Below are 288,358 nucleotides of genomic sequence, written 5' to 3' on the forward strand. Positions count from 1 at the left end.
CAGCTAAGATTATTAACTCACCCGCTATAATAGTCGCAGGGGGCAAGTAACATCCTTTAAGGGGCCAAACTCTCCAAATGGTCCACGAAGATCTTCTGGTCTGCAAATAAACAAAATTATTATTAAAACAATGTTCAATTAACAATTAATAAGTTTAGAAGCAGAATTCAGAACAAACCTGCAACCACGGCCAAGGTTGCGAACCAAAGGCTAGTAGGAAGATCTCTAGCACGACCACCATAACGACCCCTAGGGCTAGGACTTCGGTAGCTTCTGCCTCGGTATCTTGGTGGTGAAGGACTGTAGCTGTAGCTTCTTCCTCTCATTTTCAACCTATATTCAATAAAGATCATATTAGTCAAATACGAACATAGCCAGCTAGTACAACTAGGGCTGTAAACGAACATAGCCGAATAAGGCCTTGCTCATGTTCATCCCTTAACGAACAAGCGAACGGTTCACAAACACCTAAACCGAACAAAATATCTTGTTCGTGTTCGTTCATTAAGAAAATGAGCTTTTTCGTGTTCGTTCATTAAGAAAACGAGCTTGTTCGTGAACAGTTCAAGAACACAAACGAACACAAACAATGTTTTATTTGATTTGTCCAACAAGAATGGTTAGTGTCAACGGTTTGATCCGGCTACCAAGTTTATGTTCGTGTTTTGTTTTTTTTATACATTTATATTCATATGTTAATTTACATATAAATTAATCAATCCCATAATACTCATTTATACTTTCGTTTTATAGTTAATTACTCTTTTGCTTAAATCTAAAAAGTCATTAAAAAGGTATTAAAAACCTTTAATGAACAAACATAAAATGAAATTCCTTCTTCATGTTCGTTCATTTATTAAACGAACAGACTTAGCGCCTAACAGTTCACGTTCATTTGCCGTCCTAAGTACAACGAACGGCAAATCACGTCATTCAAGTTAGTTTAAAAAAATATATTGATGAATATAACGCAATCCATAGCACTAGCATCAGGTTCGCTGTGTAATTATAACTATAACACACACATTAAGTAAAAAACGAGATCTAACAAACATAAAACAAATTAAACTAGGAGTATGCAACAAACAAAAAAACCCGACCCGAACCGAAAAATCCGAACCGAAACAAAAACAGACGATTGGTTTTATATCTTTCTAAAATCCGGACTAAAGGTTCGTTTTGGTTTTGCATGTATTAAAAAGCGAAAAAAACCGAACCGAATTCCTAAATTTTTATTTTTTATATTTTATTTTAAGTAGCTTATAAGAATTTAATAAATATGTAACTCAAATATTTTTGGTCAAATGTATAAATTATAATAGTCTATTAGTTATTTAGTTAACAACAAACAAAATTATTTACACCTAAATGGAATATTGGATTTTAATAATCCATGTTGAATGGTATTGGCCGATAATAATCCTATTCATTTTATCGCCACTACTGGCGGTCCCAGATTCAAAAAAGTTGGCCCCTAATGGTCCTCCGTTAAAAAGGACTTAACGGCGTTATACTTTTTTCCGAATTTCATACTAACTTTTTAGGGCTATTAATCGGAAGGAAGATACGAGTCGAATGATATAAAACTTAGCTCCAAACAATGATCTAAACGACTTGATTTTGGTTAATTGTAAGTTCAATCACCCGAATTGAAGCATTGCTTCATCATTTTGAAGCACTATTTCGAACTAAGTTTTACACTAATTGACTCGTATCCTCCTAACGATCAAAAGCCCTAAAACATTGGTTTGAAATTCAGAAAAAACTATAACGCCATTAAGTCATATTTAACGGGGGACCATTGAGGGCCAACTTTTTTGAATTTGGGACCGTCAGTGGCGATAAAATGAATAGGGATTATTATCGGCCAATACCATTCAATAGGGGTTATTAAAATCCAATATTCCCACCTAAATTCTATTATTTTTTGCCAAACTTTTTTTTTACTAAAATTATAAAGCTCAAATGTCAAAAACCGAACCAAACAGCCAAAACCAAACTGTTTCAACAAATCCAAAAACCGAAGTTTTGGTTTTCGCCTTTTCGGTTTGGTTATAACTGCACCACGCACACACCCTAAATTACACAATAATAGCTTAAAAACAATCGTAAACCGTAACGCGGTCGATCATCCATAACAATTAACTCAAATCCTAATTAAATCAATACGACAACTAACAAACAGATTAAAAATCAATCATTCGATTCAATAAACATGCATGCAACGAGATCTAACCGATTACGCTACAACAATAATCACCGAAACAAACAGAGCTTAATTAATTAGCAATTAGAGAACGATGATCGAAGTAATACCTTAATCGATTGATATTCGTGCCCTAATTAGCCGTGAATTGATTAATTGATTGAATGATTTGATGAAATTAAATGAAATTGATTTGGGGATTTATTTTATTTTTATTTGCGAGAACGTATGCTCGAGAAGCTTCTACAGTCTACGTGGCGTAAAACAGTTAAAAGTGTTTATTTTACAGTCCTTTCAGATATTAACTTTGGCTGTTTTAGTCCATAACTTTAATGTTTTGTTAGTTTTAAAACATAACTTTAGTCCATAACCGATTAACCAAAAATGAACTGACCGAGAATCGGTTATCAATTCTTTTTGTACCCTCGGTAAACCAAAATTAACTGAACCAAACCACTCATATTTTTATATATTTCTAGATTTCATGTGTGTCATGTTTTATACCTCCGTTTTACGTATTTATATCTCGATTGCATGTATTTATGCATTCATTTAATATATCCAAAGCAAAGATTTTAGCTCAAGTTTGTTTTGGGTTATTAACTGAACAGAACTGACAAACTAACTGAATATGACGAACCGCTTAACAAAAACCCGGTTGGTTAATAAACTAGATTAATCGTTGACTTAGGTGATTGTTGCGGTTAAAGTTATTGTTCCAAGTCTTACGCCCCCTTAACCAACCGAGCTACACGGCGGGGACGCGGTTAAAGTTATATACTATATATATATATATATATATATATATATGTTTTATGTGAGAGAAGGGCACCACAAACTCGCCTCGCCTACATGTTTGTCCTTAATCCCAAACTCGACCCCAACAACAACCGGTATGTGACATATGGTCTCTCGTATCACCAATATTGTCCGTTTTGCCCACGAAAAACTCACATATTTGTTTTTGTTGTTCGGGTGGAGAATTTTCAGGAGGTCACATATCCTGATATTGCTTCCACATTAGCACGGTTAACCATAAAGCTCTCCTCTTGTCCATTAGCATTAAGCCCAAAACGCGTTAGTAATTTAACAAGCATGACATTAACTTATGAACCAAGAATCTCTCATGCCCACAACCGATGTGGGATTCACCTAAGGTGTTACACAGTCTACCTTCTTTCTCATCCTCCCAGCTTCACTTAGATCAAAACGAGGAGTTTTCACCTCGTTGTCGATGATATGAGATTGAGAGTGTGAAAGTCAAAAGAGATGGAGTTATGAACTATGTTTAAAGCACATAGAGCGTCTAGTTGTGTTTTGTGTTAGATGCTTCGATTCAATAACAAAATAAGTTGAAATATCTAATATTGTAATTTTTAACTTATTAAACGCGTAAAAAGTATGTGAATTCAACACTCATTCCATGTAGAAAGTAAGTAAATTCAACACACATCTTACATAGGTGTCACTTTTATTTGTTTAAGTTGAATATCCTATTGTACTATCTTAATTTATGTAAGCGTCTTTAAACTGTGATTTTACACGTTTTAATTTTTACTCCGTAAGGTTACAAGCCTATAAACATGTTACATAACTATATAACTTTTTTATTATACGTATTTTTATGATTTTTCTCTTCAGACATTATCTAATAAGTAAATTTGTTACGCTTCAGCCGTTGAGTTACATTTTCAAAGAAAGACTATCATCCTCGTACAATAATCATCCACCATGGTTATCTATCTATTATCATGAAAGATTATCATTCTCCAATACTTCATTATGTCATATAGCTATTTATATTTGCTTTAAATATATAGTCAAATAGCAAGTATACTTTGTCCATTGAGTAATGATATTATCTTAAATAGTTAAATCACATGGCATTGATATGTGATTTAATGAATTCATGAAACATGGTTATAAATTTATTTGTATTTTTATATCTTTATGATATGCACCATTATAGAAAATCAACTGAAATAACATAGCTTATATAGCCTTATAGAGTTATATGCTTACAAGTCAAATGAAATAAACATAAATAAAGTAATTGAATATGGAGACACCACTTGTGACTTGCCCACTGATCTGACTAACTAACAAATATATAGCATAAACAAGATCATACAAGAGATAAAATCAATTGAAATAGCATAGCCTTTTATAGGCTTACAAGATCAAGTGAATTATTTTGTCACCACTAATCCACTAATATAATTATTATTATGTAATTAACTAGCAATGAGCCTAAACAAGAAGATATATAGGAAACAAAGTCAATTGAATTAGCATAGCCTTTTGTAGGGTTTGAAATCAAGTGAAATAAACCGAAATAAACTAACAAAATATGGAGTCACCACTAACCCACTAACCTTATCAACTAACAACTAGCCTAGTAGTTGTACCGGATCGGTCGTATCAAGATATTGTCCGCTTTACTCTGATGGATTGTTCATTCAGGAAATAAGGTTTTGTTTTCATTTGACAAGTTGATTGCCCATGCAAAACTCGTCTTGGTAGAAAAGGTATCCATCACGTTATAAGGAATGTTTCGTTCTCCTTCCTGACCGATATGGAATATTACACGCATTGGCTGCTGACGGACCCAACTTTTAACGTATTTGTTTCTAACGGTCCGCGACTACAGAATTCTAACGTCGTTAGTTTCAGGTCACCGGAAAAACGTTTTTTGGCCGGAAAACACACATTTTTTTTTCCGAAAAGTCAACAATTTTGTCCCAAACATCAATGTAACTTTGTATCGTACCTTTAGGAACCTTTTTCTAGTAAAAGCCCCAATTATTGAGGTCGCCGGAACCCTAGAACCATCGTCGAAATCAGTTGATGGTGCTTAAGTGATGATGATTGGTTGGCGGTGAGTCAATTGGTGGTGGTGGCGGTGTTCGGAGTGGTGTTTTCCAGCAAAAAAATTGACTTTCTAGGCCAAAAACATTTTTCCGGCGACCTAAAACTAACGGCGTTAGGATTCTGTTAGCCGCGGACCGTTAGAAACAAATACATTAAAAGTTGGAACAATCAGTGACGAATTCGTTAGTTGGGACCGACAATGACCAAAATGCAATAGTTCGGATAAATAAAAACCAATTTTCCTTTTTTTTAACAACCGACAAAATATAAATAGTTAAACTTATTTGAAATTTCATCAATCATATGGTTTGTTAGTTATAGAATGATGTTATATAAATTATACTTGGTAATTTTGTCATATAAAATTATATTTTTAACAAAACAAACAAACATATTAAATAAAATTTGAGTGATAGCAAACAATCATTAAAGGTTTGAAGAGCACAATGGAACAAACCTTTCATTCATCGCTAAAGATGTATCTTGAAATAGGCCAACAAACTTTATGCATTCACCATGCGTCATACCAAACTACAACTATATTAACATAGTGAAATAATAACTTTTGCACTTTCTCACTATGGGGAAAAAAAATAATATTATTAATATAAATTATGTTTTTAACTTATAACGCGTTTGGTCCATAAAACTAACTGACACTAAAAAGTGTTTGTTAGGTTGTTGTTAAATGACTATATTACATTTTTCATAAAAAAAAATATAAAAGAAATATATCTATCCTCACAGATTTTTATAAGTGGCCAAATGAAAAAAGGGTATTTTCTTGTGATTGCTTCACCGAGTGCGGAGAGGGGCGCCTACGAAAGAAGACTTCTTGGTCGTATGACATGTGCACTGACTAAGTCCGTTGAGAAGTACGAGGTAACACAAAAACTACCTTTGACCTGGGCGACTCTCATTATCGTCAAAGCACACGTTTAAAAACGAACATGTCACCTTTGATAAGGGTAACAACTAACAACCCTCTTGTTGAAAATTGTAACAAACTATCATCTTGTGTTTGTTTGATTGACAATTCATTTAATGTTAGAGAAACACTTTACACCATTTTATTCTAGTGATGCATTATTACCATTACAAGTCAACCACTAGTTAGAGTCAAAACAAGTAAAAGAGAAATCACTTCTATCACATGGGACTTCTTGTTGTATTCAATTCAATTCATGGAGAAATTGCCCTAGAAAGGAACAACCACTCAGGTTTTTTCGAACCATTTGTCCGGTTTATTGTGCACGTGTTTTAAGACCAAGAAGTATTCTTTGATAGATACAGCAATCCCGTTAAATATAAACAATCGTGTGATGCATGTATTGGATGAATACCCACTTATAAATTAAAAAAAAAAAAAAACTTTCGCATAAGTAATAATCACTCATGTCTAGATGATTGTCAATTCATTCAATGTTACGGTGTTAAATGTTACTATGTTACAATCATCACATTAGATCATTTTCTTGTTGTGATACTACTCTACTACAGTTATAAAGTCGACTAGTGTTGAATATACAGTTACATTTCTCTTTTACAATCACGTGCTACTCAACCCCAGTATGCCTTTGTATTGGCTAAAATCCTAATACCCAAAGGATTACAAAGCCATTGCATTCGCTGCCATGAAGTCCGTATAAATGTCAAAACTTTATCATTTATCGTCCATGACGGGCTGACAATAGATATAAAAAGAGTAAAAGACTAATACCTTTCAAGCTAGTATGTTAAATCTTTTATGCTTAGAAAACATCACTCTCATTAAACTTCTATAAACACAAAATCTATTCATTATCATCACTAATAACTAACATATAGAGAGAGACTAAAAGATATTTAGGATTATTTTCTTTTATGCAAAGTTACTATGACGTATTAGTTCATATATATCTTACTTTCTATACACCTTTCCTTGTAAATCCATCCTTAGACCACCCTTAGTGGCAACTTTTTGGAGGCGTTTTGCCCTAAAACGCCGGGGCACCCCCCCCCCCCCCCCCGGGGCGGGGGGGAAGCGTTCTGGGGTAATTTTTTTAGGCGTTTTGTTTTTGTACATAACGCGAGAAATGGGCTAAAAAATCAAAAATATATCCTTTAAAATGCCATTGGATAACGCGAGAAATGAGCTTTATCACTACACCCTGTTTTTGTAAAATATCATAACTCTGACTGGGTGTCCATGACGCATAACGCCTGGTGGTGGGGCTTTATGACTACACATGGTCTTATCAAGAAATAAAAGTAAATTAGTCAAATTACAAATTAAATAACATTATAAAACCACATGTAACACAAGATAAAATTCATTTACACCTTTCCTAACAAAAAGTCACCTAGGAAAAATGAATTTCAAAACACATAATAAAAAATAAACACATATGTAACACGAGATGAATTCATGAATCCATATGTTCATATAATTTACTGCACCCCAGGTCAACATCATCAGTGCCACGTGGTTGGAACCATTCCATTTCTTCATATAAACCTCCTTCATCGTCCCCATTGTGGGTACCCTAATTTAATCTTGATCATTAAAGGACCCTTGCAGGTATTAATAATAATAACTATTATTATGCATTTTATCATTTACTTCTCATTGTTCTTCATTATGATCTTTTGTTGGAATCTTGAAATGGGTCTTGTAAATCTTGCATTTTGCATTATGGGTTTTGAATATCTTAGCATTTTGCCATATGGGTTTTGTTTGTTTGTTCCAAATTATAAATGGGTATTGAAAATCTTGCATTTTGGCACATGAGTTTTGAAAATCTTGCATTTTTTCCGTTTTTCCGTATGGGTTTCTTGTATTTTTTTTCATATGAGTCTTGAAAATCTTGCATTTTGACGTATGGGTCTTGAAAATATCGCATTTTTTCATATGGGGGTTTTAAAAACCTTGCAGTTTTTCATATGAGTTTTGAAAATCTTGCATTTTGCCATATGGGTCTTGAAAATCTTGCATTTTTTTCATATGGGTCTTGAAAATCTTGTATTTGCCATATGGGTCTTGAAAACCTTGCATTTTGCCATATGGGTTTTGAATATCTTGCATTTTTTTATATAAGGGTTTTGGAAATCTTGCATTTTGCCATATGGGTCTTGAAAACCTTGCATTTTGGCATATGGGTCTTGAAAACCTTGCATTTTGGCATACGAGTTTCGAAAATCTTGCATTTTTTCATATGGGTCTTAAAAATCTTGCATTTTGCCATATGGGTTTTGAAAATCTTGCATTTTGCCACATGGGTTTTTGTTTGTTTCAAACAATAAATGTGTTTTCTTGATTCTTGATCCAAAAAATTGAAATGGGTTATTTAAATCTTGCAGTTTGGTTCATGGATTGTATTTGCCACAACTTTGATAATTTCATACTTAATAACCTTATTTACATATAAATGCGCAATATACTCTTTTTATTGATGATGATGTATATGAAGTTATAATTTATAAACCTTCACTAATGGAGCTTTGTTACCACCACCATTGCAGCATGCATTGAGCTAGTTGTAACATCTAAGTACAGCTCAATTAGGGTTCTTGTTATTTAGTGGGCTCATGTGGAATTTAATTCAGTGTGGGAACAGATAGGGATGTTTAACCTAACATGTTTAATGTTGAGATATATTATGAAAGTTGACAATTGACATTCATAATCAGTAAATATTTTAATATGTTTTTCTTACATATCTCAGGTTAAACAAAAAGGTTGCTGATCTCAAAACACACCTAACACTTGAATAGTTTACGCGTATAATAATATATAAATAGTTCATCGCGATTTGTATGTCAATGTCACAAATATGATGAAAGATGGTTCTTCAAGGATCTTTAAGCTTTAGTGGCAAGAAAATGGATAGTGCTCTTTTCATTGACTCGTCTTCTGCAAATCACGAGTTTATCGGGCCAGAATCTCCGTTGCCCGAGGCGGTTATGAACCAACATCTTGCAGCATTGAAGCTGCAGAAAACATATAAAAGTTTCAGAACCAGAAGACAGTTGGCTGATTGTGCAATACTTGTGGAGCATAGATGGTTAGTACTAATGTTTGTGCATAGAGTACAAGTCCTTTAAAGTGTGTTTTTTGAAGTATTGAAAGTTTGAATAATTTTTAAATTTTTTTTTTATGTAGGTGGAAACTGTTAGATTTTGCGGTGCTTAAGTGCAGTTCGGTTTCATTCTTTGAAATTGAGAAACCAGAAACCGCGGTTTCTCGTTGGTCAAGAGCCCGAACCAGAGCTGCAAAGGTACAGATTTAAAGCGGGCCGGGCCTTTCTATTTTATGATTTATTATAAGATTATAGAAACAGTGTTCATATATAGTAATCTAATTTGTGTGAATAAAATGGCCTGTTTGACATGGTCAACCCATTCGACCCGTTTGAGGTAACCTTGGCGATAAATGACCCTGACCCGTTTGACCCGTTTAAGATAACCTTGGGTGATAAATGACCCGTTTGACCTGTTTAAGATAACCTTGGCGAAAAATGGCCCATTTGACCCGTTAAAGATAAACTTGGGTGATAAATGACCCGTTTGACCCGTTTAAGATAACCTTGGCGATAAATGGCCCGTTTGACCCGTTTAAGATAACCTTGGGTGATAGATGACCCGTTTGACCCCTTTAAGATAACCTTGGCGATAAATGACCCGTTTGACCCGTTTAAGATAACCTTAGCAATAAATGGCCCGTTTAACCCGTTTAAGATAACCTTGGCTATAAATGGCCCGTTTGACCCGTTTAAGATAACCTTAGTGATAAATGGCCCGTTTGACCCGTTTAAGATAACCTTGGCTATAAATGGCCCGTTTGACCCGTTTAAGATAACCTTGGGTGATAAATGACCCGTTTGAGATAACCTTGGGCAATAACTAACCCGTTTGACATGGTCAACTCAGTTGACCCGTTTTCTTAATAGTTACATTTTGTAATTTTGCAGGTTGGGAAAGGGTTGTCACAACATGCAAAGGCATGTAAACTTGCTTTACAGCATTGGCTTGAAGCAGTAAGTCTTTTTATTTTTGTTTTACTTAGAATATGTTTTTAAATTTAATTTTATGATATAGTTTTTTTTTTTATGAAAACAGATTGATCCCCGACATCGCTACGGTCATAACCTTCATTTTTATTATGTCAAATGGCTTCACTGCCAAAGCAGGCAGCCCTTTTTCTACTGGTAAGATCAAAAGTTAAAAACCAACCGAAATATAAATTATAATATATAAATGGGTCGATTCGGGTTGTGTGTTATCCCAAACGGGTCAAGTCAAAAAGTTTAGCTAAACATGGAACAACTCAAATGGGCTCACACATATATAAAAAAAAAGTAAACTTTGTAAAAAAGAAGTAACCGCAGGTCAACCAGCCTAGCCCATTTGACCCGTTCTAAGAAAAACCCGTTTGAACCGGAGTATGTTTTGACCCGTTATCTAGTCACCTCTAAGAAACATATCAAGTTGACTAAAATGCATATTTTGTGACAATATTTTAGGCTTGACATAGGAGAAGGCAAAGAAGTGAGTATTGACAAATGCACGCGCACAAAGCTTCAACAACAATGCATCAAGTATTTAAGTCCCGTAAGTTATATATAATCCGTGCTTCTGCATATAGGTTCTTTAAGCAAAATACACTCAACCAAAAACAGGAAAAAAAATTATTTTTTTTTATAAAATTTCAGATAGCACGAGAGGCTTACGAGGTTACCGTGGAAGACGGGAAGTTAATGTATAAACTGAGCGGGAAATTTGTTGACACGCGAATGGGCCCTGCTAATTCCAAGTGGATATTTGTGCTTAGTACATCAAATGTTTTATATGTTGGGAGAAAACACAAAGGCAAATTTCAACACTCGAGTTTTTTGGCGGGTGGAGCTACATTGTCGGCTGGACAGTTGGCAGTTACAGACGGAATCTTGAAGGTGCGTTTATAATTTTATATAATATCAGTGGCGGAATTGGGCGGGTCGGGTAACGGGTCAAAGGTCAAACGGGCCGACCTGAAACACTTTTTATTCAAGTTTATTTTGGTTGGCCTTTTTGACTTTTTATGGTAGTGTTTTGGCTTAGCCCGTAAGAGATAAAACATAACCCGAACGGCCGAACTGACCCGTATAACCGGGTCGTGAATCGGGAGCATAATATTAAAATGTGGTTAATATTAATCTTGTGTTGATAGGCTGTGTGGCCTCACAGTGGACATTACCTTCCAACCGAAGAAAACTTTGACGCATTCATGTCGTTTCTTGAACAACATCAAATTAATGTGCAAACTATTAAGGTAAGACAACATCAAGTGACTTGTACCGGATGCATTAAAAGTTGTACACTGCTAAAATATATGTTGATCAATGATCATGCAGAAAAGCCCAGATTATGATGAAGAAGTCCCCAATGAAACAGTGACCGGATACGAGATGCGAAACTGTGTATCCGAGCCCAGTATCTGTTCGTCTACAGAAGAAACCGGGCCCACGTGCAATGATCACGTAAGATTGTCAACAGGTTCTACGCCAACGATCACTAAACTTGAAATCCCGACAAATAAAGACATCATTTTGGCCTTCCAAAACAAAGAGCCCGATCCCAGGCCCAATCCTGAGCCCGAGCCCGAACCCGGGCCCGATAGCTGCTCGGAGAACGATGACGAGGCAGCCGAGGAACTGTTGTCGAGTATTCAACTAATGGCATCAAAACGAAACCTTTTTGATTTCGGTGAAGAAGCGTGTGCGGGCCCGATACCGAAAGAGAAGATTATGCAAAGGATAAATTCGCATAAAGAAACAAAGTCTTTTCAACTTGGTAACCATCTTAGTTGTCGATGGTCAACGGGGCGGGCCCACGAATCGGGTGCGTACGTGACTACCCGTCCGAGTTACAGTTTCGGGCTTTGCAAGAAGTGAGTTTGCCACCTAAGCAAACTCCTAGTTATAGTAATGGTAACCAAGAAAGAAGTAATATGATGAAGAAAGCTTATTCTCTTGATAATGTAATCTTTCCAAGTATAGAATAATAGCTATGAGAAACTGTTATTTTAATATGGGCTTTTTTAAAATTTTGAAACTTTAGATTAGGAGTTGTGTTTTAGGTATTCTTTTTTGTAATAATATGTGTGCTTATTTCTGTCTATTTTTATATTAGTAATTATCGTCTTTTGGTCACTGCCGGTCCCCAACTTTTAACGTACTAGTTAATAACGGTTCGCGACTAACAGGATTCTAACGTCGTTAGTTTCAGGTCGCCTGAAAAACGTTTTTGGCCGGAAAACACACATTTTTTCCCGAAAACTTAACAATTTTGTCCCAAACGTCATGGTAACTTTGTATCGTACCTTTAGGAACCTTTTTCCTAGTAAAAACCCCCAATTATTGAGGTCGCCGGAACCCTAGAACCATCGTCGAATCAGTGTGGTGGTGGTGGTGGTGTTCAGGTGGTGGTGTTTTCCGGCAAAAAAACTAACTTTCCCGGCCAAAAACATTTTTCCGGCGACCTGAAACTAACGGTGTTAAGATTCTGTTAGCAGTAGACCGTTAGGAACAAAAACATTAAAAGTTGGGATTATCAGTGACCAATTCGTTAGTTGGGACCGGCAATGACCAAAAGGCAATAGTTGGGACCAATAAAAGCCAATTTTCCAATATATTAATATAAAGCTGTAAAACTATCAATATATATAAAAAAAAGCTATCATATATACATAACATACTTATATAGTTATATGATTAATAAACAAGCCGAGATCGGCCGATCGGGTTGTTTACAGCCCCACTCGTTCTTTCGATCAAATACGTCACACATTGTCATAACTACAGTTGTATATAAAAAAAACCTTTAAACGTTGAAGCCGCGAAACAAGAAGTCAACTTTTTATCTTTATTTGAAAAATAAAAGTCAACTCTGGTTTAACTCTCACATGCTTACATTTTTAGCCTTTATTTGGCTGTATATTTATAATGAACAACATATATTACAAAAAATTTGAAAGAAAAAGGAAGAATAATCAGATGAAAGGGAATATGATGTACTCTGCGTAAAACAAATTCCATATAAAACGGTAGTATCCCGCTATCGCCTCCTGCAAACGAACAAAAAGTCAACATAACATAAACAATAAGCTGAATCTATTTGCATTACCTGAGTATAATTGGCACGCTCAAGTACCCACGCCTGCACAAAGTCAAACAAAGTAAAAAAAAAAGTCAACATGGTCAACGAAACGAATGTTGACCGGTTAGATTAATATTAATCTAAACAGAGATTAAACAAACCTGGTAAATCAGACACGAGGCCAAGATTGCGTGAAACGGTATCATCAAGCTGCTCCTGAAAGCCTGCACTTAAAAGATAAAAAGGTCAAACGGTATCAAAAAGCCTTGTGGGTCGACCCGAACCATTAACCTGCACATTCACCTGAGGGATGTATAATGCTGCAACGATGGAACCAATGTAATTGATCAACAGAAGCCCGGACCCGAGTAATGCAATGTTTCTTACTCCAAGTTTTGTTGCAAAAGTAGAAATCTGAAACCTAATTTAAATAATAAAAAAAATTAATAATTATTGCAAAAAGTTTAAACTAAGAAAAAAAATGAAAAAAAAAAAAAAAAACTTACTTTCGGTCACCCTCTACATCGGGAAGATCTTTAGTAATAGCGATTACTAAAGCAAACATCGTAACAAATGTTGTGATAAAAGCCACCGGTGAGCTGTGTAATTTTAAAACTAATGTATTAAAATAAAATATAACGCTTTTACACATTATTAAAATAACAAAACATATAGTGCGAATTAACCTCCATTGAAATGTTAATCCAAGAGCAGCTCTAACCGCATAATACACGCCAAAATTTAGAAGAAAGCCTCTCACCTAAACAAATAATTCATAAGTCACAAATATGCAAAATTATGATAATTTTAAATCATAATTACTTCAAAAGTTCAAATAGAATTTAAGTACCGTGGCAATAATAAGAAATGCGACGACAGGAAATCTCTTCATTCGAAGTGGCGGAACCGAATAAATGGTGCCCAAGAAAAGACCAAAACAATAAAGGGAAGTGATGAACGGGCCGAAATTCAGCCCGACAATAACAACGCCTACGATCGCAAACGATAGCACCAAAAACCATGCTGACTGGACGGAGAGATCACCCGCAGCAATAGGTAAATAGGGTTTGTTCACTCTGAAAAATATTAAAACAAAGTCAAATTAAAATAAAACACAAGTTGGATGGTGTTATGGTATAAAATAAATATTTTATGCTTACTTATCAATTCCAATATCATAAATCTGATTGATGCCGACTATATAACCGTTCCCGCATATAAGAGCAATGAGACCCGAAAAGGCTTTGAATAAAAGCGACCACCGAATCAGGTTAGGGTTTTCGAGCAGTGCTCTTGATACTAAAGACCTATCAACGAAACACATTAAAATTGTTATTAGTTTTAGATGTCATAAAGTTTGTATTTAGTAAAGAAAATTAGTAGTAAATGCTTACACTGATCCTAATGCTGTTCCGCGTATAGTGTGGGGTCTTAAGAATCTCCAAAATGCGTCTTTAAAGTCTGCAACTTTGTTCAATGGTGCGTTGGATTCAGCAGCACCAGCTTGACTGCAAGCCTGTTGGTCAAAATAAGATTTTCAGGATTTTATTGCAATAATAACAAAGGTTAAGATTAAAACCGTTGTAACACAAATTAGGGGTGAGCAATAATTGAACCAAAAACCGAAAATAGTTTTGTTTTGTACCCTCGGTTTACCAAACTGAACCAGTCATATTTTCTTATATTTCTATCTTTAATACCTCCAATTCATGCATTTCAAAGAAATAATTTTTAAACCAATTTTGGTTTCTGTCATTAACTGAAATTAACCGAAGCAGACTGCAAACCGACAAACTAACCGAATAAACCGAATCTCATCATCATCGTACTCAGTATATCCCACCAATAGCAAAGCTATGGTAAGTGTCTGAGGAGGGTAAGATGTAGACAGCCTTACCTCTACCCTTTAGGAATAGAGAGGCTGCTTCCGGTGAGACCCCCGGCTCGATAGTAGTTTTGCATCAAGCCTTGGACATAAGGCACATAACACTCAACCATCGGGAAACCGCCGATTGGTGCATGTACCCTTGTCTTTTGGCTATCAACGCCACCACATGATGCCAGATCAACCTTCCGCCACTTTTAACGTTATTTTCACGAGATTAGTATAGTAACGTCAAAATTAGTGCAATTTCACTTTTGCCCACCTGAGAGTTCACACATATATACATTATATGCACGCACCGCAATAAACTAGATTAACCGATGACTTCGGTTTGTGTTGGGGCTAATAACGGAACCATGAACATCTTAAAGCTGTCAAATAGATCAAGTTTAGGGGTGTAAACGAGCCGAGCCAATAGCGATCTTGACTAGAATCAAGCTCGGCTTGATTTGACTAACAACAGCTCGAGCTCGGCTCGGCTCGTGAGTCATTTATTCAGGCTTGGGCTCAGCTTGTTTATTATTATTATTATTTTTAGTTTTTAGATGTGACATTGGAATCTCATTTCAAATAAATGGATCCAATTACAATAAAGAATAAAGAGGCAGGTAAGCGCCTAAGCGGGCAACAAGCTGCATCGCCACCCCCTATTTATTAATAATTATATTTTATACATTTTTATATATGCTAAAAAAAACCTTAACGAGCCTAAGCTCGGCTTTACAATAGGCTCGTTAAGGCTCGACGAGCCTCAGTGAGCTTTCCATACAAGGCTTGAGCTTAGGCTTGATAACTAAATGAGCTTAATCTGAGGCAGGGGCGTAGCTAGCCTTAAGGGAATGGGTTCGGCCGAACCCGTACAAAATTTTGTTTTAGTGTTATATATTAGTGTATTTTGACATCGAACCCGTAGAAAACCCAAATCTAAGTGGTAACCAATCGGTCTTTTGTCCCTTAAAAATTTTCGAACCCGTAGGAAAAAATTTCTGGCTACGCCACTGATCTGAGGCTCGGTCTCGAAAAAGCTCGGCTTGTTTCAAGCTTTTTTACCAATCCAATCTCGAGTACTTTGCACTTTGCACCCTTAATCGAGTTTCAAAGCACATGAAACACTAAATTGAAATTAATCAATCAAAATTTCATCTAAATTCTAAACTTTATATTATTGTTAACCAAATCAAGCTCAACACCAACGATCGCATCAAATTAACAAAATTTAATAAAAACCCAGATCATAATTCACACGAAATTATCACAATTGGAGTTAATTAAACATACCGTAATGCAAATTGGGTTCGTGGGTCTGTTCGAAACAAGATTCTGGGTTCTTCTGGTGATTAAGAATCTGGGTCTTGCAATTGAGGTCTTGAAATGGGTGCCACAGAGGTTGCATTTGGGGTTAATTGGTGGTTTGGTGTGACGTGAAGAAGATGATGAAGATGAAGTAGTACCGTACAGTTGCAGGGTAGAAGGTGAGAGTGATGATAACTCCATTGTGATGTGAGGGGGAGAATCAAGTAGACTAGTAGTTGGCCATTTGTTTGTCTTTTTATCAGTGGTTAATATTATTAAGTTGAGGTGCATTGCGAGGTGCGGGTATAAATCGGTTTCAGGTATAGTCGAGCATTTGACCGGATTTTTTTTAAGTTTTGTGTATGGTTTGGTCGGGTAGAAATCGGTTTCGGGTATAGTCGGGTATTTGATCGGGCTGTTTTTGAGTGTTGGGTATGGTTGGGTCGGGTTTCGACTCGGTAAAGATGGAACTGGTCTGACGGGTCCGGGTCGGTTCTGGTTCTAGAAACAGGTCTGGGAAGAAACCCAATACCAGGTTGTACAACGGGGAGAGTCCGAAACTGGGTATTTTGTGACCTTTTGAAAATTTGTTTATTGTTTTTTTTTTTTCAAAAAGCAAGCAAATAAGTCATTTATAAAAGCTTCAAAATGGAGCGTTTTCAAATGACTTATTTGTCTTTTGAAGGCATATAAGTAATTTTCAATTTTTTTACTTTCAACGTAGTTGTTTATTCATCTATGATTTCTTGTTCTTCATAATTTATTGAAGCACTTTTGGAGATTCGACTTGTGAAGAAACCAATTTTGGAGATTTGGGTCTTGTAATTTATAAGGATTTCAACTATGATTTTTCGTGAAATCTATAGACTTCATTGTTGGTGAAAGAATTAGATTATGTGATTACTTTTAGGTAGGTTAAAGAATGTTCATCATTTATAATAATGTTATAGAAATAGTAGTAAATGATACTTAATAGTAGATTGAACCAATTTGTTATTGTGGATAAGTTAAGTTGTTAATGACCTTGTCAATGCTTTAATATTGACTTGGGTTAAGTGGGACGTTAATTGATGAAAAGAGCGGGTTTCTAGGATATTGCAGAAAATCTAGCAAACTGAAAGGTTAATAATGCACACAAGATGTTTGATAAAATGCCACAAAGAAGACATTGTGAAATTTAAATGGAAAATGTGATTTAACTTGTGTAGAGATATGTAAAAACATAAATGTATGATAAAGATCATATGAGATGTGTTGTTTTATATAAGGATCAAACTTTAAATGATCTTTTATAATACATTCTAATGTGTTGTGTTGACTTGGAAGTTAGTTACTCGATATGAAGCTTGGAAGTTAACCAAACGGGAGGAGAATCTAAGTATGTAATATCCTACGGGCGAAGGTTAGTAACACATCCCTTACTTGTGCTATTTACTACTTATAATAAATAGGTATCATAAAACAAGTGTAGTTATGACTAATTTGGCAAATATAACAATTAGTTTGGTAAATGCTAAGTTGTTGCTCGTGGTACACAGTTGCGGGTCGCGGGTTATCTTGGACATTGAAAAGTGTCGGTTCTACTTGAAATGTAGTTTCTACAGTCCCGACACATTTGTCTACATCATATAAAAGGTTTCAAGTCAAACTGGTTTAGAAAAGAAGTCAAAACAAGTTTGTACAACTGAAAAACGGTTGCTGTCCAAACCAGACCAGCCCACGTGCAGGTCTCGTTTCGGGACCTTAATCGTTTTATTTTTGTACGAATCTTTGCCAAAGGTTAGTTAGTTGATATCATAATGGAATTTATGTAATTTTTATAGATTTTTCTAAAATCGTTTGATTTGTTTTTGTGAATTATTTATCTACGAAATGAGGATTTTCAGTAACCAGGTCAGCCCGTTTGCGGGTGCTGTTTCGGGGTCTTAACCATTTTACTTTGACATGATTTTTGGTAGGAAGTTATTTACCATCTTAAATTATTTTATGGAATTTTTGTAGAATTTTCTGAAGTGGTGTGGTATGCTTTTATGCGTGCTTTGTTAATAAAATCGTGACTGTTAGCAATGTCTTTAGTAATGTTGTAACCGGTCAAAGTGTATACATTACTAACCAAATGATAACGGTCAAATGGGTGGATATATGTAGTTTTAGAAATTGTGTTATGTTTAATAAAGAAGGGATATACACGCTTATGAGATGAAGAGAATAAAAGTTGACGATAAAGCAATCAATGATCTTGACCCGTTTGTTTGGGTTTGGTTTATTGTAGTATAATAGTAATGGTTTCCAACTGAATCATGTTGGGATATTATTTTATATTGTTAATGAACTTCATTTAGTTTTGGATATGATGATTAGAAACAGGTACGAGAAGCTCGGGATCAATCGGGCAAGTTAAGATACATAATGAATTGAACCGTTGGAGTTGCATAACGGTAGCCGGCGTAGACTACGCCGGACCTGGTTTGGTCTTGAAATTTTGACTAATGTTACTTCGGGTTTAATGCCTTGTTTATATATATATATATATATATATATTGGTAATAACGAATAACTAATATGTAGTGTTGGATTGCTTTAGGTGAAGCCCCCAAATGGAATTGGAAAGTCGATGATCAAGTGCTCGGACTTGGACACCAATACACATCTAAAGTTCAAAGTTCTAATTTTGATAGAGTCATGAACAAGTTTTAAAATATGTATTGTCTTTTATTAAAAAGACAAGTTTCTATGATATTATTCGTGATGTTCGGTTGATAGAATGGATTTTATGTTATTGGAAACAAAAGAAACTTCTGGGACCGTACTTTCCGCAATTAAATATGTTGAATAGTCGTTTTCAAATTTAGGGCGTTACAACATGATACGTGACTGTATTTAACGAAAATATCTAATGTTCGTTAGTGGAAATGATGATAATTACAACAAGTGTTGAAGTTTAGGGACGTTCACCACACCTATTGAAGTTAAAGTACATAACACGAAATTTTGCATAAAAATAAAGGATATAGTTTGCAATGTACTCTAATCACAACATACAATATTAACTTTAAACATACTTTATCATAATGACATTAATACCTATAAGGCTATAAATATAAGTTTAGTTCAATCCAATAAATAGTGAAATAAACAAGAAACACAATGTGTAACATTCCCATAGCTACATATCAAGCAGATTTAATATGTGCCAACATCAACAAGAAACACAGCTACATGACATACTAAGAGGATCGATGTAACTTGTAAGCGCGCACATTTGATATTTGACAGCATCAACGTTTACGCAGCCGGTTGATCACTTTTTTCTGAAACAACCCAATAAGTGTTTTGGGTAACATGTCCTGAGGAGAGTGAATGATCGGATAAGATGGCATACCCACTGTTGCAAACACAAATCAAGTTATACTTTGTTACACATAAAATACTACAATTCTTCTTAACATTAGAGAGGTCAATTTAGTATTAAAAAAATATATAACTATTAACTTTTTTTAGAACGACGACTTTTTGTTTAGCCACTGTACTCTTCAAATTGGAGAGTTTTGTTGTCCCACATTGGCCAGACAATATTGTCTTAACCGAGCCCATGTTAGCTTCAAAGCTTGGATTGAGCGTTTTTTCGGGAAACCATACCACCGGCTGCTACTTGACAGTCGTTGTGTCGTCACAAGAGCAGAACTCTCTGATTTAATACAAGTTGGGATGAAAACTCGGGTAGGCTCGGGATCCAAATTGACAACCTCGCAAGACCTAGCTTAAATCCTTTATTGCAATATCCACCCAAAGTGACACAAGGAAGGATCATAATTGGATCTTCACTAGAAGGTCTCAATTAGTATTGTGGGGGATGTATTCTAAAAATATATAACTAGTATTGTGGTTATCAAATGAGTATTAATATGAGAAAATGGCTTAAACTAATAATAAACTCTACTAAATTATATAATACTAGTTTTTATCTTCGTATTACGGGGTTATTTTGTATTACTTGTTTCTAATATTTATTTATTTTTTGAATTTTTAGTTTTTTATTGTATGAAAGTTAATAATATACTTATGGTTTGATGATAAATTGTTTCACAAATAAATGAGATGTTACAACTCGGTTTAAAATTTTTTTTACTATAAAATTGGCTTTTTAATTATATATAATATATATCTTTTTTTATATAAATCATATATTAATTTTTAGTATATCCCCTACTTTATAGGATTTTTATATCAAATATTTGGTGAGATTAATTTTTAATTTAATGAGATGTTATAACCCGTTTAAAAAATATATGGGTTTGATGAGACCCATACCCGTGAATTTCGGGTCAAATGCATGAGAAGCCTCCATTTAAAATTCAAACAAATCTGGTGACTCCAAGAAAAGGTGGAGCGACCATATCACGACACGTAAGGTTTTTGGGTCTTCGTTTATATATATACTAGTTTTTATCCCCCGTATTACGGGGGTTTTTTATATTGTTTGTTTTAATATTTATTTATTTTTTAAATTTATATTTTTTTTATTGTATGAAAGTTAATAATATATTTATGGTTTAATGATAAATTATTACACAAATAAATGAGATGTTATAACCCGGTTTAAAAGCTATATGGTTTTGATGAGACCCAAGACCCGTTTATTTTTTTACTACAAAACTGGTTTTTTATAATTATAAATAATATTTATGAAAGTTAATAATATACTTATGGTTTGACGAGACCCAAAACCCGTTTATTTTTTTACTATAAAATTGGTTTTTTAATTTAAATAATTTATATATCTTTTTTAAAATAAATAAGATATTAATTTTCAGTATATCCTATTTTATAGGATTTTTACATCAATAATTTGGTGAGAATAATTTTTTATTTAATGAGATGTTATAACCCGTTTAAGGAATAATTGGGTTTGGTAAGAACCATACCCATGAATTCGGGACAAATGCATGAGAAGCCTCCATTTAAAAATCAAGCAAATCTAGTAACTCCAAAAAAAGGGGGAGCGACCACATCGCGACACGTAGATTTTTATGTCTTCGTTTATATATATTATAGATAGATAGATTATAGATAGATAGATTATAGATAGTAATCGTGTATATTTGTCATTTGGTGTGATAATAAAGATGGTTTATTATTAAAAGGAAAATTAAATTTCCAAAATAGTCAATTTTGACCAACCTTTTTTAATTATAGTGAAGACCGAAATAAATTCCCAAACTAGTCATATTTTCAGGTCGGATGCGACCAAAACACAAACTGATCCGTCGGTATTTTTAACCAGTCACGACGCGCCACGTAGCCTCCTGTTTTGTCGGATCTGACGCTTTAACCTTCCGAGTGACCAATTAGCGTGAAGAACCGTCGGAGTCGAAGGCAATCGCCTCCGACGAAAACAAACTCTAAACATCTAAACAGTCGGATCTGATTGTTTTAATTTGTCCGGCGAATCCTAGATTTTTCAATTCGGTGGTTTTTTATTTTGTGTTCTAGAGTTAAATTGAACATTACGGTTGTGTTCTCCTCGAAAAACTAAGCGATTTACACTATTTATTTGCTAGATTTTGTGAAGAAATAAGAAAGATGGAGATGGAGGTTGGTTATGGAGGTTTAGGGTTTGATAGGTAGAAGATGAAAACTTCAGTCGGACCAGCTAAAATTCAATCGGATCCGACGGAATTTTAAGAAATTCGGCCAGGTCCATTAAAACAACACGTGGCGCGATTTTAAAGGTCCAAAAATTCAGTCGGTTCAGTTTGTGCTTTGGTCGGATCCGACCGGAAAATATGGCTAGTTTGGGAATTTGTTTTGGTACCGGCTATAATTAGAAAAAGTTAGTCAAAATTGGCTATTTTGAAAATTTTTCCTTATTAAAATGGTGGTCAAGGGTTTGATCCTTTGTAAATAAAATGTTTGGCTAAGACCATCCGTAATGGCACGTTTTCTTCAGCGTTTTGAGGTATAATGCCGGGGGCACACCGCCCCCCCCCCACTTTTTGGGGTGTTGATTTTTTCCGGCGTTTTGTATATAACGTAAGATATGGCACCCTTTTCAAAGTTCCAATTGTTGGAAGGGTTTATGGAGAAGGAGGTGGAGGTGGTGGTGGTGTAGCCATTGACGGTGGCCGGAGATGGTTTGACAGTGGGCTCTGTTGGTGGTGGTGACCGATAAGGGTTTTGTTGGGTGTTGGTGATGTGGTGGTTGGATGTTGACGGCGAGTTGATTTTTTCCGGCGACTTTTCCGGCGATGGATGGAAGGGGAGGAATGTTGGTTGGTAGGGATGGATTGATTTTTAAAGTAATATTTATTTAATAAATATTATTATTATTTGATTATTTTAATAAAAAAAATTAATAGTGACTGGGCGCACGTGGCGCATAACGCATGGGGGTGGAGAGTTATGACTACACCCTGTTTTTATAAAAAAAACTATAACTCTGACTGGGCGCCACGTGGCGCATAACGTCTAGAAGAGTTATGACTACTAGATAATTAGTTAATTACTGAGATTAAATAGTCATGTGCTAAGGTAGTATTATGATTAAAGCATATACTCACATGTGTTAGTCCTTGTTGGAGTTTGCAAATGGCTTGTTCGTTGGAATTCACTGAAAAAATCACGAGTAACCGAGGTATCAGAATTGGTCTGATCAGTGCTGAATATATTATAGTCTTCATCCGGATATTGGGAGTCGGTGCTCCTTAATTTGTTAAAGTATCTATGAAGATGACTGTCGGTTGTGGAAGACGATGGCGTTGTGCCAGTTTGCATTGCCAATGCACAATCAAGCTGAGCCACAACATCCGACATAGTTGATCGTCTCCTAGGATCCTTTACCAAACATTTACTCAAGATATCTATGAAACGTTGTCTACAATTTGGAGCAATTTCACCCACAATGCGTGGATCAATGATACGCTTAACATTTCCGGTACTTATCTCTTGTTGGATCCATATGGCCAAATCGGTGACATCTGGATCAGGGATGATACCCCCACCCGTGACGTGTTTCCCAGTCAGCAGCTCCAATAATACAACACCAAAAGCGTATGTATCTGTTTTGTTTGAGCATTTGTGGGATACACGGTAATAAGGATCTATGTAACCCTTGGTACCATGAACAAAAGTTGTTTGTGCCTCGCCGTTTGCAGGGATTGTTTTAGATAATCCTAAATCTGACAGTTTAGCATTCAGCTTATCATCTAATAAAATGTTGGAACACTTTACATCAAGATGAATGATTGTATCTGAGTGTCCGGTGTGAAGATATTGTAACGCTCGTGCGGCCTGAACACTTATGTTAAGGCGTTGCACCCATCTCAAACTGTAGTTAGGAAACTCGAATAGTTGAGTAGCAAGGTTACCACGAGACATATACTCATACACCAAGATCATCTCTTCATTCTCGTCACAATAACCCATTAGGGTCACAAGGTGAGAGTGACAACACATCGAAAGCATCTCGACTTCGGCACGAAACTGTTGCTTTGATCCTGGTTTCAAACGTTTAACCGCCACATCAGTCATGTCCCATCCGATGCAAAGCGTACCCTTGTAAACCTTTCCGGAACCTCCTTTTCCGATGACTTTTGACTCATCGAAATCGTCGGTAGCACTTTGTATCATATCCAAGGGGTATTTTTTGCATTCTGAAATCAGGGACATGTTGAATGCTAACTTAAGTTGGCACTAGCTATTGATATATAGTGGTGCAAATGAAACAATATGTTTAATTACATGTGAAAGTGGATTGCTGGTATTGTAATCTCCATGTGAATTATTTATATATGGTGATTAGTAAACAAGAGAGTGGATCCAGTCAACTTTCAGCATCCACTTCTACTAGGTGCATGTTTATATCAATCACTCTTGTTAAGTTGGACTTGTATACTTCAAAACTTTAAATTTATATTTATGTATGTTTAAAGTTGTGGTGTTAAATCAGCCACATTTTTAAGGCTGACGAGTTCAAAAAAGTTGTTAAGTTGGAAAAGAAAAATAACCAATGTTTTAAAAACCGGTATTTTACTTGTATCGAATTGGACTAAAAAAAGGTACAACGGGTTGAACCAGGTTATGCCGGAAGGTTCAACCGGTTGAATAATTTACCTTATAATTTCCTATAAATATAACTTCAATCCAAAAGTAAATGATTCCATAACAAAAAATAATCCAAAAGTTAATCTATGTTTAAAAATAATGCAAAAACACTCCATTTTAAAAAAAAAAATAGTCCTAAAGTTTACATTTTTTAATGTTAATTCTTGGGTTAAAAGTAATTTTGGAAAAATACAGACCGCAAATATCAACAATGTCTCGAACATAAAACCGGTTTGCCGGTAAAAACCGGTATTTTAGACAAAACCGCCGGTACGATGTTCTAGCAAATCGGCCAAAATTACCGGACTCAAAATACCGGTCTATTGTACAAAATCCGGTTTGAACCGGTTTTTAAAACACTGAAAATTACATGCACCAAGTAGAATCTATCAACCTTGATTATCCGGTCTTAGCATCACAATATCCACGTTTCTTATATTGAGTTATCATGATTAAAATTTAGAGACCAAGTCAATCTTCACTTTGCTTTTAACAATCAATGAAAAAAAGCCATGCTACAGTGCTACACTGGGTAAACCAATTTAACAGGTGGCAACGAACGCTCATGATCACAAACAACAAGGCCTGTTGCGGAAAACTCACTTGAGACAAAAAAGAAACACGGATCTTCTCCCCTTAACGGGTCCTAGATTCAATGAGTCTACAGGGTAGGATACGATAACAACCAACACGATATGAGCATAACCCCCAAAGTCCAATGACCAGAACCTGCAAAACAGACACCGTGAGCTTGTTACGAGAATAACACGAGAGGGGGTTCCCGTAACCACCCTCCGACGTGAGAATAAGTACCGTTCTAAAAGAGAGAAAGTACTTAAGTGTTTAGAGTAGATAGTTGGGAGTGAATAGATACCTCATGGAGATTGAGAAGGTATTTATAGCCGAAGAGTGTGGGAATATAATTGGGCCAGTTGTCCTCTTCTAGAAGATGCTCTCGTAACCATTTGGACACGTGTCCTCATTTGATAGGTTGTGCTATACGTTGCATGTGCATGAGCATAACAACCTGAACACATGTCCTTATATGATAGGACGCTATGTAACCTTGGCCATGTGCACAGTTATAACCACTTGACCAGGTGTCCTTTGTTTATTGGCTGAGAGATCACGTATTCCCCAAGAAAGCATCTTGGTAAATCTTCCAGAAAGTAATTGGTTATTTACAGCTGTCCTATTGGCATTGCCTCTGGCGGGTGAATGTGCTATCACGCGGATGACATCTGAGGGTGCTTGGATGCTTCCGCGCGTAATGTAAGAATGTTCTTCTTTTACAAAGTTACGCTGGTGATCCATATGTCCCGCGGGTGTCTTGTGCGGAGCTTCCCTCTGACTTGCGGGTGATACTTAAGGGTATTTTGGTCTTTTTGGTACCCTACCTCTATAAGATCGGATTTAAACTTGAGACTTTGCGGCTTTTAGCTCAAAACTTGGTGTTATAAAAATCGCTAGTCGGACAGTAGGGTGGGACTATCGATTAATCGGGTTTAATAGGAATTTATCAGGACTAATCGAGATTAACAAGGATTAATCGACAATTAATCAATGATTAATCAACGCCTAGTCGAGATTTTTATAACACTGCCAAAACTTCGGTTCCCCTTGGATGCTAGTTGAGCTTGCTAAAGCTCATCGGGTATTTGTGGTTATCTGATTGGGAACTTTGGTCATCAACAACATATGGAAGTTTGTAGGGAAATTTCTAAAGTGCATAATGAAAAATTACAAAATCCCTTTTTTACTTAATTGTAATACTTAACTAATTATCCAAATTCTAAATGTTGGTTGACAAAATGCTTTTAAGGGTATCTTTTTCTTTTTTTTGGTTTCCGACACGCTTATTTTATCGACGTTCCGACATTAAGATTTTTAATGGTCTCATTATATACGAAGAATTGAATATTATCAACCGCCCCATCCAGCACACAAGTTTGTGACGGTTTTGCTTTTTATATAAAGTTTCGAATGTGATCAACAATGTCAAAGTTTAATTTTTCTTATATACAGTTACGCATTTTGTCAACATGTTCACGACAACATTTCGACATTTGTTTTTTGTGGTCTTACAACCACACTGCAATGCCTGGTTTTTGTCGCACCCCATATTGGGCATGAGCGTGTGACCATCAGTTGGTACCGTTTTTGTAAATAAATTAGAGTTACGGGTTAATGCGGAAATTTTTGCGTGGAATAAAATAGTAATATTTACATAACAAAACATGGGATTATAAAATACCCGTTTAATGTTTACAAAAAATTACTTGTTTATACAAAACCACCATTTAAGTTTTATATTTAACAAAATGATCTGAGCCATCAGATCGCCTATTGAAGACTTCTATTCTTCAAGCGTCTATCCTTCATTACCTATAAAACAGTTTGAAAATACGTCAGCAACACATGCTGGTAAATAAGCTGACGCAAAAATATTTTATTTACTTAATTACCCCACGAGACATAACTTAGGTCTCGACCCATTGTGTCTTAGGAATACAAGTTAAAAACTTAAAACACAATTATAAACTTAAGCTCTACTCGAAACCGCTCAGCAAATACCGCAGCGTTCGAGGTTACTTAGCTACCATCAGTATACACATGATTACTCTCTCTCGGACATATCTTAGGTCCGACCCATCGTGGCGGAGACATATGACCAGGTGTGGCACGGTGTGCCCACCGTTTACCACATATGTAAGGATCCAAACAAATGTACACGACAGCTTGAGGGCCAGCGATTACTTTTGTTCATAATGTTTTAAAGATATGTAATCTCATGTAATCAATTTACTTTGACTCGATTAAATAAGTTATAAAAGTTTGGGCGTATTCACCATTAGAAAGGATCAGTTTCACTTCACTGATCGGTTTGTCTTTGCTATCTCAGACATATAGTACGAGTATAACCTTTTATTATTACTAGATCAATAATCTAGCTTTAGACTTTTAGTCTATTTTTGTATAATCTTTACCTCGATTATATTTTATTTATTCGAACATTTAGTTCAAAACCACTTTTCTTTTATTTAAAGATATTCAAACCTATTAAATTATTATTTATATTCCTATACCATTCGAGAGTTTCTTCTTCTCGAAGAACACATATACTTTATTTCTTTACTTTATTTTAAAATCTTTTAAATAATATTCTATTATCATCAAAGATTTATATTTATATCTTTATTCATATTTTCTTTGTTTTATATTTTCTTTGTTTGTTTTCTCGAGGTATCGAGTATACCCTCGACTAGGGTCTAAGTCTTTTAACATTATATTAATATTTTATTCGGGCACTATCCCTACCTTGGTTGGATTATATTTCCTATACTCTCGGGCAACACCTCAACGCTTTCACGTTTATCGAGAATCTTGATCTACACTTCTTGCATGCTAAACGAGGTTCGTTAGTCATCGGACTTCGTCAGCACACACTTCGAGGCGGGGTGTCGGCTTGTCTTGTGATGCTACGACTTCGAGGCAATGTCGTCGATTTATGGCACGTACTTCGAGGAAAATTAAGTTTTTGGCATGACTTTCGAGGTAGGGTCGGGCACGTTTATCGAGGTAGATAGAGTGTTTTAGTGAGAGAGTGAATTGTGAGCAAGAATGAAGGGCCGATAACCCTATTTATAGGCGCTGATCAGATGGCCCATCGCGGTATGCGATGGGTCTTTGCCTTGGATCCATCGCGTATATCGATGAGTCATCAGCATGTTTAATATTATTTTATTCCATAGCGATACGCAATGGGACCTTGGGAGGCCATCGCGTATCGCAACTAGCCTTGTCGTGTGTCCAGTTGGCCTGCCACGAGGCTGGACATGCGGCTCCACGTGGAGACACATGGCGGGGCACGTGCCATCGCCTGTCAGACCACGTCATCGCGATACGCGATGACGTTGTGGCTTTGGGGTATCGCGTATAGCAATGGGTCAAGAAAACAGATTTTCAATATTGGTCCTTGTACTTTGAATACTTGACATTTTTTATCCGATATTTTCGTAATGTTACAGTTTCACGGAAACTTCTTGATGTTATTTTTTTCACGTTTTATTTCATTCAATGTCCAAGTTTACATTGAGTTTTTTCATGGTTTAACAAATGGCCGGCTCCGAGAAGTGAATTTTTTTTGGGCCGAAACGAATTTTTTTTGAGCATTAAGTAAAACAAGTATTTTCTTGGTTTTAAACAATTTAATTTTAAAATGGACTTACTGATAATTATTTGGACTTGTATGGTGATTAGTAAACAAGAGAGTGGATCCAGTCAACTTTCAGCATCCACTTCTACTTGGTGCATGTTTATATCAGTCACTCTTGTTAAGTTGGACTTGTATACTTCAAAACTTTAAATTTATATTTATGTATGTTTAAAGTTGTGGTGTTAAATCAGCCACATTTTTAAGGCTGACGAGTTCAAAAAAGTTGTTAAGTTGGAAAAGAAAAATAACCAATGTTTTAAAAACCGGTATTTTACTTGTATCGGATTTGACTAAAAAAAGGTACAACGGGTTGAACCAGGTTATGCCGGAAGGTTCAACCGGTTGAATAATTTACCTTATAATTTCCTATAAATATAACTTCAATCCAAAAGTAAATGATTCCATAACAAAAAATAATCCAAAAGTTAATCTATGTTTAAAAATAATGCAAAAACACTCCATTTAAAAAAAAAAAATAGTCCTAAAGTTTACATTTTTTAATGTTAATTCTTGGGTTAAAAGTAATTTTGGAAAAATACAGACCGCAAATATCAACAATGTCTCGAACATAAAACCGGTTTGCCGGTAAAAACCGGTATTTTAGACAAAACCGCCGGTACGATGTTCTAGCAAATCGGCCAAAATTACCGGACTCAAAATACCGGTCTATTGTACAAAATCCGGTTTGAACCGGTTTTTAAAACACTGAAAATAACATGCACCAAGTAGAATCTATCAACCTTGATTATCCGGTCTTAGCATCACAATATCCACGTTTCTTATATTGAGTTATCTTGATTAAAATTTAGAGACCAAGTCAATCTTCACTTTGCTTTTAACAATCAATGAAAAAAAGCCATGCTACAGTGCTACACTGGGTAAACCAATTTAACAGGTGGCAACGAACGCTCATGATCACAAACAACAAGGCCTGTTGCGGAAAACTCACTTGAGACAAAAAAGAAACACGGATCTTCTCCCCTTAACGGGTCCTAGATTCAATGAGTCTACAGGGTAGGATACGATAACAACCAACACGATATGAGCATAACCCCCAAAGTCCAATGACCAGAACCTGCAAAACAGACACCGTGAGCTTGTTACGAGAATAACACGAGAGGGGGTTCCCGTAACCACCCTCCGACGTGAGAATAAGTACCGTTCTAAAAGAGAGAAATTACTTAAGTGTTTAGAGTAGATAGTTGGGAGTGAATAGATACCTCATGGAGATTGAGAAGGTATTTATAGCCGAAGAGTGTGGGAATATAATTGGGCCAGTTGTCCTCTTCTAGAAGATGCTCTCGTAACCATTTGGACACGTGTCCTCATTTGATAGGTTGTGCTATACGTTGCATGTGCATGAGCATAACAACCTGAACACATGTCCTTATATGATAGGACGCTATGTAACATTGGCCATGTGCACAGTTATAACCACTTGACCAGGTGTCCTTTGTTTATTGGCTGAGAGATCACGTATTCCCCAAGAAAGCATCTTGGTAAATCTTCCAGAAAGTAATTGGTTATTTACAGCTGTCCTATTGGCATTGCCTCTGGCGGGTGAATGTGCTATCACGCGGATGACATCTGAGGGTGCTTGGATGCTTCCGCGCGTAATGTAAGAATGTTCTTCTTTTACAAAGTTACGCGGGTGATCCATATGTCCCGCGGGTGTCTTGTGCGGAGCTTCCCTCTGACTTGCGGGTGATACTTAAGGGTATTTTGGTCTTTTTGGTACCCTACCTCTATAAGATCGGATTTAAACTTGAGACTTTGCGGCTTTTAGCTCAAAACTTGGTGTTATAAAAATCGCTAGTCGGACAGTAGGGTGGGACTATCGATTAATCGGGTTTAATAGGAATTTATCAGGACTAATCGAGATTAACAAGGATTAATCGACAATTAATCAATGATTAATCAACGCCTAGTCGAGATTTTTATAACACTGCCAAAACTTCGGTTCCCCTTGGATGCTAGTTGAGCTTGCTATTTGTGGTTATCTGATTGGGAACTTTGGTCATCAACAACATATGGAAGTTTTTCAGGGAAATTTCTAAAGTGCATAATGAAAAATTACAAAATCCCTTTTTTACTTAATTGTAATACTTAACTAATTATCCAAATTCTAAATGTTGGTTGACAAAATGCTTTTAAGGGTATCTTTTTCTTTTTTTTTGGTTTCCGACACGCTTATTTTATCGACGTTCCGACATTAAGATTTTTAATGGTCTCATTATATACGAAGAATTGAATATTATCAACCGCCCCATCCAGCACACAAGTTTGTGACGGTTTCGCTTTTTATATAAAGTTTCGAATGTGATCAACAATGTCAAAGTTTAATTTTTCTTATATACAGTTACGCATTTTGTCAACATGTTCACGACAACATTTCGACATTTGTTTTTGGTGGTCTTACAACCACACTGCAATGCCTGGTTTTTGTCGCACCCCATATTGGGCATGAGCGTGTGACCATCAGTTGGTACCGTTTTTGTAAATAAATTAGAGTTACGGGTTAATGCGGAAATTTTTGCGTGGAATAAAATAGTAATATTTACATAACAAAACATGGGATTATAAAATACCCGTTTAATGTTTACAAAAAATTACTTGTTTATACAAAACCACCATTTAAGTTTTATATTTAACAAAATGATCTGAGCCATCAGATCGCCTATTGAAGACTTCTATTCTTCAAGCGTCTATCCTTCATTACCTATAAAACAGTTTGAAAATACGTCAGCAACACATGCTGGTAAATAAGCTGACGCAAAAATATTTTATTTACTTAATTACCCCACGAGACATAACTTAGGTCTCGACCCATTGTGTCTTAGGAATACAAGTTAAAAACTTAAAACACAATTATAAACTTAAGCTCTACTCGAAACCGCTCAGCAAACACCGCAGCGTTCGAGGTTACTTAGCTACCATCAGTATACACATGATTACTCTCTCTCGGACATATCTTAGGTCCGACCCATCGTGGCGGAGACATATGACCAGGTGTGGCACGGTGTGCCCACCGTTTACCACATATGTAAGGATCCAAACAAATGTACACGACAGCTTGAGGGCCAGCGATTACTTTTGTTCATAATGTTTTAAAGATATGTAATCTCATGTAATCAATTTACTTTGACTCGATTAAATAAGTTATAAAAGTTTGGGCGTATTCACCATTAGAAAGGATCAGCTTCACTTCACTGATCGGTTTGTCTTTGCTATCTCAGACATATAGTACGAGTATAACCTTTTATTATTACTAGATCAATAATCTAGCTTTAGACTTTTAGTCTATTTTTGTATAATCTTTACCTCGATTATATTTTATTTATTCGAACATTTAGTTCAAAACCACTTTCTTTTATTTAAAGATATTCAAACCTTTTAAATTATTATTTATATTCCTATACCATTCGAGGGTTTCTTCTTCTCGAAGAACACATATACTTTATTTTTTACTTTATTTTAAAATCTTTTAAATAATATTCTATTATCATCAAAGATTTATATTTATATCTTTATTCATATTTTCTTTGTTTTATATTTTCTTTGTTTGTTTTCTCGAGGTATCGAGTATACCCTCGACTAGGGTCTAAGTCTTTTAACATTATATTAATATTTTATTCGGGCACTATCCCTACATTGGTTGGATTATATTTCCTATACTCTCGGGCAACACCTCAACGCTTTCACGTTTATCGAGAATCTTGATCTACACTTCTTGCATGCTAAACGAGGTTCGTTAGTCGTCGGACTTCGTCAGCACACACTTCGAGGCGGGGTGTCGGCTTGTCTTGTGATGCTACGACTTCGAGGCAATGTCGTCGATTTATGGCACGTACTTCGAGGAAAATTAAGTTTGTGGCATGAATTTCGAGGTAGGGTCGGGCACGTTTATCGAGGTAGATAGAGTGTTTTAGTGAGAGAGTGAATTGTGAGCAAGAATGAAGGGCCGATAACCCTATTTATAGGCGCTGATCAGATGACCCATCGCGGTATGCGATGGGTCTTTGCCTTGGATCCATCGCGTATATCGATGAGTCATCAGCATGTTTAATATTATTTTATTCCATAGCGATACGCAATGGGACCTTGGGAGGCCATCGCGTATCGCAACTAGCCTTGTCGTGTGTCCAGTTGGCCTGCCACGAGGCTGGACATGCGGCTCCACGTGGAGACACATGGCGGGGCACGTGCCATCGCCTGTCAGACCACGTCATCGCGATACGCGATGACGTTGTGGCTTTGGGGTATCGCGTATAGCAATGGGTCAAGAAAACAGATTTTCAATATTGGTCCTTGTACTTTGAATACTTGACATTTTTTATCTGATATTTTCGTAATGTTACAGTTTCACGGAAACTTCTTGATGTTATTTTTTTCACGTTTTATTTCATTCAATGTCCAAGTTTACATTGAGTTTTTTCATGGTTTAACAAATGGCCGGCTCCGAGAAGTGAATTTTTTTTGGGCCGAAACGAATTTTTTTTGAGCATTAAGTAAAACAAGTATTTTCTTGGGTTTAAACAATTTAATTTTTAAATGGACTTACTGATAATTATTTGGGTTGTGTAAAACAATTTATATATAAATAGGCCTAAACATGTCTCAAATGAAACTTTAACATGTAAGAATAAATATATATTATATATTTATTAATATGGCCATCATTATCATTTATATTATATTAGATCAAAATGTTAATTATACTTTATTATATATTAGTTTGGTAATTATTGATGGGCCATATCACTTACAATTAACTAATAAAGGGTTTCCCCTTAGGTGTATATAATGAGAGATAAATATTAACATCATAACCTAATCACACACATAACAATTTTGTGTGCCTCCTCTCTCATAAAACCGGGTTCCTCTCAAGAACCCTAACACCATCCTTAACTATACATCCTAAAGGGGAACTCGATCAAGATGACAAGCATGTCGGATACATCATACCCTGTTGCGGTTACTACTCTTCATGCTGTAACAGGTTCATAGGTTTAATATTTATCATGTTTTCTATTACTTACATGAAGAACTGATCAACATGTGGTATCAGAGCGATGTTGATTAATCAGTTCTTCATGTTTTCCCTAATCTGGAATTGAATCAGAAGACATGGACTAAAACTTGATAAACCCTAATTTTTTTCGGTTTCTTTTTCATGTCTATTACGAAAACAATATATGAAACTGTTTAAAATCGCTAAAATTCATATATAGTAAATCCTAATATTTTCGAAATCTGTTAAATTCATGTTTAAAGATTTCGATTCCAGGTTTTTGTATGTTTAATTATTAAAATTTTCAATGATGTTCTTTGTGTCCATCATTATTATCGAAAATTATACATATGTTGGTTCAAAATCTAGATTAAAATTTGTTAATGATTATTTAGGGATGTATTTTTTCAAATCTTGGATAATTTAGAAGTTTTAATATTTTCTTAAAAGATTTGAATCCCCCTAAAATAGGAAACAAATATTATTGTTAATCATTAAAAAGATTTGAACCAAATCTTATCATTATTAATTTAGTTTAAAAAATATCATGGGTTAAGGGCTTAAACCAGTTTATGGGTTCACGGGTTATTTAAAAAATCATGTATTATGGGCTTAAAATAGCTTATGTGTTCTAAGAGTTTATGAGTTCCTAAAAAGGTTTGGGTTCATAACCCATAAACCCGAAAACTCACTAATACCGGAATCAACATTTTTTCTAAAAACTCCATAAAATCATGTAAACACCCAAATACTGAAAAACCCGCTAAAAGCCGGAAACTGGCAATTCTCGGGAAACCAAAATTTCCGAGAACTAATTCCGAAAAATATGGTTTTACCGGAAACTTAAAATTCCTTACTCTAAATATTTTTCTACTATTAACTAATTAAATGTTTTGTAAACCTTAAATATTATAAAATTTTACAAAACATAAAGGCTTAACTTGAATGAAATTTTGATGTAACACTTCTGCCCAAAGGTGATAAGTTACATTTACCATATCATTCAAGTCTAACTGAAAGCTTTTGTTAGTTTTTTGCCTAACATGATATAAATGTCTCACTTCTGCCTAAAGGTGATGTGTTATATTTTATCAAGCAAAACTAGCATGTGCATAATTAAAATAATTGTATCACTTCTGCCCAATTGTGATGGGATACAAATGTTTTGCACACATACTTAAATAAATTTTAATTCTGCCCAAAGGTGATTTATTTTTTGTTTAAGTAGAACTTTTAATTATAGTCTATTAGTTTGATGTTAATAATAGACATATCACATCTTTAATAAAATATAATGATTCTCACATTAATGATCCTTCATTAATCTAATGATCATAAATTTTAATATGTATTATCTTAATATCCCATATCATTACTCACTATAATTTTCTTCTATAAATAGCTATCCCATCCAAATCATCCACTCTAATCTTAAAACACAATTGAATTTTGTCTCATAAAGAGTTTTAATAACATTTAGCTCTTCTCAATTTTAAATATCTATTAAGATATGATATGACTATCCTACTACTCTTTCTAATAACAATTATTCCATTGAAAACTAGAGCCTAAGAAATGAAATGAGTCAATCATAATGTCTATTACGATAATGATAATCAAGAACTTATATAAATAAATATCACTAGATTTATTCTTGATTTAATTTTTCCTAAGACTAATCAAAATAACTCCCAAGATTCATGCACTCCTTAAAAATTTTAACTATAAGATTAATGGTATTATTGAATACATCATAATGTACAATCATGATTTATGACCCATAAATTAAGGGCTTACACATGATATTAAGTACAATATTCTAGTACATTGCATACTCAAATTTTCAATAGTACAATTTGGTGCCTTAGGAATCAACTATAACACTCAGAAGTACCAAAGGAAAATGAGTGTGTTGATTAGCAACATATGTACAAGAAAAGAAACGTCTAATACTGGAAATAAGATGTTATTAAACTCACTACCACTAAAACCAAAAAGATGATAATTCTAAGGTTCATAGACAAAATACAAGTATTACTACCAGCTCTAAGTTCTCTAAGGAGAAGTCTCATTGCAAAAATATGTCATTAGATTAGGCATAAGCAACAAGGCTATCCATAATTAAAAAGAATAACTGGCTAAAATTGATAGTTGTATATTAATGATATATTAAGTCTGCTAATCCTAATATTCCCATTAACACATGATTTGTTGAGTCTAGTTGTATATGTTTACCCGAAATCAACAAATAACTAACATGAGTGTTAGTGACAAATTTAAATGTTAAGGTTATTAGTACCATGATTAACTGTCTTCTAATTACGCTTTATGATACCTTAAATATTCTGGAGATTAATCCGAATTTAGTATCAATACTTAAGCTACATTATGATAGTTATGAGGTTTGCATAGCCAACATAAAGTCACTCTTACCTTAAACTCTCGTATTATTTGTTATCAATATCCGGATTGAAACATTTATAAAAGAGAACATGATGATACTATGTACTTCATAACTTTTGTTATCATGCAAATAAAAATTTTAAAAAAGACAAATGAGACCAATAAAATTCATCCATTAAAACCAAATTTCATGAGAAATCATGACATGGTTAATGAGGGTGATTTTTCATAATCTCATTCTTAGTGATTTTAAATCATGTGTTAGATGTCTTAAACATTACTTGGCTTAAGAAATATATATGGGTCCACCATAAGTTATATTTCACGTACATACGTGGAACTTAATTTAAACGGAATATTCAGATATAATTCTTTTATCATTTAAAAAGCTATTTACTTGTATCTAATCTGACTTCTATGGTCCATGGTTTTAAAGAGATCCATTCATATATACATAATACGATTTCTTCTAAATATGTCCCTAATTTTATTATGACATCTAGACGTTAATGAAATCAAATCAAGTCTAACATATATATGAGAAATTCCCACATCACGTACATCATTGAAACTCCTTATGTAGTTTTTCTAGAGATATTAAAGATTAGTGGGAACCTTAAGTGTCTCAATCATAACTTACAAGATTTGCAAGAGGTGAGGGAGTGAAAACTTGATATTATCTCAATTGCACCTCTTGTACATGGCACTGCTCCATCACAACACTATTTTATCAAAACTTATCTCTTTAGAATTTACTACTACTACTACTACTACTACTCTTACAAAAGTTTCATTGTTGCTAAATGTGGGCATATTCAGATTTCTTAATAAACTAATCCTCACCAAGAGAAACTACAACTTATATTATTAACTTATTTCTCTATTAGAATCTATTGGTCCTTAAATATTGACCATAAGCATGTAAATTCCTAAAGGTTTATAAGGCAGTGGGAGCAGTAAAAGTATTTATAATGACTTTTTAGAAGTACAAGAGGCGGGGGGAGAGAGTTATTAAATTTTACTCCACATTTAACTCCAATTACACCTTTTGTACACCATACTGCACCAACTCTTACACACTTAGAATCCTGAAAATGATAGCAACCTAACCAATAGCTAATCCTTAAAACCGAGACTTTTAAAATTACCCAATAATCAACTCAGGAGGCCATCTAAGTTTTAAAGCCTACAAAAATTGATGATTATGTAACCTCCCTAACTAAAGTTGAAATGGATGTTGGAAAGTATAATGACCATACCCCTTCTAATTAAATCATTAGCATCAATCAATCTTCTGAACGGAATAAGCTATTATTAGCAAATTAAACTACACTTCATAAGTCAGAATAACGTTTTGAGATTTGGTTGAATCACCTAAAGGTGTTCATAACTAAACTAAATCCTAACACGAACGTTAAGACATAAAGAATAATGATTGATTGTTAAAGGTTATAATCAAGAGGGAATAAGTTATCAAAGAATCTTCTTACCTATATTACAAAAGATTTCTTTAATTATCATTATTGTTCTAGAGCTTATAATAGTTAAGAGCTACATTAGATGAACATTAAAACAACTTTGCCTAACAATTGGATTACACTTATTTGTTCATAAAACAACCTAAAAGTTATAAACTGAAGGTCAAAGAACTTTTAGTCTATAAGTCAATAAAATCCATATGGGTTAATGCAAACATCAAAATTTGATGAAATCTTTATACAATTATTTTCATCAAAAACCAAGTGGATTAATGTACCTACCTCAAGATGAGTGGGAGCAACTAAAAACAAACTTGTCCTTATATAGATGACATTCTTCTGACAAGTATATGTTACATATGTCAAAGCATTGTTTACACATACTTTGATATTATAGATCTCAGAGATATTCCTTACACGTGTAACATACAATGCTGCTCTACTTAGAGGATAATAGGATCACATAGATTATTTTATTATGATTCATTAAGTAGAAGCCTTATATAAGTTCAAGTCTATACTCGTTTAGATATTACTCAAAATTGCAACACACTAGATATGTCTAGTTAATGTGAAGCATCTAAAAGAGTATGAAGATATCTTTAAAGGAAACGAAAGACTATAATTTAAAAGAAGAAGTGAGAATTCATACCGTTAGATTACTCTAAACTTTGTCATATTCAAATATAAGAAAATGTAATTTTCGGGATATATTCTTATGTCAGTAGATAAAATTTTCTCATGGAGGAGCCATAATGAACTGATAACAACAATCTAAGTTATAATGACATAATGTGTTGATTAATACCAACGCAATTAGCAATAAATGTTGTTGAACATTTAGCAGTGGACTCATAAGTTTATTAACTCCATATAAATTATATATTGAAGATTTACTGTGATAAAGTCAGCTACCATGTTTTCTCAAACAGTAACAGTTCGAGAAGTGTTGCATTAAAATTTCGATATGAATTAATTATTTGTTTATGAACGAATTGAGGAATCAAAATTTTCGTATCGAATACATTCATGGTATGCTTAAGGATCCGATAACTAAAAGTCTCACCCATAAATATTATGAAAGCGCTTATAATAATGATGGGTTATTGATGACTATGCGCAACTGCATATCAAACTATGAATGGTTAACTATTAAATTTCCTCATCAGTTTTGATTTGTTTGTCTCTTAATATGTTCTGCATGCATAATGACATATAGACAATTATTATACAAATCAAATGTTTGAAGGGCTTACTTGAAAATTTTGATCATAACTACTTAGGTTTTAAATAAGGATTGCGGTATGATTAATGGGGGTCTTGATGTCACACCCCGACCAAAGGCGGAACATGCCGGGGTGCAACGTGATTGGACAAATACACAAGACACTATTTAAAGTGACAATATTTAATCAACTCTTTTTATTTCAACAAATCAATAAACAACACATCTCGTTCACACAAACAAGTTGAATACAAGTAACATTTATATTGTTCGTTTTACTAATACCCTAATAGTCCTGGTGTAACACCCCGACCAAAGGCGGATTATACATCGGGGCGCCACATATTGTTTCATTACTCGTGACACTATTGGTGTCAATATTTATTAATACACATTTTATCGCGCACGCGCAGCGGGGAAAATAAAGAACATAAATCAAACATAAATCAATATATTATAAATTATAACATTCAAACAACATTAACTTGTCTTGATACATTTTAATTCTAGGTCCAAAAGTAAAAACGTCCTACGTGTCCACAAGCTCCAAAACAGCTACTGCAAACCTGAACATGTGTTAAAATAAACGTCAAACACTTGCGTGTTGGTGAGAGATCAAGTTTAATACAATACATAGATAACAATAAAATCTGCGCGCAACATGTGTATGTCTGGTTTTCAACAAGGGTGTAATCTGATCGGGACCAACTCTAAGAGACAAGACTGCCAGTGCTCACAATTGAGCTCACAAACAAGACTAACTGTGCATGTGTAAACAAAAGAGAAAATCATAAACGAATGTTCTCCCGTGTTCATCTAATGGTACCATGAAAACTGCGGAATAGACCGTCCATACGGTTAATGATCCACACATACAAATAAACAGCCAAGTCTACGTCCTCAACACATGGGATACTGCGCGACTAAAGTTCATAAACAAGTTTAAGACTCTAAGTTGTATGAACACATGAACATCCCAAAACATTAAAAGCAAAAAGGGATTAGATACGAGATAACTCACTTGATAAACGATGCGGTGTAAGATAAAGCAAGAACCAACTTTAAACAAGCACAAGTTAACCTATAAATAAGATTATTGTTTTAATGATTTGTTTTAAGTCTTGATTATAAGTTAGCATAATTAATAAGTAAATTATAATATATATTACCGGAAAAGCAGGGAAGGACAGGGAGGAAGACGGAGGCAAGAGAGGAGACGGCAGGAGGACAACGGCAGAGAGCAAAAAGGGAGGAAGAGATAATAAGAGAGATTAAGTGTTTGTGTGTGATGTGTTATGAAAATATTATTATTATTTATAGGAAAACCCTAGGAGACATAAACCCTAGAAAAAGGGGGAAAAGATCTCAAAAAGTAAAAGAAAAGATATCAACGGTAAAAAGTTCTGAAAAGTAAAGATATCAAAAGATATGGCAGCTGCAGGGGGCAAGATAAAGCTGACAGGGAACAGTAAAAAGCATGGGCGGATCAGATAAAGGTACTGGATTAAGCATGGCAAAAGCAGATCTCAAAAGATTATGTCAGTCACTTTTTCTACCAACCAATGGGGTTGGTACGCATGCTGCGCCGAAAGTAACTATTCAGACATTAGATAGGTTAGGTCAACAGCACAGAAGATAAGACAACACAAAAGCATACAGGCTGGAATAAACAGAAGATACAAGGGTTAAGCGCGAGAAGGCTGAGTGCGCGAGCGCGAAGGCTGGCACAACAATCCTTAGCGCACTGCGGGAAGAATCACAAATCCTTAGCGTGCTGCGTGAAGAGCAAGAATTCTAAGCGCATCGCGGGAAGAACATACATTCTTAGCGCATTGCGGGAAGAACATGCATTCTTAGCGCGCTGCGAGAAGAGTTCTCTTCACGCATCGCAGGAACAAGATGTCTTCACGCAGGCTTCCATGTAAGGAGTCTGGCGCGTGGAGCTGCAGACAACCTTAGGCGGGAAGAACCAAAGGACAAGCAAAGAGGAGGGAAACAAGGCTTAAGGGCGGGACGGCGACAAGAGGGAAAAGAAGGCGGAAAGAGAGAAGGAGAGGGACGGGACGGCGGAAAGGAAAAGAGAGAAAGAGGCGGGAAGGAAAATATATATTATTATTAAAAGTAAAATATAAGTATAAATATTAAATAATAAAAGAGAGATCGGGTCAGAGAAACGGGTACCTGGGTCGGGTCGGATCAGGGCAGATGTCACAGTCTCCCCTACTTTAAGAAATTTCGTCCCGAAATTTATCTCGAAGTAGGTTGCGCAGAGAACAGGTGCGGGTACTTGATCTTCATTTGATCTTCCCTTTCCCATGTAAACTCGGCTCCGCGCTTGGACTCCCAACGAACTTTCACGATAGGGATACGACTGCGCTTGGTTTGCTTAACCTCGCGATCCATAATCTCAACAGGCTTCTCAACGAAATGCATAGATTCATCAACTTGAACTTCATCGAGTGAAATGTGAAGGTTCTCGTCAGCTAAACACTTCTTGAGATTGGATACATGGAACGTTGGATGCACATTACTGAGCGCGGGCGGCAGGTCAAGTCTGTAGGCAACTTTTCCCACACGCGCGAGAATCTTGAATGGACCAACATAACGAGGAGCAAGCTTACCCTTCTTCCCAAAGCGGACAACACCTTTCCAAGGCGACACTTTGAGGAGAACAAGATCACCAACTTGAAATTCGAGAGGCTTTCGCCTACGATCTGCGTAACTCTTCTGTCGGCTTCTGGCAGTCAGCAAATGATCACGGATCTTGGCGATTTTATCGGTTGTCTCTTGAACAAGTTCGGGTCCTGTGATTTGAGCTTCACCCACTTCGCTCCAACAAATCGGGGAGCGGCATTTACGACCGTAAAGTGCTTCAAATGGGGCCATACCGATACTGGAATGATAGCTGTTGTTATAAGAAAACTCGATCAAAGGCAGGTGTGAATCCCAATTACCTCCAAAATCAAGAACACAAGATCGGAGCATATCCTCAAGAGTTTGAATAGTTCGCTCAGACTGACCGTCAGTCTGAGGATGATATGCCGTACTCATGTCCAAGCGAGTTCCTAGCGCAGATTGGAGAGATTTCCAAAAGCGAGATATAAAACGGCCATCGCGATCGGATATGATGCTCAAAGGAGTACCATGGCGGCAGACAATTTCCTTGACATAAAGCTGCGCGAGATGCTCAACACGGTAGTTTTCACGAATGGGCAGAAAGTGAGCAGATTTAGTCAATCGATCCACTATTACCCAGATGCTATCATGTTTGCTTGCTGCCAAAGGTAACTTGGTAATAAAGTCCATTGCTACACATTCCCATTTCCACGTAGGAATTTCTGGTTGTTCGAGCAAACCAGATGGGCGTTGGTGTTCAGCTTTAACTTTAGAACAAGTCAGGCACTTAGCTACGAACACAGCAATATCCTTCTTCATACCGGGCCACCAATAAGTTATGCGCAAATCCTTGTACATCTTATCAGCGCCGGGATGAATAGAATACCGAGATTTGTGCGCTTCACTCAGGATATCAGCGCGAAGATTCTCATCACAAGGGATCCAGATGCGATTGAGATAGCAGAGAATTCCACTCAGATTAGGGACAAAGAGTGCTTCCGCGCCACACGCTAACTCGGCGCGAAGGTTACCATTACTGATGGATGCGCGCTGCGCGTCACGAATACGCGATTCAAGGTTGCTTTGAATCGGCGCGAAGTGAAGCTGGGTGCGCGGCAAGATACAGTTAAGTTGGCAGGGTTTTCGGCTGAGCGCATCGGCTACCACATTAGCCTTACCAGGATGATACCGGATCTCACAATCGTAATCGCTGATGAGTTCGTTCCATCGGCGTTGCCTCATGTTAAGTTCCTTTTGATCAAAGATATGCTGAAGGCTTTTATGGTCAGTGTAGAGGATACACTTAGTACCATAAAGGTAGTGTCTCCAGATCTTCAAGGCAAAAACAACTGCACCAAGCTCGAGGTCGTGAGTTGTATAATTCTTTTCATGAACCTTAAGTTGCCTTGATGCGTAAGCGATAACCTAGCCTCGTTGCATAAGAACACAACCGAGACCTTGGTTGGATGCATCGCAATACACGACAAAATCATCATTACCCTCAGGTAGCGCAAGAACAGGAGCTTCACACAACAAACGCTTGAGTGTTAGAAAGGCTTCTTCTTGCTTCGAGCCCCAAATATATGGTTTACCTTTGTGCGTAAGAGCTGTTAAAGGCAAAGCGATCTTCGAGAAGTTCGAAATAAAGCGCCGGTAATAACCAGCTAAGCCTAGAAAGGAACGGATCTCAGAAGGAGAGGATGGCGTAATCCAGTTCTTGATTGCTTCAATCTTGGATGGGTCGACATGAATACCCATCTTGTTTACAACATGACCAAGAAACTGTACTTCATCAGACCAGAATTCACACTTGGAAAGCTTAGCAAAGAGCTGCTCAGCTCTAAGCTTTTGCAATACCAATCGGAGATGTTGCTCATGCTCGGCCTTGGTCTTAGAATACACCAGAACATCATCGATAAACACGATCACGAATTTATCCAAGAAAGGCCTACACACCCGATTCATTAGATCCATGAAAACGGCGGGTGCGTTGGTTAGACCGAAGGACATGACCAAGAATTCAAAATGGCCATAACGAGTTCGAAAAGCAGTCTTCGGAACATCTTCATCGCGGATGCGCAACTGGTGATAGCCAGAGCGGAGATCAATCTTCGAGAAACAAGAGGCACCTTGGAGTTGATCAAAGAGGTCGTCAATACGCGGTAAGGGATACCGGTTTTTAATGGTGAGTTTGTTCAACTCGCGGTAATCAATACACATGCGAAACGATCCATCTTTCTTTTTAACGAACAACACCGGAGCACCCCAGGGCGAAGAGCTAGGGCGAATGAATCCTTTAGCAGTCAACTCTTGAAGTTGGCTGGCCAATTCTTGCATCTCAGCGGGTGCAAGACGATAAGGAGATTTAGCTACGGGGGAAGCACCAGGGACAAGATCAATACGGAACTCGACTTCACGAGCGGGAGGAATACCAGGAAGATCATCAGGAAAAACTTCAGGGAAATCACGCACAACAGGGATATCGCGAAGCTTCTCTTCAGCAGGTTTGACCACATGGGCTAGGAATGCAATATACTTCTTCCGCATGAGCCTTTGGGCTTCGGCGCAGGACATAAGTTTAAGACCGCGGGAGGGTTTTTCGCCGTAGATGTAAAGATCACCATTTTCTCGAGGTATGCGTATCAACTTCTTGGCGCAAATAACTTCGGCGCGATTCTTCGAGAGCCAGTCCATACCAATAATAACATCAAAGCTTCCAAGAGGCATAGGGATGAGGTCGATCAGAAAATCGTTTTCGTTAAGATTAAGCGTACAATCTTTAATCACTGAGTTAATTAAAATAATTTCACCATTAGCCAATTCAACTGAAAAATCTTCTTTTAAATCGTTGCGCGGTCGCGCAAGCTTCTGCTCGAAGGCGCGAGAGATAAAGCTTCGATCGGCGCCAGTATCAAAAAGTACAGAAGCATAAAATCCGTTAAGTAAAAATGTACCATTAACTACGTCATTATTCGCTTGCGCTTGGTGCGCGGTTATGTTAAAAGCTCGTCCACGCGTCACTTGGTTCGAAATCTGGTTCACCGGATTCGCTTGTGTGATTTGCACTTGCAGTCTCGGGCACGCGTTCCGGAAATGACTGGGATCACCGCAGTTAAAGCACGATCTGGGTCGTGGGTTTTGGTAGGTTGGTTGTGGATTCTGCGGGTAGACTGGTGGTGTTGGCGCAATTGGATTGGCGAGAAGGACTCTACAGTTCTCAGCAGTGTGACCAGTACGGCCACATCGGTTACAAAGTCGACACGGGGTTTGGGTTGGGTGGTGAAATCTACAGGTTGGGCAAAAGGGATGGTTTCCTGTGTAAGGTTTCTTAGGAGGCGGGGCAGGGAGTGCTGGATTGGTTAGGGCATAGTTGTGAACTACAGGGGGAGTTGGGTAGGCTGACAGAGGGTTAGGCGCGTAAACTGGGGGTTGGTATGCGGGTTGCTGGACAATGGGCGGGTTGGTAAGCGCATAGGCCTTGCGCCTGCGCTTGAGGTTGTTACGGTTTGAGGGTTCTGGTTTGGTTTCTGCGGGTTCAGGGACAGTTTTGGTGGTTTTGGTCTTCTCAGTTCCCCGCAGGAACAGGGTTCCTGCTCTGACATGGTTGTCGCTAAGCACAGCGGCCAACTCGATGGCGTCAGAGAGGGTAACTGGGTTTCTGGCCCATACAGAATCTTGAATTTCCATGGGGAGACCCCCAAGGAATTTCTCGATGGCTCGGCGGGAAGGGGTAACAAGGTGAGGGACAAGCAGGCTTAGTTCATGGAAGCGCGTCGCGTACTCGCGCGCTTCTCCACTGTATTGCTTCAGGTTCCAAAATTCTTCCTCCAGGCGCTTTACTTCGTTGGGAGGGCAGAATTCTCGCGTAAGAATTTCCTTGAATTCCTCCCATGTCATGCTAGAAGCAGCCTCTGCGCCACGCGCATGGGCTACTCCATTCCACCATGTAAGCGCTCTGGATTCCAGGACACTGGAAGCATATAGGGTTCGTCTTTCCGAGGGGCATTGGGTATGGAGGAAAGTGTTTTCAATCTTCTCAAGCCATTGGAGCATCACGGTGGCTCCTTCAAGACCTGTGAACTTCGGAGGGTTACCCGCATTAAAGGACTTAATGTTATAACTCGAGGTGTTGGTATTGTTTTGGCTCAAAGCTTGGGCTATTGCGGCGGCCATTTCCTGGGAACGTTGCTGTCTACGCATGCGCGAGGCTTCTCTTCTCTGAAATCGGCGAGATAGCGGAGGCATTCTATAAAAGTTTTAATTTTAGTTAATATCTTGGTTTTATCGCAAAGTATAACTTTATAAAGCTTGGTTTCACGGAGTTAGATGCTATCAAAAGTTAAAGTAAAATAAATGACCCAAAATGCAGACTTAATAAAGGTAACAAATTCGAATCAGAAATCGACAATTCATGCATCACCATGACTTTCCGAATTCCCAATTTAAAATATACGAGTAAACGAGTATTGGAGATTGACGATTCATGTATCACCATGACTTTCCAATCTTCAATATAAAATATACAAGAAAATGAGTATTGGAGGTTGACAATTCATGTATCACCATGACTTTTCAAGTCTCCAACCTCAGAACATAATCGTAAATGGAAATTGAAAATCAACTATTCATGTATCACCATGACTTTTCGGATTTTCAAATCCCACAAACGAATATGTAAGTAAAATCAATAAAAATCGAAATTCAACCAAAATCGAAATATCGCGAAATAAAACATAAAATCATATACTGCGCAAGTGCGAGCATATTCATAAATAACGAGTAATTAACAATAAGCGCGCAAACATGAGATTTCTCTCATGCGCGAGAAGGGACTCTTAGGTATTCTAGGCCGTTACGTCTAACCACCTATCCTAAAGTCAACGAGCTCTGATACCAATCTGTAACACCCCGACCAAAGGCGGATTATACATCGGGGCGCCACATATTGTTTCATTACTCGTGACACTATTGGTGTCAATATTTATTAATACACATTTTATCGCGCACGCGCAGCGGGGAAAATAAAGAACATAAATCAAACATAAATCAATATATTATAAATTATAACATTCAAACAACATTAACTTGTCTTGATACATTTTAATTCTAGGTCCAAAAGTAAAAACGTCCTACGTGTCCACAAGCTCCAAAACAGCTACTGCAAACCTGAACATGTGTTAAAATAAACGTCAAACACTTGCGTGTTGGTGAGAGATCAAGTTTAATACAATACATAGATAACAATAAAATCTGCGCGCAACATGTGTATGTCTGGTTTTCAACAAGGGTGTAATCTGATCGGGACCAACTCTAAGAGACAAGACTGCCAGTGCTCACAATTGAGCTCACAAACAAGACTAACTGTGCATGTGTAAACAAAAGAGAAAATCATAAACGAATGTTCTCCCGTGTTCATCTAATGGTACCATGAAAACTGCGGAATAGACCGTCCATACGGTTAATGATCCACACATACAAATAAACAGCCAAGTCTACGTCCTCAACACATGGGATACTGCGCGACTAAAGTTCATAAACAAGTTTAAGACTCTAAGTTGTATGAACACATGAACATCCCAAAACATTAAAAGCAAAAAGGGATTAGATACGAGATAACTCACTTGATAAACGATGCGGTGTAAGATAAAGCAAGAACCAACTTTAAACAAGCACAAGTTAACCTATAAATAAGATTATTGTTTTAATGATTTGTTTTAAGTCTTGATTATAAGTTAGCATAATTAATAAGTAAATTATAATATATATTACCGGAAAAGCAGGGAAGGACAGGGAGGAAGACGGAGGCAAGAGAGGAGACGGCAGGAGGACAACGGCAGAGAGCAAAAAGGGAGGAAGAGATAATAAGAGAGATTAAGTGTTTGTGTGTGATGTGTTATGAAAATATTATTATTATTTATAGGAAAACCCTAGGAGACATAAACCCTAGAAAAAGGGGGAAAAGATCTCAAAAAGTAAAAGAAAAGATATCAACGGTAAAAAGTTCTGAAAAGTAAAGATATCAAAAGATATGGCAGCTGCAGGGGGCAAGATAAAGCTGACAGGGAACAGTAAAAAGCATGGGCGGATCAGATAAAGGTACTGGATTAAGCATGGCAAAAGCAGATCTCAAAAGATTATGTCAGTCACTTTTTCTACCAACCAATGGGGTTGGTACGCATGCTGCGCCGAAAGTAACTATTCAGACATTAGATAGGTTAGGTCAACAGCACAGAAGATAAGACAACACAAAAGCATACAGGCTGGAATAAACAGAAGATACAAGGGTTAAGCGCGAGAAGGCTGAGTGCGCGAGCGCGAAGGCTGGCACAACAATCCTTAGCGCACTGCGGGAAGAATCACAAATCCTTAGCGTGCTGCGTGAAGAGCAAGAATTCTAAGCGCATCGCGGGAAGAACATACATTCTTAGCGCATTGCGGGAAGAACATGCATTCTTAGCGCGCTGCGAGAAGAGTTCTCTTCACGCATCGCAGGAACAAGATGTCTTCACGCAGGCTTCCATGTAAGGAGTCTGGCGCGTGGAGCTGCAGACAACCTTAGGCGGGAAGAACCAAAGGACAAGCAAAGAGGAGGGAAACAAGGCTTAAGGGCGGGACGGCGACAAGAGGGAAAAGAAGGCGGAAAGAGAGAAGGAGAGGGACGGGACGGCGGAAAGGAAAAGAGAGAAAGAGGCGGGAAGGAAAATATATATTATTATTAAAAGTAAAATATAAGTATAAATATTAAATAATAAAAGAGAGATCGGGTCAGAGAAACGGGTACCTGGGTCGGGTCGGATCAGGGCAGATGTCACACCTGGTAACGTTTTCGTGAAGCCCTCGAGTCAACAAAAGTCAAACCTATAACATTTCATAAAATAAAGTTTGTCAACACAAAGGTTGGTGAGCAATTCACAAGATTGAGCATATAAATATATAGTAATAAAAAGCCACAAAACTTGTATACAAAACGATAAATAAATAACAATAATTTGGATAATATGAAGTCGCAAATAAGAATACATTAGCGGCACCGTCTATAAATAGATTCGGATTTCATGAAGTCGTTAATAAGAATACATTAACGACACCCTCCATAAGAGAATACCAAATGGACTCGGGATTTCCTGAAGTCGTTAATAAGAATACATTAACGGCACCGTGCTATAAGAGAATACCAGATAGTTCACGGATTTATGAATCAACCTTCCAAAAGCGGTAAACACATAAGCATATAAGCATGTAAGCAGAGAACACCAAATCGAGCATTTATTTAAGTAAAGTATACAATCACGTTTGTGGGTTTTAAAGATTCAAGTAAATAAAGCATTTAGTTTGATAAGTATGAAATGTCACCCCAAAACGGAAGATAGAAAAATGGGTATGAAAGTACTCACCTGGACTGATGAACAGAGAAATAAATAGATAAATAAATAAAGCTCGAACGGTAAACGAACAGATCCGACTTGAAACGATAAACACCTTAGCTAAAATAAATAATATAATATTTATTAATGAACTTGAAACCATAATGAAACTATATTGGAAACATTGGACGAGAAGGTTCGATTGTTAATCGGTTTACCGGTTAATTTGTTAATGATTAGAGACTCATACTAAAATGACAGTTAAAATAAAATAATATTATTTTATTAGGCTTTTAAGTAACTAAACCAACATTAAACAGAAACAAGACGGGTTTAATTTAAGAGTTCGGTTTTATAAAGAAAATGAATAGATAATAAAGTTTATAATAATATTATTAATGTTAAAGATAGAAATGATAATAATGATTTTTAAAGTATGTTTTATATATACATATATATAAGATAATGTTGATATATAAAGATATACTACCACTCAAGGATTGTTGTTAAACTAATAATAGTAATAGTAATAACAAATATAATAATAATCACTTTTGTCGTTGATTATACATTATTAATAGATTTGAATTTTTACTAATTATTATTATTATAATTATATATGCCGTATTAATAATTATTAATACTTATAATTTTTTTTAATTACAGTAGTATTAGTAACTCGAGTGATGATGACGTTAAATGGTAATTAGGCCCGACATGGGTTTCGGTTTAATAAAACAAGTGGGTAATATTAACGATATTAGGTTTTAATAATATTCCTTATTAATCAAAATAATAATGATAATAATAATCATAGTAATAATAATCTATTATTATGAAAATAGTGATAATAGTAATTGTTTTGTTAAAAGATAATAATAACAATAATAATAATCTTGTTAATTATAATAATAATAATAATCTTGTTGGTAATAATAATGATAATAATAATACTTATATTGTTAATGATAATAATAATAATAATCATTATAAAAAATGAGTTTTATATATTAAATGGTTTTATACTAATTATACAACTTTTAACAACAATAACACAAAATTGGTTTTAACGGGGGACTCGAACTCGGGTCTTGACGAGACGACTCAAAAATCTAAAACGCGAAACACAATATGTTAACAAACCAATTCCACAATTTAAATAACAATTTAAAACCAAACTCGTTCCCACAATGTAAACACCCGATAATCGATATATGAAGTTTAGTAACACCAACACCCAAATTATATACCTTTTTCGTGTTCACGGGTTGTGGCTCGATACCGGGAATGAACCGAGCCGAAATCCACCAGATATGAGAGAGAGAGACGGAGATAGTGAGCCGGATAGAGAGAGACTGAGAGAGAGAGAGAGAGAGAGAGGCCGAGAGAGAAACCGAGTGAGAAAGAGAGGCAGAGAGAGAGCTGCAAGACTGAGTAGGTGGCGGCCGGTTTTCCGGTCGCCGGAAAACGAAACCAAAGGGGAAGGGGGAGGAGGGGGCTGCCGGAAACGCGATGGAGGGTAGGAGGGGGCTGCCGGAAACGCGATGGAGGGTAGGAGGGGGCTGCCGGAAACGCGATGGAGGGTAGGAGGGGGCTGCCGGAAACGCGATGGAGGTGGTGGCCGGCAGGGGGACGGCGGCCGGGATGGTGGGGTCGCCGGAGGTGCGAAGTCGCCGGAAATCGGCTGGGGGTGGGAGTGGCGGCTGTGTGTTATTGTTTGTGATGTTATGTTAGGTTTAGGGTTTTATGTGTTTATATGTGTATGCATATTTTAACAAAAGGCCCCTCAAGTTTCTGTCATGGTCTAAAACGAGTTTAAAGATTTACGAAGCTTATAATAACTTTACAAAACTCAGTTTGAACCCTATAAGTATTCTTAACAACACTATATTATGACAAAACATCGATTTATTGGTGATCGAAATATATAATATAATATTGTATAATAAATAAATAAAGTTATAAAAATGTTGAGTCGGGTTCACGTAATAAAAGTTTACAAAACGAAAACAACTCGAGACTCGAATTTGATGGATGTCACACTTGAGCTGATGTTCAATTCAATGATTGTATTTTTCTGCTTTAGTTTAAGTTTAAAGCTAAAATGAGTGTTAACTCCTGATCAGGCTTATCTAATACTCATAATAAATGATTACTCGGCCAAGTGAGAGAATGTAAGAATAAATATATATTATATATTTACTAATATGTCCATCATTATCATTTATATTATATTAGATCAAAATATTAATTATACCTTATTATATATTAGTTTGGTAATTGTTGATGGACCATATTACCTATAATTAACTAATAAAGGGTTTCCCCTTGGGTGTATATAATGAGAGATAAATATTAACATCATAACCTAATCACACACACATAACAATTTTGTGTGCATCCTCTCTCATAAAACCGGGTTCCTCTCAAGAACGCTAACACCATCCTTAACTATACATCCTAAAGGGGAACTCGATCAAGATGACAAGCATGTCGGCTACATCATACCCTGCTGCGGTTACTACTCTTCATGCTGTAACAGGTTCATAGGTTTAATATTTATCATGTTTTCTATTACTTACATGAAGAACTGATCAACATAACCCACACCCTTTTGGTTGAGAGTAATACTCTTTGCCACTAAACATTAAATATACATATATTTTTTCATAATAATACATATCACTTTTTTTTAAAAAGATGGGGCCTAGCGGGGTGTCGTGTCAGGGGTCGTCGACCACCCAGCCCCACCCTAGAGTCGGCCCTGGTTTAACACCCCAACATGACGCGAGGTCGTTAATACTAGCATTTTTATATATGAATGTGATAAGTTCGTAATTAATTACTAATAAATTGTAATTTTGGTTATTAATGATGCATCTTAAGTACGGGACTGGGAGTAACTTTTTTGGGAGTAAGAAAAGTTGAAGGATGGAAATTGCCAAAAGTGAAAAGTTAGCTTTGAGAATGAAAGAAGATGTTTGAAATTAATTATATTATATCCTAGTATGTTAAAGGATGGCAAAATTATACACCATGGGAATTAAAAGGTTCAAATGGGTTAAAGGACGTTTGAAATACGAGATCTGTACCCAAAAAAATACCATAGAAATACGACTAAAAAGTGTAGCCCCATAGAAAACTCAATCTATACCAAAAAAAATCTGAATATATCGTTTTTTCAATACCCTCAAATAGGGTATTAAAATACCCGATTTTATAATACCTAGTTCTATACCTTACCCGAACCCGGTGCATAGGGTATTGTTTCAAAATCTGGGTATTTCCAATACCTAATTTTCTAATTTCCAGTCGTACTCGAACCTGGTTCTATACCCAGAACTAGAGGTGTACAAGAAACCCAAGCCCGGAACCGGACCTGGAAAAAGTACTAGAAACCGGTTTTTATTATACATGGGTTTTTAATACTCGAACCCGTGTACTCGACCCTACTCATAGGGTATGGATGGGGTATGTATCTCAGTACCATAACCCGTACCCAATTTATACCCGATAATACCCAAAAACCATAATCGTGTTTTTCAAATACCCGATGATACCCGAAAAATACCTATAAAAAGTGTAACACCTTAAAAACTCCAATCTATATCCGAAAAATATACAGAAAAAAGCTCAAAAAAACCCGATTTAGGGTTTTTTTAATACCCGGAAATAGATTTTTCAAATACACAGTTTAGAATACTCGGTTTTGTACCCGACCCGGAAATAGGGTGTTCAAATGCATATGGTATTGTTTTTAGTGATAAGACATGGACCCGAAACCGACCCTGTTTTTGTCAATACCCAATTTTCTAATACCTGATCATATCCAAACCCGGTTCCATACCTGAAACCAGGTATTTAAAAAATCCGATCTATACACCTCTGCTCGAAACCATGTATTTGAAAAACCCGATTTACACCTCTAGTTTTAAGTTAAACCTCAACCCAACAATAACAATAACCCTTTACACTTGAAAAGCCCAATAAAAAAGCCCATGAAGCCGCTATAAACTTTATTAGGGTTTGCTTCTTCTCATCCTTTAATATCTCTGAAGAACTACACAACCAGTAGCCGTCATCTTCTTCAAACCCTAACTCAAGGTTAGCTTTAATCTATCAATTCCATTACAATTCATCATCTTATTATTATTAGTAGTAGTAGTCATTTTATGTAATTGAATCAATTTTGAATTCATTTACTGTTATTAGAGAATGGAGGTTTTACCGCCACTTGATGCTGCTGGTGAAGACGGAAAGTCACACAGCGATGTGTTGCTGTTCAACCGGTGGACTTACGATGACGTTCAGGTTATATAATTACTTAATTCATCATCATTAGATCTGTGTATTGTTTGTGTATAATTTTGTATTAATTTGTATTAGTTTGTAGTTAAATTAGGTTGAAATGGTTTAGAACTTATTCTGTTAGGTATGAAGTTCATGTATTTGTTAGTATTTTGTATATATATTTTGACATTAGTTTTTTAAGTTAGTTAGCTTATTTAATGTTTATATTTTCCGGAATTTGTATTTTTATTATTAACTGATTTATGATGATTGTATGAGAAATGTAATTGAGACAGTAGGCTGCTTATCACTTTAGATTTATATATTAATGTTTTTAAGTTTTTATTTTTTTATTATTATTTTTTAGTGTTGAATGTTAGTGTTTTTAAGTTGTAATTGGTTTTTACTTGCTACGATTGTTTGTGTTTTGCAAGTTTCAAGGGTTAATTAGTTAATGGTAGGAAAATATACATAATTATTAAAAATGCTACAAAAATATACAACACAATGATGTGAATTAGTCAACTTGCAATTAACAGTAATCAAATGCTCAACACTTACATAATTTCTAACAAATACATAAATGAAGCAAAACAGTTAATGCAGAAAAATACCTCCTATAGATCAAGGACCATGTTTGAGATATCGGTTATCGCAGTGCGATATGGGTGGGATATCAGTGGATTTGATGTCACGTAAAACTTATAAATTTCTAAAGATATGAGTTTTACGTGATATCATATCTATAGATATCACACCTTGTCTCTCTGCGATAACGACATTTTGAATATGGTTTTTGATCGATATCTGATGTTTTGCTGCTTTAACTGCATATCTTTTGATATGTATTTGTTAGAATATGTGTAAGTGTTAAGTATGTGACTATTGGTACTTGCAAGTTGACTAATTCACGTAATTGTATTGTATGTTATTTGTCATTTTTAATGATTATATTTAATAAGAATGTGAGCATAACAACGCTAATTTATTGAGCACATGTATTTTATGTATTTGATCACTTTTATTTGCAAGTTGATGAACATGTAATTTGTAAATAAAATTAATATTTATTCATTTGTGTGAGGATATTCTTTGTTTTTTCTTAAATATTCTAGCAGTTTCTTTTTTTTTTGCAATAACTTGTATAGAGTCTAGTTACCATCTGTATTACGAACAATAAACCGCGTTGGTTTTGCTTTGACTTTTTATTTGCAATTATTCGATAAGTTGAAACAGAGGTTATGAAAAAATAAGTATTGAAACAATAATGAACTTTTGTATGTTTTAAGATTCAAAGTCATGAATAGACACTGAACATTTTATATTTTCAGGTGTCTGATCTTTCTGTTGAGGATTACATCACTGCCACCGCCTCCAAACACCCAATCTACATGCCTCACACTGCTGGAAGGTACCAAGCTAAGCGATTCAGGAAGGCTCAATGCCCCATTGTTGAGCGTTTGACCAACTCGCTTATGATGCACGGGAGAAACAACGGTAAGAAGTTGATGGCTGTTCGCATTGTCAAGCATGCCATGGAAATCATCCACCTTTTGACCGATGCTAATCCCATCCAAATCATTGTCGATGCTGTCATCAACAGGTAGTACACTTACGTTTTATTAAAACTCGTTTGACTTATTTAGACATGATGCTTTTTCTAATAATTTATTAATAATTATAGTGGACCAAGAGAAGATGCTACCAGAATTGGTTCAGCTGGTGTTGTGAGGCGTCAAGCTGTTGATATTTCACCGTTAAGGCGTGTTAACCAGGCAATCTATCTTTTGACCACTGGCGCACGTGAGAGTGCGTTCAGGAACGTCAAGACTATTGCTGAGTGCCTTGCGGATGAACTTATCAACGCTGCTAAGGGTTCTTCAAATAGGTACGTTTTGTATAAACGTTTGTTTTGGTTTAAGGTTGTTTTAGTTATGTTTTGATAATGGTTTGTTTGTTTTGTATAAATGTAGCTATGCTATTAAGAAGAAGGATGAGATTGAAAGAGTCGCCAAGGCTAACCGTTAAAGAAGATTTAATGTTAGGGCACTCGGTTTTGGATGTGTTTTTCTGTTTTATGAAAAGATTTAATTTTTAAGACTGTTGCCAACTTTTGTTATGGATTTTGTTGTACCTTTATTTGGTGATTTTCTTATGTTAATCATATGTTTGTCAAGTGAACTTTTGCATTTCTATGTTTATTAGTATGTTAAAATACAGACTTACAGTAGTAGTCCAAAATTAAATGTGGTAAAGAATCTCAACTAAAAAAATAATAAGTTTACAACTGTAAAATTTAATCTGAGTCATTTTATAATCTCAATCATAATTTCGAGTGAAACAGTATGTATGTTTTAAGGTATGGTTTGACTGTTTTAAATATGGTTTTAAGACCAAATCACCAACTATGGTTTTAAAAACAACTAACAGAATCGATATGGTTGGTGTATTGCTCGATCTACCGATTATACTCGATATATTTGATGGTATGATTGGCTCGTTGCCTGATATGCCGATCATACTCAATACATATTTGATGGTATGATTGGCTTGTTGCCCGGTCATACTCGATGCATATTTGATCATCATCATCATCGTACTCAGTATATCCCACCAATAGCAATGCTATGGTAGGGTCTGAGAAGGGTAAGATGTAGACAGCCTTACCTCTATCCCATAGGGATAGAGAGGCTGCTTCCGGTGAGACCCCCGGCTCGATAGTAGTTTTGCATCAAGCCTTGGACATAAGGCACATAGCACTCAATCATCGGGACACCGGCTGATCGGTGCATGTGCCCTTGTCTTTCGGCTATCAACGCCACCACATGATGCTTGATTAACCTTCCGCCACTTTTAACGTTATTTTCACGAGATTAGTAAAATAACGTCAAAATTAGTGCAATTTTACTTTTGCCCACCCGAGGGTTCACACATATATACATCGATGCATATTTGATGATGGTATGATTGCGTGTTGCTGGGTCATACTCAAAAACACATATTTGATGGTTTAACGGTTCTTTATTATGATCTGTACAGATTTTCTTTTAAATAGTTTGTAATTGTATTAAATAAATTTACTTTTAGGTATAGTAATAATACATAATTACATGTTTAGTTTAGACCAGTTTCAAGTTCAAACCATGAAACCGTTAAAGCTAAACCATGAACCGAACAATTTGGATCTCTAACCAACCAACATGAACCGAACACTTTGGATCTCTAACCAACCAAACGAGATGACTTGTACAGGCAATGGTGCAGCTTAGTTCGGGCCAGGGGTGGCCCCAGCCCCCTTCCTTTTTTTTTTCTTGATGGTGTAAATTTTTCGGTCAAAATTTTATATACAGTGTAAATTTATCTGTTTCTGACCGAAACTTTTAGCCCGCCCCCTCTGTGTTTTCGCCCGCCTGGTAAATTTATCCTTTTTCGGCTGAAAATTTTTATAAATAGTGTAAAATTATCCGTTTCCGACCGAAATTTTGAGCCAGGCCCCTCGGTTTTTATGCTCGGTAGTGTATATTTATCCTTTTTCGCCTGAAAATTTTTATACATAATGTAAATTTACCCGTTTCCGACCGAAATTTTGAGCCCGTCCCCTCTAGTTTATGAATTTTTTTTATACATATTGAGTCCGGCCCTCTCGATGTGTATGTCCAAGCTTCACCACAGTGTACAGGCTTGCACAACTCGATTGTTTTAACGCTTTATGAATACCCCTGGTTCCAAGTTCCAAACCGAATGGACCGTTTAGCTGACAAATCGCTAAACCGGAGGTTTCATTCATATTTGTTTTCCTAATTTAACATTTAAATGGTTTGTCAGACTAAAATTAGTTTCAAGTATTTAAGCTCCATTTTCTCATGATATGTATAACAATAAGATTAAAAACTATTAGTAACGGTTTTTTAATATTTCATATATCTTTCGGACAAATATGATACATTTACATGATATATTGGCGCCATTAATATTAATATTCCTCATCCTCCTCCTGACCATCTTGAACAATCTCTTCATAATCTTTCTCCAGAGCTGCAAGATCTTCACGCGCCTCGTTGAACTCGCCTTCTTCCATCCCTTCCCCCGAATACCAGTGCACAAACGCTCGTTTCGAAAACATCATGTCGAATTTATGATCAATCCGACTGAATACCTCTGAAACCGCAGTGTTGTTGCTGATCATACAAACCGCTCGTTTCACCTTTGCCAAGTCTCCGCCTGGCACCACCGTAGGAGCCTGGTAGTTTATCCCGCACTTGAATCCCGTCGGACACCTATAAGTTCATACCTCAGTTAACAACTTGTTCACTTGTTCATGCTAGTCTGTTAAGCTTTTATCGGACAAATGAACGGTTCACGAACAACTAACTGAACGTAATTTTTTGTTCGTGTTCGTTGTTGAGGAAATGATATTATTTGTGAACGGTTCATGGAAACAAACGAACGAACACAAACAGTGTGTTATTTATTTGGCTAACCGAAAATGTTTAGTGTCAGTGGTTCGGTTGGCTACAGAGGTTGTGTTGATGATTTTTATAACATTCATATTCATATGTTAATTTTACATATAAATTATCACATAATACTGATATATACTTTTGTTTTATAGTTAATTATTTTACCTAAATTGTGTTTGTGAAAGTTCGTTTACGTCTGTTTATGTTCGTTGATGTTTGTTTAATACTTTTTAATGAACAAACATTAACGAACGCAATTGAACGGACATGGCATATGTTCGTGTTTGTTCATTTAGTTAATCGAACGAAATTCCTTGTTCATGTTCGTTCATTTATTAAAAAACTAATAAACGTAAACGAACTTCCCACCGAATAGTTCACGAACAATTAGCTGAACGTTTGGTTTGTTTTACTCACCAGTCGACGAATTGAATCGATTTTTTGGTTTTAATCGATCCGACAGCTGGATTAACATCTTTCGGAGCAACGTCTCCACGGTACATGACGCAACACGCCATGTATTTTCCGTTTCTCGGATTGCACTTAGCCATCATGTTCGAAGGATCAAATACGGCGTTTGTGATTTCGGAAACTGAGCATAGCTCGTGGTAAGCTCGCGAAGATGAGATGACTGGTGCGTATGATGACAGCATGAAGTGGATCCGTGGGTACGGGACAAGATTCGTTTGAAATTCCGAAATATCAACGTTCATCGATCCGTTAAACCTCAAAGAAGACGTTAACGATGAGATCGTTTGCGATATTAATCTATTCAGGTTCCTGTAAGACGGTTTCTCGAGACGTAAACCTGTCCTGCATATATCATATATCGCTTCATTGTCTAATTGCACCACAACGTCTGTGTATTCGATCAGCGAATGAGTCGATAACACTGCGTTGTAAGGCTCCACAACTGCAGTCGAAACCTATATTCCACAACAATGCACAAAATGAGATGTTTGAACGAAATTTAGGGCAAATTATAGCAAATTACGTAGGGGTGTGCATGAAACCGAACAGAAACAAAAACCGACGGTTTGGTTTTATTTTTATGTACGAACTGAACATACGGTTCGGTTTTGGTTTTGTTTGTTATAAAAACTGAAAAAACCGAACAGAACTGAACCGAACCGAATTTATAGATTTTCGTTTTTTTGCCTTTTGTTTTAATTTATACAAACTTAAAAAATAAATATGTAACTTGAATATTTTAGCCCAAATATTTAACTATATTTATTAGTGTAAAAAATAATTTAGGCCCAAATTCATAATTTTGGCCAACATTTTTTTGTCCCAAAATTTTTAAGCTCAAATGGCAAAACCGAAAACGAACCGAAATTAAACGATTTTCAAAACTCAAAAACTGAAGTTTAGGTTTTTAGTTGGTTTTATATCAAAACTGACCCAAACCAAACCGTGCACATGCCAAAAATTACGTATGATTTACCTTTGGAGACGGAAATATTGTAAAGCCTAGCTTCAACGTCTTCCCATACTCGCTGGACAAGCGTTCTAGCAACAACGATCCTAATCCAGAACCGGTGCCACTGCCCACGGCGTTGAAAACCATAAACCCTTGCAGATTACTGCAATTGTCTGCTACTTTTCTCACACGATCAACACATTGAATGATGATTTCTCTTCCCACCGTGTAATGTCCTCTGGCGAGGTTATTGGCTGCATCTTCCTTACCGGATATGAGTAGATTCGGATTGAAGAGTTTCCGATAACTCCTGGTTCTAACTTCATCAATCACTGTGGGTTCAAGATCGAGAAGGACGGCCCGTGGGACGTACTTTCCTCGTCTGCCTTCGCTGAAGAAGGTCCCGAAGGAGTCGTTGGAGGTGTTACTGCGGGTTCCAATGGCGGGAAATTCTAAGATGATAACAATATTTTGAAAACTGAACTAATAATAAAACCAACCATTTTACCAGTATATTACAAAATATCCACTCATAGCAAAAGCTAGTAGTTGGTAGGGGGGTAAACGAGCCAATCCAGCCCGGGAGCTACTTGAGATCGGTTCGTTAAAAGTTTAAATCAAGGCCGAGTTTAAACGAGCTCGACCTTTAAAAATAAGCTTGTTTGGCAAACGAGCCCGAGCCTAAAAATAAGCTTGTTTGACAAACGAACCCAAGTTTCACTTATCGAGCTCAAGCTGGCTCGCGAGCCTATTATTTTATGTAATAATATTTGTTATATATAAAACTATGATAAAGATATGTAAATAATATATATTATGTCATATATAAAAAATATAATTAGAAAATATATCAAAATAAAAAAAATGTATATAAATTAGTTAATAAATAATAAAAGAGCCGAGTTCGAGCTCTTGTAAGTGAAAACGAGTTGAGCTTAGGCTCGGCTCTTTTACACCAGCAGTAGTGACTAGTAAGGTCTGGGAAGAGTGAAACGAGGACAAACTTATAATCTAAAATAAAAGTTTTTTTTTTCAAACAACAGCTGGTTAGACTGGTGCATGTTCAACCCATGCCAACCAAAGCGGCTAGTGGTCAGGTTCTCCGTTCTCACCTCTTGTTCCAACTAACTGACTCGGTCTGATTTAAAAGAACTGGATAAAATATAACAAAAAATAAATGATGAATGAACGTATATGTACTTTGGCATAAGTCCATCAGGTTGAATGCCATGTTCAAGGCAATAGAGTTCCCAACAGGAATTACCGACTTGAATTCCGGCTTGTCCGAGATGTATGCTTACGATTTCTCTCATTTTCCTCTTTTTCTTTCTTATCTCTCTGTGAAACGATAACGATATGCTATGATACCGTTTCACAAGGGAGATGGAAAAGAAAAGGAGGAAAATGTTTACTTAAACCGCTTTATTGATGAATAAACAACAAAGATTGTTGGTTATTATATAGGTTCAATCAAAAATTTGTTTGGTAAAGCAGTTGTTATGGGTTACCTCTAGCTATATATAGATATACATACAAACCGTACGTTTAATATTCCACAAAACATGTCTTGAATATCACATCCTATATTTTGAATGGAACAGTGTGATCAAAAAACCGAACAATCATCAAAATACACGAAAATAAAAAAATCGCTTAAGAAATCAATGGTTCAGTTACGTGTATAGATAGCCGAATTAATCGAACCGACACTAAAACCTGTTATATTTTCTGTTTTCAGATAATATATTATATGCTGGAAAAGTTATATATATATATATATATATTTGAGCAAAGATATTATTGAATTTAGCTTTGAATCCACTCATCCGACATGTCCAAAGCCAATGGTTAACTGAACTAATGAATTCATTTTTTTCCAATAACCGATAAATCGAACTGTTTATAACCAAAGCATATCGGTAACATCGGTTATGGTTTCAGTTTTAACCCATAACCGAACTGCACCGGCTCACATTTTACCAGAATTAAGTATACATGTGAAAGAGAGAAAAATTACCATTTGAGCCCTTTGATTGTTACCAATAATCCCCACAAGAACAACTCCCATCTCTAAACCGATGAAACCGAATCGGGTCCCGCAGAACTATTTCCCGGTTTTCAACCTTGGAGATCAGTTTCATTACAGTATGACAGTCTTGGCATACTCTCAAATTCTTCATCACTCTCACAGGAGCAGATAATGGCAAACTTATCAAACCTAGAACAACTGCTAACTTCTCACTATGATGATTCACCATTAAACCGTCGTTTTTCCCGCCATCATAACCAATTTTCTTGATTTTCTCGAGAACACCGTCTAACTTTTCATATATTTTTTCACTTTGAGGGTGGAATTTATCACCAACCAAAAAAGAATGAACTCGGTTTCCTACCTCGATCCAACTTAACCCGGGCTCTTTCTTGATCCTACGGTTACTCATCAAGTCTCTTACTTTTGTAGCATGTGTTTCCATTCCAGCATCGTTGTAGATATTATAAAGAAGCACGTAAGATGAAGACGCTTGTGGGTCGAGTTTAATTAATCTCTCGGCTACACGTTTCCCAATCTCTGTGTTCTTATGAATCCCACACGAACTTAGTAGGGCCCGCCACATTACAGGTGCATGACTGAAACCTGAGTCGATGATAAATGATTCAGCTTCGGATAATCTTCCGGCACGCCCGAATAAATCTACTATGCATGCACAGTGCTTTTCAGTTGGTGTGATTCCGTAGTCTCTCTTCATTGTTTCATAATGTCTGGCCCGTTGGTAAATATAGTTAGCAGTTTGCATCATTATAAAAGCATAAAACACATGATAGGAGATGGAGACAATTTTGACCAGTTTGCTTATGAGTAAGTCAATTCGTTGGGTTTTATTTCAAACAAATCAAACGGTCAAACTAAGCCAAACAGGTCGATCTGACCTTGATTTATAGGGGTGTGCATGAGTCGGTTTGAGCCGTTTTTGGGCTCAAACTGACCCAAAAACTTGGTTTTTGTGCTTTGGAAAACCATTCAGTTGCAGGCTTTTAGTTTTCACAATGGGTTCGGTTTGGTTTATAACTTTTCGGTTTTATCATTCGGGCTTGAAATTCTTAGATCGAAAAAAAAGGCCATGAATAACTAATTTTAGTCTACAAACTATGTGCCTAAAATTTTCTGTTTGTTAATGATTAGTTAATTATTAAACATTTGAAACTAATACTTTTGGGTACACCAGTTATTAATTTTCTATAAATTACTTAACATTCAAAAATATATACATATAATCCGTATTGGTTTCTACGGGCTTGTTTCAGCTTTTTCAGTTTCCGGTATATGCAAAACCCAAACCAAACCATAAATTCGGTTTTTGAAGAAAAAATATAAAAAACAACCGTTGGTTTTGAGTTGGGTTCGGTTAATTTCGATTATGGGTTGGTTATTTTGGTTCCATGCACACCCCTACCGATTCAGATGAGTACCTTAGATCAGAAGTTTTAGCGGGTCAACCCAACCAGCCTGACTTGTATTGACCCGTAAGTCCGTAACCCATTCACCTACCCTTCTTACCACCTAATGAAGTCACAAACAGAGTGAAACCGTTACCTGAACCCTTCCTCAACAAGCCCTCCATGACTACACGCAGTAAGAACTCCAAGAAACGCCACATCATTCGGTGCAACCCCACTACTTATCATCACGTCAAAGATGGTCAACGCTTCCTTTGCACATCCATGATATGCAGCACTACATATCATCACACTCCATGAAACCACATCAAACTTATCAGCCACCTCGAACATCCGGTTTGCAGAGTCTATATCACCCGACTTCGCATACATGTACACCAAAGAATTCACAACCACACTCGACTTCACAATCCCAGTTTTAACCGCATAACTTTGAACCTGCTCACCGAATCTCACACCACCCAAATTAGCACACGCACTCAAAACAGTCGAAACCGTAAACTCATCCGGTTTTAACCCAAAACTAAGAAGCTCACCGAACAAACCTAATGCCCGTTCATATTCACCGTTTTGAGCATAGCCCACTATCATAGACGTCCATATCACTATATCTCGTTTATTAGTCGAATCAAAACATATTAACGCGTCATTCGTTAACTTCCACAAAGAGTAAAACTCCACAAGAACACTTCCAATGTACTCATCACACTGAAGATTATTCTTAATAACATGCACATGAATTTGTTTCCCGAACTCCAAATCTTGAAACGCGATACAAGCCTTAACCATTGTCGAAAACGTAAACTCCGAAGGCCTTAACCCGTGCCTTTGCATATTAATAAAAAGATTCAACGATTTCTTAACTAACTCATCGTTAACATCCTCCCCACGAAGCAGCCCGGCTATCATTGCGTTATACATAACCACATTCTTGTCACGAAGAATATTAAAAACCAAAACCGCATCGTTTAAATCCCCGGTTTTCGCATACATGTCAAGTAACGCAGTCCCGACAATAACATCAACATCCCACCCTACTTTCACCGAGCACGCGTGTAACAACTTACCCCACGTCAAACAAAAGTTAAAACCCGTACAACACGCGTTAAGAACACTCCCCAACACATAACTACCGAACCTCACCCCACTCCGATGCATTTCCACCAAAACTTGCAACATCTCGTAATGCAAACCGGCTTTAACATAACCAGCAATCATCGAGTTCCACGAAACCTCATCCAACTCATCACACGTATCAAACACAGCCCGCGCTTGATCCACTCGTCCACATTTCGAATACATCCCAACCAACGGATTACTCAAAAACGCGTCTAAACCAACACCACTAACAACAATCAACCCGTGAACAACCTTCCCAAGCTCCAAATCACCGGTCCGACCACAAACGCTAAGCATACTCGCGTACGTATACTTACTAACACAATTCTCAACCCGAGCTACCCGGAACACTTGTTTCGCATTAACAAACCGACCCGTTTGCGTATACGCAGAAATCAACGAGTTCCATGACACAATGTTTCGTTCGGGCATTTCGTCGAACACTTGGAGTGCATTGTCCGGTTCTTTGCATTTTAAGTACATATTCATCAGGGTGTTGTTTAAGAACAATGGTGGTGTGTAACCGGTTTTAAATATGTGTGATTGTACTAGCTTGCCATGGGTTGATGACTGTGAATTGGTTGATGATTGAACCAGTTTAGTGTATGTAGTATTGTCTAAAGTGATCATGGTTGATAAAGATTGAATCTTCGTGGGTTTTACTTGGGGCAACATTATTATGTTAACCATACAAAATGTTTTGTAAGTATTATTCGAGAATTTAAATAAGCCGAAAAAAAAAGTTTAGTAAGGCTTAACGAGTAACGAAATATACCAAATAATTTTTTTAAATGACAATTAACGTTAATTCGGTTTTTTTGAAATTTGGTTTGGCCAAATAGATTAAATAAAAATTGAGACAGTATTTTCATTGCGATACTAGGTTTTTTTAATAAATAAAAACAGAGCGTTTAATGTTTTTTTAGAGAGAGAGAATGGGGAGGGGGATACAAGATAGAGAGGTGATTTGGCTTAGGCTCGTTTTGAAACATTGGGTCGGGTTGTGTCTTCGGCTTCTTTTCAGCTTGTTTCACCGGCAAGTTCGGATGAGTCGGTGGGTTAAAAACACCGTTTTGTGCGTTGGTGGGCATCACTAGATATTGCATGTATAACAACATGTTAAGGTTGAAATTAAAACCGACCGAAAAGTTGGGGGTTGGTTGATTGGCTTGGGTGGTATCCGGGCGTTGGTTGGTTGTAAATTGTCCAAAACCGAACATGGAAGGGTTGAATGGATTCATGATGGATAGAGAATGAAAGATTATTTGCTGTTATTTTGATATAGAATGAAAGAATGAGTCGTGGTGTTTTAAAACTTTTGATTTGTTTGATTATAGAGAGGATGGAGTTAATAAATAAAATGTTTTCCTTTTTTAAAAAAAATTATAACTGTTGTAACGGTTATATTGACCAAGACACACCTCACCGACATTTTGTGGGAAACACCCCCTGACCCCCTCTAAAGCACCCAAAACACCGCGAGAGCAATGCCCCTCGATGTTTTGAAAATGGGAAGCGCTCTACTACTCATGGACAAACAAACTACAAACAATCCATTCTATCTAGAGGTGCACAAAAAACCCGAATCCGGAACTAGACCTGAAAAATAACCCGAAACAAAGTTTTATTATACAATGGTTTTAAATACAGCAACTCGTACCCGACCATAACCGTATGATACAAGCAAGATACACATTTCAATACCGAAAACCAGATCCGATTTATACACAATAATATTTAAAAACTGATATTAAAAAAAAAACCAGATTTATACACGAGTAATAGTATTGATGAATCTACCAACCAACATATATTTTATTTACTTCAAACCCTAACTATTTAATCTCCTTTTTCTTTCTTATCATTTTCATTCTCACAAAACCCTAGCCTTCTCTCTAGAGAGAGAAAGAGATCGATGAGTGAGAGAGAAACTCCGGCCACCGTCGTATTCTACCGGCGGCGGAACACACCAGATCTACTCGTTTATCAACAGATCTTGTAAGTTTTGTGTATAATATTAATAATATATATCAGTCTAAGTTTTGTGTATAAATATATCATATATATCAGTCTCTAGTTAAATTAGGTCAAACGTGGTTTCGAGTTTGTTCTGTTTTGTTGACTTAAGCATGACAGAAAAAATTTTTAATAAAATAAACAAAAAAAATTGATTAACATGTGTTATACAAGACGAGCTATTCGAGACGTGGTCGTGAAAAAGCTTAATCGAGCTCGAGTCAAAAAAGTAAGCTCGTTTATAAACGAGTCCGAACTCGAGCTTCACTTATCGAGCTATAGCTCGTTCGCGAGCTTAAAGGAGCCTATCATTTATATAATGTTTTAATACATATATTAGTAATTGTTAATTGATTTATATAATGTTAATAAAAAAATAACTAAATAACATATAATATTTCATACATGAAAGTATAATTGAGAAACAATATATAAAAATAATTATAAATAATAAATAGTAAACGAGTTGAGCTCGAGCTTTGAAAATAAAAATTGCATTGAGTCGAGCTTGAGCTCTGTGTAAGTTAAACGAGCATAGTCGAGCTTAGGCTTGGTTCGTTTGCACTCTAGTTTGGTTAATAATAAATGGATAGGCAACGAGTCATACAATATACCCTATACACCACTGAATAACTCGTTGGGCAATTCTAGTGTAGAAAGCAAGATGGCGGAGACAAAGAACACAAAGGACGACCACGCAACATAGAAAGCAAGCCTCAAATTTCCTTGATCCCCAGCTATAACCTTCACGCAAAAGCTAATAAGTCTTACAACAATGTCACAACAAAAGTAGATGAAGGAGCACAAAACCACCTAGTCAAGCATTTCTTTCATGAAGCCAGATAATGGAGACGAAAGCATATGAAGGCAACCCTCAAACTTCCTTGATTCCCATGTTATTATAACCTTCACGCAAAAGCTGCCGACGACAAAAGCATATGAAGAAGCAAAGAAACACCCATTCCAATGTCTCTTTCACAAACAGACCATCCGGCACCAAAAATCATTGTATAAAGCAACAACGCTTTCATCGAAATCATATTGATGCGTCTACAAGATACAAAGATAATGAATAGTTATCAAGCCAGCTATATCCTTCATGCAAAATTTATCAAGTCCGACAAAAAAAAGCATATGAAAGAGCAAGGAAAAACCCTGCACAATGTCTACTTCATAGGCCGTCAGCGGACATAAAGATCGTGCAAAGCAACAACGCTTTTATCGACATCGTACTGATGCGTCTACAAGATACGAAGACAATGAATAGTTATCAAGCTAGATAACTATACGTTGTCATCGTATTTTGCAAACATGTGAGTCTGATGTCCATGAAGACATTGTTACCTTATTCGATTTTTGTTTTCGTTGATGGTCTGTTCGCGTTCGCGTTGGGCTGGGTGTTTCTGTGCTTCTTCATATGCTTTTGTTGTTGTGACGGACTTGTTAGCTTTTGCATGAAGGTTATACCTTGGGATTGAGGGTTGCTTTCTACGCTGCATGGTTGTCCTTTGGTTCTTCATCTAGGTGATTCTCGCGGATGATGTAGCTTTTCAAAATGCATCTAACAACTTGTTTGGATCAATTCGTATAACTAGTGAGCAGAAATCACAAGAAATACTTGGATCTCATGTCTTATTGTTGCAAATCAATAGAAATGAAGATTAAGTTTTGGAGAGAGAGAGAGTTGTCAAATATGTCCTAACGTCTTGTTCTTGAGTTTTTTTAAAGGAGGGAAAGAAAAGGAAAACTAAGGATAATTAAAAAATGGGTGTTCTTTAGTTTTTTTTAGGATGGAAAGGAAATGAGTAGGAGGGGTTAGGAAGGATTACATTGATGTTTTTTTCAATAAATTATACTCTCAAAAGTGGGCTGATTACTAAGAATAACATACAACTCAAGAACACACATAATTAAAAAAATTTCCTTCTCTTTCTTTTTCTTTCTTATCCTTCCCTCTCCTTTCCTTTTCTTTCCTTGGTTAAAAAATTCAAGAACAAAGCGTAAGAGTATGGCGATGAATAGAGACGAATTTGTGTATAGATATGAATAGATTTGTATGTGTTTTTACAAATATAGTCAAATATACTACCTTCTTTATATGTTAAAGGAGTGTAGAGTTTTAAGTCTTTTCAATTATATACTATGATAATATTACTAAATTGTTGTCGAGAATGCGGTATATGTTAGAGAAATATATATTATAGATTCATACCTGCACGCATATATGATCTTTAACATATGATATATTTCATTTATGATGCCTGATTTTCCTACTAAATACACCAAAATCGTATTTGTGAATTAAGTATCTAATTGATTGACCACCGTAAAGATTAGTTAGTGAGGTTTTGGCGAATACGATAAGAGCTGCTTACTTATGTCATGATGTGAGAGAAACGTTAGTAATCCCCATGTGATAGAGTTGATACACTATGGTATTGTAGTATTGAGCAGCGGTGTAGGATCACATCGTAAGTCTTTTTTTTCCTCAAAAGTCTTTTTAAAACGTACTATATAATCTCAATTTTTATATGATATGAAACTAAGTTAGTCTCATTTCAGAAAATTCTAATTATAGTTATTAGGGGTGCAAACGATCCGAGTTGCTCACGAGCTACTCAAAATCGACTCGTCAAAAAGCTCGATCGAGCTGAGCTTAAACGAGCCCAAGCGTGAGCCTAAAATTAAGCTAGTTTAATAAACGAGCCCAAACCCAAGCTTCACTTATCGAGCTCGATCCGGCTCGCGAGCCTAATTGAGATCGTGTGTGTATATATATATATGTATAGGATCAGGATCATGTGAGAACCATTTGAAATTTGAGAACCATTTTCGACCACAAATCCCAAAAAAAACATAAAGTAAAAAAAAATTCAAAAATAAAAAAAACCAAAATTCTTATTTATCATCCCAGTTTCATAGAAAAATGTCTCAGTTTACCTAATTAAAACATATATGTATAATGTGTGCATACATGTTTTTTATACACATATGTATAATTTAAGGTAAATGATAATGTGCATATGTGTACATTACGCAACCAGAGATTAAATGAAATTATACACATGTGTATAATACTAAGTTTTTTTATGAAACATGTATAAAATAAAAGAATTTTGTATTTTTTTACTTTTTAAAATTTTATTTTATAATTTGTTAAATATATTTTTAATGATCCAAAATGGTTTTCAAAGTTCTCAATTCTCAAATGGTTCTCTTAGAATCCTTAATATATATATATATATATATATATATATCTAACTATCTATATAATTACCTACCATAAAATCCTACATGTCGCTCTCACATCGCTCCTCACCCCTTCTAAATCCACCAGGTTGCTTAATTTCTAAATAAAAGACCCTCATTGATTTAGCCCGGTTTGACCCGAGTTATCTTACACGGGTCATAACATCATCATCATCATCATCATCATCATCGTACTCAGTATATCCCACCAATAGTAAAGCTATAGTAGGGTCTGAGGAGGGTAAGATGTAGACAGCCTTACCTCTACCCCATAAGGATAGAGAGGCTGCTTCCAGTGAGACCCCCGGCTCGATAGTAGTTTTGCATCAAGCCTTGGACATAAGGCACATAGCACTCAATCATCGGGACACCGGCTGATCGGTGCATGTACCCTTGTCTTTCGGCTATCAACGCCACTACATGATGCCTGATTAACCGTCCGTCACTTTTAACGTTATTTTCACGAGATTAGTAAAATAACGTCAAAATTAGTGCAATTTCACTTTTGCCCACCCGAGGGTTCACACATATATACATCATATGTGCGCACCGCAAGCAGGGCTAACGGGTCATAACATCTCAAATTTTATTATTCTTGAAGCCCACACCCTCAATCCATGCATCCTTCTTTCCAAACACGCTTTTACAACTTTCATTCTAACCACTGAAATCAATGGCGAAGTATCGATCAATAGATGACCAACAAGCATGTGTCATATTCAAATCATAACAACCTGTAATTTCTGATTCACTCTCTCGTCATCGTCTTCCCCAAAATCAGAACCCCGTATTAGCTTTGATGCTTAAAATTTCGATTTGGAATATTTGATTTCGAATATCACAACTAAGACCGAGCAGACAATTTGGTACCAAAGCAGTCATTAATATTTCAAGGTGAAGAATTAAGACAATAACTTCAATGGATGTGAATTTAAATTAAATTACGGGTTACGGTTTACTGGTCACAGATTAGAGTCAGGACAAGTTACTGGTTACGAGATACGAGTTTCTAGCTAAACTACGGGTTAGAGGTTCAAATCTTATTATTTGTTACAGGTTAACGGATACTATTTTATATAATTAAATATCCTGTGAGAGAATTTGATGCTTTCAATTGGAACCAAATTTTATTAATTTGAGAATTCCCTACTAAATAGCGGTGAATGTTGATGGCAGTTTTGCTAGTAGTCGAGGGGGTGAATGTTTTGCGATGCTCTATTTAAACAGGATTGTGATTTTGCCTCATACCATTAACTTACATCCGTTAATTGCTTTTTTGATAACCCCGTATTAGCTTTGATGCTTAAAATTTCGAGTAAAGTCAGACTTTACTCGATTATATTTTGATAACTCAGACTTTACTTGCTTTTTTGTTCACTCCTGCTATGGTTAATCTGTTGATACCTGATGCTTAATAGTTTGATTATCAAGTTTAAATGTATAGTTTCTTGATGCATATACGTCAAAAATATGTGTGTAAATACACATATATACGGTAGAATAGGTTCAACTTATTGCATTTAGGTTCCTTTATTGAGTGAGATAGCTTTAATTTTGGAGAAAACTTTGCTTCACGTATTTCACTCTCTCTTTAATTGTAGCATTCTTTATTATGGTGAATTGTTGTTTGATATACTACTTTCAATCAAATTGGGGATTGTAAATGATGTTTTGATCCGTGTATGTGATGTGAATCAATGTTCTTGATTATATTCAGTGATTAGAAGACTTTTATGCTTACAAGGTATTTGATATAATGCCATTAAGATGTCTATAAAATGTTTAATGGTAATCTTTTTTTCTTAAGATTTATATACCACAAACTGCTGTTTAGTATAAAAATTCAAAATTGTTAAACAATTCATGGGCATTGAGGTTAAACTGGTGTTCGGCCCAACCCGAGTTTTCCATACATGCTATTTGTTTTGTAAGTATTGTTTAACTTTGAATATAGTATACTAACGAGAGTTCTTAATGTTGGCGATTTTGAAACAGTTCATGTGGCATCACAAGTAAACCATAACGAACACTACTGATGATTCATCAAAAGCACCTTCCAGTTATTGGAGGCGTTAGCAGTCTCCGATGCTATTGCAGCGTGTTAGCCACTGAACCTGCTGTTTCAGAAAGTTCCTCCACCTCTATAAAGTAATTGGTAAGTTATAACTTTATATTTCTTCTAAGTTATAGCTTTATATTTCTTCTGTGGTTATATAAAGTTCTGGTCATGAATAATTTCCGTGTTTAACCTAAAATGTGTCAACAGAATGAGAATTGTGTCTGGTGTCCAACCAACAGGATCTATAAACCTTGGGATTATCTTGGGGCAATTAAAAATTGGGTGTCACCGCAGGCAAACATTTTATCTATTATTTATGTTTTTATTTGGTTTGAAGGATCAAGACCTTTTGAAATCAAGTTATGCGATATTTTTCTGTTTTTTTTCCTCTTCCATGCGTTATGCGTGCTAAAAATCGACAGATTTTTAGTTGATTATAGTTTATTTACTATTAATATTTGCTTTATCAATCAAAGTTTTGTCAATTTGGCAGATAACTCTATCCTATTATGTCCAACAACTGTCTAAAGCAACTAGAGATACTGCAGCTCTTTATTTGGCGTGTGGCATAGGCACCTCAAAGGTCATTTTGTGCATCGTTTGTTGATATGTTATTGTTAAGTATTGTTTTATCTTATTAATTTTATTGTGTATCCTATATATATATATATATATATATATATATATGCAAACAGAATTCCAATTTATTAGACAAGCTTCTGTATTTGTGCAATCGATCTCATGTTCGTGCTCATTTTGTTGAGCTTTGATACACCAATCGGTTGGCTAAATAGAATGATCCAGTTTAACGAGAAAGTACGAAAGGCGGTGCGTCTTTATCGTATACAGCTATATAAACTTTTAGAGTGTTAACATTTGCTACAGAAATTATATTAATTCAATAGTAACTATATTTTTGAGTTAAATGTTTTAAGAGGTTTTTATGCACTAATTTGGTATATTGAATAAAGGTAATGATGCTTATATTTTGATTATGCTTATTTCGGTCTTTGCTTGCAAGCGTAACAAAGCTCATACCCGTTTAACAAATGAGCATATTTTCTAGGCTCAAGATTGTATAAGCTTGATCTGATTCGATTTTGATAACAAGTTTATACTACTTAGGTTAATTATTTCTTGATTTTAATGAAAAAAATGCCAACCATTTATTGAATTCTGTAGAGCAATAGAAAAACTTGCTGCTTTGTTGTGAATGTTGCGTTTTAGTAATACAACATGTTAACTATCATTCCTTGTTGTACTGCTACTATATGATAACGCCATTTGATTGTTCATGTAACAAATGAACAAAAAATTGAAAAACAAACATTATTTTATGAAAGAAATCATAGTCAAACGGCTTACTAAGACTACCAAATGTTCTTTATAATTATGACCAAAGGCCAATACAGTGTATAATTTGAACATTTCTCTTTTTATGTTTTATTGATGTCTAGCTCGCTCATCCGGTCCGCCCATTTTGTCCTTTCTTGAATTGTAATAAGTAAACTGATGTATCCAACGTATGGAAGGGATAAGATGAAAATAAAACAAACAAAAACATTGAACCAACTTGACTACAGAGAACCTAAGCAATTAATGTGAAAAAATATCGGTTATCGATCGAGCACTGATATTATATATAGCACGTTAACACTATCAATTCTGTATACTCTGCTACTATTAACACATTATACTTTTTGCAACTTGCAAAACACTAACAATTGAAGTAAGAACTAATTAAGACTCAAAACATCAATATTAAACACTAAAAGTTGAAAATTAAGATTTAAAACATTGATATCGGGAATATCGGTGAAATATCGGTCAATATCACTGATGTTATTACTGATGTTATTTGTATAAAAATATGACCGATATTTTGCATGAGAACCAATTAACAAGATACCACCGAGATTGGCTGCATAGTAGAGAACAAAACCGTTAACATGATACAACCAACAAAAACAATAAACATAAGCCAATTACATATTGTTGATATTAAACTCCACCCCACCGCCCATCGTGATGGAATAAAAAAAATTCAACCAAAATGACATTTAAAGCGACAAACATAGTTCATCTAGATTAGTTAAATTAATATAACAAATTATATATTCAAAATTATTTTTGAAAAAACCCTAAATAAACCCGCGTAACACGCGGGCTAAAGACTAGTATATATATATATATGTGTGTGTGTGTATTTATATATATATATATAAATAATTATTAATTAATATATATAGTTATGAAAAAAGTTAACTAAATAATATATACCATGTTATATATAAAACTATAATTGAAAAATAAAAATATGAAAATTAGTTAATAAGATCCGAGCCGAGCTCGAGCTTGAAAATTTACTCACGAGCCGAGATTCAAATTAGCCGAGCTCTATGTAAGTTAAACGAGCCGAGCTCAAGCCTGATTGAGCTCGGGCTCGGCTCGTTTGCATCCCTAACTGGCTTATTTTTGTAACCGAGACGTATCATCTTCGTTGCCTTTTATTGATCCCTTTTTTCAAAGCCACAAATCGTGAAAGGCAATTTATAAAATGTCTCATACGATATATACATTATAAGTATAAAGCATTACATATTATTAATACAAACAATTTAAACTCGTCTAATACATTTACCAAATGGGTTAAAATTACCGGAAACCAATTAGATACACTTATCCATTCGTTCATTTATGTCTAGAAAAAACCGAATCGGATCATTAAAAATAGGCTATACATTTTTTAGTTTTTTATTTTTTATTGGGTCTAATATATTTGATTTGGGCCTAATATGTAAATAACCAAAATTGAACTTTTCAGGATTTTTATGTGTCATTACTTATTAGTTATTAGGTAAACTATCTTATTATTTTTTTTTAAAAAAAATATTGTACTGCTTGTCACATATGATACTTTTTTTAATGAAAAGCCATTGCATTTTTATTGTACAGAGGCAATATGAGCAAATAAAGGCTAGATAATTAATCGCTATATATATAATCTATTACAAAAGTTCAAACCGTGAAATCAAACCGGAGCTAAACCGTTATTAATTATTTGGTTCACGGATCGACTTAAAAACCATCAAAATTATTTCTTGTAACAGTGTAGTTCTAGTAATTTTTTAGGCCCAACATATCCAGTTAAAATTTAATTATAGTAAAAAAAACCTGTGGGTTTAATCGTTCGCGTTCAATTGTTTGTTCGGTTAAAATTGATAACAAACATGAATATGCTTTGTTCGCGCTCGTTTGGTTACTTTACAAGTCAAAGTCCGAAGAATATTTTTAATGCATAAAACCATTTTTTTCAAAAAAAGTTATTATTATTATCGAGCTCGAGCTCGAGCCTTATGTGTTTTAAGTTTTACCACTTTCATAATTCTATGTATTAGTTTTACATTACCCCGAAAATAATGTTTTTTTTTCCAATACCCGAAAGTAGGGTATTCAAATACCCATTCTATGCCAGACTTGGGACTTTTCAATACCCGGTCATACCCAAACCATGTTTCATAACCGAAACCAGACATTAGAAAATCTTCGACTATACCCGAACACGCCTCCAGACATTAAAAAAACCCGATTTATGCACCTCTATTTAAAGTTTTGAACTAACACACATCAATTTTCAAGTTAAACCTACCTTTAAACAAATGGATTGAGTGGTCCACTGCCAAAGCCCAAAACTCCTTTAAAAGCCCAATAACGAAACCTATTATCCAGATTCCAGCCGCTATAAATTATAAACTGATTTAAGGTTTGCATCATCACCATTGTGTGTAGCTCAATCAGTAATGAGCCGTTCATTTCTTCTATAATAATAATAATAATAATAATATAAACTGTTTGAAATTTAACTGGCTGTTTTTCGATCTCAGATATTTGTAACCGGACCCGTTATACGGTTGCGTGTTCGTGAGTTTCGATATTGATCGATAGGAATGTGTTTATCGGTCTCTATCTTTTGTTGCGCCGCAATCGCTGGTTTTGTGTGTGCCCTCTTCGGAGTTCTTACATACTGTGAGAATTGTGAAGCGGGTGTACACGAACCCACCGAATGTGGCGCAGCCAAATGTAAGACCAATTAACAATTTTATGTTGATCAATCAAACCCACGCATTTCAGCCACTCCTCAAACCTTTTAGGCAAGGTGTGTGCAAACGAGCCGATTGTTTAACTTACACATTGCTTGAGCTCTCAGCACGTTTAGAGTTATATTTTCAAACCTCAAGCTTAACTCGTGAGTAGATTTTTAAGTTTGAGCTTGGATCGGGCTTGGCTTATTTACTATTTATCAAATATTTTTAATAATTTTTATATAGTTTAAATTTTTTTATATATTATTTTTTATTATAGTTTTATTTATAAAATAATATATATATATACATTACATAATCATATTTATTTATTTTTTCATGACATTATATATATTTATTATTAATTATTAAATGTATCATTTAAGAAACTATATAAATGACAGACTCGTTTAAGCTTGCTCGATAAGTGAAGTTCCGGTTGGTTTTCTAAACGGGATTACTTTTAGGCCCGAGCTCGATTAAGCTCGAGTTGATTGAGCTTTATAACAAATCGATCTTGAGCAGCTCGGCTCGTTTGCATTAGTATGCGAGAACACCACCCCTATGTGACAAAGGGGCGATTTGTTGGGGGGGGGGGTATGTATTTGTCGCATGCTTGTGTTTAGGCTATGTGTGACGTGGCGATCAACTATAGGTGGGGTGGGCGTGTTTTGGGCTTCAACACTGACACCCATGCTACATATTAGGGGTGAGCAATAACCGAATCGTTAACCAAAACCGAACCGAAAACCGACAAAACTGAACTGATATAATCGAAAACCGAATTAACCGAACCGAACCGAACTCTTCATTTTTTAATATTTTTAAGCATTTTTCCCTCTATTTCATGTATTATATGTATTAATAGTTTAATATTGTCATTTTCACGTATTTATATCTCCACTTCATGTACTAATATCTCAATTTCATATATTTATTTATTCATTTCATGTAGTTATGCATTCCTTTCATGTATTTAAACATTTATTTCATGTATTATTAAGCAAAATTTCAGCCCAAGTTTGATACCGGTTATTAACCCAAATTAACCGAACCGAACCGTGCACACCCCTACTACATATCGCCCATCTTGGCCACATGTTCAAACTATCCTCATTTTGTAGCCTCTTTCACTACATATAGCCGTACAGCCTGTGGATGAAAAGTTCAACAAACAAGATAACTAAATTGGTTATTTTATTTTTAAACTTAAACGAAACTGCTGACGTGACAATTTTGAGTGTTAAGGTAAATCAAAGCTTTCAACCGCTGTGGTGGGAACACGCTTAAGCCTCTTCGGTTAGACTCGTCACAATATCAAGTCTACTATTCTTTATCCGAAGGCGGTTGACCAGTTCCAAGACACAAAACAACAATAACTACAACTGTTAGTCACCGACTTCAATACTTTGTCCATCAATCTTCATATCAACTATGAGACTTGTTTGTTAAATGAATCACTAGAAACAAAGTATACAATGTATATATTTTTAAAAATGCTTGGATAAATTCTATTTTTGAATTTGTTTCACGGGTGAAAGATTATCTTTTATACAAACGAAGTTCACATTAAATAATTCTTGTTAAACATTAAATAATTCTTGTTTAAACATTAAAGATTATCTTCATATCAACGAAGTTCACATTCTATTTTTAGAATGTGTCGTTCCAAATCAATGGAATTCTTGTTAAACATATCTCATACAAATGAAGTTTAAACTATTGTTTTAGAACTTGCTTTCAACTTAAAATTAATGGAGCCTTTTTGTATCGTCTCGTATTATACAGAGTGAAATCAATTATAAAACGGGATTATAAAACGGCGAGGCAATGAAAAACATATACACCACTAAAATCGATTATATAAGTTGTTCATAAACAGTAGATAGCAACAGAACTGTCTAAACTGAAACAAGTTAGGCGCTTTGGTTCACTGTTCATTTTGTACAATATGCAATTTGACGTAATTGCGTTATATTCATGAACCATTTTATGAGAAGAAACTACAATTTTGAAAAGAGAAATCGATTCGAACAATCAAATACTTAAGTTTTAAACCGCTAAAACCAACTAATGAGTCACCCACCCCAGATAATTTTGTTTATTGCTTTCTAAACTCGTAGTTAATATGTTGGTCCATAACTTTTGTTAAAACTAGCCAAACCTGACCGTACGTCTACTTACCCATGGTTGAAGATGTCATGGATGAAAGAAGACTCAACACACACGAAAATGGAAGATAGAGCGCAATTGCACTTGTCACTAGGCTAATTTTTTAAAACTATTTAATTAAAACTACGTGGTTTTAATGAGTTTTGCATGTAAGCTTATATTCACTTTTCCCTTTCTAAAACTAGAATTTAAACTTTGTTTGTATAAGATAATCTTTCACATGTAACACAAAATCTAAAACCAAAACTTATATAAATAGTGAAATATCATTTTTCTTTGCCTCGTAACACCAAGTCTATTTTTATATCCAGACATGTTCATATTACACGTAAAAAATATACATTAAATTATTTTATTTCTAATGATCCAATTAACACACAAGAAAAATGTTCAAATAAGAATAAGAAGTTTCCTAGGAATGGTAAGAACCAACAAATTTTTAACACCTGACATTACAAATGATAGTGAAAGAACAATTCTAAGCTACTATGTCGGTTATAATGATTAAAGAGTAATTTTAGAAAACTATGTAGGTTTTTAGTAAATTTAAATCTCAACAATTAATTAACATGATCCAATGGTTATAATTTATTCCTAGTATTCCTATAAAATTATTTCTTTTTAGTATAACCCTCCCCTAACACACCAATCTCATAAAATATAGATCTATAATACAAAGCTATATTTTATAGTTTCTATAATACCGTTTTCTGTTCACTAAATTTTAAACTTTAATAACATATATATTTTTCTTAAAAGTGCACATAGTATACTTTTTTTGTTTACTTTTTAACAAACTTTGGTATTTTCAAATTTGTTTTTAATTTCTCCACATATTACACTATATAATTATGTTTAAGCATTCAAATAAGCTGTTCATAAAGCTCGCGACTCATAACTAGCTAGTAGCCATAAAATATATATAAAAACTTTATGAACAGCTTATTCGAATGCTTAAACATACGGTTTGGTTCGCGATTTGACATACAAACCATAAAAATTATTTCTAGTAGCATTGTATAGTTTTAGCAACTTTTTAGGCCCAACACAATGGGTAAAACTTAATTTTTGTCAAGAAAATTGTGTTGGTTGTTCGCGTTCAATTGTTTGTCATGTTAAAGTTAAGAGAACAAACATGAATATGCTAAGCTCGTGTTCGTTTAGTTAGTTTTAATGTCAACATCCAAAGAGTATTTTTAACGCATAAAGCCTTTTTATTGAAAAAAAATGATTATTGTTATTGAGGCCGAGCTCGAACCATGTGTGTTTTTAAGTTTTACAACTTTTAGAATCCTATGTAATAGTTTTACATTACCTAATTGTTTAAAGTGTATATAAAAATAATTAAAAAAAGTACATTAAGTCATAAATTACTTAATAAATAAGAAATGAGTTGAGCCTAAGCTTGAAAAAAACTGACTAACCAAGCTCGAGCTTTACAAAAAGAGCTCGAAATGAGCCGAGCTCAATCCCTCAAGAGTCAAAAACAAGCTGAGCTCGAGCCTAGTCGAGCTCTTAATAATTCATCGAGTTATACATGTCACACATAATCAAGAATGGTAGTTACTTTAACTGGTATTTGCCTTCCATTAAACTTGAACAATATGGCCAATATAACACTTCAACCATGCCGTCATGCCACATGAAAGCTTCTCACCGACACCGAACAAACGCATGATAGGCACACATCTTTATTAAAAGAGATGCAAGTTATTTGGCCTTAGAATTAATCCACAAGAACTAATTGATTTTAGTAGTTAACTAAATATATAGATAGGTTGCGGCCGAGCATAATACAGATGCAGTTTGCAGTTGAATACAAGTGCAAAACCTGCATTTTCATGTATATATGTTCTGACCTGCAAAACCTGCAGTTTGCAGTTTATTTCTTTAACTAAAATCGGGTTTCGGTTTTCATAAAGGTTTTTGGGGTATTTACCCGCCGAACCCAAACCAATACAGATTATATCCATTTATCAGGACCGGACCAACAAGATGGTAACACACCAAATACATAAAAACATATAAAGGATACTGTGTTAATTTATATATCAATTCATTCATATTAAAATTGTTTCTAACCAACCAACACTACATATTAGATTCTTAATTTACTACAATTAACTAACGATGAATACAAATGCAAGCTATCCCACAAGTATCACACCACATAACAAAAATAAGAAACTAATAAAAGATCAGATCTGCGTTTTCCTTGGTGAGGAAAGAGTCCGCTGAAACGAACATAGTGTACATCACGATAGTTTTCATACCCAACATGTAAACGCGCCTAAACCACAATGATCAAGTAAATATTAGTTAATTAGTTTACGGATTTAAACTAATTATTTCACCTAAGTTGTATTGCGCATGGTTGAGCATATTGATCATCGACTAGTCGCTGCTAAGCCAAACTTTCGTTTTTTGCTTGAAATGATGCAAAAAGAGTGTGAGTGAGATACAAACGTACATAAATTGTGTCACCCACACTCGTTTTGCTTCATTTCAAAAGAAAAACTAAGAACGAAATATGCTATAAGCGACAAGTCTACTATCAACTTGCACAACAACTCGCCGAACAAATTCGGTAACGTAATTAGCCGATTAATATCGTAAACTAAAAGTTAACTAACATGTACTTACTTGATCAGTTTGTATTTAGAAGGGTATTCATGACGGGCATGAAGACTATTGTGATGTACACCATTTTCGTGTCTGCGAACTCCATGGTAACAAGGAAAATTTGGACCGGATTCTCATTAGCTCACCCGTTGTACTCTGTGTTGGGATAATTGCAAGACTGCTTGCATGACTAGCCTACGGCCATTGGACTTGAGACCGCACGAGAATCTTGTCGGGAAAACAATGGTGGTGGCGTGGTGGCTGCAAAACGGCAGCCCTTATTGTAGGCTAGGGTTTGTGATATGAGGTGCATGAACCGGGTATTTTTAGGAATCGGTTCCGAGTATGGTCAACAACAGTCAAAAGTGGGCCGGTGACAAGTCAATGATCAACCTCAACCATACGCCGCACAACTTAGGTAAACTAATTAATTGATTAATATCGTAAACAAACTATTAATTAACATTTACTTGATCATTGTCAATCTAGGAGAGACTTCATGATAGGTATGAAGATAATCATGCTATACGTTGTGTCCTCAGTGGTAGATTCCATGTTCATCAACGAAAAATTGGACTGGGTCCTAGTGGCATCATTCGTTTTGTTTTGCGGCGACGTACCCGTGGACCCACGGGTACATCGACGCAGAACAAAACGAATGATGCCACTAGAAGCCAGTCCAAATTTTCGTTGATGAGAATCCATCCCTGAAAACACCATATACAGCACGATACTCTTCATACTCATTATAAGGACTCTCCTAGATAAATAAAATTAAAAATTAAATAAATGTAAATTAATATTTGTTTACAATGTTAATCTGGTAATTAAATTACCTAATCGTTGACCAATAGTTTGACCCAAGACTCGACCGGACATGATATTACAACCCGGACCACCTAGTTGTCGCCCCCGACAGGCCTACAATCGGAGACTTTTGACAAACAAGCTCGAAGTTAAACGAACCTAAAAGCGAGCCAACATGTCGAGCTTGGCTAAGGCTCGGATCAGTTACAAAAATGAGCCATTTAACTAAGTTGTGCCGCAACCGTTGAGGTTGTTCATCAAAGGTGGTAGCATAAACTCAACACCAATACTTTCGATCTTAAACACCAGCGATCAGACTAGAGAAGAGAGTTTTAAAAGAGATTTGAATGGCATCATCTTTGAAATGACATAGACCGTCGGATCTAGAGAGGTACCCGTCAAAACTAACGAATCACCAGAGCTAGAACCAGAGCGTACGTAAACTCGGCAGCATGATCTGATATAGGGGTGTGGACCGAAGCTGACCACGGTTGACCTGGGCTCGTCATGTGACTCATGTCCTTGGTTCGTTTTACGCCATGAACACATTCCGAGGTTCGTTTTCTGATTTGACTAAAGTTGACTGTCCCGTTGGCCAACAGTTTGACCCGTTGACTTTCGTTGACCTAATTTGACCTAACCTAAAACACTAAACCAACATCATTCTTGTTAAAAATCACTAGATTTAATAGGAAACACTAAAAACTAAAAACCTCAACCACAAACCACAACCGCGCCGCCATATGACCCGATCTGTGCTTGCAACTTCCGATTCGTTACCGCATAGCCTCCTTCGTCTTACACTGTCACCAGCCACCGCAAACCACCAAAACCTGTTGTCGCTTCGGGACCGAAAACTTATATGAACCCAAGACTTAAAGCTCGGATCTCAAGCTTATCTTGTTGAGGAAACACCACCGTGGCCGCTTCCGGAGACATAGTTCACCACCGCCGCCGCCGCAAGATTTGTTAGGGTTGTGGAGTGTGGGTGCAAGAAATAGTGTGGGAAGTAAAAGTATGAGGTTGGATAATAACAGATCTGATATTACTACAACAATTAAAAGCAGATTCAAAAAATGATACATGTAAATGTAGCCTAACGTAACTAACTAACAAACTAACTAACTAACTAACTAACTAACTAACTAACTAACTAACGGAAGCAATGAGCACCAATTAATTGCTTCACATGAACTTTAGAAAGAAAGCTAATAATATTCAAAACATAATAATATTCAAAACGTAACTAACTAACAAACTAACTAACTTTAAGAGTTTGCACCTAATAATATTCAAAGCATAACTTGCAGAAAACATATACAGAAAATGAATAAACAGTATGAGATCTACAACTTGCATATACTCTAGAATGTAGATCTAGCATCAATCAGTTAATATAGAAAGTAGATCTGTAAGCTATAACTTGTTTATTATTATTATAAACCAAATCACAAAGCATAACATAGATCTAGCCTTTATACCGAATTATCTTACACAAAATCAATAAATAGTTTAAGATCTATAACTTGTGTATACACTAGAATGAATGTAGATCTAGATCTGTAACTTGTGTATACACTTGCAAAATGAACAAATTAATTAACACATATTGAAGAAACCAGATCTGTAACTTGTAACAACATTATTATTATTATTATTATTATTATTATTATTATTATTATTATTATTATACCTGAGGATCTGTACGTCCGTACGCACCAGATCTGAAAATGGTTTGAGTGAAGAGTGAGGGTGAGTTGATGAAGAATAGGGGTTGTGTATATACCTCATGTAAATGTGTGTAAAATATATTTATTCATAGTGTGTTAATAAATATGATTTAGTACACATGAACTTATATAATCATAAACTAGCATGAAAACGGTTTGAAAGAATAACGTATGTTTTATGTATGCTTTTTTTAATGATATTTACACGTGAACACATGTGTTTAGTAACATGATTTAAACAACTATATGTTTACGATTTTAACAGCCGATCAGCGGTTGGGTCGTATAGAAGAAGTCCTCTAACAGGGCAAATAGAAGAAATCCTTTTATTGGGCAATTTAAAGAAGTCCACTCACGAGGCAAATAGAAGTCCTCCGTTAGTCCCACGACTTTGTGTTTGAAGTCCTCCATTAGTCCCACGACTTTGTGTTTGGTCTATTCGGGGCAATCATGCACCCTTTGCAACCGGATGCACCGACTATCTTATATATTATGTTTCATACGCTTGTTCAGGAATTGTTATTTGATGTTTTAATCTTAATTGACTACATGGAATAACTAAGCTACAATCACTCAACAATGTTAGCGATTTCATTATAAATCTCAGGTTGATTTCATGTTAAATGACTAGAAAGAGGACCGCTTGGCTGCTTTATCCGGCGCTAGAGACTCGCATTAGAACTAAAGTTGTTCCTTTAACTTCAAATTAGTTTTAACTCTGTTTCATGTTAAAACTATAATAATTTGTTTAATGTTTCCCTGCTACGGTTTTATTTCTTCCGGTTTGAACTATATTTTAATCTTAAATATATATAAACGAAACATTTAAAAAACTTTCTAGTTGTTTCTTGCATTATCTTAAGTCATAAGATTGTTTTATTTGTAAATGAATGTTTCTCATCACGTGTATGGGTCTCACCAAACCCAGATAGCTCTTAAACAAGTTATAATATTTCATTAAATTAAAAATTAAGTTCTCTAAAATATTTGATATGAAAATCCTATAAAATAGAGATATACTAAAAATTAATATCTGATTTATTTAAAAAAAGATATTATTTATAATTAAGGAATAATTTCATGGTAAAAAAAATAAGTGGGTCATGTGTCTCACCAAACTCATATAGCTTTTAAACCGGGTTATAACATCTCATTTATTTATGAAACCCTTTCATCATCAAATACTAAGTATATTATTAACTCATGTACAGTAAATAAAATTAAAATGCATATATATATATCTACCTATACTAATAAACAAAAATAATAATGATGATGTGTCCTAACCACATTCAATCATAACTTTAATTTTAATCCTATTTTCTAATCTCAGCTTTCCTTAATTAATTGGATCCATGGGTCATGGGTCCAATTGGTATGACCATTTAACACATATGAAAAAAGTATTTAATGTCATTTATTACCATTTCATCTAATTTTACTAACTTTTTCTATCACATTACATGTTCTAATTAAAGTATCCATGGGTCCAATTGGTATGTCACACTAACTTTTACCATCCATCCGATTACATCTAATTTTACTATTAAATATATAAAGTTTGACATGATTTAAAAAAACATATAAACCATTGAATATTTATAATAAGTTTAAAATCAAACAGTGAATTATTAAATTAGTTAAGTAATAATTTACAAACTATTATCGTATAATAACTGGTGACATGTGTTTATAATAGATATTGAATTACGTGTGTACTTCAAATTCCGTTGAATAACTACAATATTTATAATTATAATCTTACAATTTGTAACACACTATTTAACTTACATTCGTATTAATCAAATAAAGCTTCTTTAATATATTTAGGTAATCACCAATATTTTATTTTATGTCACCTTAAAACATTATTTCAAACTTAGAAAAATGAAAATTTTAAATATGTAGCATTTGAAGTACGTGCGTGTGATAATATTAAAATTAATCTATAAATTAAAACTAAAATCCATAAATTACGTATGATTAAATACCTAAATTTCGGTAATTTGACAAATCTCGTGTAATACACGGGTTCAAAAGCTAGTATATATATATATATATATATAATAAACGAATAATGTAAAACTACTCCGTAATACATGGGATAAAACCTAGTTGCCTATAAATGACTAGTTGTAAGGCCTCCCGGGTTTGGCTCATACAACGCATCAATATCATAGCAATAATTTAGTCTCACTTTATCTCGAAAGACATATACATCCCTAAATTAGACCGATCAAAAAAAAAGAAGGGCTGAGCACGGTTCGGTACGGTTCGGTTATTGGGTGAAACCAAAACCAAAACTGAAGTAGTCGGTTATTTTAGTTTCCTAACCGATCGGTTTTCGGTTACTCGGTTAGGTTTTTGGCTATTTTCGGTTTTGGTTAATTGCGTGTACATTAAAAAAAATTCCAAATCAAATAATGAACTACAATAATTATTCACGTTCCAACTAATATAGAATAATAGGTCTTTAGTCATTATTATTCATGAATAAATTTCCATGTAGAAAATATTAGAATAAAGAAAATGTATAACCAATTACCTTAACAAACAAGAATGTAAAGTGATGAACTGATGGATTTGAGTATGTTGAATGAAGAAAAGGCATAATCGGTTCGGCTCGATTTTATTCGGTTTTTTTAAAATGGATAACCTAACCGAAACCAAAAAATCGGTTTTCCATAAAACCAAAAAATTAACCTCCGGTTAATGCTTTGGTTTGTTTTTTTTTGTTAGTCGGTTTCGGTTTAGTTTATTCGGTTTTCTGCTCACCCCTAATAAAAATAAAAAGTAGTTGCCATTGCATTGTTAGTCTAAAGTGTGGCCGTAGGGAGGTCTTCACGGTCAACACATGGAACTCTTGCCGCTAAACAATATCCACCTCACGTATGAAGAGTTTGTGTTTTTATTTGATTATTAACATAGTTTGGTGATGCCAAGATTGTGTTTTGTGTTTTTATGGTACAACTTTATGTATGATGAATATGATGATTAATTTAAAAAGACCATATATCAAGTAAGTAATTGTTTTACACACACTTATTACTTTTACAAACTCGAATTTGTCATTATGGTGTGATTACGACACTTAAGTTACCATACAAGTTTTTTTCAACACCGAGCTAGTTGCCACCATTGCAATGTACGTCTAAAGATAGTGAAATACTTGGAGGAAAAAGGAAAAGGTAAACAACAATATAATTTTTTGAAGTAGTACATAATCAAATTTGATTATTAACACAATTTGGTGATGACGAGATTGTGTTTTATGTTTTTATGCCACAACTTTATGTATGTGCTAGATTAGTGAACTATGTATATGTAACACATGAGCAAAAAATATATAATTATTTCATATGTCAGACTTCTATATTAAAGACGCTAATAACTGTATCTTTTTATTAAAATCCATGGAACTCAACACCAAAAAGTACAATAACAAGTATCGTGGAAGCAAATGCCAGTTTTCACCTTTCTTCTTTGGAGACATAGATTGTGACATTCCTCTTGAACGCATGGATGAAGGAACCACATTTCGCTACACGTTTCACAAAACATCAGCATGCTCCCTAGATTAGGTATGTTAGTATGTATACATTGACCAATAAAAAAATAGTGAGTCAGTTAAGGTCATAAGTAAAACATTAACCCTCTAAAAGAAAGTAATTTGTTGCTTACCGACAAATATGAGCGTTAGAAGAACTGCAACATAAAGCTTTATAGATGGCATGTTTGTGAGGTTTTGGTATTTTGAAAGTAGAAGATTATACAACGAAATTGTTCTTTTGATGGATTATGAATTTATACTTGAAGCATTTTGATGAGAATTAACACAAATATATTTTGATATTATTATATTAAATGACCATAAATGATATGATATTGATACTGAATAGCCATAAATGAGTGATATCACATTATCACGTGAAGGCGGTTGAGCACTTAAAAAAACATTTTTCATATACAGAAATATAGTTGACTACTTGACCATAAACAGTTTTGATATAGCTAGACACGTAGGTGTGTATCATGCATAAAATTAGTCATTTGACCACCATATCTTATCAAAATAAGCATGAACGACTACTATCATCAAAAATTTTTGACTTCCCAACTCAACAAGATTTCCACAAAAAATCTAACCTCTTTTAAATAAACACAAATTTTGATAAAAAAAAAACATTGGATGAATACCTTATAATTATTAATAACTAGGTTAGTTACCAAAATACTATACGGATCAAATATTTTTAATTATATAAATCACAATTCTATAGATAAATGTGTGTGTGTTGGGGGTTGCAAAATAACCGTGTTGTCGCGTCAAATTTGACAAGTGTCGTATTCTGGTTGAACAATCAAACACGTCGGGGGGCGTCTTTCGACATTTACGGAATTATATTGTTTTGAGGAAAATCCAGAAATCTTCATTAAAATAGATTTTATGAATTTTCCCATTTAAAAAGGACATGTTCAAAAAGTAGAAATTAGGATTACACACAAGATCAAATGTACTATAGAATTACATATAAGTAGGCAATTGGCTTATTAAAGCATTCATATCCTTTCATCAAATTTAGTTATTGAGGTTTTTATTATGCAGGGAATAGTTTAGAGTGTAGTGAGTGGATGAGATTAAAAATGTAGTGATTTTTCGGTATATTTGAAAATTTTATATTCACTCTTTATAGTTTTTAATATTTTTTGAAAGTAAGTGAGTGGATGAAAGAAAAATGTAATGATAAAGGTATTAAAAAGTAAATTATTTAATTGAAAATGAGAGAGATGATCTAACGTGCTTTAGTGTAATTTTGGATTTGGGAGATAGCCAGATAGGGGAAGAGATAGAAATGCTCTTTTTTTTTCAAATTGTTAACTTATAAAAACAAACCAACGAAAAGAAGCGCACGCCTCTCCACAAGCCGGAGAGGAGCCCAAAAAACCAACAATCACATAAACTTGAAAGAACACCACTTAGACCAATTTTCGATTTACAATTAGATCTATGTATAAACCATAAAAAGCCTATAGACATAATTTCTCTAATTATGTCTTCAAACTTGATACTTTTGCCTTCAAACAACCTCTCGTTCCTAGCAATCCAGATACTCCAAAACCCCAAACACGAGTTATGGTGTAACTCCAACAAATCTTTAGCCGAGAATGCAAACACTGGAGGACTTTTACACCACGAACTCACGAACCCCACACCGCCAAAGCCACTTCACAAAATGTGATCTGTCGTTTCAATCTCCAAGTCACAAAGGCCACATAGCCGAAAAGGAACTTGAACATTTTTTCTTCGTAACGCATCTTGGGTATGAACTTTATCCATTTCCGCTCTCCAAACGTGAATTTGGCACTTTCTCGGCACCCATTTGCTCCACTCCGTAACAAAATTATTAGAGTAATCCCTGCTTTGCGCTAGAAGTTCCTTAACCAACTTAACCAAGATCGACCTAGTCAGATCTCCCAACCACGACCAAGAATCTCCTCCCCTTTCCAAGAATCCGATAACAAGGTCTTAAAACAATTTTCCCATTCTAACCTTTCTACATTGGAGGTCCGGGTTCGAGTCCAATCCCAATTCTAGACTATTTGTATGTTTTCCCATCTAAAACATTCTTCTACTTTACACTGCTTTTGTTTTTACAACTTGTGGATGTTAGGAAAAAGAGACATTAGACTCGAATTCCCGATCCAGATATATGACAAAAAACTAACGTCTCTGCCATTTCCCAACTCTCCTTTAATCATATTATGAATTTCCTTTCCAACCAAGGACAATTTATTAACAACATTAGCTATGTTTTTCCGGACCCCGAAATTTATTTTTTACAGAACCGACTCCCATCTTGTCTACTGCTAATCAAAACTACGTCTTTTTGATTAAATCGTCTAATTCAATCAAAATCACTTTCATATTGGTTTGAAGATCCATAAAATCCCATCCTTCAATATTGTTCCTATTTTCCAATTCGTACAACTATTTCTTCGGCCACATTCATCCTCATGGTTTTTTTTTCCGAATAAATTTTACTAAGACTCCATTGCAAAGACTTTCACTGTCAACAGGGAAATAAATTGATTGTTAATTATTATTAATAAAAAAATTGATACTTTTAGAGTCGTTTTTCATTTGTATTTCCAATGTGGTATAGTAGTAGGAAGCATGAGTATTTTAATAGATGTTTATGTTCGATCCTCACATATAACATTTTGGAGAGGCATGAGGGACACAATGAAGGAAAATCAGAATCGTTGTGATCTACGGTTCGATCCCGAGGGCGTCAAGGTTTTACCACAAGTGGTCATTCAGGCGGATGGGTTCCACCGTAATTGGAGATAACTTGGAGGCGCTTAAGGGCTCGTACGGCTAGGTTAGGCCAGATGGCGGTAGCCTTTTGTCATTAGGTCACCTTATACGAAATACCTATATAATTATCTGTTCGTTGAACATTTTAAAAAAATCATTTTTCATTTCATAATTCATACCCTCAATAGTCAGTTAGTCACCATTAGTTGGTTAGACTTTCAATTTCACAACAATTCTTCCTTTAATTACACTCACATTCAATACACAAAAGTTTCATATGTTTATTAATCTTCTGTGAAATTACGCTTACGATTTCATTATGTCGATTGAATGTGGTTACGAAATTACGTTTTGATTGGTTTTAAAGTGTAAGGTTAGACGTCTAACAACATCGTATTCACTTTCCTCAACATTCAAATACTCTTTGAAAATTTTATTTGTGATTTATATGATTACTAGAATATCATGATTTCATTTGCCATACTCCTAAATTAAAGACGATAACAATTATATCTTTTTACTAAAATATATGGTCTTAACACCCCCAAATACAAACACAAGTACCGAACCAACAAAAGCCAGATCTCACCCCTCTTCTATGGAAACATTGACGATTACATTCCTTTAGATGACATGGATGAAGGGTCCAATATTCGTTACACGCGTCACCAAACATTACCATGCTCCCTTGATTAGTTAAGAATCCATTGACCAATTAAAAAAGTGAGTAATTAGAAGTGTGTTACTGATAAGGTCATAAGTGAAACATTAACACTCTATAGAATTAAAGGAATGTATTGCTTACCGGCAAGTGTGAGTATAATAAAAACTGTAACGTAATGATTTATTGATGACATGCTTATGAGTTCTTAGTATTTTGAAACTAAAAGATCATACAACGAAACATTATACAATCACATGGTTCTTTTGGATGCTCCGAGATTACAAATTTATACTTGAAGCATTTTGATGAGAATGTAACTTAAATTTATTTTGATATTATGATATTAAATACCCATAAATGCGTGATATTAATGCTTTCAACAAAAACCATCAGTTTTCATATTTCTTACCAAAATAAACATTGAATACCATAAGGCCTACTGGTATACTCTAACTCCCAATAAATTAAGATGACATAGCACTTAAAAATTGATTAAATCACTTCACACTTGTGTGTTAACTTTGTTAAAAAGAGCCATGAGTTATGTTTTTCACGGTTAAAAGACAAAAAACAATATATTAAATTAGTAGCTAATAAGAGTGAGACGAAGTTAAATTGATTAAACAATTTCCTTTGGGTGAAATGGATGTGATGCCTATCATCAAACTATTTTTGACGTGCCTCGTTTAACTCAACGAGATTTCCACCAACAATCTCGCCTCCTTCAAATAAACACAATTTTGATAAACACATTTGATGAATACCTTCTAGTTATTAGTATCCAAGTTAGTTTATCATTGTACTCAGTAAATCTTATAAATGGTAAAGTTATGGGAGGGTCTGAAAAAGGTAAGGTGTAACAATATTACCTCTACTCCACAGGAATAGAGAGGCTGCTTCCAGTGAGACCCCAGCTCGATAGTGGTTTCACATCAATCCTTGGACATAAGGCACAAAACACTCTACCATCACGACCCAGCCGATTGGTGTATGTACCCTTGTCTTTCGGCTATCAATGCCACTACATGATGCTTGATTAACCTTCCGACACTTTTAACGTTATTTTCATGAAATTAGTTAATAACGTCAAAATTAGTGCAATTTCACTTTTGCCCGCCCAAAGGTCCACACATATATACATTATATACGCGTACCGCAAAGAGATCGTAGTATCCAAATTAGTTACACGTGTTAATTAATACTCCAAGGATTGAATATTTTAAATTATATAAGTCACAACTCCATAAAAAAAATAACGAAAAATAAAGTTGAGTACAGTATAGAGTCACAAACTTATAAACAAATTATCTATTGTGTATCCAAAATAAATTAAACAATTCAAAAAACACCTGCCGTGTTTATTTGAGTAAAAAAATGTAACATAATAAAAATGTATAGCTATATGTCTGAATGAAAGTAGGTGCTAATGACAAAAATAAGTATATATATTTGGTGACTAATTGAATGGCAAGCCTTATTAGCAAAGTTTCTAAGACACATTAGATGGAGGAACATGCAAGATTTGTAACTTGTAAAATGCGGCGCGCCATGTTAAACTCAACTCTAGGAGAGAATTGAGGTGGTTTCGAACCAGGAAGTGAAGAGCATGCTTTAATAATGTAAATGCAATGATAGCACATAAAGAACATAAAACAATGAACCTGAATCTTTGTAAGGTCAACGTTAGATTTATTCATAAACACAATTATAAATATCAGAGTAAATAAAATTTGCGGAATATAATTGTTTTTTTTAAAGTTAGCACAAAAAACAATCATTCATCCTAACACATCTATGATCTATGTTACAATTGAGTGAACGTACAATTTAATGCTTGAAAAAATAAAAGTTTAATATGGTTTTACCACATGATTTAATATTAGCCTTTTGATTTTCATAACATGGAATTTACCAAGAGTGTTATTTGTGAATTGTGATATAGTATATATTTTAAAGGTAGATTTGTGCTCACCCAAAGTTTTTGTTTAGGGTCTAAAGTGACATTTAATACAATTATTATTTTTTTTGCAAGTGACAGAGAATTTTAAACCAGGTCTTCTGGAAAACTACCAATAAAATATCTTTGGGAGTGTATAAAACAATTTTGAAATGAATTAAGTACACATCATTAATATCAAGAACTTGATCTATACAACTTGTCATGTTTTCCTTAGAGATAGGGAGATTTCTAAACCATGTAGCCAGATGACATATCTCCTCTGAGATAGTTTCATGTACTGCTTTTCGACCCGTGATTAACTCCATTAAAACTACCCCAAATGCATAAACATCCACCTTTGTTGTCACCCTCCCTGTGCCTATTTTCTCAAAAAAAAAATAGGCACAATCTTAACCAAACCGAAATCTGCTACCTTGGCTCTCATGTCATCATCAAGAAGAATGTTAGCTGACTTTAAGTCTCGATGAATGAAGCGTTGTTGTGCCAAACTATGCAAATATTCCACCCCTCTTCCAACATCTAGAGCAATCGAAACCCTTTGTTTCCAACTAAGAGCAATGGAAATGGGTGGGGTGAAACAAGTTAGTGAAACCTTATCTCTCTGCCACGTCTGCTTTCACATACCCATTTCACATCCACATTTTCACTGGAAATGGGTTGTGTGAAACAGGGGGGGTGAAACCATTATTATATTAATTTTTTTAATGTTTTAATAAATTTAAATTTTTTGAAATAACACATTAAATTAAATAAAAGAGCTACATTAAATTAAAAAAAAAAAAACCTACATTACTTATTAAAAAAAAACTCCTAAACCCACTCGTTTTTCTCGGCTATCTCCTTTTGTTTTTTCTCGTACCACCTCCTTTTGAAGCCCGTTAACGTGTCAAGGTCGACAGCCATGATCTCCATCTCCTCCTTCTCGATCCTTCGCCTCTCCCTCTCTTCCTCCCTAAGGTTGAACAGTCGCATCTGTTCAACCATTAGTTTACCGACTTCCTTGGCTCCGGAAGCGGACCCCGACGCAGACCCCGAAGCAATGGATTTTGCTTTCTTCCTTCCAATCGGGCGCTGAATGGGGTCCTCGTCGGGCAAGTCGTCTAGGTTTACATGAGTCCTAGACCTTCCGTCGGATGCGCCGGGATTGGCGTCAATGTCGGCGTCGGCCGAGGATTGTTTGTTTGACCCCGACGCCCTCTCGTCTAATCGTAGTTGCTGCCACTTTGGAGAAGCGGTCAAAACCTCCCATAACTCCACAGGGATATTTCCGGTGTGGCCATCGTCTTGGTAGCGAGCGTCCACTTTCTTATGAAGATCGACGTCGTTCGTGCCATTTTTTTTGTTTCTGGCACACTCCTCGTACACGCCGATGTACTTGTTCACCTTCTTGTTGATGTGAGTCCATTTCCCCGTGATTTGATCCCTCCTTCGGTAGTCGGGACCCTTTCCCATAGCTTCAAAAAACTTCACCTCGACCCGATCCCACAAATCATCGATAGTTTGTTCGTTACCTATAAATAAGAAAGTAAATAACAAAAATAAACATTTAAAAAAAACACATATAAACATTTTAAAACTATTTAAAATAAATACCAACGATCAGATGCTCGGAGACGTCAACCCACGCCTGCGCCAAAGCAAGCTCTTCTTGCACCGACCACTTTTGAATCGATCGAGTCGCCTCGGTCATCGGCGTTTGCTTCTTGTGACTTTTCCAGTGTACGGATTTCTTGCGTTGGGCGGTTTCGGGTATTTCATCATCCGCCGCATATGGCTGGGTTTCCGGAACCGAATCCGGGTCCCCCAAATTGACCGGCGGGGTTTGAGTTTGGGTTGGGAAGTTTTGGAATAGAGGTGGTTGAGGAACACCTCGTTGTTGTGTGTTGACGTTTGGTGCGGGAATATGACCGAAATAGTTGGAGAGCCACAACGCGTATTGCTCCGGAGTTAGACGAGGCATGTTGGGATCCATGATATTTTTTTTATAAAAGTTGAGAAAGTTTATAAAAAATAGAGAGAAAGGTGTGAGTTTTGTATGTTTTTTGTATAAAATAGTGGAGTATTTATAGGTAATTTTTTTTAATTATATAGCCTCCAACGGCTATATAGCCGTTTGAAATCAAGTGCCCCCCTTCAATTTGGCCGTGAAAGATATGGCGGAGAGAGGCTCGCGCCCCCTTCACGGAGGAAGGGGGTGGTGTTTCACGGCGCCAAAACCCTTCTCACGGTGCACCCGTGAGAGGGTATTTCCACTGCTCTAAGAGGGGGGATTTGAACTTCTCTCCGGTCAAACAAATGTTGACTTAAAGTTCTTTGGGACATGAATTCATATACCAAAAGCCTTTCATTGTCATTAATGCAATAACCAAGAAGTGACACAAGATGTTTATGTCTAACTTTCGTTAAAACTTCAATTTCCGCTCTGAACTCTTTCATTCCCTTTGTTCCCGTCGCATCATATTTCATCCTCTTAACTGCAATCATAATTCCATCATGTAACATGCCTTTATAAACAACTCCAAATCCGCCTCTCCCCAACACATTGTTGTCACTAAAATGATTAGTGACTTGTTCAAGCACTTGAATGGAAATAATTAAATTAACACTTCCAGATATAGGCATCTCGTCATGATCCACACTTTGTAACTTTGTTGGCGCTCCGTAACACTTATAGTAACACGCATACGACAAAATCCCAACAAAAACAAGAGCACCAACCACGATACCAATAACCATATTTGTTGAAACAAGCGACCCCTTTGAACGCGGAAGTGGGCTTCCACCTGAAACGGTAGAGATATTTTGACCTCATAAAATGTTGTTTTCATGTGAAAACCTCACCTTTTGGGGGAATTCAGGTATAGGCCCCGAAAGATTATTGTTTGACACGTCAAGAAGTTGAAGATTCGGCAAAAATGCCAAGATTTTGGGGATGGAACCCGTAAGATCATTGTCATTCAGTGCTAGACTCCTCAACCAAGTCAAGTTCCCGAAGGAGGGTGAAATAGTACCCGAAAACTTTTGTTTTCCAAAGTGTACTCCGGTCACATTCTCCCCATAAGAATCACATGTAACAAAGAACCAATTGGCACAAGCATCATTACCACACCAAGATACCGCCAATGACATTGGATACCCTAGAGCTCCGGCGACCTCAAGGAGGGCCGTCACTTGTGGGTTACACTCTCCAGGCATAGGTAAACAAAAACTATTATCACTGAATTCTAATTCTACACCGCTTTGAAATACAGGCAATGGACCTTGCAACTTATTGTTATGTAAGGTAATATTGGCTAAATTAGGGAGAGACATTAAATAATTAGGAACTAAACCTGTTAATTGATTATCCCTAAGTTGCAAATCAAACAAATTGATGCATTTTGATAGATCCGGTATGGGACCAGTGAATGCATTAGCATGTAGCCAAACTTGATTAAGATTAGTCATGGAAGAGAGTACGTCAAGCGTGCCAGAAAGGCCTTGTTTTTGATTGTTTAGCCAAAGATTTTGAATTTCCAATCCGCCAAAGCTTGCAGGCAGGGTTCCGGTGAGATCATTGTAAGACAGATGGAGGTTCCGCAAATTATGTAAATTATAAAAAGTATCCGGAATGGACCCAACAATGTTAGCATTGCTAGCTTCAAATGTTTGTAAATTGGTGAATTGAGTGAGGTCGTTAGGGAGACTCCACGACGAAAAAATTGGATTATCGGAAATGCTAAAACTAACTAGATTGGTGAGACCAAAAAGAAATCCTAAAGGAATTGAACTAAAGTTATTGTTGTCTAGGAACACTTGTTCAAGATATTTGAGGTTAGCTAATGTAGGTATCTCACCGGAGAGTGAGTTGCGTCTAAGATCCAAGATTTTGAGCTTTGAGAGTTTGTTGAGGTCGTTTGGGAGAGTTCCCACGAGTGATTTAGAAGGTAGTTTGATGATGTCTACACGATTTGATATGTCATATGAGATTCCTCCCCAATTACAAAAGTTGTTGGTTTTCCAGGTGGATGGAGTAGGAGAAATGGAGGTGGAAAGCTTTGACATGACGAAGGCGTCATCGGCGGTGGAGAAGGAGAGGAGCAGGATGAAGGATGCGAGCCGGAGGAGGTGGCAGTGGTGGTGATCACAAGCCATTGTTTTCGAGTTTGTGTAGACAGCAAACAAGTATAAGATGAAGACTATTATAAGATATAGTTTAATATACGGGTAATTTGAAAGACTTTGAAAATTCAATTAGTGTAAAATATAAATAAAACATACAACCAGCTATAAGCAATTAAGCATAGACGGTGCATTTTATAATGTACTTATTTGGTATTAAATATTTAGAAATTTTAAGGATACTGAATTTTTGGTATCATTATATACTGTAATACTAATCACATAACAAGTATTTTCGATCATATAAGAGCATTCACAACAATAAACTCATACAAACCGACATATCATCGTCACATCAAATTCCAAACTTTTCTTAAAAACCCTCATTCTCTTCCGTACCAATAAACCTTCACAAACCTATTAAAAAATATTAACTATGTATATATATATATGTATATGTACATATAGTATTTGTGTGTATAAAATATGTGGACCCACAATGCATGTTTGTAGCAAGTTTGAAGAGACAAACTTGCCACAAACTTCAAAGTTTCACAATGGTTGATTTAAACTCTCTCTAAGTTTGTTGGTGCCACATAAATTCAAACTTTGGGATATGTAGTCCAATGTGGGTGTTCTAAGTATTGACGTAAAATCTGAATGTGTGATCAGAGGATAAAGCAAGTCGTGCAAAATGCAAATGAAGAAATGTCAACAATGAGAGGAGTTCCTCTGGTCATTGTAATTAAACTTTATGTATATATTTGTGTATGTATAATTTGTATACATATGTATTTGTGTATATTTTTAAGAAATAATGTTTGTAAATAGTATTTGGAATGTTAAGTTAGAAATCTATGGAAAATAGTTGAGACCGAAAAACCTCTTGTCAATTCAAACTTCTGAACGAGCATATATGAGTATTGAAGTAAAAGTTTGTTTTATTAAAAGTATTCCCGTTGAAAGGCATTAACTTGATTTTGCAAACAAGGGAAGTTAATCCAAGATTTGTTGGGCCTTTCAAAACTATTGCTCGAGACAAGTAGCGTACTGATTACAATTGGCAGAAGAACTAAGTGGAAAACATAATACATTCCATGTTTCACATCTGCGCGTAAGTGTTTAACTGACAAACTACATCCCCGACAACTTTGTAATAAGTTATTAACTGAGTTAAAGTTTAACAGAAATATAGAAAGGGCTCTAACGTGACATGGGGATCAGAAGATGAAATGAGGAAGTATTATCTGTATATATTTTTATTTTCTATCTAAACTAGTTTTGAGGATGAAACCCTAATTAGTGTGTGTGTGTGTGTGGGGGGGGGGTGTGGGGGGGGGGGGGGGGGCGCTATTTGTAACATCCAATTTAGGTTTTATATATAAAGAACTTGTTTATATTAATCCAAAGTAGTTAAAAACGGGGTGTTGCTAAACGCCTAAACGTATCCCCCTCCGCTTTATTTTTACTAAACATACTCCATCCCTCAAGTTGCACATTAATACGATTTAAACCTTTTTATTTTCTCTTTATCATTTTGTTATCTTTTATTATCATTGTTATTTTAAAAAGTTTTTTTTTATTCTTTAAAGAGTTTTTCTTTTGAGTGTTTTAGTACAGTTTTTTTAAAAGTGTTTTAATACTTTAGTGTATGTTTTTATTAAATAATTTTTAGAGATAACTTACATTTTTTTTAAAAAAATTGCATTGTTTTAAATCAATAAAAGAGATTAAACAACACCGACTTGATCAACAAGTTGGTTCTTTTATGATGTGACAATAATCTTATACGCCTGAACCTAACAAAATATATTCAAATGATTTTTTTTTTCAAACATGAGACATATAATAAGATAAAAATATACAAATCGTTTTATTGCTTTTATAAAGAGATTATATCATTATTTCTTTAAATATATTATAAATATTATTATTATGATAAAGAATAATAAACACTAAAGGAGAGAAAATAAAAAAAATCTTTACAAAAAATAATGAATATTACTACTATGATAAGCTTTACAAAATATGTTAGATGATAGTAATATGTTACATAAATTTTTTAAAAAAATTTAAAGTATAGAGAGGGGGTATGACAAATATATGAGGAGGGTACGTTTAGCCTAACTCTTAAAAATGATGTCATTTAATTGTTTTGATGAGATCACAACGTACCTTTATAGTAATTCAGATTATTTACCGACACTTCGGATAATTCTGATTTGGATTTTACGTTTAGAAATACATGCTTAATTGATTATTTCGTGGAACATATGCTTTTCAAAATCCTTATTGACGTTTTGAACTTTGAAGTATACTCACTTGTTATTCAAAAGTTTATTTAAATTATAGGTTTATTTTATATATACATTCATCAATATTTACTTTCCAATAATTGAAAAGTTATGAGTTTTATGTGATAATTGAAAAGTTAATTTTCTTTTATACATTCATAAATATATATATTCTTATTTTTGAAGAGAGAAACTCATGGGTAGATAGATAGATACAAGATAATATCAAAATTACATGTTCATGTGTTATATTTGTGTACTTCATTTTTATCATCTTAATTGTTGGTGATCAAAATGCCATCAAGGTTTCTTTTCTACACTCTTCTACTTTTACAAACTTTAAAACAAGGTGTTTCATAAAATTCCAAATTTGCATCGCGATGTGGTTACGACACTTAATTTTTCACACAATTTTTTTTAACACCGAGCCAAAACCCGTGTATGGCCATACACTTTATATTCACGAATGAATATAGTGTTAGGAACAATGACAATTTTAAGGTCAAGTGCATGACTATTAAAAATGGATCCACATGATTTATGAATTGAAAAGAAAATAAGAGCAAATGTACAAATTCATTGTTTCCTCAAACATTCATATCCACTTTGTGAAGAATATTTGTTTAAATGGTTATTAGAATTTCATGATTTCATATGCATGCGAGACTCTTAAATTAAAGACGATAACAATTTTATCTTTTTATTAAAATCCGTAGGTCTCAACAAAACCAAAGACATAGACAAGTGGTTCCATCTTGACAAACGCCAGAATAAACTCCTCTTCTAGTGTAACATTGTTTATGACATTCCTCATAATGACATGGATCAAGGTTCCAAGTTTCTTTACACGCTTCAGCAAATAATCCCATGCTCCCTGAATCAGTTGGGCGTACAAAAGAATTAATAATAATAATAATAATAATTCATTAGAAATGTGTTACTAGAAGTAAAGCATTAACAATCTACAAAATTTAAGTAATGTGTTGCTTACCATCAAATGCGAGTACAAGAAACAGTGTAACGTAAAGCGTTTTAGATGACATGATTATGATTATGAGTGGTTAACTAAAAAGATTATACAATGAAATTGCTCTCTTGGATGCTATTAGATTATGAATTTATAGTTGATGAGAATGTAACATACATATATTTTGATATTATGATATTAAATAATAAGTTAATAACCATAAATACGTGATATGGTGAATAACAAATTAATTGTTTGGCGGGTAAATATATTAAAACGCCTTTCTAAATTTAAAGAGTGACGAGATTTGCCCTTCTAAATTTATAAAAAATGACTTTTTATTCTAAAATCAAAATATTAAAACAATTTTCTTAAACATTTTTTATAAATAGGAATGATAAAAAAAACATTAACTATTTTAAAAAGTTTAAAATAATAATGAAAGTATAAGAACTCATATACTTATTACAAATATTGAAAATATCATATATACCCATGTAAAACTAAAAATATCATATATGCCCTTGTAAAGTTATTAATATATAATATATATCCAATTCATTAAAAAAATAATTTAAAATGACCATATTACTCTAGTTTGATTAGATGCGATAAAAGGTTTATTCATTCGATGCGATAAATCTTCGAATAGTTTGTAATTTGAAGAAATGACGAGAGACGACTTGGTTGTCGTTTACGGTAAGAAAAGTCGATTAAAATTAAAATAATAACACATGGTATAAACATATTATGTAACTGGAAGGGGCAGAATGGTCAATTCGTTAAAATGAACATATATGAAAGTTAAATTTTTGAAAAATAATGATAAAATGGTCATTTATTAAATTATTATTAATGAATAGGGGTATATATGATTTTTAGTTACTTTGTAAGGGCATATATGATATTTCAAGTTTTGCTTAGGTATATATGATATTTATGTTGTTTGTAAGGGCATATATGAAATTAATCCATTTTATTAAGTTATTAAAACTTCAAAATTTTAATAAGAAATTTAATTTTCATTTTTCTTTTTTTTTTAACGACGATAAACACAAATTATTTTCCTTCATATAGGTCTCTCCTTCTTCATCCTTCTTTTATCCGTTTGCGTCACTTAATTTTAGGTTGTGGCCTCTGTTTTGCAGGTTGTGATTACGGATTTTACTTTGTTGTTCTGTTTCCTTCAATTAACGGTATTGTTGTTAATTTACTTACATTTACAGTAGGTTTTAGGGTTTCTTCTTCATTATATACTTAGCATTGGCTGTTTTGGTTTAATTCCTTAGTTGTTTGACATGCATGCAGCTATTTGATTAAATGCCTCATAGAGTCATAGATATCTGTTTTGTTGCATGTCGGATGGTTTCGGTCACCGAATAGGATAAAAAACGGCAACGAGGTAAAATAAAAAAAGAAATAAGAAGCTCTACCGAAACTGACGCAAACCCCCGATTAAACAACCAGCTTAGAGAAAATAATCCGTCCCAAAGCAGACCGGTACCTCATTAAACTCCCGACTTAGACACCCCGATTAAACATATAAAAAATACACAAACCGAAACGCGGTTAAGCAACACCTGACACCTAATTAAACAACATCCAACTTAGAGAACCCAATTAAACCTTAAAAAAATAGCCAAACTCACACGAAACTACCCAGCCCAAGCCTGCTTAAACCCCATACTCATCCTTCGTGTTGCATGGTTTCGCGTTGGTTTTGGTAATCGAATAGGATAAAAAAGCGACACTGGTCCTTCGCGATGGTTTCATTTTTGTTTTGGTGATCGAATAGGAAAAACAAACTCACCTAACGAAACGACAACCATGAACAAAACTGAGTTTCATTTTTTTCTTTTTAATATTTTGTACACAATAATTTTGTAATCACCTGTTAGAGATATAAATTGAATTATAGTTTCATCGGGATGTTTAATAAGTGTAACTGATTCACAATACAATGTTTGTTTTGACCCGTATGTTGTCTTTCTTTTATTGCATTCAAATTAGCGTCGAGATTCAACTTAATAAGTGATTTCACTTCCCTTCTGTTCATTTGCAGATCTTCTAATCAAGCTCAGGATCACGGGAGGGCGGTCGTTTGCTGTCACTCATAGTAAGTCGATTCAATTTTATAAACATCAAGTTAATTTTCATGCAAGATTTTCTATTATCCCAAACTTTTATAAAATAAAAAAAAGAACATAAACATAATACAATATAAGTTGAGAGTTTATCAAATAGGAGCGAAAGGCTAAAAGATTTCTAATCACATAGATTCATTTGAACTATGCAATTTGATCATCATCTGAACTTCTCAAAACTATAATTCAAAATATAAACATGACCATGAAATCAATAAAAAACATAACAAACCTTAGAAGGAAGGCAGTAGAATTAATGTAATCATGATTAGTCATATATAATGCAGATTTATATATAATCATAATTGGTTTACATATTAAAAGATATCTACAAAATATACAAAAAATGAAACAAAAGTTAGGAAAAGTGAGGGAATTCAGTGGCCTTCATAGAGAAGATTAACCGTTGGTGGCGGTAGACTGGTGGTAGCTGTCGGGTCCTGATTGGAACGTTTGGTAACATTAGCTGCGGGGTCCTGATTTGGAACATTTGGTAACATTCATCTTAAGTGGATGGCCCAAGTATATGGTTTCTTGATGACAACTGCTTTTGGCTGTCAAGTGTCGTATCCTTATGAGTTCATTGTTTTAGTAGTGGAATTTAGTTTTGATGTAAATTAGAGTTTTCTAACATGTGGTTTTTAATCGATTGGTTCCACCAAAATCAGATTGGTTAAACTGAAACATTTATGTTTGAAAAGGAATTTGATGTTATTTGTTTTCTGTTGTGGCTCAAGTCCTACGTGTATATAAATTTTACCTAATGAAGTATAATAACTTGACCGATTGAGTTTATGGTTAGATATTGAGCAACATGTTGTTGTGGTGTCTTATATAAGTTGAGACATTCTAGCAAAAGCATGCATGTTTTGATATAATTTACAGTGTTTTGTATAATAACTTGACGGTGTCTCTTCAACTTCAATGGTGATTGTTGGAAACATAGGAATCGCCCCTCCCCCGCAATGCGGGGGCTAATATACTAGTTTGGTTATATAACCATATGATCTCTTTTATCTGAATATATTTAGGTGCCAAAGCCAAACTCATATTGGATAGTTAAGTTAACCTCTTAAAAAGTGGTACATTCGATAGTTATAAGGTAAATATATGTAGCATACAAACATGTGTATTGTGTTACCACAAGAACATTAGTAACACATTATTCTTCAAATCAAAAGCAAACGCGATCGGGTCACTCATACTAGTGAAAAGCACCGGCTTACACGGTTACACTAACCATAAACATGATCCATGTTAATTAGATTTCAAAAGATGCTCGCTTGCAACGCTTATAAGGTTAAGGAGAGGTGCATTGGTGATAAGAGTAGCATTACCAGCAAACTCTTCCTTAACCTCGTACTCAATTGTTAATTTCTGAATACACGATGAACCTGTGGAGTCGTTTGGATTCTCTTTGATCTCAACCCTTATCCTATATAAGGTAAATCCGATATCAAGAAAACCCCCTTCCACAACTTCGGTTTCTTTGATCATATTCTCATTATCGACCTTTGTAAACTTCTCTTTGTAATACGGGAAACCTAACCCTGCAAAATGATATTATACCATCATTTATTCGTCTACAATATATCTACACTCGTTTAAAATTTAAATCCAACTCAACCTAACAATTTGTCAATCTACTATCAGATGATATTAACTCACCTGTTCTTAATAAATACACGTTGAGAGAATAAAAAAGAATCCAAAATTTGTATAAAATTTTCTTTTTCATTGGTTTTTGTTAGGATTTACCAATCTTCTTTTATTTTAGCAACGTTATTCCGAGTCTATCTGTGACTGGATTACAATTGTCCTCGGTTATCAGACGTTTCATATCTGACTCAAACCCTCCCCCCACCCCACCCTCCCCTAGGGGTGTTCTTCGGGTTAGTTTTTCGGGTTTCGGGTTTCGGGTTTCAAAGTTTTAAATCCAGATCCGAAACCCAACCCAAATCTCTCACGGTTTATTCGGGTTCGGGTTTTTTCGGATTAGGTAAATCATGTTTCGAGTATCCTAAAAAAAACAAAAAACAACGTTGTTAAGTTTAAATGTAACATATTATTCTCGTAATGTAAATAAACCAACAACAAAACAAAAATAAACCGATAAAACATCCTAAAAAAGTAAAATTTAACAAAGTTCAATCATAATAAACAAGAGTGCAAGACAAGCATAATAGTCTTCAGTATGACGTGATTATGTGTTGGATTATAGTTCTTTTAGTCATAAATTGAAACATTAATAAATAATCGATTCATAATAGGTGGTATGAAGACCGTCAAGTTGGACTAAATTTGATGACTTTAACGACTAAGCGTAGCCTATATTACTTAAAAATATATATAGTTTTAAAACTAAAAGTTAATTCGGGTTTTTCGGGTTGACCCGAATATTAGAATTCAGACTCAAGAACCAACCCGAATTACTCCAGTTCGGGTTTCTCGGGTCAGGTAAATTCGGGTCTGATTTCGGGTTTTCTCTGGTTGGGTTACAGGTAAAAGTGACAGCTCTACCCTCCTCATGCATGCGGGCCTCTCCTTTCCTAAGAGAAGCAACCGGGCTACCACCAAGCCAAAATGCTTGTGGTATCGATTAGTATTATATATGATGAGAATCAAATACGTACCGGGCTTTAAGGTAAGCTTAAGAATGGTACCGACCCCACCATCGCCTTCAACCACATCGACTGCTTCAAGGACTTTCCCGACAACGAGCTTGCCTATCTCAAGAGTGCCATAGAGTGCCCAAGCTTTGCTTGCTGGCATCTTCACTTCTGCCTCTTCAGTTAAGCTTCCAAACATTTTTCTTTGTGGTTGATGGAGTGTGCATAGGAGGTTGGTTTTATACATAAAACATGTCAAAATGGAACAGCTTGAATATGTTGTATTTTTTTTGTTCCAAAAAAGATTCTAAATTGTTTCATTTGTCTTTTTTCTCTGAATTTTTTTCATCACACACTTGTCAAAAATTAAAAGCCGGCCATTATCTTTCTTGTTTGTTTTAATGGTGATAGAAAATGTCATATTATCATTATGGATCTTAAACAAGCATGTCACTTATGTAATGTTTTTAAAATATATATTTAAGAGTTATTAATTAATATATGTAATGTTATAAAAAAATAAATAAAAATAACTAAATAATATATATTATATTATACATAAAATTATAACTGTAAATATATATATGTATATATATATATATATATATAAAGTAACTGCTAAATAGTAAACGAGTTGAGCTTGAGCTTCAGATTTACTCACGAGCGAGCTCGAGTTTTGAAAATAGAGATCGAAACGAGCTGAGCTCGAGCTCTGTGTAAGTTAAACGAGCCGAGCACATATGATACCATACCATCGTCTACAATATATCTTCACTCATTTAAACTTAAATTCAGCTCAACCTAACAATTCTCCAAACTACTTAGGTAGAATTGATGTGTCAACGTTTAATGATTTTGTGTTAAAAAAAATTATTTTAAAATTAGGTCGGTTATTACTGGTGGTTTACTTTTAAAAAAATGAAATAATATGGTTTTCTAGTACGAAGAAAGTCTAAAAGTTTCTCGTCTTTGTGGTACCCAAGTAGAGAAAATAAGTGTAAAATTTCTCTGATAGAATTTCTCTGAAAGAATGACTGAAAAACCCTCTACTAGTCATGTAATTTCTTGGTTTTTCGTCCGACTACTAGCTTGCTAGTCGGTGTTTTTCAATGCAACACTGTCATTAAAAGAAATACTGATTTCTAGAAGAAAAAAAAGGAAATAATATAAAGATGTGTTTGAGAGGTAGGAAGGGGAGGGTTATCCTAAAAACAAGTAGTTTTCAAGGAAGACTAAGAATAAATCATAGTCATTGGATCATGTTAATCAATGATTGAGATTTAAAATTATCAAAAACCGTCATAGTTTTCTAGAATTACTCTTTTACCATTATAACCGACATAGTTTCCTATATTTGTTCTTTCACCATCTGTTGTAATGCCACATGTTAAAAATCTATTGGTTCTTACCATTCTTAGAAAACTCTTTCTTTTTATTTGAACTCTTTTCTATTAAAAGGGTTCAAATAAAAAGAAGTTGTTTCATAGGAATGGTAAGAACCAACAGAATTTTGACATTTGGCATTAAAACCTATGGTTAAAGAATAATTGTAGGAAACTATGTCGGTTATAATGGTGAAAGAGTAATTGTAGGAAACTATGACGATTTTGTAATTTTAAATCTCAACAATTGATTGATATGATCCAATGGCTATGATGTATTCCTAGTCTTCTCGGGAAACTACTTGTTTTTAGGTAGTATTTATAATTTAGCTACACAAAAGTACATCTAAATTTTTTGTAAATTATTGATCATTTTTATATAGGTATGAGATAGGGAAGAGTTCAGCATCACATGGGTTGATCCCAAATTTTTTAAAATCTTGGTAACGCGTATAAAAAATAATCAGTTCAGTATTGATGTCGTAGGAAAAAATTAGGTAAATACCGGTGTCAGTATCCGATCCCGAATTTCTTACGAACTTTGTACGTAACAATATTAAAATACTTAATATAATACCAGTACTAGTACGATACAGGTACTATTTTTTCATCCCTAGAATGAAATGCCTATAAAAGTATATTTCGATGTGAGTTATAAAAGTATTTAATTTAAAAAAACAGAATGTAAAATCAATTTGGTCCACCAAACTATTATATCTTTGTTTAATGTGTGTGGTTGAGAGTGATATGTTCTAGAAATTGGTTATTACAAAGAAAGGAATAAGCAAACAACCAAAATGAGATCAACAAGAATCTTAAAATTATAATTTTTGTTTAAAAAAAATTATTAAAATAACAATTCAAATATCACAAATCGAATTATACAAAGTATACTAGTTTCATTTCGTTAGCTAGATTTCGTTTCCAACAAGAGGCTTTATATATACACGTAAAGTAACACCAATACATCTATCGACAATTATAACCATCAACTTTCCACTAAAAGGACATGATGATTCATCACTATAGGCCATAGAAGGACGATCATTACTTTGTAACTTGTATTTTTAAATAGCTTAAGTTTTTGTCAAGTTATCTATCATACATCTTTTAGCATTTATCGAAGATGGTCTTTTTCACTTGGTCACTTTTCTTGAGCTTGGCTTTGTCGACAAACAACATACGTCATGCATATCACATACAATCCATTTGTTGTGTAAAACGTGTCTAATGTTTGGTCAATGCACAATTAATTCGTCTTTCCCGACTTTTAATGCAAGTAGGTCAATAATAAGAACGATTGTAATGTAATATCGGCCATGACACTTGGCATTAACCGTAGATCTTTAGTGAGCAATTTTATGCATTAGTCACAAAATTTAAAAACCAAGACAAAAATGTTTACAGAATACTAAAGTTTTGCACGCAAGACTTTTATATTTTCATCTTTAAAAATTTAGAAAATGAACTTCCAAAGGCCATGGTTCATATCATTCATCTTAAAACCAAAAGGTTCAATGTTAAAAGTTAAAACCATTATTTTATTAAATTTTCAAGCATGAAGAAAACCATTTATGTCCAAGTAAGAAGCCACTTGTGCAGCCATATTACATGGTGTGGGACAAACTCCATTTTTCTGTTCAATCTGTATCTGCAAATAATAGGGTTCATTTTCGGGTTCGAATGATTAAAAAACAGGGGTTCAAATGAAAGGTTCGTGTACCTCGCAGTTCAGTGGTGGTTCATAAGGATCATCGATTCCAGTGAAGCCTGCAGTGGTTTGAGATTATATGAATGAACTGTTATACTTAAAAATTATATTATTAAGACGAGCGAATAAAAGGGCTCTCGAAAGTAGGCTTGTAAATGAAAAACACGCTCAGTGAACCGTTCGGTGGGAAGTTTGTTTATCTTTGTTAATAAACGAACGAACATGAACGGAACCTTTTGTTCATTTAGTTAAACGAACGAACATGAACGCGTGTCTAGTTCTGGAATTTATATTTGTGAACGTTCGTCTACATCGTTGGTTTATGTTTGTTTATATACATACATTCATTTATGCTTGTTAGCTTACGTGTGTTTTAGTTTGTTCGTCTATGTATTCATTAAATATAATTATGGTCATTACAGTTAGTCTAATTTTATAAAATTAATATATTACCTCTTACAGTTTATCTAGTTATATTATATTTTAGGCCCAACAGATTGATGTTCACGCTTACTTTTAATTGGTGCTCACACGGTCATGCTTGTTCATCTATGTTCATTCGTTTATCGGTTTGTGTCTGCTTACGTTCATGGACAGTTTGGTTACACTATTAACAAACAAACATAGACTAACACGAACATGCTCATGTTCTTAACAAACGAACACGAACAAGAAACCCACGTTCGTTTAATTGTTCAATCGTTTGTTCAGTTAAAGTTCAACGAATGAACACGAACACGCTCTGCTCGTGTTTGTTCGATTTTTGTTACAAACATACTCAATTTGACCATTATATTGGGAGAAGCAGAATCAGAAGTCAGAACCGAACCCAATCATCCCCTGCATAAGCCCCACGATGCTATTTTCGGGTTTAACTCACCAATCACTATATTATTAAACTTCTAAAAAAGAAACTATTTGGATTTAATTGGTACATAGGTTTAAAAGATCAAAAAATCATGTAAAAATCCTACCTTTAATCTTTCCAGCGCGTGCGAGCTTGTAAAGGCCTTTAGTATCTCTTCCTTCACACACTTCAAGTGGTATGTTCATGAAAACCTGCAAAAGTATCAACAAATTCAACGTTTTTAACAAATGAACACGCACTCGCAGACAAAAAACACACAGAAAGAAGCATTGCCTCTATAAAATTTGCGTCTGTCAACATTGCACGACATGCATCTCGGTCTTTTCTACAAGGAGATATCAGGCTGGCTATACAGATTAATCCAGCATCTGCAAACAGCTTTGCTACCTCTCCTAATATAATTATGAAATCAAATATGTGTCAGATCATCATAAGTCTTTAACCAGAATATCCATAATAACTGTAAATATGAATATTGACAAGCAGTTAACAAAAGCAAGAAGAGGCTAACTATATAATGCACATCAGACTGATGTTTTCCAATATGCAACTAACGGTTTATTCTCGTTGACGCACACGTTTGAACGTGCTTTTGTTGTTTAAAGTTGGAATAATCAGATAATTATATGTTGGTTTTTGTCAAACTCTTGATTATGCAAAAACTAATTGATAAAATTGACCAAAAATAAATGTTTATTATATTTCGCCATGTCATCCAAACTCGATTATTTGTATTGTCACTTCGAGTCACGATAAATAATCATTTACAAAATGCAAATCCAAACAGCCACTAAGTTTACAAATAGATAAACTTAAATCGAGATATAATGAACTGATTTTAAAAACAAAATAGAAATCACTTACCAACCCGACGAATATTTTCTGTTCTATCTTCAGGTAAAAACCCGAGATTTTTATTTAATCCATGTCTTACATTGTCACCATCAAGAACATATGAGAGTTTTCCCCTGGAGTGCAGTTCTCTATTCAATGAACATGTAAGTGTACTTTTGCCTACAAAATACCAATATAAAGCGGTTAATATATAACTTCTCATCTCAAGCATGCACAAAATGGATAATTTTGTATAGGCCAGGTGACGAGTCAAATGGGTAACGTTTTTTATAACTATGAGGACATGTTACTAGAAAACTAATGGGACACACCAATACCCTACTAACCAACGAATCAGGTAAATCACAGATTGTGTTAGGCAGGTGGCCTTCAAAAGGCTATCGTAAGAAACCAATTGAATCAAGATACTAACACGAGAAGGTGTAGAAGGTTTTATGCATTTAATATACACTTTGGGTAGCTTGCAACTTGTTCGACACTTCGACCCGTTTGAAGCTCTATTTATAACCCGATTCGACCCATCCAAAAGTAAAATCGGGTCAAAATTGACACCTTTTGAGTGTATGAATCATGCAGATACTGTATAACAAGAACTTAAAGTTCGAGTGCAAACCTGACCCACTAAGACCCGTGATCCATACAACACATCCCTGTTGGTTAATCAGCTTTTGCCGTTCTGCTTTCCCGACCGCACATTCGTGCCAGAAAATGTTTGTTGGATTGCCAATTGCAGACATCATACACCAATCTCACTCCTCTACTTGCAAAGTTACCCTGCAAAAACATTAGATCAATCAATTTTCTGAAATATCTGCACAATTCCAAATAGGGCTGTAAACGAAATGAACCGAACCAAACAAGGCCTTGTCATGTTCGTCCGTTAAACTTTTATCGGACAAGCAAACGGTTCACAAACAGCTAACCAAACAAAATTCCTTTTATGTGTTCATTCATTAAGGAAATGAACTTGTTACATGATTTGGCTAACCGAAACAGTCAGTGTCAACAGTTCGGTATGGCTACCAAGTTTGTGTAGTTTTTTTTTAACATCCATATTCTTATGTTAATTTTACGTATAAATTAATCACATAATACTCGTATATACTTTTGTTTTATAGTTAATAATTTTGCCTAAATCTATATGACAAAATTAGAAAAGCCGTTAAAAACCTTAGTGAACAAACAAACATTAACGGAGCTAAACGAAGACATTATCGAACATTCACGAACACAAGTGAACGAACATGGCCTCTATTTATGTTCATTTATTTTGTTAATCAAGCAAAGTTTCTTGTTCATCTTCGTTCATCCATTAAACGGACTTCATGCCGAACAGTTCGCCAAACGTTCGGTTCGTTTACAGCCCTGATTACAAATAAGACTGCTGTTAATGAACCGAACGAACATGAGCGGGGGCATGTTCATGCTCGTTCATTTAACTTTAACCGAACACGAACATATAACCGAACAAGTTTTGTGTTCATATTCGTCCGTTAAGAAAACAAGCGTGTGCGTTCATATTCGTAATGTTAAAACCAACACAAACAGTTCACGTAAACCAACAAAAACAAACTTATATTAACATAATAGAAAAACATAACCAACGCAAATGAACATAATTAACCAAACACAACAAGTATAAACACATACGTGTGCGCGCATATACATATAATTTAATCGAACAAGTTTTTTTGTTCATATTCGTTCATCATGAAAACGAGCTTGTTCGTTGTGTTCGTTCTTTTAGAACCAAAACAAACAAATCACGTAAACGAACAATAACAAACTTATACTAACATAATAGAACAAACATAAATGAACACAAATGACCAAACACACATATACATATACATATAATTTAAACAAACAAAAGAAAATAAACAAACATAAACAGCACAAATGAACATAATTGACCAAACACATCATCATCATCATACTCAGTAAATCCCACCAATAGCATAGCTATGGTAGGGCCTTAGGAGGGTAAGATGTAGACAGTCTTACCTCTACCCCGTAGGAATAGAGAGGCTGCTTCCGATGAGACCCTCGACTCGATACTAGTTTTGCATCAAGCCTTGGACGTAAGGCATATAACACTCAACCATGATTGATGCATGTACCTTTGTCTTTCGGCCATCCACACCACTACTTGATGCCTGATTAACCTACCGCCACTTTTAACGTTATTTTCACGAAATCAGTAAAATAACGTCAAAGTTAGTGCAGTTTCGCTTTTGCCCATCCGAGGGACCACGCATATATACATTATATGTGTGCACCGCAACTAGGGCGTACAAACGTAAACACACACATATATAATTTAAACGAACAAACGTAAATAAACAAACATAAATGAACAAACAAAACATATGTTCGTGTTCATTCATTTAATTAAATATACAAAAAAAATGTTCATTTCAACCGAACACGTTGGGAGCCCCAAATTACTTCAAATCAGAATCTGAAAACGTGCAAATATAAACACCTAATAACCTGCAAACACCTACTTCAAATTATTAGTTCGTACACTACAAAAGTGACAGGCAACTGAAAGTATCAATTAGTGACGGTACCTGATTCCAGAGGATCTGGAGAAGATGTTGAGTGTGAAGAATTGAATTGAAGAAGATGTGTTGATTATTATTATTAGAGTGGGTTTTAATGTGAATGAATATGGACGTTATTATCGACTATTATACATTTTACTAAAAATATTTGAGTTACATATTGATTAAATTCTTATATATTACTTAACAAAAAAATATAAAAAAAAAACAAAATTTAGGAATTCAGCTCGGTTCGGTTTTTTCGGGTTTTATTACATGCAAAACCAAAAACCGACCGTTTGTTCGGTTTTTACAAAAACATAAAACTAAACCGTCGGTTTTTGTTTGGGTTCGGATTTTTCGGTTTCTTACACACCGCTAACCGGTACTTAAATGTTTGTTTTAGTACGGGTACAGAAACTGTTTGCTCATCCTTACATTGGAGTTCAATAATTACATCATGGATGGTTACAAAAAACGCGGGACAATTGGGGACATGGTAAATATAAAGAAAGTTATTTTTTGAATATTATATGCATAACAAAATTAACATAATTCACGTTAATAAGGTACCTTAGCCGACTCGGCGCCGTCTAACCCGACTTTTAACCAACATGGGAATTGTGTTTTACATTTTTAAGTCAAAATTGGTCAAATTTGTCTAACTAGATCCGATAATGGCTAACACCTTTGATCGATTATGAATTCCGGGTTACTAGGAGAAAGAAAATCACATATGCACCATACCTTGTAGAGATTACTCGATCTTGAAGACCTACTTTTACAACCATGGTTATACGTATCTTTTGTTTATTTTTGTATAAGACGTATCCGATATTTGATTTAGCTTTTGCATTTGTGAAGGGTTTAAAAGGGGTTAGATCACTTCCTGATATGATGTGCATGGCTATGGTTGCAGAAGTCACTAGTCGTTGCCAGATCAGTCAACCGGATAATTGCGAGTAATCGACTCTGACGGTGAGTATATATGTGTCAAATAAACACAAGTTTGCTAATATTTTTTTAAAGAAAGTATATAAACATCAAATCAAATGATACATGTTCAATTGCTCAAACACTAAAGTATTTAAATAATTGAAGTTCATTCTTTAACATAATCATTTAATTATCGTCTTTCAAGGCATCTTTGTAAAAACAGCCCTTTTGACCGAGTTAGAACAAGTCTAATTTCTTATACCCGGTTAAAAAAAATCGGTCCATATCCCTTCCGAGTAGCAAGTGCCAAGTACTTAACCGTCTAGGCCGAGTTTTACAATATCGTGTGCATCCTTACCCTACACTTTATGTAGGAAACTGTTTTTCGTGACTTGAATCATGGCCTCTAAGTGAACATTACCGCAAGACCAACAACTTTATACTACAACTACCAAAGCTTGTATTAAAAGTTAAAACAACTACTAACTAGATCATACAGTTTGACTTGATCTCATGTATACTACTATACTATTTGTGTACAGTTTAGTTTTTTTTTTTCTTTTTTTTTTCAACAAGTTGTCAATTAAATTCTTTCAACAACTTTTCTCAACACTTGTAAAGTCTCGTAACCAAATTGCTAGCAAGCTTTTTTTACTGGTACATCATGCTTTGATTTTCGGATTTCCGGTAATATTTTTCTTAGGCCACCACATAACTTATAATGATAATCACATAGGCATTTATATTATTTAACTCATACTAAATATTTAATTTTTTTAAGGCATATTTGATGTTTTAATGATCAATATGCAAATAAATGCAAAGGCTTAACATACAAGAAAAGGATCATGATTATGTTCGATATGTTATAACCTTTTTCAAGTGAAGGTATTGTTTGGTGTTTCTCTCTGGCCAGTAGAGAAACACCATCACATAGATACTTTTTTTTTCCTGTTTTTGTGAATAATAAATTGGAAAATAAGTTGGTATGAAAAAATAATCATGACGCATGATATTTGTAATTGTGTAGGTCTCCTATTGTTTTCACACTGCAGCTAACCTTTTTTTTTTTGATTAATACAAGATATAAGTTAATATTATTTTCTACTCTATTACTCTATTTATAATTCTTTGCAAATAAATTTTAACAAGAAACTTTAATAAGACCGCTCCGTTCTCGGTTAGATCAGATAAAAAACTCTTGATACAAGTAAAAAGGTGCAACATTCACATTCGGAGGGTGGATATTGATAAATTTCCTACCCAAGTGGTTGTCAGAAGAAGGATCCTTTTCGGATTCGCGACTCGAAAGTCGAGACGGTGGACCATGTTTTTGAGGGTTGTTTGGTGGTTTCGAAAGTTTGGGACTCAGTGAGCTTGCGATATAAAGTCCATCCGATTTTCGCCTTCTCGGTTACAGATTTGTTGGAACTTTATTCTAGCTCGGGCTTGGGGGTTCGTAAGAATATTGCTTTTCATGGGATCATGAATCATGATTATAGTTTGTTGGAGAATTTAGAAAGTTAGGAATGAATGACTCTTTGAAAGTGAATAGATAAAGATAGAAGACATAACCCGATATAAAAGATCTCTTGGTCTTTTATGGTTTAACAATAAGTCCAAATATAAAACCATACATTGGTATAAGTGGTGCAAGTTAATTTTGATGTAAGTCTCCGTGATGGTGTTTCTCTCTAGCCAGTAAAAAAGGATGTGTTTTTGCTGGTTTTTCGGTCAATATGTTTATTAAAGTTCATAGTTTAAAAAAAAAAGAAAAAAAAGGTGTCTCCATTAAGGGGAAAAAATAAATTGAGGCTCTTAACTAAAGCAAACATTTATAACATTAAACAATAAATATTCATGTTTGTGATACATCGTATCGCATATTTACATTTCTTTTAGTGTAAGTTATTTTACTTTTTAAAAGATTATGATTCATATTTGAAAACCCCATCGCATCTTTCTTTAAACCATGCTTTTGAAATATATAAAACATCAAATTCATAAACATTCACCTTTCCGGTAATGGTCATAATCTTCTCTCAAAAAATCATAACCCGATTTGCTTACACGAATGGCCGGGGACGATGTAGCCGGCCAACCCGATTGCATATTGAGTGACACCCGTAATACTTTAATTCGTCCGGTTGGGTGGGTCAGTTGAATTGTTGGGTTTACCAGTTTGACCGTTTAAACCAATTTTTATTATTTCATTTTGAAAATATATAATTGATCAGTCATACACCACACCTTACGAGTTTTCATTATTCATTTATTCTTTGGTTTTGACTTATGGGAGCTCGAGCCCAACTCGTTTTGAGCTCTCTAGCTTGGCTTGCTAGTTGTTTTTCAACCTCAAACTTGGTTCGATTTCAACCCGTCAATTATTTATTAATTAATTTATATACGTTTTAATTATTTTTATATATTTTGAGAAAAACCTTAAACAAGCTTAGACTCGGTGCAAGCTCAACCATGCACTATAAAATTCAATACATAAAAAGTTCATTTTTGGTAAAACACAAAAATACACAAGGCTCGACACACTTAAACATGCTTCCTACACAAGACTCAAGCTTGAACTCAGTAATTAAACGAGCTTTGTTTGAGATTCTTGATAGTAGTACTAGAGGTGAACAAAAAACAAAATTAACCGAATCAAAACGAAAAAACCAAACCGAAGGTTAATTTTTGTTTTTGTTTTGAAAAAATGAATTTTCGGTTTCGGTTTAGTTATCCAGTTTTAAAAAAGCGGAAAAAAAAACAAACTGAAAAACCAATGGGTTTATATATTCGAAAAACCAATAACTTCAGTTTCAGTTTCGGTTATGGTTTTGCTTAATAACCGAACCGAATCGAATCGAACCGAACGAAACTGTATTCAGTTGCCTCAAATCAATCCCCAAAATATCTAATTTTCATCAGCTTGCGAACAAACGAATGCTCGAACACTAACCACTATGCACTCGCGTCTATTTCCGGTGCCAATCTCCGGCGACGGCACCGGCACCGGCATATTCCCTCTAATCTCCACTTCGCCGCCGTTCCACCGCCGTAGAATCGGCGTTACATTCGCCGTATCCAACAGTCAATTGAATCACTACACTGTTTTAGGTGTATCCGCAGACGCTTCTACATCTGATATCAAAAAAGCGTATCGTTTACTCGCTCGTAAGGTATATAATAATAATATAATTAGTTAAAGTAATTAAGTTGTTAGGGTTTGGATTGACATTTGTGTGAAATTAGGCGAAAATTGTGAGTTAGGTTTTTTTGATAAACTGTTTGGATGTGATTTGATTCTTGTGATGGATACCTAACAAGCTTGTAATGACTAATGAGCCGAGCTCGACTTGTTTAACTTATAGAGAGCTCGAGTTCCGCTCTAAAGCTCGATCTTGACTCGTAAGTAGTTTTTCTAGCTCGTATCGTATATCGTGTATTATTTATTAATTTTTATATTTTTGTATATATATTTTTTAACTATCACTTTAAATATAACATAAGGGTTTGCATCAAATACAAATTAAATTAGCGTGCTAATTGTGAGAATCAAATAGTGTAATTATATATACAACATAGTGTAATTATAGTGTAGTGTAATTACACTACGATGTAATTACATAATTACACTACTTGATTCACACATGTAGCACGTTAATTTAATTTGTATGTTAAGTTTCGCCTATCTTTGTATATATAATTTTTAACTATAACTTTATATATGACATAATATATATTATTTAGTTATTTTTTGTCATAATTTTATATATAATATTTATTATTAAATATTATTTTAAATAAATATAAAATAGGCTCATTTAGACTCACTAGCTGGCTGAAGCTTGTTTATCAATCAAGCTTATTTTTAGGCTCGGCCCTCGGGCTCGTTTGTGCAATTGTGCTCAACATGGTTCGAGCTTTTTTGCGAGCCGATCTCGAGTTGCCCCCAAGCGGATTGCCTCTGATTTAATTTTTGTTGTTAGTGTTAAAAATTGTAATTAGATGTGTTGCTAGGGTTAGGATTAACATTTGTGTGAAATTAGACTAAAAACATGAATTAGGTTTTGATAAACTGTTTAGATTTGATTTGATTTTTTATTCTAATTTAGTTTTATAAGAAGAGACTTGTGATGGATACCTAACAAGCCTGTAGTGTGTGCATAATCTGTTTCATGTAGTCCTGTTCAAAGGCTTAGGTCTCATTTTGTAATTCAAATTATAAAAAAGCTCGAACTGAGCCGAGCTTTATCGAGCTTGATTCACGCCTGAGCTTCCGAGCTCGAGCGTTGTATGGGAAGATCGTTTAGGCTTGTCGAGCATAGGCTCGTTAAGGTTTTTCTCAAAATGTATAAAAAAATTATAATAATTAACAATATACATAAATTAATTTATAAATAATAAACAAGCTGGCCTGCGCCGAGCTCGAGCTTGAAAAAACAACTAACAAGTCTAGCTCGAGCTTTAGAAAAAGAGTTCGAAACAAGTTGAGCTCGAGCTCTTGTAAGTCAAAATGAGCCAAGCTCGAGCTCTTGTAAGTCAAAACTATTAATTGGTAAACTTTGATGATCTCATTCAATAACAAAACTGGTTTATACACAATTGGTAATCCTAACTATTTTAGGAACCGATAACCTATTCAAAATACAAATCTCCTCTATCTCCTATTTTCTAGAGATATTCACAAGTCTTGAATAATATTACAATATATCGGTTATTAAAAGCAAGCCGAGTCTAAGCCTAGTCGAGTTTAGGCTCGGCTTATTTACAGTTTACACCCCTAGCTAGGACGCCTTACGAGTTATATGCATAGGACCAAGTTGATGGACTAGAAGAATATTAAACTAGTTACAAGTGGTACACAAAAGGTAATTGGACAAAACTGGAAGTGTGGAGACCAGTCTTTTTTGACAGCACTTACAGTTACAACTTACAAATGAGAGGGCGAACATGTAAAATTTTCATACATGGTAGTCTTACAAACGAGAGCAAAAGCAAAGAATTTTTGCTCATAGTTCTTTACCTTCAACGCTATGACTTGAAAACAAGCGTTACTATATTAAATATGTAAAGCCGTTTTGTCTTAGTCTCCACTTTATTGAAGTCAATATCGTAATCCTGCAAGGCCACATGGATAAATTAAAATTTGATTGTATAAAAGGAAAGGTAATAAAAAAGTATCCATGTGATTAAAATACAAGATAAAATCTTGCATTTGCTATTAGCATTATGATCTACCTTTCTTTGACAGTTTTGTCTGTTAAGTTATTGACAGTTGTCCTTTTAAGAATTCCGAAAGAACATTGATGTGAGTCTATAATTCATATTCCAAGATTACTTCCTGGTAGCCTCGGTACAAGGTCATTAATACTAAAGTCTTATTACTGCTATTAAGAAAGTTATGATACGCGGTCTCACCAATATTACAAATGCTGAAAATAGTGTTGAACAAAGACTCGCTGTTTTGACAGTTTTGGTTTGTTTCCATTTTCTGTATTTGAGTTCATCTGATGAATAAGTAGTATCGTAGTGATACATATTCAAGTTAACCTAAAATATCCTGGATTCCTGGCTCATACCAAATTATAAAAATGACTGATGATGTCTTTGTTTTGAGAAACTGACATAACAAACCAGGTATTTAACCTGTTACTGGAAAGAAAAACATAGGAGGAATGAACAATGAGAACATTGGCTTCCCTTGATGTCAAAGTGCTTGATATTTCACCTTATGAAGGCAGCCTGCTCTACTAACTGTAAACACGCACACATGTTACCCTTAGTGAGTAATGAGAACTTAGAAACATATGCCAACATTTAATCAGGGTAGGTTGTTCCATCACTCCATGCTTCAGAAATTTCTCGAATATTTGTAGCATACATGCTAAACCAATAAGAAAACTAGCTCTGCTACCATTTGTCCTAGAAAAAATGCATCATTTTTTTCTTTATTTAATACTCTTAACTATGATCTATATTGACATTGTTTTCATCTGGATGTGCCTCTTTATATTCCTGCTCTGTGCTTTTGCTGTTATCGTATAAGATGTTGCAAATTAGCACTGAAAGTATAGCATAAAATGTTATGTTGTGGTCTCCGATCCATCATGGGTCGGGTCCGGTTTAGACGAATAGACAGAATTAGGAGATTAAGCTGTTTGAGTTTTGGCCAAGCCCAAAAGCTCTAATCAGGCCCAGTTTAGTTAAAGGGTCAAACCCTAATTGTCTAGTCTATATATTCTCTCCTGTACTTGTAAGTTTGTATCACTCGATAATAAGAAAACCCTAGTTATCGACAGTGGACGTAGGTCATACACCGTGACCGAACCACTTAAATCCTTGTGTCTCTTTCGTTTATTCTTTCAGTTTTACTATTGTATTCGTGTTTGTGTGTGACTCCGAACCTAAGAATTGGCATCAGAGCCTGGTTCTCGATTATACACACAGTTCCGCCGCCGCTGCTCCGCTGCTACAGTTCCACCGCCGCTGCTACAGTTCCACCGCCGCTGCTACAGTACCGCTGCCGCTGCTACAGTACCGCCGCCGCTACAGTACCGCCGCCGCCGCTACAGTACCGCCGCCGCTGCTACAGTTCCGCCGCCGCTGATTAGGGTTCCGCAGCTGCTGGTTCGTTTTTTCTGATCAGTTTCCAGTCCTTTTATTCCTTGGGTAGTTTGGTTGTTTGCTGTAATCAAAACTCAGTTTGGATAATGGCTGAGGACGGAAAGATCAAGATTGAGAAGTTTGATGGTCAGGATTTTGGATGGTGGAAAATGCAAATTGAGGATTTGCTATGTCAGAAAGACTTAATGGAAGCACTAGAAGAGAGGAAACCGGAAAGTATGAAAGATGATGAGTGGAAGGTACTTGACAGAAAAGCCATAGCTGTTATTAGACTCTCACTAGCTAAGAATGTGGCATTCAATATTGTAAATGAAACTACCACGTATGGTCTTATGAAAGCCTTGTCAAATATGTATGAAAAGCCTTCTGCATCAAACAAGGTATTTCTGATTAGACAGCTAGTTAACACCAGAATGAAGGAAGGGGCATCTGTTACCTCTCATGTTAATGACTTCAACACTATTATTTCTCGTTTGTCTTCTGTTGATATCAAGTTTGATGATGAAGTTCAAGCGTTACTCTTGTTATCCTCGTTACCCGAAAGTTGGTCAGGGACTGTTACTGCAGTTAGTAGTTCTTCTGGGAATACTAAGCTTACTTTTGAAGGAGTCCGGGATTTGATTTTAGGGGAGGACATAAGAAGAAGGAATTCTGGTGAGACATCTAGTTCTATATTGAGCACCGAAGGGAGAGGTAGGAGAAGAGAGAAAGGTAATGGCAGGGGTAGGTCAAAGTCTAGAAGAAGAAGTCAGTCAAAGCCCAGAAAAGACATTGAGTGTTGGAATTGCAAAGAAATGGGGCATTTCAGAAACCAATGCCCTAACCCCTCAATTTCAAAAGAAAAGAAAGAATCTAAGAAGGAAGTTAATCTGGCCACCGGTTCAGAAGAGACTCTTATCTGCTGTGTTGAAGAATCAACAGATTCATGGATTATGGATTCTGGTGCATCTTTTCATGCCACTTATAGCACGAAGAAGATGAAGAATCTCCGAACAGGTAATTTTGGTAAAGTTCGTTTGGCTAATAATCATGCTGTTGATATCACGGGGATGGGGGATATTGAACTAAAAACTTCATTGGGCACCTCATGGACTCTAAAGGATGTTCGGGTCGTTCCTAGCCTTAGAAGAAAGCTAATTTCTGTTGGGCAGTTAGATGACCAAGGATATGATGTTATGTTTGGTGGGGGTCAATGGAAAGTTGTGAAAGGGAATCTTGTGATCGCCAGAGGTAAAAAGAAGGGCACTTTATACATGGTTGAAATTCCAGCTGATGGGGTAAATGCAGTGACCAGTGGACCGAGTCAGTCTAGTTTGTGGCACCAACGACTCGGCCACATGAGTGAAAAAGGGATGAAAATGCTCGTTGCTAGAGGAAAAATTCCAGAACTGAAGAAGGTTAAATCTGAATTTTGTGAACCATGTGTTTTCGGTAAAAAGAAGAAAGTATCTTTTGTGAAGACCGGAAAACAACCGAAAGCTCAGAAATTGGAGCTTATTCACTCTGATGTCTATGGACCAACTTCAGTCTCTTCTTTGGGAGGATCGCACTATTATGTCACCTTCATTGATGATTCGACACGCAAGGTATGGGTTTACTTTCTTAAAAATAAATCTGATGTTTTTGATACTTTTAAGAAATGGAAAACTGCTGTTGAATTGGAAACTGATTTGAAGGTGAAATGCTTGAAGTCGGATAACGGTGGTGAATACGTTAGCAAAGAATTCCGTGATTATTGTGAAGAGTACGATATTCGGATGATCTTTACAGTCCCTGGCACTCCTCAACAAAATGGAGTGGCAGAACGAATGAACAGGACGTTAAATGAAAGGGCAAGAAGTATGAGACTTAATGCCGGGCTTCCAAAGACGTTCTGGGCAGATGCAGTTAACACTGCAGCTTATTTAATTAACCGGGGATTGTCAGTACCGCTGGGTTTCAAGACACCAGAAGAAGAGTGGAAAGGTAAAGCTGCAGATTATAAGCATTTGAAAGTCTTTGGGTGTAGCGCTTATGATCTAGTGAAAAATGACAAGCTTGATGCTAAAGCTAAAAAATATGTTTTCATTGGATATGGGTCAAACGAAATGGGCTACAGGCTTTGGGATTTAGAAAGCAGAAAAGTAGTCAGAAGCAAGCATGCAACTTTTAATGAGGCTGAGTTATACAAAGATAGAAACACTTCAAAATCAAGGGTTCAGAAAGAGCAGGTTGAATATGAAATTGATGCTCAGAAAAAGACAGTTGAGTCAGCTACCGAACCCGAGACAGAAACTGAAGAAACCACAGTTCCTGAATTTGAAGATGATGATATTGGTGGAAATGAAGAGTCGGAGGGAGTCTCTGACAGTGGGAGTTCAGAGTCTGAGGATGAACAGTCTCCACAAGAACCTGACCCGCCTCAGCACTGGGTTAGGAGGTCCACCAGAGTTTCTAAACAGCCGGTACGTTACAAACCTTCAGTTAATTATCTCCTTTTAACTGAAAATGGTGAGCCAGAGAGTTATTATGAAGCACTTAAGTTGAAAGATTCGCTCCAGTGGGAGCATGCTATGAAGGAGGAGATGAACTCTTTGAGTAAAAACCAGACATGGGTTTTAACCAAGTTTCCACCAGATAAAAGAGTTCTACAGAATAAATGGGTCTATAGAGTCAAAGAAGAACATGATGGGTCTAAACGATACAAAGCTCGTTTAGTGGTCAAGGGTTTCCAGCAAAAGAAGGGAATTGATTATAATGAAATATTCTCTCCAGTTGTGAAGATGACCACCATCAGATTGATCTTAAGTATTGTTGCTGCAGAAAATTTACATCTAGAGCAATTAGATGTTAAGACAGCATTTTTACATGGTGATCTTGACGAGGAGATCTATATGGCACAACCTGAGGGATTTCAGGTTGCAGGGAAAGAAAAATGGGTCTGCAAATTGAAGAAAAGCTTGTATGGTCTGAAGCAGGCACCTAGGCAATGGTACCTAAAGTTTGATGATTTTATGGTGAGAACTGGGTACAAGAAATGCGAGGCCGACCATTGCTGCTACTTAAAGAAGTTTAAAGGCTCATATATCATTCTACTTCTTTATGTAGATGATATGTTAATTGCAGGATCTGATATGAAGGAGATTCGCAAGTTGAAGAAACAGTTGTCTGATGAATTTGAGATGAAAGATCTTGGTCCAGCCAAACAGATTTTGGGGATGAGTATATCCAAAAAGAAAGATGGCTCCATAACACTATCCCAAGAGAAATACATAGGGAAAGTGTTAGAAAGATTCAGGATGAATGATGAGAAGACTAAACCGAGAAACACACCTTTGGGAAGTCATTTCAAACTTACCAAAGACCAGTCTCCCAGAACAGAGGAAGAAAGAACAGAGATGGCTAAAGTTCCGTATGCATCTGCTGTTGGCAGTCTCATGTACGCCATGGTTTGTACACGGCCAGACATTGCTCATGCTGTCGGGGTAGTTAGTCGTTTTATGTCGGATCCGGGAAAGGAACATTGGGAAGCGGTGAAATGGTTACTCAGATACTTAAAGGGTACTTCCAGTTTGGGGTTATGTTTTAAGGGGAAGGATACAATTCTCAGGGGTTATTCAGATGCTGATCTGGGTGGATGTAAGAAGACGTTTAAAAGCACTACTGGTTATGTTTTCACAGTTGGGGGAACAGCAGTATGTTGGATGTCCAGACTTCAGAAAAGTGTTGCTTTATCAACCACTGAGGCAGAATATATGGCAGCAGCCGAAGCAAGTAAAGAATTAGTATGGTTGAGAACTTTTCTTGAAGAGTTGGGAAAGAAACATGCAGAGTTCTTCTTATATTGTGACAATGAGAGTGCAGTGAAACTTGCGAAGAATCCAGTCTATCATTCGAAGACTAAGCACATCGGGAGGAGATATCACTTTGTCAGAGATTTGATCAGTGATGGTGTTTTCAGTTTGAAAAATATCTCAGGTGCTAAGAATCCAGCAGATATGTTCACCAAGCCGGTGATACTGGATAAGCTGAAGCTGTGCAGAGCTTCAGCAGGCCTTCAGGAATAATGTTGAGAAGGCGAAGGGTAACTAGGAGGTGCAAAACTAGATGGGTTTTATTTTACATGTACAAGGCAATGCAGGTGAAGACATTTTACGTCTCCAAATGGGAGCAGGTTGAAATGTTTGACGCATCCAAGTGGTGGTTTAGAGAAGATGTCTCGAAGCCCAAGTGGGAGATTGTTATGTTGTGGTCTCCGATCCATCATGGGTCGGGTCCGGTTTAGACGAATAGACAGAATTAGGAGATTAAGCTGTTTGAGTTTTGGCCAAGCCCAAAAGCTCTAATCAGGCCCAGTTTAGTTAAAGGGTCAAACCCTAATTGTCTAGTCTATATATTCTCTCCTGTACTTGTAAGTTTGTATCACTCAATAATAAGAAAACCCTAGTTATCGACAGTGGACGTAGGTCATACACCGTGACCGAACCACTTAAATCCTTGTGTCTCTTTCGTTTATTCTTTCAGTTTTACTATTGTATTCGTGTTTGTGTGTGACTCCGAACCTAACATAAAACACATTGATGAGTAATATTAATAATAATAATTTTCTCATGTCAGTATCATCCGGACGTTAACAAGGATTCACAAGCTGGCGAGGTGTTCAAAGGCATCCGTCTTGCATACGAGGTTAGAATTTTATTTTTAAATTGTGTGTGTGTGTGTGTGTGTTTTAATATGTTCCATACATAGTTATTAAAAGCGGCGCTTTTTGCGCTTAAGCGCATTTAAAGCGCCATGCGCATTAACTGCGATTAGCATGTAGCAGATATTTAAGGCGCAGTCTTATTTTCCCAAACCTCCCCATGCGTATTAAATTGCCTTTAATAATCTGTTCTTATTCTCTAGGAGTCCCTAACTGATAAGGTTTGATATATGTGAAGATTGGATAATAGGGATAAGATGGAATAACGGTTATATTATTGAAAACGTAAATAAAGATTACAAGATATTCCCGGGCCTAGCCCTCTCTCACCGCATACACGGGAGCCATGACAATGCCATCTTAAACATAAAACATACTCTCCTCTCCCTATTAGCATTCAATACCTATTTATAGAAATATAAGTTGCACTTAACCCCTCCCAAAATAGACAAATGATATTTAGACTAGAACTAGAGTATGATTCCTATCATTACTCCCCCCTTCAAAACAGTCTTGTCCTCAAGACTGTGAACGAACAACTGACTTGATAACCAAGCGGAGGCTTCCCCGAGAGCTTTTCAGGTGGTCGTCCTTGCCCATGCACCACCCACAAATGATATGATCCAACAAGTAACTCAATAACACGACTTGCAGTCTTGTACCACCAAAGAAAGTCTCGTAGTTTTGTAGGAAAGAACGTTCCAACATACACAAACATGCCAAAAGACAGAACCCAGTCAGCATGAGTGGTCCAAAACTGAGCATTCCCATTGGTTGTCAGTACTTTCTTGATATCCCGCTTATCCGTCTTATCGAAATCCATTAGAACCGGTAAAGATATTGGTATTTTAGGGCAATAACGCTTTACAAAGTTGTTAAACAGAATCACCATAGGCTGGTCAAAATGGTGCACAATCTGAGTGAAAACAAGTTTATAGCCCAAAACCGAAAGACTTAACTCCAACAATACCATAAGCACAGTGATAGATGCAAATATTTTGACTAAAATAAGACCTGTTAATAAAATGCGGACCAGGATCGAAAATGAAGATCTGAATCTGAGTTTTGAGTCGATCTTGAACAGGAGCAGCGGAATTGGGAACATAGGCGCCATTTTTGATTGTAACTTGTTCAGAAACCGAATCCTTGTTTTCTGATGAAGGAAGTAAAGCATTAAATTGAGGAAGCATCAATTGATTGTGTTGTAGTAGGTGGTTTAGAATGGTGGTAGCATGTGGGGAAACAGCAGGATCCACATCTGAATCGATTAAGGAAGTTAACGAAGAATTAGGGTTTAGTGAGGGCTCGAATGGTGTAGCCTCCCCTGCTGGAAAAACAGCCTCCGCTACTGGAAACAGAGCGATATGTTGAAAGTTCCCACAAAATGATCCAGATCTGGATCTGGAGAGTAGCGGCCCATAACAATTTGCTCCACATTGTGGTCCATCCTTGTACTGGAGCCCAAAGCCCACCGAAGATCATCAGATATGGCCCAATTATCACCTATCAGCCCCGATTTGGCCTGGTCGATGGATTTTTTGTCAGATCTGGGCATATTATCACCATCGCCAAACGAATTAGCTTCAGAACGAGAGATTATTGCTTCCGATTGGGCCAGCAGAGATGGAGGATTAGGAAAAGAACCAGAAGAACAATCCACCGCTAAGTCAATTTTTGGATCTGAAGACGGATCAGGAAGAAGTGATGGAGACGATGCGATGTTAGAAAATATGATTAGAAGAAGATTGAGAAAGAACAGAGACTGGATTATTTAGTAGATCGTGTATAAAATCACTTTCCTTGATTAACAATTCGACCCTAATTGCCTTGGTTACACGAATTTTAATCTTGGGATAATCTACTAAAACAACTATGATTGAAGGCAATCCATCATAGTCCCAAATCTGAAAACTGTATATTGTTTGTGTTATGAGAGAGTGCCAATAAATAACCAAAACCATAACTGCCAAAATGTCGTTAGCAAACGGTTGTTAACGGTTGTTTTTGATAACTACTAGAAGTAGTTATCCTTATCCAAATAATTATGGATTTCAAAAACTAAACCACGTTTGTTTCTTTAAGGAATAAATATAATAACATGGTTTTATTAGATTAATATTAAATTAATATATCTATATTACCTTAAATCAAAATCATATATATTAATTGAAATCAATATATTATAGTACGTTTATAATAGTTTAATAAGTTAGTTATAGAATTTAAATTAGTCTTACATACAAGTGTGCACTCCGCACCAACCCGCTTGCATCAGATCATAATTTAAATTCTCATTGGCACTCGTGTTTATTCCAGTTACATAAAATAACAAGTGGCACTAAAATCACTAACAATCCTCCCTCATTTTAGTGTAACCCTTGAATTTACACAATAAAAACAAACAAATTAAAACTTGTACTTAAATGAATATGTCGAATCGATTGAATATTCATATTAGTATTTTACACATTTCAAATATTCGAGAATCGGGGTGTCCTAAGGATTGAACCCGTCAACCCATTTGAATACCTAAAGATAAAATACATACAAATTTCCATACTTAACAGATATATAAAACTTGACACAATTATGAAGCCAGGTGTCCAAATCCTATCATGATTGTATAAAGGCCAAGTCCATGACCTTTTGAAGTACGGCTACACTTCACAATCACATAGGTAATTCTTTTATATCATGTACCTGCAATACATTTTTTTTCAAAGAAATTATTAAGAAGTTAACCTTCATCCTTACCAACTGCAGCACCGAACACATACCTGGGATGATTTAAAATGTGTTCCAATCTATAAGTGTGAGCTTTCCTCATTGAATTCAGCTTCTAATAATATACTAGAAGGGAATTGGGTGTCTCACCATCATAGAATTAGATGGACTTTAACCCCATCCCAATGGCAGACTTGTGCACTAAGTCTCTGGCCAAACCTTTTGTCAAATGATCAGCCAAATTTTGGTGTGTTCTAATGAAATCTATTGATATAACACCATTCATGATTAATTCTCTAATCATACTGTGTCTTACACTAAAGTGCCTTGATTTTCCATTATATACTTGACTATACGCCTTGGCTAAAGTAGCAGCACTATCACAACGTATAGAAATAGGCGCAATAGGTTTAGATCATAATGGAATTTCATAAACTAAATTCCTTAACCATTCAGCTTCTTTTCCGGCAGCCGCTAAAGCAATAAATTCATATTCCATGGTTGAACTAGTAATGCAAGTTTGTTTTTTAGATGCCCATGAAATAACACCCCCTCCAAGCAAGAACACCCAACCTGTTGTGGATGAATGATCCTCAACATTGGATATCCAACTTGCATCTGAATATCCTTCTAAAACCGAAGGGAATCCCAAGTAGCTCAAACCATAATTTATTGTTCCTTTAAGATACTTAAATACTCTTTGAATTGCTTGCCAATGTTGAGCACTAGGATTACTAGTATATCTACTCAATTTTCCTACCGCATAAGCTATATCAGGCCTTGTACTCGTCATAGCATACATTAAGCATCCAATAGCTTTAGAATATTCTAATTGTGAAACTTGTTTCCCCGTGTTTGGCATCAATTTCAAACTTGGATCTATAGGCGTATTTACGGGCGTACAATCATTAAAATTAAATTTATTGAGAATTTTCTCAATATAATGTGATTTGAGTCATAACAAATCCTTTGTTAACCCGTTTGATTCTTATGCCAAGAATAACATCCGCCTCCCCCATATCCTTCATGGAAAATTTAGATGACAACAACTTCTTTGTTTCATCTATATGATTTTGGTTGGTACCTGATAGGAATCATATTCTAGTTTAAGTCCTAATTGTCATTTGTCTAATTTGGGAGGGGGGTAAGTGTATTGTATTTCTATAAATAGGTATCAATAGCCAATAGGGAGAAGAGAGTATGTTTTAGGTTTAAGATGGCATTGCCATGGCTCCCGTGTATGCGGTGAGAGAGGGCTAGGCCCGGGAATATCTTGTAATCGTTCTTTACGTTTATAATAATATAATCGTTCTTCCATCTTATCCCTATTATCCAAATATCAACATATCATCTACGTATAAGCAAATGATTACACCAGCTTCAGTAGCATCAAATCTACTATAAACACACTTGTCACATTGATTAAGTATAAACCCATTTGATAAAATAACTTCATCAAATTTTTGATGCCACTGTTTTGGAGCTTGTTTTAGCCCGTATAGTGATTTGATAAGCTTACATACTTTGTTCTCATAACCGGGCATAACAAATCCCTCGGGCTGTTTCATGTAAACTTCCTCATCAAGATCGCCATTTAAAAACGCTGTTTTAACATCCATTTGATGGATAATTAAATTGTGAATAGCAGCTAAAGCAATTAATAATCTAATGGTTGATATTCTAGCTACTGGTGCATAAGTATCAAAATAGTCTATTCCAGGTTTTTGTCTAAATCCTTGAATAACCAAACGAGCTTTGAATTTATCAATTGTTCCATCAACTTTCATTTTCTTTTTAAAAATCCATTTGCTACCAAGTGGTTTACAACCTGGAGGCATAGTTGTTAATACCCAAGTATTATTTTCAAGAATAGATGAAATTTCATCATCTATAGCTTCTTTCCAAAAAGCTACGTCTCGAGACTCCATAGCCTCTCAATAGGTCCTTGGATCATCTTCAATACTATAACAATAATAATATTTCAAGCCAACCTCTTCTCTTGAACCTTCTATCAAATAGAGTTGATAGTCAGAACCAAAATTTTTAGCAATTCGACCTCTTTTGCTTTTCCGAATTGGTTGATTTTCCGTATCTTTTACATCATGCGATATTCCCGAACTTTGTCCTTCATTAGTATTAGGAATCAAATCCTTAGGTCTAATAATTGAAGAAAATCTCATTTCATCGAAAATAACATCTCGAGACTCTATTACGGTATTAACCGAAATTGAATCGTTAGGTTCCATAACATAGAACCTATACGCTTTGGAATTTTCTGCATAACCAATAAATATGCAATCAACTCCACGTTCACCCAAAGTTTTCAATTTAGGTTCAGGTAACTTCACAACAGCTCGACAACCCCATATTCGAAAATATGATAGATTTGGTTCTTTATTGAACCAGAGCTTGTAAGGGGGTGATTTATTTTTTTTGTTTGGAACTCTATTAAGTACAAAACAAGATGTCAACAAGGCTTCTCCCAAAAAACCCTTACCTAAACCAGAATAAGAAAGCATTGAGTTGATCATTTCTTTCAAAACTCTATTTTTACGTTCAACGATACCGTTTTGTTGAGGTGTGTATGGAGCACTTGTTTCATGAATAATCCCAACCGATTGAAAATATTGACGATCCATATACTCACCTCCTCGGTCAGTTCTTAGACATTTTATTGATCTACCTAGTTGTAATTCAACCTCGGTTTTATAAATTCTATATTTATCCAAAGATCCATCTTTGGAATTTAAAAGGTAAACATAACAAAATCGAGTAGCATCATCAATAAAAGTAATAAAATAATTTTTATATCCCAAGGAAGGTGTAGAGTAAAAGTCACATAAATCACTATGTACTAGTTCTAGTATTTCAGATTTCCTATTAACTTTTTTCGGAAAAGGTTTTCTTGTAATTTTTGTGAGCATACAAGTCTTACAACTTTCTGTTTTTAAATCAAATGCTGGAATTAAACCATCTCTAGACATATCATACATTTTCCTATAATTTACATGGCCTAAACGAGCATGCCATAACATAGAATCATTAACCATTAGTGTGTTAGATGTTATAAAAATAGAATTCTCTACTGGAACATTTTTATAATCAATATTTAATTTAAACATTCTATTACTACTACAATAATAACCAAAACCAATGAACATGCCACATTTAGATAACACATATTTATTAGATTCATACACTTGCTTGTATCCTTCACAATTTAAACAAGTACCACTAACTAGATTCTTACGAAGTTTAGGTACATACACAACATCTACTAATTTAATAGTTTTCCCAGAAGTAAAAGACATATTAGCAACACCAACACCACATATAGGTTGACTCGAATGATCTCCCATCTTGACAAAGGATCCATCATCTATCGGTGTAAATTTTTCGAACCAACACCGATCTTTACAGTAGTGACTTGTTGCACCCGATTCAACCCACCATTCATTGTCATCATCCTGTACAAAAGAGGATTGAGGAATTAGTGAACAATAATAATTCTTGACTGAATTATTAAGATTAATAATTTCCTGACCTTCATTTTTCGAAGCCGGGTCTTTAGACCCGTTTCCAACCCCACTAGTTCCAGCACCATTGTTGTAAATTTTGACTCGACAATCACGTTTCAGATGTCCCGGTTTGTGACATCTCCAGCAAACCAAATCCGTATGTTTCTTATTCGGTTTATTGTGAGAAATAAACTTGCGTTTGATCCCTTTTCCTTTGTTGGTACAAGTCTTTTTATCTTCAACCATATGAACAGAAGGCTGTCCAGATTGTTAGATTGTTCAGAGGGATGTCCAGGTTTAACAGATTCAATTTTCCCTTTACCATTGCCATTTTCTTGTAATCGAAGAGATTCTTCAATACGCAAATGACTTCCCAGTTGAACCATAGACATCTCCTCTTTTTGATGTTTTAAAGTATGTTTATAATCTTTCCATGAAGATGGTAATTTATCAATTACACTGGATACAGCAATGGACTCGTCCATATACATATTATGTTGTGTAAATTGACCAAGGATACGAACAAGTTCATTATACTGTTCCATTATGGATCGAGAATCTACCATCTTATAATTATTTAAATCACTTACTAGGAACTTTTTAGAGGATGCGTCTTCTGCAATATACTTGGATTCAAGATCATTCCACAGTTCTGTTGCACTTCCCACATGTTGATAAATATCGAACAGAGAGTCCGACATTCCGTTCAGTATATGACCCCGACATATGTAGTCGTCGTTTTCCCACTTGTTCCGCCTCCTGACTTGTTCCAGCGTGGAATTTTCATCAACTTCAGGAATAGGAGTAGATAACACATACACCACCTTCAATGTCGTTAACAGAAAATGCATCTTTTTCTGCCAACGACGGAAATCGCTGCCATCAAACTTGTTCAATTTGTTGAAATTGGACGTCATATCTTTCACAGATTCAGCCATGAATACGAAAATGTTAATCAAGATTGTTAGAAAATATGATTAGAAGAAGAAGATTGAGAAAGAACAGAGACTGGATTATTTAGTAGATCGTGTATAAAATCACTTTCCTTGATTAACAATTCGACCCTAATTGCCTGGGTTACACGAATTTTAATCTTGGGATAATCTACTAAAACAACTATGATTGAAGGCAATCCATCATAGTCCCAAATCTGAAAACTGTATATTGTTTGTGTTATGAGAGAGTGCCAATAAATAACCAAAACCATAACTGCCAAAATGTCGTTAACAAACGGTTGTTAACGGTTGTTTTTGATAACTACCGGAAGTAGTTATCCTTATCCAAATAATTATGGATTTCAAAAACTAAACCACGTTTGTTTCTTTAAGGAATAAATATAATAACATGGTTTTATTAGATTAATATATCTATATTACCTTAAATCAAAATCATATATATTAATTGAAATCAATATATTATAGTACGTTTATAATAGTTTAATAAGTTAGTGATAGAATTTAAATTAGTCTTACATACAAGTGTGCACTCCGCACCAACCCGCTTGCATCAGATCATAATTTAAATTCTCATTGGTACTCGTGTTTATTCCAGTTACATAAAATAACAAGTGACACTAAAATCACTAACAGACGAACCATCATCGAGTCTCGTCTCGTCTCTTGTTGCTTCATCCAGTCGAGAAACACCTTTCGAAACTCCACCGATTCAGCATGTTCCTCTTCCAGTAACTTCAAGGTAGATTTAATTTCAGTGACATCAGTTTGTAATTGTTTGATCTGAAGCTCATGTGCATCAATACGAGCAATAGAACGAGTTTCCATGGTGATTAACAAACAGCAGGTCTAGGACAGGTCAAGGCAGGTCGGACCAATGATAGGATTTGATATATGTGAAGATTGGATAATAGGGATAAGATGGAATAACGGTTATATTATTGAAAACGTAAATAAAGATTACAAGATATTCCCGGGCCTAGCCCTCTCTCACCGCATACACGGGAGCCATGGCAATGCCATCTTAAACATAAAACATACTCTCCTCTCCCTATTAGCATTCAATACCTATTTATAGAAATATAAGTTGCACTTAACCCCTCCCAAAATAGACAAATGATATTTAGACTAGAACTAGAGTATGATTCCTATCACTAACACGCCATTATTTAAGGGGTTCCACAGTCAATATTATAGCACACAAAATCATCAATAAACTAAGAATTTACAGGTTAGTTATAGGTTAGTTTTGTTCTTAAAAAACCTAAATTCGGATTTTTTTAAAAAACCTAATGTCAAGGACTGTGAATGTATGTGTTCTTCATAAGATGTTCTATTGAAGTTAAATTTTTTGTTTTTTTAATGTGCGCTTTTTTTTTTCAAAATCGGGCGCTTTTTTTGCGCTTATCGCCTGGGCGTTAGACCCAGTCTCAACGCTTTCGAGCGCTTATCGCATTTGATAACTATGGTTCCATACTCGTATGGGGTGTGACTTGGTAACTAAACAAACTAAAAATCATCTTAAAAATTGGCATTTAGTTAACCTACCAAACTGTTATGTAGTTGATGCATGCTCTATATTAATACCTTGAAAGTTGAAGTTAATCAAATGACGCATCATACTCTGTTTTCCTTTAGGCTCTCGTCATTAATTAAAAGTTTTAAAAGATATGTAAAACATAGTAAAGTTAATATGTTAACTAATTATATATTTCTACCATAATATCTGGCAGGTTTTGTCAAATGACACAACGAGATACCAATATGACAGATCACTTCAGTTTCAACCATATGGCAGCCCGCCATGGCGGACATATGACATGGACTTAGAAAACGAAATAAAAACACACAGATGGTCTGATTTGAAACAGAAAATGGGGAATCAGAAATATCGCGAATGGCGCGATTACGAATATGCTGATGATGACGTGGACGATGAAGTTGACGAGACAGATGATGTGGCAAATGAAAGAGGCTCTTTTATGGAAGTTATACGATCTGCATTTCTCTCCATATTCTTACTTAAAACCATAGGGGCAAAACTGTCTTTAACATTTAGCAGTATAATGGCTTTGCTTGACCCGGAGCTGGACCGAGGGTATAAGGCGGGGTATGTGGTTGCGTGGGTGTTAGGGGGTAGAAGTGGAATTGTGCTTACGTTATGCCTCTCGTTTGCGAGTTGGGTGTGTGGAAAAACAAGCAGCAATGTTGTGGCGTTGGTGGTTGTATCCATGTGGGTCGGGTCAAGTCTTGCGAGATTTGCTCCGCTTCCACAAGGGGCACTTCTTACTCTTCTTTATATGTCTGTTAAACTTCAGGCTGATCTTAAGTGAAACTACATCATAGTTACTGCATCTGTTGTATTTTTTAGTGTTTATTTTTCCATTAAAAACTCTTGTAAATATTAACATGGATAAACTACAGTCCAAATTAATGTATTTGTAAGCAAATGGGTCAAATAGTAGTAATAATATATGGTTAATTGTACGGTTTGGTTGGTTTTGGTGAAAGTTTTAGGGCGACTAGGTTGGGTGAGTCTCGCCTAGATTGAATGTGTGCTCGGTGCACCATTTGGTTGCCGCATTGGTTTCATCGGCTTGTTAGGTAACACTGGCACAATGGGCTTGGTTTGTGAAATTGGCAAACAAATTAGGGCTAGTGAGACCGAAGAATGCCTGTTGTGGCAACCGGGTAGTTTTGTGCATGACGAAAAGCACCCCTAGTAGAATTAATTGGTTAGTTGTGAATCCGAAGGTGAATGATTAGTTGTCACGCAGCTTGCTCGGTTTAGGCGGGCTTGAAATAGGGATGAACAAATTTGGTGTTGGTACTGGTACCGAGTTGGTACCGTCGGTACCAAAGTTTTGAGTTTCGGTATCGGTATTTTCTGAATTTTACCTTCAATACCGATAACTAACCGAATATTTTGGTACCAGCACCAAAATTTTTGCGAGTTTCGAGATCGGGATTTTCGGTACCGGTACGGTACTGATCACATCCCTAGTTTGAAATGGTTTTTCAAAATCATTAGCATGCCTTGAAATTTATAAAATTATAAACGGTTTATGAATTATGATCACATAACTACATATACATAGCTAGATATTTCAAAATGAACAGAAAAATATGTACAAATAACAAAAGTTAATCGGCCTGTTCATTTGTACACGACCGGCTTCAATTTTCAACCTGGACCAAGTGCAAAACGAAACCAGGCGACGTGCTTCAAACATATGAACCAGGTGACATGCTTCTGTTTGAACGGTTTCAAGCAGATTTTGAACACCTTTGGTTTTTCTTGGTAACCATGAAAACCCGCTATCAGAAAACTTACATAACCCATCAAGAGTGATAGGAGTGAATAAGCCACATTCAATGTCATATACAAATAATCATAGCATAATTATCTGTCACACAAACATGATATACTTGAAGATTCTATACATTAATGATACAAACAAATTACATTGAAAAGTAATTTCACTTTCTCAACACAATTACATGAAAACTGGAACCATGATAGGGTTTGACTTTAAGCTCAAACCCAAGGATCAACATTCAACAATATTAACAACTCTTCTTCACTTTTCCATCTTGTTTAATCTGGTTCAAATTCCTCCACAAATACTTTCCACTAGCCATGTCAACAAACCCCCAAAATCCATTTTGAGCCATCTGAAATCCATAAATATAATAATTAGAATCAAAGGTTGAACATTTACAAGGGTCAAAATAGTAACGTTGTGTCCGAATATCTATGGATGCTATTTTTAAACGACTTAGTTTTGCTATTCAAAAAGAGATAGCACCATGGTTGTAAAAATCTAGCCTAGGTTCAGATTAATCCCCGATAATCGCTAGCCGGTACTCCAACTACTAGTCGTTGATTAATCCCTATTTTGTCAAAGTTGAAAATTTTATATATGCAATTTGGTGTGTGTATATATATATATAATATTTGAAATATTACATTTAAATTCCAATTCGATTAATCTTGATTAATCACTAGTCCCAACCCAGCGCCTAACGAGTTCTACAACACAATTAGTGGCACAACTTATTGCCTGTTTACCTTCTATTTCGATATAAACACCACTCTATAATAAGAACCATTAGAAAATAATAAATTCTTAGAACCATAAACTATGAATTAACAAGAACCATTACCTTGATGAAACTAAATTCTTGTTTGTTAGCATTAACCGATGAATCCTCATCAAAAACATTGTCGTTTGTATCCGAGGAGGCTCGAACCGACTTCCAAGCCATGTAACCGGCTAAAAGAGCCGAGAAGAACACCAACAGGAACCTCATGGGACACATCTTGTTGTCTGAATTATGAGAGAATAATGTGAATGATATGAAGCTTAAAGTTTGGTTAATGTTTTTGGTATATAATATAGGACTAATGTATTGTTTACATGAACGCGTATGTCCCACTTGGGTTGATATGGTCATTGTTTTTTTATAAAGTCAAAGGTGGCTATACCAACTATTCTTTGCCAAAAGGGTATTATCGACATTTTATAGTTTCTTGTTAATAGTATTATTATTTTTTTTGACTTGAGAAAATGTTAATAATTTAATAATAGTTAAGTAACAAATATCTTCGTGATGAAGTGGTGTAAGTGGATACTGGATAAATGTAATATACGCGTATAAAGGGTGGAAATTAACCGTGTTCCTACTTGGGAGGTTTTAGACAGAAGGAATATTCAAGGAGCGAACATGATTTGTCCTTTGTGTGACTCGGGAATGGAAACGATAGATTATTTAACGACTAGGCGTTCAGTGACAACGGTTGTTTGGGAGAAGTCGTTGGTGTAAGGTTCCGGGTAAATTCTGTTTTACGGTTAGAGATGTCTTGGATTGTACAAGTCGGTGGGGGGTCCAGATAAGGCTAAGGAGGTCTTCCATGGGATTGTGATTATTGCTTGTTGGAGCATTTGGAGAGCGAGGAACGAAAGAATTTTCGAAAGAAAAGAGATCAGGATCGATTCAATTTTAGGGGAGATTAAATCATTGGGTTTTCTGTGGTATAAATGTACAATAATAGATCTAATAAAAGCCCGATCGATTGGGTAAATTGGTGTAATTTTAGATTCATGTAATAGTGTTGGGTGAGGTGTTTGGCTTTCCTCCGCCTTGTGAAGGGGGGCTTTGTTGCGGCGCTCTCACCGGTTGTTTATAAAAGTTCATGTTTTGAAAAAAAATAGAGACCCGAAATTCGAATAATATATATATATATATATTACTTTTTTTTATTTTTATTTTTCATAACTTTGTTTTTTATTTCGGTTTATTTGGAATACAATTGAATTCAAATATGAAAATTGAATAACTCAAAAATCTACCCGGTAAACATACATGGTTAGTTATACACTTACACGAACAAAACATGTGTTAATTAACATACTAATTAATAATACCTAGTTAACTTTTTGTATATTTATTTTTGTAACTTTTTTGCTAATTCAATTTATTCGAAATGAATACAACATAATTCAAATAAGAATAACTCGAAAACCAACCCTGTAAACATACCTACTTTGAATGACCAACTAATAGCGTCCTTTGGACCAAATCCATAGTTTTACAACTTATTTATTATAAGATATCTTTGTAACGTAAGGTATACGACTATACGTGTCTAATAACCTTACTCAGGGGTGGCTAGTGGGAGTTGAGACAGCGAAAACAAGTTATGTTTTAGGTCCTACTCAGCTAAGGCCTCCAAATAAAAACATTATATATAGCATATTATAATGGGTATAATAAACTTGAAGTAATGTATTGGTGTGGTGGGTAGGCCTTGGTTGTTACTAAAGTATAGGTTATGAGTTCAAAACTTGTAATAATTAAATTTATTTTTCTTAATAGTTGTTATAAAAATGCCCTAAAATCTTGTTTTGATTTAGGCATTCACATTCGTTGAGCCGGCCTTGACTTTACTAGAATTAACTTTACTAGTATATAATATAAAAGTACTTAATTTTAATAAACAAAAATAGATATATATTAATAAGCAACATAAGAAAAACTTTTAAGGGATATTGTTTTTTTTCCGGTGTTTTTTTTGTGAAATAACAGTATTGATAAATTCAATTACAAAAGATAATCGAAGTATGCATGCATTATCATAGTACTTTTGTCAATAGCAAAATGTTAACGGTATAGAGTATACATATTATTGCATTGGGATATAATTAGTGAAATTGAAAACTTCAATCTCACGACTAATAAAGTTAATCAATAATATACTTAAAGCTGTTAACACGTTTCTTTAGCTATCGAAAAAGAGTTTGTCCATTAAAACAATTGAAGTGGTTGTGGCTAGCTTCTAGATGATTGTCTAGCTGGTGAGTGGTGACCACTTAAAGCTAATGCCATTTGTTTACGTAAAAATGCTCACTACTTATACGAGTTGTTGTGAGTTTCAACTTGATCACCACATTTAATATAAGGTGTTTATAATTTTTTTAATTGTTTTTCATAACTTAAAACTAGTTTTTAACTTTAGTTTATAATCAATAGTCTTATCTGTTGTTTATTATTTATTTATTTATTTTTGAACAACAAAGGCCTATACGTCCTTGATCACCCTGACAAATGGATCACCCTTCTGTCTGAACTTTGAAGAAAAGAACGTGGTGACTCTACCTATACCCACCCAGAATGAAACCCACAACTGGAAAACCCCCTGACTCAACCTCGAACAAGTTGTCCCATGTAAGACTCGAATCCATAACATGCCATAAGAAAAGTCATGAGACTATTGCTATATCAACTGGCATTTAATTTTTGTTTCGTTTATTAAACAATGTCTTATAATAATTCTTATATTTTGTTTAGGGAAAATGCCATCTAATTGTAATCAAGTTTTTAATAGTAGTCAAGTTACTTAATTTTAACAATTTAAAAAAAAAAAAAAAAAAAAAACCTTAGCTTGAAATTATTAACATTAAAACATGAGGTGTTTTGTTAGTAAGAAAATATTTAAATGGCTTTAGAAAATAGTATTAGATAGTAATTACTATTTTATTATTTTATTCATATTGTAGTAAAATGAGGGTAATAGTGTTTTGCAAAAGGTTATCAATTTAGATAAAAATATTTCTTAATTTGTCACTAGCCACGACCTCATTCCATGAACAACCAATAAAGTTGTTTTTGAATGTTTCAATCAGTCTTATCTTATTATTATTAATTAACTAATGCACGATGTAGGTCCAATATCATGCATCAATTAGTGCTTACGTTGATGGTTGAAAATGTGTTTTTTAATACTTCCAAACTGCCCACGTCAAATCTTAGGTGAATATGGTTGAAATTAATGACTTTAATATCATATTTTGATCAAAATTTGTGTTTAATTAGGTGATAAATAAGGTTGAATGTATTAAAGTAAATAATTAAAATGATAGTAGGTTAAAACAAGTATTTTTTATGTGTGAAAAAAAGAAAAGTTGAATGTGTTCATGTAAACGATTAATAATTTAATATTAATAAGTAATGATGGATTAGTCAATAAGTTTTTCTTTGTCACACGAACTTGTCTTTGCATGGGATCTTAGGGCATAGTTCATACAAATACTTAGATAATAATGATGAAACTAATGATTGAATTAATAATATTGGTGGTGGCCGACCGTATGAAATTTTTATACGTATATATGTGTAAAAACCCCGATCAATCCATATGAAATTTTGACACTGACTTATTCTGACTCATGTAATTTTTTTTTGGTCCGTCACTGATAGTCTTTTACAATAATTAACACAACTAAATAATAAAACAAGATTTAATATGGATTTAGATGGTGATGCGGTTCAACCTTTTCACAATTTTAAACATCTGCTTTGTGCAGTAGATACCCAGATGGTTTCACATTTCACACCAAGTTCGACGTCTTTTACATCATTGCGCGCGCACCATTGCTTGCGACAACCTTGCAGATTGTTAGCAAAACCACATTAAGCAAGGGGCGATTGTTAGTAAAGCCACATTAAGCAACAAACTAAAATGGGATACAATGGATTATCTACCTATACTAATAAAAGAAAATAATTCTGGACACATGATGTTCTGAGGTTAATTCTCATTATCAAATTCCTTCCAAAATCATTTTTATTCTATTGATTGAAAAGAAAAAAAAATCTTGGTTTTAAATATACTATTGGTTATAAATTTAAAATACCGTATTAATTGGTCAATCTCCATTGATTGAATTATTAAACATATTTAACATAAAAAAATGTTAATATAATAAATACGTGTCATAAGTATATATTTTTTTAATTGAAATGTATATATAAAAGAGTTTATGTTTAAAGAGTACATTGAAATTCAATTACATCTTCATATTGAAGAAACTATAATAATATTTTTTAATTTTTTTAACAAATATTCAGTCTTAAAAATCATAAACAAATTTTCCTTTTTTTTATATTTATTATAAGACTATTGTGATAGTTGAACAGCATTGTGTTTATAAGGACAACATGAATGCTGTTCAAAAAGAAAAATATGTTGTCTTTTTGTCTATGGTCGGGTATGGAAGTTATAACATTTTTGTGAAAGACTTTAGCTACATCTTTCACATCGAAAGACTTCATTGTTTTAAATGTTGCTTTCAGTGACATTGCTTCATTATTATATACCGATGGTAGAACAACCCATTCTTGATTTAAAATTAAAGTATATTTGATATAAAACGACTATATTTATAATACATTTTTTTCATAATATAATGAGAGTTAATTATCTTTTTTTTATTTGTATTAAATTATTCATTTTAATTTATACATTATATTATCCCGTGTAATACACGGGTTTCTAAAGCTAGTAGATATATAAACCAATAAATAGAGGAACACCTCAAAATATCAAAAAAAAATAAATAAATAAATAAAAATAAAAAGAATAAATAAATAAACGTGCTTTGAAAACCCACTCCCATAGATGTTGATGCAAACACAAGTTACTTGACTTATTCTCAACACTTTAGGTTGCACCAATGTCACATAAATTGCATCTATGTTAGATTTTACAAGTTCAAATCCAACAGGTTAAAAGATATAACAATACCTAAATGGGTTCATAAGTAAACGGTTTAACGACTCATAATTACATCCGGGATAAACCCACAATATATATATATATATGTAAAATTGTTAATCGGCGGTGGTTTGAACCGGAGAATTCTCAATCTAGTATTCAGTTTATTATGAAAGAACTTGTTTTAAAAACCGGCATTAAATGCATGCGATCTAAAAGAACTTGCTTTAATCCGTCGTATTCTCAATCAAATCTAGCGATCCCTAGTCGATGTTAGGCAAAATAAATTATATAAGAGCCTATTTTTTATACTCGTTTGAGACATCTGAAATCTCGGAGACTTTCCTAACATGGCCCGCTTGCCGACCCCACACCCATGACCCACCCACACACATTCCCAAATGGTGGGCTTCTTCAAATGATATCCGTGTGACAAAAGTTTCCCAATGATGGGCCTTGGAAGATAGGCCAGCCCGATGGCAGTCTCTAGTCTCTACATATGAAACCCGACACAAAAAAAATCTGAAATTGGTTTTATATACCCGGATTTTTACTACCTGAACACGTCCCCGACCCTACCAGTAGAGTACGGATAGAGTATGCATTTCAGTACCAAAACCCGTACCCGGAACCAGATCCGATTTGTACTACGTAATACCCAAAATCCGGAACCAGGTTTTTTCAATACCTGAGACCGGGTATTTCAAATATCCGATCTATACTCGTAAAATACCTGAAAAATATCACAAAATACCCCAAAAATGTGCATTTCCTTAAAAAACTCAATATATACCCGAAACATATCCGGGAAAAAACCCGAATATAGGGTTTTTTCAATACCCGAAAATAGGGAATTCAAACACACGGTTTTAGAATACCCGGCTCTATAGCTGACCCGAACCTGGTGCGTAGGGTATGAATTTTAGAGACACTACCTGGACCCGAACCCGACATGGGTATTGCCAATACCCAATAATACCCAAACCCGGTTCCATACCCGAAACCGGATATTAGAAAAACCTGATTTGTGCACCTCTAATCTCAAGCCCTCAAGGTTTAAAAATTAAAACTTTAAAATTTAAATCAGTAATTGATCTTAATATCTCAATTTAATATAATATGGTGTGATTTTACTTTGGTTAAATATATTAGTTAAATTTTAATTATAGTTACATACTTACATCTACTCTTGTTTTTTTCCACCTCTTATACTTTCTTCCCAAACTAGTGTCGATGATAAAACTATTTACCAAATAGGTGTTACTAGAAAAGTATTTACCAACATAGTGTTTTGAAAAGTATTTTATTTCTCACTCCTAATTTTATTGAATAAACCAAGATGTTCTCTCTTATCATCTTATTTTAAAACTATAATACTAATTGAACACTAAAATAAATAATGTTTTATACAATTCAGTATGTTCTCTTAATTTTTTTTGACATTATTTAAAATGTGCAATGGACATATTATTAGTATTTATTTAAAACTAGTATTTCAAAACCCCCGCGTTGCGGGGGTTGTGAAACCATGTCAATCGATTTTTCTCAATTTTGATCATGGTTTTGAAAAACGACAAACTAATTCAAAGTGCAGTTTCAAATCATCATCATCATCATCATAGCTCAAATGAATGTAAATAAATCAATGATACAAAACAAAGGCTCAGATCTCTAATACGGTTGCAACATCCGTTGCCGTTCCAAATAATAGAGCGTCATCATAGCAAACGCGTGTACACACAAATAGCCAAGGCTGCCCTTTGACAAAAAGTTCAAATATGCTGCGAATTTCAACTCGAAAGCAATTTCAACCTGTTGGTAAAAGTTACAATAGCTTTAATTTAATCTCAAACTTGAACCTTGAAACCAAAAGCAAAAAAAAAAAACAACAGAAAGAACAGAAAAAAAATAGGAAAAGAGTGTTAAAAAATATGCCTAAAAATAGAAGTGAAAAAGAACACAAATATGTTCTCATTGCAGCAAACAAAATATAAGAAAACAAATAAAAACCCACAAATCTGTTAATAAATATTGTGGTTCAGATATTGAGAAATACACCATGGCTGCAAATCAATAGCTTGCAATGTGAGGGAAACAATTGTTTCTTACACATAACCATCCAAATTGTCCTGCCAAGATGTAGATAAACAATACTTTAATCCAGTCGAACACATGTAAGTTGATCATCATCATCATCGTTTTAGATAGAATGTAACCTCAAAAACATAAAGCAAACAACTCTACGTCTTGTAAAAAAACCAATCATAAGATTTCCTTAAAACTGCATTCAAGTGTTCATAATTACAGTAAAAAAATAAAAATTAGCCTTTAAACGAATAAGAAAACGAACCATAATAGGCTCAAATACATCATCATCATATCCGTTATCAGTGAAACCATGTCACGTAAGTCGTACAGCCTGCGACAAAACACTGAATCACAGTCGGCAGATGCCAAATTGGCTCAATCACCACCAACGATTACGAATCGAAGCCTGGTAACGATAGACGATCATCATCATACGCTCAGACACATGATCATCATAGCCTTTGTCAACCAAGCTGCAGCAAAGTAACGGTAGAACATTATAGAAAATTACACATGTAAAAAAAGAACTTTTAGAAAGTGTTTCAGTCAATATGATGAAATCGAATGGCCGATTGGATTAATTTATTTTCTGATTTAGATTTTAAAAAGTCAACTGCGTCTATTTTTAAGGAAACATGTCAATTGGCTTTAGGATGTAGCCTTTAAATAGTCAACTGTTCCTCAGCACAAGTTTTGATTTGTTGCTTACGAGCACTTTTTTCAAGTAAGTTTGTCACTGTATAGTTTGTTTGACCTACATACTTTTATACATGGTCTACAGGGTGATCACACTTTTGAGTCAATGATCACGGTTCGATCATGCTACAACTTGACAATTCAATCAAGAAGATCAATCTCGGTCTTATGAAGCTTCAACACTAATCGGGTTGAAGGCCATATTCAAACCTATATGATGATACAATTACAAAATGCTATTATGATTTTGCCACTCATGAGCTACTATGGGAAATATTCACTCAACATTACAAAAATCATTTCAAAAATAGTTCATATCGCCTACTAGCGAAATCGGCTGTCTACCATAGGCTCATTAAAACTATGGTGTAAATATGTATGCTTGAAGATGTGTTTTCATAGGTCTACACCTAATTGGTAATTTTTGTTCTCCAATTTGACACTTTAACCATAAGCAGCTTATGACACACATTAAATGGCAGATCCGTGATCAAAGAGAGAAAAAAAATGAAACGAAAAACATGGCTAAACAACCTTTTTGGGAACAGCACAACCCAAGGCATCAAACAAAAAACCCTATAATTTTGGAAGGATAACGGCTATAGTTTTGGTAAGACTTCACGTGTGAAAGACAAACAAAAAGTCCTTGAATATACTTTGTAAACCCTAAAAGAAAAAGGGTAATTTGGGTCCTTGCCAAACCTGCATATATTTTTGTATTGTAATTTAACTGGCACCGTGTGAAATTTAATTTTAGTTTTAAGCATATCTATGCAACAACACATAAATGTTCCACACACACACGGGCCGATGGCTATTATGTAAGATGTGTAGACGCTAATTGCTTCATAAGCAACCGACTTCATATGCAACCAACAAAGAAAAAGAATCTGTTGCTAACCTTCGTAACAAAGGAAAACAAATAACTTACATTGTCCCGCGGAGTTCCGTCGCAACGCGGCGGGTGAACCAACTAGTTATTAGTAAAAAACAAGTTCTAAAAAACGTTGTTTTATAGAGTTTTTTATTTCTTCTAAAAAGCATTTCTTCAAAATATAATTTAAACCCAAATTTTCTTTTAAAGAAACAAATTTCTTTGAAGTTTTTTTCAAATGAAAATATGTTATTAAAAACGTTTTAATAATAAAAATGATTTTTAATTAAACATCAAAACAAGGGGTTTCTTTAAAAAAATGAAAAAAATGACTTTCCTTAAAAAACATTTTTCTATACTTGAACATTTAGAAACTATTCTTTGTGCAACTAAAGATTTTTTTAGATACACAAAAGAAAACTATTACTCCTAATATTTTTTAATGGAAAAACGGTTTAATAGAGAAAATTTTAACAGAAACTTTTTATTTATAAAATATTTCTTATACTTCTATAAAAAATCTGTTTTTTCATTATAAAAAATTATTAACATTTTTTATTAAATAGAAAAACTATTGAAACATTTTCCTTTAAATTGTTCGTTGTTCATTTTGGGATAATAACTATTAAATACGAAAAGAATTTTTTTTAACGTTTAAAAAGACCTACACAAATTTTTTTATTTTCTTATGTAACTTTCTCAAAAAAAAAACATTTTTTAGAATTAAAGTTACTCTTTTACTCAATGAGATAAGGAGTGAGAAACAAATGTTTCACAAAACACTATACAAGTAAATACTTTTTAAGGAACACCTATTTGGTAAATAGTTGTTTCACCAACACTAGTTTGGGAAAAAACTCTTATCTTTCTTGCTTCTTAATTCTTTTCAATTTCGAAAGAAAGCTTTCCTTCCCATTTTCTTCTTTCTTTCTCTCCTTTTCTTTTCTTTAATGAAACTCGGGAACACCCATTTTGGTTTTTCCTTCCATTTTTCCTTTAATAAAACTCGGGAACACAAGCCTTTTTTCCATCCCTCCATTTCATTTTCTTTTCTCTCTTAAATGAAATTCGGGAACACTAAAAATGAAAAACTAGTTGCATCATATGAGAATTTGTGCACACACTTTGTTTCCTAATGAAATAGAGTTCTAGTGCTTAAACTTACTATAAGTCTCAAATTTTCACTATAAAAATGTGCCTAGCTAGAATGTACTTATGTACTTTTCAGTTCAAAAATATTTATTTGGAAAGACAGCACTATCTAGAGTCACAGGTTATATATTCTTGTCTACATAATATGTATATGCACTAAATGGGCAGGTAAAGGTCAAATTGGGTTAAGTGAGAACATGCAGTTTTTAATGCAGTTGGTAACATGTCCAATTGGTTTGGATTGACCCACAAACATTTCACTGTGTTCTTTGTGGGATTAAGATGAGTGTGCTATCTTAGGTTTGGTGGGTGCTCACTCTATACTATGTCAAAAAAATATCCCAAACAGGTGTGATGACGTAGGTATCCTTATCCACTCACAAGCTTAACAATAAAAAAGTAGCTCACAAGCTAAGGAAGCTTAGGTATAAAAAAACAGCAAGCATAAACTGTTAAATGGGGAAGCTCGACACTTGCTCAGCAAGATTCCTAAGTTGACCAATAAACTCATGCTATAGTTGTCAGAAAAAGTCACAACTGACCAAAAGCTAGTGCATGCCATAAAGTAAAAGTAACTACAAGACAAATAAAAGCTGAGCGAAGGTTACACGGAAATGGCATGCACCCAGTCTGCATGACCTGAAAGAAAAGCTGACATTTTCCACTTAAAAAGCTTAAGCTTCTCTTAGAGCTTCTGCTTACCTATAAAAGGAATATTTCACCAAAGGTATTCTCATTCACCCAATTTTCTTTCTACTCTCTCTCTCCATACTTATCATTCTTTTCAACCAACATATCAGATTTCTTATTCTCACGCTGGAGGTTGATCGCAGGAGACTACCTCATACGGTGAGACTAACCGGTCGTGTTCTTCTTTGATTATTTGCAGGATATGAAGCTTCGATAGACACATACTCTTAAAACGTCATACTATTATTGTTAGATATATTCGTTGTAGCAACACGGTGTAAGTTTGATAATTTCACAGTATCCGCTAAGGAAAAACTTTCATTTCCTTTCATAGAAATGAAAGGAAATGATGATCAATCTCCGATGATCAATTTCCATTACCGTATTAATTGGTCAATCTCCTTTTAATTCCTTTCTAAATATAGTATTGATTATTAATTCAGCATACCGTATTAATTGGTCAATCTCCGTTGATTGAATTATTAATGCCATAAATTATATTTTAAACATACATAATATTAAAAAATATTAGTATAATAATTACGTGTCATAAATATATTTTCTTTAACATTGAAATGTATATACAAAAGAGTTTATGTTTAAAGAGTAGATTAACATTAAATTTTTTAGACATCTTCATATTGGAGAAAACTATAATGATTTTTTTTAATTTTTTTTTACAAATATCCATTCTTAAAAATCATAGACATATTTTTCATTTTTTATATATATTATAAGACTATTGTGATAGTTGAACAACATTGTGTTTATAAGGACAACATGAAAGCTGTTCAAAAAGGAAAATCTGGTGTTTTTTTTGTGTATGGCCGAGTATGGAATGTTTAACGTTTTTGTGAAAGACTTTAGTTACTTCTTTTACATCTAAATACCTCATTGTTTTAAATGTTGCTTCCAGTGGCATTGTTTTATTATTGTACACCGATGGTAGAACAATTTATTCTCAATTTTTAAAATTTAAATATATTTAATGATATAAAACGATTATATTTGTAATATATTTTTTTTATATAATATAAAGAGACTTAATTATCTTTTTTTATTTGTATTAAGTTATTTATTGAAATTCATACATTAATTTATTCCGTGTAATACACGTGTTTTTAAAGCTACTTATATTATATAATGCAAGTTAAATGACGATACTATTTATATGATTCTATCATTCTTGGAGTCGATGCCTGGGCCTTGGCATACGGGCCAGCCCAATGAGTCTTCGGAGCCCAGCAGACATGTTTCGCATTAATAATTCTATCATTCTTGGAGTCGATTCCCTTACACTTGAAGAAGGCGGGGCGTATTAATACGGTATTCGCGGAATTAGATTTAGAAGTGGTAGCGTGTGAAGAAGAAAGGTTGGTAGAGTGATGATCAAGAAGAGATCAAGACGACAAATCAGGGCCGGCCCATAGGGGTGGCGGGGTGGTCGAAGGCCACAGGCCTCACACCCCGTTATGCCCGTATATTTTTTTTAAATTATATTTATTTTTATTAAAAACAATATATATATTTAATGCTTAAACTCAATTATATGATCACTAGCTTGGTCTAGTGACAAAAGGGTATTACTCTCAACCAAAAAGTTATGGGTTCTAGTCTCATTTGAGACATTTTTAATTCAATTTTTATACAAAATTTTTTTACACAACCCAAATTATAATCAAGTAAACCCATATAAAAATTTAATTGTTTAAACCAACAAAATACACTTTTTTAAATTAAGACCCAAAAAAAATTTCACCTTCGCCCAAAACCAAAACGTTTTTTGCTTTCTCGGAGCCGAACATGAGATAAATATGGCGGTTTTTCGAATAAGGTTCTTTTAGGTGGCATGAATTTTATGGTGGTTTTTGGAATAAGGTGATATTATGATGTTGGTTCTCTATTTCTTGGTTTATATATCTATAATCCATTATATCCCTTTTTAATTTCTTCCTTAATGTGGCTTTACTAAAATTCTTTTTTCTTTTTATAGTTTCTTTTTTTAATAAATATATTAAAATATAGATGTTTCATCTTTTCATATCAATGCTAATGTTAACGACTATGCGTCAATGAGTTGGTGGTTATGGCAAAAAACAAATAAGCACCTTAGTTTGGGAGGTCTTGGATTCAAGTCTCACAGACAACAAATTCATAGTTAAAAAAGAAAATGCTAACTTGACGTCACATCTTCAAGGTTGGCGTGGAAAATAGCCATGGAGGGGCGCGGAAGGTAGTGCGGGCCAACATTCTGGTTGGGGAGGGGGGGGGGGTCACCATGACATGCACAGAGAGGGAGAGTACAACACAATGAGGGACAACATTAAGACAGATTAGGCACATACATATCAACTTGTCATCAGGACCACTTTCTATTTTTTCATAAAAGAATTTATCTATTTAAGGAGTGTCTCCCAAGTATGTAAAAGGTCTATATGTAATATAATTCACCACATCAATATACAGAAAATGAATTTAGCACATGATATATATTATTCATAATTTCTTTGTCAATGAAATAACAATAGTAAACTGTTTTGTTTTGTTGACAGCTAAATGTTTAGCTACATGTTTCTCATACTTCTTAAATAGCACATCAATTATGGAACTCCCAAAATGAGAACTCAACAATGGTTCCGCAATAGCTCTAATCAACTTCGTCGTGCTCTTTTTGGTTTCGTTTTTCGCGTGGTTGTGGCCTCGCTCTACGTTTAAATCATTCGTAGTTGTGTAATTGGTATCATGTGGATCCCAATTGACTTCATAAACATTCATGTTATCAAGAGAAAATGATCCATCATTTTGAATAATGTTCCAAAGTTCATCCTCACATGGAAGATAGAATGGAAGATTGAATGAGTTTAAGTCTGATTCTTGAACCAATGCCTGTAGATATGAAAAGTAAACTAGAAGCTAAGAGTAAGCAATTAAACGCTTATATGGATCAACTTTGAAGAAACACTAACCGGACCCCGGGCAGATTACGGGTAACCTGGAAGATAGAATGGAAGATAGAATGGAAGATTGAATGAGTTTAAGTCTGATTCTTGAACCAATGCCTGTAGATATGAAAAGTAAACTAGAAGCTAAGAGTAAGCAATTAAACGCTTATATGGATCAACTTTGAAGAAACACTAACCGGACCCCGGGCAGATTACGGGTAACCTGGGGGTTAGATAGATGTTTCCCACGAGGGGTTAGACCCTGAGAAGATGGTTCTTCTGATAACCTGCAAAACAGACACCGTGAGCTTGTCACTGAGAAGGGGGGGGTTCCTCCTTGTGACCACCCTCCGGCGTGAGAATCAGACTAGATTGCTCTTTAAATATAAATGTATATTAAGAGATTGCTAGAGCAGATATCAGGTATAATATGATGATACAAGATAAGATGAGATGGTCATACCATTTGTGGTATTTATAGCCGAAGGTAGGTTTCCAAGGAGGTGTGGCCGGCTGCTACAGTGTTCCTGTTCCACCAACAGTGGCCTACGCACGTGCCCTGCTGGTAGTTGGTGGGTAGGCAGCGGCTGATAGTGACCAGGCCTGCTGTGTACTATTCCTTTTCCACCAACTGCCGGCTACGCACGTGGTATGGCAGTAGTTGGTGAGTAGGCAGCGGCTAATAGTGACACAGTACATGTGACATCTGCCCCGATCCGACCCGACCCAGGTACCCGTTTCTCCGATCCGATCTCTTTCTTTTATGATTTAATATTTATTTTTACTTATATTTTACTTTTAATAATAATATATATTTTCCTTCCCGCCGTCCCGTCCCTCTTCTCTCTTTCCGCCTTCTTTTCCCTCTTGTCGCCGTCCCGCCCTTAAGCCTTGAACCTCTGTCCTATGTTCCTTCTCGCCTAAGGTTGTCTGCGCAGCTCCACGCGCCAGACTCCTTACAAGGAAGCCTGCGTGAAGACCACCTGTTACTGCGATACGCGAGACGAACTGTCCCCGCAGCGCGCTAAGGATTTTAGTTCTTCCCGCGGCGCGCTATGGATACTGTTCTTCCCGCGACGCGCTAAGGAATATAGTTCTTCTCGCGACGCGCTTAGAATTAAAGTCCTTCCCGCGGCGCGCTTAGAAATATAATTCTTCCCGCGACGCGTTAAGGTTGGTTCTGTCTGCCTTCGCGCTCGATGCCTTCTCGCGTTTAACCCTTGAGTCTTTTCTCCTGTTTAATCTAGCCGTTTGCTTTTGTGATGTCTTATCTTCTGTGCTGTTGACCTGACCTGTCTTATGTCTGAAAAGTTACTTTCGGCGCAGCATGCGCACCAACCCCATTGGTTGGCAGAAAAAGTGACTGACATTATCTTTTGGAGATCTGCTTTTTCCATGCTTGACCAGTACCTTTATCTGAACCGCCCATGCCTTTTTACTGTTCCTGTCAGTTTTTCCCTTGTCCCCTGCAGTTGCCATATCTTTTGATATCTTTTGCTTTTGGAATCTTTTGCTTTTTGAGATCTTTTCCCCTTTTCTAGGGATGGTGTTCCCTAGGGTTTCTCTATAAATAATAATATTATTTTCCTAACACTACACACACAAAGCACTTAATTTAACCTCCTCCTTGCTCTCTCTGCCGTCTCCTTCCTCTTTGCCTCCGTCTTCCTTCCTGTTCTGCCCTGCTTTTCCGGTAATATATATTATATATAATAATTTACTTATTAATTATGCTAACTTATAATCAAGACATTAAAACAAATCATTAAAACAATAATCTTTAATTATAGGTTAACTTTGCTTGTTTGGTTCTTGCTTTACCTATCTTCACACCGATTATCAAGTGAGTAATCTCGTACCTAATCCCTTTTATTTTTAATGTTTTGGGATGTTCATGTGTTCATACAAACTTAGAGTCTTAAACCGTTTATGAACTTTAGTCGCGCAGTATCCCATGTGTTGAGGACGTAGACTTGGCTGTTTATTTGTATGTGTGGATCATTAACCGTCTTGTCGGTCTATTCCGCAGTTCTCATGGTACCATTAGATGAACACGGGAGAACTATCGTTTATGATTTTCTCTTTTGTTTACACATGCACAGTTTGTCTTGTTTGTGAGCTCAATTGTGAGCACTGGCAGTCTATGAATCTTAGAGTTGGTCCCGATCAGATTACACCCCTGTTGAAAACCAGACATACACATGTTGCGCGCAGATTTATTGTTATCTATGTATTAACTATTAAACTTGATTTCTCACCAACACGCAAGTGTTTGACGTTTATTTTAACACATGTTCAGGTTTGCAGTAGCTGTTTTGGAGCTTGTGGACACGTAGGACGTTTTTACTTTTGGACCTAGATTAAAATGTATCAAAACAAGTTATTGTTGTTCGAATATTTTGCCTTATAATATATTGAATTATGTTGATTTATGTTATCTTCTGTCTACCTTGCGTGTGCGCGAATGAATGTATTTATTAAATATTGACACCCAAATAGTGTCACGAGTAATGAAACAATATGTGGCGCCCCGATGTATAATCCGCCTTTGGTCGGGGTGCTACAGATTGGTATCAGAGCTCGTTGACTTTAGGATAGGTGGTTAGACGTAACGGCCTAGAATACCTAAGAGTCCCTTCTCGCGCATGAGAGAAATCTCATGTTTGCGCGCTTATTGTTAATTACTCGTTATTTATGAATATGCTCGCGCTTACGCAGTATATGATTTTATGTTTTATTCCGCGATATTTCGATTTTTATTGATTTTACTTACATATTCGTTTGTTGGGATTGAAAATCCGAAAAGTCATGGTGATACATGAATAGTTGATTTTCAATTTCCATTTACGATTATGTTCTGAGGTTGGAGACTTGAAAAGTCATGGTGATACATGAATTGTCAACCTCCAATACTCATTTTCTTGTATATTTTATATTGAGGATTGAAAAGTCATGGTGATACATGAATCGTCAATCTCCAATACTCGTTTGCTCGTACATTTTAAATTGAGAATTTGGAAGGTCATGGTGATACATGAATTGTCGATTCTCGATTCGGATTTGTTACCTTTATTAAGTCTGCATTTAAAGTCATTTCTTTTACTTTAACTTTTGATAGTATCTAACTCTGCGAAACCAAGCTTTATAAAGTTATACTTTGCGATAAAACCAAGATATTAACAAAAATTAAAACTTTTATAGAATGCCTCCACTATCAGCTCGCCATCTTAGGAAGAAAGAAGCCGCGCGCAGGCGATCGCTGCAACGTTCCCAGGAAATGGCCACCGCAATAGCCCAAGCTTTGAGCCAAAACAATACCAACACCTCTGGTTACAACATTAAGTCCTTTAACGCGGGTAACCCTCCAAAGTTCACAGGTCTTGAAGGAGCCACCGTGATGCTCCAGTGGCTTGAGAAAATTGAAAACACTTTCCTCCATACCCAATGCCCCTCAACAGACGAACCCTATATGCCTCCAGTGTCCTGGAATCCAGAGCGCTTACATGGTGGAATGGAGTAGCCCATGCGCGTGGCGCAGAAGCTGCTTCCAGCATACTCTGGGAGGAATTTAAGGATCTCTTGACGCGAGAATTCTGCCCTCCCAACGAAGTAAAGCGCCTGGAGGAAGAATTTTGGAACCTGAAGCAATACAGTGGAGAAGCGCGCGAGTACGCGACGCGCTTCCACGAGCTAAGCTTACTGGTCCCTCACCTTGTTACCCCTTCACGCCGAGCAATCGAGAAATTCCTTGGGGGTCTCCCCATGGAAATTCAAGATTCTGTATGGGCCAGAAACCCAGTAACCCTCCCTGACGCTATTGAGTTGGCCGCTGTGCTCAGCGACAACCATGTCAGAGCAGGAACCTTGTTCCTACGGGGAGCTGAGAAGACCAAACCCACCAAAACTGCCCCTGAACCAACAGAAACCAAACCAGAACCCTCAAACCATAACCAGAAACGTAAGCGCAGACAAGCTTACGCGCTTACCAACCCACCCATAGTCCAGCAACCTGCCTACCAACCTCTAGTATACGCCCCTCAACCACTGTCCGCCTACCCAACACCTCCTGTAGTCCACAACTATGCCTTAACCAATCCAGCACTCCCTGCCCCGCCAACTAAGAAACCTTACACAGGAAACCACCCCTTTTGCCCAACCTGTAGACTCCACCACCCACCTCAAGTCCCATGTCGACAATGTAACCGATGTGGCCGCGCTGGCCACCTTGCAGAAAACTGTAGAGTCCTTCCCGCCAATCCAATTGCGCCAACACCACCAGTCTACCCGCAGAACCCACAACCAACCTACCAAAACCCACGACCCAGATCGTGCTTTAACTGCGGTGATCCTAGTCATTTCCGGAACGCGTGCCCGAGACTACAAGTGCAAATCACACAAGCGAATCCGGTGAACCAGATTTCAAACCAAGTGACGCGTGGACGAGCTTTTAACATAACCGCGCACCAAGCGCAAGCGAATAATGACGTAGTTAATGGTACATTTTTACTTAACGGAAATTATGCTTCTATACTTTTTGATACTGGCGCCGATCGAAGTTTTATCTCTCGCGCCTTTGAGCAGAAGCTTGCGCGACCGCGCGATAACTTAAAAGAAGATTTTTCAGTTGAATTGGCTAATGGTGAAACTATTTTAATAAACTCTGTGATCAAGGATTGTACGCTAAACCTTAATGAAAACGATTTTCTAATCGATCTCATCCCCATGCCTCTTGGAAGTTTTGATATTATCATTGGTATGGACTGGCTTTCGAAGAATCGCGCCGAAGTTATTTGCGCCAAGAAGATGATTCGCATACCTCGAGAAAATGGTGATCTTCATATCTACGGCGAAAAACCCTCCCGCGGTCTTAAGCTTATGTCTTGCGCCGAAGCCCAAAGACTCCTGCGGAAGAAGTGTATTGCATTCTTAGCCCATGTGGTTAAACCTGATGAAGAGAAGAAGCTTCGCGATATCCCTGTTGTGCGTGATTTCCCTGAAGTTTTTCCTGATGATCTTCCTGGTATCCCTCCCGCTCGTGAAGTCGAGTTTCGTGTTGATCTTGTCCCTGGTGCTTCCCCCGTAGCTAAATCTCCTTATCGTCTTGCACCCGCTGAGATGCAAGAATTGGCCAGCCAACTTCAAGAGTTGACTGCTAAAGGATTCATCCGCCCTAGCTCTTCGCCCTGGGGTGCTCCGGTGTTGTTCGTTAAAAAGAAAGATGGTTCGTTTCGCATGTGTATCGATTACCGCGAGTTGAACAAACTCACCATTAAGAACCGGTATCCCTTACCGCGTATTGACGACCTCTTTGATCAGCTCCAAGGTGCCTCTTGTTTCTCCAAGATTGATCTCCGCTCTGGCTATCACCAGTTGCGCATCCGCGATGAAGATGTTCCGAAGACTGCTTTTCGAACCCGCTATGGCCATTTTGAATTCTTGGTCATGTCCTTCGGTTTAACCAACGCACCCGCCATTTTCATGGATCTAATGAATCGGGTGTGTAGACCTTTCTTGGACCGTTTTGTGATCGTGTTTATCGATGATGTTCTGGTGTATTCTAAGAACAAGGCCGAGCATGAGCAACATCTTCGGTTGGTGTTGCAGAAGCTTAGAGCTGAGCAACTCTATGCTAAGCTTTCCAAGTGTGAATTTTGGTCTGATGAAGTACAGTTTCTTGGTCATGTTGTAAACAAGATGGGTATTCATGTCGACCCATCCAAGATTGAAGCAATCAAGAACTGGTTGACGCCATCTTCTCCTACCGAAATCCGTTCCTTTCTGGGCTTAGCTGGTTATTACCGGCGCTTCATTTCGAACTTCTCGAAGATCGCTTTGCCTTTAACAGCTCTAACGCACAAAGGTAAACCGTATATTTGGGGCTCGAAGCAAGAAGAAGCCTTTCTGACGCTCAAGCGTTTGTTGTGTGAAGCTCCTGTTCTTGCGCTACCTGAGGGTAATGATGATTTTGTCGTGTATTGCGATGCATCCAACCAAGGTCTCGGTTGTGTTCTTATGCAACGAGGCAAGGTTATCGCTTACGCATCAAGGCAACTAAAGATTCATGAAAAGAATTATACAACTCACGATCTCGAACTTGGTGCAGTTGTTTTTGCCTTGAAGATCTGGAGACACTACCTTTATGGTACTAAGTGTATCCTCTACACTGACCATAAAAGCCTTCAGCATATCTTTGATCAGAAGGAACTTAACATGAGACAACGCCGATGGAACGAACTCATCAGCGATTACGATTGTGAGATCCGGTATCATCCTGGTAAGGCTAATGTGGTAGCCGATGCGCTCAGCCGAAAACCCTGCCAGCTTACCTGTATCTTGCCGCGCACCCAGCTTCACTTTGCGCCGATTCAGAGCAATCTTGAATCACGCATTCGTGACGCGCAGCGCGCATCCATCAGTAATGGTAACCTTCGCGCCGAGTTAGCGTGTGGCGCGGAAGCGCACTTTGTCCCTAATCTAAGTGGAATTCTTTGTTATCTTAATCGCATCTGGATTCCCTTTGATGAGAATCTTCGCGCTGATATCCTGAGTGAAGCGCATAAATCTCGGTATTCTATTCATCCCGGCGCTGATAAGATGTACAAGGATTTGCGCATTACTTATTGGTGGCCCGGTATGAAAAAGGATATTGCTGTGTTCGTAGCTAAATGCCTGACTTGTTCTAAAGTGAAAGCTGAACACCAACGCCCATCTGGTTTGCTCGAACAACCAGAGATTCCTACATGGAAATGGGAATGTGTAGCGATGGACTTTATTACCAAGTTACCTTTGACAGCAAGCAAACATGATAGCATTTGGGTAATAGTGGATCGTTTGACTAAGTCTGCTCACTTTCTGCCCATTCGTGAAAACTACCGTGTTGAGCAACTCGCGCAGCTTTATGTCAAGGAAATTGTCTGCCGCCATGGCACTCCTTTGAGCATCATATCCGATCGCGATGGCCGTTTTATATCCCGCTTTTGGAAATCTCTCCAATCTGCGTTAGGAACTCGCTTGGACATGAGTACTGCATATCATCCTCAGACTGACGGACAGTCTGAGCGAACTATTCAAACTCTTGAGGATATGCTCCGATCTTGTGTTCTTGATTTTGGAGGTAATTGGGATTCGCACCTGCCTTTGATCGAGTTCTCTTATAATAACAGCTATCATTCCAGTATTGGTATGGCCCCATTTGAAGCACTTTACGGTCGTAAGTGCCGCTCCCCGATTTGTTGGAGCGAAGTGGGTGAAACTCAAATCACAGGACCCGAACTTGTTCAAGAGACAACCGATAAAATCGCCAAGATCCGTGATCATCTGCTGACTGCCAGAAGCCGACAGAAGAGTTACGCAGATCGCAGGCGAAAGCCTCTCGAATTTCAAGTTGGTGATCTTGTTCTCCTCAAAGTGTCACCTTGGAAAGGTGTTGTCCGCTTTGGGAAGAAAGGTAAGCTTGCTCCTCGATATGTTGGACCACTCAAGATTCTCGCGCGTGTAGGAAAAGTTGCCTACAGACTTGACCTGCCGCCCGCGCTCAGTAATGTGCATCCAACGTTCCATGTATCCAATCTCAAGAAATGTTTAGCTGACGAGAACCTTCACATCCCACTTGATGAAGTTCAAGTTGATGAATCTATGCATTTCGTTGAGAAGCCTGTTGAGGTTATGGATCGCGAGGTTAAGCAAACCAAGCGCAGTCGTATCCCTATTGTTAAAATTCGATGGGAGTCCAAGCGCGGAGCCGAGTTTACATGGGAAAGGGAAGATCAAATGAAGATCAAGTTCCCGCACCTGTTCTCTGCGCAACCTACTTCGAGATAAATTTCGGGACGAAATTTCTTAAAGTAGGGGAGACTGTGACATCTGCCCCGATCCGACCCGACCCAGGTACCCGTTTCTCCGATCCGATCTCTTTCTTTTATGATTTAATATTTATTTTTACTTATATTTTACTTTTAATAATAATATATATTTTCCTTCCCGCCGTCCCGTCCCTCTTCTCTCTTTCCGCCTTCTTTTCCCTCTTGTCGCCGTCCCGCCCTTAAGCCTTGAACCTCTGTCCTTTGTTCCTTCCCGCCTAAGGTTGTCTGCGCAGCTCCACGCGCCAGACTCCTTACAAGGAAGCCTGCGTGAAGACCACCTGTTACTGCGATACGCGAGACGAACTGTCCCCGCAGCGCGCTAAGGATTTTAGTTCTTCCCGCGGCGCGCTATGGATACTGTTCTTCCCGCGACGCGCTAAGGAATATAGTTCTTCTCGCGACGCGCTTAGAATTAAAGTCCTTCCCGCGGCGCGCTTAGAAATATAATTCTTCCCGCGACGCGTTAAGGTTGGTTCTGTCTGCCTTCGCGCTCGCGCACTTTTGCCTTCGCGCTCGATGCCTTCTCGCGTTTAACCCTTGAGTCTTTTCTCCTGTTTAATCTAGCCGTTTGCTTTTGTGATGTCTTATCTTCTGTGCTGTTGACCTGACCTGTCTTATGTCTGAAAAGTTACTTTCGGCGCAGCATGCGCACCAACCCCATTGGTCGGCAGAAAAAGTGACTGACATTATCTTTTGGAGATCTGCTTTTTCCATGCTTGACCAGTACCTTTATCTGAACCGCCCATGCCTTTTTACTGTTCCTGTCAGTTTTTCCCTTGTCCCCTGCAGTTGCCATATCTTTTGATATCTTTTGCTTTTGGAATCTTTTGCTTTTTGAGATCTTTTCCCCTTTTCTAGGGATGGTGTTCCCTAGGGTTTCTCTATAAATAATAATATTATTTTCCTAACACTACACACACAAAGCACTTAATTTAACCTCCTCCTTGCTCTCTCTGCCGTCTCCTTCCTCTTTGCCTCCGTCTTCCTTCCTGTTCTGCCCTGCTTTTCCGGTAATATATATTATATATAATAATTTACTTATTAATTATGCTAACTTATAATCAAGACATTAAAACAAATCATTAAAACAATAATCTTTAATTATAGGTTAACTTTGCTTGTTTGGTTCTTGCTTTACCTATCTTCACACCGATTATCAAGTGAGTAATCTCGTACCTAATCCCTTTTATTTTTAATGTTTTGGGATGTTCATGTGTTCATACAAACTTAGAGTCTTAAACCGTTTATGAACTTTAGTCGCGCAGTATCCCATGTGTTGAGGACGTAGACTTGGCTGTTTATTTGTATGTGTGGATCATTAACCGTCTTGTCGGTCTATTCCGCAGTTCTCATGGTACCATTAGATGAACACGGGAGAACTATCGTTTATGATTTTCTCTTTTGTTTACACATGCACAGTTTGTCTTGTTTGTGAGCTCAATTGTGAGCACTGGCAGTCTATGAATCTTAGAGTTGGTCCCGATCAGATTACACCCCTGTTGAAAACCAGACATACACATGTTGCGCGCAGATTTATTGTTATCTATGTATTAACTATTAAACTTGATTTCTCACCAACACGCAAGTGTTTGACGTTTATTTTAACACATGTTCAGGTTTGCAGTAGCTGTTTTGGAGCTTGTGGACACGTAGGACGTTTTTACTTTTGGACCTAGATTAAAATGTATCAAAACAAGTTATTGTTGTTCGAATATTTTGCCTTATAATATATTGAATTATGTTGATTTATGTTATCTTCTGTCTACCTTGCGTGTGTGCGAATGAATGTATTTATTAAATATTGACACCCAAATAGTGTCACGAGTAATGAAACAATATGTGGCGCCCCGATGTATAATCCGCCTTTGGTCGGGGTGCTACAGTACAGGAGCATGCTGCTCGCCATACTGTTGTCAATAAGCTGTCGTATCTTTAGTCAGATCTTTTTCCCATACCTCGTCAGGTACAGTACAGAAGATCTTCCTGTATCGTACGGACTGGCTTATTTGGGCGGGAGTATTCCCCCTCCCGCCCTTGTGCGGGATTGTTCCCGGCTTCGCTCATTCCTTCAGGTGACACTGAGTGATTGAGAGCTAAGTGCCTTGTGCGTGTAGCCTTGCTGCGCGGGTGGCCTTCCCTGATGGCTTGTATCCGAGGCTGCGGGGACAGGCGGAGTCCTTCACCATTGGGAGGCATTTCCTGCGGGACCAGCTTGCGTACTGCGCGTAAGGACGTCACGTCTCTGAGCATGGTTGGTCCTGCGGATCCAGTTGGTTTCTGCGCAGACGTTCCTCTTCAAGGTGAGTCTTGCGGGTCCAACTGGGCTCTGCTGGGACCTACCTCTTCAAGTCCCCCCAGTCCAATGTTCTTCTCATGAGTGTTTAATAAAGTGAGGTGAACTTTTGGACTTAAGCAGAGGGTTTTGAAAAGGGTTTTTTAAGGTTTTCCATGGGGATTCCTCCCGCGGAAGTCCTTGTCACTTGCAGAAATTCCCGAGTTTCCTGCTTGGTCTTTGGGTATGATGCGGGTAGGTCTGTAACCTCCTCGCAAGTCAGGAGCGTTGAGTCCCACTTGTGTGGATTCTCCATGAGGTTTTGGTAGTTTTGAACATAGTGATCAATTATATTAAGACCACCAATTCCATCCTGGAGCTTCAAACAACGTAGTTCTCGACGTTCCCGCTATGCGGGGATGTTATTTCCGTTTCCGCAAGCATTGCCCAGAAGATCCTTCTTGGTTTCAATTCCCAGCGGAGCGCTAGGTATGTGAAGGGTTTTGCCTTAACACTGTACCTGCGCTCGTCTTACGGTTACTTTACTTCCAAGGTATTCCTGGCGTCAATTCCCTGCGGGTGCTAGGTATGTGAAGGGTTTTGCCTTAACACTGTACCCGCACCCGTCTTATAGTTACTTGGTTGCCGAGGTACTTGGCTTCAATTCCCTGCGGGTGCTAGGTATGTGAAGGGTTTTGCCTTAACACTGTACCCGCATCCGTCTTACGGTTACTTGTTCGCCAAGGTTTTCTTGGCTTCAATTCCCTGCGGGTGCTAGGTATGTGAAGGGTTTTGCCTTAACACTGTACCCGCATCCGTCTTACGGTTACTTGTTCGCCAAGGTTTTCTTGGCTTCAATTCCCTGCGGGTGCTAGGTATGTGAAGGGTTTTGCCTTAACACTGTACCCGCAGCCGTCTTACGGTTACTTGTTTGCCAAGGTAAGGGGTGTTTTCCCGCCTATTATTTGATCTTTTTGAATTTTGAATTTTGAAATTCGAAGAGTTGGTGGAAAGATAAGAACAGTCCAAAACTCTGAAACATCGTGCGACGGTTTCTTCTGACTGTGTCAGATCGTGCAGGAAGTTATGGGACGTGACAGTACATGGTCATTCCAGACGCTTTTTCAGGCGCGTGGGCGCGATTTTTCGGGCGCGTGGCCGCGAAATTAATGGTACGCGTCCTGTCAACAGCTGTTGCCAGCTTGCTTTTTGCCACGTGTCATAGTTTCATTGCACCTTCGTTTTCTCTCTCTTCCGCATTAATTTCATCGCATTAATTGCGATTAGTATATAAAGGGGGAGAGGGTTATTTGTAATCCACACTTTCACTCTTCTATTCATCTCTTAAGCGATTTCCGGCGAATACTCCCCTTTTCAGGCAAGCATTCTCCCGAAATCGTTTTCTTCTTTCCTTCACAAGATGTCGTCTCGTGATGTTGAATCCATAGTCGATGACAAGAGTACTGCTGGTGAGTGCCAGTGTGCTCTGCCTGGCGATCTGTACCGGTATGTCGTCAGGAAGTTCATGCTCCAGTCTCTCGAGCCTGAGTTTCCTGAACCCCATCATACTGTGTACGATGCCCCCAGAGGCAAGATCGGGGTTTATGCAGCATTCTTTGTTTATGGGAATCTTAGGTTCCCATTGACAAAGTTTGTTTACCGTGTCCTCGAGAGGCACGGTGTTCATCTGACCGAGTTGCACCCCATGGCGATCGCCAAGATTCGCCACTTCGAGTGGGTGTGCCGGATTTTGGGCGTTGAGCCCTACGTTGACCGCCTGATGACCTTCTACACTTGGAGGTGCATCCAGGGGTGGTACACGTTGACAACCCAGATTAAGGGTTTGAAGATTTGCGCGACCGAGCGCAGTCTTCGCTCGTGGAAGAGGGAGTTTTTCTTCATATCCGCTCGCGCCATCTCCATTGCCATGAAATTCAAGAACGGGCAAGCACTTCCCAGCCTTCACGCCTCCAACTACCAGGAGGCGGAATGGTTTGCGAAGATATCTCGGGTCCAATCTCCGGTATACCGGTTTGCGGAGTCCGGGATGGTGATGCTGGGGATGAGCCGAGTGTGGAAGGAGGCTGATGCGCGCAAGATTCCGATCGTCCTCGAATACGGTTCGAACTCTGTTCCTTACTGTATGCCTTTTTCCCTTTTGTTGATTTTGAATTTCTTCTAACTTCTTTCCTGTTTATTTCAGAGGGGAACGACCTTCAGTCGCTCCTAAACCCCCGGGAGGCTGACGGTCCCGCACGGATGGGTACTTGCGCTCTAGATGAGAACGAGTTGCCCATCCTAGAACAAACGGCGGATCGGTTCGTGGAGGTCTATCCGCTAGGCCATGAGATCCTTAGCGCCCGTCGGCCAGGTAAGGCGCTCTTCGACCCTCGACCCCTCAATGTTGAAACCTCTGCTGGAATTCCTCTAATCGTATGTTCTGATGAGGAATCCGCAGATGGTCCTCCGTTGGTGCGGAAGAAGAAGGCTGCCGGCGGGAAGGGGAAGGAGAAGGCCTCCACTGCCGATCCAGCGCCTCGGTCTGATTCGGAGACCGAGAGCGAAGAGGTGGCGGGGAATCCCGGTGGTGATAAGACCACTGCTCCGGAGGCTGTGACTGTCACCTCCGGAGAGCCCAAGAAGACGACGGTAACCGGCGCAAAGAGGCCGGCTCCATCGGGTTCGTCCCCGCCTCTCCGTACCTTCAGGCTCAAGAAAACCCGTAAGTACAATTTTCTTTTGCTTTTATCTTCATAGCTTAATATCGTTAACACTTATCTTCTTTACGCAGGCGTGGATGTTGACGCATTCCAGGGTGGAGCGCAGAGTGGTACCTCCACGCCAATGACGGTAGGCCCGGTCAGCCTACCTGAGGCGACGACCCAGGCGGCTGCGCCTGCGCCCGCTGGTTCAGTTGCTCACTCCTTTGAGCCGACTGTTCCAGCCGAGATGACGTCACCGCCGGCCGTGAGTGCGATTTTTACAGCATCCTTCACCGAGCCGGCGGTTACTATTGATGCGGATTCCGCGGCGGCGACCGCGGCGGCTGCTACCATGCCCCCGCCACCGGCAACGACGGCCGGTCCATCAGGTACGCATGGGGCTTCTCGCCAATCTTTGCCACCTTCCCATCAGCCTGACCTCTTGGATGGATTTCCTTTGGGTTCAGGTGATGGGTTCGGCGGCTATCGGCCTGTTATTGACCCTACAGGTGCGTAGGGTTCTTTTGGCCCATTTTTTTACATATATTTTTTATCATCTTTTCCTAACTGCTTTTTGTTTTTTGCAGTGTCGGATTCCAATGAAGTGTATGTTCCACGATGGAACATTCGCCGAGGAACAACCCTTCGCACCCCTGTGGAGTGCGTGGAATGGGCTCGTCACGCTGCTCCTAGTGGTGCGTTGGGGGAAGCCATGGCTAGCTACCAGGAGGGTAGGCTAACCAATGAGCTTCGGGTTCTCTTAGCTCGGATGCAGCCGCGCGTCGAGCTGCTTTGTCGTGAAAACGACAAGTTAAAAGCAGCTCGCCTTAAAGAAGTTGCTCAGGCGCGGGCCATCCGGGAGGAGAACCAAAGGCTTTCCGATGTAGCTACGGAAAAGGAGAAGGCCTTCAAGGCCCTTGAGGTTGAAGTTCAGGCACGACTCGAGGCCCGTTCCAAGGCTGCCCAAGCTGTTAATGAACAGCTTCGGCTGGCCAAGGAAACTGCGAGGAACGCAACCGAGAGGGCCACCAAGGCTGAAGCTGTTGCCGAGCCTCTACGCGTGGAGAATGAAGAGCTTAAAGCCAAATTAGAGGCTCTCCAGCAGGCTCATGATGCCTTGGCGATGGAGGACGCGAAGAAGCTCCAGGAAATCTTGGACCAGAGGGGGGTGCTTGACCATACTGAGCGTAAGCTAAAGGGGGTCGAAGAGGCTGCTGCAAAGGAAGTGTTGCTTGCCAACCTTAATAAAAGTGAAGCCGAACGCGCCTGTACCCAAGCTCAAGCCGCCCTCCAAGAAGCTCTGGTTGCCAAGGAATGGCTTCTTCGAGAAGCGTTGTCTCAGGTAAGTCTAACTTCATGTCTTCACGCTTTTCCTTATAAATAGAAAAGGTTCTGACACTTGTATTTTTCTTTGTAGGTTGTGCATCGGGTCTTCTCAGAGACATCTTACTACGATGCTATGAGCGCAGCCCTCAACGCTTCTCACGAGGATGGGGAAAAGGCCGGCTTCCTGCTTGGTCTAGGGTTCGTTGAGAAAGGCATCCCGCCTTCCAACTTCCCTTTATTCGATGTAGATACTGAAGCCATATATGACCAAGCAGTAAATCAATACGCCGCCTTCCCGCATCCGGTGGTGGAGAAGGTAAACGAAGTTGCTGCTGCTGATGATGGGCTAGCTATCCTCAAAGCTTTCCTTGAACTGCCACGCTCTACTGATGGGGCTGGTCCAAGTGGAAGTGGCCCTGAAGCCTGATCCTGAAGATCCCTTCCCACTGCTAGGATAGATTTAGCTTGTATAGATTTTTTTTTTCTTGTAGGCGGGTAGTTACCCGGCCATTCTTGTAATGAATCTTTGTGAAATATAAATCTTTTTGCGGGTAAGACCGCTACTTTCGTTGGGTTCCTTGCTTTGTAAACATTGTATGACTTGCATACTTTAGTTTAAATTAGCAATTTTCCAAGTGTTTTAGAATAAGTTAACCTTTGAACGTGGTAGATAGGTGTGAAGTTTTGCTTCCTCTTCCGTGATTGTGCGGGTAGGACCGTCACTTGCACGTAGTAGGATGGCTAAACTTTACCATCTGACCTGCGTGTAGGTTTTCCTCATCTTTTGAGGATAAGTTAACCTTTGAACGTGGTAGATAGGTGTGAAGTTTTGCTTCCTCTTCCGTGATTGTGCGGGTAGGACCGTCACTTGCACGTAGTAGGATGGCTAAACTTTACCATCTGACCTGCGTGTAGGTTTTCCTTATCTTTTGAGGATAAGTTAACCTTTGAACGTGGTAGATAGGTGTGAAGTTTTGCTTCCTCTTCCGTGATTGTGCGGGTAGGACCGTCACTTGCACGTAGTAGGATGGCTAAACTTTACCATCTGACCTGCGTGTAGGTTTTCCTTATCTTTTATTAGAAATTCTGTTTTAAACCGTTCGACGCGCGGTTGTCAATAGGTTAGTGTTCAGTTCCCTTTTTCATGATTCATGCGGATAGACCGGCACTTTCATTTAATGGTTGGACTGAACTTTTACCCTTCGACTGACCTGCGTGAAGGTTTGTCGTTTTTTTGGGTTTATGCGGGTTTTGCCGCCTTCCCCACGCAACGACTTTCCACGTATTTATGCGGTGAAAACCGGCATATTCGTGTTGAATAAATTAACCGTTCGACGCGCGGTTGTCAATAGGTTAGTGTTCAGTTCCCTTTTTCATGATTCATGCGGATAGACCGGCACTTTCATTTAATGGGAGGACTGAACTTTTCCCCTTCGACTGACCTGCGTGAAAGTTTGTCGTTTTTTGGGTTTATGCGGGTTTTGCCGCCTTCCCCACGCAACGACTTTCCACGTATTTATGCGGTGAAAACCGGCATATCCGTGTTGATAGTTCATAAAAATGTAAAATCATCAGCGTCAATGTTTTAAGGAGAATCGTTTCCATTAGAAGTGGCTCTTGGCCTTTTCTTTACAAATTTGGAATTGATTTACATGCAAACTGTGTAAATGAGCTCCCTTCCATGTTGTTGGGATGGGAGTGCCATCGAGCCGATACGCACCTGGTTCGGGATCTCGTTCTTTACGCAGCATGTAGTCTCCACATTGAAGCTGGAATTTTATTCGTGTTTTCCCCAGCTGGGGTTCTACACGCATCAGCCTGCTCAGCGTTCATTGCGCCACGAGGTGCGCGAGCGTCCCATCTCTGACGAATGCTTCGACCATGTCCTTCACATCTATGCATTCTTCGGTGTTGTGGCCTTTTGTCCTGTGAAAGTCACAGTATTTGCTCCGATCAGCATTGTGACGATGTCGGATTATTTGAGGCTTTGGCCATGGGAGCTCCTCGGTGGCGAATATCTCAGCGACGCTTTTGGTGAGCGGCGTCCATCTGGAGTTCTTGTTGGACTGTACGTTATCCCTTCCGCCTAACCGATTTTGCAAGCCGGATGAGGTGTCAAAGTTTACCCTTGACTGCCAAATGCCTAGCTTTCGCTTTTTGTTTAATCGGGCGGTAAGGACGTTGTCTTCCCTTGTTTTCTGGGTGTAGAGGTTTGTGCTCTGTGGGAGATCTCTACCCAGTTGCTTCTCCGTTTCCGCAAAGCGTTTAGCTGCTGTCATGATGGCATCCCATGTGGATGGCATGCCATCTTTACCCGTTAAGGTGCGGATGAGCTCTGGGTCGTTCGCGCCCTGGATAAAGGCAGCGCGAACAAGATCTTCGCTGATATTACCCAGACTTAGCTTCTTCGAGTTGAAGCGAGTGATGAAGTTCAGCAAAGATTCATCTTTTTCTCGAATGCACTTGAGGATTGTCCATTGCTCCTCAGTGTACTTTCTTTGCTGGCTGAAGTGTTGGCTAAACTTCTGTTGGAAGTCAGCCCAGTCGTAGATGTGGTTGACCGGTAGACGGTCGAACCATGCTCTAGCAGCCCCGACCAGTGTCATTTGGAACATGTAACACCATGTAGGTTCCGTCCAACTACTGACGGTTGCCCCCGCTATGAATCTGTTCAAATGATCATCTGGGTCGGATATACCATCATATGTGCCTATGCTGGTCATTTGTTTGGCACTTTTTGGGGCAATTGCTTCCGCAATGTCCCTTGCAAACTTGGACGTTCCCGCATTTGCAACGTTCGGTCTGAATGTTTTGGAGAAGTCTCGTGGACTTCCACTTGTGCTTTTTGGTTTGAAGGCTTGTCCAAAATGCCTTTTTGGTTGGGAGTCCGTTTCCTTACGCTTCCCTTTTGCCCTATGGCGAGGGTTCGCGTCGGAGTCGGACTCCTCCGAGTCATCCTCCCAGTATTCTTCGAATTCGTCGGCCTGTTGGACGGAACGCAAGCGTTCGTCCAACTCAGCTTGGAATTCCTTTTGACGTGCCTCCGCCCATGCCTTAACCTCATCGAGTGTTTGGCGGGGGAGTCTTGTTCGTTTCTCTAACTGGGTATCGGTGAATCCCAGTGAGCGATTATTTACTGCACTTGCCCCAGCTTGGGTAGCTGGGGTAGTGTTCGTAAAATTTACTTCACTTGCCCCGGCTTGGGTAGCCGGGGTAGTGTTTGTAAAAACTGTGTTGCCGGTATTCCCCCCAGTAGCTGGGGTTGTGGTTACCGGAGTTTCTTTAACCATCTTGGAAGTTTGAAAAAACTGGAGAAAAATGTTCTAGCTTTATGCATGGATGGCGCCAATGAAGAAACACTAACCGGACCCCGGGCAGATTACGGGTAACTTGGGGGTTAGATAGATGTTTCCCACGAGGGGTTAGACCCTGAGAAGATGGTTCTTCTGATAACCTGCAAAACAGACACCGTGAGCTTGTCACTGAGAAGGGGGGGGTTCCTCCTTGTGACCACCCTCCGGCGTGAGAATCAGACTAGATTGCTCTTTAAATATAAATGTATATTAAGAGATTGCTAGAGCAGATATCAGGTATAATATGATGATACAAGATAAGATGAGATGGTCATACCATTTGTGGTATTTATAGCCGAAGGTAGGTTTCCAAGGAGGTGTGGCCGGCTGCTACAGTGTTCCTGTTCCACCAACAGTGGCCTACGCACGTGCCCTGCTGGTAGTTGGTGGGTAGGCAGCGGCTGATAGTGACCAGGCCTGCTGTGTACTATTCCTTTTCCACCAACTGCCGGCTACGCACGTGGTATGGCAGTAGTTGGTGAGTAGGCAGCGGCTAATAGTGACACAGTACAGGAGCATGCTGCTCGCCATACTGTTGTCAATAAGCTGTCGTATCTTTAGTCAGATCTTTTTCCCATACCTCGTCAGGTACAGTACAGAAGATCTTCCTGTATCGTACGGACTGGCTTATTTGGGCGGGAGTATTCCCCCTCCAGCCCTTGTGCGGGATTGTTCCCGGCTTCGCTCATTCCTTCAGGTGACACTGAGTGATTGAGAGCTAAGTGCCTTGTGCGTGTAGCCTTGCTGATCGCGTGGCCTTCCCTGATGGCTTGTATCCGAGGCTGCGGGGACAGGTGGAGTCCTTCACCGTTGGGAGGCATTTCCTGCGGGACCAGCTTGCGTACTGCGCGTAAGGACGTCACGTCTCTGAGCATGGTTGGTCCTGCGGATCCAGTTGGTTTCTGCGCAGACGTTCCTCTTCAAGGTGAGTCTTGCGGGTCCAACTGGGCTCTGCTGGGACCTACCTCTTCAAACTTGATAGGGAAAAATATAGCTGAAAGGGCTAAAACTGAAAAAGAGGATAACTCGAGCTACAAGTGGAATTAAGAGGCCTATAAGCAATCGATGGAAAGGTCTAGACGACCCGGATCTTGTGGCCTAGCTTTTAGATCCATAATCCATCATTTAAGCCTCTGATTACATGAGAAGACGGTCTCCTCAAACTTCGCAACAATAAAGTCTTTCCATATTTAATTTGACGTGTTTCTAGCCTTCTTACATAACTTAAGCCGTTACCTAATGTCTTAAGTTCAAGTTTCAAATTTCGTTTTGTAATTTTGAAAATTTGGCAAACATGCGAAATTTAGAAGTCTATATTTATACTCTCTAATAAAAGACTACAAATTTTGTCACTTGTCACTCCTACATTAAACCTCACCCTTTTTAACAAATTTATAATAGTCAAATAATAGTTACCATTCTTAAAAGTTATGCTTGAAAATTTGTTACTTTAATTTTTACTTCATATTTTTTTTCAAACATTTGATATTTATAATTATCTTTTACTTAAAAATTATTTTAAAGACTATTGTACAACGACTGTATTAATAATGTTTAACGGGTTTATTATTTCTTGTATACTGATTATTTATTATTGTATTTTCAAGAATTACCCGTGTTGTACACGGACCTCAAACTAGTCACTTATATAAAGGACTATTCGTTTCAGTATTCAGAAATTCAATAATCTTCTTAAGAAAAATTTCTATGTTTTATTTTATCGATTCCGTTGTGCACCAATATTCTACCTTAATTTGAGTTAGCGCGCATGCGGATACAAAATGACATTATACCTCTTCAAGCAATTCAAGAAGTGATATGGTGAGTAAATCCCACAATCTCCAACACTCATCACTACTAGGGTCAACTTTACTTCGACCGGGTAATGTTAAAACCATGCGTCCATCGCGTACTATCTCTTCAGAGCGCAGTTGTAGAAACTTTGTAAAGTCAGTATGAAATTGCTTTCCATATGCTTGTAGTACATTAAGAGTACTTGTTTTCGAAATGTATATATTTAACTTATTACTTTCAAGACCTTTAGGTACCTATCACATTATTATATCACATGAATAATTTTATCATTCAAAACAATTAGTCTTTAAACAAAAATAAAAAATAAATAAATAACTTGGAATCATTATCTTGATCAATTGGTTGGTTAAGGAGTCCTAGGTAAGTAGGTATAAACACATGTTTTTAAATCTCTATCTTATCAAAACTAGGTATAAATGACATAATTATCATATAGTTAGAAGATGTATGACTTGATTACCTTTTTTCTGTAATTTATTTTTCATATATTCTTACATGTAATTGAAAAATTACCACTACACATTGAGGATTGATCATATAGTTATGATAATATAGCATAGAGTAAACTGCGGTTTTCGTCTATGTGGTTTGTCCAAATATGCGGTTTTAGTCCATTTACGATTTTCATATATGTGGTTTCATTTCACTTGCAATTAAACCAGAATTCATTAACCTCGTTAAGATTGGCCGTTAAAACCATTAGCGTGCCCCTCACGTGAGGGGCATTTTTGTCACTTTTCTCCCTAAATAAACCCCAGTCCTAATTCACTAGCCCCTTCACGTGAAGGGCCGAGGTTGTATTTGGGAAAAAAAAGGGCAAAACTGTCCCTCACGCGAAGGGCACGCTGATAAGTTTAACGACCAGACTTAACGTAATTAGTGAACTTGGGTTTACTTGCAAGTGAAATGGAGCCACATGGACGAAAAATCGCAAATTTAAAACTATTGGATTAAAATCACAGATTTGGACAAACCACATGAACGAGAACCGCAATTCACTCTATAGCATATATGATAACAATAGAGTTGGATAGTATTGAACCTGAGAAAGCCATTGGATGCTATAAGAGGAGTGAACGAGGTGCAAGCTTTTGTCCGGAAAAAGTCTACTATAAAAGGAGCCTGGAACAACTGAAACAAAACAAGGACCGATATTTTGGTCCTTGTCCTTCTTAAGATTTTCATAAATCTTTGGTAATAATTTAAAAACTGTACTGAAATCATTTCCATAAAGATCATTTAAACACACTTGAAACTGTGGTGTTTTGCGATTATTTTCTCGACACACCTCATGGACTATATCAATAACGTTAGATGCCACCAATAGTGTATTCATGCCAGTGGAACATCCTAAGTCTGCCATTGTGAAACAACTGTCGAAGAAGACATCATGATTTGCCATACTCTTAATCGTATGCTTTAGAAATGGTAACGCTCTATGCATCGCGTTTTCCTGAAAAGAAACAAAGTTACGACGATTAAAGAACTTGAGCACTTTACATATTCATTGGGAATTGATATAGTGGCATAGAGACTAAAAGAAGACCTGAAGAAAGGAATTGGAGGCATAACTTGAATCTCCATTGCCATTATTCATATGTAGAATGTTTATTAATGCCATATTTATCCTCCTTTGCCCTAGTTGTGCTTGCTTGGGAAAGACTTCTGCAAGTAATAAATAAGGCACCCTACATCTTATATGATCTTATCCATCTTTTTTTTCGAATAACATACGTTAGTTTTGTAACAGCGATGTCTCTCTCAAATAGTCATAACACTTACAAACCTATCCTCACACAAATTTGATCCTAGAACCAGTGGCGGATCCATACAATTTTGCCAGTGGGTGCAAAAAACGGTTATCATAGAACGGTACAAGTCAAACTAAAACGGGTCAAACCAAAATGGGTCAGATCAAATGAAATTACATTAAATAAACCACGTATAGAAATCTAAGCAATAAATTTCCCCAAAACAAATATAAGCTTAATTGTTATTTTGTGGAAGAAAAACTACACTTTTTTTGAAAAGTTGGGTCGGAAAGTTGAGTTTCGGATGGGGCACTTGGGGTCTTTGAACCTAATATAGTAGAAGTTTATAGAAGAAAATACGAATTTGAGGGGTGCATACAATCCCCCTGGCTCAATACTGAATCCGCCCCTGCCTAGAACAGTGATGTTCTTCCTCCTTATACACTTGACTTGTCAGACTCAAACTTGGGACCCACCATGCTCCGTGAAGAGTGGGATGTAGGCAAACTGCATATTCATCTCATAAGATAGAGATGTTGCATCTAAAGAGACCCTAAGCCTGCTTCAAATAATTAAATAGTTTATATTTTATATTGTAGAAACAACATATCGCAAGATAAATGGTTTATTTCTCCAACAAAACAATATTGCAACGTGTTTTATTAGTTATAAAATGACACTGAAAATGAATATCTGTAAACTGGTGATAGAGAAACAAAAGGCTCTTTCACCATCCACTTAAATGACATGTAACGTGTGTTTCACTCGACCATACAATCACAACTTGTATTTGAGCACGTTTTAGTATGTGTACCACACTCGATCATGCATGATGCAACTACAATAAGTGTCGATACATAGAGGAATGGCGGGCGCCTTTGGGCGCGGAACACCACCAAGGGGCGCTCTTGGTGGTGGGCGCCCTTGGTGAAGATCGTTGAAAGGGCCGGCGCGGAAGAGAGGAAAACAAGTGGGTCCCAGCCCACAGCGGTTATATTACCGTTTTAGTAAAAAAAAATTCAAAAAATATTTTATATATATATATATATATATCATTCACTCAATCTCTACAAAAACATATCCTACACTCTTAAAACTTATATAATTTTCTCCAAAAATATGTCTTCCGAATCAACTTCGACACCCGACTACTACCCCGATCATGACGTTATTTCAGACTCGGATTCAGGGGATGAAGTGATATTTAGTTCTATTCGAGATGTAGCCCGAGTCTTAGTCGAGCATTGCGAAAGCTCACAACCACAAATTAGACGACCTCATCTTCAACGGGATCGTGTAGGTGCTCATGAACGGTTGATAAAAGATTATTTTTCGCCAGATGCGACTTTTGATTGGGAACGATTTCGGCGCCGTTTTCGGATGAGTTGCCAACTTTTTTTACGAATAGTTGGTGATTTAGAACGCGATTATGCGTTTTTTCAACAACAGGAGGACGCGAGAGGTATACCGGGTTTTTCTCCATTGCAAAAATGCATGGAAGCAATTCGTCAACTAGCGTACAGGACCACGAGGGACGCCATGAAAGAGTATTTACATATGTCGGAGACAGTGGCTCGTGAAGCCTTCTACACGTTCTGCGAATGTGAGTATTATTATCATTTTAAATATTTATTTCTAAATCTTGTTATTATAAGTGCAAACTTTATAAACTGATCTTAAAATTTTTGATATTAGGTATTCCTCAACTATATCATAAAAAATATTTGAGGAGGCCGACTCAAACTAACATACAAAAAATATACGAGGTGCATGAACAAAGACATGGTTTCCTGGGATGCTTGGTAGCCTTGATTGCACACACTAGGATTGGGAAGCCTGCCCATTTGTTAGTTGTTTGGCAGGTCAATATCATCGGGGTGATCATGATGGACCAACAATTATCCTTGAGGCTGTTGCATCATTTGATCTTTGAATATGACATGCGTTTTTTGGGATGCCTGGTGCAAACAACGATATAGCTGTGATAAATGTGTCCCCTATTTTTTACCGTCTCATAAACGGAGTTGGACCCGACACCTCATTTTCCATGAATGATGTCAACTATGAATACGGATATTATTTAGTCGACGATATTTATCCGGATTGGGCCACGTTGGTTCATAGCTTTACGTGCTCGACTGATAAACGAAAATATTACAAGAAAAAACACGAGTCGGCCAGAAAGGACACCGAAAGGGCATTCAGGGTATTAAAGAAATGTTGGTCTATCGTTAGACATCCGGCTCGTATTAAGCAAATGGATAGGTTAAGAAATGTAATGTACACTTGTATTATCTTGCATAACATGATATTAAAGGGCCTTCGATGCTACCTCACCATAGAGGGGCATCTTTGGGTGGCGCTTTGATGCCCCCAGTGCCCACGTGGCGCTGTGAAAAGGCATCAATGCCACTCACCATAGAGATGGTCTAAGTTATCTCATGCTACTAACAAATCTATGCTATTAATTATGGCTTAGGACTATGAATTGTCCACTTGAACACGCTCTAAGTTATCTTATGGCTTAGACTACATATCTATGCTATTAATTATTCAAGCCAAGTGATGGAAAAGTAAATAACATATAGATATAGCATGTTCATCAAGAAATTAAAAAGATAGAACCTGTTACCCGGTAGTGAGCTTAACCCTCCTAGGGGTGTTCGTCGGGTTCGTTTTTCGTGTCGGATTTTTCGGGTTTCAAAGTTTAAATCTTGACCCGAAACCAACCCGAATCTCTCACGGGTTTTTCGGGTTCGGGTAATTCGGGTTCAGGTTTTACGGGTTGGGTTAATCGGGTTTGAGTATCTTAGAAAACAAAGCAAAAAAATTTTAAAAACTACAATGCTAAAATTAAACAACATATTATTCTTTGCTCGTAAGCAAATAATCAAATAATGAACCAACATAACTTGATAAAACAATCCAAAAGAAGAGAAAAACTAACTTGAATAATAATCGTCTTCTATCGGGCGTGATTTGGTTGTTCGATTACTGTTGCTATTAGTAATAAACTAAAAACATACATTAACAATAAACAATCGATCTATAATATATAAAAATATATTTAATTTTAAAACTAATAGTTTATTCGGGTTGACCCGAAACTTATAAAATAAACCTGTGAATCAACCCGAATTACTTCGGTTCGGGTTCGGGTTAGTCTTTTCTCGGGTTAGTTTGGGTTTGGGTGCGTGTTTTCTCGGGTTGGGTTTCAGGTAAAAGTGACAGCCCTACTCCTATCTTCAATCCCGAACACGTCTATCACCTGACACATTCGATTTTTCACCAGGTTATATGGTTATTCTTCCAAAACTATTCTAACAGCGGCTAGAAGATTTTAAAGTCGTTGGAACCAATCTTTTTCTCTAGCCGTCGAAAATTTTAAATTCTTGAATTCTCTAGGTTATATGGCACACATTTAACTTATGATCAAAGGGACATGAATTTGGTTGGTAACAATTAGTTTCCTTACGGTACTGACATGTATCCAAAAAATAAATTAGTAAACATCCTGAATATACTCATATAGCTTATAATACAAAAAAATATGTAAAATATTTAAAACAACGTCGATAAAATCCAAACGATACGAAGATTAGTCAATGACGCACTAAAAATGCAAAAAGTATACGTATTTAAAGAAAAATATTTAAATTATCGAAAAATCCTTTTGTGACACCGGACATGAATTTAAATTATAACTTTATAAGTATAGTTACTCATGGTTTTCTTTTTGTGTCGCTAAGGCCATGTGTAGTGGTGCTACAATTTGGACGATTTTGGGCGCGAAGGGACGCGAACACCGCACCCCTGGGCGATTTTTGGGCGAAAAGGGGCGGGGGCGAGGTCTTCTCCTCGCCTGGAAGAAGGGGCGAAATGTGTGGTAGTGGGGCCGGCATGTATGGATGTGTGTGTGTTATATATACATATATATATATATATATATATGTATATATATATATATATATATATATTAAAAGTTGTAGCCCCTACACCATTACACCCCAAAAACAAATTCTTACCCCTTGCTGACTGGGCGCCACACGGCGCAATTCGCCCCTAATTGTAGCCCCTCCACTACGCATAGCCTAAGTAATAACTTTTGCCCCGTTAAAATAACTAAGAAATAATTTTATTCTTATACAAATAAATATAATCATTTTTTTGATAAATAATATATAAATGATTTATTTATAAAAATAACACAATATAGCGATGTGTCATTTACAAATATACAATGACATCAAAAATGAATAATGGTGATAGAAAACTTTTGACTCTTTAATCCATCGACTTAAATGAATACTGCAACGTCCATATCACTAGAAGATATAACCACATCCTAGTTTTTTTCACACGTTTCCGTCGGGTATTTTAGCATCATCAGACTATTTGTTAATCGGGATATATTCAGAGCCGGCTCCGAGAATCCTCCGAATGTTTTGGGCCCGGGACAAGTAATATAGACTTTTGTGTCTTTGTTAGATTTGTTTTAACACTTTCACAACCCCATCTTCCACAAGCATCGTATACCTCCTAGACCGAACCCCTAACCCAACGGGCTTATCGCTCAAATCCAACTCGCCCTAGTGAAATCCCCATTCCCATCGCTTAACAACAACACCTCATCTCCAATTTTCAAATCTTTCTTCCACGCCTTCATCACGAAGGCGTCGTTGACCGAGACACAGGCGATCGTGCACGCCTTTTGATTTTAGCTCCTCGGATTTTTCGATGAACCCGGGGAGGTGTTTTTGGGAACACGTGGGCGTAAAAGCGCCCGGGACGGCGAATAGGATTACTTTTTTGGAATTGGTGAGGGTGGAAATGGTGGTGGTTTGGAGTTCGCCATCCGGGCCGGGTTCGAAGTAGGATAGAGTGGCGTCGGGGAGTTTGTCCCCGACGGAAATGGTGGCGACAATTTTTGGGGAGGTGGAGTAATTGATTTTGTGGCTGCGGGTGGTACGGAAATGGTGGTGACAATTTTTGAAGGTGAGAGAGGGGTTTTTGGTGATGGTGGTGGTGGAAGAAATGAGTCGTGAACAGAAGGCGAGTGAGGCGGTTGCGGCGAGTGCCATTTTAAGGCGGCGGTGGTAGGGTTTTAGAGATCGGTGATTTGGACGGAGGTAACTATGAATGAGTGAAAGGGAAACTTATAATAACATGAAAGGGAATGAAAGGGAGTAGTTCGGTGTGTGGGGTAGGGCTGTTCAAAACGCTCGTCGTTCGAACTCGTTTGAAAATTTCTCAGAAAATGCTCGTTTGTTTTTTTGCTCGATTGTAAACGAGCCGCTCTGCTCGGTTAGGTTTGCAAACGAGACAGGCAACGAGAAATTGTCTGCTCAGTTCAGTTCGTCTCGAATATTTTTAATTTATTTTATATATAATTATATATGAACAAATATATAAATACATTAACAAAACACATGAATATAAGCTTACAATTTTTTTAACTCCTTTAAATTTTTTCTATTTCGACAATTTTATAATTTTATTTGTTCATTTCAAGTTTTTAAATACTAGAAGTGTGTTTACATGATCAATTTATCTTGCTTCAAACTTACTTTTAATACAAACTTGCAATCTTTTATACGTTTGTCTAAAAACTACTAATTTATTTTTAAAATATATAATTTACAACCTTTAAACTTGTTTATTACTGAAAATTTTAAAGTGAAAAAGAAATAAATAATGCTCGAAAAATGCTCGATTCGATTTTTTGGCTCGTTTCGGTTTTCGCTTGGTTCGAATTTCAGCCGTTCGGTTCGGTTGTAAACGAGCCAAGCAACGAGCAAGCCTTCGCTCGGTTCGGTTCGGCTCGTGAACAGCCCTAGGGTGGGGGGATGGGACACTGTGTTGTCAAAATCTTGACTAGGTACCGATTAATCGTTTCACTTCACTAACTATTTTTGTGCTGGTCGGCTGATTAATCGGTCAACGGTCATATCCGGCCAAAATTGGTGGTTTTCGGCGAGATTCCAGCAAAAATCAGCGGTTTCCAGCGAGATTCCGACCAAAATCAGCGGTTTCTGGCGAGATTCCAGCAAAATATATTTGTGTATGTATAAAAGTGAAAATTACATATAAAAATGTGTGCATGTATATATAAAACTAAAAAATATACATTAAAGTCTGATATAATTAATCTCTTTTAATCGATTATCCGTTAGCCCTCACCCCACCACCTGACTATCGACTAGCGATTTTTACAACACTGCAATGGGTAGCATTTGTAATGAGTGTTTGGATATAGGATTATTATCAAAAAAACGTGGTTGGGGGAGGGGTATAATACCCACTAGTAGCTACAACGATACGATTAATCGAGACTTTGATACACGAATCCAAATCTCTAGCTGATTAAGGTGAGACTTCGTGCAATCGTGTAAAGTTTTTAATATTGTGATTATCGTTAAAGCTTTTTGGTTTATACTAATACATATATACTACATTGTATGAAACTAGGTGCTTAATGAAGCTCATAAATTGTAAAATTGCAATGTGAGACGTTCGGTTTTGGGTTCACTTTGGATCAACTTATTATTTCATATTTTGGGCTAAACGAGCCAACTCAATGAGCCGCAACATAGTTCAAAGTTCAAACCGAATGCAAGTCGAATACAAGCTAAGTTTCTGGCTCGGTGGGTAATACCAAACCGAGAAAACCGAGACCAAATCTTTTGCCCATACCCTAATATCCTAACTAAACAAAACAACCAATAATCAAAACCGAAAAAATACATAAAAATTTCATTTTGTAAATTAATAAAATCTCAAAAGGGTACACAGTAGTTATGAACAAGACCTGATCACAAACCAAATGGTTCTCATTCACTTGCACCCTAACTTAATAAAACTCATATTTGACACACATTTTTCTTTCTTGTTTTATCTTTTTTTTTTCCTTTTTTTCTTTTTTTGGCTTCTTTCTTTATCTTTATCAACTCGGTTATGATAATTTTACAGTAACATAGCATATTAGCATGGCCACCTGGCCCACCTTAACATAACACCAAAACTTTCCGCTCATACGGAACCCCGTTTCTAAAACCATCACTGGATTCAAATCCAGTAGGGTTTTCAGAAAACCGTCGCTTCTGTTACCGGCATCTGTTAACACACGGTCCGACCGTAACACATGGATGCAATATACAAGTTTTTAGACCATTTTTCCTGCAAAATAATTAATAGTTTAAATCTTGAAAATGAATATCAAAATAAAAGTTTAAAAAACATGGTTTTTAGTGTTTAGTTGTTTACCTTCACATGGGTACTCGGGAAAGCGGATGTTCTCAAAGTTTCTTGCGTCTCGTCCATTATTTTACGCCTCGGGATGCTTAAAATAAAGGCGGCTTGATCAGGTGTGGCGGCCATAGATGTTATCCTGAACCCGTTTTCCCATCTACGGTGTATTCCTTCACTTGGGTAAAGAAAATCAAGTTCTACAACCTATAGATATTGAATATTACCAAAATATTAACAGTGTATACTTCCCAGTGTTGATATAAATTTTATAGAATTGAAAGAAACGCGTAACAATAATATTAATTAATACCTGTTCAGAAAACCCTGCGTTTCGTGACATCACGACACCCCAACGATTGCCAGCTGTGGTCATTGAAGTGACATGAAATCCTTCTTTCCATTTTTTACTGATCCATTTATACGGAAATGATTCACTCACTTTATATGATTGTTGAGTATACGGTGTTCCTGAAAAATACACGAAATATTAAATAATAAAAAAAGGTAGAATAGCAACCACTAAAAGATTTTAAAACACTTAATTTACACTTCGGAGACTTTTAAACGGTTTGACTGTCAGTTTTAAGTCTTATAAGTTATAATTAGGGTGTGCAAGAAACCGAAAAAACCAAATCCAAACCTAAAAAACCGAACCGAGACAAAAACCGACAATTTGGTTTTATGTTTTTGTAAAAACCGCACTAACGGTTGGGTTTTGGTTTCGCATGTAAAAAAACCGAACCGAATTCCTAAATTTTTGTTTTTTTTATATTTTATATTAAGTAATTTATAAAAATTTAATATATTTACGTAACTCCAATATTTTTTATGAAATGTATAATAGTATATTATTTTACAATTAACAAAATTATTTATACCTAAATTAATTAGTTTTTGCCAACTTTTTTTCGGCCTAAAATTTTCAAGCTCAAATGGCAAAAACCGAAAAAAACTGAAACCGAACCAAAACCGAAAAACCGAATCCGAACGGTTTCAAAAACTCTAAAAACCGAAGTTTTGGTTTTCAGTTTGGTTTTAGCCAAAAGATGCACCGAACCGCACCACGCATACCCCTAGTTATAAAAGTGATTTAATTACATAAATGGTCCTTGTGACTTTTTTGTTTGACAAATTAACAGGTTTGGTATCTGTGGTTTTCAGTTTGTAACATGTTTTGAGTCCTGACACTTCTGTCAAATATTCTTTTAAACTTCAAAATATTGACAGTTTTAACCTTTTAGCTAAATATGTGATTAGCTAAAAGGGTAAAACTGTCATTATTCAAAACTTAGCATAGTTTAAAGAGAAGTTAGAGCCAAACATGTTACAAATAGAAAACCACAGATACCGAACCTGTTATTTTTGCCAAACCACAAGATTACAAGAACCATTTATGTAACTAACTCTTTATTAATTTTACCTGTTTTGAATTTGACATTAATAAAAGCAAATCTAACCTTTTGACATAACAACCAATGAGCTTCCATTAGCGGCACCAGCTATTGAACTGATGTAAAAGTTCTTCTCCCATTGTTCCATAATCCATTCCTACAATATATAACTTACTGTTAAGAATTAAATGGAAATTTATAACAAATTTGAATAGCTAGGAGATTCAACGCGCTTTGAATAACCTTGTGAAGAAAAACTGGTGAAACTTCATAAACTTGGTAACTAAATCCAGTTCCAGCATCCATAATTAATGCCCAAAGATTTGAGGCTGATGCCACACAGCTTATGTACAAACTGTCTTCATAACCTTTTTCTACATGCTGACGAAGCCTCGCGTCTGCAACATTGTAGTGATATCTGCAACAAGATAACGTTATAACAAGATAGTCTCCTTTAATTGATGAACAAGAATATTGATACCTCTTATCTTTAGCGAGGAATAATATATATCATATTAGATTATTAGTTACTAGGGTTCTGTTTAAAAGTAAGGTCTCTTACTAATAAGATTTTGCCTGTAAACGAACGAAATGAAAACGAATGGGGCATGTCCATGCTCGTTCGTTTAACTTTAATTGAACAAATTATCTAACACGAACAATTAAATGAACGCAGTTTCTTGTTCGCATTCGTGAAGAAAATGAGCTTTCGTGTTCTTATGTCTATTCGTTAATAGCATAAATGAACGGGAACGTATTCGAGCACAAACAGACTAACATAACTTAACATGGTGAGCGGACATGGATATGCTGAACCTAAAAAAATAACAAAACTAAACTATAAATTGTCAATAGTGATGTTTTAATTTCATAACACTATAATAAATTGTAATGAGTCTAGAAATATTAATGAATTAAGTAAACAAACAAACATAAACGAACATTCACGAACATAAATGAACAAACGAGACATGTTTTCATGTCCGTTTACAGGCCTAATTAAGGTTAACCTTATTTTGTCTTTATTAAATATAATAGGGGAAATATAAGGAAAAAAAGTATAAGATATTAATCAGCAAACTGCAATGAATAAGTTTAACTATCTTAAAATCCATTTAAAGAATTCTATATTTATTTTATTTTTTTGCAGATGTTAATAAATCATTCAAGTATAATCACATAACTCACCTTTGCTTCATCGGACGACGCGCGTTATAAACAGAAATCCATTGTGTAGCAGGACTACCTAAACGTACTTTCTTTTTCGGTTGTTCATCTTCTTCCAAATTAATAAGCAATCTACCTCGTTTCTGTCCAACCTAAAAAGACAAATCTACATTAACAAGAGGTGTATAGCTAACACTTGGTACACATATATATAGGATCAGAACCATTTCAGAACTTCTAAATAATCTAAGAACTATTAGAACTCTTACTGGCTAATCATTATATTTATTTATTTTATATATATAAATATTACTTGAGGGTTGTTTTGTCACATATTATATGTCACTTTATGATTACATGTGTGTAAAATGGTTAGCACGCATATATGTAATTTGGTTATTACATATATGTAAACTTGTGATTACATATATGTAATCACAAATGCCTATAATAGTATAATACATGACAAAACTACCCTCTTAAGTAAAATTAAATAAATAAAATGATTGTTTTTAGGAATTTTCGAAGTTCCAAAAATACACACACACATAATATTAGATAGTAAAATGCAAAAACCTTAAGTGCCCCGTCAATTCTGATTGGTCTTAATGATGTAACCGGTTCAATAAGACTCTCAAATAAAGAAATAAGCTTTGCATAATTAGGCTCTTCATCAAATTTCAGATTTGTAACCGCTTCAAGAAAATGTTTAAACGGAGCAGGACAAAAGCAACACATCAACTCGGGTGACGTTGCCATTTTCTTTTTACAAACAAGAAAACTCTTGTTATCTCCCTGTAAAATGAAATTACAAATAAACAAGTCAAAATAAAAGTGAAAAGTAAAACAAAAACAGACACAAAGATAATAAAGTGAAAAGACAAAACTGACCTGATAACCTTGCCATGGTAATCTTCCTTTAATTAGAAATATTAATGTGTATGCAAGTGACTCAAGGTCATCCCTTCTACTACCTGTTCTGCCCAAATGTGCATGTACACTTGCATATCTTATTGTACCTCTGAATATATCTGGCCGTTGATCATATTCAACATGCTGACTAGATGTTGACTCTCTCCATTTTGATGCTAAAACATTATGAATTAACATGTTAATGACACTACCACATTTTAAAAGTTAAAATGATAAAAGAAAAATTAAAACATACCTAAACCAAGATCTATAAGATATAGTTTCTTTTCATCTACAGATCCTGGTTGACCAAGTAAGAAATTTTCCGGCTTCACATCTCCATGTACAAATCTTAACATAAAAAAATATGTATAAAAAAATAATCAATCAATGAAATGGTCAACAACAATTTAACAAGTGTCCTTAAATTTGTTGCTATAGTGTTTAGAACCGCCTTACCCTTTCGAGTGAAGCTTTTCAAGAATTGATATTGACTCAACAGCAATACAAGCCACTATACTTGGTGACATGCTGTAAGTAAGATTAAAATAAACATTAGTGAAAAATTATGTGTTTGAAAAGTAAATAAAGATAAATAAGCAATCATCTTACGATTGGCCTAACGAATTCCAAACATCCCATAGACTCGGTCCAAGAATATCCATAACCTTGCAAAAAAATTATATCAACAAATTAATCAACTACAAAATGAACGGTTCATGGTACATAAAGTCAAAGTCAAAACTCAAAACTCACCATAATGTAAAAGTCGCCTTGTCGTCCCTTGTAGTGAACCCCAGGAATCCCATAACATCCATTCAACGAGCTTTTGTAACGGAAATTATAATTATATCATAAGTTCATATACGAGATTACTTTATTCCTCCAAATATATTAAAATAAATAAATTATTAAATACCTGTAAACTTGCCACTCGTATGGAGGACCATAGTTGCAACCCTTACTATTACGATGCTCAAACTTTAACGCTACCTATTAAAACAAAATTCCTCAAAAGAATTAAACTTTTGATCATATGAACAAATAATTATTATGAATTATAAAACTTATATTACTATTTTAACTTTTAGCATACCTCAACTGCATCAGGCCCGGTCCTTTCGGTTCCACCACTTACCCTCCTACCAACATAAACCTGCCCAAAACCACCCTTCCCGAGCTTTCTATCAGTCTTATAAACAGGAGAATTACCTACTTGCACCTGCAAATTGATTATCATATTAATATGCCTTCAAATCAAAAGAATCAGTTTTTAATGTAAAGATTTATTTACCCTTTCAGGCACAGCAGGTGTATTTCCTTCTTCTTCAACTCCAACTAACTTATCACCACTTCCACCTGCCATGACAATATTATTATCTGCAACCGCGTCTGTTCTGTTAAAACCAGGTTCACCACCAACTCCAACTCCAACTGCCACAGGGTCGGGAACTGGTTCACACGGTGGTTCCTGGTCCAAATCAATCAATCTAACACCTCTGCCTCTACCGCCAGCTGTCGCCCTACCTGCAGCACCACCTCTTCCCCTACCGCCACCTGTCTTCCTTCTGCCTCGGGTTGGTGCAGTTATGTTTTCGGTTGGTTCAATCGGTTGAGTCGCAGGCTGGAGATCACCGAGCCGTTTTGATCTCCTTGCTCCACTTCTCAGTTGTGGCATCGTCACCCATGCAACTTATATCAAATGTGTATCGGTCCCGTTTATAGCCTCAAATTATCTACAAAGTTAAAACAAAAAAATTTAAAAGAAGAAAAGAAAAGAAAGTTACTAATAATAGAATGCTTTATAAAACAGTTTTGAAACAACAAAAGCAATGTAGCTAGTGAAAATAGTATCATCTCAATTGCCAGAATGAGACTGGCAAAGTTGCTTAATCAGGAAGCAGCATGTGTCATAATTGTACCACTTTCAGCAAAAGCACTAGCAGATATTTATAAAGATTCTACATTTTCCTTCAAATTTTATTCTTTTGGGACCAAAATCTCCTATTCCAGCAGCATAAAACACAAAGATCCAAAAGTAAAACACTGATTCAAAATCCACTCAATTCACATAAAACTCAATGAATCCCTAACATCAGTAACAATTTTGAATCAAGCTTATATAAAACTCATATCGAGCCCATTTATAGCCTTCAACTATCTACAAAATTAAACAAACAAATGTAAAAGAAAAAATGAATTAAAACCTACTAATAATAGAAAACTTTAAACAACAAAAGTGAATACTAAAAGCAATCTAACTAGTGAAAATAGTGTTATCTCAATTGCCAGACTCAGGCCGCCATGTGTCATAATTATACCATTTTCAGCAAAAGCACTTGCAGATATTTATAAAGATTCTACATTTCCCTTCAAAATTTATTCTTTTGAGACCAAAATATCCTAATCCAACAGCATATAACACATAAATCCAAAAGTAAACCACCGATTCAAAATCAAATTATTTCAAACAAATTCAAACGAATCCCTAACATCAGTATCGACTTTGAATCACAAAACATCCGTAACTTATATTAAACTCATATCGAGCCGTTTATAGCCTTCTACTATCTACAAAATTAAACGAACGAATGTAAAAGAAAAGATGAAATAATGCCTACTAATAATAGAAAACTTTAAAAAACAAAAGTGAATACTAAAAGCAATGTAGCTAGTAAAAAAAAGAATAATCTCAATTGCCAGAATAAGGCTGGCATGTGTCATAATTGTACCAGTTTCAACAAAAGCACTAGCAGATATTTATAAAGATTCTACATTTTCTATCAAAATTTATCCTTTCGGGACCAAAATCTCCTAATCCAAAAGTAAACCACCGACTCAAAATCAAATAAATTCACATAAAAACACAGATGAATCCCTAACATCAGTACCGATTTTGAATCAGAAAACATATGTCGCTAATATCAAACTCATATCGAGCCCATTTAAAGCCTCAATTTACCTACAAAAGTAACCAAACAGATTTAAAATAACAAATAAACTGAAACTAACTAATAATAGAAAACTTTAAAAACAACAAAAGTGTATATTAAAAGAAATGTAGCTAGTAAAAATAGTATAATCTCAATTGCCAGAATGAGGCTGGCATGTGACATAATTATACCATTTCCAGCAAAACCACTAGCCAGATATTTACAAAGATTCCACATTTTCCTTCAAAATTTATTCTTTCGGGACCAAAATCTCCCGAAAGAATCCCTAACATCAGTATCGATTTTGAATCAGAAAACATCTGTAGCTTATATCAAACTCATATCGACCCCGTTTATATCCTTCAATTATCTACAAAGCTTAACAAACAGACGTAAAATGTAAAATACTCCCTCCGTCCCATTATAAGTGTCATAGTTAGATTTTTCAAGTCTTTCTTTTGCAACATTGACCGTAAATATTTTTGTTCGTGTCATATAATACTTGATGAAAATTATATCAATGTAAAATACATATAAAACCCAACCCATTCATATATTTTACATCAAGTGTTATATAACACAAACAAAAATATTACCAGTCAAAGTTAAACAAGAAAGACTTGAAAAATCAAATTATGACACTTATAATGGGATGGAGGGAGTAACAAATAAAATAAAACTAACTAATAATAGAAAACTTCAAACAACAAAAGTATATATTATTATTATTTAAAAGCAATGCAGCAAGCAAATATAGCATAATCTCAAAGTTGCTTAATGCGGAAGCCGCATATGTCACATAAATCTTATTCCTTCGGGACCAAAAATTTCATAATCCACCAGCATATAATATATAATAACAGTTATAACACACAGATCCAAAAGTAAACCACTGATTCAAAATAAAATCAATTTATAACATCTGTAACAGAATCAAACAGCTTGATGAATTGATGCTAGCTAATCCGATCATCGGAAACCCTAGGTATTCATATTTCATAACATATCAACATATTGAATTAATTAATAATTGATTAATCAATAATTGAATTAATGAAAGCATAGATCGATTATTATTACTATATATATATATACCTTAAGATGATCGGAAGCAAATGCTTGATGAATCGATTGATTGATCGATCGGTGATTAACCTGCACCTTATCTGTTGAAGATAATAATAATAATAATAATTTAATAATATTAAGATTGTCTGGTAGAGATGAAAAATATATATATGAGATGAGATGAGATGAGATTTGATTTGATTTGATTTGATTTGATTTGAATGAATGATAATAATAATTTGAAATGAAATGAAGAACGTAGGTTTGGTTATGACCTGTGAGATGATATATGTGTATGTGTATGTGTATGTGTATGTGTATGTGTATGTGTATGTGTATGTGTATGTGTATGTGTATGTGTATGTGTATGTGTATGTGTATGTGTATGTGTATGTGTATGTGTATGTGTATGTGTATGTGTATGTGTATGTGTATGTGTATGTGTATGTGTTTTGAGTTTATTATTTCTCTCTCATAATAAAAGGATTGTAATTGTATTGGTATTGCGGTCTTGCGCATTGGTGTCTCTTTGTCCTTTGTCCTTTGTCCAAAGGCCTTTAATATTTAGTACTAGTTTTTACACGGGGCTGTTTTACATCACTTGTTTTTAATATTTATATATAATTTTTGGGTTTAATTTTATTTATTTGTAACGAAATTTATAATATACTTAGAGTTTGATGATTAAAATGTTTCACAAATAACTAAAATGTTATAACCCGGTTTAAAAGTTTTCTGGGTTTGGTAAAGATCTAAGACTTATTTTTTTTACTATAAAATTGTTTCTTATTTATAAGTAATATTTTTAAAAAAAAATCATATAATAATTTTTAGTATATCCTATTTTATAAGATTTTCGCATCTATAATTTGGTAATAATAATTTTTAATTTAATGAGATGTTATAACACGTTTAAGGAATATCTGGGTTTGGTAAGATCCATACCCGTGAATTTGGTCAAATGCATGAGAAGCTTCCATTTGAAATCTGATGACTCCAAAGAAAGGGAGAGCGACCACATCGCGACACGTATGATTTTTATATCTTCGTTTATATATATATATATATATATATATATATATATATGTTATAGATTATTTTATTATTAACGTTAAGAGGTTAATTGTAATGCATGTTATTTTTTTATTTAAATGGAGTAAGTGTTTGATCTTAAGGGGAAATTTTTGTAAAAGAAAGTAATATAGGAAAAGGTAGGGGTGTACATGAACCGCTGTTCGAGATTGGCTTGTGAAAAAACTTTATTGAGTTAAGCTGAGCTTAACTGAGCCTAAAAGTAAGCTCATTTAATAAACGAGCCCGAGTTTTACTTATTGAGCTCGAGTAGGATCGTGAGGCTAAAGGAGCCTGTTATTTATATATTTTTTAATATATATATTTAATAATTATTAGTTCGTATATATTATTTTGTTATAAAAATAACTGAATAACATATATTATTTTATACACAAAATTATAATTGAAAAAAATATATAAATATAATATAAAATTTAATTAATATATAGTAAACGACCTGAGCCCGAGCCGAGCTCGAGCTGTAAAATCTACTCACGAGACGAGCTCAAACTTTAAGAAAAAGAGCTCGAGCTCCGTATAAATTAAACGAGCTGAACTCAGGCTTGACTCGTTTACACCCTAGAAAATGTTTTTTTAGAAAACGTGAAGGAAACTTGGTTTAAGAATAAATTAAAAGAAATTCATTAGTAAAGGGAGGGGAAATATGTATGTTGTTATAAGATGAAACAAAATTTGGTAAAGATACGGGGCAAAGTATAAGTATATGTATAAAAGACTATTTTGTTTTTTATTTATTTATTAAACATATATATTAGCATTAATGGCAATTTGAATCACTGACAGACCACAGATTTATCATGTCATCTTCATTTCCCAAGTACATAAACACGAGGTGCTAGGTTGACAAGCTCATAAAAGAAAGCTCGTAAAATTGTCCATCCCATCAATCCCGTCTAAATAATGTTCTTTTAAAGAAACCCACCATATATATGAAATCCCGTTAGCCAAAGCCAAAATTGCTATTTTATTTTATCAAAGATGAAACTTAAACTAAGACCTTACATTTGAATGAACTCAATTTGTAGATAACTGTTACTATTATTATTTAATAAAAGAAAAATCATCTTATTTTTGACGAAAATGCAAGGGAAAAGAAGAACATGAAGCATGCGACATGTGGCCTTAAATATGGACCAAATATTATTCTAGTCATTTTGATTCTTGGAAATTCTGGAAAAATAAGTTTTAAATTCATTGGTTGAATCAAAACGGTCCATCACTCTATTGACCATTAAAATTCGTGAATAATTTTATTTTTTTTTCAAATATATGTTTTTATTATTAAACCATGGATCCTGAGAAATGTAGTTTTGGTCTTTGTGGATTAATCAAATTCTCGGTTTTAAACTTTTACTCAACTTTCATTGTTTTTGGGACACTATGCTTTTATTTTTATATTTTTCATTTCATGAATTTATTCATCATGTCTTATATTTTTTTGTCATGGATTGATAAAAGGTTATGGAAATATAAACAAAACAGCTAGATAAGTCATTTGGGTTTCAAACGATACACCATTTGCTTTTCAGGGTCTAAGCCTATAAGGTTTTTGTCTGGTATAATATAATACTAGGAATCGGATATTTAACTTCTATTACATGTGTTATTAACCACCGACGATTTTGTATGACCCATTTTTATTTTGTCAAACCAATTATGTAACCCCCCCCCCCCCCCAGTATCTATAAACAATTGTTTTGGTATTATAAATACCATATATTGTAACGAGTTATCATTATCCAGAATTTACATATCTACTTTATATCTTCCTTCTTTATTAGTTATTCAAAGTAAAAGAATAACAACATTAATCTCGTTATAGTTAGAGGTAGAATTATAACAATAGGTACTTTTTTTTCGTTTTTTATGTTATGTATATGTTTTATAGTTATGAATCATTTTTATCATATTGAGATATTTTAAATACAAACTAATAATTTTAAAATAGAATTAAATCGATTCGAACCGCCAAACCACTAAAAACAATTTGATATATATGTCAATACTTGTACCCAACACAATTATGAGTTAATATGCATGTGTATAAGCGATTGGCTTTGCTGTTCAACAGGGGGTTGCGGCGCAGCTGTTGCCCGTTTGCCTACCACTTTATTGTAATCGTTTTATAGTAAATTATATAAAACTTCGATTATTTAAAAAAAAAAAAAATTCATCAAATACGGAGGAGCCACCGCTTCCCTAAAATAAGCTACATTAAAACGTTTTTATAACAATTAGACCAACTCTTATCAAAACTATTAGACCTATTTTTGAGTTATAAGAAACTTAAAGCCTTGACATATCCAAAACCTCTTCTAATTTAGCTTATTTGTCTCCGTACTGACGTAGATGTCGTGCTCTAATAAAAAACAAGTATTTATAAAACTTAAATACCTATAACTAGTATGGGTAAGTAAGGTCGCCTCCACAGGGAATCAGTGGAAAGTGCAAGTAAAGTTCATGATTATTAATTAACTAACTAAAGCGGGCAGTCGATGTCAAGCAGTTTGTAAAGATGATTATAAGAACACATGATTACTTTTAAAGTTGTGAACAATTATGAGAGAAGATTAACTTCAGGTTCAGGTAAAGTGATAACTGACTAATCACAGATTCTTTAATATTAATTGCGCAGTAATTACTAAACCTAACAGTTGGGTTGTGAGGACAAACGATACCCTAACCGAATTGTTGACACAGCTGAACTCCGGTTTACCCAATTACCAGTTTAATGTATGAAAACCAATTTTAAGCAATAACTAACGATTACTGGTTCAGTGACATAAGAGCTAACCCTATGAACACAACCAGATAAGTGATGCAAAGTTTGATAATCAAAATCATAAACTGTTTAAACAATCAATTCATAATGTAAAACAAGATTAAAAACAATCAATCAAGTTCATACTCATTCAAAACATAGAATCTGATCAAAGTTAGTTTACACAAAACCCTAGCCTAAAGTGAATACAATGGTTTAGCCTGACATCGGCATCACGAAAGATTCGCTTATCTGATGAGAGGATGAAAGCATGTGATGAACGGACGAACCGGAGGCTTCGGGATGGTCGAATGGGGGCTGAAAAACTGATTATATCAAAGTTATGGTTATTTTTCCTGTCAGGAGGATCTTAGCGCGTCGCTAACATCCCAAGGGTGTGATTTTCGCGCCGCGCTAAAGACTCAAAATTCTGATGATCTTAGAGATACGCTGACATCACCATCAGGACCCTTTAGCACCGCGCTAAAGGCGTCTGACAGAATTTTCTTTATTTTCTTCATTTATTTTGCATAGGAAAACGTGTCAATCGTCATGAGTCTTCTACATCTTCGTTCCAAGCCCGTAATTCATCCCGATAAGCGTCCTTAACGTCAAGTATCCTGAAGCACATAAACACGCTTGAAATACCAAATTTCACATAATATTTAAACTAAAAGTAAACAAAAACTATAATAATATACACGATTTTTGCCCGACCATCACGTACCATTTCTCGTTTCTCGCCTTCCAGTTCCTCCCAACTTGCAATGATCATAATTTCGTGAATCTCCTTTTTCTTGTACTCGCCTATCCTCAAACTATTATGCAACAAGAAAAGATCTTCCACCAAAAACACAAAAGACTTGGGGAATTTTGCACCACGAGCTGACGTGTTTCCACACCACCGAGGCGAGAAAACATCATGTAAGGATGTGGTTAACCAGGTCCTCTCATGACTCACAAAGAACACATCTCGACTCGAGTCATGAACCCCCTATGTTCTCTTGCTAAGGCCTTCATATGAAGGAAGTTCGTTTTGTACCGCCCTCCATGCAAAAATGTTACACTTCAACGGAACCCATGTATACCAAATTGCCGCTATAACGTTAATGCCGGAGTTGGGAGGCCAAAGGGCTCTTATAACTAAACTACTAAATTAACAACAAACAAACCCGAGTTGTGTACTTTTAATTGTATTAATATATAGTTTGAAACATGAAAATAATTCTATTTTTTTCTCATAATTATAAAACTTCATTTTAGATGCCCTCATTTCATATTTTCTTAATAAAAAGTCGACAAAGTTATCCTTTGAGCCTAAATTGGTATTCATAGTCAACAAATATGGGTAATGTGGCTTTATATAGAAACTAGCAAACCCAAATATGGAAAGATCTTCAACATCCCTTTTTTCATCTTAACTATTTTCATTTCATATTCACATGATTAGATACTAAATATGTTTCTTTTTTATTTTGCATAAATAAAATCTCTTTCGAAGAAAAGAAGTAAAAACCGAAGAAATCCATCAAGTATGACGAGACATGGCCGTGGACATGCTAGGGGCACGACCATGCCGCTCCAAGGCAACCAGGATCAAGGACTAAATCACAAGTTGATGTTCAATCTAGCCGACACATTTGTGTAGATGTTCCTCTCTTTACAACAAACGTTAGTAAGTGGTAACTTAATGCAATGTAGTGTTTCATTCGATGACCATGAAAGGGCGAAATAGAGAAACCCAAAGAAACAAAGCTAATAGATATTAATCAATCATGTAGAGAGTTAAGCGAGAATCGATACTAAGAAACATACTAGAACAACTTCACTCCACGCGAGAAACGTGACATGCTTCTCTCTCTAGCCAACAACTTTGTGTCACTATATCGCTCTACCCAATGAGTGTTACAACTATAAATGAGATGCTGAATTTTTTATTTTTAGTTTGATTACTATATTTAAAAGAAAATCACCATGAAACCGTGCTTTTTTTATTTTTGTTTGATTATCATATTTTTATATAAAAAATAAAAATTATGAGTACAAAAATAACTGGGTTTTTAGTATGTTAGTACAACATTTTTGTACTAGATTTTATGTACTGGATTTTTTGCTTTGTGTTGAAATTTTTGTACCTTAATTTTTTTTGTTATACTTTTTGTACTGAATTTTCTACGTTGTACTTTAAGAAACACGTGGGTGAAAGTTTAGGTTTTAGGACATAGATACCCCTTAATCATAACGAAGAGAAGCGTCACATGTCATCAACATAGACTACTTATGGGTTGTTTGGCAATCTTTCCGTCATTAAGTGCTGAGTCAATAAGAGACCTACATTGTTAAGAGAGTCTAAGCCAGTAAGTGTTGAGTACACCGATATGATGGGGGGGGGCAAGGAGACTTACGTTAGTGGCAAACTCATGGTTATGAACATATGTGAAATAACAAAAAGGGATAGATAAAATATTTCCATTCAATATTATTTTGAAACTTAATGGGTAAGTATTTTGAAGTTTAATGGTAAGATATTTGCGAACCGATTTAAATGTGTACTTACAGTGAACCAAACATTTAACGTTGACTGATTCAGACGTAGCATTTTAACGAGAATATTAAAAAAGCTACTAAATTAGACAAAAGACTTCTTTTAGGGGCGACCCCCATAATAATATGCACAATTTTTTTAAATAGCAAAATTTCACATTTACATTACACTTAATGATTTGAATAATCAGACGAGTTAAAATATATACACTTTATTAAACACCCAAGCCAAACTCTAATAACTAGGGGTGTGTGCAAGAAACCGAAAAAATTGATCCGAAAACCGAAAAATCCAAACCGAAACAAAAACCGACGGTTTGGTTTTATGTTTTTTGTAAAAACCGCACTAACGATTCATTTCGGTTTTGCATGTAAAAAAACTGAAAAACCGAACCGAATTCCTATTTTTTTTTATATTTTATATTAAGTAATCTATAAGAATTTAATAAATATGTAACTTCAATATTTTTGATTAAATGTATAATAGTCTATTATTTTATAATTAATAAAATTATTTATACTTAAATTTATTATTTTTGCCAAACTCAAATGGCAAAAACCAAAAACTGAAACCAAAACGAAAACCGAAAAACCGAAACCAAACGGTTTCAAAAAACCGAAGTTTTGGTTTTCAGTTTGATTTTAGTCAAAAACCGCTACACACACACCTTACAAAAAAACATAAATCAGATTAAAACAACATGGTCCAACCATAACGAGGACACCACAAAATATGACAAACCACAATGGCATTATCTACCATTTTATAAAACCAACATATGATCTTTTCTCTTATATGACAAACCACCATGGCATTATCTACCATTAACAAGTCCATCTTCTCTTCACCCTTCATCCCAAAACTCACCACTAACCCAACCAAACACCACAACAATTTCATCCACATACCAAAAGTCTCATCAACTCCATACACCACCTACCTCGAAACCGAGTTCAGTGGCCACGGGGCTTCATTCACGAGCCTAGGCAACAGCTGTGTGGTCAAACTGAGGCTAAACAATGGGAGTTCAGCCACTGTTATGTTGCCAAGTGGACTTGTTACGTCTTACAAGGCGCCCATGTGGCATGGTGGGTTGTTGGAGTTGTTGCATACGAATGTGAGTGAGGATGGTGATGGTGATGGTGATGGTGTGGTTATTCGTGGTGGTGTTTCGGTTGAGTTTAGATGTGAGGGAAGTGGGGTGGGGTGGTGTCCGAGTGTGTGGGATGTTTGGAGTGTTGGGGGGAGTCTGGATGAGTCGGTTCGGGTCAGTTTTCGGTTTTACATTTCGAACTGAAATAATCGAACCTGATGTGTGGTTTTATGTTTTTAAGAAGTTGAATTTTTGGTTTTGGGTTCGGTTTTGCTATCAACCAAGAAACGAAAAAACTGAACTGAACTGATAAAACCGATTTTAAGTTATTTATAAGAAATTAATAAATAATGTAGTTTAAATATTGTAGGTTAAAGAATGTGTAATAATTAATTAATTAATTATTAACTAAAATGTGATTATCAATTAACAAAAGCATTTAGGCTCAAAGTTTCAGGCCCAAATACATTATTTTGCGCTATTTATCAGGTTCAAAAGTTTTGAAATTGGTAAAAGCAAAACTGAATTGTACCCATTTCCAGTGTTGTAAAAATCGCTAGTCGAGGCGGTGGGGTGGGGACTAGGGATTAATCGGGTCGGACTTTAATGCATAGTTTTCAGTCTTTTATGTACACACACTCTATTAATCGGCTAATCGCTAATCAATGGGTTGCCGATGCGATTTCAACTAATCGGCGCCCAAAATCAGTAATCGGTCAAAGGCAGTCAAATTTCGGTCAAAATCTTTGAATTATTTAAAAAAATAAACTTTATTTATCCAATCCGATTAATAAGTTTGAAAATTACGTATAAAATTTCAATCCGATTAAAACCTATTAATCCCAACTAATTTCAAGTCGATACCACACCGCCCGACGAGTGCCTGGCGTCACCATAACTGACCAATACACAGCACTAACTATAAGTAATCAATCTGAGTATCTCAACCTAGAACAAAACTTTGGAACTAAAATTTTTGTTACACACTTAAACATCACACTCTAAATAAATAAACTAGAATTTTAGTTATTTGTCTAGTAATAACTACATAATTACTTGTACAACTTTCAATGCATACCATACTCTTGATACAATTATATTCTGTTATCATTATTACTTACTTGAAATTAGAGTTCTGAACAACTAAATATGATTTGATTATATTGTGTAGGTAGAGTTGATCAGCACCAATCCAGAAGACAAAATAGAATTCAAACACATTATAACTTTACAACAAGATGCAATAACCTCAGAGATTATGATCACCAACTCAAGATCATCACCATTGCAGCTAACGGGCTCGATCATCGGACACTTGGCTATAAGCACGCCGGAAGCAGCCTATGCACTCGGGCTTGATCGCTCTAGTTATTATGTTAAGCCACCGGTTTTCTCAAACTTCAGCATTGTTCCTCCGGATGTTAATAAAAACGATTCGGGTTGGGTCCAGTCGGGGTTTAAACATTTTTTGTCGGGCTGGGGACGTGGAAACCGGAAAGATGGGTTGAGTGATGAAGAAGGTGAAGGTGAAGAAGAGGATAGTTATAAGCATTTGACTGAGAAGTTGAGTTTGATATATACAAGTGCTCCTAGGAATTTTACCATCATGGATAGGGTACTTTTCTTAAAACATACATAGTAGGAGGGGTGTGTAAGAAATAAAAAGATCCGAAACCAGAAAAACCGAAAAAAATTGAACTGAAACAAAAACCGATGGTTTGGTTCAGTTTTGGTTTTGCATGTAATAAAATCTGAAAAAACCGAACCAAATTTCTAGCTTTTTATTTTTTTATTTTTTATTCTTAGTAATTTATAAGAATTTGATAAATATGTAACTCATATATTTTTTGGCCAAATGTATAACAGTCAGTTAATTATTAACCAAATTATTTTATACCTAAATTAGTTATTTTGGGCCAACTTTTTTCGGCCTATAATTTTCAATATCAAATGATAAAAATTGAAAAAACCGAAACCAAACCGAAACTGAACGGTTTCAAAAATCCGAAAACCGAAGTTTTGGTTTTAGCCCAAAACCGCACAATGCACACCCTAATATATAGTGTTTTTTTAAATGGCTAATATACCTGTTTTCATGATCGGCCGGGAATAAGGTACAAATTGGGTCGGGTTAAGCCTCTTTGAATCGGCTGGGTACTGGTCGGACTGGTTGAACTGGTGAACCGGACAGAGTGGTCGTATCGGATTTATTTATTTATTTTTTGGTTTTTTGTTCAAAATGTAATTTTTTGACTCATTTACTATTCCAGGCTTCCTACTTCAATTATTTAAGGTTTTTGTATTATTAAAATTGCAAATCCATACCAAATTAACCAATATATTAATTAGTTTCATATTTTGTTTTAAATTACTATATATGGTTTTAAATTTTAAAATTATTTATGGCGCTATTCGGTTTATAAAACTTGTCTGACTAGTGGATCGGTAAGATGACCAGTTTATAATTGGATCGGTTTCCAAAACGGATGGCGTCATAAATGCTTTAAAAATAAATAAAATGTATATATAACTAATTTAAAATAAAATATGAAACTACTTTATATTCTGGCGTTTATTTGCAATGTTAACAAAATATGAAGTCTGAAATAAAAGAATATACGAATCATTTCGTATAAAGTAATAAAACTCTTGCGCATCGTGTCTTGCAGGGTAAAAGGAACTCGGTGGTGGTGGGTAGAGAAGGCTTTAACGAGTTGTACCTTTTCAGCCCTGGCTCGAGCCACAAACCATACGGCAAGTACTCGTTTCTATGCGTCGGTCAAGCTGCATTGCTCAAACCGGTGACCATAGGTCCTGAATCCGAATGGAGAGGCGTGCAGCATCTGCATAACCCAAATTCTTAAGTATGTGTACATTATTTACTACATTTCACATTACATCATATGTATAAAACATTATATCAAATTCTAATAATAATAGTTACTTGGTTTAGACTTTAGACCACTGTTGACTAGGGCTGTTCACAAACCGAGCGAAGGCTTGCTCGTTGCTTGGCTCGTTTACAACCGAACCAAAACAGGCCAAAATCGAATCGAGCATTTTTCGATAGAACATCGAGCGATTTCAAGCATTATTTATTTCTTTTTCACTTTAAAACTTTCAATAAGAAACAAGTTTGAAGGTTGTAAATTATATATATTATAAATAAAATTAGTAGTTTTTAAATAAACGTGTAATAGATTGTAAATTTTTATTAAAATTAACTTTGAAGTGAGATATAATGATCATGTAAACAAACTTATAGTATTCTAAAAACTTGAAGCGAACAAATAAAACAATAAAATTGACGGAATAGGAAAAATTTAAAGGGGTTAAAATAATTGTAAGCTTATATTTATGTGTTTTGTCTCTATGTTTATATATTTGTTCATATATAATTATATAAAAAATAAATTAAAAGTATTCGAGCCGAACCGAACCGAGCAGAGAGGCTCTTTTACAATCGAGCGAGCATTTTCCGAGCGAGTTCGAGCGACGAGCGGTTTGGACGGCCCTACTGTTGACAGAATATTATTAACCCTTCATTTTGTCCCTAAAAGATTTCTGTTAAAGTTACTATTTTTAGAAAACAACATGAATCAAACAATAATAATATAATATCCTCCTGCCAATCTGCAAAATTTCGGTTTGCATCTCGAACATTCAACCCGAGACATCAGCTGCAGGTTTAAGATTTGTGCATATTGTTTTTTTGATGCATAGAAAGAAACTGCATTGTATGCAGGATGCAAATAACCGTATAAAATGAGCAATGTTGATGCATTTGGAGATTCGACCGATGAACCATGGCAGCCGCTCACCCAAAGAATACCAATAGCATCGAATATCATCACCCCGTATAGATTATTAATAGCGATTCGCTTTATCGTGTTGTGTTTCTTTTTAACATGGCGAGTTACACACGTAAATGATGATGCAGTGTGGTTATGGTTCATGTCCATTACATGCGAGCTTTGGTTCGCGTTTTCTTGGATTCTTGATCAAATCCCGAAACTTTGCCCGGTCAACCGTTCGGTTGACCTCGAGCTGCTTCATGATAAGTTCGAAACGGATGATAAAACGACGAATCCAGACGGTCGGTCTGACCTTCCCGGTCTTGATTTTTTTGTATCGACTGCTGATCCGGAGAAAGAGCCGGTTTTGGTCACTGCCAATACCATTCTTTCGATCCTGGCGGTTGAGTACCCGGTTGAGAAGCTTGCTTGTTACATATCCGATGACGGTGGTGCGCTTTTGACGTTTGAGGCAATGGCCGAGGCTTGCGGGTTAGCCGACTTGTGGGTCCCGTTTTGTCGAAAACACAACATTGAACCGCGTAATCCGGATACTTATTTCTCGTTGAAAGGTGATCCGACAAAGAACAAGAAACGGACGGATTTCGTTAAAGATCGGAGGCGGGTGAAACGGGAGTATGACGAGTTTAAGGTGCGGATTAATAACTTGGCGGATACGATACGAAGAAGATCGGATGCGTTTAACGCGAGAGAGGAGATGAAGGCGATGAAAAACATTCGGGAAAGTGGCGTTGACCCGACCGAGCCAATAAAAGTCAAACGGGCCACGTGGATGGCCGACGGAAATCATTGGCCTGGTACGTGGGCTTCCCCGACCCGTGATCACGCCAAAGGCGATCACGCGGGTATTTTACAAGTAATGCTAAAACCTCCATCCCGTGACCCATTATACGGGTCAGAGGAAGGTTTGGTTGACTACTCGGGTGTCGATATAAGATTACCGATGTTTGTATACATGTCACGAGAGAAACGCCCCGGCTATGACCATAACAAGAAAGCCGGGGCGATGAACGCGTTAGTTCGTTCCTCTGCGGTCCTGTCAAACGGGCCGTTTATTTTAAACTTGGACTGTGATCATTATGTAAACAATTGTATGGCGGTTCGAGAAGGAATATGCTTCATGATGGACGGCGGTGGTGACGACATTTGCTACATTCAGTTCCCGCAACGGTTTGAAGGAATTGATCCTTCAGACCGTTACGCTAATCATAACACCGTTTTCTTTGATGGAAACATGCGGGCCCTTGACGGGGTCCAAGGCCCGTTCTATGTGGGAACGGGATGTATGTTTAGACGGTTCGCATTGTACGGGTTTGATCCACCGAATCTCGGGCTCGGAAAGAAGGGGCGTGATGGTACCGAATCGGCTTCCGAGACACAGGCATTGAAGACTACTGACTTTGACCCGGACCTTAATGTTAAAGACTTACCGAGACGGTTTGGAAACTCGATACTTTTGTCGAATTCGATACCTGTAGCCGAGTTTCAAGGCCGCCCGCTTGCCGACCACCCAATGGTCAGGTACGGTCGACCGCCTGGCGCCCTTCGGGAAGCCCATGAACCGCTTGACGCCACTACAGTTGCTGAAGCTGTATCTGTGATATCATGCTGGTAATGAAACTTTTTGTATATGTTAATCAGTTAATGTAGTTTTAATGTTTTATTCATTTGGTCAACCATGGTCAAACTGTTTTGATACGTTAAAACTTAAAAACCGAACCATTAAACACAGGTACGAGGACAAAACCGAGTGGGGCGATCGAGTGGGTTGGATATACGGGTCAGTGACCGAAGACGTGGTAACGGGGTACCGAATGCATAACCGTGGGTGGCGGTCAATCTACTGCCTAACAAAACGAGACGCTTTCCGCGGGTCAGCTCCAATAAACTTAACCGATAGGCTCCACCAAGTCCTTCGGTGGGCCACGGGCTCGGTTGAAATTTTCTTCTCAAGAAACAACGCGTTTCTAGCTTCGAAACGCCTTAAATGGCTCCAACGTTTAGCTTACTTAAACGTTGGAATCTACCCGTTCACGTCTCTTTTCCTAATCGTGTATTGTTTCCTACCCGCGCTCTCATTATTATCGGGTCAATTCATAGTCAAACATGTCAATGCTACATTTCTTATATTCCTTTTGTTGATGACATTATGTTTAATCGGGTTGGCGGTTTTGGAAGTTCGGTGGTCGGAGGTGTCGCTCGAAGACTGGTGGCGTAACGAGCAGTTTTGGTTAATATCGGGTACGAGTTCGCATCTAGCCGCGGTCATTCAAGGGCTTTTGAAGGTGATTGCGGGTATTGAGATCTCGTTTACTTTGACCGCGAAGTCGGTTGAAGACGGGGACGATATTTACGCCGAGCTTTATTTAGTGAAATGGACGTCGCTTATGATCCCGCCTATTGTTATCGCGATGCTTAATGTTTTGGCGATGGTGGTTGCGTTCGCGAGGACGATTTATAGTGTGGCCCCGCAATGGGGGAAGTTTGCGGGGGGCGCGTTTTTTAGTTTTTGGGTGTTGGCGCATTTGTACCCGTTTTTTAAAGGGTTGATGGGGAGGAGGCGGAAGACGCCCACGATTGTGTTTGTTTGGTCTGGGTTAATCGCGATCACACTCTCGTTGTTGTGGGTTGCGATTAACCCTAGCGCCGCTCCGGCTGAGGGCTCCCGCGTCTAATTTTGAATTTCCCTAAAAGAATAAAGTTTGTTGTTTGTAGCATGTTTAGTTATGTTTTTTTTTTTTTTTTTAGGAGTAATGTATTTTAGATTTTTAGTTGCAAATATTATTAAGGAATGTATTTTAATACTCCTTTAACCATGAGTTTTGTTAACATATAAGTTTTGGGCAGTAAGATTTATGCTATTTACTCATATAGGTTATTAGCATTCATATATCTAACAATTAAACTCTTTAATTTATACTGATTTAAAACAATTTACAACATTCTGATTGTGATAAAAATACGTCTATTGTTCCCCAAGGCAAACAAAGTTACAATTCCATTAAAGATGAATCACTTTAACAACGAAAATGTAAGTTAAAAATGTTATTGATCATAATACATTGATACCAGTATAGATTATTATCGACTAACATACCATAATTTAAATTATAAAAATACGATCTATTTAGAATTATTAATAATCAAAAAAATATTTTATAAATTTTATAATAAAAGTATAATAAATTAAATAGCATTAAAATATGTTTTCCAATAACAAAACCTTTTTACATTTAGATGACTAAGTGCATGGTTGGTCTCTACGGTTTATAGTTTTTACACGCTTGCTCCCTATAGTTTAATAATTACAGAATTGATCATGGTGGTTAGAAAAATATACACTAATGGTTCTAACAATTTTAACATTCTTGCTCCTATGGTTTAATAATTACACAAGTGATTCCAATGGTTAGAAAAATATACACTAATGGTTCTGACAAAATTGTCAGAACCATTAGTGTATATTTTTCTAACCATTGGAATCACTTGTGTAATTATTAAACCATAGGAGCAAGAATGTTAAAATTGTAAATCACATGACCAACCATGCAGTTAAGTCTATTTAGACAGAGCATAAATAAATGGTCTATGAAAAAGAAAACTCAATTTTCATGTTTTATGAATTTTATATGCATTGATCATTAACTAATACTTAAGTAGGATTTTTAAAAACTTTAAAATAAGAATAAAAACTTATTATAATATCATTACAAGATCTTATTTCATTATTCAAAGCAATATAGTCACAAAGAGTCATGTGACTTAAGCAATGACGAAGATTAATCACTAGCCACCAAGTGCACCTATTAATATTACATACCTCCATACATTTTCAATAGACAATTTTTTTTCCATCTTAGCATTAGACTTTATTTTAAAGGCTCAAACTCGTAACTAAAAAATCATATATTACTTCATGGCTAGTGAAACAACCACCCAATCTCCGCCCATCCTCGACGGCCGTGTCGCAATCATCACGGGCGGCTCTTGTGGTATCGGCAAAGCCATCTCCCTCCACCTCGCCTCCCTCGGCGCAAAACTCGTCATTAATTATGATTCAAATTCCACACAAGCTGATACAGTCGTGTCAGAAATTAATTCAAATTCCAATTCCAGTTCTAGTTCCCAGTCAGCAGTTTCAGTCAAAGCTGACGTCTCTGACCCCACCCAAGTAAAACACCTTTTTGACACCGCTGAGTTAGCATTCAATACGCCTGTGTACATTTTAGTAAATGCGGCAGGCGTATTGGACGCCACTTACAGCTCCATATCGAATTTCTCTGTGGAGGAATTCGACAGGATCTTCGCGGTCAACACACGTGGCGCGTATTTATGCTGTGTGGAGGCCGCGAAGCGGCTAAAACAAGGTGGTGGGGGCAGGATTATTTGTCTAACGACGTCGTTAGTGGCGGCACCGAGGCCAGGGTACGGGGCTTACACAGCGTCTAAAGCCGCGGTGGAAGCGATGGTGAAAATACTCGCGAAGGAGTTGAAAGGGACGAAGATAACCGCAAATTGTGTCGCGCCTGGGCCGATCGCGACGGAGTTGTTTTTTGAAGGGAAGAGTGAGGAGATGGTTAGTAAGTTGGTTGATCAAGTTCCATTGGGTCGGTTAGGGGTGCCGGGTGATGTTGCACCGGTGGTTGGGTTCTTGGCTAGTGATGCTGGTGAGTGGGTTAATGGTCAAGTGGTTCGAGTCAACGGTGGGTTTGTATGAGTGTTGACTTTGTGTAATAAGTTTGTTGGTAATTTTGACTTTTGTTGTTGAAATTTGAAAGTTTTGACTATGTTTTCTAAAATTTCGTTAAAATAAAACATGATAATTTTCATTATGCAACTAGTCGTTCGAATTATTCGAATTTGAAGCGTCTTCGTATTTATACGGGTCGTGGTTATATCGTGTTTTGAATCCGATGTACTAATCCTCTTCATAGGGGGTCTTCTGGTCGTTTTCCTGCTATGTAATTGATGAGCTTTTCGGTTTGACTCGCGAGTCATGACTAAATGCCTCATCAAAATTTGCGTTTACATCAAAATCATCACCATTATAATACGCCCATGGATCATCAAGGATTCTCGAGTTCGTCAGCTGGTGGGTTTTCCGCATCAACCCGCATATGCCCAAAAGCCTCATCAAAAGCTGTGTCATAGTGAAAATCATCACCATCATCAAGATTCTCCGGTGCCATAATTAGAGGCTACTTTGCACTGAAGCATTCTAGATCATTCGTCACATTATCATGTCACATTATCATCCCTGAACTTTTTCTTCACCCTTCAACCTATATTATACACTTATACTCCATTATTCACCATTTCATTTATTATATTATTCGATAACAAGAAAAATAAAAAGAAAAAAAGTTTAATTGGACAAGAGGGTGCACGAGCCATGTGGCCTGGGCCATTTGGCCCTTGTGAAGTGTGGCTTGGACACCACCGGTGCGGTATTTTAGTTGGCTCACATGAGCCACGCAGCCCCCCGCATGGTAACGCATGGCGGCATGGGGTATACCCTAGGATGCGATGGGTACAACACATGAATCTGTACCCGTACATAAAATTAATAAAAACATGTACTAATATCCGTACCGAAATTTTCCGTATGGTACGAGTACATGTAGGGTTTTTTGGTATGGTACCCGTTTATGTACCGCTTTGCCTTTTTATTTCCAAATCTCTTGCAATCTTGAAACCGGTACCGGTACGAGTAATAATTAATCTAAATTAGTCCGGGTATCGATACGAGTACACGTATGTGGCGGGTACTAAATTCGTACAAGCACCAAATTAGTCACCGATTTACCCTAACCCGGTCGCCAACATTAAGTGATGTGTTTTTTTGTTCGAATGTTGTATTATTTAATATTGAAGAAGCGTGTAATACTTGTTCAATAACAATATGGTTGGAAAATTTATTTTATATATTAAATATGTAGAATCCCAATTAAACCCATATATATTCCAAACAGGTACAAAATACCAAACGTACTCGTACCGATACCTGATTGTACATGGACCAAAATTCAACAAAAACAAGTATCGATACCTGTACCACTGTACCAAATAAGCTAAACTGATACAGATACCAGTATGAATATTTGATCCGAAACACGTCATCCGTAGTATACCCCATAGGCTCATGGGCCTCATATATTTGGAGTAATTATGCACGGGTTCCATGCTTCCATATAGAGGTGCACAAATCGGTTTTTTTAAAAAAACCGGTTTGGTTATTAACCGGACCGGTTTTTTTTGGCCCGGAAAAAAACCGGTTCGGTTAATAACCGGACCGGTTAATAACCGGTTTTTGTATCTGAAAACCCTAACCGGTCTAACCGGTTAGGACCGGTTTAGAAACCGGTTAATAAACCGGTTTTTTTATTAACCGGTTTTTTAAAAACCGGTTTTTTTTTTTTTTTTTTTTTTTTAAATAACCATTATTTTTTCACAGTATAAACAAACCGGTAACTACAAGGCAAACCGGTAACTACAAGGCAAAACGGACTGACTCCATTCTTTGCTTTCGTTGTTACGGTTCTTTGCTTGGAAGATTAAAAACACATAACTTTCATTTATATGTTTTACATTAAAAATACAAACATTAAATCGTTATCGCATATTCGTAACTCAAAAATACAAACATTAAAGAATGCTTAGACACGATTACATTAACAACTTGCTGTTTCTTACTCATTATTTGCCTCCATGTTTGCTGTTTCTTTAACTAATTTTCTTCGCTACCCGATCCCGAGCTATTCCTTAGGTAATCGTCGTACGCGGCTTCTTCATCGGTCATTGGTTGAGTGTGTACTTGATTGACCTCGTTTTCATACAAGCCCGCCTCATAGTCCATTTCCCCCTCGAGTGAGCGTTGATGTTGTGCCCTATCTAAAGAGTCCAAGTAATCCTTGTAGCAAATCGACATCTCTACAGCTGGTGGAGTGAGTCGAGTCCTCCTAATCGATATAACCCTGCCAGAAACAGAAAAAGCAGACTCCGAAGCTACCGTGGAAGCTTGGACCGTTAGTAAATCTTTGGCCATGGCGGCGAGGATCGGAAACTCATCCTCCTTACCTCTCCACCAAGCCAGCAAATCAAGACTTCTAAATTCATCCGGAGTTATGTGTTTCACAAAGTTGGTACCACCATACCTTCCAAGTTCACTGCTTGGGGTGTTTACCTTTTGACGTTTACCGGCGTCTTCCCAAATCATGTAGTACATCCCCATTTCAAGGTCGGTTTGGGATTGGGATTGGGCAACAGCTCTTAACGAGTCATGAATTTGGGAAGACGACCCGTATTTTGTAAGGTAAACATCATACATGTTTGACAAGGTGGTGTTGAAAGCATTCTTTAAAGTTTGGTTATAATAGGGGTTTTGATCGTCGTTTAACTCTAGCTCATCACAAATTTTTTCTATTAAAGCTTCAACACCACCAACATTGATGCAAGGGTTTAACGCAGCAGCACATGTCAAAACAGCGGGTAGTTCTTGAAAATATTTTCTAAATTTTTCTTTCATTTTTACACCCATATCAAAATAAGGTGCACCCCTACAATGAAGTTCACTCAACTTTGTGCACATGACAGCAATTTTTGGTAAAGCAATGGGGCTTGTTGGATAGTAAACCCCGGATAAACTAGTTGTGCAAGATTTAAAATGCGGGGACAGAATAGTAATTTAACAATCGTTTACACCAAAAGATATTGGTTGAGGAAAAGATGGAATATGTGGTTAACAGATTTTTCATTTTTGCGTGCAATAATAATTTAACCAAAACCTCCACAACTCAATCACTCTCAAATTCAATTACGTGAAGTTTGATCGAATTCGATCGTTATGGCAGAATTCACCGTACTCCGACGACTGTTGCCGATCAACTCCGTGGACGAAATGCCGTTAGGTTTTGATCCAAAACACGTCGGAAGAAGCTGTAGAGGAATAATAGCAACAACGGATAAACGGAGGATCAAAACGTTAAGTACTCGAAGTACGAAAGTATTTGCTTCGAAGAGCACGAGATCAGATGATGCGGTTGGTGATATTATTCAGGATGCGGTGTATGATAACTTGTTAGGAGATCCGGATTATGAGAGTGATGAGTTATCGTGTTTTAGAGGCTTGGTGCTCGACATCTCCTACAGGTTAATTATGAAGTTAATTATGTGATAATTGATAACTGTTTATTGTTAGTTATAACTGATTGTATATTTTATCATGAATTGTTGCTTAATTATTATAGTGTTGTTGATCTGTTTAACATAATGTGATCTTCGAGTTTATAGAAATTGTGTCGTCTGTGAGTAGTTTTTTAAGCTCGAGTCCGGCTCGTTTTTTTTGTTAATTAATTATTTTTTTTGCTTAAATTTGTACTTATCTTTTCTATATATGCTAATTTCATTCTATGTAGATAAGTAGATAACATAATGCATTTTATTTACTTACTTTAGTGATAATTTTGTATAAAATTTTATACAAAATTGTAATTATTATAGAAGGATATACTAATATGTCGTGTTTATGAGAGTGATGATCTGTCGTGTTTTTTATTTGTATGTGTGTAACGTAATCTATACACTCAAATAAAAGACTACAAGTTTTACCACTTTTACATTAAACCTACCCTTTTAACAAATTTATAATAGTAAAATAATAGTTACATTCTTAAAATTATGCTTCAAAATATGTTAGTTTAATATTTACTTCCTATTTTTTTTTCAAATATTTGATATTTATAATTATCATTTACTTTAAAATTGTTTTAAAAACTATTGTACAACGAATGTATTATTAGTGTTTAACGGGTTTATTGTTTCTTGCATATTGATTATTTATTAAATGTTGTATTTTTAAGACTACTCGTGTAGTGCACGGGCCTCAAACTAGTATATTAAATTTAATCACTTTAGTGAGAATTTAGTTTATAATTTTATACAAAATTATAATTATTATACAAGGATATGTCCTATTTATGAGAGTGATGATCTGTCCTGTTTTAGAGGCTTAGTGCTGGACATCTCGTACAGGTTATTTAATTTGTGATTTTAAGTTTTGGTGTTATGAAGTTATTATGTGAATATGTGATAACTGATAACTGTTAATTGTTAGTTAACATAATGTGATCTTCGAGTTTATATAAATTGTGTCGTCTAGGCTCTAGGCTTGTGAGTAGTTTTTTAAGCTCGAGCTCGGTTCGTTTTTTGTTAATTAGTTAATTATTTTACTTATATTTATACTTATTTTTCTATATGTATTTTAATTTTATTTTTTGTATATAACATAATATATTTTATTTACTAACTTTAGTGATAATTTGTGGTTTTCAGTTTTGGTGGTATGAAGTTATTATATAGTAATTGATGATCTAGCTGTTACTGCAATTTGATGAGGTGTTAGTGTGAATTTATTATTAGTTAACTGTTTAAAATATCTTTTGATGCATTGTTGTTGCTTAATCTAGGCCAGGGAAAGTTAATGTTCAAATTAAATTAAACGTGCTAAATGTGAAAATAAAGTAGTGTAATTATGTACCTAACTATATTGTAGTGTAATTACACTATACACTATTACACTACTTGATTCTCACAGTTAGCATGAAAACAACTTAAACGATACGGTACCGTTTTTTTCGATTCGGTCCTACTACCATTGAAAATGTCGAAAAAGATACTGAAAACGAAGGATAACTATACCGAAAACATGATAACCGAGTACCATTACCGGCACCGATTGTATTCGGTCGGTACTAGTTAGGTACAGTGTCGGGCGGTATAGGTACCATTGAAAATGTCGAAAAATTACTGAAACCGAAGGATACCGATATCGAAAACATGATAACTGAGTACCGGTACCAGGACCGATTGTATTCGGTATGTACCGGTTGTGTTCTGTTGGTACTGGTTCGGTACAGTGTCGGTTGGTACCTGTTCGGTACAAGAATGATGATTTGTCCTGTTTTAGAGGTTTAGTGCTGGATATCTCGTACAGGTCAATTTATGGTTTTCAGTTTTGGTATGAAGTTATGTGAATATGTGATAATTGATAACTATTTATTGTTAGGTAACTGTTTGTATATTTTATGATGAATTGTTGCTTAATTATAGTGGTGATCTGCTTAACATAATGTTATCTTCCAGTTTATAGAAATTGTATAAACGGTTTTCAAGCTCGAGCTCGACTCGTTTTTTATTAATTAATTATTTATTTTATTTATATTTATACTTATTTTCTATATATATTATTTTTTATTTTATGTATGTAACATAATATATTTTATTTACTTACTTTAGTCATAATTTTGTATATAATTTTATACAAAGTTATAATTATTGTAGAAGGATATATTGATATGTCCTGTTTACGAGAGTGATGATCTATCCTATTTTAAAGGCTTAGTGCTGGTGTAAGGCCCCGAACCCGATAGCCCTACTTTAGCGTCGGATTTACTCATAAACACAATTCGTATAAATAAGAGTTCATTAAAACTTTCGCGGAATATAAAAACTTTCATAAAACATTTCATAACAAAACACGTCTTGTCTTAAAACATCATTTTGTCTTTCAAAATAATCGAAACATTTAACTTAAACGTCTTGAGTCTTCCGATGCCAGCCTCTTATTCATTGCCACGTGTCTCCTCAAACGAGCTGCCTCATCCTACTCACCTGCGTGCATACTAAAAGTCAGCTACGCTGAGTGAGTTCTAGTTAATCGTACGCCATACAATACAACACATACATACATATCCGAAGATACATATCCATACTTCACTAGTTACCCTTCTGTTCTACATACATACTTGCTACCATACATACATACATATCTACAATCACTAACCTCAGTCTACCGAGAGTACGTTCATAGTCCGCCGTCCATACCTGTACTCACGATCGTGAACACGTAAAAGGTCCGCAGTCCTTACCTATGTTCACCATTCATGGTACGTACAAGGTCCGCGATCCTTCCCTATACCATCATACATCCACAACACGTACAAGGTCCACGATCCTTCCCTATGTTGCAACCTAATTCATAGCACGTACGAGGTCCGCAGTCCTCCCCCATGCTAAAGCACGTATAAGGTCCACAGTCCTTTCCTGTGCTGACGCCTATCTACATTACGTATAAGGTCCGCAGTCCTTATCTACGTTACGTATAAGGTCCGCCGTCCTTATCTACGTTGGCGTCTATCTCCTATAACACGTATAAGGCCTACCGTCTCTATCTACGTTTACATCTATCATCTACATCACGTATAAGGCACGCAGTCCTTAACTACGCCATCACCTGCCAAGTCTATGTCCAACAGAAGTTAGAGGGATTTGCCATCCTAACTTACTATGTCGAACGTAGAACTCACATACCATTCGTGTACCTGTATACACATACTTCACATATACAATAATTACATCATAGCATAAAAACATTCTAGGCGTTCTTTACATCCTTCATTTAACAACCATACCCCTTGTCGTTACGTGCAATATCCGAAGATCGTTCACGCCCCGACAAGTATTCATTTGTAATATTCATACATCTTCGATATATAATATTCATACCTTTATTTTTAACCTGACAGTACGCGCAATATCCGAAGATCGTTCGCGTACCGACAAGCAATCATTCATATCCATCACATATATCACATATGGCATACACTTATCACTTAGGATAAATGTATTAACAACACATCGAGTATGCACACAGCCCCGAAAACATAACAAGGAATGGGGCTAGAAACTCACCTGAACTCTGCTTCTTCCTCTGATAGTTGTAAATCCCTTCTTTAACTGAGCTCGGCTGACTGTATAAGTTACACGTATCAATACTCGCCTGATCTAATCTGGTGGCCTAGTATTAGCTTACTTTTACTTATCGTTTTAATCTATTCTCTAATCGAACTTGACTTTAGGCGAAGTTAAACCTTAGGCGAACTTAGCTTTAGGCGAAGTTAAACCTTAGGCGAACTTAGCTTTAGGCGAAGTTAAACCTTAGGCAAACTTAGCTTTAGGCGAAGTTGTCATCAGGCGAACTTGGCTTTAGGCGAAGTTGTCATCAGGCGAACTTGGCTTTAGGCGAAGTTGTCATCAGGCGAACTTGGCTTTAGGCGAAGTTGTCATCAGGGCGAAGTTGTCATCAGGCGAACTTGGCTTTAGGCGAAGTTGTCATCAGGCGAACTTGGCTTGCAGGCGAAGTTCAACCTTAGGCGAACTTAGCTTGCAGGCGAAGTTGTCATCAGGCGAACTTAACTTTAGGCGAAGTTGTCGTCAGGCGAACTTAGCTTGCAGGCGAAGTTCATCAGGCGAACTTAGCTTGCAGGCGAAGTTGTCGTCTGCAGCTACTGTTCGTTCTTAAATCCCTTAATCACCTTCGTTTCTTAACCAAATAACTCGATTTAGGTACCCACGGGATCGTCTGACCAGCGCCTACAAACCCCAACCATCAAATCGACCTAACATCGATGTTTAAAGGGTGCGATTTAGGCATATAGGTTACGGGTTCTTTTTATCAATCGATTAACCCATCAAATCATAACCATTTTCAGTAAGATTAGCTTTGTTGGATTCGTTTTTACCATACAAACTCAGATCTATCATTTCTCAAATCAACCCGAACCTACACGAACGATTTCTAACTATAAACGTACCTTGAACGAGTCGAACTACGAACACGGTTAAGCCTTGATGTTGTTTTGGTCCGTCACAACGTTCCAGCACCAACAAGCTCGGGTTTTCGCCTTCGGATCTTGGTTCGGGTCGTGTGTGTTTTGGGTGTGTGTGTATGGAATATGTGAGAATGAGGATTAAATGGTGGTTAATGGTATTTATATTTAGGGATCATGGGCTTAAGCCCATGGACTCTCCTTCCTTCTTTCATAACCCAGGTCCATAACCCATATCCATTACCCAACACTAGCCCGACCCATACCAATTCCTACTCTATTTATTTATTTCCCGATAACCCGAGTAAACTTTCCCTCTATTATTAAGTAATATAATTAATATCATTTTGGAAATTTCGGGATGTTACAGCTGGACATCTCGTACAGGTTATTTTGTGGTTTTCAGTTTTGGTGTTATGAAGTTATTATATGATAATAATTGATGATCAGGCTATTACTGCAATTTGATGTGGTGTTACTGTGAATTTATTATTAGTTAACTGTTTTAAAATACATACCGAATACCTTACGAAATTGACTCACACGATATTCCGTATACCAAAATGATAGGTACTGGTAGCATTGAAAATAACCGATACCGAAAACATGATAAACCGAGTACAGTAACCGATTGTGTTTGGTACGGTGTTAGTAAGTACTGGTTCGGTACGAGAGCGATGATGTCTTACTGGTTTTAAAGGTTTTGTGTTTTGATATCTCTTACAGGTTAATTTGTGATTTTCAGTTTTGCTATGAAGTTATGTGATGATTGATGATTTTGGTTGAATACGATGAGTTTTGCTAAAAATATTTTATGAGTCAACTGTTTTTATATCTTTTGAATGATGCATTGTTGTTTCTTATTTATGGTGTTGATCTGTTTAACATGTATCTATGTATTATTCGAGTGATACTGATTGTTAGGAGTGAGTAAAAGCCTAGCCATAACCGAAATTAACATAACAGAACAAAACCGACGGTTATGGTTAAAATTTGATGATTTGTTGCTGAAAATTTGTTGTTAGTTAAGTGTTTGTATATCTTTTGATGCATTGCTGTTGCTTAATTATTGGGTTGATCTGTTTAACATGTATCGATGTGTTATTCGAATGATACCGATCGTTAGGGGTGAGCAAAAACTGAACTGTTAACTGAAAAATAAACTGAAATTAACATAACAGAAGATAACCGACGGTTATGGTTAAGTGAATCTGATTAACTGATGGTTATGGTTACGGTTAATGTGTCTTTGCTAACTGGCTTTAACTGAAACCGAACTGAACCTTGTACATTTGTGTTTTTCCAAATTTTATACTTCCATTTCCAGCTTCCAACATTTAAATTTATGCTACAGCTGTCGATAACATAGCTTGAAACACCATAACCAAGCTTGGAAGTTGATTTCATCTTCGAAATTTCATAATTGAGCTTGGAACACCATAACCGAACCATTTTTAACTGGAACAAAGAAAAAAAATACATTGACAATTAACTGAACTTAACAGAAACCAATGGTTAATAGACCATATGGTTATGGTTATGGACCTATGGTTAAGCAATCTTCCATAACCGAAGCTCAGTTATAGTAAGCCTTCATTAAGCCCTCATAACCGAACCGAGCTGACTTTGCACACCTCTATAATGTGATGGATATTGATGGTGATCAATGGATCTGATTATGATTATTGTGCTAGGCCTATAAATGTTGTCTGCTGGAAACGTGCAATTTGTTTGGAGTTCATGGAAAAGGTTAGACATGTGGAAACTTGTAACAATCTAAATTGAGATATTAATTCAATCCGGTCCTTAATCCGTTTTATCATGATCTGCGGTTCATGGATTTTAATTATCTAGAGTTTTTGAATGTATGATATGCAGGCTGATGTTCTGGAGTATTATGATCAAACTGTGAACTCTGTCAATGGATCCTTCTATATACCTGCTGTTCTAAGGGTAACATTGCTAACTACAATATTATCAGTTTATTAATCGTACTGGTAAACACATTATTCATCTATCTTAATTGAACAAATGTTTGAATGCTTCATTTTTCTGTTCTGTCAGGTTCCGCATTTGCTTCAAGTTGTAAAGAGGAGAAAAATCATCAGTACACTTAGTCGAAAGAACATACTGGCCCGTGACAACTTTTCTTGCCAGTAAGTACTCTGCTAAACCATAGATGTTAAAATCTTTACTAAATTTAAGCTAAAACACTTGAAAGTTGTCAAGATGAATGAAAATGTGAGATTGGATTCTTCATGTTGACATAATTTGACTGATACAACTCGAGTCTCGAGCATAATTTTTTTTTTAAAAAAAGTATTGATTTCAGTTTGTAGTATGACACTATGCAACTATGACATGTTATTTCTTATATCTACAGGTATTGTTCTTCGTCCACAAACTTAACTATCGACCATGTTTTTCCTATATCACGTGGTGGCGAATGGGACTGGGAAAACCTGGTAAGACAAAAGAGTTGTCATTTGTATAAATCAAAGTTATCGTATATTCGTATTCTAGTGATGTTTTTATCAATTAGCATCACAAACACAAATTTATCTAACAAGTGCTACTGTTATCGTATGCTACTGTGATTGTTTTATTTATCAGGTTACCGCTTGTTTAAGCTGCAACTCAAAGAAAGGTCAGAAAACTCCCGAGGAAGCAAACATGAAGTTGCATAAGGCCCCGAAGGTATTTTTATAATATATCATAATACGTTCTAGCAAACGTTTATAGAAAACTCGAATGGGAGGAGATGTATTATTGTAATACATCAAAAGTATTTTTCGAGTTACAAATATATCTATATAGGCTACAATATTAATTTTGGTTAAGATAATCAACATCTAGAATTAGTTAAAAGTAAATAACAGAACCAAAAATATAAAATAAGCGAACAAACTATAGTGTTGTTTCTATTTCAAGTAAGCGAGTAACCAACTTTTTAGGTAATATATGCGTCACATGAAAACCATTTATTTGCAGGCTCCAAAAGACTATGACATAATTGCGATACCGTTAACAAACAACGCGATAAAGATGCTGAAAATGAGAAAGGGGACTCCGGAAGAGTGGATTCAGTATTTGGGAGGGCCATCTCCTTGACATCAAACCGATTCAAATTTGTACATCAACCCGAACATAAGCTTATTTATATAATCTAATGGCCGAGGTAAGCGGGTCTTTAATTTATAGTTATATTGTATATAGACGTACATTAGTATTATATATGTGTATTTATGTAACTCAAAGCCACATGTTAATATAGGCTTCTTTATATGCTATCTTTGCTGCAAAATTTACATATGTATGGACATTCGGCATTCGCTAGACGATGATACTTGAAGTTCGCTTGAAATCATCTCGTTTGTAAATGAGCCTGCTCAGCTCGTGCCTCGCTCATTAGCTGGCTCGTTTAAATTAAAGTCGTGTGCCATATTTTAATAAAAATAATTGAAATATATTCAAATTCTCATAATAATTTAGGTTCTGATTTAAAGCTTAAATTTTAATACATATACATTATAATCTAGATTTTAATATATTTAAATAATAAATTATGAAATCTGTAGCTTATAAATTTTATGTCGCATGCATGTTATAAATATAATTTTTAGTTTTTATAGATATGAATGTGTGAAAAATACAAAAAGTATAAAAATAAACGAGTCGGCTCGAGCTTTTGACGAGCTAAATCTGAGCCAAACATTTCAGCTTGTTAAGATAACGAGTTGAGCTTACCCGACTCGAATTTATAAACGAGCCGAGCCCACCCGTTAAGAGCCCTACTTGAAAACAAAGTTATTTTTACAATATAAATTAGAGGTCTTATTTTGATCAGGAAAGAGCCCACTGGGCTTGAGCCTAAATAGGGGTATGATGAAGGGTAATATGAAAAAAAAAAAAAAAAAAAGAAAAACCTAAAGATGAACAAATTAAAAATGATTTTGTTAATAAAAAGCCTAATATGTAAAACAGATTTGACAAATGTAAGTTTTGTTTGTATATAAAGCTTATTTGGTTGTACATAAAACTAACACTTCACGTACGTGAAGCCCTCATCTCACACCTCGATTTCAAAACCTTGCCTTGGTAGTAAAATATATACATTTTTCGTAAACCAGACACTCGCAAGTATTCACCTACTTTTAAAACACGCGTTTAATTAACCAATTCATCATTGAGAGCAATGTTTGCCGTCATCTCACCCTTATCAGACTCTGCCATGAGTAGATATTACTCCGCACTTTCGTTAACCAGTTGTAAACACCCTCCTCATGCTTGTTAAAATTTGAAAAGCTGATTAATAAAATAATTAAAAGTCACAATTCCAAACACCATAAAATAGTATACTTATTATAAGATTGGATTTTTCTTAAAAGTTGTTGGGGGGCAGTTAAAACACTTAAATGAGTATGTGCCATTTCATATCAACAGGTCATATGTGGACCACATTAAATTTAGTCTTTTTTACATTTTAAATTGCATAAGGTACAAGTTAATACAGCATGATTATTCTTCTGGTGTTACAAACAAGATTGGCCTACACATCATATGAGATCTGACATCAAGAAGAGGAACTTAATTGTAAATTCAATTTTCATTTATTTTTTTCAATAATACTAAGGTGTAAATAAACCGAGCCCGAGCTTTCTTTGCAGCTAGCTCGAACTCAGCTCGTTTTGACTTACGAGAGCTTATTAGACAATAGAATAATATCGAGCTTGGCTTGTTTCGGTATTTTCTTTTTTTTTAATTTGAACTCGGCTCATAGGTTGTTTTACAAGATCAGACTTGGCTTATTTCTTATTCATTAATTAATTTACATACATTTTTAATTAATTTTATATATTTTGATAAAAACCTTAAACGATGCTAAGCTTGGCTCGAGCTCATGTAATACCTTAAAGGAGCTAAAGCTCGGCTCGAGCTCAGTTGTGCATTGTAAAATTAATACATAGACATTTAAAAGAGGTAAGACTTAAAAATACACATGACTCGTTAAGGTTCGACAAACCTAAACGAGTTTCACATACAAAACTTGAGCTCGGCTCGATAACTTTGAGCTTTATTTGAAGCTTAAGCTCGAAAAACCTCGGTTCAGTTTGAGTTTTTTTATCAATCCTTAGCTTGTGAACAGTTGGCATGCTTGCACCCTAATCAACACCAATAATTATTGCTGAAAGTAACAGTTGAAGATGTCATTGAAGGTACAACCTCATCTGCAAGCTTTCAATTTTGGTCTCTGTACATCTATTATTGCACAGTATGGTCTACTCTGAGCTGCATTAAGACTTGTACATCAAGCTTAGTTAGTTGTTTGCCTAGTAAGAATACAAAAATGGAGTTATTCATTTAAGTAAAAAAAACCACCACTTATACTCAAGTGTTAGAAAAGCTTGGGTTATTCAATAGATACTAAAGTTTGATTTTTATTTATGTAATTTTTGTTGGATTATAACAATAGAGGATTTGAGATAGACTATGTGAGGTTGTCAGTTCGAATCACGAGCTCACCGGGATTTCGTCCCACCTTGTGTTACACCAGAGAAATCTGCTCTTATGGCGGCACAACGACTGTCAAGTGGCAGACGATGGTATGGTTTTCTAGGGGAATACCCAAGCCAAACTATGAAGCCAGTGTGGATCTGGTTAAGAAAATAAAGTTTGACTAGTGTAGAACAGCAAAACATTATAAATTATAAATTTAAAAAGTGTAGTGACCTTCAAACAAAATAATGTCACTGTTCTAAAAAAATAATTAAGTACAAAAGGGAGTTCTCCGCCGGGAAGGGGGGGGGGGGGGGCTGACATTATATAAAATAAAACATTTTTTACATAATAAAGTTGAACTATTCTTTTTGTTATGTCTAACAGGTTTAACAAGTACGCCGTGTTTGCATTGACCTATTTAGTTAAAAGTATGACATTGGTTAACACGTGTTTAATAAACATGTCAACTATCAACTTGTTTAAAATACAATAAAAACATATGTTTATAATATCATCTTGTTTACGATTCATTTAACTCATGTATCGAGCAACTGTTGGAGGTGGCGAAAGATCCGTGTGATGGGTAGGCGTATTTTTGGTTTGATCATCTTCTCCTCCATTTGGTCTTTTGGAAGCAGCAGAACGCTACGATCTTCAACAATGGGTGCTTGTCGACACAATTTACAGTTGATGAAATTATGACTAATCTTTTTGGATGGATTAAGAATAGATCTATTCATAAGGATATTGTTTGGCTTGATTAAGTCCTCATTATCATGTTCTCACCATAACTGTTAGGGAATGTTGTATTACTATGGTTGTGTGTTTGTGTTTGTGTTTGTGTTTGGTTTGCTCTAGCTTCCTGCTGAATGTTGGTCGCTGTTTTAATAAAAGATTGTTTGATGTTCAAAAAAAATGTTTTAACCCATGTATTGCAATCCTATAAGTCGCCAACATTTACATAGTAACGAGTTATTATATTTTTTAGAACGACAATTTTCTTTTTGTGTTAAATAATCTTTTTCATATATACACACATTATACTTTTTGTTTTTACTTTAATCTAACAAATTAGGTTGGATGATTTTTAGTGGTTTTTCATATATTATTAAAGACTTTATTAAGACACTTTTAATGGAAAAAAAAACAATAATGTTCCTTTAAAATTCAAGAACAGTAAACCCCACCATAGTACAATACTCTGGACCGGTTTAAGGCTAGTTCTGGTTCGAGCCACTGGTTGGGACCGGTCTACTATGGGCTTTGACAGCCACTACCTAAGATGATTTGAATATATATCAAAATATGGGCAAGCTCATGCTCAGATCATTTACACTTGAACCAATCAAAAACCATGATGGTGATGCATGATTCATATAATAATGTAGAATAGTAAAAAAGAAGATTATGTGATTTTAACACCAAACTAAAATAATGGACACATTATTCAAGATTAAATTATACATGTTATACATATACATATACGCATACGCGTATGTATACCTAAGAGCGGATCTACTCTTATGGTATGGGGATCGGCTGTCTCCTGTAAATTTTTTGTAAGTATTATCATAGTGTAAAATCCTGATTAACGTCTATGAGTATATAGCGATAGTTAGCTAAGAAAATTTTTGATTGTGAGAAAACTTTATGAATATGTCACTAGGCTATTGGCCACTATACATACTCTTTAATAAAATAAAAACTTTTGTATGAAGGAGCTAGAGGATGCTAGATACAAAGATGCATATAGTGCTGGAAGTTAATATAAACCATTGATTAAGAAAAATTAATGAAGCAACTTTGAATTACGATTGCAAGTTTGCATTTTAGTTACAGCTTTGAACGTCGATAGCAGTTGCTACCAATAGTAGTATTGCTGTAACGCGGCCGGTATTCTAAAACATACACAAATTTTAACCCAAATTTTTTGAAGATTTAAGAAAATCATTTGGTCTGATTTTAATTATCAAATTTTCACTTCAAACTCTCGCATAACAAAATATCGTAGAACCTTTATGTTTTATTTGAATACATTTTTTTTTACCCGTGAAATAATTTAATTAGAAAACAAGATTGCATTTTTTTTCTGTTTTTCGAACGACAACTTCATTAAAAAGGCAACTAGCAAGAAGCTAAATGCCAAAACAATATAAACGATCAAAAGAAAAAAATTACACCAATCTTTCCAATACATCAAATTAAGAGACGACCTATTTTTAATTCAAAGGTAAGACAAAGATTTAATATTCTCCATCACCGCAGGAAATTTGTAAGAAGTTCAGGAGAAAAGGGTATCGTTTCTCGCCTTCCAAATACACCAATAGGTCGTCAAAAAACATCGAATAACACTTGTATCTTTTTATTGCAAAGCGGGGCGTATCATGAAGCTTGAGTAAATCCTGATCAGAAAAGACGTTTAAAGGGGAGATTGGACACCACACACTGATCTCCCAACCCGAAGTAGCAAATTATCAACCTCACACATCCCGCAAACAGTCAAACTCACCAGAATATCTCGAAACAGAAAGGCGTTCTCAAGTTGTCAATCTATCCATTTCCGCCTTCCAAAAAACAAAAACAAGATTACTTGATTCATAAACTATTATCTTTATAAATACAAATGCCCGTTTGTAATCTTAGGCCCCGTTTGTTTTTTTAGAGATTTAAGTCTAAATCTGAATACCACATCTGAATGTTAAGAGGTGGTTCAAATATCTGAAATCTGAATCATTAAGAGGTGGAGGCTAGAGACGAACCTCTAGTCGTCGGAGATGGAGCCTAGTCTCCGGGTTAGAAGTTAATGGAAGCCGGAGACAAACGTATATTTTTTTTGGGTTAAGAGGTTTTCAGACCCACTAAAAGCTCGTACTGGTTCAGATGCTATTAAGACACAAAACCTCTTAATGCTAGAAAAAAACAAACAGCCCCACGTCTGATTACATCTGACTAAATCAGACGTTTTTATCTATTTAGAATTAGTCTAGGATAAGGTACAACTTTTAAGACATTTTTTTTAAAACATCTATTGTTATTCATTGGGATTTAGAATAAAGGTTTGAATGATTTCTAAAACCAAGAAAATATTTGACTGCTACAGGACTACATGTGCCCTAAATTTAATGTTTCACAAATCAGCTAAAATTCTTCTTTGTAAAAAAAAAATAATAATAAAGAAAGAAAGAAACTTTTTAACTCTTCTCACATATTCAATTTATTATTTAAAACCTACATAGAATCCATCATTTGTGATATAGTGGCATAAAACTTGAGTTATTTAGTGAAAACTTAAGTTCAAATTATACCTGTGTTATTTTTTGTGTATTATGACAATGAAAGATTTGAGCTAGGTTTTGTGTAAGGTTGTCAGTTTGAATATTGAGTCCACCGGGTTTTCGTCCCACCACGTGTTACGCCACAGAGTTATGTTCTTGTGACGGCATAACAACTATCAACTGACAGCCATCAGCCGGTGGTATGATTTCATGGTGGATCACCTAAACTAAACTCCGAATTCAGCATGAGTCTGGTTAAGATAACATAGTTTGGCCCGAGTTAAATGCACGTTTTATCAAAATCCTCAAAACTAAAACATATGCTTAACTAGAATCGGCAACACTAAACGCCCATTTAACTAGAATTATCAAAACTAAATATTTATTAAAAAGTTGAAATGACCGGTGTGATATGTACGAAAGACGTGCATGGACATCTCCATAATACGTATTCATAAAGTTGATCTGTTTGGTTGTGCACCGACATCTGCTGACACCACTAACATGTCATATGACCCGTATGATACTACACCCGTTATATAACCTCTTAGTGATGTGACGATGTCTATGTATAGAGCGTAAGTGATGTTCAGGGCCGTCTCATACTCCATATAAGGCTCAGCCGATATCTCTGTCACAGTCTTGATAATGAGACAAAATATTTTTTAAAAAGATTATATATATGTAAAATATTTTAACATTAGTTAGTGGATTGTGCTAATCTTAATAACTTTTTATATAAGGTGTCATTTTTTAACACTCGTCTTAGACACTTGAAATCTCGAAGACGTCCTGACAATGTTCCATTACACTGCCCAAAAATACACTTAAATACATAATAAACCCTTGATTTAAATTTGTTTACATTTTATTTGCTGACAAAAAAATAAAAAATAATATATATATATATATATATATATTTCACTTTCCTCCATAAATAATATTCTTGCTCCAGTTTCTTGTCTTAAAATACACACACTCTTTTTTCAAAATCCTCAAATGGATTTATGCCAAAACATCTCACTTTCCGGTGGACTTCCGGCCAACTATCCGCCGGAGCAACATATTCACAGCCTTGATAATCTTCTTTCCGGTCATTCCATGGTATTCTTTATCTCTATCTTCTTAAATATTCACTTGTAACACATGAACAAATATTGTTCATTCTAGTGGTGTGCATGCTTCGGTTTGGTTTGTTTTTGAGTTAAAAACAAAACCAAAAACCAAAACTTCGGTTTTTTAAATTTTTTAAAAGTTTTGAAAACCGTTCGGTTTCGGTTTACATTTTTGGTTCACAGTTCAGATATGGTTTTTTGGTTTTGTCATTTGAGCTTAAAAATTAAAAAAAAAAAAATATCGGCCCATAATAATAATAATAATAATAATAATAATAATAATAATAATAATGAATTTAGACCTAAATTATTTTGTTAACTAATAACTAATTTGGTTATTATAAATATGGATTAAAATATTTAAGTTACATATTTATTAAATTATAATACGATATTAAATATAAAAGGTAAAAAACAAAAATTTTAAATTTAAAAATTCGGTTCGATTTTTAATACATGAAAAACCAAAGTTTTAGAAAAAACATAAAACCAGTTTTTGTTTCGGTTAATTCATAAATTCGGTTCGGTTTTTAATACAGAAAAACCAAAGTTTTACAAAAAACATAAAACCAGTTTTTGTTTCGGTTTGGTTTTTCGGTACGACGCATACGGGACCGCTAATTCATTTTTGAGAAAAAAACATACAAACATGCATTAATGACTTGTAGCTCATGCAATTAATATTGTACCCATTATGAAAACAGGAAGAAAGTGACATCAACATGGAATGGCTATCAATTTTTGTGGAAGATTGTTTATCAAGCAGTGGAAATTGCATGCCACCACAACCAAAACCCCAAAGTACAACTCCCAATGCACAAGGTACAACCACAGATCATCCCAAAGTAAAAGAATCCCACTCCATGCTTAAACTAGTTGTACCTTCCAAAGCAAGAAGCAAGAGAAAAAGAAGCCCAACATGTTGGTTAGTTGAAAGTGAGCTAATTTTTTCGAAAAAATGTACAAGTCATTACGGCACAAGTCTCGGGCAGGACGAGGCGGGTATCGGGCAGGGGCAAGTAAGGAAATGTACACATTGTCTCTCACAAAGGACTCCACAATGGAGGGCGGGACCACAAGGACCAAAAACATTGTGTAATGCTTGTGGGGTCAGGTTCAAGTCGGGCAGGTTGCTGCCCGAATATAGGCCAGCCAAAAGCCCAACTTTTGTGACCCATAAACATTCTAATTCTCATAAGAAAGTGTTGGAGATGAGAATGTCTCTTTTGCCCTCATCATCTATTAATTCATCTTCTTCTATTTAGGTAGGGTGAGGGTAGAGTAGTAATTTTCCATCTTACCAAGTCATGTAAAAATTAATGGAGATGGATATATATTTTTTTTAATTTATGCTTCAATTTATTAGTTATAATTATAAAATTTGATATACTAGCCATATCCTTTTAAACAAGAACAACATTAAATTTTTGGTGTAAGTTTTATATAAGTTTGTTATTATATATACTACACTTTAATGTGACCATTGACACATGTATGCCAATTTTCGTACTGTCATACGACCCGTATAATAACATCCCTTGATGCTAGTATAGTTGTATTGTAACTAATATATTTTTATATAAATTTTAGCGGTAACAAGCAATAATTTTAAATCTCATTTTCATAAATAGATGTGTCATTTTAGTAGAGCAAAAATGGGCTAAGCGACTTTTCGTGTTTTTTAAACGTTTGTGGACTTTTATACGTCAAAATTTCGTTCATATTCAGTTATTCATCGTACTTTTACACAAAGGTCATTTTAGTGCTAAAGAATGGGAAAAGGTTGGGTATGGTCCGTATGGACCGCCTATTAACCATGTCTTCATTGACGCTTCTATAAAGTATCTTACACCGAAAGGACTCAATTCCTTGACGTACTCGCTTAACCTTATCCGCCTTGTAAGTATCCACAATGGCAAGGGTACGAGTCGAATCAAGTCAATATCACATCAAAAGTTCATCCAATATAAAAACACTAATTCATACCCAATTTGCCTCGCACTCACCCATCGACAATCGACCACATCCTTCTATACGAATCTGAGCTTCAAAACCACCCCGAGAACAATTTCATCAACGGACAAAGGATGCCGGAAATCACCATCAAATATATTCTAGCAGAGGTCTCAGTTCCATATTCAACTTTTACTAATTTTCTATTTTTAACATTACAAAATTCTATTAATGGGGTATTGACTAGGTCCCTCAAATTTATCATATGTGTAATCATCATAAAAAAAACAAGATAAAATGGGTTTTAATAAACCAAACTATTATCTATTAGCCGATAATATCCCATTACTAACAATTTTACCAATGACACTTCAGTCTTTCACTTAATTTCCACTCGATTCACTCGGAATGATGATAATGAACGAAATAAAGAAGACTTAGATGTGAAACTGAGAGAAAATTAAGCATAAACCAAGATGGCCATGCTACCTTGACAACTAAAGTAAAAGTTAGAAGTGTCATAGGTCAAATTAATAATGCAGATTATTATCGGCAAATAGATTATGGTTTGATACATTAGAATTCAAATAAAAAAAATTGTTTGCACACTTTCTCATTTTCATCATGACATATTTACAACACCTGCTGCATACTGTACAACTGGTAAAGAAGCAGATATTGGCTTCTTGTGCATGATACTGACTATTGAGACCATCTTTACACACATCATCATATCAAACAAATGCACATGCCAAATTTCAAAATGGCAGACACACAAGGTCCCAAGACAATAGTACAAAGGTTCAAGCACCATGTTCATCATCTTGTTTTAGAAATGTACAAAAATTTTAATAAGTTTTATTTTAAATGTATCTTTTAAGTTGGTTTCTTTGCTAGTTATATTCAAGCATTTTGCTGCTGCAATCATGGGTACTGATGAGACCTTAGGATTGGGAAGAGCTCGAAGGACCCCGTCGGTATCAAGAATTGGTAGGATTGCTTAACGCGTTACAGGCTCGAGCCGTGTTAACAAAATAATGAATGTGTTTTTTCATCAACTTTAGATACAAATTCTATGTATCGTATAAATAATTATTTTTAGATTTGTGTTTTATTGTGTGAGAGCTTCCAAACGAATTAAATGGTGTTTAAAACAAAGCTGAAATATATGAAATATCAATACTTGAAGTTGTGTAGCCGGCAGAAGAGATTCATATATGTTGACTAAATTTATATTTGATTTTGAGTCGGCCCTCGTCCTTGAGAAGATGCCACAATGCTACGCCCTTTCGATAAACAGCGTACATTGCAAATGTCATTATTACAGCTTAAGTTTCTTTGATCGGGTTATTTAATTCTCTTAACAAATCCTAAGCCTAGCAAAAGTTGGGTTAGATCGGGTCAGCTAACGAGTTAAAAAAACGAGCCTTTTTAAATATCTCTTGGGCCCAAATTAAAATTTAATCACCCGCTATCTTTGGTTTAATTAGTTTCATTAGACGACCTCCATCATTGAGAGCAGCCCGTGCTCACTGCCTGGTGCCACATCGGCTTCCTTACCCTTCCAACTTATGCTCCGCGAGCGCAAACTTGGCTATGTGCGAGAGACTCATCTCTCATCCAACTCAGCTTCCACGGCAGCAATGGAGACAAATGGCATACGTGTGCCAGCGCTGGAGGGTCGTCTTATCAGTTGAGACAGTACTTTTTGTTTATCCGTTTTTAGTTATTAACTGGTTTAAGAAAGTTCAAAAACGGATGTGGTTGACACCAATGTCTAACTACTTATTTATATATCTCTTCAATACTAACGAAGCTCAAGAAAAACCTGACCATGTAGGTAGCAATGCAACTATGCAGAACTCGAAAATATGCCAAACACTAAAACGACCACAAGCGTTTGTAAACGTCTACACAACGAGCTCATCTTCAAGAAAACTGTACTCGAATTTAAATTCTGTTTTGATCCTTTGGCACCTGCAAATCAAATCAAATCAAACCGATAATCAGCGAAACACCCGTGAAAGTATGAAACCCTTGTTTGATACAATGTAACCCTAAAAGCAAGGTTTTAAGTAATGATACCAGCCATTTTGCATGTCGTCATTGCCCATTTGAAAATCAAAGTACACGTAAGTTCCCTGTTCATAATCATCGGTGGCAACCTTGGGCTCTTCGTGTCGTTGAAACCATGTGTTGAACTTTTTATGGTATCTCCATGATTGTTTCTTTAGTTCTTTTGCAGCTAAATATTGTTGATACGTGTTCTGTATATAAAAAAAAACATGTTATAGACGAAGATAAATGCTAATTAGGTTATAACAACTAAGATGTGAAAGAACAAAAAAAAACCTGCTGATAGTAAAATGCAAAAAACAGAGTATCGGTCCCGACGTTATCAGACCCATGACGTTCCCAAAAAGCTGGATTACTAACAATTGGGGCTTGCACTTGGGGATAGCTTTGAGGGGTCACAGCAGGGTGCCTCTGAAATTTCAAAAATAATTAATAATAAAAAAATTAATAAAATCATTTAACTAAAAGTGGTATAATATATAAGGAAGCAATGTTTGGTCATACTGGAACGTAAGTCTTTGCACGCTCAGAATCTTTGGGTTGTGGAAGCTTGTAGAACGAAGACTCTAGCAACTGCAAGATGGACTGCTGGTCATGAGTGGGTCCGGCACTTAAACTTAAGCCACTGAGGCAGTCACCAACCGCACCAAGATCAGACACACTTCTTCTACCAATGACCCCGAGGCTACCGATTTGACCAGGCTGTAAAGGTTGACCAGGAGAAAGATCGACATCTTTTGTAACTTTATCTGTCTCGGCCACTGAGCCAGGTACTCCAGCCTATATAAACAATTGCAAACACAGTTAACTGTAATCAAACGTGTATAAAGCTTAAAAATATACCTGAATATCTGATGTGTATGACGCCTTTGTATCATCTTCGTTGGCAGTATTTTTTTCAAGCACGGAACTTGTGACAGAATCATCAGATACATTTTGATGTTGTTGAGGCTCGTCAACTTTCACATGACCAGCTTCTACATGAGTATAAATTATTATTCACAAAAATTAGAATATACTTTGCAAGACAAAAATATAATCATTTAAGCATACCGGCATCTTTTGAACCAGTCGGCATGAGTGTGTGCTGACTAGACTGTGAATGGATTAAACTTGGTTTTTGCTGATCTGATGTGGCACCTTGAGGAGATGCAGCTGAGCTTTGGGAGTTGAGCTGTAATCATAAACAAAGTGAACAGATGACATAATATTCAAACACATTTAATAATATTAAAATAATAATGATAAAAAAAGGACATACCGGTTTCAGAAGTGGATTCTGTTGTGTAGTAAATTGCTTAAGATTTCCACCGGTAAGGGTAGGCATGCCAAGTAGGGTACCCTGGCCCTGTTGCACCTGTTGTAAACGTTGCAAGTAATTCTCCCTTTGATCAGGTACAATTTCAGGTCTTCGATGAAACTGTTACAATAAGTTGCATATATTTATATAAGGTTTTGATTATATCATAAAGATGTTATGTATCAAAAAGAAAAAACTAACGTCTCTTTAGAAACATACCCCTTCATGTGTAGTTTGAAAGGAACTTCCTGGTCTCCATTGTATGCCAGGAGCTCCAGGAGATGAAAACACCCTGCTTGTAACACCTGCCACCTCACCATTACCACCACCATCACCGCCATCGCTGGTCTTGACCCCTGGCGGCAATGTCATTCTACTACTTAAAGGAGAAACCAACGGCGGCCCGCTGCTAGAAACTGTACCACCAGAGGTAACTGGGATGGTGATTGAGGGCATATTGGTCACACCAGTTTTACCAAGATTCTTTAACGTTGCTTCAGGAAGGGCTGGAGATGGTTTTCGACCGATCTCTTCCTCTTTGGCGGTATTGTTTATTGGTGAGGAAGAGGTTGAATTGTCCAAAACGCCCTTCACAGAACTTGAACCTACAGGGATTGTATTGGTTCCTGCTGATGTTGGAGAAGCAGGTGGAATTGACGCGTTTTTAGGACCCGCATCATCAGCTTGTTCCTGTACTGTATCTCCGGGTTGAGCAGATGGTGAAATTGTGGCCTAAAAAGGAACGAATGACAAAACTTACATTTACAAAACTTTCACATACTGATAATATTACCAGAAACCATAGACGTTGTATGAGGTGTAATTGCATAATACATATTACTGAAACTTAAAAACTAGATTCAGTTCATTTATGTTTCTAAGTGGAGCTGTTGCATACCGGAGAATGAGTTGAAAATGTAGACTTTATGCTTAGACCACCACCAGTAGCACCAACACCCTGTCAAAACATACATTCAACCAAAAAAGGAATGAAAAAGAAAATTATTAGGTAAAAAGTGCAAAAATAACCAAAGGATTAAATATGTTTTAAGATTACCTTAACAAGCCCAGGTGGAACGACGGTTACTAGATCTTCGAGTGACTCTACCTTGTCCAACGGTAAGGTGATGTATAGCATGTCCACATCATCAAATTCATCAAAATCTTCCTGTAGAATAAATGAGAGCAGTTATAGTATTGACAAAAGCAATAACTCAAAAATTTACAAAATTCATGAAAAAGTTCATAAAAGAAAAAGACCTGATTTCGTTCCACATAGTCGTCTAAGAAATCCTTAATATCGTTAACTTGTTCAGGACTCAACTCATCATTATCAAGCAGTCTCAATATCAACTCTAACTTCATTATGTGAGCCTTGTGCCGAGTAATTGATGACTCTAGATGAGTCTGTGAAACATGATTATTAGACTATGAAATTGTAGCATATTAATTGATATTGGACTAATTTAACTTACCAATCTTGGTGGCCTTGCTTTCCCTTTTTTAACAGACAGTCCCTCCATCTCAGCTTCAAAACTATCAATTTGGGATTCCAGCTCAGACACCTAATGTAAAAGTATACTTAAAACACAATGCTTTTTATAAATCAAGTTTATTTGAACACACTATTTATGCAAAACATAAAAATATTAGTGATAATAATAGTAAAACTAGTTTCATACCGTATTATTCAGCCAATCTCTAGTTTCTGACTTGGCTTTCTCTTTTGGATCCTGTAACAGTCAAACAACAAAGAAGCCTCACTAAAAACAGGAGTGAAACCAATGTTAATCTCACAGTTTCTTAACATAACACCAATGTCAATCTTACTGTTTTAGGCTGCTGTCCAAGGCCTTCCTTGGAGAAAGCTTTTGTCTTTGTTTCCTTCTCACAGATCTTAAACCGTTCCATTTCTTTCTCAATAAGCTTCCTTGCATCCATTAAAGCCTGCTCATAAGAGGTACTAACCTACGTCAACATTTGTTGGAGAGAAAATTTTGTATGTCAATAAAAATAAAACAAAATTCAAAAGAACTAATTGTCTTAGTATATAACCTAATTACTAAAGATAAAACTGAGAGAGAATCTGAATAACATAAGTGCTCTGTAATATTGAAAGAAAGGGGGCACCTCAAGGTTTATTTTCAATACTGCAACAAGAATGGCAAACAATAACTATCACTTCTATTCATGGTTGCAGAAGTTGCAAGGAACTACCAGGCCGGTCAATTGGGGAGTCGCAAGTATAAGGCCTAGGCGGGAGTACTCGGTCATGGTAAATTTAAACTTTCAGGAAATTATATATGTGTCAAATACCATAAGTTTACTAATATTAATAACAAAATACGTGAATATAAAAAAATCAAAAGAGTACATGTTCAAATACTAAAGTGTTTCAAATTTGATATTCACTTTTTAATATTAATAAAATATAAAATAGTAATCACTTAATTCTCGTCTTCCAATGTATCTCTGTGAAAAAATAAGCAAAAATCGGTGAAAAATACTTGAAAAACAGCAAAAAAAACCGACTTGACCGGGTCATCTGAGTTGGACTGACTAGCTCAGAGATTGAACGACAAGCTCCGAGTTTGACTGATTGCGAGTAATGTTGACCGAGTTGAAAAGACTCGCCTCGGCACGCTACCGAGTAGGCGAGTACTCGGCAGCCTGGACCTATTTTTACAACACTTGCAACAAGTATGGCAAACAATAATCATCACTTCTATTACTTAAAATAAACAGCATCCATGATAATCATCTGCAAATTAGTAATAACTGAATCCCTAAGCAACCTAATTCCACTAGTGAGTAATAATCAAATTAAACTGCCTTCTTATAAAAAATTAACTTTCGGTAACTTATATATATGTCTAATATCATAAGTTTACTAATACTTACAACAAAATGATACATGTTCAAATACTAAGTTGTTTCAAAACTAACATTCATTCTATAATATTATTAACATAGTAACCATTTAAATCTCATCTTCTAATGCATCTCCTTGAAAAAACTATTTAAATAAGTGAAAAGAGCGAAAATCAATAAAAAAACAGCAATAATCCGAGTTTGACCGATTCCGAGCAATGTCGGCCGAGTTGAAGAAACTCGCCTCAGTACTATCATCACTTCTACTACTTAAACAAACATCAACAAATCAGTATCAATCAAAACCCTAAGCAAATAATAATAATAATAATAATAATAATAATAATAATAATAATAAATATACCTTCTTATCCTTGATCTCACTAGACTGAATCCACGTCTTAATCTGATCTCTATACCTCTGCAGCTTCTTTATCTCCTTCTTCAAATCAGACTCATACTTCTCCTTCTGATTCGCATTCTCCGTATCATATACCTAATTATAATTATAATTAATTAACCCTAGCTAATTAACTAACCGTAACAATAATTAAACTGTAAATTAATAATAATAATAATAATTATAAAATTACTTTGTTCCAGATGCTATCGAAGACATCGACGCCTTCCTGAACCTTCTTTAGCACTCGATCGATTTCAATCTGAAGCTTACGGCTGGCTCCCATTGATTAATTAGTGTGTTGAATGTATCATATACAGTAGTATAATGCACCAGCACTTGATGATTTGACTAGGTGTGTATGTGTGTGTTTGAGGAGTTAGGGTTTTGGTGGTTTGATTGAAGAAGATGAATTATTTGTATTATTATTATTGTTGTTATAAATAAAATATTATTAAGAGTTACGAGATGATAAATAAATGATAATGTTATATATTTGTTGAAATGATTTTAGATTTGGTTTCGTGTTAAGTGATGGTTATTATTTGAAACTAATATTATTTGGAATAGGGATGAGTAAATGTACCGGTACTGGTACGGGACAGTGTAATAAAATTTAGGGCTTAGCACGGTTCGGTTCGGTTCGGTGTTTAGGTAAAACCGAAACCGAAAATTCGGTTTTTTCATATATAAAAACCGATCGTTTTCGGTTTTTCGGTTTCTCGGTTTTCGGTTTCGGTTTGGTTAAATTCGGTTTTTTTTTCTTGTTTTGTTTTGTTTTTTTTTTGTTCTATTAATTGTTTTATGCAACTAATTCCTATGTACAAAAATAAATATTAACATTTACTATTTCTTCCACAAACTCTAATTTATCTTACAAATCTATTGAACCAACAAACTCCTAATTTGTTTCAGTTATTGTCGCATATGGCTTAGTATAAATATATCTAACAATCATTTAAATTAATTATTTTAATATACCAAGTTAATCGGTTCGGTTCGGTTTTTTCGGTATTTTTGAAATGGGTAACCGAACCGAAACTGAAATTTCGGTTTTCTAAAAAAACAAGAAAAAAACCGTCGGTTAATGCTTCGGTTCGGTTTTTTTCGGTTAATTCGGTTTCGGTTCGGTATTTTCGGTTTTCTGCTCACCCCTAATAAAATTGATAGTCATTAGTCGGGCGCTTGGGTGGGGATTAAGGGTAAATTAGATTGACTTTAATGAATTTTTTTAGCTTTATATATACACACACGCATATATTGGTATGTAATTTTCAGTTTTATACATACACCAACACATTTTGGCCGAAAATTAGCTGAAATATCGATGGAAACCCTTGAATTTAGCTGGAATCACGTTAGAAACCCTTAATTTTCAGTTTTATACACACACATATCTAAAAGCGAATAATTTGTTTACAATATATTTAAAACTTTAAACTTGTTTGTAATTAAAGTTTTAGGTATATTGGTTTTTATTACTCCCGGTTACCATATTTTGGTAGCTGTTGGTCCCACTAACGAATTGGTTGCTGACGGTTTAATCTTTTAAAGTATCTATCCACAATGGTCCGAGACTAACGAATCATAACATCGTTAGTTGCATGTCGTCGTAAAAACGATTTTGGCTGGAAAAAAGTCACATTTTTTGCCGGAAAACACTACTTGAACACCGCCACCACCACCAACCAACCATCACCACCACTTGAGCACAACCAACGGATTCCGACGATGGTTCTAGGGTTACGCAACCTCAATAATTGAGACTTTTACTAGAAAAATGTTTCTAAAGGTCCGATCCAACGTGACAAATATGTTTGTGACGAAAATGTAAAGTTTTCGGAAAAACCTGCAACTAACGACGTTAATGTTCCATTAGTCGCGGACCATTGGAAACATATAAATTAAAATAGGGAACCATCAACATTTATGTCGTTAGTTGAGACCGAGAATAACCAAAGAATGATAGATGTGATTAATAAAAACACTCGGTTCAATTTTCACTTGTTCCGTAAACAAACCGTTTGATTCAGTTCAGTTTATAAACGAGCCGAGCAACGAGCAAACCTCACTCAGTCCACAACTAAAAGACCATGATCCACCGGCAACTGAGTTCACAAACCATGAACAAGTTCAGAACCACCACCATCACCACTCTCCAAACCACCATAAACCACCAGCAACACCGTACGATCACCAAAGTCCGGTTAAAATGGGTCCCAAACCACTCACTCGACAACCAAATCTCCATCCACACCGACCTCAAAGCCGCCACTCTCCTCAAAGACGCCATCATCCACCGCCCACCCCATTTCCTCACCGCCAAAACCCTCTCCAACACCCAAAAACCCCTCGGTCTCACCGTACCCACCTTCCGCTTCATCCGACGCTACCCGACTCTTTTCGAAGAGTACCCACATCCCAAATACCCCTCATTACCTTGTTTTAAGCTCACCAACATTGCAATTAACTTACATAAGCTGGAAAATAATATTTACCAGAATCAAGAAAATAAGATTGTTGAGAAGCTGTGTAGGTTGTTGATGATGAGTAGAGATAGGCAATTGCCCGTTCGGGCGGTTCATTCGTTGCGGTGGGATTTGGGGTTTCCTTATGATTATGATAGAATTCTAGTTGAGAAATACCCTGATAAGTTTAGGATTGTCAACGATTCGAACGGGTTACCAAGCTTGAAGCTTGTGAATTGGGTTGATGAGTTCGCGGTTTCCGAGCTTCAAAAGAGCAATGAATTGAACAACAATGGTGTGTTTTTTTAACGTTTTGGTGTTATTTGGGTCGGGTTGTTAAGGTTTTTGCTGGGAAAAAGTGACAAATGTTTTTTTGGATCGGGTTGTTATTAATATTATTCTGAATGACAAATGTTTCTCCTGCTTAAGGATGCAAACGAGCAGAGTTTGAGCTTCAGCCTCGAATAGGTCGTTTAGTTATGAAGCCTGAGCTTGATCCTTATATGAGAAGCTCGTTTAGGCTTGTTGAACCTTCACGAGTCTTGTGCGTTTTTGAGTTTTATCTATTATGGTTGGGAAAAAGTGACCTGATAACTAGCCCATTTAAAGTTCGGTTTTCGGGTTTAGAAGTAACATGAAAAAAAAGTGTTTTTTTTTTCAGAATATTATCAAACTTTATTGTATTACTAATAAAATTTCATCAAACAATATGATATGATAGTGTTCAAAAGTCACAAAACAAACTATAATCCCAAAACTTAATATTCCAAATGCCAAAGATAATAAATGTTTGGGTTTCGGTGTTCGGGTTTTTTGCTGGGAAAAAGTGACCCGTTAACCGACTCATTTAAGGTATGGGCTGGTCGGGTTTTTCTGGTATTCTCTAATTTGGGTAGCCTTATATTCGGGTAAAAATGACAGCACTGTGTAAACCAGTAATTCTAAACTACTCCTTTGCCCAGGTGGTGATGATTATTATAGGAGGTTTACGAGAGGTCAAAGCGCGTTGACTTTCCCGTTAAGTTTTCCTAGAGGTTACGGGTTACAAAAGAAGGTGAAATCATGGATGGACGAGTTTCAAAAACTGCCGTACATATCTCCGTATGAAGATTCAAGTAAAATTGATCCAAACAGTGAGTTAATGGAGAAGAGGATTGTTGGTGTTCTTCATGAGTTATTGAGTTTAACCGTTTACAAGAAAACCAAAAGAAATTACTTGAGGCACTTGACTGATGAATACAATATGCCATTCAGGTACTCGTAAGTCATAACCGAAGCGAACCTTTAAATGAGAAGTTCGTTTGTTTAATAAACGGACAAACATGGACATGAATATGAACACATGTCTCGTTCGTTATTTACGTTCGTTCACTTATGTTCGTTTACTTTTAATAGGTTTTATACTTTTAACTCAATTATGTTCGTTCATCTTTGTTCAGCTACGTTTGTCCGTAAACGAACACGGACTCGTTCATTTTGTTAACGAACAAACACGAACAAGAAAATCTCGTTTGTTTAAATTCTTGTTCGGTTGTTTGTTCAGTTAAAGTTGAACGAAGTCACGAACGGACATGAACATGCTTTGTTCGTGTTCGTTCGGTTCGTTTACATGCCTACATTCAGGTTATTTAATATCATAAATATTTACCGGTCATTATTATTTATCAGGGTTTATTTGTCTCTAGCCACGGGGCCGTTAATCCGTTATACGCTTGTTTAACACTTTGTTCAGATATTAATTCCAGTCTCTTTTACACAGGTTTACACGAATCGTCACACGGTATCCCGGGATCTTTTACCTTTCATTGAAGTGTAAGACAACGTCCGTGGCATTAAAAGAAGGTTATAATAAGGGGAGATTAGTGAAACCTTGCGAAATCGCAAAGTATAGAGGGAAGTTTCATCATGTTATGAGGACCGGATTGGTTTACCGGAAGAAAGGGTTGGAAATGTTGCCTGAGTTAGGCAAATTGGTTGAAGATGATACGATCGATGGACAAGATGATGATGACAATGCCACAAATGATGAAGAGGATGAATCGAGTGGCGAATGGGTCGATCACGAAGACGGAGATTCAGAGTTTGATGATGTTTCTGATCGAGATTAGCTAGCAAATCGTGTTAGAAGATTGCGATTGCATACACAGAGAGGTAATTTATTCTAGAGCGGATTTCGTTAACACTAGTTGTATCATTTTTGTTTTTTATAAATTATATTTTGGTGATATAGATGCATGCCATCATTATAGGCAAGAAACTGTTTAACCATATATACTACATGTTTAATTAAACGTGTCGTTCACCTCAACGCTAACACGGATGTGGTCGACAAGCGGGCATGACACGTTTAACTCGTGTAACTTCGTTACAATTCATGATCACCAAACCGCCTGTCTTGCCACCACCATAAGATACCCGAGCTGCATATTGCATCAAGTCATCTAAGGATTTTGCTAATGACGCTTTCTCGTTAAATAAAGCTGTAGCCAATCCGGTCTTGCCAATGCCATTCAGAAGGTCAAAGTTGACCACGTCATGAGAAACGTTTGGGATATTCAGACTGCGTGCTGCCACATCAGTCGCTACGAGATGTTTTGCCACTCTTGAATGATCTCAGATTCTCAGTTAAATGTCTAAAATACCCCCTTGGTGTTATTAAACATCATGTTTAGCTTTTTTGTTGTGCTCATATCATCTTCAATGGTAGTTGCAGGGAACCCGTTACTATACAGCCGATGTTCCAAGTGATTCGGCGTCCTTTGTCTCAGGAGTTAATCATTTGCAAGATTTTAAATTTGACTAGAAGATTTGACCTAAAAAACTCGAAGACCAACCAAAGCATCCCGTCTTTTATCATTTACTATTTTTTTTATTTAGGGATAAACCTTTTTGTAAGTTTAATACAATATTATGTTTGCGAAAAGAATTATTATTATTAATTTACTTTTTTTTTGTCATAAACCTCTAGAATCGCCAAAACCGAACTGTCATACCATTAAAACTTGCCAGTTCAACCACAACCCAACCAGCTCGGTTTGCATTTACATACTTGGCCAAACCGAACCGTAAACATCTTTAGATATTAGAACCAAAACGTTTCACCAAATATGTTTTACATGAATAACTTGATTTGTACAATAAGCTCCTACAATAAGTTAAAAAGCCACACCTCTTTACACACCGCACACTCCAAATTCCTAACCCATAAACACTACCACTATTCCTATTTCTTTTACCTGAAAACTCAAATCTCCTTAAACTACACAAACTCATTTCTTTCGCCGTAACTTTCAAATCCTTCGACCCCTTGACTCGACTCGGACACATCAGCATTGTTTCCTTGTAATTTCCTTAGCTTTGCAACCACAACCCACATATTCGCCAGCTCGTTTTCAAGATACGCCTCTCTCTGCTTCGACTCCTCAACAGTTTTCTGTAAATCTGATTCAAATTGTTCCTTTTCAGAAAGCATGGCTTCATAAGCCGCCTCTCGTTCTCTGCTTAACGCAAGTTCTCTCCTTAACTCTGATTGTGTAGGACTAGGTTCTTTTTGTTTGGAATACGATGTGTTGTTGTCTTTACGCCCGTTTTTAGTGGGTCTACGGTGGTGGCTCGGGGAGTTTTTGTGGGACGCCAGCTCAGCGGATAGTTTCTCGTTGTGGTTCATTAGTTTTGTAACTTCTTCGGATAGTGCTTTTAGCTCAACTGCGGCTGCTGAGGCTAAGCCTTTGGCATATGAGCTTTCTTCTGCTAGTTTTTTGTTTCGGGCTTCTAATTGCTCGTTTGACTCCGTCAACTCGGTTACTTTTTCTTTCAGTTTTTCGACCTCATGTCCCTGTTTGATGCATCAATGGCACACATATTAGTTTGCATGCTGCTTTGATTCAAATATTATATATGTGTCGGTTGTTATAACATAAACATATTTGAGGGTCGATAAGCGGTAGATTAATCTCTTAACAGGCAAAATTGAACCTGAAAATGTAAGTATTGCAAGTATGGGAACGAACCTGAGATTGACGAATCATCATCATTCTGGCATCTTTTTCTGCATCCAATTCACTCTGAGAGGCGGAAAGTTGCTGTTTCAAGGAGTCGATTGTTTCTTGTAGTCCTTTGCATTCATCGATCTGGATGTAACATAAAATCTCACAATATCATAAGCAAGAAAAATGATAAATGTTGTATGGAAAAATAATCATATTGGCACGGCCGCACGGGATGGGTTATTACCTTTTGGTTTAGCTGCTCTTGGAGTACTCTATTATCCCCTGCTTTGACCTGGATAAATAGATAGAACAATATGTCTTGATTAAATCATAATGTTTCGGAAACTACACATTTCAATAAATTACCAAAACACCCCTATGATGTGTGTGTGCGCGTTTTTCAAGATAGCATACCTCAAGCTCAAAGGTTTTCTCACTTAGTTGTGCTTCTAGCTCAGAAACAGACTGCATAATATAGAAATTTCACTTTAGGACATTATTATTACAATAATAATCTGAACCCTTGAAATGAATGTTTTAGAAATTACTCGTGTTTGTTCGTCATCATCCATCTTGTGAGAAGATGATACAAAAGAGCTACCAATCTTGTCTTCTAGTTGTTTGATTTCATCATTCTTCAAATTTATCTGTTCACTCAATCGGGCGATCTCCACCTGTAGGTTAAAGAAACTCTCATCAGTGAAGGTATAAGCAAAAGTTACAGCCGATGAAAGAATTAAGTTACAAGTTACATTTATAAATTCTCGCTCAGAGTCTCTTGAAGCATCCAATGACAACCGCTTGAGAGCGCTTAATTGAATTGCCATCTCTTCAGACAATATCTTTTGCTGCTCCTTAAGAAGGTCAATTTGGTCAATTGTTTTTATGCTGATCTGTCAATCACATACAAAAGTGAAAGAAATGTAAATGTCAAATCACGTTTGAAAATGGACATTGATAAAAATGAAGGGAAATACTTACTAGAGGGCATACTTGTTGCAAGAAGGTATCCTCGTTAAGTTCTTGATCTAGTGGGTCCCCAGGTGAGAATTCAGCGGATCTCAGATCAGTTGGCAAAGAGTGTGAATGTCTGGGTTCAGCAGGATTATCTGCTTGAGGAGTCGAAGGCGAGCTGATAGATTTGGGCCCACTTGATTTATCACTTGTACTGGTCAAAGCTCCAGAGATACTGTCACGCCTCTAGTAAAAGCAATAGTTTAAAATTATTAATAAACCTCATAAGGTAGATTCAAAGAATTATTATTAATAAATTATAAAATACATGTTTTAATAATTATTGTTATTTGTTAATGAATTACAAAAGACATGTTTTTATAGGCAAGGTACTAATACTTGATACATCAAAGTATGTTAATTTTGCAATAACAATATAATAATAATCAAAGCAAGAATTGAATAGGGAACTTACTCGTGGTTTCAACCAATTAAGTAATCCGGGCTTTTTGGTCTTCTTATCTTCCTTCAGGACATCGTTATTATTTTCAACACTTCCATCAAGAGAAACATACAACTCAGAGTTTTCATCATCCACGATTAGATCACGTTTTCTTTGCGGTAGATATGCAAGCTGGCCAGAACAAGAGATTGTTTAGATCATATAAGTACCATTTGCTTGTAAACTGGTCAATTCGGGTTGTATTTTATCTCAAACAGGCCAATTCAAAAGGTTTAGCAAAATGAGGAAGAGATCATAAGGGTTCAAAGTTGCTCAAAGGCTATTCATAATACATCTTAAATCTTTTTATTCAAAATCCAGATCGTTACCATAATAATATTGTTTATGTAATCATAATTACTGCATTAAGGTTACCTCTTCTTCTCCAAAAGAATGTCTTCTTCTTAAAGTTGGCCGATGAGGTGGAAGTCTAGACGAAGGCGAAGATTTGGTGGAAACTAGGATTAATTTGGTCAACCTTTGTATCCGGCTTAACAAAGCAGCTTTGGCTTCTTCTTCTTGCTCCAATCTTGATTGCAGCTTCATTTGACCATCTTCAAGCTTTAAACATCACAGATAGCCAAAATAAACTAGATTAATAATAATAATAATAATAATAATAATAATAATAATAATAATAAACAGCTTACAAAGAATACAATTTCGGACTATTTCATGGCTTTCATTATTTCAGAACAAAGCATGTGGTTTAAAGAAATATTATGATTGAAGAAAGTACCTTTTGTTTAAGAAGAAAAATGTCCTCGCCTCCATTGTCATTAAATTGAGGAACTACAACAATGCCACTTTTTAACTGTTCTAGCTCCTCCTTCAGTAATCGAATTTCATTTTGGTATTTCTTTATAAGGGATTTCTCATCAATGATCTGCAAAAAAGATAGGCCTGCTTTAATATACTCACTTTTAAGGAACCAAAGATTTAAACGTTTAATGTCTATACCCTATTTTGTGCAGCCTGAATTTCAATGTGTTTTGCACGGTGGGCAAACTTTAATGTATTATACGTCTCCTCTGAATTGCTTGATGAGGGAGTAACAGTGCATATAAGCTAAAAAACGATGTAAATCAGTACAATATTATGGTTAAAAGGACAGTGTTTCCTAAAACAGTAAAACCTGATTAATTTAAAACTTGTATACAAGACTTACAGAAACTCGTCCATGGCCACTTAATGAAGATTGAAGAATCCTAGTCAATTTTGAGTCTCTGTATGGTATATGACCTGCCCTCACATCTGTCAATTTGAATATAACCTGTGCCAGTTTAAAGTAAGTAAACTCTAAAAGATATCCAATTATGAATATAATATAGCAAACTATTACACTGATAAACTAATGGCAATTATTGAGGCCTCACAGTTCCAAGAGTTAGAAGACTTTTATTTATATAAGATCCTTCTTTTTGACGAACACCAACTGTCTCAGCTTTAGAGCTCTCAGAGCCTGCAAGATCTATGAGGTTCTGCAATAGAAGGTGAAATAAAGAATGATTATAACTAATATGATATAAACAAGTGATAGTACTTTTATAACAATGAGCCGACAATGCTTGTTATTTTTAAACAATTTATGGAAAAAGAACTGTTGATAAAATCATACTAACTGTGACAAGTTAACGTTGATAAAAGCAGAAAAATGAGAAAATAAAAGGTGGGTTCAAAAGCATACCAACTGTGACAAGTTAACATCCCCATCGTCACCATATTCACCGCACGGGCTACTCTCTATTGTCTGTTAGAAACCAGAGAAGTAATATAACATTAACAAATAACTAACCCAGAGAAAAAAAAGGCATGAATAAACAAAATAACAGTAACCGAGATAATACAAGATCAAGTAGTGGTGAATGTTTAGATAAAAGAGAACCTCAGTCTTAAAACATCAGCATTTTAGTCATTTTAATTTAGTGTGAAAGAGGGTCCGTCTCATATGCATGTTTCAAGTATGTACATGCAAAGTGCAAACTACTAATTACTCCAAACTGTTGCAACTTCATGTTACTTATAACTAATGTGCATACCTACATAGACGTTTTACCATCCATTGTTGATGATTACATCACCTAAGAAGCATTCTAATCAAATCAATATAAGTATACTTTACTGAATTAATGCCTTAGTCACTATGCATCACGCACTGTATACCATGTTCAATTTATTGTTATGTGCAAATTAAAACTTCTATTAACATGAAAGAAAGAGAATTATCCAAGCTAATTCAGAAGGTTACCAAAGTAAATATTGTGTGACTTCTGCTGCTGAGCAAGTTGAAGTTTGTCGAACCAACATGCCTGTGTTCTGTTATAACAAAGAACAAAAGAATGGAAGATCAGTGACATTTAAAAAGTGAAAGGATCAAATAACAAATTTTTAATTACCCATAGGGTAGAAACTGCCTAAAAAGATATTATACCACTGATATCAGTCCAAAAAAACAAAGACAAATCTTTTTAAATGACCTAGCATCTGGGACGTAAGAGCCTTAAATGCACGATTATAAGACAAAAAATACAAACCTTCTCCAGCTGCAATAAGGGAAAGCGCATGGGCAGGAGATAGCACAACTTCCTCCTTAACACCTTCAACAAAAGTTCCCTACAAGCAATAATTATCACATAATTCTCATTCAGTCATTCAGAATTGTTAAGGTCTACAGATATAGACCAGGATGCTTTCAAGACAAGGGACAGCTATTAATTAAATAAGGGCATTAACATGGGATCTAGAATAATGATGGAACAGTATACCATAATATTAGTAATGTATGGTAAGAGATCAAATTTATCAGGTATTCAGGTCCAACATCCAAGTTTCACAAGTGATTATGATATGCAGTTCTGTATGCCAATAAAATAAAGCTTCCCTACTTTAAGCAATTGTGCTTTTGTGAAAACTATTACTAAGCTGATGACTTAAGCTCAAAATTTCATTGAAGAAAAAATGGAGACAAAATGAGAAAGCAAGTATCAGAGTGAGATGCAACAAAATTACCTGACTATCCTCCCTTATTCTTAAATTTTGCCCCGCTGGATTCAACAAGTCATTAACAACCTGAAGAAAACAGAAAAAAAATAAGATTTCAGTATTATATAATAAGAGTCTAATGCATCTGCAATATATGGCTAAGAAAAACTAGCACCAGGGTGGTTACAGAGTATACAATAATAGTAAAAGACAAATTACATTCAACACTAAACAAACTAAAAGAAACCAATACATAATATAGTGAAGATATAAGTTGATGCATGAAGGACTTCAAGTAAAACACATAAAAGTACCAAGAACCTATGGTAAAAAATAAAAAATGATAATCAACAAGTATATAGACAATTAAAGCCGATGAAGATTGTGGCAAAGGTAGGACCGACCCGTTATTAGGAAAGAAAATATTAAGATAAGGTATATCTAACAATTTGTGAGCGCCAAAATTGATTGTTCAGAAGCCTACCTCATTATAAATTTCCAAATATGAGACACGAAGAAGAAATTCACGGCTTGGGGTCTGAAAATATGCAAATATTATCAGATGTTCCTCTTAAAACAAGTACAGCTTGCATATATGGTATCAAAAGTTTAGCGATACGTACCTCTTGAATTATACTGAAAACATCTTTTACTGCCAATGGTATTATTCCAGGAGACCTCTGATCACCCTGATTTGCGTATATGAAAAAGAATAATCAAAACAGATACATCAGAATGCAATACACACAGAGATCATGACGGCTTTAAGGTTAATTTATTCATGTGGCCAATGGAAGTTGAGATGTTAAGAACCGATACTGTAAAGAAAAAATTGTACTTACATGCATGGTGTGAGTCTTTCCACTACTTGAAACACCATATGCAAAGATAGTCCCTGATATTGAAATAGGTCAAAGAATATTCATGTGAGGTAATGCAGACATATACAGTGAACTGATAACTAAGATTAGAAAACTATTGGTCTAATAATGCTTAAGTTACTCTTATATGGCAAACAGTGAACTTATTCTAATACCTTTGACTACATAGAATAATAAAACTGCATAAAGTATCAAAATTACTTACCATTAACGCCTTCCATAGCGCCACCAACAACATGATGGGCTGCGATATCGTATACATGTCGTGTTGTTGTGGTAGGCCCAAACACCCGGTCTATACATGAAAAAAGATGAGATTCACAATGTCAATCAAGATATCCAAATCTCAAATATATTCAGTTTCAAAGAACCATCTATAATAGAAAATTTTGTAATGTGGAAGTGAAAGCTTATACGAAGATAACGTGAAATACACTAAATTTGGATCTATAAACAAAATCAACCTAATATACCTACACATAGCATGTTGAAAACTAAAACTAAGATAAAATAACAAAAAAAGCTAACAAAGGCATCTTCCTTCATTCAGAGATTTTATATAGGACTAAAAGATGAGCCAAGACCCATCTTTAGGAATCATAATCTAAACAGTTCTGATTGCTGAGAGTGATCAAATGAGTTTAATCATGAACTAGCCAGCCCTCTACTCTTACAATAGCTGGTCAATGGATCGACACATAATACTGAGATACAGCAAGTATATTGACTTAGATAAAAAAAACCACTACTCATACTTAAACAAGGCATACAGATTCATGGAGACAGTGGCCTAGGGCTCAACTAACATGGTCAAAAGTCAAAACCACTACTCAGATTCATACAAATCTATAAAAAAGATGTACAATAGTACACTTCCAATCTCTATATTGGCTTGTGATAAACAACCTCATATACTTAACACATACCCATATTATTCTTAATGATTTGGGGCCTCAAAACTCCAAACAACAGTATCAAACTCAGTCATAATCTCAACATACAACTACTTATTTCTTCACATCTTATTTCTTCTATGGTCTTATTACTCAGTTTATTTCATCATTACCTTTTCAATTTGTTCTCTACTCTCATACGCTAATATCAGTTACAGCGCAGTGTTTGCAGCATAGAATCCAAGTTCTAAAACACAAATTACTGTCAGTGTGTGTTTCACTTAGCTAATTGGTGATTACTATATTCAACAACTAAATACAAGTATGTTTCACTGTAACTCCATAAACTACCATACCGTATGCATAAGCTATCGACGGATTATGTTCATTCCGCACAATTGTTTCTCCATCCGCATACCACGCAATCTCCTCCCCCTGCCGGATTTCCCTAGGACTATCAAAATAAAATTAAAGTTACTTAACTGAAAACATTAGCCTAACTTAACATTAACCACAAAATGAATCAAATAATACGATAATATCACATTAACCTAGGTTAACATTAATCACAAAACGGATCAAATAGCATCACATTAAACCGAAACATTAACCTAACTTAACATTAAACCACAAAACGCATCAAATAACATCACATTAAACCGAAAACATTAACCTAACTTAACGCTAATCACAAAATGAATCAAATAACATCACATTAAACTAACTTAATATTAATCACAAAATGAATCAAATAATACGATAATATCATATTTAACCGAAAACATTAACCTAACTTAACATTAATCACAAAAGAAATAAAATAATATCACATTTAACCAAAAACATTAACCTAACTTAATATAATGATATCACATTTATCCAGAAATATTCACCTAATTTAACATTAACCACAAAACACATCAATTAACATCACATTTAACCGAAAACACTAACCTAACTTAACATTAATCACAAAACGAATCAAATAATACGATAATATCACATTAAACCGAAAACATTAACCTAACTTAATAAGTTAATATTAATCGCAAAATGAATCAAATAACATGATAAAATCACATACAACCGAAAACATTAACCAAACTTAACATTAACCACAAAACAAATCAATTAACATCACATTAGCCTAATTCAATCACCTGAGCGGCCGAAACCGGACCGTAACCGTCACATTAACCTAACTCAATATTAATTAACCACAAAACGAATCAAATAGCATCACATTTAACCTAAACTTAACATTAACCACAAAACAAATCAAATAACAAGATAGCATCATACATAACCGAACACATTAACCTAATTCAATCACCTGAGCGGCCGAAACCGGACCGTAACCGTGACATTCTCCTTGGATCTCTCTGAACTCTCCGGTTGAAAGCACCGCGGCTTGCTCTTCGCCGACGAAGCCGGCGAACTCATATTATTACTATTACTATTATTATTATCCACCGAAGCTTCCAGAACATGCTTCGAAGACGACGTCGTTGACGATGCCGGTGAGTTCGCATACTTCGAACTCGATTTCCTTGCTTTCATTATTATATTATTATTTATAAACAGTCGAAGAGTAATATTATTAAGTTGTTATTGTGTTAGTTAGGGTTTGAATTGAAGGAGATGATGGTGTATGTATGAGACTGGTAATGTGTGTGTGTGTGTGTTGTCTGACTGGTTTTTGTGTACTTTTTTCAGAGGGACTTTTAGACCACTAGAATATCTGAAATATAATAATAGAGGAAAGTAGATAAATACACAAGAGTTAGTATCAGTTTCATCAAAGTTTGTAAAACTTTATTATTATTATTATTATTATTATTATTATTATTATTATTCTCGGTGGTGTTTTATCACTTGTTTTATATACTTTTATAAATATTATTAAAATTTTATATTTAGTAATTTACGGGTGAGTCAGTCCGAGACGGAAGGTTAATCGTCCATACTGATTTTAGCGTTACTTGTTCAGTATTTGCATGGGTACCTGTACCCATCTATTTGATACGAGTATATGTACCCAGATTTACTGATTTTAGGTCTAGTACTCTTGGGTATAGGTGTAGGTATTATGGGTATTATGTATCCGTTTAGAATATGTAGGGATTGTATTGGGTTTCCAACACTTATGACTTAACGGCTTAAATATCTTTGCTTTTTTATCATTAGGTTGTTTAAGGTTCAAGTTTCAAGCGGGTTTTTCAAAACCTAATTATCTTATATCTTCCAATCTTCAGTCAAATATAAAGATCTCATCTCTAGCTCCAGTCAAATATAAGCCACCAGTTCCAATCAAACCATAGAACTGGTCTCTTTGGTTGTGTTATTATGGTTTTTGTGTTATAGATAATTGATTGCCGGTACCGTACTGGCACCGATACCAAGTTTAGTGGAGATTTAAAAAAAAACAAAGTGGCACCACGAGTACGGGTACCAATTTTAATGACTTTTGGTATTGTTACTTTCAAGTACGACATGAGTATGGTACGGTATTGATCTCATCCATATTCAAGCCCGACTCGCCTTGAAACACGGTCAAATAGACTATAAGATATGTGACTGGACCAAAAGATAAACAAAAGAAAAAAGAAAAAAAGAAGGTGAATGGAAAAACAATGTGGTAGCTAGTTAGCTACAAAGAATTTGTTACATTAATAAGAATTAGTGTATATGTGATTCAACAATAATTAGAGATAAAGTATTGAAGAAATGATGCAAATATCAAAAGGATAATCAGTGGGATTGTTGATTAATAAACATACTCAAATTTATGTAGTATAACTAACTTTTGTTAGATAATAAAAAGAATTGTGAACATCTAATTAAGGGTAATCAACAACTTAAATTAGTTAGATTACTTTATGGACTCTAATTCACGAATCATGGTTTTGTGAACCCGCTCACCCTTTTATTTTATTTATTTAGATCAATTAATATGTATTACTTAAACATTTAACTTCAACGATAAGAAAATTAATCGGTTTAGCATCGGTCATAAGCATGAGCTCTTTCCCGTGGATCGCCTCTCATGCAAATCCGTCATGGTGTGTTTGTGTGGCTCACACACCACATCATGCTCCCTTCATTTCATGTGTTATAACTTTCGGTTTAATTTATTGAAACATGTTTTAAGTAAACGCATAAATATAATATGAATGATAATTCATGACAATGACTAGATTAAAGTCTTAACATAAAGTAATCAAGGAGCAAGGGACACTTGAAGAAGATTGACATAATAAAAAAATTATTGCCTAGACTATTTTTAATAAAATATTAAAACAGATAATATATTTAATCTCAGTCAACATAATATCTCCTTTTGCTTTGAGTTCTATATTTTGACTTTTGTTATAATTTATGAATTAATGATCTCAAGTAGGTCACCAACAATTTATCTAATCATATCTTTTTGGAACAGTTTTAAGTTTTAATAAAAACAATCATAATAATAAAACTAATCATGAATATACACTACAATTTCTTATAAACCAAGAACATTATTTAACTTTCTCTTTTCAATATCTTTTAAGTTTATATTCATAGTTTAACTGTTTTAAGTGCACATACACTATGCAATTAGGGGTTTTATAAACCGTTATAACTGAAGTACTGAACCGTCAAAATCAAGGTAAAATTGACCATTTACTGAACCTGACGGTTTTACGGTTCTGTTTGGTAGTTTATTGGGTTGGCTAACAGTTTTCGACTTTTAACTTGAAAACATGCATTCAACCTTTATTATTATTATTATTATTATTATTATTATTATTATTATTATCATCTTTTATTTTTGGAACATACAACTTTTCAAACCATCAAAACCAAACCATTTTGGCAGGTCCAGTCAATCTAACCAACCCAGTCGGTCGTTCTTTTGTCATCTATTTCTTACACACAACAGTATGCGTAAATCACCCACAAAAGTCTATGTATACTCATAAAAAAAGATTCTACGAAAAGGAAAAAGAAAAAAAAGGGGTGGTGGTGGTGGTGGGGGGGGGGGGGGGTAATAGGCTTTAATCTTTAGTTTCAGAAATCCATAAAAACAGCTACATGTGAAACATATTCATAAAAAGGTAAAAAAAACCTCATGCGGTAACTGAAGGCGTCATATCAGCAAGCGCGCGAATGAAAGTGCTGTGTTCTGAAGTCGTTGCAAAACCCGGTATGAAGTCACGAAAGAATCTCAGAACCGCAGCTAGTTGTTGTGGGTCATTTGACGCATACGCTGCTTCTAGAAACAGTGACGGCCTCACAGTAGTAACCTGATTCATAAACATAATGGCCCGGTCACACTAGTTAGGTAAGAAGTCAAACCAAGTAACTTTTGATTAAAAAAATTATGAAAAATAAATACGTCACGAATTATAACCTTATTTTTTCGTGCAAAACGCAAAGCTTCAAGATAACATCCGTCTTGTACAAGTAAGACGATATAGTCGTGATGAAGCATGAGCTGTCTCATCATATCCAGTCCCAACTTCCTTGTTTGGATGTCTTGACGGCCCGTCTCCAGCAGTTGAAGTGCAACCTCTTTCGAGGGCTTAATTATCTACAAAATATGTATATAGTTTTAAGTTTTAAATAAGAACACATACTTACAAACTATACTATTAAAAAGCATAAAAATTCCATACCTTATTCATAATAAACAATCCAAGTTCAGGATAACGTTCATTCCTGGCAAGCAACCGCACTGCTAGCACATAGATGTTCGGGTTGAGTTTTATTTTCTCCAAGTTGGCACTGCAAAAGTATAGACTTGTAATTACACAAATGGTCCCTGTGGTTTGTCCATATTACATGTTTAGTCCCCAGTTTTTCAAAATTACACTGGTAATTCTCTACTGTTCACCCAAACGTTGCATAAATGGTCCTTGGAGTAAATGAAGGTTAACTTTTTGTTAAGTTTTATAAAAAAAAACAATTGACGAAAAAGGTTTGAATCAAATACAAATTAAACTAGTGTAATTTTGTAATTACATCGTAGTGTAATTACACAATGCTGTAATTACACTACATTATAATTACACTATGTTGTATATATAATTACACTACTTGATTCTCACAGTTAGCACGTTAATTTAATTTGTACGTTAACTTTCCCGTTGACGAAAATAACCTTTCATACTAAAACCAGTAAAAGACGATAAAAGTAGTTTTACCTTCTTATGAACTCTACAATAATGGCAAACAAATAAGAACCATCTGAAATCATCTCTTCCTCCACCGAAGCAAAAACAAAACTGTACAGCTCATCGGGTGGAATGGCTGCTGAAGTAAGTTGAGACTCTTGTAGTTCAGAAGCATTAGCATTCAGTGGTTGGTTAACTGATTGATCTCCACTTCTAGAACTTTCTTCTGTGTTTCCACTAGAAGAATTAATGTTAACAGATTTGGCTTTCGCGTTCCTGGCAATATCATTATTATCCTCAGAGTCTGACATCGAGAAGCCAGAATTGTGTTCAACTCCACTTGCAGATTCATTTTTGACAGATTTACCAGATTCACTGTTTTCTGGTATATTGGAAACTGTGGTTTTCTCTGGATTCCCGCCCTTTAAATAACTACCAGTTTTGAGTGAATATGCAAAGGATTTGAGTAATACATCTATGGCACGGAAAACCATAGGGAGAGGTCTTCGTTCAATGATGACAGAGCGAGTTAGTTCCAAACATAAATGTTTAGCCTGAAAAGGTAAGAAAATAAGATGAAATTTTGAAGTATGCCACATAAATAAAGAATTATATCATTTAAACTAAGGGTGGCAAACCCAACCCAAATGGATTGTTTTGGGTCAAGATGGATAAACTTTATAAGTAAAATGGGTTAGGATGGATCATCAAAATTCTTCAAGTGGGTCAGGATGGGTTGGAAATATACAAGTGAGTTTCATTTATAGGTTAAAATGGGTCAAAACAAAATATCCAAGTTATCCAAAATTTATCTATTTCAAAATACCCAAACTATCACGTGCGAAACAAAACTCATCCGAAACCCAAAAAATGATCAAAACGAAACAAAAACCCCGAACCGATTAAAACGAAACAAAAACGAAACTGAACCGAAATAGAAAAACGACCAAAATGAAACAAAAAAAACGAGAATGAAACCGAAAAACTGACCAAAACGAAACAAAAAAACGAAATGCAACCGAAAAGCTAACCAAAACTAAACAAAAACACCGAATCGATAAAACCGAAACAAAACTGAATCGAAATAGAAAAACAACCAAAACGAAACAAAAAAACCGATATGAAACCGAAAAGCTGACCAAAACGAAACAAAAAAAACGAAATGCAACTGAAAAGCTGAAATCAATACAAAACAAAAACACTGAATCGACCGAAACAAAACAAAAAAAAACCAAAACGAAACTGAACCGAAATAGAAAAACTACCAAAACGAAACAAAAAAAAAGCGAAATGCAACTGAAAAGCTGACCAAAACAAAACAAAACACTGAACCGACCAAAGCGAACCAAAAAAACCGAAACGAAACAGAACCGAAATAGAAAAACGACAGAAATGAAACAAAAAAACCGAATTGAAACTGAAAAACTGGCCAAAAGGAAATATATAAAAACTAAATGCAATTTAAAAACCGGACCAAAACGAATCAAAAACACCGAACCGATCAAACGAAACAAAAAAACTGAAACGAAACTGAACTGAAATAGAAAAAACGACCAAAACGATACAAAAAAACCGAAATGAAACCGAAAAACTGACAAAACGAAACAAAAAAAAAAGCGAAACGCAATCAAAAAGCTTACCAAAATGAAATAAAAAAAACTGAAACGTAGCCGACCAAAATAAAACAAATGAACCGAAACGAAACAAAAAAACGAAATGAAACCGAAAAAGCTGACTAAAACAAAACAACACTGAAACCGAAAAAACCGAGAAATCGAAACCAAAATCATTGAAACCGAGCAGATACCGAAACCGACCGAAATGAAAAAAAAAAAAACAAAACCGAACCGAAAAAAACTCCTGAAAAACTTGAACCTGAACCGGTACAAAATGGTTTTTTTTTTAATGAACGAGGATGATGGGGGAAACATTTTAGTTATTTTACATTTTGCGTTTTTTATTTATATTTTGAGTTATTATTTTTTTAATAGTTTTTTTGAATATTTTTTTGAGGGGTTTTTAAAACCCTTTGTATGTCAACATTCACTTGGGTCAAGATGGGTTAGTTTTACCCATCTTGACCCATATCCATCTTAACCCTCTATTTTAAAAATCCATCCTGACCCCATATCCATCCTGACCCATCACCCAAATCCAACCCAACCCACTCTCATTGCCACTTTTAATTTAAATGGTAATCTAACTTTGGAAAAAAAAAACATTTTATTTAGGCAGCATCTTATGCATTAAAAATACACTTTTGGAAACTTTTTACCCATTGACACTAGATGTTTACTAAAAAGTTGCACAAAAGTCACTAATAACAAGTTTATCTTTTTATATTTCTTTTGTTTTGATGTTTAACTAATTTAAAGAAAAAAAGGTTTACGAGGTTTTTATGCGTTGAAAACCCACTTATGAGAAAGCTTTGACTCATTTGTCTCGAATCCTTAAGCTAACTTTTCTAATTTTGGGAGCATTGAAATACTTACTTTCTTTGCGTCTAACTTCCTCCGCTGCAATAACTCTAGGACAGCTGGCACTTCTGAGTTACTTGCAGAAATTGCCTGCAATCATTTGAAGACACGCATAATTTTTATAAAAATAGTACCATCGCATTGAACATAATATAGAAAAACAGCCACCAAAACCTACCTCCAAATCTAAGCTTATTTTCCACAAAAATCCATTGGCAACATCACATATAAGATCAGGGACAAGAAAAGTCCAGCCATCACCATATAGATTAGTTGTTGCATTATTTGTCAGTGTTGTTTCTGAGCTTTGTGCATTTGTCCTACTTGGCGCTCCCCTTATCAAAAGAGGAAGTGGAGCCGATACAGGTGTACGCGAGTCGGCAAATATATCGTATAACAGAATAACTTTTGCATCCACTTGATGAATCAGCAGAACGTTGTCAACCACACTGACAGCTATCTTGCTAGAATATATAGGTAGAGAACCCTAATGAAAAAAAAACTGTGAATAAGTAGCTATAATTTCAACTGCTTTCAACATTGTAGAAAATACCTGTTGGATAACAGCATCACGATAAAACCTGTATGAATGCAGTAGCATTGCAACTTTATCAACTTGTAAGCAGTATATCCTTCCATAACTGTAAATACAACAGAACATTAGTACCAAAAAGTCAAAAAAAATTAAAGGTCAAAAACCAATAAACAGAAATAGCTTACACAGTGACAATATGAACATCTTCAGCAGCAAGAACAGGCTTACTGTTAGCATCCAACTTTGCCATTGACATCTCAAACCTTGGTAACCGAATTACACCAGCAGAAGAAAGCTGAAACACTATATCAGTCACATTGTAAATTGTGCAAAATCTAATCTTCTGAATATAATAGTTATAAGGTGTAAATATCCTGTAACCCTTATTAATAACAATATATCTTTCATGAGTTTTTGGCTGGTTTGAAGATAAGTGAAATGATGATAATAAGAGAAAGAAATTATTAGGTACTTTTAAAACACTTTAAAAGCAAGTAGTTTTATAGTTGGTTATACCTGAAAACCAGTAAAGCTTTTGCATTGCATCCCTGAAGCAAGAACCAAACGGCTTTCATGTGTGTAGATGTACCAACTCACATTCATTTTCTTTGTTTCAACCAAAGCAAGTGACTTTTGCTCTGGCACATAAGTGTAAAGGTCCAGTCCACTGTAAGTCAACTCTAATAAGTCAAACCACGTTACCAGCTCAACAGTAAGCAAATCTTATTTCTACTTTAATATTCGTTCACTTAATATGAAAATTTTTAACAAGTACCTGGTCTTGACAAACACGATATCACAAATCGCGCAATCGGTCCAAAAGAATCCCAATATGCTATCTGAATCGGACTTTGACCTTTGACTAAAAGTCTCCCCAGTTTCTCTGACCCAAAACTGAACCTCATGATTAGATCTTTGAACAGCTATAAGCTTTAAATCTAAAGAATACCGAACAGACAGTAATGGGCCTTCGCTTATTGTGTCGGTTGTTGGAGCTACATCAGAAGTAAAAGGAGAAACTTTCCAAGATACAACCTGTGACATCAGCACAGGAAGATTTAACCTTTTAGAAATATATAAATATGTATGTCATCTTCAAGGTTTAACAACCGATTGTACAAACAGCAGTTACCTGGTCAGTGGTTGGTGAGATTAGCAGCTTATTTCCATCATCATAAAATAAACCAATTGATCCATCATATCTACATTTTAAGGGTGGATATTGAATGTACGCGTGAGACAGCGCACCAGACCCGCCAAACCCAGAACTGGATGTATTCCCAAACATTTAAACCAGTTTTTTTAACAACGTTTGAGGTTTAAAGTTTGAACTTTACAATCACAGGGAAACTTTATCTGAAGAAATTACACTGAAAATAAAAGGATGGAGTTCAGTTTGATGACAAAAAAGAAACAGAAAAGTATTAAAAAGATCTTTAAGCTATGATAAATTTTACCTCTTTATATGAAAGTACAAATATATATAACTGTAGCTTTGATATATCTGTTAAGTAAAATGCTGTAAATTTATGGCTTTCCTTTAAGCTGCAGAAGAAAGATAAGCAATTTAGTGGAAGTGTTAGTTAGAGAAACACAAAAATAAGTTTAAAAAGGTTATAAATTCCAAATGTATTATTTAACAATCAATACCACACTCTGCATGCAATTCTTTAATGCAAGAAATTCTTTCAAACACATATCACGTTCAACTTGAGGAACTTTTACTGCAACACAACTCCCGTATTCTTTTGCCTGCAATTGTTTGCATGGTCTAAGCATGAGTGTTGAACACACAGCATTTAAAGTATTTAAACTACTGATATAAAGTTTCTCACTTTCTATTTAGTCTTAATTTTGAATAATTACAATTAACTAGCTGCACCCTACTTACTTTCATATCCAACTTAATATTTTACCTCTTACAATATTACCATCTCATGTATGTTTAATTACATTGGGCTATTTTCTTAATCTAGCTCTTATAATCGTATAAATGTATAATGCTTGTAACCAGCTTACTTACATTCTAACTTAGTATTATACCTCTTAAATTACCATCTTATGTATGTTTAATCACACTGGACTATTTTCTTAACCTAGCTCTTATAATAGTTCTGTTTGTTTGTCTTTCCATATTTGGTGCCATCTTGATTCTTGACCTTCGAGTCAAACAAACTACATCAAACTATAAACTGATGAGACTTTATAGCATTTTGATTTTTGAGTATATAAAATAGTTAACCATGTCAAGATGTGAAAGTATCATTTCAGTGAAATTTATACGAATCAGTTTGGATTTTGTGAAATTGCAATTTGGAAAGATACAGAATCTGGCACTCAGTGTGTATATATACATATATTTACTCCCACGTAGATTGTTTTTCTTATGATCATGATGATGTGCAATATTAATAATCAATGACTACAGAGTGAAGTGTAACATTTGAAAAATTCTTGAAGAGCAAATGATAACTAATAGGGTTCACATGACTGTGACAACCTTGTGTTACATTATATCATGTGTACCAGTGTCGGTGTTACATTATGTAATCTTATTAAGTTTTGAAAATGATACATAAAACACTGCTTTAGTCTCATTTATGCACTCATTAACAGCTGTTCAAATAAAAAGTAACTAATCTGCACTCATACACGTTCACTCATGGCACTTCAAGACACAAACAAATATATAAAAATTCTAAAGCAATTTGCTATCGCTTAACAGCTTACCTGAGCACCACAATTCAACAAAACACGTTTAAGCGGGGATGATGCAGTCCTTTCTTTCATTATAAACTACCTGATATATGTCAATTACACAAAATTCAGGCTTCCAAATTTTCAACTCAATTCACAATTACAAATATTAATTCTTCAAAATCAGTTCAACACATGTATACTCCATTCTTATAAGCAATGCCCCTTTTCTTGGCGCTGTTACATAAAACACAACGTTCTCTATTTTATAAGATCCCATTTCAAATTTACCTAGTTGCTCAGTATCAGTCATTACAAGAATTCGGTTAAACTGATTGGGGTCCTTTATCTTGCTAAGGAGTATTTTCCTTGAAAAATTAGCGATTAATCGAGGACTAATCGCTGTAATTATTTGGTGATCAGCGACATTAATCGCTAACCAGTCAAAGACGGCTCTAATCTGCCCTAATTGTCCTTAACTCCGGCCAATTTCCGGCGATTCAGATCCTGAGTGAGTCGAAGATGGGTTAAAACCTTTCTATTTTAAAAACTACACATAATTATGTGTGCGTACGTGTGTGCATGCATATATATGTATATGTATGTAAAACTGAAAGTTACATATAAAAAAATTCCAATCCGATTAATCCATAGTCTATACCCCACCGACCGACTAGCGCCTAGCGACTTGACTTCTACAACACTGATCAATAGTCACATACTTCTTAGTAAACTCAGAAAATATTTTCAATATAGTTTGGCATCTATCAAGATCCTTGTTATAAAATTTTGGCTCACGAGATCACCAATGACCTTAATTAGGGGTGTGCAAAAAACCGAACTGAAACAAAAACCGACAGTTTGGTTTTATGTTTTTGTAAAAACTGAACTAACGGTTTGGTTTTGGTTTTCGATGTAATAAGAACCGAAAAAGCCGAACCGAACCGAATTTCTAAATTTTTGTTTTTTATTTTAAGTAATTTATAAAGTCTATTAGTTAACAAATAACAAAATTATTTATGCCTAAATTCATTATTTTCGGCCAAAAATGTTCAAGCTCAAATGGCAAAAACCGAAAAATCAAAACCGAACCGAAACCAAAACTAAAACCGGAAAACCAAACACTTTCAACAATCCAGACTGAAGTTTTGGTTTTCGGTAACCCAAAACTGCACCGGACCTTAATGTTATGTTGCATGATCAACTCTAGTAACTGAGCCTCGTGTATCGATAGCTTACTAATTTATAAACACATAATATTTGTTCATCATAAAGCAAAATAGATTAAATCGATAAACCCTAACCAACACCTAACATTCAACAAATAATACCATATGTAATACTAACTAATAACAGTATAAACACAAATTGCGTCAAATATATACTAATTAGTAACATAATTAACTCATCACAATCTTCTAAACCTAAATTATAATACATATAGGGCTTATTTTAACACTGGCGAATAATAATAATAATATAAGTCAATGAATGATTCGAAATTACCTCATCAATTAGGTTTGAATTATGCAGGAAACATCGACTAATAATAATAATAATAATCAGAAAGGTTTCAGTAATCGACAAATTTTATTCGAGAGAGTGCTTTGGTTTTTGGAGAAGAAAGGGGGGTAGGTGTTGAAATCGAAATGTTTAAGCCGGGTAATCGGGTATGGATACGGGTATTACGGTTAGTTTTTAGACGGGTTATTATAATATTAGGTGATGTCCGAACCGATTAACCGAAGAAGCATGAAGCATACCCGTAAACATTTTGTTACAACAGTTTATTTTTTTTAGAACGGCGACACTCTTGTGCTTTTAGGCCACCGCACTCCTTAAATTGAAGAAACATGTTGTCTCACTCTGGCTAGACTATATTATTTTAAACGAGCACACGCTAGTTTAAGAGTTTGACTTGGGCGTTTCCCTGGAAAATCACACCGCCGGATGTCACCTGACAGTTGTTGTGACACCACAAAAGTAGAACTCACTGGATTAACACACGGTGAGGTAAAAGCCAGAGTGAACTCGGAATTCGGACTAACAACCTCTTAAGGTTTAGCTCAAAATCCTTTATTGCTATAATTTTACAACAATCTACTAATTCGCTTCTTTTTGGTTTTACATTATTTTATTTGAAAATAGTATTATGTAAAAAAATATAATAATAAGAAATGTATTTGGAAATCACAGTGCCCTGCTTGCGGTGCGCGCATATAATGTATATATGTGTGAACCCTCGGGTGGGCAAAAGTAAAATTGCACTAATTTTGACGTTATTTTACTAATTTTGTGAAAATAACGTTAAAAGTGATGGAAGGTTAATCAGGCATCATGTGGTGGCATTGATAGCCGAAAGACAAGGGTACATGCACCAATCAGCCGGCGTCCCGATGATTGAGTGCTATGTGCCTTATGTAATATGTCCAAGGCTTGATGCAAAACTACTATCGAGCCGGGGGTCTCACCGGAAGCAGCCTCTCTATCCCCATGGGGTAGAGGTAAGGCTGTCTACATCTTACCCTCCTCAGACCCTACCATAGCTTTGCTATTGGTGGGATATACTGAGTACGATGATGATGATGATGATTTGGAAATCACAATGGCTAATTTTAACAAACTAATTGTTATACCCAGCGCGCCACAGGCATACAAAATACTAATGGCTAATTTCAATACATATCCGATGAATATTTGGCCGGGTATGAGACACGGTTATACGATCGGGGGTGAGAAATGAATTGTTGATATCCCTCCCAAACACGTCCCATTGTCATACCTAACCTTTGGCCTCACTTTAAAAGAACGTTTATGGGTTGCTTCTAATGGTTTTTAAGTTAAATTCTGAGCTTAATCGAACCAAATCATGGTAAACAAAAACCAAATCAAGTTGTTAATAAGAGTTTGCTTTCACGCTTTAGACTCATCGAGTCTATATAATTACAAAATGCATAGAATACGATCAAAATAAAGAAGCGGCGGTGCTTCAACGGTTAAAACTTAAAAGACCAACTATTCGTACTATAATTTAAGCAAATCCCGATAATGCATGTGTTTACTAATACAAAAGGTTATATAGATCAAAATCAAACAACCCGATAATTGGTTTGTTAACTTTTTATATCCATAGTTTTCTAGGTGATGTTAGTAATTAGATTTCGGTAGTTTCTTTGGTTTCTAGTATTAGGCTGGGCCTTTTATTGAACTTGAGAAGTTATGGGCTTAGGCCCACAATCAAAAGGCCCGTAAGTTAATTAAGAAGTGAAGTGGAGACCGAAGACCAAAGATCAAAGAAGCTAAGCTAACTTTAATATCAAAACTAACATTTCATGGTATTCCCATTTCCCATCTAGTTTTATACTGTGTATAGCCACTTAATATTGTTTACAATTCAAGTGTGAAAGAAACTAAAACAACCTTATATAAAATAAAATTACATAACTGAATCAAGAGAACAATAGAATAAAAATAAACAAAAGCAACATAAAACGGGTGTTGGCTGAGGATTTTTGTTTAACATAGGTCCCTTAAAACAGACTCCAGGCCACACCCAGATGAACCCGTATGCCCCCAGGGTACAACAACCACAACAGTGCTTACTATCGGGATTAACCTAGCACCCGAACTATACCTCGAGCTAGAGCATTGTGTACTCCTAAGGTATTGTGTTTATTACATGTCCAATCTCATCTCCTAGTCCTCGAAGTGACAGTCGATAGGGTCTCACTCCAATGCCGAAGTTGAGTACTGAGGGGTCGCCAACGTAGTTGCTGAAATATGTTGGCTTTGGAACTTACTTTTGGAACTTCATCGTCCCTTGACACGCACCACCATTATGTATTGTGATAACATTATTGCCATATCTCTCTCCAGGAATCTTGTTAATCACCAGCATGCAAAACATATTAAAATCGATATCCATTTCGTACGGGAACAGGTTCAGCGGGGACAAGTTCTCATACATCATGTGCTTTCTCCTTATCAAATAGCGGATATCTTCACTAAGGGTCTCCATCGTACTTTGTTTGAAAACTTTAGATACAGTCTCAACATTTGATCATCTCCCGTTTCGACTGTGGGGGTGTGTAATAGGCTTAAATAAATATAATATGGATTGTTAGTCTTGATGTATCATATCTTATCTCTTATTACAGAGATGTTGTAATTATAAAAGATTAATGAATGAGAAGGCAAAGGAAAAGGAAAGGAATTCATTAGAATTCACAATTATTATTCTATTACTAATGTCGTCAAATGTGTCTTGTTATATAAGAATATAATTTTGTGATTCATCCTCCTTATAAGGAGCTCACAAATTTATTATTCTATCAATGTGGGACGAGACCAATTTCCCATTTCACCAATGCGAGACAATCCTATTTTTCATAATTTTCTTATCCACTCATTTTAGATAATCGATATTGCATTCATCTCTATTTTTTGGACCCGTTAATAATTAGTTTATTAGTGTCTTCAAACTAATAATTATTATTAGTCCAAAATTTCCAACATTCTATTCACACAAACTTTTTTTATTGGTTTCACAAAACAGTTTTCATTCAACCGCTAAAACTAATTCTGATTATTCTAGTTTTCAAAACACTGATTTTCAAACTATATTTAAAGTCCCTTTCTAAGCATTCATAAATGCCAATGGACCCCTTTAAGTAGCTCTTAAGGGCCAGAGGAGACAAAGCTATCATCATTTAATTGATATGTGTGGAAAATTTAAAATCCACTCATCTCTCACTTGAAAAAGACAACCAAGTGTTAAGGAATTCGTGATAAAATGCTTGAATAATCTAAGAGTCGTGTGATACACTTTCAGATCAAATACTATTCAAATCCACAAAAGAAACGGTATTGAAAAGTGTGATCTTTTTTAAAACATACTTTAAACCTAGCGTACGCTGCTTCTTAAAATACAACTGATAATTACGTTTTGAATATATACATATATCATGAGGTGGTATTCCTTTTGACCCAAACACCATTTATGTCCAATTGTTAACTATGTAAACTTATGTACAGTTGTGTTTGCACAAATAAGCGCGTAAACGTTACAATCATGTTCTATCGAGATCTTTGGATTTGTTTGTGACATTAAAGTTCACATGTGCATCTTTTATATGTTTTGGCAGATGCAATGTTTTCAACTAACAAGCTTCCATGTAAAGGGTCCTACCATATGTCAAAGCTTCTAATTGAAAGATTGAAGTTAAGAAGTTTGTGTGGATGAAGTAGCAGAACAAAAGAAGTTCAAAGGAGAGACATATATATTTGTATGTGGAAATATGAGTACTTTGTGTTACGGACCACATTGATAATGGCAATATATAGCAAAGATGATCATCATAAAAGGAGGCCAAGAACAATGGTCCACCAAAACATGTGTTGTATCAACTTAAACCTCAATCTTTATTTTATTCCATCTATACAATTAAATAAATAAAGCTTTCCTCTGGCCACGTGTCATTCATTTAGCCCACCCTCACTCATCCATTCCCGCCTATGTCCACAATCCATTTAGAAACCATTAACCCGGCCCGATTCTAATTGTTACCACCAGATCTTTCAAACAAACCCTAATTCATCCTTCATGTCCTCCTCACTGGTGTAATCAGGCTGTAGAATGCCTTCATCTCCGTTCGTCTCCTCTCCTGTGTTGCAGCCGCACCCACACCTGCCACCGCCATCGCCAACCCCGTTTTCTCACCGGATTCCACTTCTCCGGTGTTGCAGCACCCGCCACCGCCACCGCACCAGCCACCGCCACCGCCGGTATGCTATAGTTTTTGCTTTCTGATTTGATTCGTTGTTCTTTAACTATTAATATAAACCTTAAATCGATTTGATTATGTATTTAGGCATTAATCGATTCCACTTCTCCGGTGTTGCAGCAGCATGTTCGGACCGCCGTTATGCTATAGTTTTTGCTTTCTGATTTGATTCGTTGTTCTTTAACTATTAATATAAACCCTAAATCGATTTGATTATGTATTTAGGCATTAATCGATTCCACTTCTCCGGTGTTGCAGCAGCATGTTCAGACCGCCGGTATGTTATAGTTGTTGCTTTCTCATTTGATTCGGTCTTCGTTAATTATTTACATAAACACTAAATTGATTTCATTATGTATTTAGGCATTAATCAATTCCACTTCTCCGGTGTTGCAGCAGCATGTTCGGAGCGCCGGTATGTTATAGTTGCTTTCTCATTTGATTTGGTGTACGTTAATTATTTATAGAAACACTAAATCGACTTCATTACGTACTTAGGCATTAATTGATTGATAAGCGTCATCTTCGGTGTTCGTTAGTTATTTATATAATTAAGTTAGATCAAGTTATATTACTCTGTCATCAACTCAATTACATTCGCCGTTCGTTAAATTTATTTTATATAAACACTAAACTGATTTCATTATGTATTTAGGCATTAATCGATTCCACTTCTCCGGTGTTGCAGCAGCATGTTCGGACCGCCGGTATGCTATAGTTTTTGCTTTCTGATTTGATTCTTTGTTCTTTAACTATTAATATAAACCCTAAATCGATTTGATTATGTATTTAGGCATTAATCGATTCCACTTCTCCGGTGTTGCAGCAGCAGGTTCAGACCGCCGGTATGTTATAGTTGTTGCTTTCTCATTTGATTCGGTCTTCGTTAACTATTAATATAAACCCTAAATCGATTTGATTATGTATTTAGGCATTCATCGATTCCACTTCTCCGGTGTTGCAGCAGCATGTTCGGACCGCTGGTATGTTATAGTTGCTTTCTCATTTGATTTGGTGTTCGTTAATTATTTATATAAACACTAAATCGACTTCATTATGTACTTAGGCATTAATTGATTAATAATCGTCATCTTCGGTGTTCGTTAGTTATTTATATAATTAAGTTAGATCAAGTTATATTACTCTGTCATCAACTCGATTACATTCGCTGTTCGTTAAATTTATTTTATATAAATACTAAACTGATTTCATTATGTATTTAGGCATTAATCGATTCCACTTCTCCGGTGTTGCAGCAGCATGTTCGGACCGCCGGTATGTTATAGTTGTTTTCTCATTTGATTTGGTGTTCATTAATTATTTATACAAACACTAAATCGACTTCATTATGTACTTTGGCATTAATTGATTAATAAGCGTCATCTTCGGTGTTTGTTAGTTATTTATATAATTAAGTTAGATCAAGTTATATTACTCTGTCATCAACTCGATTACATTCGCTGTTCGTTAAATTTATTTTATATAAACACTAAACTGATTTCATTATGTATTTAGGCATTAATCGATTCCACTTCTCCGGTGTTGCTGCAGCATGTTCGGACCGCCGGTATGTTATAGTTGCTTTCTCATTTGATTTGGTGTTCGTTAATTATTTATACAAACACTAAATCGATTTCATTATGTACTTAGGCATTAATTGATTAATAAGCGTCATCTTCGGTGTTCGTTAGTTATTTATATAATCAAGTTAGATCAAGTTATTTTATATATTACTCTGTTGCAGCACCCGCCACCGCCACTGCACCCGCCACCGCCACCGCCAGTATGCTATAGTTTTGCTTTCTGATTTGATTCGTTGTTCTTTAACTATTAATATAAACCCTAAATCGATTTGATTATGGGCATTAATCGATTCCACTTCTCCGGTGTTGCAGCAGCATGTTCGGACCGCTGGTATGTTATAGTTGTTGCTTTCTCATTTGATTCGGTCTTCGTTAATTATTTATATAAACACAAAATTGATTTCATTATGTATTTAGGCATTAATCGATTCCACTTCTCCGGTGTTGCAGCAGCATGTTCGGACCGCCGGTATGTTATAGTTGCTTTCTCATTTGATTTGGTGTTCGTTAATTATTTATATAAACGCTAAATCGACTTCATTATCTACTTAGGCATTAATTGATTAATAAGCGTCATCTTCGGTGTTCGTTAGTTATTTATATAATTAAGTTAGATCAAGTTATATTACTCTGTCATCAACTTGAATACATTCGTTGTTCGTTAAATTTATTTTATATATACAATTTGTTAACTTAATTGATTTATGCTCAATCAAATTACTATGTTAAGTCTGGACTTTTAAAAAGAGAATCTTTTTTTGTAACATGAGATACGAAAAATTTATAAAAAAATAGACATTCTAATAAATTATAATACACATTTTTTTTCATAAAGACATTAAATTTATATTAATCATGACGAAAATTGAATACTTATGCAGCTTAAAATTCTGACTAATATACGCTCATTCAATAATTCTTTAATTAGGTAAATTTATATTAAATGTATAATTTTTTAGATTGACTGATTTATGCTCAATCCATTATCTATGTTAACTTTTGACTTATATAAATATATATTTACCCCAATTTATAATTGCTTTAATTAAGGTCAAAATTTACTAACGTAAATCATGGGCACTGATTAATTTATAACTTTTAAATTTAATGCATTTTTGTTAACATAAAAGGAATAACTAAATAAAATCATGTGACAGAATAATTTTGATACTTTACGTAAGCCTATATGAAAACGTTTAACTAACTAATTTCAACTTTAAATAACATATATATGTAAACTGTTTGGCATATATATGAAAATATTCTGTTTGACTATGCTTTGTATTTAACACATTTCTAATACTTTTAATTACGGAAAATAATAACTAACGAAAATCAAGGCCCCAGATTGGTTATTAACTTTTATATTTCTTCTATTTTTGTTAACATAAAAATAATATGTTTGCCATATATATCAAATTATTCTGTTTGCATTTGCTATATATTCTTTAATAACAATCCACCCTCATCACCATCGAAGTCGATCTAACTGCCATGGTAATTCAATTGTTCTCTCCCTTTAATTTATATAGTTTGTTATATCTTATTACTTACGAAATACAACACATTTTTTTAACAATGTCTCTAATACACAAAAACATGGAGCCAAAAAATTTGATTAAACTTAGGGAACTTGATGCTACCAAGACAAACTATACAATCAAAGTTCGAGTTGTTAGACTATGGAGAAAACCAAACAACAAGAACCCTAACAAAATTTGGTCTATTGAAATGATTATAATGGATGAGGAGGTAAATATTTACCAAATTTTTTTTTCTTTTTATAATATTCAGCACTCTCAACTACATAAATTTTCAGGGAACAAAGATGCAGGCAAGCGTGTTCAAAACTTACTTTCCTAAGTTTGAAGAACATCTCTGAGAGAATGAGTGCTACTTCATTTTTAGGCCCACACTGGCCGACAATGACGCAAAAATCAAGCATGTGGACAATGGCCAGAAAATTTCTTTCCGTTGGCAAACAGACCTAAAAAAATGCACCACCTTCAAAGGCTCCAAGTATGGTTTTGAATTCACCAATTTTGGTTCCATTTTAAAAGACCCTCTACCTCAGTACACTAGACTCGGTTAGATACCGTATTATTTTATTTATTATTTACTCTTAATTGTTTAACACACATTAAAACTCTTAACGCTCTAACTTTATTTCACACTAGATATTATTGGATATGTTTACAAATGCTATGAGGTGGAGAAGAAACCGGTAAAAGGTGGCAAAGAAGCAATCAAGATGGAGATCTAATTAGAAGATCTGGAGTAAGCAACTCAAATTTTACTTTTTTTTTTATTCATTTGCACTTAACTATATTTATGTTATCCATATCAACAATCTTACAGAGGTAGACACATCATATTAACCTTGTGGGAGGAATATTGTCAGCAAATGTTGAACTACATGCAAAATAAGCAACAGGCTCATGTTTTCCTAATTCTTCAATTCGGAAATCTGCATATATACGGACGTAAGTAAAAAATCATGTCATTATTTCATTGTACTTTAAATAACTAACGACTTTATGTTATTACAGATAACAGGACTGTTTCTAATGTTTATGATGCGACGCGGTTGTTTATAAATTCACCAATTGATGAAATCCTAGAATTTAAGAAAAGGTACATTGTTATTATATATGTTTAAAATAATTACCATTTATATTTACCTTTACTTTCTAAAGGTAATACTATTATTGTAATGCTATAATTTAAAAATATAATCTGTACAGCCCATTCTTCCATACCAAATTTGTGATCGTACAATTGTAATAGTATTATTTAAAAATTGATTCTGTTTTGATAAAAGCTATTATCAAAACACGGTAACACATGAAAATACACCATCCACAAGTCTTGATTTTTTTTATTAAAAGTTACTTACTCATTATAACAAATAATGTTTCATCACACCAGTTTCCTGTCTAACATTGGTGAAGAAACATCCTCTCATCGGTCTGTTGGTACCTCTATGGTCTCGTCACTGGAAGACGAATTTCTTAATGATATTGATTTCATCAACATTCGTGAAATTAACGAAATCAAAGAGGTATGTCATTGTTTTTTAAATTTTTTGTTTTTAGATTCATTGAAACATCATTATTAAAATTCTCTTATTTCTGGATATGTTAAATCCCTTATTGTTGTTGGTAAGATCAAAGCTCTATGCATTGAGAAATCATGGAATTATCGTAGTTGTGATTTATGTAAAAATGGAGTTGAAACCACAACCGTTAGAATTGATAAGGGAGAGAATCCAGCCGATTTTGAAGTGGCGAAGCAGTACAAATGTCTCAATGACAATTGCACTCAGACTATTGTATCATCTCCTATGATTAGGTTCTCAAATCTTTTAACTTTTTTTTTACAATATTAACCATGCTTTATCTTTTTAATTTATTTTAATCATATTTTTAAGATACAAGATCCCCATACGAGTCCAGGATTGCACAGGGACTGTGACTCTTACAATGTTTGAGCGGGAGGCTAACAAGCTTATAGGACGAATTGCTAAAGACGTGCTGGACGAACAGGAACAAGTAAACTTTTTGTCTTTTTTGAATCGTTTTATAATAACATTACTATAATAGTGAAATTCTATAACTTTTTATATTTGAAATTAAAACATTTGATGCTTTTCACAGTCGGCTGAATTTTTAACTCTTTCTGCTGCCTTCAACGTTTTATTAGAAAGAAAGTTCGCCTTTAGGATCGAGATCAAGAACTATAATCTTGATAACAATGCTGAGTATTTTTCCATTACAAAACTGACTGAAGATCTGAACATTATTTCAAAGCTCGAAAATAATTTCTATAATAATCAGGTAATTTGTTAATTTCTTCATTTATATATAATAAACCGGTCAAAACTGTACATGTAAAGCATGTGAGTTTACATACAAAATGAAGGTTGAAGATTCTGATTCGGTGAACCCAAGTAACTCAGAGTTGCCATTACAGACGGATGTTTCTTTGAAGGTTATCTACTATTTTTACTTATGTTTTCGCTATCTACTTAAATCAAACTAACTATATTGAACTTATAATTCCTTACTTTTTTTATTATATAGGATTCTATTTCATGTACCGCTGACAATGGGACCCCGATTTCCAATAGCAATGAAAGTATGGGCACGGCTGCCAGTGTTGATTTGAAGCGTAATCTTGAAGATGTATACGACGTTGACGAGTCATCCGCTCTGTCATCAACTAAACAACAGAAGATTCACACAAAGGATTTGCGTGATGCAAATTGGAATGAGACGCTGTTGATTCCTAAAACCGAGAAGTAGTAGTCGGTTCCTATTCAATTTAAAAAACTTTCCTTTTTATTGTCTTTTTTTGCATGGTTTGCTGAGACTATGTTTCTTTATATTTTCTGTTTTGATCGTGTTGGGGATTTTTCTTTTTGTTTGACTACATGGAGATTCCTTTTTTTGATAAAATTTTATGATTGGTTATTGCTATGTTTTTATGTGGTACATATGTTTTGCAAAACTTCAAATTAATATTATAGACAAATAATATTTCACTTCCGTAAAGTATAATTACTACAAAAAATATTCCAATTACTATTAATTAATTTTTTCATTAAAATACAATTCTACATTAGTAGGTATATGTATGACTTTAAAGTACCTACATGCAAAATTAAGATAAAATACGAAAAACTTTAACAAAATTTATATTTCTACAAAAAACTACCTACATGGATATTACTTTTTCATTGAAGTCATCAAATTTATATTTATGATGACAAAAATTCTATTTTTATGCTCAATCAAATTACTCTGTTAAGTCTGGACTTTTAAAAAGAGAATTTTTTTATAACATGAGACACGAAAAACTTAAAAAAAAATAGACATTCAAAAACAATATAATACAGAATTTTTTTCGTATAGAAATTAAATTTAAATTTATGATGACGAAAATTCAATACTCCTGCAGCTAAAGATTCGGACTAATATACGCCCATTCAATAATTCTTTAATTAGGTAAATTTATTTTAAATATATACTTTTTTAGGTTGACTGGTTTATGCTCAATCCATTATCTATGTTAACTTTTGACTTATATAAATATATATTTACCCCAATTTATAATTGTTTTAATTAAGGACAAAATTTACTAACGTAAATCATGGGCATAGATTGATTTTTAACTTTTAAATTTAATCTATTTTTGTTAACATAAAAGAATATGTTTGTCATATCAAATAATTTTGTTACCTAACGTAAGCCTATATGGAAAGTTTACCTAACTAATTTCAACTTTAAATAGCATATATATGTAAACTGTTTGCCCTTGCTTTATATTCTTTAATAAACAAAGTGTTCCACAAAGCTTTTCTCTACACAGAGTGTTCCACAAAGCTCTTCTCTACCGGGTGTGATATTTTATCATAGTACTACACCAAAGTTCGTCATTCAAGTAACTAATTCATTACTCTTTTATTTTTATTTAGTAAAATGTTATATTTCATAATAAATACTTTATACATTAAATAAGTTAGGCATTCATGTTGGTTGTTCTACCGTTGGTATTGCCATCGCAACTGCTCCTCTTGATTCCGGTTGTAATCTTGGTTGCTCTTATTTTCTTGGCTTTTACACCAATCAAGGGCACACCATAGACCATTATAACACTACGTTATGCTTCAAAAACAACTATAATCAGTTGTCGTATATATGCATATAATTATTTGTTAGGCATTTAGAGTTGTGATAACTTTTCATCGTTGTAAGTGGTTAATGATGTGAGTCTATTCGGACGAATAATCCTATAAATATATGCAATTTCACATAACAAATTTAATATGTTACAAGACAAATTAGAATTTTATTATATTTTTTCTAATTGATACATGTTAATAATAATATTCTATTTCTTTTCTTTGATCATATATCTGATATCTAAAAATAAAAGTTATAAAACAAACACGCATTCCTACATATCTCGTGTGCGTAGTGTTTTTGCACAAATAACACTCTAGACCTAAATTAGAAGAGGAAATATTTAAGTCCTCATGTCACTAAAATACCCATATGTTACCTATATAAAAAAAAGGCTTTTTTATTGATTTTATGCTTCCGTATGATTGCATGCATATGCTATAACAAAACAAAGATTAATTAACAATAATAAGAATTAAATAAATACCTTTTTTTAGTGGCATTTATTAACCAATACCGTCTAAACTGTTAAAAATATAGTACTAATAAATCCTTTTTCGATTTTATAACTTTTAAGGTTTTGTATTCTAATTAAGCTCAATCGTGTAATACAAACGGTGGAATCCCATCACCTCTAAATATAAAGTCTTTGAATGCATACTGTTGACTTTAATTATATTTGCACTTTATAGATATACAAGGACATGGCTAAAAGGAAAACCCGTCAAATTTCATCTTCCTCTAAAGCGTCACACACCGGCGATTCTTCAAATGGTAAGATTTCCATTTTGTATTATATAATCCTTACAACAACTTTTTATCTTTTTTTTTTCTTTTCTTTTGTAGGGACATGCAAAGAACTACTTTATCTGACATTTCTAATGGTAAATAAATTTATTTGTTACTTATGTTAAACTTAACTCATCATCTAATAATATGTTTATTTTATTTTTTTTTTATTTTTTACAGCTTATGTAAACAACGTTCGTTATGCAAATGCTTCTGAGGCGGTAAAATTCAGGAAAGTAGATCTACATATCAATAAATCCAATATTGTTCAAGTAAATAATTCCTTGCTCCCACTGCTATAAGTTTCAATCCGTCTAAACTGGGAATGTGTTTAGTTTTTAACATCGATTTTTTTCAAGTCATTTATACACGTTTTACCTTTAAAAGAATATACAATCTGTCCTTAACTACAATAGATTTAAAATACAAATACAAGTTTAATTTTTAATATATATATATACACATATATATATATAACATAATTATTATAGTTTCGTATTAGATATAAAACTTTTGTACTTTGTAATATCTACAAACTATTTTCCTTGTCTTTACGTCATTAGCATGAATTTCAAGTTTTCAACTGTAAATGCTCAATGAAATTGTATAAGTAATTTTAAAACATGAAGTCATATTACAAAAACATTTTAATTTATCGATATTATAAAATCAATAGATAACATTAAATAGTTGTTTTTTACTTTGTAAATCTATTTCTTATACTTCTATTTGCACTCTATTATACAAGGAAATGTCTAAAAGCAACACCCCTGAAAGTGCATCATCCTCTAAAGCGCCTGTCAACGGTCATGCTTCAATTGTAAGTTTTCAATTTGTATTATATTACGTTCATTTTTGTAATTCAGAAAATTTAAATTTGTCCGTGTAGAACAACATTTCTACAATTATTTTCTTTATGTAGGGGACATGCAAAGAACCGCTATATCTTCAGCCGACGTTCGTAAGTTAAATGCTTCAGAGGCCAGGAAATCAAGAAAGCTACTTCTAGATAGCAGGAGATCTAATATTGCTCCTAACACCCAAAAGTCTAATAAACCTTTTTCGTCATCAATAAATTCTACATCAATTACACAGGGCAAAGAAAATGTGACACCAAATACAATGATTACAAATCAAAGCAGTTTGCAAACTTTTCATGAAAATACAAAGAATCCAACTTCATTAGGTGATATCAATAGTGGTAAGATACCCGTTTACTGGTTATTTTTCATAATTTAAACATAAACGATAATATCAATTATTATCAACTTGCTCATGTTACCATATTTTAAATCTTAATTTTTTCCCCAGGGGCATCTACTTCCAAAAACAACAGGTCTACCTCATTATGTGATACTCGTCGAGTTTATATTTCTTCACCTATCATGGCATCCAGCAATTGTGCATCTACTTCTTTAACAAAGTTATCATCAAGAAAGCGTAAACTAATAAGTAACTCGCGGATTACAAATCCTATACCTATGCTTGACTTGACGTCAGATGAAGAAGTTGATGTCGAAGTTTTGGTTAAAGACCCATTCAAAGGAATCTCAACAGGTACTTATAATACAACAATTCCAATTAATAATGCACATACATTTTTTGACCACCAGTTAATTTAACAGATTACTTGGATCATGGTGATCAGAATCTTATATGTGAATTATGCCATGCAAAATTGTGGAAAAATGAGGGTGGAATAGGAAAAAAAAAGAAGGAAAAACAACTTATTTCCTATGTTGTGGTTACGGTAAGATCGAGCTACCTGAATTTAAAGATGCTCCGCCAGCTTACAAAGATCTATTTAGCAATGTTGGTCCTAAAAGCAAGTTTTTCTTAAAGAACATTAGACGCTACAATTCTATGTTCGCGTTTACATCAATGGGCGGAAAGGTTGATTCCTCCATTAATATAGGTAACGCTCCATTCATGTTTAGGATTAGCGGTCAGAATTATCATTCTATTGGAAGTCTTTTGCCAGAGAATGGATCAAAACCAAAGTTTTCGCAACTATACATATATGACACGGAAAATGAAGTCTCAAATAGACAATGCTTATTTAGGTATGTATTAACTCAGTTAATTCACTATTTTTACACATTTGACCTTATGTCATTTTTTTTAAATAATGACAAACGAATATTCTTATTCCTACCAGTCAATCAAAAAAACAATCTACAAGAGGTTCCAACTTGCTAGATCTTTAGATAATAAAGGATCTACAGCGTATGTTAGATTCTCATAATGAGCCGGTGAAATCTTATAGGATGGCAAGAGATCGTTTTCAAGAAAATCCTCATGCTAACCTTAAGTTGCGTCTTATTGGAAGAAGACAACAACATGGAAGAACATACAACTTGCCGAGTTCTTCTGAAGTTGCTGCGCTGATTGTTGGTGATATTGGTAATATTGAGCCTCAAGACATTATTGTTGAAACTAAAACGGGAAGTCTAAAGCATATAAGTGAATTGCATCCTTCATACGTTCCTCTTCAATATCCACTTTTCTATATTTACGGTGATGAATGTTACAGGGTTGACATCCCTCATAGAGATTTTAGAAGCTTACAAAAAAGTAAACGGCCAAACTGCACCATGAGAGAATTTTTTGCGTACAGAATTCAAGATAGGCCAAATATTTTCTCATTGCCTCTGAATGGAAGAAGACTTTTTCAACAACAGTTAGTTGATATATACACAATGATTGAAACCGAAAGACTCAACTACATACGTAAAAAACAAAAGGTTCTTAGATGTGAGTCATATGAGAATATTCATAACTTAAAAAACACCAAAAACCAAGACATGTCCCGCGTTGGTCAACGTGTGATATTACCTTCATCTTTTACCGTAGGTTCTCGGTACATGATGCAAAACTACCTAGATGCCATGGCTATTTGTAGGTGGTATGGATATCCAGATTTTTTCATAACTATAACATGTAATCCTATATGGCCTGAAGTTAAAAGATTCCTGAATAGTACCGCCATTAATCCTGAAGACAGGCCTGACATCATGTGTAGATTATTTAAAGTTAAGCTTGATGCAATAATCAAAGAGTTAAAAAAAGATGAAGTTCTGGGAAAGGTTCAAGCAGGTGATTTACTTTATTATTTACTTAATATAATAGTATTTGTTAAACATATTCTTCTTTTTAGCAACTTTCAATTTATATCGAACATTAATAATATTCATTTTTTATGTAGTTGTTTATACCGTAGAGTTTCAAAAGCGTGGGTTGCCTCATGACCATATATGTTTATTCATGCATGCTGATCACAAGCTTCCTACCGTTGATCATATTGACCCGTTTATTTCGGCCGAGATTCCAGACAAGAAGGAAGATCATGAATTATATTCCCTTGTGAGTGAATTCATGATGCATGGTCCTTGTGGTTATGATAACATGAACTGTTCATGCCTGATTAATAGAAGGTGTTCTAAAAAGTTCCCTAAAAAGTTTACACCTCACAATTCTATTGATTCAAATGGTTATCCTATATACAGAAGAAGAGATTCTGGATGCACAGTTAAAAAGTCTGCTGTGGACTTAGACAACAGAAGTGTCGTGCCATATAATAAAACGCTTCTGAAAAGATATCAAGCACATATTAACGTTTAGTGGTGTAATCAGGCTGCATCCATAAAGTATTTATTCAAATACATTAACAAAGGTCCTGACAGGGCTACAGTTGCTGTTGTAGACGCTGACAATCAAGATGATCAAGATAAAGCAAGAGATGAAATTAGAGAATATTATGATTGTCGATACCTTTCTGCGTGTGAAGCAGCATGGAGGATATTTGCATTTGAAGTACATTACAACTCGCTTTCAGTAATTAGGCTTCCTTTCCATCTCCCTGGTCAACAACAGGTTACGTACGGGCCCGATGATGATATTGATGATGTCCTTAACAAACCATCAGTTTCTTCATCAATGTTTTCAGCTTGGATGTTGTGTAACCAAATTAATGACAAAGCACGAAACCTTACTTATGTTGAATTTCCTACTAAGTTTGTTTGGAAACTTGAACAACGAAAGTGGGAACGACGAAAGCAGGGTTTTTCAATTGGAAGAATTCATCAAGTTTCTCCGTCTCTCGGTGAGGCGTATTTCTTAAGAATTCTTCTAAACAAAGTCAAAGGACCAAATCTTTTGATGATATTCGAACGGTAGATGGCCAGACATATCCTACATTTAGAGATGCTTGCTATGCACGTGGACTACTCGATGATGACATGGAATATATCGAAGCAATTAAGGAGGCTAGTGCATCCGGTTCTGGTTATTATCTTCGTGCTTTATTTGGATCAATGTTATTGTCCAGCTCTCTTTCTAGACCTGATTTTGTGTGGGAAAAAACATGGGAATATCTATCAGATGGCATTATTTACACGCAACAAAGAATATTGAATATTCCAGGTACTCCAATTCGTTATTCAGTACTAAAATATATGAACCATATTATACTTTCAAATGAAGATTAATTATAAATTTTCAATTTTTACCATCCTTAATGAATTTGGTTTTTCGTTTTTATGTTTTGTTCATATACGTACTTCATATAATATTGTTTATATTTTATTAATACAATTTTGCAGATTTATCACTTCCAGAAACTCAAATTAAGAACTTAACTTTGTGTGAGATTGAGAAGTACCTACTTCGAAATAACTCAAGCCTACGTAGATTTCAAACTATGCCGTATCCTGATCACGATTCTATAGCTTCTTCAAACAATCGTTTAATTGTTGACGAACTCTCTTATGACACAATCATTTTACAAAATGAGTCTCACAGCCTTATAAGTTCATTAACAGATGAACAACGAAAAGTGTTTGACGAAATCATGAACGCAGTTGAAGCTAACAAAGGAGGTGTATTTTTTCTTTACGGGAATGGTGGAACAGGAAAGACATTTTTGTGGAAGACATTATCTGTGGCAATACGATCTAAAGGTCAAATTGTATTGAATGTTGCTTCAAATGGTATTGCATCATTGCTGTTGTCAGGAGGTAGAACAGCACACTCCAGATTTCATATTCCTATAAATCTTAACGAGGACTCAACTTGCAGCATAAAACCAGGAAGTGATGATGCGCATTTACTAAAGGAAACAAAATTGATTATATGGGATGAAGCCCCAATGATACATAAACATGCATTTGAAGCTCTTGATAGAACAATGACGGACGTATTAACTCTTAATACTTCTATCAATTCGGGAATCCCATTTGGAGGTAAAGTTATTGTTTTTGGTGGTGATTTTAGGCAAGTTCTTCCTGTTATTACAAACGGAAGCAGACAACAGATTGTGAATGCATCTTTATGTTCTTCATATATTTGGGGTAAATGCAAACTTCTTAGGTTAACAAAAAAACATGCGGTTAACCATCGGAGCTTTATGTTCTTCCTATCTTTATGCATCTTTATGTTCTTCCTATCTTTATGTTTTTGTCATTTATTTAACTTAAATGTATTCATTTAAGTTATAGTTCTTGTCATTTATTTAACTTAATAGCCTCTGAAAGGGTCCTTGCTTTTACTATGGCTTACAGGTTTTGTCCCTCTATATGGCACCGCAATCCATCATGTCCATACATTTAAGTTTTTAACACCTACACGTTCTAAAAATCCATTGAAAGAATATATTTATTTTTAAATTTAATAAAAAATAAAAATAATGAATTATTAAAATGCTCGTCGATAATATATAACTAACGAAGTTCAAGTCCTACAAAGCTGACAACAAACGGATTTTGGAAGACGTTTTGTAGGGGAGAGTGTGTTCTCTATGAAGTGTACAGACACGTACGTAGATGACACGTACGTAGATGGTGAACTTCATCAAAGAGAAACAAAATTGCTTTTTCATTATTTTATTCCTTTTATAAGATTTTTAAAAATGGAAAAGGGTGTAATTCATTTTGTTTCGTATGTAATCAACTAATCATAACATTTAGAGTTATAGTAGAACCCTAACTAAATTGTGTATGTGACATATATATATGTGTATATGTGTGTGTATTTTATGTACATATATGTATGTATGTATGGGTGTTCCCTCTTTGGATATTATTTGGTGGTTTTCAAATGCATGTTCACTTGGACAAACATCCAATTCTTTGTATGGTGACTCATCAGGGATAGGATTCCCAACTTGGGTTTTGCTTTTGTTTCTTTTTTGCTTTCATGTATCATTTTGTTTACTAGTGGCACCTCTTGCCTAGCTAAAACCCATGTTTGTATGTATACTGACACACATTCTTTTTGTAGCATGCTACCATACAAAAAATATTTTTTTTAAAAAAAAACCATGTCATTATATATTGCAAAAATATCAATGGAAGTACTCAAAATCCCCTGGATTAATCACTTGACATGTATTTAACTTAATATATTCCTTTAAATTACTCCAACCAAACCCTAATCAATCAGTCAAACAAATCTGGCTAGTTTCATGAACACCATATATGCACACATCTTGTATTATCTCCTCCTATATGTCGTAGATCGCTAACCAACACAAAAATAGCCACATCGAATCACCTCAAGATAACTTTATAGTGTAAAGTTAATAATCACTAAGAATCCACGACTACGAAAAACAATTATTTGTGACTGCTTAATGGTCATCGGGAATGGTCAAAGCAAGCAGTCGACGGTCCCAATTAAGTAGTATCTAATGCACTTTTCTACCTGGGTATAGTTATAATCAAGGTTGCAAAATTCGCTAGATGGACTTTAGACGGTCGACTAGGGAGTTGGGTGTACTCGGAGCACTTGGGGAATACTCAGAGAGTACTCGGACATGGTAAATATAGAGAAAATTATTTTTTAGATATTATATATATATATATATATAATATCATTGGTTTACTAATATTTATAACAAAATATGTGAAAATCAATATAAATACGATAAATACATTTTTAAATAATAAATTGTTCTAAGAACTGCTAATCATTAATTAAAAAATGATATTTTTTTCTTTAATATTATAAAAATGTGAATTATGTTTTATTTTTTAAGTTAAAATCGGCTCAATAAATAAACAATACTTGCACTTGATATTATCAAAATACGAAAACATTAGTTGGGTTGTAATATGCAAAAGTAGAAGAAGTTGAAGGACTAAAAATTGTAATACAAAAATGGTGTTGGATATGTATGATTAGGGCCTTAGGGGACAAGCAAATGGTCACCATCTTCTGAAACCCTAACTTGTATCCTTTAACAAGTTCAAAAGAGTTTTTTGGTCTCCCTCTTTATTTCTTTTGAAATAGTTGTTAATATAAAAATAAAATAGTCACCATCCGGATGTTGTGTAATATCACTTTCAAAATTAGGTGTCTTGAACATGACATATGATACATGTATATACATCGATCTCGTATTCTCGTTATATATAGTATATATAAATATAACACCTATATTTTACAAACTATATACATGTGAGAGAGACTTATAAGTTATGAGGATGCTAACTAAGGTGCTGTTTGTTTTTGCAGACATAAACTGTCTGCAAGCTGATTTCATCTGTTTTCATGTCTGCAACTGAAGATGTGGTCTGAAGATCTGCAAGCTGAAAATATAAGACTGTTTGTTTTTATAAGCTGATACTGTCTGCATAACTGTCAAACTTATCTCACAAGATAGAAGTCATTTATTCAAGTTACATCTAGTTTTTAGTCTTTGCTTGCCATGCCGATTTGGTTTTGGTGGGTGGTGGAAGGTGGTGGTGGTGGATGGTGGTAGTGGCGGCGGACGGTGGGTAGTGGCGGTGGATGGTGGTGGTGGACAATGGGTGGTGGTGATGGATGGTTTTGGTTGGTGGTGGACGGTGGTGGTGATGGATGGTGGTGGTGGTGGGTGATGGATGGTGGTGGTGGCGGTGATGGATGGTGGTGGTGGTGATGGATGGTGGTGGTGATGGATGGTGGGTGGTGGACGGTGGTGGTGATGGATGGTGGTGGTGGTGGCGGACGGTGGTGGTGATGGATGGTGGGTGGTGGACGGTGGTGGTGATGGATGGTGGGTGGTGGACGGTGGTGGTGGCGGTGATGGATGGTGGTGGTGGTGGCGGTGATGGATGGTGGTGGTGGTGGGTGATGGATGGTGGTGGTGGCGGTGATGGATGGTGGTGGTGGTGGCGGACGGTGGTGGTGATGGATGGTGGGTGGTGGACGGTGGTGGTGATGGATGGTGGGTGGTGGACGGTGGTGGTGGCGGTGGATGGTGGTGGACGGTGGCGGCGGGGTACGGGGGTGGTGGTGGCGGCGTACGGTGGGTGGTGGTGTTGGCGGACGGTGGTAGGAGCAGTGGATGAGAGGGTGGCTGCAAAGGTTTTTTTGTGAAGATGTTTTAAGCAAGATTTCCTTGCTTTTCTTTTAAGATGAAAGAAGATAACTTCAGATCTGTTTTAAGAAAAAAAACAAACAGTCTTCAAGGGTAATGTCTGCGCGCCTGCAGACATTAGCTCCCTTGAAGATGTTTGAAGAAAAAACAAACACCCCCATAGTACTATAGTAGTTACCACTCCAAAAGCAAATTAGATATAAAAGATTTAAACATATATATTATAGATAGTGAATCCTTAGGAAATCAATTTTTTAAAAGTACCGAATTTATTCTATAATCCGATTTAATACAAGATTTTATATATTCTACAGGTCACACAATTCTATTAAATTTTATTGATAACCATGAAAAGTCGTTGCCAGAAAACCACTAGACACTGTCAATGCTCGGCTAACTAACAAGACAAGGTAAATCACAACTTGTATTGGGCATGTGGCCTTCAATAATCAATAGTTTATAGTAGGAAACCAATAGAAGCAAGTTTTTAACTTAAGACATCTCCTAGAGGAAAATCGTGTGCTTACCATCGTACCGACCATTGGATTTATCGATTACACTACAATCAGAGGATTATACCGACAAACAAATTCCTCAATTGTCCATCAGTAAAGAGACCTAAAAATACAAACGATATGTAATCTATCAATAAAACTCCAGTAAAACTCCATGAGAAAACCCTACATGAATCTAAGATTTAGTCGTTTTTACAATTTCTCTAGAATATATATATTAAAATAAAATACTTTATTATGGTGTTATGGTGTTTTTGTGATGTGTGTGCATCATTGTTGTCTGGAACTCTTAGTTATGGACCACCAGAAACCATGACATCTTTTTCTGATGTTGCATTAACATGTACAACCCTTTAATTTTCAATGGAGCTAGCTAGCTAGCTCTTCAAGTTTATGTCAAAGATACCTCTCTCTACATGGTCCCTTACTTGATTAATATTTATTACAGTAAATGTGTACGTGTTTGGTAATTATTGTATTTCAAAATTCAAATAGATTCACGTGTCCCATTCTCAACCTTGTATGTAAATATAACCTTTTTTTTTCTTCTTTTGAATAATATATGATTCAATTCTTCCACTGTCAGTAAATAATAGACATTTTTTTCCCGCAGTAATGTTTTCATCCTCAAAACTTAAAAGTATTCTTTCTTGTGTGTGTAATTTTTGTCAAAGTGTTTAGTGGGTCATGCACAGTAACATATCGACGCTGAATAACTGTAATTTTGTTTTCATTAGGATCGTATTTGTCATTCAAAAGGGGATTGTGGCGCATATGCATCTTGTTATCCGCTTACTTGTCCCTATATTATAATTGAATCATTTTGTAAAATTATAGATAATAGTATTCTGAAGCAGCCTAAAATAATAACCAGTCTAAACGATTCACTTATATAAAAAATTAAATGAAAAATGTATACAGTGGCGAAACTTTGACGAAGATACCGAGGGTGGGGGGAGGGAACTCAAAATGTATTAAAAATTCACAAACCAGGGGGCGGACTCAAAGATTCAATCGAAACGGCTAAATTTATATTACGTATAAAATTTTCGGGCAAAAACGGGTAAATTTATACTACTGCGGAAAGATACAAGGGGGACGGGGCCACCCCGGGCCCTGAGTATACTTCGCCCCTGAATGTATATATGTACAAAATTTAGACGGGAGGTATCCAAATGGTGGTCGTTCAAAAAAAAAAGATTAGTTTCTCTACTATTTCTATTCCAGTTTCTTACCTGTAACAAGTTTTGAACACATACATGCATGGTCGGCTCAACAAATGTGGATGCCTAGATCAAAACACGATTTTGGGGCCTTTTCATGACAACTATTAATGAAATAAATTTTGATGATTACAAGTTTTGGATTAATAACTTAAACTTAGTAACAACCAAGTCTACCACCACACCAACACATTACTTTAAGTTTACTTTACCCATTATAATATATCTATTATAATGTTTTTTTAGACTTGGGAGCCTTAATTTAAACGTAGGCCTAAAACCCTAACTTATTTTCGTTGTCCCACGAGCTACTCCTGCATACATGTTTAGAATATTAGAAAATTTTATAGTAACACTGCATGTATATATGACATGGTTATGGAGTATATTACTATTTTCTTAGTGTAGTTTAGAAGTAGAAAGCAATTAGAATGTAAGCTGCCGTTAAAAACAGAATACTATATCTATATCAAATCATTCAAACAGCTATAGAATATGACTTTATGTAACCAATTAGTTAATTAAAACAAGTTTATGTGAGTTAATTAATTGCAAGAGAAATGTTTACATGTTCTTTTTCTTCTTTTGCTTTTGTGTTTGATCAAAGACGTAGTCCCATTAAAGTAGAAATTGAACTCAAAATCAAAGAAGTGTCATGTGAATTGGTAACACCGAAATTTACTTCATTGACTGGACTAAATGGTCCACATCTTTGATTGAGATGTTGACTTGATATGGAGCTACTACATGTATTTATATACCAAAGTTTCGTGAAAAAAATGCAAAAATAATTTATATCATACTCGTAAAACTCATTGTTCTCTGGTTATCACGTTTTTGTGATTCTTTAATGAACTCGCATCATACTCATATTAAAGAGAATAAAATGACCTAACTTTATTAAGTTTTCTTTGAAACCCATTCAGTTGTTATTGACTTTAAGTTATTTACGAAATTGCTATCGATCATTTTAACCGTTAAATTTAAATTGATTTGATAAAAAGTTCATATTGCTTCTTATCATGTCACTTTGGCGAAAATCACTTATTAACGCATGTAGGTCCCAAAACCGGATCTAGAGAATAACATGGATCAAACCATGATATATGCTTGTCACCCCTAGGCTCTATTCTTTCATATAAAAGGCCCAATGAGCTGGCCTTGGGCCCGGTACAAAATAAGCGATAAAATGTTTATGGAAACGATATAAAAGTAAACCATAAATTTATTAGGCTGTATGCCATGAATATATACTACAAATTAACTATATATCTTCTCAACCATTCACGCATACACACATACATAACAAATACATACATACACATACATGAATAGGAAATGTTAAACGTTATGAACGACAAAGAATCGTATTCATGTCGACTCATTCCAAAGTAGTATATGCCATTTGTTTCTTCTTTTTCCATAGCAAAGAAACAAGAGTGATAGAAGACTTGACAATCCTACATGTTATGCAACTTTAACAAAATGTGAAAACAAGAAGATTACACCAAGTCATCAAATTAAATAGATATCAATGATTGACTATATATTCTATTACTAGGTTAGTTGCCTGTGTAGAACACGGGTTTAAGAAATTTTATTTTATAATTCTAAAAACATTTGAAATATTTGAAGAAACAATGTGGTATTAAATATTAAAGGTAGAAGCATATGTTTAATTTACTAACACATTAATCTTAAATATTATATGGTTGGACACAATATAAATGGTAACATAAATGATAGATTTATTCATGTAAAGTGAAAAAAGACACAAAAACTGATAAATTGTTGAAACTAAGGAAGAAAGTAAGTTACAATCAAATTTGACAAAGTGAAACATAAATTACAAATCTCGAAATATCTCTTTGTAAACAACATTAGATGTCTTATTTGTAAGTTTGCCATCTGCGTCGAATATTAATAATTTGACTCCGTCTCTACTCTTCACTCTTGATAGTGCCACATACAACTGTCCATGGCTGAAAACCGGATGCTTTAAATACAAACCAACTTTTGATAGTGACTGTCCTTGGCTTTTGTTAATCGTCATTGCAAAACATACTGAAATTGGAAATTGTCTTCTCTGAAACTTGAAAGGAATCTTGTTATCTGTAGGTATCATATTTACTCTGTGAATATATGTGCGAGTACCAATATTACCTCCAGATATTATTTCAGCTACTACGACATGTTTTTTTAAGAGATATGACACGCAGCCTAGTACCATTACACAAACCAATTTGATGGTCAATGTTTCGGAGTAACATAACAGGAACACCCACCTTTAAGACCAATCTATGATTTGGCAATCCGGAAATTTTAAGACCGTTTAACACGTCGGGCGAGTATAAATTTGATTTCAACAGATCAACGAAGTCTTCTGTTGGACAGATACTATCTGAGCTAATTCATCTCTGGGAAAAAGTGAGATCAATCGATCATTAATGTCTTGGACATCTTCATTGGTAGGTGCAAGTATTGCTCTTTCATGAAAGAATTCAATATTTTTGATATTTTGTAGAATTGAAGGATAAACAAAATCAATTAAACTTTGAATCGGATCATACGAGTCATTGATCAAAAGATCATGAGGTATGTCTATTGTTGCTTCACCGTCATTTGAACCACCGACATTTCCCTCGCCTATATCCAACAGCCATTTACCAAACTGGTTTGTCTGCTCAATATCAGATGCTTGAGCTCCGATGGTTAACCGCACGTTTTTTGTTAACCTAAGAAGTTTGCATTTACCCCAAACATAGGAAGAACATAAAGATGCATTCACAATCTGTTGTCTGCTTCCGTTTGTAATAACAGGAAGAACTTGCCTAAAATCACCACCAAAAACAATAACTTTACCTCCAAATGGGATTCCCGAATTGATAGAAGTATTAGGAGTTAATACGTCCGTCATTGTTCTATCAAGAGCTTCAAATGCATGTTTATGTATCATTGGGGCTTCATCCCATATAATCAATTTTGTTTCCTTTAGTAAATGCGCATCATCACTTCCTGGTTTTATGCTGCAAGTTGAGTCCTCGTTAAGATTTATAGGAATATGAAATCTGGAGTGTGCTGTTCTACCTCCTGACAACAGCAATGATGCAATACCATTTGAAGCAACATTCAATACAATTTGACCTTTAGATCGTATTGCCACAGATAATGTCTTCCACAAAAATGTCTTTCCTGTTCCACCATTCCCGTAAAGAAAAAATACACCTCCTTTGTTAGCTTCAACTGCGTTCATGATTACGTCAAACACTTTTCGTTGTTCATCTGTTAATGAACTTATAAGGCTGTGAGACTCATTTTGTAAAGTGATTGTGTCATAAGAGAGTTCGTCAACAATTAAACGATTGTTTGAAGAAGCTATAGAATCGTGATCAGGATACGACATAGTTTGAAATCTACGTAGGCTTGAGTTATTTCGAAGTAGGTACTTCTCAATCTCACACAAAGTTAAGTTCTTAATTTGAGTTTCTGGAAGTGATAAATCTGCAAAATTGTATTAATAAAATATAAACAATATTATATGAAGTACGTATATGAACAAAACATAAAAACGAAAAACCAAATTCATTAAGGATGGTAAAAATTGAAAATTTATAATTAATCTTCATTTGAAAGTATAATATGGTTCATATATTTTAGTACTGAATAACGAATTGGAGTACCTGGAATATTCAATATTCTTTGTTGCGTGTAAATAATGCCATCTGATAGATATTCCCATGTTTTTTCCCACACAAAATCAGGTCTAGAAAGAGAGCTGGACAATAACATTGATCCAAATAAAGCACGAAGATAATAACCAGAACCGGATGCACTCGCCTCCTTAATTGCTTCGATATATTCCATGTCATCATCGAGTAGTCCACGTGCATAGCAAGCATCTCTAAATGTAGGATATGTCTGGCCATCTACCGTTCGAATATCATCAAAAGATTTGGTCCTTTGACTTTGTTTAGAAGAATTCTTAAGAAATACGCCTCACCGAGAGACGGAGAAACTTGATGAATTCTTCCAATTGAAAAACCCTGCTTTCGTCGTTCCCACTTTCGTTGTTCAAGTTTCCAAACAAACTTAGTAGGAAATTCAACATAAGTAAGGTTTCGTGCTTTGTCATTAATTTGGTTACACAACATCCAAGCTGAAAACATTGATGAAGAAACTGATGGTTTGTTAAGGACATCATCAATATCATCATCGGGCCCGTACGTAACCTGTTGTTGACCAGGGAGATGGAAAGGAAGCCTAATTACTAAAGGCGAGTTGTAATGTACTTCAAATGCAAATATCCTCCATGCTGCTTCACACGCAGAAAGGTATCGACAATCATAATATTCTCTAATTTCATCTCTTGCTTTATCTTGATCATCTTGATTGTCAGCGTCTACAACAACAACTGTAGCCCTGTCAGGACCTTTGTTAATGTATTTGAATAAATACTTTATGGATGCAGCCTGATTACACCACTAAACGTTAATATGTGCTTGATATCTTTTCAGAAGCGTTTTATTATATGGCACGACACTTCTGTTGTCTAAGTCCACAGCAGACTTTTTAACTGTGCATCCAGAATCTCTTCTTCTGTATATAGGATAACCATTTGAATCAATAGAATTGTGAGGTGTAAACTTTTTAGGGAACTTTTTAGAACACCTTCTATTAATCATGCATGAACAGTTCATGTTATCATAACCACAAGGACCATGCATCATGAATTCACTCACAAGGGAATATAATTCATGATCTTCCTTCTTGTCTGGAATCTCGGCCGAAATAAACGGGTCAATATGATCAACGGTAGGAAGCTTGTGATCAGCATGCATGAATAAACATATATGGTCATGAGGCAACCCACGCTTTTGAAACTCTACGGTATAAACAACTACATAAAAAATGAATATTATTAATGTTCGATATAAATTGAAAGTTGCTAAAAAGAAGAATATGTTTAACAAATACTATTATATTAAGTAAATAATAAAGTAAATCACCTGCTTGAACCTTTCCCAGAACTTCATCTTTTTTTAAGTCTTTGATTATTGCATCAAGCTTAACTTTAAATAATCTACACATGATGTCAGCCCTGTCTTCAGGATTAATGGTGGTACTATTCAGGAATCTTTTAACTTCAGACCATTTAGGATTACATGTTATAGTTATGAAAAAATCTGGATATCCATACCACCTACAAATAGCCATGGCATCTAGGTAGTTTTGCATCATGTACCGAGAACCTCCGGTAAAAGATGAAGGTAATATCACACGTTGACCAACGCGGGACATGTCTTGGTTTTTGGTGTTTTTTAAGTTATGAATATTCTCATATGACTCACATCTAAGAACCTTTTGTTTTTTACGTATGTAGTTGAGTCTTTCGGTTTCAATCATTGTGTATATATCAACTAACTGTTGTTGAAAAAGTCTTCTTCCATTCAGAGGCAATGAGAAAATATTTGGCCTATCTTGAATTCTGTACGCAAAAAATTCTCTCATGGTGCAGTTTGGCCGTTTACTTTTTTGTAAGCTTCTAAAATCTCTATGAGGGATGTCAACCCTGTAACATTCATCACCGTAAATATAGAAAAGTGGATATTGAAGAGGAACGTATGAAGGATGCAATTCACTTATATGCTTTAGACTTCCCGTTTTAGTTTCAACAATAATGTCTCGAGGCTCAATATTACCAATATCACCAACAATCAGCGCAGCAACTTCAGAAGAACTCGGCAAGTTGTATGTTCTTCCATGTTGTTGTCTTCTTCCAATAAGACGCAACTTAAGGTTAGCATGAGGATTTTCTTGAAAACGATCTCTTGCCATCCTATAAGATTTCACCAGCTCATTATGAGAATCTAACATACGCTGTAGATCCTTTATTATCTCAAGATCTAGCAAGTTGGAACCTCTTGTAGATTGTTTTTTTGATTTACTGGTAGGAATAAGAATATTCGTTTGTCATTATTTAAAAAAATGACATAAGGTCAAATGTGTAAAAATAGTGAATTAACTGAGTTAATACATACCTAAATAAGCATTGTCTATTTGAGACTTCATTTTCCGTGTCATATATGTATAGTTGCGAAAACTTTGGTTTTGATCCATTCTCTGGCAAAAGACTTCCAATAGAATGATAATTCTGACCGCTAATCCTAAACACGAATGGAGCGTTACCTATATTAATGGAGGAATCAACCTTTCCGCCCATTGATGTAAACGCGAACATAGAATTGTAGCGTCTAATGTTCTTTAAGAAAAACTTGCTTTTAGGACCAACATTGCTAAATAGATCTTTGTAAGCTGGCGGAGCATCTTTAAATTCAGGTAGCTCGATCTTACCGTAACCACAACATAGAAAATAAGTTGTTTTTCCTTCTTTTTTTTCCTATTCCACCCTCATTTTTCCACAATTTTGCATGGCATAATTCACATATAAGATTCTGATCACCATGATCCAAGTAATCTGTTAAATTAACTGGTGGTCAAAAAATGTATGTGCATTATTAATTGGAATTGTTGTATTATAAGTACCTGTTGAGATTCCTTTGAATGGGTCTTTAACCAAAACTTCGACATCAACTTCTTCATCTGACGTCAAGTCAAGCATAGGTATAGGATTTGTAATCCGCGAGTTACTTATTAGTTTACGCTTTCTTGATGATAACTTTGTTAAAGAAGTAGATGCACAATTGCTGGATGCCATGATAGGTGAAGAAATATAAACTCGACGAGTATCACATAATGAGGTAGACCTGTTGTTTTTGGAAGTAGATGCCCCTGGGGAAAAAATTAAGATTTAAAATATGGTAACATGAGCAAGTTGATAATAATTGATATTATCGTTTATGTTTAAATTATGAAAAATAACCAGTAAACGGGTATCTTACCACTATTGATATCACCTAATGAAGTTGGATCTTTGTATTTTCATGAAAAGTTTGCAAACTGCTTTGATTTGTAATCATTGTATTTGGTGTCACATTTTCTTTGCCCTGTGTAATTGATGTAGAATTTATTGATGACGAAAAAGGTTTATTAGACTTTTGGGTGTTAGGAGCAATATTAGATCTCCTGCTATCTAGAAGTAGCTTTCTTGATTTCCTGGCCTCTGAAGCATTTAACTTACGAACGTCGGCTGAAGATATAGCGGTTCTTTGCATGTCCCCTACATAAAGAAAATAATTGTAGAAATGTTGTTCTACACGAACAAATTTAAATTTTCTGAATTACAAAAATGAACGTAATATAATACAAATTGAAAACTTACAATTGAAGCATGACCGTTGACAGGCGCTTTAGAGGATGATGCACTTTCAGGGGTGTTGCTTTTAGACATTTCCTTGTATAATAGAGTGCAAATAGAAGTATAAGAAATAGATTTACAAAGTAAAAAACAACTATTTAATGTTATCTATTGATTTTATAATATCGATAAATTAAAATGTTTTTGTAATATGACTTCGTGTTTTAAAATTACATATACAATTTCATTGAGCATTTACAGTTGAAAACTTGAAATTCATGCTAATGACGTAAAGACAAGGAAAATAGTTTGTAGATATTACAAAGTACAAAAGTTTTATATCTAATACGAAACTATAATAATTATGTTATATATATATATATATATGTATATATATATATATTAAAAATTAAACTTGTATTTGTGTTTTAAATCTATTGTAGTTAAGGACAGATTGTATATTCTTTTAAAGGTAAAACGTGTATAAATGACTTGAAAAAAATCGATGTTAAAAACTAAACACATTCCCAGTTTAGACGGATTGAAACTTATAGCAGTGGGAGCAAGGAATTATTTACTTGAACAATATTGGATTTATTGATATGTAGATCTACTTTCCTGAATTTTACCGCCTCAGAAGCATTTGCATAACGAACGTTGTTTACATAAGCTATAAAAAATAAAAAAAATAAAATAAACATATTATTAGATGATGAGTTAAGTTTAATATAAGTAACAAATAAATTTATTTACCATTAGAAATGTCAGATAAAGTAGTTCTTTGCATGTCCCCTACAAAAGAAAAGAAAAAAAAAAGATAAAAAGTTGTTGTAAGGGTTATATAATACAAAATGGAAATCTTACCATTTGAAGAATCGCCGGTGTGTGACGCTTTAGAGGAAGATGAAATTTGAGGGGTTTTCCTTTTAGCCATATCCTTGTATATCTATAAGGTGCAAATATAATTAAAGTCAACAGTATGCAGTCAAAGACTTTATATTTAGAGGTGATGGGATTCCACCGTTTGTATTACACGATTGAGCTTAATTAGAATACAAAACCTTAAAAGTTATAAAATCGAAAAAGGATTTATTAGTACTATATTTTTAACAGTTTAGACGGTATTGGTTAATAAATGCCACTAAAAAAAGGTATTTATTTAATTCTTATTATTGTTAATTAATCTTTGTTTTGTTATAGCATATGCATGCAATCATACGGAAGCATAAAATCAATAAAAAAGCCTTTTTTTTATATAGGTAACATATGGGTATTTTAGTGACATGAGGACTTAAATATTTCCTCTTCTAATTTAGGTCTAGAGTGTTATTTGTGCAAAAACACTACGCACACGAGATATGTAGGAATGCGTGTTTGTTTTATAACTTTTATTTTTAGATATCAGATATATGATCAAAGAAAAGAAATAGAATATTATTATTAACATGTATCAATTAGAAAAAATATAATAAAATTCTAATTTGTCTTGTAACATATTAAATTTGTTATGTGAAATTGCATATATTTATAGGATTATTCGTCCGAATAGACTCACATCATTAACCACATACAACGATGAAAGGTTATCACAACTCTAAATGCCTAACAAATAATTATATGCATATATACGACAACTGATTATAGTTGTTTTTGAAGCATAACGTAGTGTTATAATGGTCTATGGTGTGCCCTTGATTGGTGTAAAAGCCAAGAAAATAAGAGCAACCAAGATTACAACCGGAATCAAGAGGAGCAGTTGCGGTGGCAATACCAACGGTAGAACAACCAACATGAATGCCTAACTTATTTAATGTATAAAGTATTTATTATGAAATATAACATTTTACTAAATAAAAATAAAAGAGTAATGAATTAGTTACTTGAATGACGAACTTTGGTGTAGTACTATGATAAAATATCACACCCGGTAGAGAAGAGCTTTGTGGAACACTCTGTGTAGAGAAAAGCTTTGTGGAACACTCTGTTTATTAAAGAATATAAAGCAAGGGCAAACAGTTTACATATATATGCTATTTAAAGTTGAAATTAGTTAGGTAAACTTTTCCATATAGGCTTACGTTAGGTAACAAAATTATTTGATATGACAAAAATATTCTTTTATGTTAACAAAAATAGATTAAATTTAAAAGTTAAAAATCAATCTATGCCCATGATTTACGTTAGTAAATTTTGTCCTTAATTAAAACAATTATAAATTGGGGTAAATATATATTTATATAAGTCAAAAGTTAACATAGATAATGGATTGAGCATAAACCAGTCAACCTAAAAAGGTATATATTTAAAATAAATTTACCTAATTAAAGAATTATTGAATGGGCGTATATTAGTCCGAATCTTTAGCTGCAGGAGTATTGAATTTTCGTCATCATAAATTTAAATTTAATGTCTATACGAAAAAAATTCTGTATTATATTGTTTTTGAATGTCTATTTTTTTTAAGTTTTTCGTGTCTCATGTTATAAAAAAAATTCTCTTTTTAAAAGTCCAGACTTAACAGGGTAATTTGATTGAGCATAAAAATAGAATTTTTGTCATCATAAATATAAATTTGATGACTTCAATGAAAAAGTAATATCCATGTAGGTAGTTTTTTGTAGAAATATAAATTTTGTTAAAGTTTTTCGTATTTTATCTTAATTTTGCATGTAGGTACTTTAAAGTCATACATATACCTACTAACGTAGAATTGTATTTTAATGAAAAAATTAATTAATAGTAATTGGAATATTTTTTGTAGTAATTATACTTTAAGGAAGTGAAATATTATTTGTCTATAATATTAATTTGAAGTTTTGCAAAACATATGTACCACATAAAAACATAGCAATAACCAATCATAAAATTTTATCAAAAAAAGGAATCTCCATGTAGTCAAACAAAAAGAAAAATCCCCAACACAATCAAAACAGAAAATATAAAGAAACATAGTCTCAGCAAACCATGCAAAAAAAGACAATAAAAAGAAAAGTTTTTTAAATTGAATAGGAACCGACTACTACTTCTCGGTTTTAGGAATCAACAGCGTCTCATTCCAATTTGCATCACGCAAATCCTTTGTGTGAATCTTCTGTTGTTTAGTTGATGACAGAGCGGATGACTCGTCAACGTCGTATACATCTTCAAGATTACGCTTCAAATCAACACTGGCAGCCGTGCCCATACTTTCATTACTATTGAAAATCGGGGTCCCATTGTCATCGGTACATGAAATAGAATCCTATATAATAAAAAAAGTAAGGAATTATAAGTTCAATATAGTTAGTTTGATTTAAGTAGATAGCGAAAACATAAGTAAAAATAGTAGATAACCTTCAAAGAAACATCCGTCTGTAATGGCAACTCTGAGTTACTTGGGTTCACCGAATCAGAATCTTCAACCTTCATTTTGTATGTAAACTCACATGCTTTACATGTACAGTTTTGACCGGTTTATTATATATAAATGAAGAAATTAACAAATTACCTGATTATTATAGAAATTATTTTCGAGCTTTGAAATAATGTTCAGATCTTCAGTCAGTTTTGTAATGGAAAAATACTCAGCATTGTTATCAAGATTATAGTTCTTGATCTCGATCCTAAAGGCGAACTTTCTTTCTAATAAAACGTTGAAGGCAGCAGGAAGAGTTAAAAATTCAGCCGACTGTGAAAAGCATCAAATGTTTTAATTTCAAATATAAAAAGTTATAGAATTTCACTATTATAGTAATGTTATTATAAAACGATTCAAAAAAGACAAAAAGTTTACTTGTTCCTGTTCGTCCAGCACGTCTTTAGCAATTCGTCTTATAAGCTTGTTAGCCTCCCGCTCAAACATTGTAAGAGTCACAGTCCCTGTGCAATCCTGGACTCGTATGGGGATCTTGTATCTTAAAAATATGATTAAAATAAATTAAAAAGATAAAGCATGGTTAATATTGTAAAAAAAAGTTAAAAGATTTGAGAACCTAATCATACGAGATGATACAATAGTCTGAGTGCAATTGTCATTGAGACATTTGTACTGCTTCGCCACTTCAAAATCGGCTGGATTCTCTCCCTTATCAATTCTGACGGTTGTGGTTTCAACTCCATTTTTACATAAATCACAACTACGATAATTCCATGATTTCTCAATGCATAGAGCTTTGATCTTACCAACAACAATAAGGGATTTAACCTATCCAGAAATAAGAGAATTTTAATAATGATGTTTCAATGAATCTAAAAACAAAAAATTAAAAAAAAACAATGACATACCTCTTTGATTTCGTTAATTTCACGAATGTTGATGAAATCAATATCATTAAGAAATTCGTCTTCCAGTGACGAGACCATAGAGGTACCAACGGACCGATGAGAGGATGTTTCTTCACCAATGTTAGACAGGAAACTGGTGTGATGAAACATTATTTGTTATAATGAGTAGGTAACTTTTAATAAAAAAAATCAAGACTTGTGGATGGTCTATTTTCATGTGTTACCGTGTTTTGATAATAGCTTTTATCAAAACAGAATCAATTTTTAAATAATACTATTACAATTGTACGATCACAAATTTGGTATGGAAGAATGGGCTGTACAGATTATATTTTTAAATTATAGCATTACAATAATAGTATTACCTTTAGAAAGTAAAGGTAAATATAAATGGTAATTATTTTAAACATATATAATAACAATGTACCTTTTCTTAAATACTAGGATTTCATCAATTGGTGAATTTATAAACAACCGCGTCGCATCATAAACATTAGAAACAGTCATGTTATCTGTAATAACATAAAGTCGTTAGTTATTTAAAGTACAATGAAATAATGACATGATTTTTTACTTACGTCCGTATATATGCAGATTTCCGAATGAAGAATTAGGAAAACATGAGCCTGTTGCTTATTTTGCATGTAGTTCAACATTTGCTGTCAATATTCCTCCCACAAGGTTAATATGATGTGTCTACCTCTGTAAGATTGTTGATATGGATAACATAAATATAGTTAAGTGCAAATGAATAAAAAAAAAAGTAAAATTTGAGTTGCTTACTCCAAATCTTCTAATTTGATCTCCATCTTGATTGCTTCTTTGCCACCTCTTACCGGTTTCTTCTCCACCTCATAGCATTTGTAAACATATCCAATAATATCTAGTGTGAAATAAAGTTAGAGCGTTAAGAGTTTTAATGTGTGTTAAACAATTAAGAGTAAATAATAAATAAAATAATACGGTATCTAACCGAGTCTAGTGTACTGAGGTAGAGGGTCTTTTAAAATGGAACCAAAATTGATGAATTCAAAACCATACTTGGAGCCTTTGAAGGTGGTGCATTTTTTTAGGTCTGTTTGCCAACGGAAAGAAATTTTCTGGCCATTGTCCACATGCTTGATTTTTGCGTCATTGTCGGCCAGTGTGGGTCTAAAAATGAAGTAGCACTCATTCTCTCGGAGATGTTCTTCAAACTTAGGAAAGTAAGTTTTGAACACGCTTGCCTGCATCTTTGTTCCCTAAAAATTTATGTAGTTGAGAGTGCTGAATATTATTAAAAGAAAAAAAAATTGGTAAATATTTACCTCCTCATCCATTATAATCATTTCAATCGACCAAATTTCGTTAGGGTTCTTGTTATTTGGTTTTCTCCATAGTCTAACAACTCGAACTTTGATTGTATAGTTTGTCTTGGTAGCATCAAGTTCCCTAAGTTTGATCAAATTTTTTGGCTCCATGTTTCTGTGTATTAGAGACATTGTTAAAAAAATGTGTTGTATTTCGTAAGTAATAAGATATAACAAACTATATAAATTAAAGGGAGAGAACAATTGAATTACCATGGCAGTTAGATCGACTTCGATGGTGATGAGGGTGGATTGTTATTAAAGAATATATAGCAAATGCAAACAGAATAATTTGATATATATGGCAAACATATTATTTTTATGTTAACAAAAATAGAAGAAATATAAAAGTTAATAACCAATCTGGGGCCTTGATTTTCGTTAGTTATTATTTTCCGTAATTAAAAGTATTAGAAATGTGTTAATTACAAAGCATAGTCAAACAGAATATTTTCATATATATGCCAAACAGTTTACATATATATGTTATTTAAAGTTGAAATTAGTTAGTTAAACGTTTTCATATAGGCTTACGTAAGGTATCAAAATTATTCTGTCACATGATTTTATTTAGTTATTCCTTTTATGTTAACAAAAATACATTAAATTTAAAAGTTATAAATTAATCAGTGCCATGATTTACGTTAGTAAATTTTGACCTTAATTAAAGCAATTATAAATTGGGGTAAATATATATTTATATAAGTCAAAAGTTAACATAGATAATGGATTAAGCATAAATCAGTCAACCTAAAAAATTATATATTTAATATAAATTTACCTAATTAAAGAATTATTGAATGAGCGTATATTAGTCCGAATTTTAAGCTGCATAAGTATTCAATTTTCGTCATGATTAATATAAATGTAATGTCTTTATGAAAAAAAATGTGTATTATAATTTATTTGAATGTCTATTTTTTTTTATAAATTTTTCGTATCTCATGTTACAAAAAAAGATTCTCTTTTTAAAAGTCCAGACTTAACATAGTAATTTGATTGAGCATAAATCAATTAAGTTAACAAATTGTATATATAAAATAAATTTAACGAACAACGAATGTATTCAAGTTGATGACAGAGTAATATAACTTGATCTAACTTAATTATATAAATAACTAACGAACACCGAAGATGACGCTTATTAATCAATTAATACCTAAGTAGATAATGAAGTCGATTTAGTGTTTATATAAATGATTAACGAACACCAAATCAAATGAGAAAGCAACTATAACATACCGGCGGTCCGAACATGCTGCTGCAACACCGAAGAAGTGGAATCGATTAATGCCTAAATACATAATGAAATCAATTTTGTGTTTATATAAATAATTAACGAAGACCGAATCAAATGAGAAAGCAACAACTATAACATACCGGCGGTCCGAACATGCTGCTGCAACACCGGAGAAGTGGAATCGATTAATGCCTAAATACATAATCAAATCGATTTAGGGTTTATATTAATAGTTAAAGAACAACGAATCAAATCAGAAAGCAAAAACTATAGCATACTGGCGGTGGCGGTGGCTGGTGCGGTGGCGGTGGCGGGTGCTGCAACAGAGTAATATATAAAATAACTTGATCTAACTTAATTATATAAATAACTAACGAACACCGAAGATGACGCTTATTAATCAATTAATGCCTAAGTACATAATGAAATCGATTTAGTGTTTGTATAAATAATTAACGAACACCAAATCAAATGAGAAAGCAACTATAACATACCGGCGGTCCGAACATGCTGCTGCAACACCGGAGAAGTGGAATCGATTAATGCTTAAATACATAATGAAATCAGTTTAGTGTTTATATAAAATAAATTTAACGAACGGCGAATGTAATCGAGTTGATGACAGAGCAATATAACTTGATCTAACTTAATTATATAAATAACTAACGAACACCGAAGATGACGCTTATTAATCAATTAATGCCTAAGTACATAATGAAGTCGATTTAGTGTTTCTATAAATAATTAACGTACGCCAAATCAAATGAGAAAGCAACTATAACATACCGGCGCTCCGAACATGCTGCTGCAACACCGGAGAAGTGGAATTGATTAATGCCTAAATACATAATGAAATCAATTTAGTGTTTATATAAATAATTAACGAAG

General features: G+C 35.3%; 23 protein-coding genes, 1 long non-coding RNA gene, 1 other non-coding gene and 6 pseudogenes across 28 annotated transcripts; 12 read left to right on the forward strand and 19 right to left on the reverse strand.

Moving 5' to 3' along the window:
* Nucleotides 1-6: 6 nt before the first annotated feature.
* On the reverse strand, nt 7-2,400 carry LOC143551740 (uncharacterized). The gene is made up of 3 exons (XR_013138549.1): nt 2,317-2,400; nt 179-333; nt 7-100 (listed from the first exon to the last, which is right to left on the reverse strand). It is a non-coding gene; the product is annotated as an uncharacterized LOC143551740 (long non-coding RNA).
* Nucleotides 2,401-8,635: 6,235 nt separating this feature from the next.
* Nucleotides 8,636-12,201, forward strand: LOC143551769 (IQ domain-containing protein IQM6-like; annotated as a pseudogene). The gene is made up of 8 exons (XR_013138551.1): nt 8,636-9,120; nt 9,219-9,333; nt 10,027-10,092; nt 10,175-10,263; nt 10,579-10,666; nt 10,768-11,007; nt 11,265-11,366; nt 11,449-12,201. The product of XR_013138551.1 is annotated as an IQ domain-containing protein IQM6-like (transcript).
* Nucleotides 12,202-12,980: 779 nt separating this feature from the next.
* LOC143551770 (homogentisate solanesyltransferase, chloroplastic-like) lies at nt 12,981-16,591 on the reverse strand. The gene is made up of 10 exons (XM_077042130.1): nt 16,356-16,591; nt 14,587-14,708; nt 14,353-14,499; nt 14,043-14,268; nt 13,879-13,952; nt 13,699-13,791; nt 13,496-13,613; nt 13,354-13,416; nt 13,220-13,252; nt 12,981-13,160 (listed from the first exon to the last, which is right to left on the reverse strand). The coding sequence occupies exons 1-10, from the start codon at nt 16,569-16,571 to the stop codon at nt 13,086-13,088; spliced, it is 1,167 nt and encodes a 388-aa protein (XP_076898245.1). The 5' UTR covers nt 16,572-16,591; the 3' UTR covers nt 12,981-13,085.
* Nucleotides 16,592-22,913: 6,322 nt separating this feature from the next.
* LOC143551753 (putative receptor-like protein kinase At2g39360) lies at nt 22,914-24,038 on the reverse strand. The gene has a single exon (XM_077042119.1). It carries the CDS (start codon nt 24,036-24,038, stop codon nt 22,914-22,916), a length of 1,125 nt encoding a protein of 374 aa, XP_076898234.1.
* Nucleotides 24,039-52,761: 28,723 nt separating this feature from the next.
* LOC143551781 (small ribosomal subunit protein uS7-like) lies at nt 52,762-55,198 on the forward strand. The gene is made up of 5 exons (XM_077042142.1): nt 52,762-52,893; nt 53,002-53,100; nt 54,411-54,682; nt 54,764-54,967; nt 55,053-55,198. Exons 2-5 carry the CDS (start codon nt 53,005-53,007, stop codon nt 55,105-55,107), a joined length of 627 nt encoding a protein of 208 aa, XP_076898257.1. The 5' UTR covers nt 52,762-52,893; nt 53,002-53,004; the 3' UTR covers nt 55,108-55,198.
* A 1,774-nt stretch (nt 55,199-56,972) lies between these two features.
* Nucleotides 56,973-58,564, reverse strand: LOC143551773 (tubulin alpha-1 chain-like). Its single transcript, XM_077042132.1, has 2 exons — nt 57,957-58,564; nt 56,973-57,356 (listed from the first exon to the last, which is right to left on the reverse strand). Exons 1-2 carry the CDS (start codon nt 58,250-58,252, stop codon nt 57,053-57,055), a joined length of 600 nt encoding a protein of 199 aa, XP_076898247.1. The 5' UTR covers nt 58,253-58,564; the 3' UTR covers nt 56,973-57,052.
* Nucleotides 58,308-60,193, reverse strand: LOC143551754 (tubulin alpha-3 chain pseudogene; annotated as a pseudogene).
* LOC143551771 (pentatricopeptide repeat-containing protein At3g13880-like) lies at nt 59,239-64,218 on the reverse strand. The gene is made up of 3 exons (XM_077042131.1): nt 62,555-64,218; nt 60,980-61,722; nt 59,239-59,389 (listed from the first exon to the last, which is right to left on the reverse strand). The coding sequence occupies exons 1-2, from the start codon at nt 64,210-64,212 to the stop codon at nt 60,999-61,001; spliced, it is 2,382 nt and encodes a 793-aa protein (XP_076898246.1). The 5' UTR covers nt 64,213-64,218; the 3' UTR covers nt 59,239-59,389; nt 60,980-60,998.
* Nucleotides 64,219-70,665: 6,447 nt separating this feature from the next.
* LOC143551755 (tryptophan--tRNA ligase, chloroplastic/mitochondrial-like) lies at nt 70,666-71,734 on the forward strand (annotated as a pseudogene).
* An 8,670-nt stretch (nt 71,735-80,404) lies between these two features.
* On the reverse strand, nt 80,405-95,351 carry LOC143551756 (receptor-like kinase TMK4 pseudogene; annotated as a pseudogene).
* Nucleotides 95,352-100,807: 5,456 nt separating this feature from the next.
* Nucleotides 100,808-100,896, reverse strand: LOC143551787 (small nucleolar RNA snR60/Z15/Z230/Z193/J17). The gene has a single exon (XR_013138553.1). It is a non-coding gene; the product is annotated as a small nucleolar RNA snR60/Z15/Z230/Z193/J17 (small nucleolar RNA).
* A 994-nt stretch (nt 100,897-101,890) lies between these two features.
* On the reverse strand, nt 101,891-103,596 carry LOC143551741 (norbelladine synthase-like). The gene is made up of 2 exons (XM_077042111.1): nt 103,357-103,596; nt 101,891-102,273 (listed from the first exon to the last, which is right to left on the reverse strand). The coding sequence occupies exons 1-2, from the start codon at nt 103,577-103,579 to the stop codon at nt 101,981-101,983; spliced, it is 516 nt and encodes a 171-aa protein (XP_076898226.1). The 5' UTR covers nt 103,580-103,596; the 3' UTR covers nt 101,891-101,980.
* A 2,636-nt stretch (nt 103,597-106,232) lies between these two features.
* On the reverse strand, nt 106,233-108,982 carry LOC143551775 (adenylyl-sulfate kinase 3-like). Its single transcript, XM_077042134.1, has 6 exons — nt 108,762-108,982; nt 108,158-108,307; nt 107,567-107,685; nt 107,400-107,484; nt 106,438-106,484; nt 106,233-106,365 (listed from the first exon to the last, which is right to left on the reverse strand). The coding sequence occupies exons 1-6, from the start codon at nt 108,886-108,888 to the stop codon at nt 106,267-106,269; spliced, it is 627 nt and encodes a 208-aa protein (XP_076898249.1). The 5' UTR covers nt 108,889-108,982; the 3' UTR covers nt 106,233-106,266.
* Nucleotides 108,983-114,520: 5,538 nt separating this feature from the next.
* On the forward strand, nt 114,521-132,616 carry LOC143551774 (uncharacterized). Its single transcript, XM_077042133.1, has 3 exons — nt 114,521-114,806; nt 122,851-122,919; nt 131,864-132,616. The coding sequence occupies exons 1-3, from the start codon at nt 114,591-114,593 to the stop codon at nt 132,461-132,463; spliced, it is 885 nt and encodes a 294-aa protein (XP_076898248.1). The 5' UTR covers nt 114,521-114,590; the 3' UTR covers nt 132,464-132,616.
* An 870-nt stretch (nt 132,617-133,486) lies between these two features.
* LOC143551742 (uncharacterized) lies at nt 133,487-134,553 on the reverse strand. The gene is made up of 2 exons (XM_077042112.1): nt 134,298-134,553; nt 133,487-133,805 (listed from the first exon to the last, which is right to left on the reverse strand). Exons 1-2 carry the CDS (start codon nt 134,451-134,453, stop codon nt 133,698-133,700), a joined length of 264 nt encoding a protein of 87 aa, XP_076898227.1. The 5' UTR covers nt 134,454-134,553; the 3' UTR covers nt 133,487-133,697.
* A 12,631-nt stretch (nt 134,554-147,184) lies between these two features.
* Nucleotides 147,185-168,550, reverse strand: LOC143551757 (benzoate carboxyl methyltransferase-like). Its single transcript, XM_077042120.1, has 4 exons — nt 168,461-168,550; nt 168,249-168,413; nt 166,939-167,193; nt 147,185-147,574 (listed from the first exon to the last, which is right to left on the reverse strand). Exons 1-4 carry the CDS (start codon nt 168,548-168,550, stop codon nt 147,185-147,187), a joined length of 900 nt encoding a protein of 299 aa, XP_076898235.1.
* Nucleotides 168,551-173,195: 4,645 nt separating this feature from the next.
* LOC143551758 (peroxiredoxin-2E, chloroplastic-like) lies at nt 173,196-173,820 on the reverse strand (annotated as a pseudogene).
* Nucleotides 173,821-175,453: 1,633 nt separating this feature from the next.
* LOC143551776 (casein kinase 1-like protein HD16) lies at nt 175,454-183,589 on the reverse strand. The gene is made up of 16 exons (XM_077042135.1): nt 183,458-183,589; nt 180,724-181,165; nt 180,526-180,651; nt 180,349-180,422; nt 180,186-180,255; nt 180,042-180,097; nt 179,889-179,960; nt 179,686-179,780; nt 179,409-179,605; nt 179,094-179,312; nt 178,539-178,669; nt 177,594-177,768; nt 177,417-177,507; nt 176,270-176,427; nt 175,975-176,163; nt 175,454-175,887 (listed from the first exon to the last, which is right to left on the reverse strand). Exons 2-16 carry the CDS (start codon nt 181,105-181,107, stop codon nt 175,828-175,830), a joined length of 2,097 nt encoding a protein of 698 aa, XP_076898250.1. The 5' UTR covers nt 181,108-181,165; nt 183,458-183,589; the 3' UTR covers nt 175,454-175,827.
* A 7,050-nt stretch (nt 183,590-190,639) lies between these two features.
* Nucleotides 190,640-193,876, forward strand: LOC143551759 (protein NDH-DEPENDENT CYCLIC ELECTRON FLOW 5-like). The gene is made up of 3 exons (XM_077042121.1): nt 190,640-191,098; nt 192,096-192,539; nt 193,594-193,876. The coding sequence occupies exons 1-3, from the start codon at nt 190,640-190,642 to the stop codon at nt 193,786-193,788; spliced, it is 1,098 nt and encodes a 365-aa protein (XP_076898236.1). The 3' UTR covers nt 193,789-193,876.
* A 668-nt stretch (nt 193,877-194,544) lies between these two features.
* On the forward strand, nt 194,545-197,450 carry LOC143551777 (cellulose synthase-like protein D4). Its single transcript, XM_077042136.1, has 2 exons — nt 194,545-196,350; nt 196,472-197,450. The coding sequence occupies exons 1-2, from the start codon at nt 194,690-194,692 to the stop codon at nt 197,412-197,414; spliced, it is 2,604 nt and encodes an 867-aa protein (XP_076898251.1). The 5' UTR covers nt 194,545-194,689; the 3' UTR covers nt 197,415-197,450.
* Nucleotides 197,451-198,608: 1,158 nt separating this feature from the next.
* On the forward strand, nt 198,609-199,514 carry LOC143551743 (NADPH-dependent aldehyde reductase-like protein, chloroplastic pseudogene; annotated as a pseudogene).
* Nucleotides 199,515-202,582: 3,068 nt separating this feature from the next.
* Nucleotides 202,583-210,716, forward strand: LOC143551760 (uncharacterized). The gene is made up of 7 exons (XM_077042122.1): nt 202,583-202,887; nt 209,099-209,153; nt 209,283-209,357; nt 209,469-209,560; nt 209,788-209,869; nt 210,018-210,101; nt 210,396-210,716. Exons 1-7 carry the CDS (start codon nt 202,583-202,585, stop codon nt 210,513-210,515), a joined length of 813 nt encoding a protein of 270 aa, XP_076898237.1. The 3' UTR covers nt 210,516-210,716.
* Nucleotides 210,717-217,100: 6,384 nt separating this feature from the next.
* Nucleotides 217,101-218,652, forward strand: LOC143551744 (GATA transcription factor 9-like). The gene is made up of 2 exons (XM_077042114.1): nt 217,101-217,282; nt 217,998-218,652. The coding sequence occupies exons 1-2, from the start codon at nt 217,178-217,180 to the stop codon at nt 218,556-218,558; spliced, it is 666 nt and encodes a 221-aa protein (XP_076898229.1). The 5' UTR covers nt 217,101-217,177; the 3' UTR covers nt 218,559-218,652.
* A 2,331-nt stretch (nt 218,653-220,983) lies between these two features.
* On the reverse strand, nt 220,984-226,359 carry LOC143551778 (uncharacterized). Of its 2 annotated transcripts, none has more exons than XM_077042137.1 (16): nt 226,087-226,359; nt 225,858-225,989; nt 224,453-224,590; nt 224,305-224,355; nt 224,098-224,187; nt 223,883-224,029; nt 223,680-223,790; nt 223,521-223,580; nt 222,842-223,354; nt 222,584-222,742; nt 222,376-222,496; nt 222,166-222,299; nt 221,827-222,102; nt 221,599-221,733; nt 221,332-221,513; nt 220,984-221,223 (listed from the first exon to the last, which is right to left on the reverse strand). In XM_077042137.1, the coding sequence occupies exons 1-16, from the start codon at nt 226,177-226,179 to the stop codon at nt 221,157-221,159; spliced, it is 2,409 nt and encodes an 802-aa protein (XP_076898252.1). In that variant the 5' UTR covers nt 226,180-226,359; the 3' UTR covers nt 220,984-221,156. The 2 variants fall into 2 exon arrangements, with proteins under 2 accessions (XP_076898252.1, XP_076898253.1); XM_077042138.1 differs by having other exon boundaries at nt 224,453-224,569; nt 226,087-226,357.
* Nucleotides 226,360-228,016: 1,657 nt separating this feature from the next.
* LOC143551762 (protein WHAT'S THIS FACTOR 9, mitochondrial-like) lies at nt 228,017-230,611 on the forward strand. The gene is made up of 3 exons (XM_077042123.1): nt 228,017-228,656; nt 229,324-229,615; nt 230,121-230,611. Exons 1-3 carry the CDS (start codon nt 228,017-228,019, stop codon nt 230,467-230,469), a joined length of 1,281 nt encoding a protein of 426 aa, XP_076898238.1. The 3' UTR covers nt 230,470-230,611.
* An 866-nt stretch (nt 230,612-231,477) lies between these two features.
* Nucleotides 231,478-240,243, reverse strand: LOC143551779 (kinesin-like protein KIN-7K, chloroplastic). 2 transcript variants are annotated; one of them, XM_077042139.1, is made up of 23 exons: nt 239,896-240,243; nt 238,919-239,016; nt 237,875-237,964; nt 237,631-237,683; nt 237,412-237,477; nt 237,273-237,326; nt 236,816-236,875; nt 236,341-236,419; nt 236,055-236,122; nt 235,494-235,556; nt 235,183-235,287; nt 234,975-235,079; nt 234,767-234,874; nt 234,546-234,692; nt 234,182-234,367; nt 233,780-233,938; nt 233,332-233,550; nt 233,103-233,243; nt 232,899-233,024; nt 232,765-232,815; nt 232,595-232,642; nt 232,372-232,491; nt 231,478-232,196 (listed from the first exon to the last, which is right to left on the reverse strand). In XM_077042139.1, exons 1-23 carry the CDS (start codon nt 240,120-240,122, stop codon nt 231,621-231,623), a joined length of 2,949 nt encoding a protein of 982 aa, XP_076898254.1. In that variant the 5' UTR covers nt 240,123-240,243; the 3' UTR covers nt 231,478-231,620. The 2 variants fall into 2 exon arrangements, with proteins under 2 accessions (XP_076898254.1, XP_076898255.1); XM_077042140.1 differs by lacking the exon at nt 239,896-240,243 and adding an exon at nt 239,723-239,751.
* A 2,427-nt stretch (nt 240,244-242,670) lies between these two features.
* Nucleotides 242,671-251,037, reverse strand: LOC143551780 (uncharacterized). The gene is made up of 15 exons (XM_077042141.1): nt 250,934-251,037; nt 249,461-249,530; nt 248,381-248,482; nt 248,188-248,275; nt 247,863-248,100; nt 247,506-247,765; nt 247,247-247,397; nt 246,916-247,025; nt 246,749-246,836; nt 246,374-246,682; nt 246,211-246,285; nt 243,749-244,272; nt 243,221-243,329; nt 242,956-243,135; nt 242,671-242,848 (listed from the first exon to the last, which is right to left on the reverse strand). The coding sequence occupies exons 5-15, from the start codon at nt 248,016-248,018 to the stop codon at nt 242,672-242,674; spliced, it is 2,139 nt and encodes a 712-aa protein (XP_076898256.1). The 5' UTR covers nt 248,019-248,100; nt 248,188-248,275; nt 248,381-248,482; nt 249,461-249,530; nt 250,934-251,037; the 3' UTR covers nt 242,671.
* Nucleotides 251,038-259,197: 8,160 nt separating this feature from the next.
* LOC143551763 (uncharacterized) lies at nt 259,198-267,442 on the forward strand. Its single transcript, XM_077042124.1, has 17 exons — nt 259,198-259,276; nt 259,343-259,427; nt 259,722-259,854; nt 259,960-260,144; nt 260,224-260,344; nt 260,450-260,629; nt 260,715-260,783; nt 260,876-261,093; nt 263,324-263,361; nt 263,447-263,538; nt 264,015-264,072; nt 264,189-264,467; nt 264,578-264,823; nt 264,960-265,329; nt 265,533-266,362; nt 266,472-266,809; nt 266,900-267,442. Exons 1-17 carry the CDS (start codon nt 259,198-259,200, stop codon nt 267,440-267,442), a joined length of 3,864 nt encoding a protein of 1,287 aa, XP_076898239.1.
* A 62-nt stretch (nt 267,443-267,504) lies between these two features.
* Nucleotides 267,505-268,873, forward strand: LOC143551764 (ATP-dependent DNA helicase PIF1-like). Its single transcript, XM_077042125.1, has 3 exons — nt 267,505-267,688; nt 267,868-268,614; nt 268,788-268,873. Exons 1-3 carry the CDS (start codon nt 267,505-267,507, stop codon nt 268,871-268,873), a joined length of 1,017 nt encoding a protein of 338 aa, XP_076898240.1.
* A 6,852-nt stretch (nt 268,874-275,725) lies between these two features.
* On the reverse strand, nt 275,726-277,227 carry LOC143551765 (uncharacterized). The gene is made up of 2 exons (XM_077042127.1): nt 277,044-277,227; nt 275,726-276,864 (listed from the first exon to the last, which is right to left on the reverse strand). The coding sequence occupies exons 1-2, from the start codon at nt 277,225-277,227 to the stop codon at nt 275,726-275,728; spliced, it is 1,323 nt and encodes a 440-aa protein (XP_076898242.1).
* A 62-nt stretch (nt 277,228-277,289) lies between these two features.
* On the reverse strand, nt 277,290-281,552 carry LOC143551766 (uncharacterized). Its single transcript, XM_077042128.1, has 9 exons — nt 281,483-281,552; nt 281,372-281,410; nt 281,197-281,288; nt 280,643-280,714; nt 280,502-280,540; nt 279,402-279,709; nt 278,370-279,199; nt 277,923-278,260; nt 277,290-277,832 (listed from the first exon to the last, which is right to left on the reverse strand). The coding sequence occupies exons 1-9, from the start codon at nt 281,550-281,552 to the stop codon at nt 277,290-277,292; spliced, it is 2,331 nt and encodes a 776-aa protein (XP_076898243.1).
* Nucleotides 281,553-288,358: the final 6,806 nt, after the last annotated feature.

This window comes from Bidens hawaiensis, unplaced genomic scaffold (assembly GCF_021521415.1).
Source record: "Bidens hawaiensis isolate Kalapana, Puna unplaced genomic scaffold, B.hawaiensis_p1.1 tig00016565_1, whole genome shotgun sequence".
Lineage (NCBI taxonomy): Eukaryota > Viridiplantae > Streptophyta > Magnoliopsida > Asterales > Asteraceae > Bidens > Bidens hawaiensis.

Bases quoted from the DNA above. Each gene is read 5' to 3' on its own strand.
- LOC143551763 (XM_077042124.1), top strand. From the start codon at position 259,198: ATGTTGAACTACATGCAAAATAAGCAACAGGCTCATGTTTTCCTAATT. The intron at 259,277-259,342 runs GTAAGTAAAAAA...ATGTTATTACAG, and splicing joins AAATCTGCATATATACGGAC to ATAACAGGACTGTTTCTAAT. The intron at 260,630-260,714 runs GTAATTTGTTAA...TACAAAATGAAG, and splicing joins ATAATTTCTATAATAATCAG to GTTGAAGATTCTGATTCGGT.
- LOC143551777 (XM_077042136.1), top strand. From the start codon at position 194,690: ATGAGCAATGTTGATGCATTTGGAGATTCGACCGATGAACCATGGCAG. The intron at 196,351-196,471 runs GTAATGAAACTT...CATTAAACACAG, and splicing joins GTATCTGTGATATCATGCTG to GTACGAGGACAAAACCGAGT.
- LOC143551774 (XM_077042133.1), top strand. From the start codon at position 114,591: ATGCACTCGCGTCTATTTCCGGTGCCAATCTCCGGCGACGGCACCGGC. The intron at 114,807-122,850 runs GTATATAATAAT...TTCTCATGTCAG, and splicing joins ATCGTTTACTCGCTCGTAAG to TATCATCCGGACGTTAACAA. The intron at 122,920-131,863 runs GTTAGAATTTTA...AATATCTGGCAG, and splicing joins GCATCCGTCTTGCATACGAG to GTTTTGTCAAATGACACAAC.
- LOC143551778 (XM_077042137.1), bottom strand. From the start codon at position 226,179: ATGGGAGCCAGCCGTAAGCTTCAGATTGAAATCGATCGAGTGCTAAAG. The intron at 225,990-226,086 runs GTAATTTTATAA...AATTATAATTAG, and splicing joins TCGATAGCATCTGGAACAAA to GTATATGATACGGAGAATGC. The intron at 224,356-224,452 runs GTAAGATTGACA...TGACTGTTACAG, and splicing joins TTGGACAGCAGCCTAAAACA to GATCCAAAAGAGAAAGCCAA.
- LOC143551775 (XM_077042134.1), bottom strand. From the start codon at position 108,888: ATGATGTCTGCAATTGGCAATCCAACAAACATTTTCTGGCACGAATGT. The intron at 107,686-108,157 runs GTAAGTGATTTC...TAATTATATTAG, and splicing joins AGAAAATATTCGTCGGGTTG to GAGAGGTAGCAAAGCTGTTT. The intron at 106,485-107,399 runs GTAGGATTTTTA...AAACCACTGCAG, and splicing joins ACGCGCTGGAAAGATTAAAG to GCTTCACTGGAATCGATGAT.
- LOC143551776 (XM_077042135.1), bottom strand. From the start codon at position 181,107: ATGCCACAACTGAGAAGTGGAGCAAGGAGATCAAAACGGCTCGGTGAT. The intron at 179,313-179,408 runs GTCAGTTTTGTC...TTCATTTTACAG, and splicing joins TACCATGGCAAGGTTATCAG to GGAGATAACAAGAGTTTTCT. The intron at 178,670-179,093 runs GTTTTTGCATTT...TTGTCTTTTTAG, and splicing joins GAATTGACGGGGCACTTAAG to GTTGGACAGAAACGAGGTAG.
- LOC143551759 (XM_077042121.1), top strand. From the start codon at position 190,640: ATGGCATTATCTACCATTAACAAGTCCATCTTCTCTTCACCCTTCATC. The intron at 191,099-192,095 runs GTCAGTTTTCGG...TATATTGTGTAG, and splicing joins GTCTGGATGAGTCGGTTCGG to GTAGAGTTGATCAGCACCAA. The intron at 192,540-193,593 runs GTACTTTTCTTA...CGTGTCTTGCAG, and splicing joins ATTTTACCATCATGGATAGG to GGTAAAAGGAACTCGGTGGT.
- LOC143551780 (XM_077042141.1), bottom strand. From the start codon at position 248,018: ATGTTTGGGAATACATCCAGTTCTGGGTTTGGCGGGTCTGGTGCGCTG. The intron at 246,837-246,915 runs GTAAGCTATTTC...TTGTATTTACAG, and splicing joins GATGTTCATATTGTCACTGT to TTATGGAAGGATATACTGCT. The intron at 243,136-243,220 runs GTATGGAATTTT...CATATTTTGTAG, and splicing joins GATTGTTTATTATGAATAAG to ATAATTAAGCCCTCGAAAGA.
- LOC143551757 (XM_077042120.1), bottom strand. From the start codon at position 168,550: ATGGCAATGGAGATTCAAGTTATGCCTCCAATTCCTTTCTTCAGGTCT. The intron at 168,414-168,460 runs GTAAAGTGCTCA...GTTTCTTTTCAG, and splicing joins TATCAATTCCCAATGAATAT to GAAAACGCGATGCATAGAGC. The intron at 147,575-166,938 runs GTATAATGTCAT...TCATATCTACAG, and splicing joins TTCTTGAATTGCTTGAAGAG to GCATTGGTTCAAGAATCAGA.
- LOC143551781 (XM_077042142.1), top strand. From the start codon at position 53,005: ATGGAGGTTTTACCGCCACTTGATGCTGCTGGTGAAGACGGAAAGTCA. The intron at 53,101-54,410 runs GTTATATAATTA...TTATATTTTCAG, and splicing joins GGACTTACGATGACGTTCAG to GTGTCTGATCTTTCTGTTGA. The intron at 54,683-54,763 runs GTAGTACACTTA...TAATAATTATAG, and splicing joins GTCGATGCTGTCATCAACAG to TGGACCAAGAGAAGATGCTA.
- LOC143551779 (XM_077042139.1), bottom strand. From the start codon at position 240,122: ATGAAAGCAAGGAAATCGAGTTCGAAGTATGCGAACTCACCGGCATCG. The intron at 237,478-237,630 runs GTAAGTACAATT...TACGCAAATCAG, and splicing joins GAAAGACTCACACCATGCAT to GGTGATCAGAGGTCTCCTGG. The intron at 232,816-232,898 runs GTAATTTCTAAA...TATATTATGCAG, and splicing joins ATGATGACGAACAAACACGA to TCTGTTTCTGAGCTAGAAGC.
- LOC143551764 (XM_077042125.1), top strand. From the start codon at position 267,505: ATGGAATATATCGAAGCAATTAAGGAGGCTAGTGCATCCGGTTCTGGT. The intron at 267,689-267,867 runs GTACTCCAATTC...ACAATTTTGCAG, and splicing joins AAGAATATTGAATATTCCAG to ATTTATCACTTCCAGAAACT. The intron at 268,615-268,787 runs GTAAATGCAAAC...TTAACTTAATAG, and splicing joins ATGTTCTTCATATATTTGGG to CCTCTGAAAGGGTCCTTGCT.
- LOC143551742 (XM_077042112.1), bottom strand. From the start codon at position 134,453: ATGTGTCCCATGAGGTTCCTGTTGGTGTTCTTCTCGGCTCTTTTAGCC. The intron at 133,806-134,297 runs GTAATGGTTCTT...TATGGATTTCAG, and splicing joins AAGAATTTAGTTTCATCAAG to ATGGCTCAAAATGGATTTTG.
- LOC143551762 (XM_077042123.1), top strand. From the start codon at position 228,017: ATGAACAAGTTCAGAACCACCACCATCACCACTCTCCAAACCACCATA. The intron at 228,657-229,323 runs GTGTGTTTTTTT...TCCTTTGCCCAG, and splicing joins CAATGAATTGAACAACAATG to GTGGTGATGATTATTATAGG. The intron at 229,616-230,120 runs GTACTCGTAAGT...TCTTTTACACAG, and splicing joins GAATACAATATGCCATTCAG to GTTTACACGAATCGTCACAC.
- LOC143551765 (XM_077042127.1), bottom strand. From the start codon at position 277,227: ATGGAATATATCGAAGCAATTAAGGAGGCGAGTGCATCCGGTTCTGGT. The intron at 276,865-277,043 runs GTACTCCAATTC...ACAATTTTGCAG, and splicing joins AAGAATATTGAATATTCCAG to ATTTATCACTTCCAGAAACT.
- LOC143551766 (XM_077042128.1), bottom strand. From the start codon at position 281,552: ATGGCTAAAAGGAAAACCCCTCAAATTTCATCTTCCTCTAAAGCGTCA. The intron at 280,541-280,642 runs GTAAGTTTTCAA...TTCTTTATGTAG, and splicing joins TCAACGGTCATGCTTCAATT to GGGACATGCAAAGAACCGCT. The intron at 279,710-280,501 runs GTAAGTTAAATG...GGTTACGGTAAG, and splicing joins TATATCTTCAGCCGACGTTC to ATCGAGCTACCTGAATTTAA.
- LOC143551771 (XM_077042131.1), bottom strand. From the start codon at position 64,212: ATGTTGCCCCAAGTAAAACCCACGAAGATTCAATCTTTATCAACCATG. The intron at 61,723-62,554 runs GTAACGGTTTCA...CCAACGGGCCAG, and splicing joins CTTGTTGAGGAAGGGTTCAG to ACATTATGAAACAATGAAGA.
- LOC143551760 (XM_077042122.1), top strand. From the start codon at position 202,583: ATGGCAGAATTCACCGTACTCCGACGACTGTTGCCGATCAACTCCGTG. The intron at 209,561-209,787 runs GTAAGTACTCTG...TTATATCTACAG, and splicing joins CGTGACAACTTTTCTTGCCA to GTATTGTTCTTCGTCCACAA. The intron at 209,870-210,017 runs GTAAGACAAAAG...TTTATTTATCAG, and splicing joins AATGGGACTGGGAAAACCTG to GTTACCGCTTGTTTAAGCTG.
- LOC143551753 (XM_077042119.1), bottom strand. From the start codon at position 24,038: ATGTCCCTGATTTCAGAATGCAAAAAATACCCCTTGGATATGATACAA.
- LOC143551744 (XM_077042114.1), top strand. From the start codon at position 217,178: ATGGATTTATGCCAAAACATCTCACTTTCCGGTGGACTTCCGGCCAAC. The intron at 217,283-217,997 runs GTATTCTTTATC...TTATGAAAACAG, and splicing joins TTCTTTCCGGTCATTCCATG to GAAGAAAGTGACATCAACAT.
- LOC143551741 (XM_077042111.1), bottom strand. From the start codon at position 103,579: ATGTATAAAACCAACCTCCTATGCACACTCCATCAACCACAAAGAAAA. The intron at 102,274-103,356 runs GTACGTATTTGA...ATCATTTTGCAG, and splicing joins TAAGCTTACCTTAAAGCCCG to GGTTAGGTTTCCCGTATTAC.
- LOC143551773 (XM_077042132.1), bottom strand. From the start codon at position 58,252: ATGAACGTTGATATTTCGGAATTTCAAACGAATCTTGTCCCGTACCCA. The intron at 57,357-57,956 runs GTGAGTAAAACA...ATGAACTTATAG, and splicing joins TCGATTCAATTCGTCGACTG to GTGTCCGACGGGATTCAAGT.
- LOC143551770 (XM_077042130.1), bottom strand. From the start codon at position 16,571: ATGGAGTTATCATCACTCTCACCTTCTACCCTGCAACTGTACGGTACT. The intron at 14,500-14,586 runs GTAAGCATTTAC...TTTCGTTGATAG, and splicing joins GGAACAGCATTAGGATCAGT to GTCTTTAGTATCAAGAGCAC. The intron at 13,792-13,878 runs GTTAATTCGCAC...AAAATTACACAG, and splicing joins GGATTAACATTTCAATGGAG to CTCACCGGTGGCTTTTATCA.